The sequence below is a fragment of the Carcharhinus amblyrhynchos genome, chromosome 22, assembly GCF_965287045.1.
Source record: "Carcharhinus amblyrhynchos chromosome 22, sCarAmb.v2.hapA, whole genome shotgun sequence".
NCBI classification, from domain to species: domain Eukaryota; kingdom Metazoa; phylum Chordata; class Chondrichthyes; order Carcharhiniformes; family Carcharhinidae; genus Carcharhinus; species Carcharhinus amblyrhynchos.
In genome coordinates, this window is record NC_137345.1 from 21,288,702 (window position 1) to 21,577,059 (window position 288,358).

Sequence of the window (288,358 nt, forward strand, 5' to 3'; positions counted from 1 at the left end):
GATTTTAGACTTTAATCAAATTAATAAATCATATTATTCTCAATACTGCACTTCAGAAGCCAACAAAGGCATTTAGGATTCAGGATGTAGTCTTACCACATTAATCCATATAAAGCAAATAGATACTTGGCAGTGTTAACAACTCTCTTTTGTAGGGGCTATTTTATGTGATGTGAACTACCACTCCCTCTTTCTGCAATATAACCACAAAATGCATCGCCATGAACCTGATTAAATTAGCACATTTGAAGTTAAGAAGTACATTAAAAAAAGCCTTTTGAAACATGTCAGTGTACTTAACAGTAGGTATTTCCTGAGCCAAAATTAAGAATGAGAGAGAGGGAGAGAGAGGTTGGATAATGAACTCTGTATTCATCCTTCAAACGCCTGTCTTTAGTTCAGTGATATAGTATAAACTGTTGTCTATCATTGCTTATCTTGTTTGCAGTGTAGTGATTACTGTTTCCTAAAATACAAACAAGATTGTCAAACGTCATTTCACTTTATAAATGTATCTTACTGCAACAAATAAACAGGGCTATGTATATATGTTCTTGCAAATTGTCACAACCTTTCTGATTACCAGGTAATTTTCCTGCTCTCAGATTGCATTTTTTCACCTTACCCTTACCAGTGTCAGTAAGTTCTATCTGCTCACTTTTGCTAATATTCTTCTAAATATCATTTGCATGAAATTACAGTTGGAGGATGGGAGACAACAGCATTTATCAATAGATGATCCTAAGGGGGGAGGCACACTGGTATTGTCACTAGAGTAATAATTCAGAGACCCTGAGTAATGCTCTGGGGACCCAAGTACAAATATCAACATGATAGATGGTAATTGAATCTGAATTGAATAAAATCTGGAATTAAAAGGATTTTAATTTCCTTTAGGAAAGGAAATTTCCATCCTTATCTGGTCTGGCCTAGTAACTTAAGACATGTCAACTGTCCCCTGAAAAAGCAAGCACCAGAAATGACAATGGCTCAACTCAATCAAGGACAAAGTATTTCACTTCATTGGCACCCCTTCCACAAGTATTTGCTCCCTCCACCAACAAACATTACACCAGTGTGTACCATCTACAAGATGCATTGCAGAAACTCCTTTGGCTGCACCATCTAAACCCATGACCACTGCTATCTAGAAGGATAGGAGCAGTAGATACCTGGGAAACATAACCACCTGGAAATTCCCCTTCAAGCCACTCACCATCCTGACTAGGAAATATATCGCTGCTCCTTCACTGTCACTGGGGCAAGATCCTGGAACTCCCTCCCTAACAGCACTGAGGGTGTACCTACACCACATGTACTGCAGCAGTTCAAGAAGGCAGCTCATCACCACCTCCTCAAGGGCAATTAGGGATAAGCAAATAATGCTGGCCTGGCCAACAATGCCCGCATCCTGTAATTGAATAGAAAAATGCACTGCATTAGTGGTATTAACAAAGACAGTCAAAGTCTGCTGTTCCTCATCTTATGATCTTTGAGATTCTGTCGGCTTTGGGACAACCAAACCCATGCTGGGATTAGCAGACACTTCTTTTAAGAAATGCACTATAAATGTTTATCACTTGGGTGAAAAATTATTGGAAAGTTTATGGGAGAGATGAAGGACAGAACAAGAACTGCTACTGCAGAAGGCTTCTGTGGTATTAGTTTTGAGGATGAGGAATAATGTTGTCATAATTGCGATTAGCTGATCCCTCCTACCTCTTACTGAAGAGTATTAAGACTGTGCCCTCCTTCTGCAGCTTCCTGGTCTTCTGCTGTTATGCCTGGACTGCTGCCAGGGCAATCTGGGTCAGCTTATTTACAGGCATTGTCGTGAATATTAATTGAGGGCGTCACAAGTGTGTACATATGCTGGCAGCCTGAGAGAGGGTAATGTATACAGCGCCAACTGTGGCACAGCCACTAGTGCTGATGTGTTATGGACAAGCAGACTGCAGAACATATGTGACTCCTTGAAATCTTCTACCTAGTTTTGTCCACAAGTTTATTGGAGCTGCGACCACACTCCCCCACCCCTCCTGCCCCCACAGTATCCAGAGACTGAATTGTAGCTATTTGAGCCTCCAAAAACTGAATTGAGTGATTCAGGACAGATGGCAGGACTCAGCAGCAGCACTGGTGTTGCTTGTTAAAAGTAATAGATACGTCCACAGCTGTTATACTTTAAACATTACCCCCAATGTCACAAAAGGATAATGAAATTTTGATCAAAAATAGGCATAACAGAAAGGAGAATTCAAGAGTTTTCAGAGTTAAATGTGCTTTATAATCATTTATCTGGAAAACAATTGTAATTGGTCAGTTTGAGCTACATAATATATACCTTTTGTGTTGGGAAATAGCAGAGATTTCAACATTGAATCATAGAATAGCTGCAGTACAGAAGCAACTCATTCAGTCCATCCTGTTTGTACCAGCTCCCTTCATGAGCAAAATCAGCTGGTTCCACGACTTCCCCGTAGACTGCAAATTCTCTCTCTTTAGCTGCTTATCCAATTCCCTTTTCAAAGCCATGGTTAAACTTACAGCTCCCAAACTCACAGAAAAGTTGAAAAGGAATAAATCTAGATGAGTTAGCTGGCATTGATCTGGGCACCACGAACGATAATGGCACATCTCATTGAACGCTTACGGTGCAGAAGGAGGCCATTCGGTCCATCGAGACTGCACCAACCACAATCCCACCCAGCCCTTATCCCAGTAGCCTTCACATATTTACCCTGCTGGTCCCCCTGACAAAGTGGCAATTTAGCATGGCCAATCAACCTGATCTGCAGATCTTTGGACTGTGGAAGCACACGGAGGAAGCCCATGCACACATGGGGAGAATGTGCAAACTCTACACAGACAGTGACCCAAGCCGGGAATTGAACCCAGGTCCCTGGCACTGTGAGGCAGCAGTGCTAACCACTGTGCCATTCTTGTGCTACTGTGCCAAACCCATCTAACCCTGTTGAACATTAAAAACCCTCCACATCAATATCTAGCGCGTTCCAAAATTGTAGAGCTGTCCCGAAGACTGGTCAAGCAACAACCTGGCATCATTATAGTCACCGAATCATGCCTGACAGCTAATGTTCCAGACACTACTGTCACCATCCCTGGGTATGTCCTGTCCCACTGGCTGAACAGATCCACCAGAGATGGCAGCACAGTGGAATGCAGTTGGGTGGAAGTTACCCAGGGAGTCCTCAAGATTGTTTCCAGGCTCCATGAAGTCTCATGACATTGGGGCGAATTTTCCCATTCCGCCCACCACGGGAATCAGAGCGGGTGAGGGTCGGGCCATGGAAAGGTCTGTTGACTTTGGGCAGGATTTTCCCATTTCAGGGCAAGTGTGGCTGGAGAGTCCTGCCCATTAAATCGTACGTGGGTAAGGATACCTCCTGCTGGTTACCACCTACCCTCCCCCTCAGCTAAGGCATCAGTACCCCTTCATTATGAACACCATTTGAAAGAAGAACTGAGGGGGGAGCTGGGGGGTGGGGGGAGAGGTGGAATAGCATGGCATAAACTTTGGATGTCCATCACCAATAATGGTTCAAAAAGACAACTTCTGACTAAGCTGATCCTGTCTTCAAGGAAACATTTGTCAGGCTGGGCTTGTGGTGATGAACCAAAAATAGGGAAAAACCTACTAAATCTTATCCTCATCAAACTATTTGATGCACTGTCCTTGGCAGTATTGGAAGAAGTGACCACCACACAGTCCTTGTGAAGAACAAATCCTGTCTTGAGAAATCTCACCACCATTTTACCATTGTGCCAAATGGGATAGACTCAGAATAGAGCTATCAAAACTGGACACTCATAAGGTGCTATGAACCATCATCAGCAGCAGAATTGTATTCAATCACAAGCTGTAATCCATAGGCCAGGCATATCTCCTACTCGATCATTACTATCAAGCTGGGAATCAACCCTGTTCCAGTGATAAGTGCAGGAGGCATGCATGCTGGGAGCAGCAGCAGACACACCTAAAAATGAGATGTCAACCTGGTGAAATGCAGCACTACTAGCATACCAAATACTGGAAAATGCATGTGATAGTATCGCTTAAGCGATACTACAGTCAATAGATCAGATCTAATCTTTACAGTCCTGTCAAGCACTTCAAGGCAAAAGTCAAGGCTAAGGCATTTGCAACCATCTTCAGTCAGATGTGCTGAGTGGATGATTCATCTTGGCTTCCTCCTGATCTCCCCAGCATCAAAGAAACCAGTCTTCTGCCAATTCGATTCACCCCATGAGATCAAGAAATGGCTGAAGACTCTGAACACGCAAAGGTCATGGATCCTGACCACATTCCAGAATATTAGTACCCCAGAATTGGCTGTGCCCCCATCCAAGCTGATCCAATACAACCACAACACTGGCATCTACCGCACAATGTAGAAAATTGCCCAGGTAAGTCCTGTCCACAAAAAACAGCACAGTCCAATCTGGCCAATTTCCTGCCCATCAGCAACACAATGGAAGGTATCATCAACATTTTATCATACAGTATTGACATAGCAACTATCTGTGCTCAGTGACACACAGTTTGGGTTCCATCAGGGCCACTAGACTCCAAACATGACAAACAAGCCAAACTCAAGGGGTGAGATGAGAGTGACAGCTCTTGACAACAAGGCAGTATTTATTCAAGTGTGACATCAAGGAGCCCTGGCAAAATTGAAGTCAGTGGGAATCGAGGAGAAAACACTTAACCATTTGGTATCATATCTGGCACAAAGGAAGCTGGCTGATGTTGTTGGAGGACATCTCAGTCCCAGGACATTGCTACAGGAGTTTCTGAGGTTGTGTCCTTGACAAAACCATTTTCAGTTGCTTTGTTGGTGACTTGGGCTGCATCATAATGTCAGAAGTGGGGATCCTTTGCTGGTGATTGCACAATGTTCCATGATATTCATACTTTCTCAGATACTGAAAGTTCATGTCCAAATGCAGAAAGACCTGGATATCCAGGCTTGAGTTGATAAGTATTACTTTAGGTCAGGAGAGCTTTTATATCTCATCACTTTTTCCTTTCCCCATTTGACCACAATAGCTTTTTTTAAAATTGGAAATTTAGAAATCTTGCCAAATCCATGAATGTTTAACTATTTATGTGCTATGACTACACAAGACATGATCAGGCAACTTTTCTTGAGTTTTTAAAAAGAAATAGTAGATAGTTTTTCATTGTACTTAGCCCAGTCCAAGAGGATTTTTTTTAAATGCTCTGATTTACATACACATTATTGGTTGGGAGGATAGATTAAGCAATTTAAAGTCCAGTAAAATTAAAACTAAACTCTTGAAGATTCTTAAGCATGGTAGCGCAGTGATTAGCACTGCTGCCTCACAGCGCCATGGACCCAGGTTCAATTCCAGCCTCAGGCAACTGTCTGCGTGGAAGTCATACATTCTCCCCATATCTGCATGGGTTTCCTCTAGGTTCTCCGGTTTCCTCCTGTGTGATTAGGTTGACTGGCCATTAGTGTCAGAGAGATTAACAGGGTAAATACGTCGGGTTATGGGAATAGGACCTGGGTGTGATTGTTATCCGTGCAGGCTCGATGTGCCAATTGATGAGTTGGCTGGCTTCAAGTTGAATTCCTGCTGCTTTTGGCATCAAAATGTTTTAAAGATATAGACAGATAATTTATATGTTGTTCTGAAGACAGCAATGCTGGATTGAGTTCTTCATAAAACCTCTATCTACGGTATCTATTAGTCAAATAGACGTGGTTGAAACTTGCAAGTTAAATGGAGAAAGAGGGAAAGAGCATACTTAGGGCCTTGCTGCTTCAGGGTTCAGTTGCTGTCCTGTTTTAAAGGGAAAATAGCTGCTTAAACACACCAAAAGTTGCCTTGTAATTTTCAGAGGCTGGGAGGTAGGGTTGATTGTCTGCAGGAGAGACAAATGAGCTGTGACCTTCATGCATTTCTATACATGCCATGAGGTGATATCTGATGCCTCGTCTCTCTGGGACACCTACATAGAGGCCTAGCTATTAAATAAAAAATCCTCCAGATATGGGAATGTTAGATGCATCCCATGGGCAAACCTTGGACTTGAACACACACACGAAGACACATTACAATATACAAAGTCCCTGCAGACCTGCTTCATGTTTTACACAGGATCACATTAAAAGCAATTCTGTTGTTCGGGCTGTCAACATTCTGTAATCCCATTTGGAAGACAACAGTTCAATGTGTTGAAGTCATACATCAAGTCTTACTGGACAAACACTTTATGCTACAGAAGATATGGGATGAATTTTGTGGCTAGCGGGCCAAACCTGTGATCAGGATGAATTCCAGGCTGGGAATCCAGAAAAGCAGATGGCAGGGCATCAGTCATAATCCTTTCAGAGGCATCCAATTAAGAAGCAGCCTCTGAGAGTGCTTTCTAATTCAGGATGGCAGGCAAGCGCTGGATGGAAGGGGGGGAGGCGGTAGGTCAAACTGAGCAACCAAAGGACAGGGCGGTCAGTAATCCCATTCAGGACGTGTGCTGCTCAAATGAATGGAAAGAGAGAGGGCGATAGATAGAAGTTTGCAACTAATGTTGGAACTGGCAGATATATCCTAACACCCAAAACTATCAGGTAGATCTTTCTGCAGGAGAAATGTTTTCACTTTAAAGCATTTGCTTACAAATGAATCAAAATGAAAACCTATACGCTCCTATGAAGTATTACTGCATACTTTCATTTCATCGCACTCCAATCTCCCACCCTGCTCTCACCTCCTGTGAGGGAGTGAGCTGCAGACAAAGTGGGGATCCTGCGTTCCTACAGGAAATAGCAATTTCTGTACAAAAATGTTATTTGATTCATACCATAATGGGCATGATTGGCTTGCCGCTGCTGCTAGGAGGGTTGGCCTCCGAGGACACGGACTGCCCATGGGAAAAGTGACCAAAGGTGGAACAACTTTGAGAAACAGGCCTAATGCAAGTCATAAAATTTGCACATAACATGATAGCAGAGGCTGGCCAGACTTTAAAAGATCATTTTTAATACACTGCAACACTTCTTTCAATGGACAGACACAATATATGGTGGTCAATGTAAGGGTTAACTTACCTTTTCAGGGCAGATCCCACTGATGAATCTCAGTATTCGAGTCATAGAGGTTTACAGCATGGAAACAGGCCCTTCAGCCCAACTTGTCCTTTCCGCTTTTTTTTAAAACCCCTAAAATAATCCCAATTACCCACATTTGGGATTAAAAACACATTTACACCACAGTGTCAAACACTGACATTGGAAGATGTCAAAGCATTTTGCATTCATGTTTCAGGATGTTCCTAACTCTTCACCAGACCTCCTAATTTGATTTGATTTGATTTATGACTGTCACATGTATTACTATACAGTGAAAAGATTTGTTTCTTGTGCACTATACAAACAAAACATACCATTCATGGAGAAGGAAATGAGAGAGTGCAACCGTAATGTTACAGCCATAGCTAGGGTGCAGAGAAAGATCAACTTAATGCACGGTAGGTCCATTCAAAAGTCTGACAGCAGCAGGGAAGAAGCCGTTCTTGAGTCAGTTGGTATGTGTCCTCAGAATTTTGTATCCTTTTCCTGACAGAAAAAGATGGAAGAGAGAATGTCTGGGGTGCTTGGAGTTCTTAATTATGCTGGCCACTTTGCCGAGGCAGTGGGAAGTTTAGACAGAGTCAATGCATGGGAGGCTGGTTTGCGTGATAGATTGGACTACATTCATGAGCTTTTACATAAGAACATAAGAAATAGGAGCAGGAGTAGGCCATCTAGCCCTTCGAGCCTGCCCTGCCATTCAATAAGATCATGGCTGATCTGAAGTGGATCAGTTCCACTTCCCTGCTCTCTCCCCATAATCTCTCATCCCCATTTTGTAGTTCCTTGCAGACTTGGGCAGAGTAGGAACTACACCAAGCTGTGATACAATGAGAAAGAATGCTTTCTATGGTGCATCTTTAAAAGTTGTTGAGAGTCATAGGGAACATGCCAAATTTCCTTAGTCTTCTATAAAGTAGAGGCACTGGTGGGCTTTCTGAACTATAGTGTTAGCATGGGGTGCAGGACAGGATGTTGGTCTCTCTAAGCAGATGCATTTTTCAGGCATTCAAAGCCCACAGCAGCACATTGAAATTGTGTGTGGGAGGATGCACAATTTTCCATTGGTCCTCACAATAGGGACTTCGACCATAAAAGTGGTATGAATGCAACTTGCACCCGAGGTTTTTAAAGTTTATTCATTAGTCACAAGTAGGCTTACATTAAAATTGCAATAAAGTTACTGTGAAAATCCAATAGTTGCCATATTTTGGCACCTGTTTGGGTACACTAAGAGAGAACTTAGCATGGCCAATGCATCTAACCAGCACGTCTTTTAAACTGTGGGAGGAAATCGGAGCACTTGGTGGAAACCCACACAGACACGGGAGAATGTGCAGACTCTGCACAGACAGTGACCCAAGCTGGGAATCGAACCTGGATCCTTGGCACTGTGAGGCAGCAATGCTAACCACTGTGCCACCCTAAGGCTTTCTGAACCCACAAAAAGCCCACAGGAAAGCAAGTAGGTCAAGGGAGCACAGGAAAATTGTTTTGAAAAAAACTTCAAATCCAGCTCATTCAGACCAGCAGCTGGAGACGGAAATCTGTTACAGGGTATCATTTTTAAGTTTGATAAGAGCTGTTTCGGTTTATGTGACAGGGATAAAAACCTGATCTGATTGAAGCTGCAAGAAAGATGCAGGGCTTGAGAGCTAATAGTACATTCAAGGAATTTGGAAAGGAAAGATGGAGTAATAGATTATAAGCACAGTGGAACCAAAGGTGGACTTTTTGCAGGAGATGGATGTAATGTCTTTTTGTACAATATCCACACATTCTTATTTCTTTGAGGAATAATGGAAAGATTCCCCATTGGTTTAAAAGCCCTTCAAAAAGCATCACTGATACTCCTTCTGTGGTTAGCAAGTCCTGGTATGGGTCTTGAACCCAGATCTTCAGATCCAGAGGTAGGGACACTACAACTGCACCACAAGACCTCCTGGGGAGAGAGAGATTTGAATGTTGTTTTATTCATTCATGGGACATGGGCATCTCTGGCTGGCCAACTTTTATTGCCCGAGACTAGTTGCCCTTGGATCAGCCATTTCAGAAGGCAGCTGAGAGTCAACAACATCGCTGTGGGTCAGGAATCACACGTAGGCCAAACCGGCATAAGGATGGCAAATTTCATTCCCCAAAGGGCATTAGTGAACCAGATGGATTCACTACTGTCCTTGCAATCAACAATGGTTTCATGGTCTTCAGTAGATTCTTAATTGCAGATATTTTTTATTGGATTCAAATTCCAACATCTGCTATAGTGGGATTCAAACCTGGGTCTCCAGAACATTAGCTGACTTTCTGGATTAATAGCCTAGCGATAATACCATGAGGGCCATAGCTTCTCCAGTGGCAAAGTACCACAGCAGAGGAAATCAATATTGGTATTAGCTAACCTGAAGATTGGGAAATAAAGTTGTGTTGTCTTCTAATAGTGGAGAGCAAGAAATTGAAAACACAAGTTATTCTAAATACTGTTATACCACTCACAGTGCTCTGTATTACCTCCAGTGCTACTACCACACTGCCAGGAAATTGGACCCATACAGTTTATGAAATTGCCACTGTTTTAATTGGGACTGATGGATGCTGCTCTCTCACACTAGCAGAGAATCAAACTTCTTATTTTTCCCTTGCTCGTAGTGAAACCTCAACTGAAATCTTAATACTTTTTCACATAGAACATATGAAGGGGAAAAATAATTCTGTAGTAAAAATAATGTGACTTCAGGAAAGGCTTGCTTTGGAAATGTGGTTGAACCCCTCTTGGATCACAAGGAGACAGAAATATAATTTAAAAGCAGGCCTTGATGGGCTTCTTCTTGCCTTGGGTATTGTTCCCAGGAAATTAAATCTGACAGGAACAATAGGCTCTTTCCTCCATTCATGACACAGGTTAAAAGAGTCAATGATTTATTGGAATCCAATTAATAGATTGGACCCAATGACGTACTTGGGGCCCAATTGGAGTGGGCAGTGACATTTTGTTCATTCCAATGACAATTACGGGTAGTCAAGGAAAAACAATTGTCTTTATTTAAATTGTTCAAATTTTGACTTTGATATTTACTTAGAGGATGAGAGGGAACTGGAGCCTCTATTGTGGTCAGTCCAGATCCCACTGAATTTAAGAATAGGGCTTATTTAGCAATTTTTGTCCCAATTTACCCATTCGCAGTCTGTCTGATTGAGAGCCTGCAGCACCAGGTCGCAATCTGGGACTGGAGAGAAGGCAAGAAGAGATCATAGGTTGGGAGCCATGAATTCATATGAGTGTGGAGGTAGAGGTGAAGGGGAAGGTGAAAGGAGAAGGCGAGTTGGAGGGGGAGAAGGGGAGAGGGAGGGGGAGATGGGAACACAATGAGATGGGCTCAGGAACATTGAGGTGCTGAAGACAAATGGCTGGAGGTGGCAAAATGGTTGGGGGAGTAAGGGGGTTTAGCGAGATGAGAAGAGTTATGTCGATGGAAGAACGTATCTTAGAGTGGGTGTTTAATTAGAGAGGATTGAAGGAGATAAAGCAGGTAAACTGGGTTGAGTTGCGAAGTGAAAAGGCACTTACTTATCTGTTGAATCCAGCAATCCTCAATTTTCATTCACTGCCAGGTTTCCTAAAGCCAAGGAACTCTAATGATTTGGTTGAAATTTAAAATGGAGAGGCATGCAGCTTGATTATAATATTTAATTCGCCTCATCTAATTTAATTAGCCTCACTGAATTAGTCTCACTGCCTTATTGGCAGTTTTCCTTCTGCAAGCAGGCTAGAGAGGGTTTGAGTACATAACAGTTTTATATTCCATTCAATCCTAATCCAACCAATATCGGGGGTTAAAATTCCTGGGGCAAGACCTAATGGCCCCCATTTGCCATAGGTGCAAATCCAGTTATCGCCACTAAATCTCACAAGAGGATATGCATCGACACGATCTCAGTTTGAGATCTTCTCCGCCACCCTGCTGTGTGATGTGACCAGGTTGACACCATTCATTTGAATTCATTTAAATGTAATTAAATGGCTTTACGTCGTAATGCCTGCCCACAATGGATCCCTTCCAATCTGATGGTGTGACATCACGCCAGCACAGATCACTACTGCTTTCAAAAACAAAAACCAGTTGAAATGACCACACTGGGGTTGCGGAGGTGCCTGGAGGCTCTGGGGTTGAGGGCCAAGGCTGGGCATTGCTCTCTGACAGCTTGGCAGTACCAGATACTAGCACTGTGGGCACTGACAGGGGGTAACCTTCCTCCAATGGGGAAAAGGGGCTCCTCTTATGTATTGGGGGGGAGCAGAGGGGAGAGTCCTGATGAGAGTGTCAGGAGGGGAGCAGCTTAAAGGTGGGACCCCCAATACTTCTGTGAAGGGGAGGGGAAAGTGCTCCTTGATATTTTGTGGTGGAGAAGGATCACTCCAAATCTTGGTGGGATGGCCTTCTGTTTTCGTTGGGGTTTGAAGGAACTTTCTTTAGATGCAGGCCCAGGCGCCCTTTAACAATAACACCCCAATCTCTGTGGAGCCAGCCTTGTTGATTGTACCAGCCTCTGCCCCACCAGAGTGATGGCGTAAACTACAGATGCAGATTCTCTATGCATTAAGCGCCAGGAAATCTGTCCAGATACTCGGCTATATTTCTGGAGGGAAACACACCAATTTTCAGTCAGAACCAGACACTCTGGCTGGAATTCTCTTGCTATTCATGTCCCGCCGTTGCCCCCAGTGAGGATGGAGAAGTTGTCGCTCAGCCAAATTTCCGTTCACTACAGCGGGACCAGAGAATCCGACCAGTGTGAATAACTGGAGAACCCCACCCTCTGACACATCTTGGCAAAATTCTACTCCTGGGCTCCCCAGTGGCCCTTGAGAAGGTGATGGTGAGTTACCTAGGAGATAGGACAGAGGTGAGGAGCTATTTCTTTACCCAGAGAGTAGTGAGTGCGTGGAATTCACTACCACAGGAAGTAGTTGAGGCCAAAACATAGTGTGATTTCAAGAAGAAATTAGATATAGCTCTTGGGGATCGAGGGATATGGGGAAAAGGCAGATTCAGGATATTGAATTCGATGATCAGCCATGATCATAATGAATGGTGAGCAAGAGTAGTTCATTTAGTCCCAAGGGGCTAAATAGCCCACTCAATCTTCTATTTGCTATGACAATGTGGACATTTCAACTAATGTGCTCCTAACATTATGAAAGAGTCAATGCAGGAGTAGGTTTTGCATATACGTATGGGTTATGTTTCTCTATGGGGAAAAGGGTATGCACAACCCACACCCTTCAATGCTCAGTTGATATTACTGCATCCTTAAAAATGATGGTTTTTGTTCAATAGTTGGAAGTCTTCTAGCAAAGGTTATGCTTTCGCAGTGCAAGAATGTTTCCAATCTACCCATCTAAATTTGAGAGTTTATAGATTGATTTCTATTTATTAAGAAACAAGAACAAGGAACCATATGGTGGGATCACTTAAACCTGCATATTTAATCAGCATTAACTTAGCAAAACATCAACTGAAATGAGTAATGTGGAGTTTAAGAGTAATAATAAGCAAATACACACACCAGCAGCAAATGTGCTAACCTTAAACAGGCAGTACACCTTAGGCATTGACAAATTTTGCAGCACAGCTAAGATGAAGAAAACAGCATTTGCTTATACACACACCAAATCAGTGTATGTGTAGAGATGAGCTGATATGAAAAGATGCTTGTGGTTCCATTTGTCAGCAGAATTCTCAAGCCTATGTGTGAAGAAGACACTGAGACAAGGGTGCTTTTGTGGAGACTGTTTATTGCTCATTAATAGAGCTTACTTTCCCACTCTAACATCTAATCAATACTCAGCAACTTTACACCTTATTATCTTAAACTGCTAGGCATTTAACGTCCATCAGCAGATCCTATTAAATGTGAATACCATTCACAGGCACAAAACACATTAAATTATATAGGTTATGGCCAGATAAATATAACTGGTACATATTTTAAATATTGTTATAGAATCAGAAAATGCTCTGCAGGTTAACATACAAAATCAGAAAATGCAGGAAAATAAAGTTTATTTATTAGTCACAAGTATGGCTTACATTAACACTGCAATAAAGTTACTGTAAAATTCCCCTAGCCACCACATTACGGCACCCGTTTGGGTCAATGTACCTAACTAGTACATTTCTCATACTGTGGGAGGAAACTGGAGCATCCCAGAGGAAACCCATGCAGACACGGGGAGAACATGCAAACTCCACACAGACAGTGACCTAAGCCAGGAATCGAATCCAGGTCCCTGGCGTTGTGAGGCAGCAGTTCTAACCATTGTGCCTCTGTACCGTCCAATCCCAGCAGTTCTGACAGCATCTGTGGAGAGGGAATAGAGCCAATGTTTTGAGTCTGGATTACCCTTCGTCAGAGCAGGTCAGGCAGTTTGGAAAGAGCTAACATTTCAGATTGATGAGCTTTCAACAGAACTGGTGCTGCCAATTCATCGGAGTGTAATCCAGCAGAATTTGACACTGAGTCACATAAGAATAATTTAGCACAGGGAACCAAAAGCTTGGTCAATGCGGTAGGTTTTAAGAACTATCTCAAGGGATAGAGAGAGGTAAAGGGGTGCGTGCGGAGAAAGTTTCAGCTAGGACCCAAGGCCAATGGTGGAATCATAAATTTTCTTAGCTATCCAAATTCATGTTTCCTAATGTTTGTATATAACTTTATTTTTATTCATATCTTTAACATCAAATCTGCTACCTATATATATAAAACATTCTTATTTAAGCAGGCTTTGCCCTTATAACACCATGCAGATGATATCCAAGATCATCTTACTCACAGTATTTGTTACCAACTACATTTTAATCAAATTGCTTAACTCATCTTTTTTAATTTAAATATCTCTCATGTGCCAGCATTCCTGAAAAATGGAACGTTAGTTAAAACAAGAGGTATTTAAATGGACATTTTGAATTAATTACTGAAAATGACAAAAGAATGGAGCAAAAGTAAAGTGATCTTGCATTTGGAGAGCCAAGCACTTTACAACTAAATGAAATACCTTCAGAGGAATACACAAAATACTGCAGATGCTGGAATCTGAAGCAAAAGCAGGGAATGCAGAGGTCAGGCAGCATCTGTAGGGAGAGAAAATAGAGTCAACAATACAAGCCCATTTGACTTTCACAGAAATGAAGAGAGGGATGATGCGCTGGGTATTATTATGTAGCTGGGAGAATTACAACATGATGTCAAAACAAGATCAGATGGCCTGGAGTGGGAGCTGGGAAAGAGGGGGAAGGTGGGGGGGGAAGGGGGGTTTCACTGGGACAATAAATTTATGGGTTAGAAAGAAGAGTTTATGTTGGAGAGCAAGGTCACAGTCTAAGTTGTTGAAGATGCCTTTGTAACTTGGTAACTATTGCATGGAGAAAGCATGGCCAATCTGATGTCTCAAAAAGTAATGATTCAATAGCCAGTTAATCGTTTTAACTGAAGTTGGATGAAGATAAATATGGCTGGGATAACTATCCTGCTCTTGTCTGAGCATTTCCATGGGATCCCATGGGGCGCACTTTTGCTCCTGAATCAGGAAAACAGAGTCAGCAAAATTCCATAAACCTATATGGGGAACAAGTGCCATGAATCTTTGGATTCTTGTTCAGGAGTTGGGGTAAGAGTGTGTGGGCTCTAATGGGGGTTGGATCTGATGACCCTGGAAAGGGCTTAGGTGCAACCGTAAGTGTTACCAGATGCCGGGATGCATTGATAAAAAGTTCGGACTCAATATTTTGGGACTTCACCTCTGTGGGAAAAAACCTGAAAAGCACCCTCTATACACCCCCCATGCCCCATCCATGCCAAATCATTCTACTTCATGCTGCTCATCTACATCTCATGGCCTTTCATGCCTTCCATGCCAATCTATATCCCTGTACCCACCTCAGTGTTAATTTATGCCCCTCCACATACTCCCAAGGCCCTTATGCTAACTCATGTCAACCCACCCGCCTACTTCTCATTCAAATACTTAATTCCTTATGAAAACAAATATTTCATTTAAGTACTTAATCTCTAGTGAAACGCACATTTGGTATCCTCATCAAAAACTTGGAACTGTCAATCAAGCTGTGAATTTACAAGCTCCAAACCCACCCCCGCCTAAGTGTGATAATGATAGGTTGCGGAATCAGTCATGCACAATAATCCTATAGCAAAACCCTCAAGCTTATGTCAACAGACAGCTAGTGAAATTGCAAGTACTTTTTTTTTCAGCTGCAGAGTTTTTTTTGTTGAAAGATTTGAAGAGTCTTGGGATTTACATGCCTTGGCAACTTGACAATTAGATTGAACCCATTTTTCCATTCACCAATCATAATTTTAACAATCCCAAAGGATAATTGACCTGTCCCAAGAAGCAATTAAAATCTACCAAAGGACACGTTACCTCTTCCAAGGGACTTCTCCAAAAGGAACCCTATCTCTCCAAATAACTCCAACAGCTTTAGACGTATTTCTCAAATGTCGAAAGCCCAGGTGCTCTGTTTGGCATATTCCACTAGTGAAAATTGCATCTGTCTAAATGCAGCTTCACTTTACATGTGCAGCTGCCTTTATAAACCACAAAAGTGCCAATTACAACCTGCTCCCATTCCCTCTACTCCAGTGAAAATGATGGGTGCTGGAGTCGGGATTTGGATTTGAACCCTGGACCATCTGACTCAGAGGCCTCTACAAGACCGAAATATTTATTCTCTCCTGAAGTTATGGTTCCAAGAGTCTTTGAGCCCCCAGTACCTTGTCCAACCTTTCAATCACCATGTCTGAACTTTTGACGAAGCATGCTATTCAACCATAACATGAATCACAGTCAACCCAAATTTTGTTTTCATTCAATGTCTATATTGTCCAGCAGATGTCACCAGATAATGATCATCCTGCATTAACGAAGCACACAGGCTGGGAGTTAAAGTTCTTTACATTTGTATTAATTCAGTGATATTTAGTGCAGTGTCTTTACCTCTAAGGTATTTGTGTGTTATACAAGTGATGGGAAATCATAAATAGTCCTCAATCAGTGCATTAACAAACCTTTTTGATTTATTAAATGACTAGTCATATTACAAACGGACTTATTGAATTGAGTCAGTGAATTAAATTACAAAGTGAAAATCCAACTCAAATTCAATCATTCAGTTTGGTTGAACATACAGAGGTTAGTATTGTAGTATTGCCAGCTAATTCTTATGATGGGCTTCTTTGTCTGAACTGATTTCAGCTACCAAAGAGGAAATGTATGGGGAGGGGGTGATGTACCCCCCAAAAAATCAAAGTGTCCAACGGACGTTTCCGCCCATTTATTTGGTAAGTTGAGTCACAGTTATTTCTGGTACTCTGTATAATACAGAGGCCAGCAGGCATTTCATGCAAGCAGGTTGGGGAGGGGGTTGCAGCAGAGTCCTCAGGGCGCCATCGCGCATGTGCATTGTTGACATCTAGCCCTCAACAGATGTCACTGCCCCCCCGATCGTTTCCCCGACCCCAACCCAGTGATTGCCGGCCTCCTGATCGCCAACCCCAACCTCCGATCTTCAACCCTATCACTAGTCCCCACCCCCTGATGCAGAATTCCCCAGTCTCTCTGAGTTCCCACACCATTAGTCCCCCCACCTCTTGGATCTGCCAGGGTGCCAGGCTAGCACTGCCAGGGTGCTTGGTGGGTAGTCCAAAGGGCCACTGCGCCCGCCCCCCCCGACCTCGTGGGGGACCTCAATGGCCTCCAGTCACACCAGCGAGGCTATCATGTCTGATCCCCGCTACTGGTACCAGCTGTGATCCTCGCTAGTGTGGCCCTCCAGACAATACCGTCCAGAGCTCGCGAAATGGATTTAAATAAGGTTCTGAATATTGAAATCAGCCTTGCTTTGTTCCCTGGCGTGAGGCTGATTATATCAAAAAAATGGCCTGGGAGAATCACATCCTGCCTGATGCTGATCACAAACCAGATTTTTTGGGTCCCACTTAAATTTCCCGACCCAATAGACTGGTCAAGTAGCATAGTGAGGCAGCAAAATCATGCCCATAATCTTTAAAATAAAGTTCTGTTGAAAGTGTTCTCATTTGACCAAGGTTTCTAGTTGACAACACTGTTAAATGTGTTCTTACTTGCTGTTCTGTGCATCAGCAGGATGTGTCATGTTGCTTTCTTCATTGAGTGCACGGTGAGATGAAGTTGTGTAAGAAGGTAGACATTTCCTGTTCAACACCACACTGAGTTTGGTGATTATACAGAGCCCAACAAAAGCCTCCTGATGGTGTGAGACGTCAGTACTAGATAAAACTGATTATGTCAAATTGTCTTCAAATGTTCCTTTGTTCATTGCTGGGAAATGTCAAATGATTTTACTGATGCTCACTTCTATTCTATCTACTTCACATGGTTTTCAGAGCATTGTACATATGTGAAATATTATTTAAATCAAAAGACTTACGTTAAATGTAAAACCACAAAAATTCAGTTAATACTTCCTGAAGGGATAGAGGATTGACAGATGACGGAGAGTTAGGATAAGATAGGCATTTTCAAAATTGTAGCTAGTCAAGTACCATAGGGGTCAGTGCTGGAATCACAATTATTTACAATATATCTCAATGACTTGGATGAGAGAAGTAAATATACCACTGCCAAGTTTGTGGATGACCCAAAAATAGTGGGAGGTTGAGGGTAACACAAGGGGCGGGATTTTCTGGCAGCACTCTCGCCAAAGGAGAATACAGAGGGATATAATGGGCAAAAACTTGACAGATGGAACATAATACAGTAAAATGTGAAGTTATGCACTTTGATAGGAAAATTAAAGGAGCTGAATATTATCCAAAGACTGCAGAAAGCAGCAGCACAGTGGGCTTTGGGGTTCATCATGCATACATCACAAAAAGTTAGCATGAAGTTCAGCAGGTAATAGGAGTGGCAAATGGAATGTTGGCCTTTATATCAAAGGGAATGGAGTATAAAAATAGGGAAGTCTTGCTAAAACTATACAAGACACTACTAGACCACATACTAGAGTATTGTAAACAGTTTTGGTCCCCTTACCTAAGGGAGGATATACTGGCATTAGGGGCAGTCCCTAGAAAGCTCACTATGTTGATCCTGGATATTGAGGGATTTTCTAATGATGAGAGGTTAAGTTGGTTGGGCCTGTATTTACTGGAGTTTAGTAGAATGAGAGGCAACCTTATCAAGACATATAGGATTCTCAGGGGACTTGACAGAGTAAGAGGTCTCCGATTTAGAATCAAACTCAGCCCTTTGAGTCCGCACCAACTCATTGACAGAGATTGTACCCAGGGCTTAACCCTGTAACCTCATGTATTTACCCCACTGATCTCCCAACCCACATGTCCTGGGATACTAAGGGGCAATTTAGCATGCTCAACCAACCGTGCACAGTACGGTGGCACAGTAGTTAGCACTGCTGCTTCACAGCTCCAGGGACCTGGGTTCGATTCCCAGCTTGGGTCACTGCCTGTGTGGAGTTTGCACATTCTCCCCATGTCTGCATGGGTTTTCTCCTGGTGCTTCAGTTTCCTCCCACAGTCCAAAGATGTGCAGGTTAGGTTGATTGGCCATGCTAAAATGTCCTGAGATGCATAGGTTAGGGGGATTATCAGGTAAATATGTAGAGATATGGGGTAGGGCCTGGGTGGGATTGTGGCCAGCGTAGACTCAATGGGCCAAATGGCCTCTTTCTGCACTGTAGGGTTTCTATGATTCTATGATCTTTGAACTGTGGGAGGAAACTAAAACACCTGGAGGAAACTCATGTAGCCACAAGAAGAACATGCAAACTCCACACAGTCAACCAAGACTGGAATTGAACCCAGGTCCCTGGCGCTGTGAGGCAGCAGTGCGAACCACTGTGACACTGTGCCGGACAGAGATATGGAACATTTTCTTCTCTCAGAGGGTAGTTAATCTGTGGAATTCTTTACTGCAGAGGGTTGTTGATACTGGATCATTAAGTATGTTCAAGGCTATGATAAACAGATTTTCAATCAGTATCGGAATCAAGAGTTATGGAGATAAGGTGGGAAAGTGGACTTAAGATGTGATTCTTAAGTGGACTTAAGAATCACATCAATCATTCATGATCTCGTTGAATTGTGGAGTAGACATGATGGGCTGAATAGCCTACTGCTGCTTCTATGCCTTATGATCTTATAGTCTTATGGGAGGTTTGAGTAAACTTAAGTAAAAAGTTTAAGTTGATGAATCCTTCAGAGGATTTCCAACTGCTAAATAATATTTTTATGATATAGATCATAGAACCCTACAGAGCAGAAAGAGGACCTTCGGCCCATCGAGTCTGCACTGAACACAATCCCACCCAGGCCCTACTCCCATATCCTTATGTATTATACCCACTAATCCCTCTAACCTACGCATCCCTGGACACTAAGGGGCAATTTCTTAGCATGGCCAATCAACCTAACCTGCACATCTCTGGACTGTGGGAGGAAACTAGAGTACCAGGAGGAAACCCACGCAGACACAAAGAGAACGTGCAAACTTCACACAGACAGTGACCTGAGCCAGGAATTGAACCTAGGACCCTGGAGCTGTGAAGCAGCAGTGCTAACCACTGTGCCACTATGCCACCCAATATATGATATATTGATAAATGACGTAGAGATAGAACTTCTGTTGCAGAAATATTATCAATTTGGAATCTTAAAGTTAAAAAAAAGTCAATTGGAAATAGAAGTAGAATATTTTGCAAAAATACAGCTGTAAAATCATAACAGCTGGAGATAAAATAAGTTAAGATGTAAACCTTCATCTGAATATTGGTATATATGTTATATACAGGGGAATCTGAGTATCTCATTATTTCACTTTTTTAAAAACAAAATGTAAACTTTATTGTGTGTAGAACAACTTTAATAATGCAATTACTAAGTTAACACTACCTTATACCCATCTATGCTGAGACTTCAGGTTTACTTTTTACTTCCTTCAAGAATTCTCTTCCACATTACAATATCTTAAAATCTATTTTCTTCTACAGGGAACAACAATAACTTCCCCTCCATTCCTGCTACATTCTTAAAGGTAAATCTTCATTGACCCTCTTTTGACTGTGTGTGCTCCAATCATTTGTTCTGGTTATTTTTCCTTTCCTTCCAGGCTAGTCTACTAGTTGCTTTTTTTTGCCACAAGACTCAATGAAGACCACTGTAGATTCTTCTACCAGTTTCACTGGAGATTCTTTCACTAGTTTCAGATAAGGCAAACTTCCAGCTTCTGTTCCATTACAAAATTCAAAGTGAAATTAAGCCACACTGGCATCCTACATGGCAAAAGAAGCAGTTAGTTTTTTTTTTCACCCTGCTTACAGTGCAGGCCCTATCCAACCGTCATTTAATTTGGCTATCTTCTGTCAATAAAATTATCCACCCCAGTTCCAAGCTGCTCTTACTACTTGGATAGCTCTGTCTCCTTTTATACCCTCAACCTGTTTTATCCTGCCCAGAAGTTTTGGTTTAAATCTCAGGTTCGGTTTTTCCTCCTGTTGTTTGATAGCTATCTCTCTTCTATCCTGATCTTTTAAATACAATAACTTCTCAACTTGTTTATTCATCCCATTTTCTAGTTAAACGTTTAATTCTTGAAACCACAAGTTTCATTTTAAAACATGTGAAACATGGACTAGATATTCACAACAAGGTATAGTAGTCTAATCATGTTACCTTCTTAATGATTGCCGGCAGACGTGTCAGGGCAATAACAGCAACTTGCATTTATACGCTGCCTTTAAGGTCGTGAAGCATCCCAAAATGCTTCAGAGTGTTGACAAACAGGATTTAACACCTGGCCACATATGGAGGTACTAGAACAAGTGAGGTAGGTTTGAAAGAGATGTTAAAGGAGAGAGTGAGGTTAGGAGAGAGTTTGGGGCCTAGGCAACTGAAGGTGGAGGGATTAAAATCCGTGATGTACATTAAGGCCAGAATGGAGGAGTTTAAAGAATGCAGCAGTTTCTAGGTCTAAAGAAGATTACAGCAATAGGGAGCAATGACATCATGGAAAGATATGAAAATGAGGATGAGAATTTAATAATTGAGACGTTGCCAGACCAGGAACTCTTTAGATCAGCGAGCACAGGGCGTGTTGGGTGAATAGGACTTAGTACAAGTTAAGATAAAAACAGCTGAGTGAAGGGAGGAGTGGAATGATCAAATGCAGAGGTTATGAAGACATCGATGAAGGTAGATAAATCGAGGTAGTGAAGGAGCTGCTCTATGTTACTGAGGGTGAGGTAGTCAGTCTTGGTGATGGAACAGATTGGTGGGTGGAAGCTCATTTATGGGTCAAATAGGATGCCAAAGTTGCAAACAGCTTGGTTTTGTCTCAGTGATTTTAATCAGGAATAGAAACCATAGCTAGGGGACAGAGTTTGTAGCAGGAACCTAAATCAATGGATCAAAGCAAATTACTGTGGATGCTGGAATCTGAAACCAAAAGAGGAAATGCTGGAAAATCTCAGCAGGTCTTGCAGCATCTGTAGGGAGAAAAAGAGAGAAAAAAGCTGACAGTTCGACAAAGCTTAGACAGGGGGTCATCTGGACTCAAAACATCAGCTCTTTTCTCTCCTTACAGATGCCGCCAGACCTGTTGGGACTTTCCAGCATTTTTTCTTTTGAGATCTAAATCAATGGTTTTGGCCTTTCCCGATATTTAGTTGGAGGACAGTCCCTGGGATTTTACCTCATTTGGAAGTTTTTGATTTCCCCTTTTTCTGGAAGTTTCTAAGATATTACAAGTGTTATGTCTGCACGCACTTCCTATCTCCAAAACCTTACTTTTTGCTTTCAGTTCTTTATTATGCTTTTGTGAAACAAAAAATCCTGATGTAAATTCCCTTATTCACACTCATTATGGAAGCTAGAATGTTTCTGAATGGAAGAAAATATTTTAGAGAACTTTTCTGACTTCCTATTCAAAGCAAAATGATAAACGCATTCTTTCTCCTCCCATTTTATGGTTTTGCTACAAACAACAGAGGAATGTTTTTCCAATGTTACCACGAGTCTAACAGATGATTACAAGCATGTCCAAAGCTGTAATGTGCTTGAGGGTTTGGATAACACATCTGAACCCTGAGTGCACTTTGCTATTGAAGACATTCCAGGCACATTTTATTCTCTTCAATGCTTAATTTACTGGGGTTTTTTCCTATTAGTGTGGTAAATGTCTGCTTTTATTGTCTGGCAATTCTCACCAGCTTCTCCTCTCTGGTTTTTAAATCTGCTTTAGCAAATTTAGCAACTGTTTACCTAGTGATTTTTTTTTCAATGAGTTTTTTCTTTGTATTGTTACCTTCCGTTTCTGATGCAAATTCTTCCCCTGCCACCGAGTGTTAGATTTTTGCTTAGTCTCCTGTGAAGACTCGTTCTACAAGTTTATATGCCTGGGGTGGGTAGTGGGAGAGGTGAAGTTAAGTAATGTGCAGACTGTATTTTATTAAAATAATATCCTGCTTTATTTGACAATAATATTCATAGATACTATGAGGAACTTGTAAAAACGGACTGGTTATTTTATGGATGACATGCGGGCAGCAATGCATTAGAAATTTGATTATATGAGAACTAACCCTAATTACACCAGATTATTTATTCCAGATTTGTTAGAGAGTAAATGTAAAGAAAGATATAGGCTAGAGTTCTCCTACCATTTATGTCCCGCCACTGCAAAAGTGAAAACAGAGAATTTAGCGCTCAGCCAAATCTCCATTCACTGCAGTGGGACAGGAGATTCCCAGTTGCAGGTGATGTTGAAGAATCCAGCCCATAATGTTTTTTAAAATTTATTTAACATTGACATTGCCTCAAGGAAATGAGTGTCAGAATTTCTTCTGTTTTTGTTACTGTCCAAAGACGTGCTGGTTTATGTGGATTGGCCACGCCAAATTGCTTCTTAATGTCCCAAAAGGACATGTAAAGCTGTCTTAAAAGAAAAAAATCGGATCTTATGTATTATAAATTATTTACACATATCCAAATCACTGGTTAGGCTGCAAGCGGGACATAAATCAAGGCTGGAATTCTCTGGTGCCATAAGTTCCGTCACCTCTGCCAGCGAGAACAGAGGATCTGGCGCTTAGCTAAATCTTCATTCACACCAGTGGGACCGGAAAATCCCAGCCAGGTCGAGGTCAGAGAATTCCAGCTCAAGAATATAGCAAGGCCATGGAGAGTGTATGCAAGTCATTTTGAAAGCAGGGGCTTGCAGTTCAAGGACTTCCCAAAATATTTCAATCAATGTAGTACCATTTGGAGTCAGACTAAATTCACAAATTTAGCAACTAATTTGCACACAGCAAGATCCCACAGCAGTGAGGTGACTGCTCAGATTATTTGTTTGAATGATTTATGTTGAGGTATAATTGTTGTACAGACCAGCTCCCTCTTCAAATGCACTCATAGGAACTTTTACATTCATTTCAAGGGAGCAAATGTAGCCTCAGTTTAGTATTTAACCTACACTTCCAATCATGTCGCATTCCTTCAATAATGCACTGAAGAGGAGGCCAGCATCTCATCATTGACATTGATGCCAGCAGGAGTAGTGGCAAGTGGCAGCAATGCACTCACCAGAGACTTAAGATCATTGTGGGAATCCAGCTGAAAAGTGAAGGAAGATGGGTGTTCTGGGATGGGGGTCACAAAAGGGTGACTGGAGGCAAGGGCAGAGAGTGGCTTTCAATGCCATCTCCTTCCTGAGGCTGGGTCCTTTGATGAGATGCAGAGTCTGTGCTTGATAAACCTACCAATCCTTCCACCTCCCAGAAGGCTGCTGATAATTATTAAGTATGTCCCTATGGACTAAGGGTGCATAAAGAATCACTAGGAAGGCTTAATAACTTGAACACTCGGAGCTCCTTATTTAAATTGTGCATTGATTCACAGTCAGGTCGAAAACTGCCCAAAGGGATCCCACACTGGGAGCAGCTAATTGCCCTGACCCGCACTCTTAAAGGGGAAGTCTGCACTTCAAACCTGTGTGTACAATATATACACATATATCACAGGTTTTATTGATCAACCTTCCAAAGTCAGTAAGGGGGCTCATGGGCTTCCATTGAATCCCCGACATTATTGTTACTAGAGAGGCGGTGCTTGACAGACTGGAGGGACTGATTGTGGACAAGTCCCCAGGACTGGATGGAATGCATCTGAGGGTTCTGAAAGAAATGGCAGAGGTGATAGTGGATGCCTTGGTGGTTATTTTCCAAACGTCGCTGGATTCCGGGGGAGTGCCGGAAGATTGGAAAACGGCTAATGTTACGCCGTTGTTTAAGAAGGGTGGCAGGCAAAAGGCAGGGAATTATAGGCCGGTTAGTTTAACGTCTGTTGTAGGTAAAATGTTAGAATCTGTTATCAAGGAGGAAATAGCGAGGCATCTTGAGGGGAATTGCTCGATAGAGCAGACGCAGCATGGTTTCGTTAAGGGGAAGTCGCGTCTGACAAATTTATTGGAGTTCTATGAGGACGTGTCTAGGGCGGTGGATAGAGGAGAGCCGGTGGATGTGGTCTTTCTTGATTTTCAGAAGGCGTTTGACAAGGTACCTCACAAGAGGTTATTGCAGAAGGTAAGGGGGCATGGAGTTGGGGGTAGGGTGTTAGCGTGGATAGAGGATTGGTTGTCAAATAGGAGGCAGAGAGAGGGGGTTAATGGGTGCTATTTGGATTGGCGGTTGGTGACTAGTGGAGTGCCCCAGGGGTCGGTGCTGGGGCCTCAGCTATTTACCATTTATATAGATGATCTGGAGGAGGGAACCGAGTGTATGGTGTCGAAATTTGCTGATGACACCAAGATTGGTGGAACGGCAAACTGCGCGGAGGGTGTGGAGAGTCTGCAGAAGGATCTAGATAGGCTGGGCGAATGGGCCAGGAACTGGCAAATGGAATTTAATGTTGGCAAGTGCGAGGTGGTCCACTTTGGTAGGAATAATGGTAGGAAGGACTATTACTTACGTGGCGAAAAACTGCAGCAGGCGACGGTGCAGAGGGACCTCGGGATCCTTGTGCATGAGTCGCAAAAACCCAGCCTGCAGGTGCAGTAGGTGGTCAGGAAGGCTAATGGGATGCTGGCCTTCATAGCGAGGGGAATTGAATATAAAAGTAGGGAGGTCTTGCTGCAGCTGTATAGGGCATTGGTGAGGCTGCAGCTGGAGTACTGTGTGCAGTTTTGGGCGCCGCACTTACGCAAGGATATTTTGGCCTTGGAGGGAGTGCAGAGGAGGTTTACTTGGCTGATACCGGAGTTGAGGGGGTTGAGCTATGAGGAGAGGCTGAATAAACTAGGCTTGTACTCGTTAGAGTTTAGAAGAATGAGGGGAGATCTCATTGAGACATATTAGATGATGAATGGGATGGATAGGATAGAGGTGGAGAGACTCTTCCCACTCAGAAAGGACAGTAGGACTAGGGGGCACAGCCTCAAGATAAAGGGGGGGTGGTTTAGAACGGAGTTGAGGAGGAACTTCTTCACTCAAAGGGTGGTGAATCTCTGGAATTCTCTGCCCATTGAAGTGGTGGAGGCTGCCTCGCTAAATATTTTTAAGATGCGGGTTGATGGGTTTTTGATAAGCGAGGGGATTAAAGGTTATAGGGAGAGGGCGGGAAAGTGGAACTGAGCCACGACAGATCAGCCATGATCTTATTGAATGGTGGGGCAGGCTCGAAGGGCTAGATGGCCTACTCCTGCTCCTATTTCTTATGTTCTTATGTTCTAAGCCCCAACTAAGTTGCAGTGTTCTCCAGGATAATTGGAGTCAATTGGCTCATTAATGAGTCTAATTAATCTCCTGCCACCGGCAGCAGAGAAGCCCATGTCAGTTCCTCCCACCCTCCAACCTCCAACTTAATCGGGGGATGTTTTACCATCATCAGGGGACTGGTCACCATGTTTCCCACCAAAATGCACTGCATAAAATCCAACCTGAGGTGCTTTCAGCTGTTACTTTAACTTGAAAGAACATGGCAGCAGAGAAGGTAAATCCTTAATTTACTCCAATTCCAATCAAAATGTCTTCTTTTAAACTTCATTCTTGAACTTTTAAAAACACAGATAGTTGTCAAGCAATTGAAATGGAAGACACAGAGAGATTTATAAAGTCAGTTGGTTCCTAAGTATAGGCAGCTAAACAAAATGTGTCCCCTTAGCTCTTGTTTCCTGTTTTTGAAAGCAATGGTACAGCCACATTATTACGAATCCACACACTTGAAATCTGTAAACATAGAAATGACCTCAATGTGTGCAGTTCTTCTCTTGTATATACACATGCTCCAGATACAGCTAGGGTCTGAGCGATGACCCTGAAGAAGAATTTTACTTTAATCAAATTAGTCTTCAGCCATAAACAATATTGCACACTCCTGGTTCATTTCATTCCTAAATTAGACATGCACGTAGAGTCAGGTGGTCCAAACACAGCCCAATGTTATATCAGTATGCTCCTGCATTGGTTATCAATGTAATTCCCTGATATCAGTGGAGCTGTTGGATGGGAGGTGAAGTGTGCAGGGGCATTCCTACTGGTGCCTGTAGTTTGGCAATGATTCTTTTTAGGAGCATGATAGAGACTGGTATTGGGAGGTACCACAAAAGTACTTGAAGTATTCATTAACAAAGTACAAAAGAGAATTGGTTTCAAGTTGATAGCTCCCATTAAAGATATAGGATTGTAAATTCTTCAATCTTACAACTCCCTGGGTTGGATCATTTTCCCACTTTCTTTTGGTTTATGGATTGATTTAAGGGGCATTCTAAAGAAAAATGAGTTGAAATAATAAGAGAAAACTTGAAATAAAAGTGGAAATGGCTAAAAGAGTTAATTTAACTCTTGGTTTATATTGAAATCCCAGCTGGCAGCTGTTTGCCTTCATAATTTAACACTTGTTTGGGCTGTGAAGTCGGGTGACCTCTGTAATGACTAACAGACGTCTCCAAATTGATACCTATCCCATTAAACAGGCCTGAAGTCCACAAGCTCTGGAAATCCATTCCCTGGTTAGTAAAATGATTAACTAGATATCGCCAAAAGTATTTTCAGCTGCCAAGTTAAACACAATGGAAGAAACATAGCATTCAGGAATTGAAGCAGTTTGTGACAGATAAAGGCAATTTCAACAATGATGTGACTGCTCAGGCAAGTAAATTAAAATGTTGTAATAGACTCATTAAAATGCACATGATAGTTGAATGGGACTAGTGGAATATTATAGACAGAGATAGATTTGTGATTTATCTGGCTGAGTTCAGGGCAGATACAGTGGCAGATCAGATATGAAATGCATGTCCTTAAGAGTTATGGAGGAAATACTATTGTAGAGATTTTCAGTTTGACTCTCAGGTATAAGACTGACATTGTTGACCAGTCATCCAATTCAATTAGGTGGCAATTTGTAAATCCATCCATTCTCTCACCCTGCACACATTTACAGTGGAAAGTACATGGCCATCTTGTTAGTGTTTGTGTGCTAATGGATGATTTCTAATTCATCTGGTGACATTAGAGTTATGGTGGATAATTCAGCAAAACCATCAGCACAAAACTTAGTCGCATTTAAAAAAAGGCAAATGATACAGACACTCATTAACAGAGGGATAGACTGCAAATAAAAAGGAGAACTATTTTCATTGGATATTTCAGACCAATCCCATCTGTGATACTCAAAGCAATTCTGGTCTCTTAACTTTCCAACTTTGAAAAAAGTTACAGAGCCAAACAACAAAATGTTGTGACATGCCTTTAAGGAATAGCTGTGTTCCATTACAAGTGGGAAATGTGTCGTGTTTTCCAGTCTCAGTTTCACTGTGGCCTATAAGCGGAACACAGCACACATAGCTGTGCTGCTGATGTCTTTGAGCTTTTTATCCATTTAGCTTAAATAAATGATCCTACAATGCATTTACACAATCCCTTATGAGCGATTGGTGTTTTTAGAGTCATAGAGGTTTACATCATGGAAACAGGCCCTTCAGTCCAATTTGTCCATGCCACCCAGTTTTTACCATTTAGTCTCAATTGCCCACGCTTGGCCCATATCCCTCTATACCAATATTACCTTTGTAACTGTCTAAATGCTTCAAAAAGACTTGCGTCTACTACTGCCTCTGGCAGCTCGTTCTAGACACTCACCACCCTCTGTATAAAAAAATTGCTCCTCTGGACCCCTTTGAATCTCTCCCTTCTCACCTTAAACCCATGCCCTCTAGATTTAGACTCCCCTATATTTGGGAAAAGATGCTGACTATCTACCTTATCTATGCCTCTCATTATTTTATAGATCCCTAAGCCTCCTACGCTCCAGGGGAAAATAGTCCCAGTCTATCCAGCCTCTCCTTAAAACTCAAACCATCAAATCCCAGTGGCATCATAGTAAATCCTTTCTGTACTCTTTGTAGTTTAATAATATCCTTTCTATAATAGGGTGACCAGAACTGAACACTATTCCAAGTGTGGCCTTACCAATGTCTTGTACCACTTCAACAAGTCATCAACAGACATCCTGATCAATGAAACCAAGCATGCCAAATGCCTTTTTGACCACCCTATCCACCTGTGACTCCATTTTCAAAGAGCTACAGCTGTACCTGCATCAGACAAACAAGCCATAAAAATTCATATAAAAATTGAGAATGAAGGTCGACACATTAAACATTAGGCTTAACAGCAGAAAAGCTAAATGATTCCAATGGAAGATTGGTTCAGAGTCATGTTAAATTTCTGTATTCGTCAATTGGAGTCCAAATTATTTCGACGACAGTGTGCAGAATCCGTAGACCACTTCACCAGTAGATGCAGAGAAAAGGATACATACTGCAATTTTCAAACATAGAATCAGCAGGCAGAATTATTGGCTGGAATATTACCACATTCATGCTGGCAGGACTTTCCCATCCAGCTGCAATGAATGGAGATTTGGCTGGGAGCCTGATTCTCCGACCTCACTGCAGAGGGAGTAATGCATGAACGGCCGGTAAGATCATGCCCACTGAGTTGTTGATTGTGTTCACTTCCATGGAAGCAACACAAAAATATCCACTAGACAAGCACAAAATGCATAACATTGAGGGGCTCGCTCAAGGATGGACATAGGTACAAAGTGATCCTTGGAGGTTAAAGAAGCTGACAGGTCCTAAGCACAACCCCAATTGTTGATGCACTTGAGGGAACACCCAAACTTACCAAGACATGTGGAAGGTATGGTCTTCTGCTTGCACTAGGGAAATGCTCAGCTTTCCACCAATTCTGTAAGGCAGATGCAGAAAGGGGCCATTGGCAGTACCAGTGCACTAGATCAAAGGCTGATGCAGCTACGAAGAGCCGTGCTCCAAACAGACTGTATGCAACAGGAGCCTTAAAGCAAAAAGATGTGGTGTCCTGTCAGAAACATTTCCGTGAGGTAATTGGCAAACCAGAAAATGACGATGATGAAACAAAGAATGGTGACCACATATCTGACATGTGAAAGTATAAATACCATCACATCATCCAAAGTGTTTGCCAAGGTGAAATTTACCTGTCCTTAAAAAAGACCAGCAACTATTCACTATCAGCCAAGATTAGCATTTGCCCCTATTTCAATGTACTATCTCTGCGGACTTTATAAGACAGGTATCCACAGAAATGGAAGGCCATGGCAAAAACTAATACTGAGCAACGTTTTGACGTACAATGGTTCACTCATTCTAAGTGCATGACTCATAGTCCAGGATCACAAGTACAATCAATCCTCCTAGGTATCACCAATGGTTTACATCATGGAGACTAAGGGCCCAGTGATTGTACGTCTACCCAAATACTGTGATCTTAGACATTGACAAGCCATGGAATCAGTCAGACCTCATATGTCAGATCAATCTCAGGAACTGCTCATTACCTCAGCTTACACCCTCACATTGAAATATCCAGAATGTTTTGGCAAAGTTTCAAGGGAGCTGCAATGTTATGGTCACAGGAAAATCCAGGTTTGTTAAATGATCTGGTACATTTTGCACAATGCAAGTGTCAGCAGTTACAAGAAGAAACAGTGAAAGATTTCACATTGCAGAAACCATAAAAGGATGGCTTGGTTCAATTAACATTTCCACAAACACATGAAACATTTCGGCTCTATTGCAACAAACTAGAGATCTCCCTGGGAGTCATTTTTAAAGGCAAGCAGGTCATCATACCAGAATCTTTGTGATCAGATATGCTTCAGCAAATTGATCACCAACACATGAGCATAGATTAGACAAGAAAACTTGCAAGAGAGATAGTCCACTGGCCAAATATGAACAATGACATTGTGTAGTTGTCAAGAGTGCGAAGCATGTCAAAAGCATATACCAGGTTAGTGCAAGGAACCACTGGTTTTACATGAAGTTCCTACCCATTCTTGGTCCAAAATCTGAACTCTTCCATATCACGGCACTAACTTCATCAAGATCCAAGGACCCTACTATTCAACAATTGCCCAGGCAGAACACTTCAGGATATGTATGAGAAGTGGAATATCAATCACACTACTTCTTCTCATTACCCTAGATCTAACGGCTCAGGTGAACAAATGATTAGCATAATGCAATCCCAAATTCACAAATGTAGACAGTCGAAGCAGGACCTACTCTTTGCAATATTGTATTTGAGAATGGCACCTTTAAGTGCAACTATTCAATTTATTTATCTAAACTTTATTTAGCCAGGTGAGTCAATTGAGAACTAATTCCTATTTGTAATAAGGCCCTGGCTAAAAATGCAGCAACAGAAATTACACAACAATACAATTCATATAAACACTAAAATACAAATTAGAAAGAGAATTGATAGTTCAACAAGTACTAGTCTCTGTTTAGCAGACCCTTAACCCTTCAGCGAAAGGCATCCACGGTAATAAAATTAGTTAGCTTCAGCTTTTATTGTACCTTGACTCAGTTAGTGGCAACCACAAACTGAAATGAATTATGACCAAAGACTATGCTCACTCTCGGAGTGGCCAATTTGATCAAGTCGCATGATTTGATGATCATGTGCGGCAAACAGGCACATACCATTTCACCTGCTCTTACCCATTCTGTTCTCGCAGAAACTAGACAGCAACATTTCAAACTGCAAGAGGAGATGACAACCTGGAGAATAAAACAATAAAGGCAAAATACTGCAGAAGCTAGAATCTGAAACAAAAACAAGAAACATTGGAAAAATTCAGCAGGTCTGACAGCATCCATGGAGAGAGAACAGAGCCAACATTTTGAGTCAGGATAACCCTTCATCAGGATGTCATGTTGGCTCTATTCTCTCTCCACAGATGCTGTTAGACCTGCTGAGTTTTTCCAGCATTTTCTATTTTTGTGGTCAATAAAATGTTGGTACAGAATTGCTATATTTACATTTGGGGCAACAAGTTTGCATTCAGGATCCCAGAGAAGGTATGTGGCAACAAGGCATAATGACAAGGACCAAGTACTTGCGAAGTCATTAGACACAAAGACACAATGGTGAGACATAAGCAAGGACGCATCAGATCCATTCCACCTTCTCAATTGCCACACAGCCCTATTACACTTAAGTCAAGGTCTCAAATACAATCAGGGTCAACATCCAAGAATGACAGCCTCACAGATCACTGTGAATAATTAAAGAACCAGACACAGGCACAGTGGTTAACACTGCTGCTTCACAGCTCCAGGGACCTGGGTTTGAATCCTGGCTTGGGTCACTGTGTGGAGTTTGCACATTCTCCTCATGTCTGCATGGGTTTCCTCTGGATGCTCCGCTTTCCTCCCACAGTCCAAAGATGTGTGGATTAGGTTGATTGGCCATACTAAAATTCCCCCTTAGCATCCTGAGAGGTATAGGTTAGAAGGATTAGAGGGTAAATATATAGGGATTTGGGGGTAGGGCCTCGGTGGGATTGTGGTCTGTGCGGACTTGATGAGCTGAATGCCCTCTTTCTGTACAGTAGAGTTTCTGTGATTAGTTCTATGAAACCTCTAACAAGGTTATCATTCCAAGATCTGAGTACACCAGCAGATTACATCTCTGCTTTAGAGAGTCATAAATTTATCAGTCCTATATGCTTTTGTAATGGTAGCTAAACATGCATTATAAATACTTATACTTCTTTGGAAGGAGGAAAGCATCTTAAACAGAAAGGAAGATGTTGTAATGTGCTTAAAAGGAATGGCAGCATGCCACCACTGGAAGGGAAGTGTGTCATATGACCTAGTCTCAGTCTTGCTTTGGCCTGTGAACAGAATACAGCGCGCACATTTCTGCTGTTGATGGCCTCAAGCTTTCTATCCAAGGACATGTGTTTTAATATGTTTAGATTACATAATTGAACCAAGTTTACTCAATCCTTTATGAATGATTGGTGCTTTTATATCATTATAAAAACGCAACAGATGGGATTTTCCATACCTCCCCCCCCTACAAAACCCATTGTGAGGCAGTGGCGGCAGCCTGGCATTGGCTGGTTGCAGGATCTTCCAGTCTCACTGCTGTTAATGAGATTTCCCATTATTTGCACCCTTCACTGCTGGGGAACCTAGAGCAGCGAAGTCACTGTCAGTGCGACGGGAAGATACTGGGGCAGGCTCGATGGACCCAATGGCCTTCTTGTACACTGTAGGGATTCAATGACTTCTAAAACTCTAACCTGTCTTTGGAAATGGCTGGGAAATTACAGTGAATGCAAAAGTAATGCCATTGAAGTGGGTGTTTTTGGAGAGAAAAGATAGAAATGGCAAAAGCATTGTTGATAGATGGAAAAAATCAAATAGCTTGGAGTCTAATAGACTTTACCTACTCCAAAAATCCTTATGTGATTAATAGTGTTTCAAGTAAAATCTATCATGGTTTTCAGAGTAGTTCTCAGAAATTTTATTATTTGTTACGCCCGTTTTTTTTTTAAATCTATTTTCTTCATTATGTCTAAATGCCCTTTGGGCAAAGATGAGAAGAAAGCAGCATAAATTGTATCACACCACGTAACTTCCACCAAATATGTTTGAAATAAGTTATTGATTAAAGGATTTGCTGAATTTGAGAAACCTCAAGTCTAGCTTTTAGAGGATCCACAATAACTAAGGTGTTTTCTCAATGATATGCAGGTTAAAAGTTTTCTCGTGTTCAGCTGTTGTTCTGCAGATGCTAGTACTGCTGACTCTAATTATACAGTGCTTGGCTAACCTCTGCCAAAACTATTCCTTCACTGCCCGTTTCCTGCAGCATTTATGCAAATTGGTGGAGACTGATTGGCAGGAGAACTCACCACTCCTACTGTTAGTTTTAGAACTACTTTAGCAGTGAACTTTGAAGAATTGAAGTGGTATGAACTGTGCTAGTATACAGAGAGATTGGGCTGCGCTGGTGTGCTGACTGTAGACTTATAGCATGGAATGTAAATTTTTAATCAAAGATAAGGACCACAGGAGTAATTTAGCTTCTGCGCTGTTTAGTGCTGTTTGCTGCTGTGTTATCCTTTTCTTCCTTTTACCAGCGAACGATGCCTGGAAGCAAAGTAAACCACGGCTGAAGTTCTCATACAAAGGTAAAAATATAAGTGTATCACATATTTCAGGATCTTTGTTCATCTCGCTAAGTTATTTCAAGAACAGTGCCAACCTTGTAATCCTCACTGTGAAAAAAATATATTAACTCCTGCAGAATTGTGTGCATCTGAGACCCAACGTTGGAAAGTGATTATTGTGTTTGACAGAATAAAAGATGCTGCTGATTTTAATTTCACCTAAAATCTTTTTGATTTGTCACTCAAGATTTGATCCGACTCTCTAAGTTGTTTCTCTAAGGTTCCAGTAGTTTATTAGCATCAAGTAGTGATTTCCTGAGCAAGTTGTTTTCAGTCTAGAAGTTTCAATAATCCAGCAAAAGTCACCTAATTAGATTACTGTCGGAACAGAAACATAACAGCGATTGGGTATTGGATCATTGTTTGGGCAAGTGACTTGATATGTTCTGATGTCCTGGAATGAATAGTGCAATTTCGATGTTCATCTTGCTTAGCCCAAGATGTGTATGTCTTTTTGTGTAAAAGCGGCAAAAATGCTGGTTCTCTGGTCAATAGCTCCATATCATAATGACGGATTTGAATGTGGCCAGACGGTATGTGAGGAGGAGGAGGAGGACAAGAAGTGAATGAGTGGAGATAAAGAGTGAGCCCACCAACAGCATTAGGGCAGAGAAAGAAAGAAGAAGCACAAGGCAAGGGCGAGCTGTGTAACGGAGGCACGGAGACACTGATACAACTTGAGAAGCAACCCAAACCCATTAAATAATGCAATCACTTGTCCTAAATAGGCAAAAGGCCTGGGATACTCACTGAGAACACTCAAGCCAAATTGCAACTGCTCTTTCCACATGCTGCTGCTGCTGAACTTAACTTCATTTTAAATCAAGTTTACTTTAATTTGCAAAATGGACATAGAAAATACTGAAACAACCTATCCCTTTGTGGCAGCAAAGGTATACATACATTATGACCTTTTATTCAAACTTTGAAGGCAGTATTCCAGTTCTTAGCTTCAGAATAAATCCCGTGTTCACATGCATGTCTTAGCATGTGTCACCTCATTTCTCAGCTGCAACTCGTACTTTAATTGGAAACTAAAGAAGCAGTTGTAACTTCGGTTAGCTTTCAGCCCAGATGCAAAGAGTACTGACAATCAGTCGATCAGAATTTTAGTTTGTTTCTCAGAAATGATGACCACTTGATGAATAATTTATGAAATATATCACACAACCTGTTGGGCTCAATTCTATGTATTATCTTCAGACACTGCTGCAACACAAGCTGCTCTCAATCTCGAATGTAAATACCATTTTTAGGAAGCTTATGGGGCACTGCAACATTGGGCAACAGTGGCTGAGATCAATGTGAATGTAAATACTCCTTCCTCTTTTAACTTGAGGAAGAAAGAATGGATGTAAAGGCTGCAATCCTATAAGGATTAAGATAGGAGCCGCTTCTCGACATTAAAAAAATCTCCCTTTGAAAATGAACTGCTTTCTTGCTCTCCCTCCTTTCTCTCTCAATCACAAGCTCAGATCCTATTAGCATTCCTTTTGTTCTTTATGCCACAAATCATGATTGGAAAATAGCATTGCTGGGCATTCTAAGCACTTAGCATGACAGTTTGGTTCAGCGACCCCCATCTTAGCAACAGATGTCACCGCAATGATTATGCAGAGGAAGCATTTGCTGTTGCTAATGCTGCCACAGTCCTCTGACTGCACCTGAGTGTGGCAGAAGCGTGCTTTGTCTTTTCACAAACACTGTGCATTTGCTTGTAATATCACTCTTGCAAATCCTAAATGCAGAAAAGAAATCTTTGATACTCAATTTCATGAGGGTCGTTTTACTCGGAAGACCGGAGCTGCTGTTACAAATCACAGTTGATTGCAAGGCACAATACAATTTTCCCCCTCTATCCACTATACAGAGTTACGCAAGCTCTGTATCTGTCAGACACTAGACATTTGGCATCTGTTATAGGTCTGGGGAGAGGAACAACTCTGAGGTATTTGCGTGAATTTTAAATGTACTGTTGTTACTGACAGGTCAGGGGGCATTGTGACCTTTCGAGGAAAAGCAGAATCAGACACAACTGAAGAATCTTATGGTTTCCTCCAGTATTGGTTAATACATACATAACCTAATTCAAAAATAAGATGAATGAAGTTATTCATTCCATGATTTATTAAGCTGCAGAATGGAGTAATACTTTGTTGGGTTTAAGTGATCTATTTGGTAGCAAAATGGTGCATCTTTGCTGTTGCTTCCAAACTATAGGCTATTCCAGTACAGAATCACATCTGTAAAACATACTGCTTCCTATCATTGCTGGATATGATGGAATGTACAATGAAAGTCGTAAACCACAGAATATTTTCCCATTTCATTCCTGCAATTAATTGGGGGCAATAAAAATGCCTCTGATCTTGCCATTTTATTTATAAACATAATGAGAATTAGTGTCGTTGAAGAGCTGTCAACTATTCATTCATATTTTTTACATGACATTGGTATTTCTTTCTTTGTATTGGTCTTGAAGGATTGTGTTAATTGAGGGAAAAACCACATGTGATCTTCAATTGACATTACTGCTTTCTGTTCACAGCTGGCAGAGTCGGTCATACTTTGCCTTTATCTTATTTTCTCATCCAACAACACGGCTATTTTTAAATTCATCCAGGAAATAACCAATTACCCGAACTATCTCATAAACCTTCCATGAATTCAGAATCTGGTCCATAGTTAGAAGCACAGAATCCCGGCAGTACAAAAGGACACGATTCAGCCCATTGAGCCTGTACCGGCCGCAATCCCACCCAGGCCCTATTCCCGTAACCCTCTTTTACCCTGCTATTCCCCTTGACAAGGTCAATTTAGCCTGGCCAATCAACCTGACCCGCACATCTTCGGACTGTGGGCAGAAGCCGGGGCACTAGTAAAAAATCCACACAGACATGGGGAGAAAGTGCAAATTTCACACAGACAGTGACCTGTGGCTGGAACTGAACCTGGGGCCATGGCACTGTGAGGCAGCACTTCTTAATTAATCATGTAATTCATTGCAAAGAACCTTTCATTGCTTTGCATAACAGTTTGTTGTCCCATAGTCATCCATTCTGGTGAAGAGTAAAAGTGCAAGGGATATTCCTGTAGTCTAATTTGATTAATTTTGTCCAAGATTTTTTAATCAGCAATTCATAAAATCACCACAGTGCAGAAGGAAGCTATTTGGCCCAATGAACCAGCACCAACAACAATTCTGCTCAGGCCTTATATACCTAAAACCCCATTTGTTTAATTTGCTAGTCTCCTTGATGCTAAGGGGCAATTTATCATGGCCAGTCAACCTAACCTGCAAAGCTTTGGACTGTGGGAGGAAACCCACACAGACACGGGAAGAATGTGCAAACTCCACATAGACAGTGACCCAAGGCCAAAATTGAACCCAAGTCCCTGGCACTGTGAGGCAGCAATGCTAACCAGTATGCCACTGTACCATCCCGTAGATGGCAAGGCAGTGATTGGCGAAGAATGCCCTTTCCTCTCCATCTTTTCTGATTGCTGTAATATATCTCTTGTCACGTATTTTATTGTGGTTCTGGAAATGTTATTGCACAGTGTGTGAGATTTGCTGAAGATGCTCCAGCTGTTCTTAACTCCCATGAAAAAGCAATCCTTAGGGGCGCGCACATCTGGTCCTCATATGTTATTTCAGTAAATGCCCAAGCAGAGACATATGGAAGCGAGCAAGGCTATTGATACCATCAGAACGGGATTTTCATCCGACATGTTGTGTTGTCAAAAGCATAAAGTAAAAACAAAAATGCAGAAAGATACTAAGACATCCAGGCAGCAATCCGTGGACAGCGAGAAACAAAGATAACAGCGGGATTTTCCCAGCCCACTGCACTGTTTGAGTAGTGCAGAAGGCTGAGAGACGTCAGTGGGTGGCTGTAGCAAGGCTCACGACTGGCATCTGACCACGAGTCTCCCAGGCTATGTCTTTCCATATAATCAGTCCCACCCCAGAAATCGGCACACAGTTGATTACCATATGGAAATCATCATTTCCACATGATTAGCGAGCCTGAGACATCCATTAGTGTCTCACCACTGACAGGAGAGGTTTCCACCAGTGTGGTTTAAATTGGTCTCCAACAATGGGGACCAGTCCCTGCTGATTGGGACAGAGGCCATTGAGGCCCCCTCCGCCCCCCGGAAAGTTGGGGGTGGGGGGTTGCCCCACAGGGCACCCTGACACTGCCCACCAAGCACACTGGCACTGCCAGGCACCAGGCAGTGCCGAAGTGCCGGAGGATTGGAAAACGGCTAATGTTATGCCGTTGTTTAAGAAGGGTGGCAGGCAAAAGGCAAGGAATTATAGGCCAGTTAGTTTAACGTCTGTTGTAGGTAAAATGTTAGAATCCGTCATCAAGGAGGAAGTAGCGAGGCATCTTGAGGGGAATTGCTTGATAGAGCAGACGCAGCACGGTTTCATTAAGGGGAAGTCGTGTCTGACAAATTTATTGGAGTTCTATGAGGATGTGTCTAGGGCGGTGGATAGAGGAGAGCCGGTGGATGTGGTCTTTCTTGATTTTCAGAAGGCGTTTGACAAGGTACCTCACAAGAGGTTATTGCAGAAGGTAGGGGGGCATGGAGTTGGGGGTAGGGTGTTAGCATGGATAGGGGATTGGTTGTCAAATAGGAGGCAGACGGTGGGGGTCAATGGGTGCTATTCGGAGTGGCGGTTGGTGACTAGTGGAGTGCCCCAGGGGTCGGTGCTGGGGCCTCAGCTATTTACCATTTATATAGATGATCTGGAGGAGGGAACCGAGTGTATGGTGTCGAAATTTGCTGATGACACCAAGATTGGTGGAACGGCAAATTGCGCGGAGGGTGTGGAGAGTCTGCAGAAGGATCTAGATAGGCTGGGCGAATGGGCCAGGAACTGGCAAATGGAATTTAACGGTGGTCCACTTTGGTAGGAATAATGGTAGGAAGGACTATTACTTGCGTGGCGAAAAACTGCAGCAGGCGACGGTGCAGAGGGACCTCGGGGTCCTTATGCATGAGTCGCAAAAACCCAGCCTGCAGGTGCAGCAGGTGGTCAGGAAGGCTAATGGGATGCTGGCCTTCATAGCGAGGGGGATTGAATATAAAAGTAGGGAAGTCTTGCTGCAGCTGTATAGGGCATTGGTGAGGCCGCGGCTGGAGTACTGTGCGCAGTTTTGGTCGCCGCACTTACGCAAGGATATTTTGGCCTTGGAGGGAGTGCAGAGGAGGTTTACTAGGCTGATGCCGGAGTTGAGGGGGTTGAGCTATGAGGAGAGGCTGAATAAACTAGGCTTATACTCGTTAGAGTTTAGAAGAATGAAGGGAGATCTCATTGAGACGTATAAGATGATGAATGGGATGGATAGGATAGAGGTGGAAAGACTCTTCCCGCTCAGAAAGGACAGTAGGACTAGGGGGCACAGCCTCAAGATAAAGGGGGGGCGGTTTAGAACGGAGTTGAGGAGGAACTTCTTCACTCAAAGGGTGGTGAATCTCTGGAATTCTCTGCACGTTGAAGTGGTGGAGGCTGCCTCGCTAAATATTTTTAAGACGCGGGTTGATGGGTTTTTGATAAGTGAGGGGATTAAGGGTTATGGGGAGAGGGCGGGAAAGTGGAACTGAGCCACGACAGATCAGCCATGATCTTATTGAATGGTGGGGCAGGCTCGAAGGGCTAGATGGCCTACTCCTGCTCCTATTTCTTATGTTCAAAGGAGCAGGGCCAAATGGCAGTGAGGCCAACTGGGGATGGGGTCTATTGAGGGGGCTGATGGGTGAACAGTCTTCATTAGGGATCGGTGGAATTCGGAGGGAGGAGGGCTATTGGGGCTGGACATGGGAAGGGGGAGTGGAATCGGGGCTACACATTGTGGAGGGGTCGGAGGCGCACATGGAGGGCTGGCAGTTGGAGCTGGCCTGGCGATGGGAATTGGATATGCTGGCGATCAGGGGATGTGGGCATGGGAAAGGCCAGCGATCAACAGTGAGGAGGTTCTGTGAAGCCAGCGATTGGGAGGCTGGTGAAGGAGGGGTGAGATGCCAGTATGCATGCGTCATTCTCCCTGCCGACAGATCGGCGCATGTGCAGTCAGCCGCTTAGCGAGCTGATGCTGGCCTTTCCAGTGGGATGAGCCCCTGCGTCCTCACTTTCCGGTGAGAATGCCCCGAGGCACTCTGTGCATCACAGATTACCAATCTAAGTACACCCAAAAAGCCGGTGGGATGACTGTGCAAGTCATAAGCCATGGTAATGGGACAAGTAAAGCATGGAAGGGTGGGAGTAGAAGAGATACATATGGTCGCAGCAGAATAATTAATAAAAGGGAAGGGAAGGATGGAAAATCTGGCAAAGAAGAAATAAGGGATGATAGCTGCATCAAATCCGTGGCAAAGACTTCAGTGTACCCAAACAGGCGCTGGTGTGTGACAGCTAGGGGATTTTCACAGTAACTTCATTGCAGTGTTAATGTAAGCCTAATTGTGACACTAATTATTAAACAAACTTTAAGGTGTGGGCTGATGCTTGGGGTGAAGATTCCTTCTCAATACATAGCCAAAGGGATAGCATGTATCCTTGGTTCATGTCATTATTCCTACTGTCAGTCACTTCTGACTCACCTCCACCATATCATACACCCTTCTCTTTTATTTTATTTCCATCGTTCCCCCTCCTTTTCCCCAGCATTATAGTTGCTTAGAAGTTTAAATTTTATTTATTAATGTCACAAGCAGACTCACATTAACACTACAATGAATTTACTGTGAAAATCCCCTAGTCGGCACACTCCGATGTCTGTTTGAGTACATTGAGGGAGAATTTAGCACCGGCCAACGCAACTAACCAGCGCATCTTCCGGACTGTGGGAAGAAACCAGAGCACCCGGAGGAAACCCACCCAGACATGGGGAGAACATGCAGATTCCACACAGTCAGTGACCCAAGCCGGGAATCAAACCCAGGTCCCTGGCGCTGTGAGGCAGCAGTGCTAACCACTGTGCCACCGTGCTGCCCGAAAACTATTCATCCCTAACATCTTCCGATTCTGATAAGAGATTATCAATCCTTGCCTCTCGTTCTACTCTCCACAGATGCTTCCTGACCTGATGAGTGTTTTCCAGAATTTTCTGGTTTCGTTTCAGATTTGTAGCAACTTTTTGCTTCTGATGAAAGTTTGCACTTGATCATTGGTTTTGTCAGAAGTAGTTTCACTATCTATGTGAACTTCAGTGATGAAAGTAGCCTTGGCTCTCTGATTATGTTTTTCAAACATTGTCGATTAAGTTAACACTTTTCCTCTGCCTCCCACCTGAACCAATCTTCTGTACTACAAATCAGAAATTAAGCAAATGGTTTCACTATCAGAAGGACTTTTTTTCTACACATTGGAAACCAGTGGTTTACAGATCAAAAACCACAATGCCCAAAACGTTTATCACTGGGTTTTTATGTTGGCCACAAAATGAGTGTTACTTTGAGTAAGCCACCAATTTTTACCTCAATCTATTATCTGTTCACGCAATGGCTTTTGCATTCTTAAGAAGAAATGTACTCTGTGCTGAGGCAGGATAACAGCAGGCTACTATAATTAACTTCAAGCTTTGTAGGTGGGAAGGGTAAGTCACTTGGGCCCCTATTCCTGATGACAAATATTGTTGAAGATCGTGGGTAGAATCTGGCGCTGATCCTGGGAAACAAGGAGTGGGAGGCCAAAAATTAGCTTCCTGCCAGTGGGATGAACTTTTGCAATAAAGTTCAGGAAAGTTTAGATCCATGTCGAGCTTCCCATCTGCAAGTGTAGCGAAGCGCTTTTGCATGCACATGCATCTCATGAATGCTTATCAGAACGAAACTCCCCTCCCCAGCTAAATTATCGGTGAGCAAGTCCAATAGTACCTCCAGATTTGCGACTGCATATAGGTGGCGTGCAGCAGGCAAAGTATTCAACTTGCTGGAGGTGGAGTGAGAGCCAGTGTTTCTTTCCTTTGGGAAGCGTTGTTTAACTGGGGGAGGTGATCAGGTGGCGACAGTCTGAGAGAAATACGGCAGGGAGGCTGGTTGAGGGAGGCAGCCTGGGCAGAGGTGTGACCAGCATAGACAGTGATGGGAAAGAAGGGGCCAGTAAAGCGTTTTAGACGTGGGGCTCCTGTGAATAAATGAGGGTGGATTTCCAGGCAGTGATGGTGGGCGAGAGATGGTGCTCAATGTCATGGTCAGTGTTGTCTATGGTAGATTCCTGGGGTTTGAACCAAGGGTACTGGGCAGCAGAGGGAACAATCACAATGAGCAGTGGGATGACAGGCCCAGGGGTCACAGTCAGATAGCAGATGATCTCATGGGGAGGGTTAGGGTTAATGTTAGTGTTAGGACAAATCAGTTTGCGCGGTTAATGGAGAGGCTAGGGTGGGCATGGGAATTATAATGGTCAGAGGGGAGAGAATGCATTTGGAGAATGCTGGTTATAAGTTCTGGAGCAACGGCAGATTCAAGAGTAACATAGCAGAGATTCCGGTTATTGTGGGTATAACCAGGGTAATGATTGGAGGTTGGTGGGTGACAGGAGAAGGTGTTGGGGGGGAGAAGGTGTCTGGTAAGTTACATGCTCCATTTTCTCAAGGTCCTCCTTCTTCATACCATCGCTCGGTATGAATCCTCAAAATGAGAGGAGGATTTTTTTGGGTGGGTAGGGTGGTTAAAGATAAGCACAATTGGCCACTCAGATGTGTTGACTTATTTATGGTAAAGATCAAATGATAGTTGGTTTTCTCCCGGAACGTGGGCTTCATAACATTGGGATTCTGATAAGGTGTGGAACTGCAATAAAGTCTATGCTGAAGAATAACACTAGACAAAGGTGGAGTTGGTGGCTGTGGATAAGGAGGGAGGGAGCAAAAGAGTGAGGAAGTATTTAGCTCCCTGGGGCTCAATGATATGTGTGGGATATGGTGGTAAACCATAACAATATGCCAGTTCAGAGCCTCTAGGGTCCTTGGTAGATGGTTGATAATGGGGTGGATGGGACATCTATGATGGCAAGGCAGCGGTCTCTCGAATGTGTCTTGAGGATGATGGAGGGAAGCCCAGTAATACTTGACGAAGGGTGCATGGACATGGCTTTCATTACTAGAGTCAATGATGTTGTCCCATGTACATAGATTAATGAATGAGAATAGAACTCAACTGTGGCCCTCCAGAATGGGGCTCCAGCACGGTGGTGTGGGACGCGTGCAGCATAGTCCAATGTTAGCTTTAGAACTTCCCGTGGGCTAAAATGCTTAGGGACAGAAAGACAGTTTCAAAGAATATGCTGACAGATCACTTCTGGCATACATGATGCTGGGTCTGTAACCCTGCACTTCTAGTGATGGTCCAACTGAGAAGAAAGTGGCAGGAGCAACAACTTTCTGCCCACCGCTGTCACAAGATTTATCATTCTCCTCACGTATGTATATCTAATGATCTGACCAGGGCAATGGACAGCTATCCCATCCTCAGTTGATAATTACTCTCCCCACTCCCATCTCCCAACTTATACTCCATACCAAAAGTTTCCATGTTGTGCGTGTGTGTGAATGTGAATGAGATCACATTGGGTTGTAAGTATGAGAGAAAAACTAACACTTAGCGTAGCCCACCAAGAAATCAGTATTTAAAAGGGGACAGAAGGAGAGGAAGAGGGCAGGGAGAAGCTAAAGGAGTATTCTTGGGCATTTATTTAACATATCTCATTTGGGTGGAACTTTTGGATCTCACGAAAGATTGCAGAATGCCACTGACGGAAATAGTCCCATCAACAAATATAGAGATTTTTAAATATTAATGAAAAAAAGATCTTCTTGGTTTCTACCAATGTTATTTGATAGTTAACCATTGAGAGATATTTGAGACAGCAGAGCATTCTAAACCCAATCATGTGCAATGAGGCAGAATTAAATAATGACTTCATTGTGTAGGAGCCACTAGGTAGCAGTGATCATAACATGACTGAATTTTGCGTTCAGTTTCAGGGAGTGAAGAATGGGTCTAAAACTAATGTTTAAAACTTAAATAAAGGGATGTATGATTGTTTGAAGGAAGAGCTAGCTCAGGTGAACTGGGAAAATAGATTTAGGTCAGTAGAAATGCAGTAGCAGACATTTAAGGAAATAGTTCATCATGTTCGGTAAACATATATCATAGTGAGACTCCAGGAGACAAATGCATCATCTATGGGTAACAAATGAAGCTAAAGATAATCTAAAATTGAAAAAGACGTACAATTCTACAAAAGTTAGAAAATTGGACATCATTTATAAACCAGCAAAGAATGACTTAAAATTAATAAGGAGGGGGAAATTAGAGTATGGGAGAAGGATAGCTAGCAATATAAAAACAGATACCAAGGCCAAAATTTTACATCATTCAGTGCCTGATCCAGATGCATGTTAAATCACGTTCCCGACATCATTGCATGCCTGCATGATCTTTCAGCCAGCGGCGCACGCAAGAGTTAGAAGCGGCCTGCCAAAAATTAAGCACCGAAATTAACACTTTAAAGGACCAACTGAACACAATTTTACATGGCCTGTCTGCTTTCATGGCTGCTGGGTGAGCTGATTGGCCAGGTGGCATTTACATTTAAACCGCAACCTCAATCAAGGGTGGGAAAAACGTCAGGGTCAAAATAACATTTAAAACAGGCTTCTGGGAACTAAATTTTACGTTCAAATGCGCTACTTGGACACTCTTTGCAGTGTTTTCCTTTTGTAATTTATTTTTTACAGGTCAGCCATCCCCTGAGACAGCTCCACATCAGCTGTCACCCTGATGGAACACGTTGGAAGTACCAGCTCGCACCATCTCTTTTCTCTGCGCCTGCCCTCTTCCTGCCTTCCCCAGCAGTGCTGAGCCTTTCCCAGTACACATTTCATGCCGATTTCCCATTTGTTGGTTTTCAGGGGCTGATCAAGGCCAAAAGTGTGCTTAGTATCTGCTTCCAGGCCAACGAGAGCGCGCGCCAAATGGGCGAAAAATTCAGACTCACGGTTTTCGACAAATATTTAAAAAGGGAAAAGAGTAAAGTGGAGTGTCTACTGGAGAGTGGGTGAATCTGAGGAATTCATAAGGGGAAATAAAGAACTGGTGGAAGCATTGTGCAGATAATTGTGTCTGTCTTCAGTGTAGAAAACATCCCAGAAATACTCGTAAAATCAAAAAGGTAAAAGTGAAGGAGGAACTTAAAACAATTACAATCACCAGGAAAAGTGTATTTAGAAAAATATTAGAACGAAAGGCTGACAAGTCCCCAGGTCCTGATGAACTCCACCTGATATGCTAAAAGAAGTGGCTGTGGAGATTGTTGATGCATTGGTTTTAATTTTCCAAAATTTTCTGGTTTTTCGAAAGGCCCCAGCAGTTTGGAAATTAGCAAATGTAATTCCTCTATTTAAGAAAGAAGGGAGACAGAAAGCAGGTCACTATAGGTCGGTTAACCTAAAGCCTATCATAAGGAAATTGCTAGAATCTATTATTAATGAAGTTATAGCATGGGATCTTCAAAAACCTTGGCATAATTGGAGTCAACGTGGTTTTCTGAAAGGGAACTCACATTTGGCTAATTTATTATTACAGGAAGTAAAAAATAGTAATGATAAAGAAGAGCCTTTAGATGTGGAGTACCTGAATATCCAAAGTGTGTTTGATAAGGTATCACATCAAAGATAATGATGCAAAATAAGAACTCATGGTGTGGTCGGTAATATATCCATGGATAGAGAATTGGTTGTCTAACACTACAGAGTAGGGATAAATGGGTCATTTTTAGTTTAGCAGGTTGTAACAAGTGATGTGCCACAAGAATCAGTGCAGGGGTGTCAACTATTTAAAAGTTATATAAATGACTTGGATGAAGGGATGCCTTCCTCAGACTTCCTCTAATCTGCACACTCCAGATTCCACACTCCCGTTCTTCCAAAGTTCCACCTCAGTGCTGGCGATTTAAGTGGCCAGCTGTCTCTGTGAGCCCACGCATGTGCGAACCATAGCCTGACCCCTGTCCTGCTTACTGAGTTTGAGCATGACACTAAGGTAGATAGGAAAGTAAATGGTGAGGAGGACATAAAGGTCAGGATTTTCATATCCTGGAAATGTCAGAATTTTCTAACTCCTGTCCCTGAACTTAGCATTTCCCATCTTCACAGTCAAAAAACTGTGTGGTTGAAAATTGTAAACCATACTGCGAACAAAGTGCTGATGTGTGGGCTTCACTTCTTATGATACTGTGGAAAAACATGGAAGGCTTTGTGCTCGTTATTTTTGGACCAGAAACAGGAATGTTAATGTTGCCACATGAATGCCCATTGTGTGGTGACTTACAACTTATAGGGCAATGAACTTGCTTTTGAGAAAAAGGTAAAAGTGAGGGAGGAACTTAATCTGTAATCCAGTGCAAACATTGAAAACAAAAAAATGATCACATTACAGTTCTGTTCACCAGTTTAAGCACTTTGGTTTGAACACACTTGTTGAATAAAATCAGCGTCGTTACTGTTCCAAAAATTGTTAGGTTATTGTCTCAGGCAATTTGAGATGAGCACTTCGCACCAGAGCAAGTCCTGATCCTGACCAGGCACAAAAGAGCAAAGGCTTAGACATTTCTTCATGAAGTAGAGACGTAAACCACTCTAAATGATTTTTAACGATTCATTTTATGGGACACAAGTGTCACTGGCTGGGCCAGCGTTTATTGCCCATCTCTCCATTTCAGAGGGCACTTGAGAGTCAACCATATGGCTGTAGCTCTGCAGTCACACATAGGTCAGAACAGGTAAGGATAGCAGATTTCCATCCCTAAAGACCATTGGTGAACCAGGCGGGTTTATACAACAATTGACAATGTTTTCACGGTGATCATGAGACTTTTAATTCCAGATGTTTATTGAATTCAAATTTCAACCTCTGCCCTGATGGTATTTGAACTCAGATCCCCAGGTCTGGCTCTGGGTCCCTGGGTTACCAGTCCAATGACAAGACCACTGCACAACTGACTCCCCTAAACAACAGAGGAGGAATTAGGACTGGTATAATGCAACTGCAACATTTTGCTGCACAGCTCTGGTTTGCCCTCTGAATCTCAGATGCCAAAATAGCTTAGGGCCTTCCAGGATCTGTGAGCAATGGAAGGCCTTGGAGTGTTTTCGAGACACCAAGAATAATTTACAACTTAGTCTTCTAAGTTTTACTTTGTTTTGTATCCTGGCCAATATTTGTCTGACAATCAATATGATAAAACCAGATTGTCTGGTTGTTAACACATTGCTGTTTTTGGAGCCCTGCTCGGTGCAAATTGGCTACTGTGTTTCTTGCAGTGCATGAGATGATTCAGGGAATGGAGAATTATCATGAACTTGTATTGCATGCTTAATTTGGGGATGTTGGCACAAAAGGCAGCAGTTGATAGAATCGAGAAGTCATTGGGGTAGCATCACTTTGCCTATTCTGATTGGTTTGCTATATTTTTAAAAGCAAGAAAAATAACATAGTGAGAAACCCAAGGAAGAGGTGGGATAGACACTCTGCAAGTGTGTAGCAGAAAGCAATGTGCATCTACAGACTGAATAAAAAAATTGAGTTAATTGTGATAACCCCCAGGAATTACATGGGAAATCACTGTTTGACCTCCCTGTAGGACTCATTGAATATTTATTTATTTAATTAATGTAAACAAGTAGGTTTACATTAACACTGTAGTGAAGTTACTGTGAAAATTCCCTCATCACCACACTCCAGTGCTTGGGTACACTGAGGGAGAATTTAGCACAACCATTGCACCTAACCAGAGCTCCCCAGGGATTGGTACTTAACTAACCAGGTGGAGCTTGTACACTCAGCAGGCCATTGAATAAGTCCATTATTGTATTGTACCAGTTGTGTGTTCACCACAGGCTTGTGGTTTTGCTTTACTTTTATGTTGTGCATAAAACACTGTTTCCTTCACCACTGACTCATGGATGTATTATCGTAAAATTACATTCATATCATTCAAATCAACAAAGTCTTCTTTAAAGTTGTATTTATTAGTGTCATGGGTACATTAACACTGCAATGAAGTTACTGTAAAAATCTCCTAGTTGCTACACTCCCGTTCGGGTACAGTGAGGGAGAATTTAGCATGGCCAATGCAACTAACCAGCATCTCTTTTAGACTGCTAAGTATATATGTTTACCAAAATATATTTGGAAGTTCTACCTCGCGCTATTTGGTCCCCAAGAGGAAAACTAAATTAATAGATAAAGCTAGGAAACACATCAAGATGGATGTACATTTTTACTTTAAATTAGTTACATTTGCGAGGGAAATGAGTTGAGAATAGCCAATCGAAAGCCACCAACATGAACAATAATATCTTGGTTGCTACACTCCATTCTGGGAATTAATCAGATAAAAAAAATCTCGAAACTGACCCTAGGGGATTGAAAAAAAAGAAGGCCTTTGTTTTAAAACATCACTTTGTCAGAACATATTGCTTTATGAATTGAACGTATTTTTAAAAGGAAAAAGAAAAATCAAGCAATAATGTGTATCCAATCTGAAAATAATCAGCTGCAGATTATACAGTAAAAGTAAGATCTAAATACACACCGCCATCACAAGTAACTGTGCTCTTGCATTAAGATGTTTAGTAAGTGTAGAGCAAAATTATACAACTTGCTGGCAAAGCTTTATAACACTACTTATTCATAAATTGTAATGTTTAAACAATCTATTTAACAATTCAGTCTGGGCAAAGAAAAACTCTTAATCAAAACATATATTCAATACAGATGCTCCATCTCAGGATTCAAGCTTATTGCGCAAGCTTATATTTTGCATTTATATGGATGGGAAATAATTTTAAACCAGGCAGTGGAATTCAAATGTGAAAGAAGTCACACTTGGAAGTGTTTGTCAATCTTTTCCAGAAGGTAGTTTAATTGCAGCCCAGTGTAACGTCAAGTTTAAAGAATCAAAAACTCTTAAAACTTCATTTTTAATCGCTTAAATTTTGTGTCGATTGCCCTCCTGGCACATCTCTGGTAATTAAAATTTAATTGGCATAGGAAGCTGGTGAGTGGAGCTTTGCACATGCAAGTTTGGATCCGTGCCCAACACTCTGTCTTTTCTCTGGCCAGAGACAGCTGTTTACTTTGTGACTGCCTGCTCTGTGTTGCCCATTTGAGGTCTAGCTCCTGGAGGATAATAATAAATTTGAGTTAAATTAATTACCTGAGGCAGTGAATTGATTTTAGAAAATTCGGATCATTTTCCACTTTGATCAGTGCTTTATTTCAACCATGGTTTTGCATTAGCGCTCTCACTTCTTTGTTAGGTTATGGGCTCCAGTGATATGAGCACATAATTTAGGCTGGCACTGCAGTGAAGTTGTGAGGGAGTGCTGCACTATTGGCGGCACATTCTTTCAGATAAGATATTAAAATGAGGCCATGAGTGCCTTCTCAGGTAGATGTAAAGAAATGCGGCACTTTTTGAAGAAAAGTTGGGGAGTTTTGTTCTCCTGACCAACATTTATCCTTCCATTGATACCATCAAGGACAGATCACCTGGTCATTTATTTAATTGCTGTTTGTAAGAGCTTGCTGCACCCAAATTGGCTCCCAGTTGCCTACAATAGAACATTAATTGCACTTTAACTGTAGCTAGTAGCTGTGAAGTGCTCTGGGACATACTGACATCTTGAAAGGCACTATTTCTTTGTTTTTAAGTACACTGCCTGAATTAGGAGTTTATAAAATTGAAGTAAACAGAAAATGGCTCACTGAGTTTGAAATACTATGACACATCAGATATGTGTGTGCATATCCTATTGATGCAAGTTTTACAAGATAGAACATGTGATTTCCCCTCGCATGTTGTTACAACCACATGAGGAGGACTGAAATCACTCTCCTGTTCTATCACTCCAGGTCTCACCGTAATGGAGGTTTCTCATAGTATCATAGAATCCCCACAGTACAGAAAGAGGCCATTTGGCCCATCAATTCTGAACAATTATTACCCAGGCTTACCCTATATCCCCACCAATCTAAGGGGCAGTCAACCTCACCTGCACTTGTTTGGAGTGTGGGAAGAAACCCGGAGCACCTGGAGGAAGCACATGCAAATTCCATACAGTCACCCAAGGCCGGATTTGAACCTGGGCCCTTAGTGCTTGTGAGGCAGCAGTGCTAACCACTGTGTTACTTGAATTTGTGAGGTTGAAGATATTTATTCAGTATCTGTGCTTTACCATTTATGTACGAATTGCAAATAAACCAATGTGACAGATTTCTTAAGTTTAAAACACAAAGGAGTTCGGAAGAAAGGAGTTAACTTTCACTGAGTTAAAACCCATGCTCTCAAGATAGAGAGAATGGCTAAAAAGGCAAACCCACTCCCTAATCTTCACAACATATTAGCAGCTTAGTATCACAGTGGTTAGCATTGCTGCCTCACAGTGCCTAGGACCCGGGTACGATTCCGGCTTGGGACAGTTTCTGTGTGGAGTTTGCACATTCTCCCCGTGACTGTGTGGATTTCCTTTGGGTGCTCAGGTTTCGTCCCACAATCTGAAAGATGTGCTGGTTAGGTGCATTGACCCAAACAGATGTTGGACTATGGTGACTAGTGGGAATTTTACAGTAACTTCATTGCAGCGTTAATGTAAGCCTTACTTGTGACTAATAAATAAATTTTAACTTTCACATGCCAAATCACAAGCTGTATGGCAGGATGTTACTTTTTGGCCAAAGTAAACTGAAGTCACTGAAGAAAGGAGTTCATTGCTTATGAGTTCTTTGCTGGTATGCATGATTACAGCAGACTCTTTCCAAGGTGGTCTTGAGATTTCAACGGAATTGCAGCCCATGTAAACTATTATTTTTGGAGACGGTCGCCTTTTTAAACAGAATCTGTTTTTTTCAGAAGCTGATGATATTTGCACCTGTTACTTTTCATTTGAAAAATCTCTGAGCGCAATCTTACCAAAAAGAATTCTAAGTGCCAAATAAGCATGAAAACGGGAGAGAATTGCACTCTTTTTTTCATAGAATCATTGAAACCCTACAGTGCAGAAGAGCCCATTCAGCCCCTCATGTCTGCATTGACTCTCTGACATAGTACCTTACCCAAGCCCTCTCCTCCACCCTACCCTTGTAACCCCACGCACTTACCATGGCTAACCCATCTAACCTACTCATCTTGGGACATGCAGTGCCAATTTAGCATGGCCAATCCACCTAACTGCATACCTTTGGACTGTGGGTGGAAACCTGGGCAGCCAGAGGAAATCCACGCAGACACAGGGAGAATTTGCAAACTCCACACAGACAGTGACCTAAGACTGGAATTGAACCAAGGTCCCTGGAATTGTGAGTCAGCAATAATAACCAGTGTGCCAATGTGCCGCCAGAAGTTGATGATATTTGCACTGTTATCTTTTTGTTTGAATATTCTCTGTGTGCTGAACTTTAAACTGTAATACAGATAGGGTCTTGAACTCTGGAGAAGAGATTGTTACTGGCCTATTGGCAGCTTCTATCCAAAGTTCTGCTTAGCAATGTAGGTGTTGTAATAAAAAACTTTAAAAATAGTTATTCTAGTCACATGGTCTCTCTCCCCACAATGATTTCAGAAGATAATCGATTAGGTCATGTCTGAATACACTGTTACTTTTATTTCATGGCTTAGGTTATTAGATTCTGTACTATCCCAGCTATTAACTCCTGCATGATCCATCATCCACCTGGATGGGAGAGGAACACCTTCTATGTAGCTATTGTCCTGGCAGGTTTTCCATCTCTGCTTAAGTGATAATTTTGTTTCAATGCAAATATGAGCTCCAGTACAGTTTTAGTAAATCTTTTGAACTGGTTCTTGACATCAGCAAGTATGAAATTCTATAGGAGGTTGTCTTGATTGCCTCAAATTTATGACCTAGCATTGGCGAGGCTTGTAAAATCCCACCCGAGACCAACAAAGAATTCTGTTCTGCAAGCCTTGCCCACCCTGATTCTGGGTGGAAATAAAATTCCGGCTGAGGTGCCTCAATTGTAATTCACACTGGAATCTTCCAGGCCTGGTCAGCTTGTAATACTATGCTTCGGGTGACTTATGGCAGTATCTTAAGTCAATCCCTTTGCTTCATTTTTAAAAGTCCTTTTAAAGCAACTCAATGTATGTTTGATCAGTCAGTAAAATCAAAGATTAATATCACACATGCACACATCACATTGTTGTGATGACGTACATACAAATAGCTGTGAACAATGTCTGAGACTTAATACTAGATACACAAATCTTTCCAAATCGCACATGTAAAAATCCAGCATTGAAGGTGAGACATTTTTACTGTAAATCTCTAAAGCTGCACATGAAGTGTCCTTAACATTGCATATAGTTAGAGCAAGGTCCCAGTTGGAGCATGTCTAAGAATTTGATTAAATTCTTTACTGATTCTAAACTGATACGTGTGTACGCATTGCTGTGAGAGATCACATCGCTCACAACACAAACCGCACCATTGACAATTTCAAGTTCTCCCTATCAAAGGACTGTTTCCTCCGCAAAGGAAACGCTCTCCATGGAACTGTTTCTACGTGTTTATTATTTTAAGTCAGTTTGAATTGACCCATATGAAGAAATAATTCATTGTTTTCTCTAAAGAACTGCTCCCATCAATTTTTGCCTGGGATGAGGCGTGTGACAGGTTGCAAAGGCTTGGCAAGTGGCAGCGACCATTTAAGTCTAGACGTCTTTGAATTTTGGAGATTAGTATTATATATGTTCATGTTGAGTCCATAGAACAAATGTGAAGTCAACCCTGACTGATTTGATTCTTTCAAGCCTGAACTTAATATCAATTTCACTTAGTTTCCTCACTGCCATCTTTCAGTTTTTGCCCAGGTGTTGCCTTTTAAAATTAATCTGGCAGCAGCGTCTGCTTCTAACAGCAGATTCCATTATGGTCGGGATAAGACCCTGTCAACCATTGATTCTCTGGGTCAGTAAACCTCCTCAGCACCTGGTGTGCAATTCATTAAAACATTTTGAGAGTTGCAACTGAAGTTGGTTAATAGATCAGCAGTAATAATGCGATACACACATGATCATTGTTGGTTTGTGTTTGAGGCTTCTGAATATTGAACTAATTCTATGAAACAGACTAAAACTTCCTGCTGATAGATCTTTCTGTGCCCTTTTGGACAGATGTAAATGTTTGTATATTTAAAAATAAAGTTAATTTTTTACCTTGAAGAATTCTTGATTTATAATTCACTAATTCCTTTTCTGTGCTGAAATTTCAGTATCCATCTGAGAAATAAACTCTAACCTCCCCCCTTTCTCTTATGTCTACACAACGACAGATGTTTCAGCTCACAGACATCTTGTCATAATCCCCAGAATCAAGTGGTGTTACCATCATACCACCATGATGTAATCTTTTAAAATGCACAGGGACCACCTTAATTGTAAATTAAAGTGAAGACTTAGCACTTTCTTTTCTCACTTTTCACTCTTAAAACTCGAAGGTGAAATGTTGGCCATGCTGTTTCTGGCTGGTTATTACAAACTGTTTCTTCAGATAAATGCACAGCAGCAAATAGGTGGTTGAGAATATCTTTACATACTGAGTGTGCGCCTAAAGGGAGAGTTGTACCAGGTTTCCTGACTTGCGTCATGTTTAAATATTTGTCCTAACATGTCATTATTAAGTCGGCATTTGATGGGAGATTGGTTATACAGTCAAGGGCATATGTTTATTGAATTAAAACTAGCATCAGCGTGGGTCAGGGTTTAGGTTTTGCTCCTGGAGTGAAAAACCCTTTGCATCAATTGCAGATGTCTAATTGGTAATGGATATTTTTTTAGAATTGCATAATTTATAATGAAATAAGTTATTCCCACCCACTCCTGATTTTTTTTCCTTTCCCCCTCCTTCACTGCTCATGATGGTGAAGCATCCTAATGTTCTCCGGACATCGGTGATCCTTGAATAACTCACTCATGTGGCTGAGATTCAAAGCTTTTCAAATATGGTGAGAGTGTCACAGCCTGTCCCAATCATGTTCTTGCCTGACATCCATATTCTTAAGTGCTTTCCCATTGGGGGCAAAGGGCAAAGATCAGAAACCAGAAACCTATCTCATTTTCTCTCCCTGATAGCCTAGGGACGCTCCAGTTGTCACCCTGGCTGAGATTACATAACTCAACACAAACCAGAAACCACTCTTGGGACCTTCTGGATTTTTATGATTCAGAACCTCATCACACAGTTAATTTTCTCACTCAGCTCTTGACAATGCCACTAAATGTTTGTTTTTAGGAAGCAATTATTGCAAAATCTCAATGTTGCTGTCCTCGCCACCTCCCAATTCTCTACATTTTCTAAAATTGGCTACGTTTTTGCATTTGTGCTTTCATCTTTCAGTTTTTCCACCTCAGCATCTATTACCTGACTTTCTCCTCTTCTGCCTAGATGGAACATAGTAAGAAGTCTCACAACACCAGGTTAAAGTCCAACAAGTTTATTTGATACCATCATACCACCATGATGTAATCTTTTAAAATGCACAGGGACCACCTTAATTGTAAATTAAAGTGACGTGTTTATCCCAGTCCAACACCAGCATCTCCACATCATGACTAGATGGAGCATTCCAGACCACCGACTTGGTGGATGATAGTCTAGCTACTCTGAAAATAGACGCATTTCTGCAGAGTAGCTCCCTTCTCTAATCTCCAGTGAACTAATTGCTGCACAATTCTCCAGCTGATGGTCCATCCAGATACAGGTAATATTTACCCCAAATTGCTGGCATGACCAAGTTCCATAGAATTGAAAGCCTTTGGTCCAGATTTTTCCCAAGTCCAGCTGACTCCGTTCCTGTTTCTGCTATTTTTGCTGCTGTTGTGGGATAAGGATGCAGGTAGTCTACACTGAATCCCAACAGTGCAGAAAGAGACCACTCGGTCCATCAAGTCTGCACCAACAACAATCCCACCTAGGCCCTATCCCCACAACCCCACATATTCATCCCACTAATCCCTCTAACCTACACATCCTGGGACACTAAGGGACAATTTAACTTGGCCAATCAACCTAACCCACATACCTTTGGACTGTGGGAGGAAACCGGAGCAGCCAGAGGAAACCCACACAGACACGGGGAGAATGTGCAGACACACACAGACTGTGACCCAAGCCAGGAATCAATCCTGGGTCCTTGGAATTGGGCAAGTGATCTTTTAATAATTGATTAAAACTGTCAATCAAAATGTTTGTACATTTAGAGACATGGCGGTGAACATTTTGAGAATCAGTTAAGCATTCATAATGGCCACAGCTATCAAAACAAACCATTCTAACTTACAGATAATAGAGTCTGTTGTCATTTCAAAATGTCAGATGCCATCAATTTTTTAAAAGTTGCAGCAGATTGCTGGTCAATCAATGTGCTCAGTAATGGATCTTTTTCTCTGAAGTTTTTTTTTAATTTTAAAGGGTTCTGCTGATTTTTAAATCACTATGGATTCATCACACTAAAGTTCCCAAGCAGTGTTTTGTTCAGTTTTGAATGCACAAGAACATTTTTCCCAATGGGAAAAATCATGTCAACATTTATATAAATGCTAGCAAGTCCAGGCCTTCTAAGTGGAGACAGGTCTACTAAGTTAGGAAATTTCCATCTTGTCAATGAAAATTTGGCCCTTATTGTTTAAATTATATATTTTTTTAAGTTACAGTAGGCGAAAAAGAAAACACAAAATGAAGGGTGTTACTGAAAGTAAGATCTGGTGACTAAATTTCTTACCTTGATTTTTATCAAGGAAGTGACTTATTTTAACGGGAAAGAGAACTAGAGGGTGTTGCAGCAATAAGCTGCCACGCTAATCATATTTCTAATAGCACAGTAGTTGAATGACTGTGTAAACTTTGAGATGAATAAATCTCAATGGCCAGAAAAAATTCTTCCAAAGTTTGAGGAAGTTGGTACGCAGGAGCAACTAAATGCTGACTTTACCTTTTCCCTGTGACAGAACACATTCTATATTCAAAGTTTTCCAATCCATTAACAGCTAAGATCAAGAACTCAATGGCATGGATGACCATTAACCTAAGTCAGAGAAGGGACACAAGCTGATACCCAGTTTTATCTACCCATGGTAACATAACCAGAAGTTATATTCTAACCCTGGTTACAAAAGGTATGGGTCAGGATCTTACGATGTTTGGGGAAGACTATATTTCTTCCCCCACCTCATAATAGGCACAGCAGTCCTGCCAGAAGATGCCAGGTTAAGTATTTAAATTTTTTCCAAGGATTCATTGTGTTCCAAGAACAGCTGGAATGTATCTTCTGGACATCGAGGGTCCATGTGCTGCCCCAGTTCTGGTCTAGGGTGGATTTGGCTCCCTTCAGACACTGTCACACCCAACACTAACTTCATGCTGAGTTTTGTTCCCTTCGGCCTCTGGCACTTCTGTGCCTCCTATGCTAATTTCTGGCCCAACGCTCACCAGCACCCCTCCATCTCCCCCCACCCTAGTTTGGATCAGGAGACAATGCTGCAGAATTCAAAAGAGACTCTGGATTAAAATAGCCCAAGCTTCATGCTGACTGCTTTCTGGAGGTGTTTCACTGCTGTCCTGCATTCTGCTCTCCCAAATGTATGATGTGGAGATGCCAGTGTTGGACTGGGTAAGCACAGTAAGAAGTTTCAGAACACCAGGTTAAAGTCCAACAGGTTTATTTGTTAGCGCAAGCTTTAAGAGTGTCGTTTCTTCTCCAGAAGGACTTTAACCTGGTGCTCTGAAACTTCTTACTGCGCTCCCAAATTTACCCAGAGTTAAAACCAAATTGTTGGCTTCTCCCACAACATATGGATGTGTTCCTCAGTTTCAATATAATTCATCCAGTTACTAAAACATAATTAATACAATAATGTTTAGGAATGATACCATGGCCAGCAAATCTTTGTTCTGTGATACACTTTTGCCTCAGAGTGAGAAAGTTTTGTTAGATTCCAGAGACTTCAAGTAATTGTTCCTACTCATCCTCCAGCTTCAGGCGTATGCTGTCCATCTTTATTTGGTTGGTGAACACATCTTCTGGTCACCAATTGGCCAATCCAGACAAAATCAATGTCGAGTCATTGGTTCCAATACAGTGAGGGGCTGGGACTTGCTTTTGACCCTCACGTTGGGGTCCCAGTCCAAAAAGGCAAAATCCTGCCCAACATGTTTGATCTGCCAAATTAATAAACTGTACTCAATTTAATTTTGAAATGTTATCATTTTTCTAGTTACAAAATCTAATGATATTTGGACCATGCCTGCTGTGGATAATATTGCGTGAGGAGGAAGGGAAACATTTTGAATGAGTAATCTGAATATCTGAGAAGCAACAGAGCATAATGACCTGTTGGCAGGATTTGATTAGCATAATCAGTAGTTGGGGTGACACTGTCTAATTGCATAACTTCACTGCTATGATTCACTATCGCTGAAACAATGAAGCTTGTTTGACCATTTAGTTGTTGGAGTCATTCTGTCTGCATGATCACAGACTCATGGAATTATTCAAAAGTAACCAACTCCGTATTGTCCATATTTATTGATTTGTGTAATGGGCTTTCGGAAAGCATATTTTTTTTCTCTCAGACTGTCTTTAAAAGAATGAGAGTGGACCTCATAGAAACACATAAAATCCTGATGGGACTGAACAGGCTAGATGCGGGAAGAATGTTCCCAATGTTGGGGAAGTCCAGAATGAAGGGTAATTGTCTAAGAATAAGGTGTGAGCCATTCAGGATTGAGATGAGGAAGAAATTCTTCACTCAGAGAGTTGTAAACCTGTGGAGTTTTCCACCACAGAAAGCTGTTGGGCCACTTTGTTAGAAATGTTCAAGAAGGAGCAGAACGTGGTCCTTGTGGCTAAAGGCATCAAGGGGTGTGGAAAGAAAGCAGGAGTGTAATACTGAAATGCATGATCAGCCATGATCATACTGAATGGTGGTGTAAGCTTGAAGGGTCAAATGGCCTACTCCTGCACCTATTTTCCATGTTTCTACTGGTTTGTGGAATTCTCATCCCCAGAGAACAGTGGAGGCTGGGTCAATGCATATATTCGAGGCTGAGTTAGACAGATTTTTGATGGTCAAGAGAGTCAAGGGTTATGGGGACTGATAGGAAAGTGGAGTTGGGACCACAAACAGATCAGCTTGATCTTATTGATGGAGTAGGTTCAAAGGGCCAAATGGCCTAGTCCTGTTCCTAAGCCCTTAATTCCCGTATATCAGAAACATGTGCTTTGTGTGTGAAATGTATTCTCTAGTGGAATGTACCCGTCCAATGATAGCTGAATGGAATTTGTGGGCATGCTTTATATGTTAGCTACAGAAAATGTCAATTAATTGAATGTGGAACAGAAGGCCGATACTTTGGCATGTAGAATAATTTGACTATTGTCACCAAAGCATGAATTTCCCATGGGGGCATGCCAAATGGCAACATATAAATGAGACATTTGCTCTGCAAATCAGATAAGATCCTTAGAATGGACACCAATGACTATTGTGATGCTTTAACATTACACATTGTCCAATTTGGGGTATCGCTGTTCTTGATTCTAGTTTGTCTTGAATTTTGGTGAGCTATGTAATTTTGTTTAGGAACTCTTTGGATAGTTCTACAGCTGCAGCCAAATGTGGTTAATTGGAGAACCCACCCCCACACTGCCACCCCTACCACCCCAGATTAGAATGGCAAGCCCTGATTTTCTGTAGCAGGGCATCTATCAGCTTTTGCCATTAGCTAGGCTTACCCTTCCCTACTTAGGCTTTTAATGTTTTGTGTGGCAAGTTGCTGAAAGTATGAGCTCCTACTAGTACATTGAGAGAAAGAGGAAATCTGGGACTTGAGTGAATAGGGCAGGTAACTGTGTATCTGCTTAAACACTCAGATTACAAAATTGTAAAATTACTAACTCGACAATGGAATGGAATGGAAATGGTTGAATCTGTTGTCAAATCCTATACAGAAAGAGGAATAAAGAGCAGAAAGGAAGGTTGAATTAAGGAAGAAGTAAAAAGTTAAAGAAAAAGTTCTAAATGTTACATTCTTAAACTCTCCAGCAATAATCAATACCTGAAAGAGACTGCTCACAGTACCAAAGAGTGCCACAACTTTTACAGATGCACCATGGAAAGCATTCTTTCTTGTAGCACAGCTTAGTATGGCTCCTGCTTTGACCAAGAGCACAGGAAACTACAAAAAGTCATGAATGTAGCCCAATCCATCACGCAAACTAGTCTCCCATCCATTGGCTCTGTCTACACTTCCCACTACCTCGGCAAAGCAACCAACATAATTAAGGACCCCTTGCACCCTAGGCGTTCTCTCTTCCACCTTCTTCCATCAGGAAAAAAGTACAAAGTCTGAGGTCATGTACCAATTGACACAAGAACAGTTTCTTCTCTGCTGCCGTCAAACTTTTGAATGGACTCACCTTGCATTAAGTTGATCTTTCTCTACACCCTAGTTATGAAATGTAAAACTATATTCTGCACTCTTTCATTTCCTTCTCTATGAAAGGTATGCTTTGCCTGTATCGTGCACAGGAAACATATAGAGTTGTAGAGCATAGAGTTGTAGAATCATTGAGGTTTACAGTATGGAAACAGGCCCTTCAGCCCAACTTGTCCATGTCGTCCATGTACTCATGTAACTATCTAAATGCTTCTTAAAAGATAATATTATACCCGCCTCTACTACTACCTCTGGCAGCTTGTTCCAGATATTCACCACCCTCTGTGTGAAAAAATTGCCCCTCTGAACACTTTTGTATCTCTCCCCTCTCACTTTAAACCTATGCCCTCTAGTTTTAAACTCCCCTACATTTGGGAAAAGATATTGACTATCCAGCTGATCTGTGTCCCTCATTATTTTATAGACCTCTATAAGATCACCCCTCAGCCTCCTATGCTCCAAAGGAAAAAGTCTCAGTCTATCCAGCCTCTCCTTATAACTCAATCCATCAAGTCCCGGTAGCCTCCTAGTAAATCTTTTCTGCGCTCTTTCTAGCTTAATAATATCATTTCCATAATAGGATGGCCAGAATTACACACAGTATTCCAAGTGTGGCCTTACCAATGTTTTGTACAACTTCAACAAGACATTCCAACTCCTGCATTCAATGTTCTGACTGATGAAACCAAGCATGCCAAATGCCTTCTTCACTATTCTGTCCACCTGTGACTTCACTTTCAAGGAGCTATAAACATGTACCCCTGGATCTCTTTGTTCTGTAACTCTCCCCAACACCCTACCATTAACTGAGTAAGTCCTGCCCTGGTTCAATCTACCAAAATGCATCACCTCATATTTGTCTAAATTAAACTCCATCTGCCATTCGTCAGCCCACTAGCCCAATTGACCAAGATCCCATTGCAATTGGAGATAACTTTCTTCACTATCCACTCTGCCACCAATCTTGGTGTCATCTGTAAACTTACTAACCATGCCTCCTGTATGCTAATACATGAGACAATAATAAATCAAACAGAGGTCATTTAGCCATAATTAAAAGATACTGAGACTGAAGTAGATCTGACTTAATTGCTCGTAGCAAGCTTAGTTCATACCTAAGATGCTAGTAAAGCATTTTAACACCAGCCTACACATTTCAATGTACAAAGTAAGGAATACTAATATGGGAATTAAATAATATCAACAGGTATACTTATTCACTGAATCAAAATCTTGTAATTCCCTTCCTAACCAGAATGGTACAGTGGTTAGCTCATAGCACCATGGAGTCAGATTTGATTCCTGGGTTGAGACACTACTTTTGCGGACTCTGCACATTCTCCCTGTGTCTGCATGGGTTTCCTCCGCATCCTCCAGTTTCCTCCCACAATCCAAAAGACATGCTGGCTAGGTGCATTGGCCATGCTAAATTCTCTGTCAGTGTACCTGAACAGATGCAGGAGTGTGGCAACTAGGGAATTTTCACAGTAACTTCATTGTAATGTTAATGTAAGCTTACTTGTGACACTAACGCACAAATAAATAAACATGCCTGTTGGGGCACGAGTCTCAATGGCAGACAACAGCCATGATGGTGCCTGCCGTTGCCTTGTACAAGAGAAGAGGCAAGAATCTGGGAGGTCAGAAACTTCAGCTAAGCCTGCCAGCAGTGCTATGTCAAATCTCATAATGAATATCCTGATTGCAATTTTTTTCTGCTTTAAAGAATACATTTGCAGCTCCCTGCATTGAACTGCCAGCTGTAACATGCACCAAATTGTTCAGTTTGGCAATTTCAATTTGAAAATTGCCTCCTGGCCCCACGGCTCCATTAATAACTTTGATATTTTCCTGCAATTGAAAATTCAGCCCTGGAGAACAATTTCGCTCCACGCATTCTGTATATTCTCACTAAATCTACCATTTAGGTCACCGCTGGTGGGTTTAATATTACTCTGGCTCGCCTGCTGTACTTTAAAAAGATTATTAATGCAATTATATAAATTTGTGTTCCCTTGTTAAGAAATGTGTCCCTTGAAAGATTGCTTACCATGTCTACTGTGACTGCAAGAAACACATTATTACTTCACAATTATTTTTATCCTGAGATATTGTACAACATAAATACCGCTGACAACAGTTCTGCCACTGCGAATAAGTCTGAAAAGGCTCCCCTGATGATATAGTGGAATATAGGCCAGCTGAAATTATGTTAAGTCACACAGTTTAGGAAGTCATTTGCTGTGCTCTGAATTAGCTAGTTAGCTTGTTTGAAATTATGATTGGTGTCCTATGTCTGTAGCTCTCCTTTTAGATCATTAACTTTGACTTAGCTGCAAGGACATGGTGTGGAATCAAGTCGCAATTTCCTTTTTGCATGTATAATTTCACACAAGAAGAATTCGTTACTCCTCACAATTCTAGTCAGTTTGAATACGTTGCAGAATTCTTTTTCAATGCAGCCCTCTTAAAAATGTACAACCAACTTAGTGAATGCTGCTCACACAGAACTTTGGCAGCAGACTTAACCTTAGCATTATTGTTCAAATGTGTCAGTCTCTGCAAAAAAAACGTTTTCTTCACATTCTTGGTGCTGGTTCATATTTTCACTTTATATTGTCTTGCCCTGGCAGATACATTGATGAACAACAGTTGTAATCCATTCCAGGGATCGGCAGAAAGTTCCAGTTTCCAGGCATTACTAATAGATGAAGAAAGAGGCAAACTTCTAGTTGGAGCTAAAGATCTGATTTACATGTTGAATCTAGAAGATTTGAACAAGGAACCTAAGAAGGTAAATAGCAACATAGAAGCCACATGTAGATATGATGCATCAAAATGTGAAAATTGCATATATATGTAAAGTTGCCATAATCAAAGTTGTCAAAGTCTCAGATGACAATAGGCTGCTCCCCCCTCTGAAGAGGAGAGCTGACTGGTGATGATTTAACCTGAGGACCACCATACCTCAGGCAAGGGGCAAGGTTGAGAAGGCGGGGCCTTCTTTAGCTCCTGTACCAGCTAAATTCAGCTGGTACAGGAATTAAACTCATGTTGTTGGTGTCACACAAACCAGTCATCCAAAAAATTGAGCTTTTTTTCTCATTCATTCATGGGACCTGGGCATCACTGACTGGCCAGCATTTATTGTCCACCTCTAGTCCCCCTTGAGAAGGTAGTGATGAGCTGTCTTCTCGAATCGCTGCATTCCATTCTCTGTGGGTTGACCCACAATGCCATTAGGGAGGGAATTCCAGGATTTTGACCCAGCGACTGTGAAGGAATGCCAATATATTTCTAAGTCAGGATGGTGAGTGGCTTGGAAGGGAAGGTGGTGGCATTCCCATGTATGTGCTGTATCTGCAGATAAATCCGATTTGAAAAGAGAAAGTTGCTGGAGTCTAATGTGAAGAAACCTGGAGGAGCTGATTTTCATTTGTTTTACCTGACTTGAACATGAGAGCAACAACCTCAAAACAGGGACAGTAACTTTACCATCCGCACTTGGAGTATTGTGTGCAGTTCTGGTCCCCACATTATAGGAAGGATGTGGAGGCTTTGGAGACGGTGCAGAGGAGGTTTACCAGGATGTTGCCTGGTATGGAGGGGAGGTCCTATGAGGAGAGACTGAGGGATTTGAGGTTGTTTTCATTAGAAAGAAGGCGGCTGCGAGGGGGCCTTATTGAAACATATAAGATGATCAGAGGTTTGGATAGGGTGGACAGTGATAGCCTTTTTCCTCGGATGGAGAAAGCTAGCACGAGGGGGCATAGCTTTAAATTAAGGGGTGGTAGTTATAGGACGGATGTCAGGGGTAGGCTCTTTACCCAGAGGGTGGTGAGGGATTGGAATGCCCTGCCTGCTGCAGTTGTGGATGCGCCTAGTTTGGAGGCGTTTAAGAGATCCGTGGATAGGTTTATGGATGGAAAGGGTTTGGTTTAGGTTAGAGGGTCATTGTTTTTTAACTGGTCGGCGCAACATCGTGGGCCGAAGGGCCTGTTCTGCGCTGTAATGTTCTATGTTCTATGTTCTATGTTCTATGTTCTATCACTGAGGAAAACACTAAATTAACAAACAAATTTCATTACAAACAGTGCAATGTCCTTCCTGTAGGTCATTAGTCCATGACACAATCAGTTATCTTATTGTGAAAAGCCTCACTGACATTCAGGATGAGTGTTCCCACTGACCTTTCCTCAAATATAATTGGGCTGACAGGATACATTCTGTGTGATATCTCATGGCGTATAGTGTGCTGCAACATAATTCTGACTACACTGCAATAACGACACTGCAAAGGAAGTCAGTATGTTACTGTGAACATCACAGCACTGAAATACCAAAATCCTAGCAAGAAAGATTAAACCGACTGTGCAACCACCAGAAAATGTTTAATAAAAATAAAACAGCTAGAAAGGAGAGGTTGGAACTGAAACTTCAGGTTCAGATTAAATTTACAAATACTCCAACTTCACTACTTCTGTGTGATATGTCACGAAAAACTCACTGCCATGTCCACTACTAAGCTGCAGGGTTATTGATGATACATTGTTCACCATTCAAAGAATCAAAAATCCCTACGGTGCAGAAGGAGGCCATTTGGCTACTGAGTTATCACTGATCATCTGAAAGAGCATCTTAGCCCAGGACCACCCCATGCCCTATTCGCGTAACCCCACATATTTATCCCACTAATCCCCCTAACCTACACATCTTTGGACACTAAAGAGCAATTTAGCATGGTCAATTTACCTAACCTGCACATTTTTGGATTGTGGAAGGAAACTGGAGCACCTGGAGGAAACCCATGCAGACATGGGAAGAACATGCAAACTCCACACAGTCACTCGAGGCTGGAATTGAACCCTGGCACCCTGAGACAAATCACTACGCCACCGTACCACCTAATCCTGTTCAATTGTGCACCTTATTGGTAATCTGGCAGTATGCCTAGCCCTGTTATTACTTGCATTCTGCCTCTCACAACATTCAGTTCAATCAATGGCATCAAAGGTTGCCAGCTCTTTCCTGAGGTCAGAACTTAAAGGCCAGCAGGAGAAAAGTAGGAGAGGAGATAGAATTGTGGATTCAATTCCAAAATTGCTTTGCTGTTAAAAACTGATGGCCAATTTTAATAGCCTTGCGGTGAGAAAGACTTTTAAACAGCATACTTTCAAAAGAGGAAGTACTAGAAATGCTCTGCTGGTCAGGCACTCTCTGTGATGAGAAACGGAGTTCATTTTTTGACTTTTGCAGGTTCAGAAGAAGAATTGTATCAGATTCAAAATACTAACTCTGTCTCCCCACGGATGCTGCCATACCTGCTGAGTATTTCCAATACTTTCTGTTTTTATTTCCAATCTCCTGTATTCACAGTATTTCACATTAACTTTCCTGGGGTGATTTTCCCTTATAGTTGCTGCTTAAAACTGTCATATTCCAACAAGGTGCTCAAAGCCTCTTTTAAGGCCCATCTGGAGCATTGGACAGCACTGGGCTGGGTCAAGTGTTGGGCCTTCTAACAAGCAGGCAGGCAAAAGGGGTAAATGAAAGATGAAACTGTTTTAAGTTTGTGGAGACAGAGGGAGAATTAAAGCCTTCCCTGGCTCCATTCTGATGATTGCCACTGACCCACGTTGACCTCCCTCCCTTTATCATCTTCCCCTGTCCCAACCCCTTCATTTTTTTTATGCATTTGTGGGACATGAGCATTTCTGGCTGCCGTTGGAGGACAGTTAAGAGTCAACCACATTGCTGCTGGTCTGGAGCCACATGTGGCCAGACCAGGTAAGGACGGCAGATTACCTTCCTTAAAGGACAGTAGTGAATCAGATGGGGTTTTCCAACAATTGTCAATGGTTTCATCATTATCAGTAGAGTCTTGATTCCAAGTATATTATATCAAATTAAAATTCTACCACCTGCCATTGCGGGATTTAAACCCAGATCCCCAGAACATTAGTTGACTTTCTGGATTAATAGTTCAGCGATAGTATCACTAGGCCATCGTCTCCCCCTAAGATAGGTTCCAGTGAATCAGGCAATACAACAATGGAGCTAAATGGCAAGTTGCATTGGAAATGTGACAGGCACCGGCAGTTTGCCTGACAGACTAAGATGAGGCCCGAGGAGTAATTTTGGGTAGTCCTTGGGTCACCTTTCCCTCCCTTCTCCCCACAATGCTCCCCAGACCCCACAATCTCCATGGTGAAAAAAAACATTGAATCCAATCTGTCCAGTAAACTGCTTTGCATAGTTTGACAACCAGCCAAAGGCTTGACAAGGAAAATTTGAAAATACTTCATCTAATTGTGTTTTTCTTTCCAATAGTTTTAATTTTTTTGTCTTGTCAGATTTATTGGCCTGCAGCTAAGGAGAGAGTGGAACTGTGTAAACAGACTGGAAAAAAAGAAGTAAGAAATGCTTGACATTATTTTGTAATTTCCATATATTTTGCTTTAAAAAAGTAATTTTCACATTTGCTATCTTATTTAATCTGCATTGAACAAATTGGTGACATTCTACGATCTAAAAGCTTGCATTGCACAAGAAACTGCTGTGAAGAAAATGTTATTTCTCAAATATTTCTGGGATACAGTGGTGTTCTGTAATGGAGGGGGTTAGATGTATATATATGTGTGTGTGTGTGTGTGTGTGTGTGTGTGTGACTAGTTTAATTAAACTAGGATTGAGTGTCTATGGAATTGAAACCATCAAAGGGGCTATGTGTGAAAAGTAGGCACTTGAAGTAAAGAGGACCAAGTTGGATATTCTACAACACAGCATGAGTAGAAGTTTGCATTCAGAGATAAGTGAGGATTTGGAATTTTAGTTGTTGCATTTCGAAGGAAAGTAAGAAGGAGTTTAAAACTTAACAAAGGTCATAATAAATGAGGCAAAATTATTCAGTTCTATTTTACCAAAAGTAATGGTCATTTGAAGAACATAAAAGTTTTTTGATATTATGGGATAAGTACATTTCAAAGATAGATTAGAACATTGTTTATAAAAATGAAAGGGGAGAACATTTTTAAGGAAAGATTGGGAGCTGTTCTGAGGAGACCCTGAAGTATGCTCTGTGCTCAAACAAATCTGTGACAAATGGCAGCGAGCATTTTGGAGCCTGTCAGTTGTTTTCTGAAAGCAGCGTTTTTCTCTAAAGCTTTTTGGAATTCTCCACAACTGTTGCCTTAAAGGATTGTTTATTTTTGAGCTTAATCAAGAAAGAATCTACAGGAGAAATATTCTTTAAGACTAACTTTTCACTGTGTAAGTCTGATCTTGTATGTTTAAGTTTTCTTTCTTTTTGTTGATAAATGTTTTAATTCACTGTCTACAATCTTCAAAAGATGTTATGGAAATTATGATTCTTGCCTTCAGTGCACATATCTTCTCATACTAAAATACAAACCGAAAATTGTGATAGCTTGCCAAGTTTCCCCTTGGGACTCAGTTAGCCCAGCAAATACTCACTTCCATGTCAAAACACTGCAATTTTTAAAAGCATTTTAATGCTGAAGATACCAGTGTGTTTTGCTACACTGTATATTAAAATGTTCTGATCACATGCTATAAATCATGTATTATTAGTTATAGCTGCTATTTTACTCCTAATCTAGATGAATTTAGCTGAGGCTAGTGATACTCAAGCATCAAATGAAATTTAAATTTCTTAAGGCATTGTTGAAAGGCAGGTTTCTCAGGTGAATTCAGCAAATGTACAGATTTTTATAACCACCCACAAGTCATCTATCAGTTACAATGCTTAAAAGGTCTATCGTTATGTAAATTAAAATGTAAATTTATGAGTGATAATGAAACAATATGAGCACTTGATTCAAAATTTAAACATTTGTTTTCTGTAAAAAGAATGAAATCAGTATACTTCCATAAAAAGCTAATTCTGCAATGTTCCTCAATTGTCAGAACCACTTAAAAATGTTATCATGTTGCCTTGCTGCAATGACATGTATCATTGGTGTCTTCTTGGTGCCACTGTTGTGAACCCCCTAATAGTAGCACAAATAGCACGAACCAACCCGGCCTTTTGGCTAAGATCAAGCGTAGTATCAACATGCTGTGCTTGGTTGAAGTCATTAGGTTACATTTCAGCTTCATTTGAAGCAATTTTTTCAAGCAGCATCTCGGTCTTTTGGCTAAGATGCAAATAAGATCAAGAGTTGGAGGAGGAGCTACACCTACTCCAATCAGCTTGGATCATGTAGATCAAGCCCAAGACAGGTGGTGAGAGCCCTGTCTTGTCAGCTTGGACCGGGAATGTCCCAACTTGTTGGAACTCTGAATTGGCTTTAACTTGACTTGATTGGAATGGAATAAAGTTTTAAAAAAAAGCACTAACCAACCGAGTTCCAATCCTCACCACCAACTGTAAGGAAAGTACAGTCCAATATGCAACTGAAAGGGGAGAAATAGGGGAAATAAGAATTCATCTTCTACCTTTAAAAATAACCATTTCCCATGTGCTCTTTTGAATGAAAATTACTTGCAATGAGACAACTTAACAGTTTCTTTATTCTCACGTCTAATATTTGTGATGATAATGTTACATTGCTTATTTTTTTAAGTGAGTGTGTTCTCGAAATCCACGTAGCACTTACTGTGAGACTAAACAATACTGTTATTACTTTCAGACAGAATGTGCAAATTTTATCCGTCTACTTCACAACTTCAACAAGACGCATGTCTATGCATGTGGTACAGGAGCTTTCCAACCAATATGTGGATATATCGACCTGGGACCCCCTACAGAGGTAATGTACCCTGACTTTACTGAAAATAATGGTCTACAGATGTGGCTGCAGCTAAAGCATGTTCAAACTTTATTATTACCATGTCCTGGTTACCTCCTCGGTGAAGAATCATACTTAGGTGAAAATTTTTTTTAATGAATGTAATGACGATTTTGTTGAGGCTGGTTTTAAGCTTGGAGCAGAATAAGAATTTTTAATAATGAAGCTTCGCAATAAACTATAATTTCATCACCAACTGCAGGTTTCTCTATATCTACATGCTTCTGTATATTTTACAACTCAGAATGTCCACATAATAGTTTAGAACTAGAGAAGAGTATTACTATTACCTAAGGGTGGTTCTGTGCGCTATACAGACTTGAAGTAATTATTTATTCAACCAACCTATTGCACAATTATCCACCAGGATTTTCCCAGCATAAAATGTCAAAGCGTGAACCCCTATCATTCTGTACCGTTTATCTGGATTGCAGCTTTCCCGTTGCATTCCTGTTGGAGTTACAACAATAATACGCCGGAAGGGCTGAAGAGTTTGTTCACATAGGTTTATTTTGTTACGTGTGTAATACTTGTCTTTATTGCAATGCCTGGCACACAGCCGTATCAATTGGGGAAAGCCCTTTGAGAGCACAAGCCAACAGTGAAGTTTTGAAGGCAGGGGATGGTGCGTTGGAAAAATGTGGAAGCAATGCCAATGATTTTCTGTCCATCTGAAATCATTGGATGGAAATCATGGGCAGTTCACCACTGATTTCCTAATAAGCTGCTGTGCCACTAGCGTGGATTTTTGGAAAACATTGCTTCACTTTTGGCAACACTCAGTTATCCAACAAGTTCCATTCTTCACCAGCATGACTCATTCATGAGGACATATTCTTGAGGCGCTACCATTGTGCTATCAACATCCTGGTGTTCACCATTGAATATAAGCTGAACTAGACTAGCATTATAAATACTGTAGCTACAAAAGTTAGAGGCTAGGAATCCTGCAGCGCGTAACTCATTTCCCAACTCCCCAAAGCCTGTTCACCAACTACAAGACACAAGTCAGGAGTATGATCGGATGCTCGCCACTTGCCTGGATGAGTGCCGATCTAATGAAACTCATGAAGCTCGACACCATCCAGGATAAAATATCCTGCTTGAGTGGCACCCCTTCCACAAACGTTCACTCCCTCCACCACCGGCGAATAGTGGCAGCAGTGCATATCTTCTGCAAGATGCAATGCTATAACTCACCAAGGCTTGTTAGCCAGCATCTTCCAAACCCATGGCCACTACCATCTAGAAGGACAAGGGCAGAAGACACATGGGAACACCACCATCTGGAAGATCCCCTCCAAGCCACTCACCATCCTGACATGGAAATATATCGCCGCTCTTAGTAGTTGCTGGGTCAAAATCCTGGAACTCCCACTCTGACAACTTTGTGGGCTGCAGCGGTTCAAGAAAGCAGCTCACCACTTCACAAGGGCAATCATGGATGGGCAATAAATGCTGACCTCGTCAGTGACACCCCCATCTGGGTAAATGAATAAAAAAATCTATTGCACCCATTTATTTGTTGTGTCACGGCCTCTGCATTACTCATCGTTTCAAGTAACTGCTTCAGACACAATTAATTACAAAAATCATATTGTGAAGGCGTAAATGCAATGTTTATGACCCAGTAGTAAGAAAAGCACGCAGCCTTTCAACGAGAATGTCAGTATGGAAGGAAATACTTGCAATATTTAATACACTCCCCCCTATGGGTCCACTGCTATGAGTTCCAACATTCTTTAGTCATGTTGGTTGCATTTCCTTTTTGAACTGGTTACTAATGGTTGCTGGGGATTCATTCTGTGCAAGGAATAAAAAAAAATCTCACAAAGCATGTCCAGGAGGAGCGGATTCTCTATAAGATGTTACATGAGGCTTTCTCCATGCTGATCAGGAAACAATTCAAACCATTACCGTGAGTGTTTGGATGTTCACAACTTCTAACAGCAAGGTTAGGCCAGTAATGCTTTGAAGTACTAAAGATAACTTCACATTGACATAACTTGATGTTCCCGTGTGGGGCGCGTACACACTTTTCTCATCTTGGCTTGCTCCTCACTCTTCTTTAAATATAATATTTTTGGCAGCTTTGGAGCTGGTTCAGAGAGGAAAATATGACTTTAAATCTGTAATAAATCATAAAGCCCTAAACACAGGATAGTGAAGGGGAAATAATTCATTTTATAAATTGTTCCTCCAGTATGACTTTTCCCCTTCATCAGCTGAAAAACATTTCACATTTCAGTGACACACTTTGCATTTTCTCTCTCTCAGTGTGAAGTAAATATTTTACCTTTTACTTCTCGCACTGTTACTGTGATAGTGGTACTGACTCTGATAGTGGCACCTATAAAGACCACGTTAACTGTATGACTGTTTATGATTGCTCTTTCTGGATTCTTGAAAGGAATGCTAATGTTTTGCAATATATCTAGGACCAGAGGGCACAGCCTCAAGATAAAGGGGGGCCAGTTTAGAACGGAGTTGAGGAGGAACTTCTTCACTCAAAGGGTGGTGAATCTCTGGAATTCTCTGCCCGTTGAAGTGGTGGAGGCTGCCTTGCTAAATATTTTTAAGACGCGGGTTGATAGGTTTTTGATAGGCAAGGGGATTAAGGGTTATGGGGAGAGGGCGGGAATGTGGAACTGAAACACGACAGATCAGTCATGATCTTATTGAATGGCAGGGCAGGCTCGAGGGGCTAGATGGCCTACTCCTGCTTCTATTTCTTATGTTCTTATCTATCTCAAATATATAAAACTGTAAAAGGTATGTACAGGACTGAAAGATTTTAAGCTTTCGCCTGTGCTTGCTGCTGGTGTTCATAATGTGCCAAATCCACCCCATACTTTTCATAAATAAAAGTGCAAATTAATTTTTAAAAATTAATGGGGCGATCTTACTGGCTCATTGTGCCGGTCAATGGGCAGGGCGGGTTGGTAAGATGACAAGAGAGGTGAGAAATCGGGTTTGCATCCGATTTCTCTCCTCTGGCAATCTTATCAGCCCCGGATTTCCGGCGTGACCAGTCTCATGCCCGGGAAGGGCACGAGGTTGATTATAATATTTATATCAATTTAAATACTGATTTAAATCTTATTAGTGAGCCGGGACGCGATTGTCCGGGCTCACTTGCCTTAATGACCACGCCAGTTAAGGCTGTCACCAGCGAGGATCAGTCATGGTCCCCACCAACAGGGACTTGACACGATGGCCTCACAGGTAGGCTTGGAGGCCCCTGGGGCCCGTTCAGGTGATCAAGGGCAAGGCAGACAGTGCCCCTTGATTAGTGCCAGCCTGAGACCCTTGCGCTGCTCACCGGGCACCAGGCAGTGCCAAAGGAGTAGGGCCTGATGGACAGGGCCCGAGGAGAGGCAGGCAGCAGGAAGCTGCATATGCTGCAACTGAGGATTGGCTGAAGTGGGAGGAGCTGCGCACTCTGCAACCAGTAATTGGCTGAGCTGGGGGTGGGGGCAGGGAGGGCAGTGGCGATCAGGCAAGAGTGGGTGGGGGTGATATCCAGTGAGGGGGGTTGGTCAGCTAGGGAGGCCAGGAACTGGCGGGACTAAAGTACTGGGGGGTTGAGAGAGAAGAAATAATTTTTGAGATGATATGTTGTATACAGCTGTCAAACTCTCTCTGTAATTTGCAGAAGTACTGGACAAGTGGGATAATTAATCTGATATGCCATTCCTGTCACAATGACTAAAGGGCTTAGTATCAAGTGAGATACAAGTAAGTCTGACACAAAGATGGAAAAGTGAAATCCTGAGGAGGATTGACGAAACTGATTATTTAAGAGACTAATGAAAAAGGCAGATTCATTCTGATGGGAAGATAATGTCACTAATGGAGGAAAAGAGAAAGATAGTCCAAAAATAAATTGCAGTGTTAAAAGAAATTGTACATCTCCTTGGGCAAATTTTGCATGAATATTTAAGTTTTTTTAGTGTCACAAGTAGGCTTACATTAACACCACAATGAAATTACTGTGAAAATCCCCTAGTCGCCACTCTCCGGTGCCTGTTCGGGTACATAAGAACATAAGAACATAAGAAATAGGAGCAGGAGTAGGCCATCCAGCCCCTCGAGCCTGCCCCGCCATTCAATAAGATCATGGCTGATCTGTCGCTGCTCAGTTCCACTTTCCCGCCCTCTCCCCATAACCCTTAATCCCCTCTCCTATCAAAAACCCATCAACCCGCGTCTTAAAAATATTTAGCGAGGCAGCCTCCACCACTGAGAGAGAATTTAGCATGGCCAGTGCATCTAACCAGCAACTTTTTCGGACTGTGGGAGGAAACTGGAACACCCAGAGGAAACCAATGCAGATGCTAGGTGAACGTGTAGACTCTGTTCAGACAATGACTCAAGCCGGTAATTGAACGCGGGTCCCTGACGCTGTGAGGCAGCAATCCTAACCACTGTGCCTCTGCACTGCATGTGGAAGTGATTGGAGCTGAAATGCAGATCTGAAATCTCCAAATTTTAGCCTTCCTTCTTGTTTGTTATAATTGAGCCGTCAGTCCCTTTTCAGCAGTTCAGCCTACATGTTATACAAACTCAAAAAAGCAATAGAGAAAATAATGGGACTTAAGATGCACAAATCTATTAGAGATAATTTTGCAATAGGCTCCAGGTTCAGGAATTGTGCCTTTGATTTGAAAAATTGCAATTGCCACTCCACTTTTTTAAACAGGGCAAGAGAGAGAGAAAGTGGACCTGTCAGGTTAATGTTAATTGCTGGGATTATATCTTCAGAAACAAAGGGGTAAATTTTCCAATCCAGCTTGTCGCAGGGAACATTGTGAGTGAGATAGACAATTTAACAAACCGTGAAAAGGTTCATTGATCTTGGGAGGGAATTTCTGGTCTTGGGGTGGGTGAGCCTGGAAAATCCTGCCCAAATTAACTGAGTCTGTTAATGAATATCAGCTTATCACAGAGTCAGCACGGATTATGAAGAGTAAATTAATCTATTTGATGGACTGACTGTGCATGAATGTTAGGCAGAATTTAATAGGCCCCATTAGTGGTTTTGCAGGCGTGGGAACCTGTTAAATTGCCTCGGTGGTCTTCCCATATCCCTCCTACCTTTCTCCGATTCTATGGAGATGGACAAGTCCAGGGGGGCCAACCCATTCTCGGTCCTATTAAGGATCTTGAGTAGCTGTTTTTGAGACTTGTACGAGAAGGTTAGGGATGGGAGGGAAGGCTGACAGAGTATCCTGCTCAATCCACCTTTCTTGACCATGACTTTGACCCCAGTGCTGGGACTGAGTGAATGGTAGAAGTCTTGTCTCAGTCAATTTACACTCTTGAGAACATTAAATAGGTAAGAGATCCCTGCCATGGGTGACAGGGCATGTTATATTTTGCCTGTTTCCTCTGTGGATTTCAATGAGGCATTTGTTTAGGTTGGGCACAAGAGGATACTGTCAAAAATAAAATCACGTGTATTTGGAGGTAATGTTGAAACATGGGTTTATTTTGGCAATTAAGAAACTGAGAGTAGGAAAAAGGGTTCATTCTGTAACTGATGCCAATTGGTCAATTTGAGGACATTTCAGGGAGGCAGTGGTGTCGTGATATTGTCACTGGAGTAGTGACCCAGAGACCCAGGGCAAGAACTGGGTTCAAATCCCACCATGGCAGATGGTGACATTTGCATTCAATATAAAAAAATCTGCAGTTGAATGATGACCATGAAACCTTTATCAACTGTCATAAAAACCCATCTCGTTCACTAATATCCCATGGGGAAGGCAATCTGCTTTCCTTACTTGGTCTAGCCGAGATATGGCACCACAGCAATGTGATTGACTCTTAAATGCCCTCTGAAATAATGGGCAGTTTGGAATGGGCAATAAATAATTTTGTTCCATCGGTGACACCCACATTCTGCATATGAATTTAAAAAAAAACTTGTTCCCCAATATTGAAGTCTCAGTTTTGCCCATGTATTTAATGGCTTTGTTGAAGAAATGGTAAGCTGTATATCAAATTTGGCAGATGACATTACGTTAGGAAGCACTAAATTGTGTGGGTCAGAAGCGTATGTGACAAAGGAACCTAAACAGACTAAGTCAGTGGACAAAACTATGGTAAATGGAGTTCCACCTGAAGATATGTGAGGTCATTGATTGTGAATGAAGGAAAGACAAATCCGAATATTTTCTAACTGATAACAAAGTAAGGGTTGCAGAGAAGCAAAAGAATTTGGCTTGTAATTGTATACGAATCACTAAATTGCATAGGCAGCAAAAGTAATTCAAAAGCATAATGGAATGTTGTCCTTTATCTTGGAGAGGTTGGGATTCAAAGGAGAAAGTTATGTTTTAGTTGCACCGTGTCTTGTTCAGATTCCATCTGAAGTATTGTGGTCAGTTTTCATAACAAAGCTCAGTAAAGATATGGTGGTGTAGCACACATTTACCAAAACGATGGCAAGACTTACAGAGTTAAATAATGATCAATGGTTGTTCATAGTTAACTTCTATTCTCTAGAATTTAGAGAGGGGATGATCTAATCAAGGTTTTTAGGGTGATTAAGTGATTCATTGGTGTGGACACAATAGTGGAACCTTTTGTGGCCTGGTCTTCAGCAGTCCAAGTGTGTCCAAGTGCCCGGGACTTCAGCTATCACTTCCTTCACAAGCTGTGGGCTCATGCCCATCAGATCATGACTCTGAGCATAATACGGCACACGTACCCCTGATGTGGGCGGTACAGGTGAACGCTGTGATGGTGTATCCTGTGAGGATTCTGAAAACTCATCCTCAGAGGTGATGCCTGGGTGGAGATGGTAGTCAAGTTGGAGTAGGATCTCTCTGCCTCTTTCTCTCGGTTTTTGTTCTGGAATCTGTAGTAGAGGACATAAAGAATTAGTTCATAGTTAAACGCAATCCATTTGCCCACATACGCTTCCTGCTTCAATCATGTATGAACACAAGTTAACACAAGGCTGGAGGCATCCTCATTGGATGGCTGTAACATTCCAGTCTCTCTAACCACACAGATTCAGTCTCAATAGGTTTCCCACAAGGGGTGAAAAGGTGCCCAGACCAACAGCCAGACTGATGTTCCTGGCTTGTAGGGAATGAATGCCTGTCCAGGTACCCTTTAGATATGATGTCTAGACCTGCTACCCCCTGAGGTAATGGTAAAATTTCATGTCCACCCTCATCGCATATTTCACTGCACTACTGACACATGCATAGTTAATTGGCTGGCCTCTGCATAATCCCTGCATGGTTTCCAGTTCCTGAGGAGGACTGTCACTCAACTATGCTCCCACTGCCGAACTTATGCCCCGCGCTGGAAGATTCTATCCAAAGGAACTATTTCCCCTGGTGGGGGAGTCCAGAACAGGAGGGCCTAATCTTAAAATTGGAGCTAGGCCATCCGTAAGTGAAGTCAGGAATTTTGATTTCACATAAAATCTCGTAGAAATCTGGAAGACTCTGAACAAGCTTTTGCGGATAAGTCAATCGAAATTTTCAAGATTGCGTGAGATGAAATTTTTCATAGGTAAGAGTACAAAAGCATACGGAATGAAGAACGGTTTATGAAGTTGAGGTAAGTTCAGCCATGGTCTAATTGAATGTTGGAATAGGGCCATGGGCCTAAATGGCCTTGTCCTGTTCCTGTATTCCTACACAACAGCTTTTTTTAAAAAAAGTCAAGTAAAGTTTATTTGTTAGTCACAAGTACGCTTACATTAACACTGCAATGAAGTTACTGTGAAAAATCCCCTAGTGGCCACATTCTAGCATCTGCTCGGAGACACTGAGGGAGAATTTAGCATGAGCAATGCATCGAATCAGCACGTATTTCAGACAGTGAGAGGAAACTGGAGCTCCTGGAGGGAACACATGCAGACATGGGAAGAATGTGCAAACTCCTCACAGACTGTGACACAAGCCACTGTGCTGCAGCTGTGCTAACCACTGTGCCACTGAGTCACTACTCAGATGACGCCAAGGCCATAGAGGTTTCTTGCTTGCTCCTGTAGTGTAGACAGCAGCAGGAGTAACATATGCTACAGCTGACAGCACATCAACAGTATCAAAGTGTCTTCTGCATAGCTCTGAGCAGGCTGTCGCTTTACTCGTTTCCATTTTTTGACACATTATGGTTCGCAAGCTGCCAACTCTTCAGTGACACATTGCTGTTGCCAATCAATGGAACCTGAGTGATAAACGGTAACGTTTATCTTTTGCACACAAAATGGAATGGGAAGCTAAGCATGCAACCCATTGCACAGGAATATTAAAATGATTCAGTAATGTAATCTATGATTTATGCTGTGATTTTGAAACATTTGACTATCTTGAAATTTGTATGTTGTGCCAGTGGAAAAAATGGGAATCGTTCGACAGGCTAGATCTTAGATGTGCTGCATTTAATAGTTTCAGCGTTGCCGTTCCTCCCACTCATTTGGTTATCTAGGGATTCTGGGGATGGGATGCAGAAGGTAGAAACCTGAGAAGTAATGAAGATGTATTAAATGATAGGCTGTTAAACCCTAGTAATGCTATTGGCTCTGACGGTGGGTAATAACATATAGTTAACAACCTGTCTCCCATAGTTATCTTCCTATCTATCCACAAAATGTCATGAAAATGTTTTAATGTGGTTTATTCTGAAGCAGTAAAAATCCTTGAAAATCTCCATGTGCTCTTTTAAATTCTGCACCTTATTTAGTAGACTGCAAGATTTTGAGACATGAATGATTTATTTTTGGTTGCATCTGATCTCTTAATTTCTTGTAACTTTACTAACAGGAGCTTTCATTAAAGCTTGACCTTGAAACTCTGGAATCTGGAATATTGAAATGCCCTTATGATCCCATTCAGCCTTTCACATCAGCTCTCATAGGTAAGACAATTGTACATGGATGAGGATTTGAAATAATAACGTTGAATGAATGAATTCCTGTGTTTAATATGGGCCAAATGTGCAACGATCAGGCTGTAAAGATTACAACTATCATGTTTACATTGTCAAAATCATGCAGGTTAAATATTGCTTATGAAATAGATTTTACGCAAAAACTAACTTCTGGAAAAAATGCATATTTGTGTAGAACTCAAAAGGTGCAGGATGAAAATGATCTGTCACACAATGACAGTGGACAACTCAAGTTATTTTCATCGATGTGTCTTCAGACCATCTGTTTGTACTTTTAACCAAATTTTTAATTTGCGGGTCAGCACAGCCATTTGCTGTGAAGTATATCGTAGACTAAACGCTACATTTACAAAGAAGTTCCATTGTGGAGCATCAGGCCTAAGGAATTCAACATGGAGCTGCCACAAGGGTAAAGCTACATATGGCTCCAGTTAATCGTATATGATTATCAACTGACTGACCACGCTGTTTTTATCTTTTTGCCTAGCACGTGAGCTGCGTCTCCCTGTAAAACTCAGTCAATAGTCGACTCTCTGAAGATATGTAATTATATCAGAACATCCGGAAAGAATTTTTACATAATTGTCAATGGGGGAAAATAACAGTTTTAAAACCAGATCACTGCCAATTTCCTAAATAGACGTTTTTATAAGATCCCAGTTTTCCTGCATTCTCACAACATGCCTTTGATACTTGCAGTTATGTTGAAACTGGAGCTACTGTTACATTGGCCTGGAGTTTTCATGGTATGTGCTATTTTGGCATAACCCCCTTTACAGCAACGTAACCAATTTCATTTGCAAGTCTTCAGATAATAAAACGGCCAATATTTGTGACACACAAGTGCCAGGCAATGACCATAATCCAATAAGAGAGAATCTAACTACCTCTCCTTGACATTCACCTGCATCACCACTGCTGAATTCCCTGCCCATCATCAACTTCCGAGGCAGCTGCCATTATCCGCAATTTCAGTTAAATCAGTGTGGTGATTGTCCCTTTAAGGGCACAAAGGTCAAGCGACCCTTACTCTGAAAGTAACACATTGTATTGCCCTTAAAGGGAAAGGACCACAATGAACCACATAAATACTGCGTCTGCAAGAGGGGGTCCGATGCTAGAGGTTTTGCAGTGAGTTACTCACCTTCTGACTCCCCGAAGACATTTGACCATCTGCATGGTGCAAATGAGGAGTGAGATGGAACACCCGTCCTGACTCCTGCTAGAAGCAGGCCCTACTGACAAAACTGGCCACCTGAATTAATCACCATTGGCAGTTTCTGATAATTGGGCTTGTTTCCAGGCTTTTGATCACAAGTGAAGCCTTTGCCTCTGAACCAGGAATTTGATGACTACACGGAGTGTATCCATATTGTGACTAAACTGTTCGATTCTCAGTCTACAAATCCTGTTATCACAACTCTTAGGGCGGAATTTTCCCACCTCACCTCACACGTAGCAGACAGGGAGCAGACCATGCAAAGATCTGTTGACGTCGAGTGGGATTTTCCCAATCTTAGGGCAAGCGTGGATAGAAAATCCAGCTCCTAGTCAACCGTTCTCGACGCAGAGTGGCACCCCTCAAACTTCAGGCTAGCGACCTGCCTCAAGGAAAACAAACTATGGAGAACAAACATAAGCAGGTGTTTTGGCAGTTTTTTTATTCATTCGTGGGACATGAGCATTGCTGGCTGGCCAGCATTTATTGCCTATTCCTAGTTACCTTGAGAAGGTGGTGATGAGCTGCCTTCTTGCAACGCTGAGATCCACGTGCTGTGTGTTGACCCATAGTGCCATTAATTCCAGAATATTGACCCAGCAACTGCCTCATGTGTCTTCAGATGTGGGACTCTCTCTAAGTCTAACTCTTTGCTCTTGTTGTCTCCATTTTCTGATTGGCTGTCCCACCTCAGCCACCCAGTCAGGCTGCCAATTTCTGAACACTAAGAGACTGGCATTGGTTTGCCAGTCTTGGGAACCTATATGCCATCCCTGATTGATCGCCAGCCTGCGTCTTGTGTTTAATTGGCTGGAATTTAATGTTAGCAAGTGCGAGGTGGTTCACTTTGGTAGGAATGATGGTAGGAAGGACTATCACTTACATGGCGAAAAACTGCAGCAGGCGACGGTGCAGAGGGACCTCAGGGTCCTTGTGCATGAGTCGCAAAAACCCAGCTTGCAGGTGCAGCAGGTGGTCAGGAAGGCTAATGGGATGTTGGCCTTCATAGCGAGGGGGCTTGAATATAAAAGTAGGGAGGTCTTGCTGCAGCTGTATAGGGCATTGGTGAGACCGCAGCTGGAGTACTGTGTGCAGTTTTGGTCACTGCACTTATGCAAGGATATTTTGGCCTTGGAGGGAGAGCAGAGGAGGTTTACTGGGCTGATACTGGAGTTGAGGGGGTTGAGCTATGTGGAGAGGCTGAATAAACTAGGCTTGTACTCGTTAGAGTTTAGAAGAGTGAGGGGAGATCTCATTGAGACATATAAGATGATGAATGGGATGGATAGGATAGAGGTGGAGAGGCTCAGAAAGGACAGTAGGACTAGGGGGCACAGCCTGAAGATAAAGGGGGGTCAGTTTAGAACGGAGTTGAGGAGGAACTTCTTCACTCAAAGAGTGATGAATCTCTGGAATTCTCTGCCCGTTGAAGTGGTGGAGGCTGCCTCGCTAAATATTTTTAAGACGCGGGTTGATGGGTTTTTGATAAGCGAGGGGATTAAGGGTTATGGGGAGAAGGCGGGAATGTGGAACTGAGCCACGACAGATCAGCCATGATCTTATTGAATGGTGGGGCAGGCTCGAAGGGCTAGATGGCCTACTCCTGCTCCTATTTCTTATGTTCTTATGTTCTTATTTTAAAACAGCAATGGGGATATTCATTACACGCTGGATTGGGTTGAAATCCTCTGTTAGGTTCCTGACCCCTGAGTAAAAGTTTATCCCCTTGATCGCGCCCAAAGCAGAAGCTTTAACCCGTTATATTGCTGTGTAGAGAAAGTTACCAAATTAGAAAAATTTGCAAATTATAATAGCTCATTTCCCCCAAATCTTTAAAAATGACAGTGTGCATGCTCAACACATTGTTGTAGCATTTACATCCCCTTTTTTAATGGAAGAATTCATCTTTTTAATGTTTCTATTAAATGGTAAAGCAAGGTTATGCAACCACATTTAACACATGATTGCTATTTTCACAAATCATGATATCTCCTTGTGAGTACAGAACCTGTCATTTCCATCTTAACCAGAGCTTTGTAGATTTACAAACTGAATTGAAGAAATCTCTTTGTTTCCAAATAGGCTTAAGAGAAACATGTGGCGATAATGGGAAGGAAATTCCTGACAGGAATAAATGAATAATTGAAACATTCTGCATGTGGAGAGGAGCATTATAAATTCACCAGTGAAAGGATAAAAGGAGAATTTTGTGAGGTTTTTGCTTTGAAAGTTTAGCTACGTACTCTGGAGAGTCAGTAGCTTTATGTCCACTGAACTCCATCTTTTACTTTTTAAGTAATGAAGAATTTCTTTTGTTGTCTTTTGGCCTTTCCTCTGGCTGTGGATGTTGCAGTGTTACTGACCTGAGCATTGTTGACTAGTCACAGCTACTTGAAGTTCATCATTGCTGCCAGAAACACAAATAGATTGATTCAATTGTCGCTTTTCATTAAAAACCCATCTGGTTCCTACCTCTGACTCCGGACCAATTGCATTGTGGTTGACTCTCAACTGCTGGGCAGCCAGCAACTCCCATGTCCCAGGAACAGATTTTTAAAAATTCAATGAATGAATTTACTTCAGTTCTAATGGATACCATTCAAGCCAAGTGGCCCTGCGAGCTGTGTTAGTTGTTCATGGGAGTTGGAGGAAACATCTCAGCCAAGCCTCATCTTATCATAGAATCATACAGCTGCTTGCTGCTTGTTATGGAGGTCAGTTAGCTCAGTTGGTTGGACAGCTGGTTTGTGATACCTACAGCACGGGTTCAATTCCTGTTCTGACTGAGGTTATTTATGAAATCCATATCTACTCCACCTTACCAGCACATCCACCCTGCACCCCTCCACCACCACCAACTATATTGTGTTTTCTGGTGGCGGAGGTGGCCTGCCATTGGCCACATCAGGATTTTCCAGTCCAGCCTAAGTCCACGAGATTCTGCATGGCTCACCCATCCCACCACCAGGCATTTGTGGAGGCTAACCAGAAGATCCTGATGGTGTGAAGGGTCGAGGCCTGAAGGGGTGGTAGCAGAGAATCAATCGTGACTTTCAAAAGAGAGTTGGACATAATCTTGAAGAATAAAATCTTGCTGCAAAGCTCTGGGGACAGGTTTCATAACTAGATGATTTACAACTGGCACTTGTCCCTGAGCTAACCTCCTAATATCCTCAGCAACATCAAGATCGAGACTTAATGCATGATTTGTTTAAGTTCATGGCCCTTTCAAATATTTTTGCCTGGCTGTGAATGTGCAGTAATTCTAAAAAGGTAACTTCTGCATGGCATGCGTGAGAGATTTTGGTTTGCCATACAGCCAAATAATTGCATTGCTTCTAACTCTTTAATATTTTGTGTCTCCAGCCCTCTGTCATTCAATGTAGTACTGAAAATCTTATCATGACTTTGTTACCCCCAGACCTAAATACTCCAAAGCATTTTTTTGCTGACCTCCCACTTTGCACCTTCCAGAAACTTAAATGTATCCCGAACTTCATCCCTTTCCATTTTCTTCCTCCTTTCAGTCCCATATGCCTCCAAAATTTATACACTCCTCCAATTCTGGTTTCTTGCACATTCCCTTATGGGCAGCACAGTGGTTAGTACTGAGGCCTTACAACACCAGGGACCCGGGTTTGATTCCCAGCTTGGGTTACTGTCTGTGTGGAGTTTGCATGTTCTCTTAGTGTCTGCTTGGGTTTCCTATAGGTGCTCCAGTCCCCTCCCACATTCCAAAGATGTGTGGTGGATTGGCCATGCTAAATTGCCCCTTAGTGTCTAGGGGACTAACTAGCGTAAATGCATGGGGTTATGGGGATAAGGGTTGGGTGGGATTGTAGTTAGTACAGACTCGATGGGCCAAATGGCCTCCTTCTGCACTGTGGGATTCTATGATTCTTCATTCCACTGTATATTTAACTGCCTCAGCCTTATGCTCTGTAATTTCCTTCTTGAACATCTCCCTCCGTCCACATCTCTCTCCTCATTTAACATGTTCGTTGAAAAGCTACCTCTTTGACTATTGCATTCGTTGCCTGTCCTGCCACCTTCTTAGGTGGTTAAGTGTCAAATTTTGTTCAATAATTATTCATGTGAAGTGCATTTGTTGGAGTGGGGCAATTTGGATAAATCTTATGAAGTCCCAGCAAGGCATGATGTGTCTGCTTTCACACCATATTGTTCTTGTGCTTCTCCAGTTTTACAGATAATTCAACCCACCCATCCCACCCCCACCCTGATCTCCCTCCTCGCTCCTTCATCAATTATTTTAAATCTGTACTCTCCAACGACCAAACCCCTGTTAACAGAAACAATCCGTTTGCCCTCACTCGAATCTCACCCAGGCTCACTTCTCACTGGTTGCTAGACATTGATTAGAAGTGAAAACCTTGGCTTTTTTTTCAGAGCTCGGTAATACTGTTGCTAATCGCGCACCGTTATTGTTGAGGTCAATTAACTGAACACAGTTGGGGGAATCGAACCAATGAATTTTCTATCTGTGTGGCTTGGTTCCAAACATGGTTCCGCACTTACCGACTGAACTGCAGTTGAAGACACATTTTTTCAAAGCCTTAACAAATAACTACTGTGCGTGTAATCAAGTTGTATATTTTTTTTTGGATGCGCTATCATTTCTAGAGAATTGACCTTACACCCAGCTCACACGGAAGGGATTTTCTAGTTACCCAAACTCCAGTGGAAAATTTGTGTCTGTGACCCATATAATGAGAATAACTGTGCTTGAGCCTGGGAACATTTAACACTCAATACGTTGATTGCAAAATGTGACCTTAATTGGTACCCTTTTCATTGCCTTGCATAAATCTGATTATCATGGTTCCATAAAATTGTAAAACTTGAGAGTATGATGTTTACAATTATTAGATTAAGTAATAATTCATCTTATAATTGTGACCTGACATAAAATCCGAGTCAAACAGAATATGATCATTCCTTCCAATTGTTGGAACGTTGTTCACTGGCTTAATGGGATTTTCCAACTTTGTTGCTGCCACAAGAAAATGTCAATTTGGCAACAAAACACAAGACTTGACAAATGGCAGCTGATGATGATGGGAAGAAATAAAAGTTAGTGCGGCTGTAAAACTAAATTTTCCCATAATAAACGAAGCTAACTTTTCAACGTTTACACCATCAGCAGCAGAAAGAAGGTCAAGGCGCAAGTTTTCCACAATGATGCTCTTCTGTGAATCTGAGAACATTGGTTTAATATCCCCATAAAACCTCTACAGTATAAAGAATTCTGTTCACATTATGTATGTTCAATAACCTCACAGTTTTCCTGCAATCCCACTGTCCACTTGTAAAAAAATAATTCTGAGGGATATGGGTGTTTTTCTCAAGGCCAAAGTTTATTGTCCATTGCTCATGGCCTTTGAGAAGATAGTAGTGAGCCATACGCTTAAACTGCTGCAGTCTGTAAGTGGCGAACGAGTTATTAGGGCATTCTGGTGTTTTGACCCCATGATGATGTTCATTAGATTGATTCCAGAGATGAGGTATTTGTCTTATGGAGAGAGTGTGCATGTTATGCTTATACACTCTAGAGTTTAGAAGAGTGAGGGGAGATCTAATTGAGGTGTATAAGATGCTAAAGGAGATTGACAGGGTAGACATGGAGAGGATGTTCCCTCTTGTGGACCAGCCTAGAACAAGAGGTCATGGTTTTTGGATAAAGGATGGTAGAATAAAATCCAAGGTGTGGAAAAAAATCACTTCTCTCAAATGGCCATGAGTCTGTGGAATTCACTGCCTCAGAGTGTGCTGAATGTCAGAACACCTAGCAAATTTAAGGAGCAGATAGATAGATTTTCAATTAGTATTGGGTTGAAGGGTTATGGAGAATGGGCAGGAAAGTGGATTTGAGGCCATGATTGGACTGAATCATTCAAACCTAATACCGGTGTTAACAACAATCTATCAAACTCAGATTGAAAGTTAACAATTTATATCCTCAAATGCCGCTTGCAGAAGAAAGTTTCAAACTTCCATGACCCTTTGTGTGTAGAAGCAATTCCTAATTTTAACACCTGAAAGATTTGGCTCTATTTATTTGACTCTTTTGCCCCAGACCATGCCTTTGAATCAACTGAGACAAAAACATTGAATGAACATTTTTATGTTTATAATGCCCCTTGGATGTCCTTAGAATGTCCAAAGCATCTCGCACCAATGAACGGAATTTTGAAGTTCAGGAATTCATCTTAATCACGCAGACGGTAACTAATAGGATTGGACTGAAGACAATAAAATTAAAAGTCAGGCATGTTCTAAGATGGGCGACCAAGCCTATCCTAATTCCTACCTCTTCTATAGCAATATTTGAAGAGCAATAGGTGGTCAGCATTTACCCCTCAACAACTAAAGCATATTATCTGGCTATTGCCGTTTGTACAAATTTGTTGTCATATTTGCCCACACTATCACAGTGATTACTCTTTGAAAGTACTTCATTGGATTTGAAGTGATGTAGAAAATCTTGAAGACATGGTTAGCACTACATAAGTGTGTGTTCTTTCTTTTCAAAGCACTGCACTGAAAAACACTCAGTATATAATAAGTGCTGGAGAAATATAACTCTTTGTTGTATTTAGAGTTAAAATCATAGATCCCTATAGCGCTGAAGAGGCCCAGCAAGTCTGCACCAAAGCTCTGACAGAGAATCTTACCTAGGCTATCACCCACGCCTTATCCCATATATTTACCATGGCTAATCCATCTAATTTACACATCTTGGGACACTAAGAAGCAACTTAGCATGGCCAATCCACCTCACCCACACATCTTTCGACTGTGGGAGGAAATTGGAGCACCCAAAAGAATCCCATGCAGACACTGGGAGAATATGCAAACATAAGAACATAAGAAATAGGAGCAGGAGTAGGCCATCCAGCCCTTCGAGCCTGCCCCGCCATTCAATAAGATCATGGCTGATCTGTCGTGGCTCAGTTCCACTTTCCCGCCCTCTCCCCATAACCCTTAATCCCCTCTCTTATCAAGAACCCATCAACCCGCTTCTTAAAAAATATTTAGCGAGGCAGCCTCCACCACTTCAACGGGCAGAGAATTCCAGAGATTCACCACCCTTTGAGTGAAGAAGTTCCTCCTCAACTCCGTTCTAAACCGCCTCCCCTTTATCTTGAGGCTGTGCCCCCTAGTCCTATTGTCTTTTTTGAGCGGGAAGAGTCTCTCCACCTCCATCCTATCCATCCCATTCATCATCTTATACGTCTCAATGAGATCTCCCCTCATTCTTCTAAACTCTAACGAGTACAAGCCTAGTTTATTCAGCCTCTCCTCATAGCTCAACCCCCTCAACTCCGGTATCAGCCCAGTAAACCTCCTCTGCACTCCCTCCAAGGCCAAAATATCCTTGCGCAGGTGCGGCGCCCAAAACTGCACACAGTACTCCAGCTGCGGCCTCACCAATGCCCTATACAGCTGCAGCAAGACCTCCCTACTATTATATTCAATCCCCCTCGCTATGAAGGCCAGCATCCCATTCGCCTTCCTGACCACCTGCTGCACCTGCAAGCTGGGTTTTTGCGACTCATGCACAAGGACCCCGAGGTCCCTCTGCACCGTCGCCTGCTGCAGTTTTTCGCCACGTAAGTAATAGTCCTTCTTACCATTCTTCCTACCAAAGTGGACCACCTCACACTTGCCAACATTAAATTCCATTTGCCATTTCCTGGCCCATTCGCCCAGCCTATCTAGATCCTTCTGCAGACTCTCCACACCCTCCGCACAATTTGCCTTTCCCCCAATCTTGGTGTCATCAGCAAATTTCGACACCCTACACTCGGTTCCCTCCTCCAGATCATCTATATAAATGGTAAATAGCTGAGGCCCCAGCACCGACCCCTGGGGCACCCCACTAGTCACCAACCGCCAATCCGAATAGCACCCATTGACCCCCACTCTCTGCCTCCTATTTGACAACCAATCCTCTATCCACGCTAACACCCTACCCCCAACTCCATGTCCCCTGACCTTCTGCAATAACCTATTGTGAGGTACCTTGTCAAACGCCTTCTGAAAATCCAGAAAGACCACATCCACCGGCTCTCCTCTATCCACTGCCCTAGACAGATCCTCATAGAACTCCAAACTTGACACAGTGATGCAAGATGGGAATTGAACAAGGTTCCTGGAGCTGTGAGTAGCAGTGCTAACCATTGTGTCACCATGCCACCCATTTAATGCGTTAGCTCACGGCTCACATTGATATAACTCACATTTTAGCCCACAGGTTTAGAAGTGAGCAAACCAGTAGGAGTGAATTGCATGCAAATCTTTTTATGAGCCATAGGAATAAGCTGTCAAAGAAGACTTCATGCAACAGCATCATAGAATACCTACAGTGAGGAAGCAGGCCACTTGGCCCAGTGAACCTGCACTGACAATAATCCCAACCAGACCCTATCCCTGTCATCTCATATATTTACCCTGCTAATCCTCCTGACACAAAGGGTCAATTTAACATGGCCAATCAACCTAACCTGCACATCTTTGGAGTGTGGGAGGAAACTGGAGTACTTAGAGGAAACCCATGCAGACACGAGGAGAACGTGCAAACTCCACACAGACTATGACCTGAGGCTTGAATTGAACCTGGGTCCCTGGCGCTTTGAGGCAGCAGTGCTAACCATTGTACCATTGTGCCGCCCAATCAATTTCTCAGATTTCTTTGACCATGAATCAATCTCTCCTGGCCCCACACTTCATGGTAACATCAGAAAAGCCTTGAGTATATTTTTTGACCCCTGTACTTTATTAATCTATCAATCTATTATTAATCAGATATTTTGGCTGATGATCTTAATATAACATTGTTCAGTGTTAAGTCCTATGTCATGACGTGGTGATGCTGGCGTTGGACTGGGGTGGGCACAGTAAGAAGTCTCACAACACCAGGTTAAAGTCCGACAGGTTTATTTGGAATCACAAGCTTTCAGAGTACTGCTCCTTCATCAGGTGAGTGAGGAGATGGTTCACAAACATGGCATGTATAGATAGAGACACAGAGACGCAAGTAAATTACCTTTACAGGTAATCAAGTCTTTACACATATAGATAATGTGAATGGAGAGATTAGAGAGTCAGTAAATTGGTATTTTGGCCAAAGCACTTTGCAAAATTCATCAACAATTGATCACATTTCATTAATTCTTCAGATTCACACTTTTACTCAATGGTTTGCATTGATGATGCAAACAGTTGATGCTGCTATTGAATCCCCTGTTTGCATTAAAGAACTAAATAACTGTATTGCCTATAAAACAATAGAAATGGAAGTATTTCCTCAGGATAATGTATTGGAAGAATTGGCATTTTGTACATGTAGTGACATTGTAAAGGTGTCCGTGAACATTTCCTCTCCACTATCTAGTCATATTATAAGCATAATTAAAAACATATTCCACAGTAACAACGAAGGGAAACGTTCAGCAATTATGGTGTTACTACCATGTATTTGGTATTGTTTTGGGTTTCCAGAGTTGGTGAGAATTAACAAACACTGTATATTATTTCACAAGTTTCATGATTTGCTGAAATTGCAATTTGCATAGATATCAGATTTCCCTGGCCTTATGCCTGACAGAAATCCCCAATATCAGTTTTATAGAACACAATGTCCATTGCAGTTGCACAAACAATAAATCACAGAAAGAATGCACTTGGGTTTTCTTTGTACTTTCCTTTTGTTCAATGGAATAATAAACCTTAGTGAATACTATTTTGTTAACGGTGGACTGCCTACTAGCACTGGCGACATGATGAACTGGTGAACTACCAGCTTCTAACTGGCCACAGCTCTCAGCAAACTTCCTCTGCTAGGGACCATGATCACAGGGAAGGTCTGATGATGGTCACTTAAGTGCTTTAAGGTCAGTTGATTTGATTCTGACAGGCCTCCCCCGAGGAACTGAGAGTGGTTATTCACCAGTATTCAATGGGTGAGACCCCATTCATCCAACAGGGTTCCAGCCCAACTTGTCGCAAGATGCATCATAGATCTGAACTACCATTTACTGCATATTAGCTCAGTGGGCTCTCTTAGATTTTTTAACAGTATACTTCTGTTTTGAGGCAATTAAATAGATCATACCAAAAATTGCATTCATAGAAAAGAGTGCTTTCTTTTAAATACTGATATACAGAAGATAATATTGTAAAATTATTGCAGATAAAGTTACATAAGTCCAGACTATATGATTTTCCATATGGTTCCATAAAAGTGCAGAATGGGTATCTTTTCCTGAGATTTTTATAAGCTGTATGAAAAGCATATGGATTGGCTGTAAAAGAATTGTTTATGGATGTCAGTGTAAAAGTTAACAAAATAGCTAAGTGTCTAAAGATGACCCAATCTCCTCGGTTCAAGATCATGAAGAAATCTCCATGAAAAGTAGATTTACTGTATAGATGTTATTATTTGGCTATTAATTCAAACTCTGTCTCAAGCATTCCATTTTAATGTGACAAACCAAAGACAGGAGTTGACTCAAATTCTTTTAACGATCGTCCCTTTATTTAACACTTTCAGCACCAAACTCAAACACACAAGAGTTGCAACACTTCAACTCTTTTACTGAACTTTAACTCTTAACTGAACATTAACTCGAATGTTTTAATTGAAAACAGACACAACCCAGGTTAGAACAAAATTGGCAGGTCCATTTCTGATGTAGAATCTGTCCTCTGGTCCTTCTCTGAAAATGTTCTTCAGGGCAGTCTTGTTATGGTTGATCTCTGCGTTATCACTGGAAACAAAGGGCTGGAACATGTGTCTTTATCTTTAAATTGTCCCAACCTTCCAGAAAGTTCTGTGACACGCAACCAATGGTGTAACTGAAAACCGATCACATTGCTCGACTAAGCCAATGGAGTTAATCATAAACAACTCCATAATGTTTACTTCAAATGTCATGTCGGACACATTGCCTCCTCCGCAATCGGTACCATCAGGCCTAACACAAAGGAAACAACTTCCCATATTTGGTCAACACTGGAAGTGTCAGGTCATAGATCACATAGCAGACCACAGCATCAGCAACTTTATGACTTACATCTGTTTTTAATTATAAGTTGACCGAAAACCCCAGCATGCTTAACTCTCAGTTATAATTGCCTTTTAAAGCCAATATTGCCATTATTGTTGTCAAGATCTTCGTTGTTGTCATTATTTCACTGTCCACATTGCGAGTACATGTACTGGAGCATAAACATTAATCCTGTAGCTATCTTTGCAGAACAGGCACCTGCACAGGTATGATGGACTAAGAGGGCCCTTGTCATCTGTAAATTCAATGGTTAAAATTCATTCTCTATCCAGTTCAGGTGCAGATTATGTTGGCAAAACTATAGAGAGGGAAAAAATTAGCCCAAAGCTTGTTGCAATCGATATGAAAGACACCCCCTTGAGATTTAAGCCTGAAACTTCATTCAGAGGCTGAGATTTTCCAGCCCCTCTATGCCCGTGGGATCTTCCAGTCCCGCCAATATGAACAATGACTTGCTAACCCTGCTGTGTGGGAGTTGGAAAATTGCAGCCATAGATTAATTTACAGCACAGGTAAAGGCCATTCGTTTCTAGCCCCCCCTCCCCTCCTCCAACTAGGTAATGGCATCTGGTTCAGATTACAACATGTTAGAAAGGATGTGAGAGAAACTCTTCTCTAAATACTGAAACACTAAACTCATCTGTTTAATTTTTAAATTTTTAGATGAGTATCTTTACGCTGGGACATCCTCTGACTTTCTTGGGAGAGACACAGCTCTCTTTCGCTCCCCGATCCATCACCTGGAGAATCAGTATATCCGTACGGAACACAACAATCCTCTTTGGTTAAGCGGTATGTGATTCTGAGCCTTGCTGCAATTTACTTCCGGAAAACGGCAATAATTTCCTTTTAGCAGTGAAAATATCCCTGAAACTTTTAAAATTGTAAATTAGGTTCTGAAGCTTTAGTTTTGTTTCACAGTAGACAATGGGCTGAAGCAGGAGTGCGTGGAAGGGGCCTTTCTGTCCTATACCTTGGAACAGTAACCATGATAGTCAGTTCTCAATATCTCAAGAAAAACTGCCTACTGTCTCCAGTAGGTAATCATGGACGGACACCTAGAAGCAAGTTGCTCCTGGGATGGGCAACGGTGTGTGGTCAGAAGAATCTGAAACTTGGCAAAGTATTGGGAGACCTGGGAATGCTAGGCTTGGGAATGCCCATATGTTAGTTCATCCCCTCGCTCAATTCTGATAAATTATCCACAGATACACAATGCGTTTCAGAATGTGCTTAAATTATCGTTACATTGTCTTTTCTTACTGTATGCAATTCTGATCATTAGCTCTAATAAATTACTATTTTATATTTATTGTTAAAGGGAAAGTAAGAGGCAACAAAGTACTCCTTGTGCACAGTTTATAAATTTTATTTCTTAGCTTTGTTGACTCTGCTGAAAAAATCCAGGGTCGGGATTCTCCGATCTCGTTCGCCCTGCACCACTGCCAATGAGGATAAAGAATTTGGCGCTCAGCCAAAACTCCATTCACTGAGGTGGACCAGAGAAGCCCAGCCATGGGCGAGTTCAGAGAATCCCGGCCCAGATCTAGAATTAAGTTTCTTCTCTTTCTCCTCTCTTATCTCTCTTTCTTACTTACCTAATTTCTCTTCTCTCTCTGTTTCTTCCTATTTCCCTTTGTATGTCTTGTATCCTCTCCTTTTTTCTCTTATCTCTCAAAACGTTTTGAGCCAGACTCGAGCAATATAAATTAACTTGGTTCTTCTTGGCTATACAAGGGGGAGCAGAGGACCAGCACTTGACACTTATGATAAGAATTAAGTGAGAGATGGTGGAGGGCTGAGCACACAAAGTTGTGAACAAGCACAGACCTAGGGCTTGGACTATAAGAGAGACACTGGGGATCAAGGGTAGAGCTGCAACATAGTGTGAGATTGGGGCATGGCATTGGGGCTTGGCAGGGAAAATTTAAGACTGGACTCAGTGGGAGTGGGAAAGGCAGAATTTATAACTGCATGCATTGAAGAACTGGGCCTGTGGCCAAAGCTGGGTGAGAGCCAAGTCTGGAGAGATCAGTAAGCAGAGCATACTGAGTAGTCTGAATGGCACTTCAGCCTAGGGAAATATGTAACATGGGGAGCTCTAGGGAGGCTGAGTGCTAGGGTCTGTTGTCTGGGCCCAGGAATGGTTGGGCTGGGCCTAAATTATGCAGGGTGTGATTTTATGGCCTTGTCCCACTTGTCGTCAGTGAGGAGAGGTAGTAAGATTGTATGAAGGACAAAAAAATCAGGTTTGCGCCCTTTCCCTCGCTTCATACAATCTTACTGGCCCTGTTTCGCTGGTGAAATCTCCATTCCGTCCTGACATGCTTTGCATGTCATTAGTGAGTCCCGAACACTATCATTTGCGCTCACTTGAAGTTATTTCCTCGCTGGTCAAGCTTTACACCGGTGAAAATCACTGCTGGTCTCCCCAGAGGAGGGATCAGAGGTCATTGAAGCCCCTGGGGCATGGCCGGACAGGGGCTATGTCAGCCTGGTATTGTCCACCAGGCACCCTGGCGATGCCCACTAAGCAACCTGGCACTGCCTACTGGACACCATAAATGCCATGGGCAGTGCCAACTGGGTGGAGCCTGAGTACTGTGATGACTGAGGCCAGGAGGGAGCTCAGAAGGAGGGCAGGCAAGGGGGGTGCTCTGCAGGATTGTTGATCACTGGGGAGGGTAGTCTGTAGGGTTGGGAGGAGGCAAAGAGACTGGCATAGGCAGTGATCGGCTGGAAGGAGTGCAATGTCTTTGGGGAGTGGGGGGGAGGGTGGGGAAGGTGGGGGGCTGGGTTGGCAGGAATTCTTCCAGCGCTCTGGGAGATAGGGGCACCTATGCAATGGTGGCCCAAGCACTCTGCAGCCAACTTCACAGACAATCTTAGGTTCTGTCCCTATCCTACTGAGCAAGAGTCATATCTGGGCTCTTTTTTAGCATGAGTACCACAAGATTGTGACTTGCTTCTCACTCAAAAAACCAATGCCATTCTCTCTTGTTTTCTCGCTCATTCAGCATTTTTGTAAGATCGCGCTAAAAGAATGTCAGTGGATCTGAGGATGGGAAGTGGTTTGTTTTGCCATGTGTTCAATGATACATTAATATTTGTGGGATTATCAAACAGAATGCTGAAAACCAATGGAAGATCAACTTTTTTTTAACAATCCAATTCTGTTTTACAAAGCCCAACAATATTTTTCATGTTTATTTTGGTATGCGACTAAGTTAAGAATAATGCCATCGTTGTACTTGTCATTTATATATTTTTCAGACCCCAAGTTTATTGGGATGTACCCCATCTCTGACACCTCGAATGAAGATGATGATAAAATCTATGTATTTTTAAGAGAGACAGCACTGGATACCACGAGCTCTGAGAAGGCCATTTTCTCCAGAGTAGCCAGAGTTTGTAAGGTTGGTTTTAAAAGCCATGTTCATCAGTGATTTTATTTTCTTGCGTGCAGGGAAATGGAACAGTTTGCTCTACTTTTATCACACGTGTTTCCTTCAGGTACTGCTTTATGACAACCTAATCCAGAGCAAAACTTATTTATTTATCCAGTAATAAGTCCAAGCCTCTATCTCAGGAGAACACTGCCAGTAAAAACTAACCTGAATTCTTCTCAGTCCAGCTTTCCATGAAGAATTCATGTTAATTTGCAGCAGATCTGTGGGAAATGTGAGCTATGGGGTGCATATTCCAATCAGAAACTGGGTAAAGGCAACCCAAGTTCATATAAAAGCTTATAGTTAGTATGGTGAGAAGACTATCTTTCACCAGTCTATAGTGGAGATGAAAGGATCGTATAACATCATCTAACCACCTTCCCCATACAGGTATGTGACAAAAAAAAGTGGGTAGAATTCACCATTGATGAACAAAAGCCATCTTATGTTTGGTGTGCTGTAATGTCAGAACAGGCCTTAATTTTGGTTTTGTGGCTTTGTAGACACATTAAAATTCTCTCCCCTCATGCAAGTGCAAAAAGATGTGGGTAGTTTTAGTAAAAATCTGGATGTACTGTCAATGATAGCATTGGATTTCAATATCCATTTCTGTGGAACCATCTGCTCATCTGAATGATTTTCACTTTAAATTTACAGCGTCATCCAAGCCCAAAAATAGGTTAACTTTACCAGGCACATATCTGTTCTCCATTATAGATGTGGGCTGCATCACATCAATAGCCACTGAGAGACTAATAACTGCTTTTTTTTTTTACTTCAGTCTCTCATTGCATCACTCCCATAAACTGACTCTGACAGGAAATATGAGGAAGGCTTCAGGTGATAGTTAAAAGCAGAAGGCGAAAGAAAGCAAGATTGAAATGAATAGGACTGAAAACATGACAGCAGAGGGAAAGAAACAAGGAAGATAGTTTAGACACAATTTAATACGTTCGTTGAAAGCATCATAAAGTACTTCAAACGCAATGGTCTGGAACTTGTGGGGTTCTTGATGGGAAGTTGTCAGCATTCACAAACTTTATCTTTTGAAACCAGACCACAACTTCAGCCCAACACGCAAATCCTGAAGTTGCAGTCCATCATCCACTTCTCCATCATATCAATTTTCTTGAGTGAAGATCAATGAGAAATATTCATTAAAAACCCTTCCAATGTTCTGGGGCTTCACACACAGATTGCCCCTTAGTCTCTAATGGGTCCTACTCTTCCCTTAGTTAATCTCTTTCCCTTAATGTATTTATAGAATGTCTTAATATTCTCCATAAACTTGTTTGCAAGTCCTTTCTCATTCCCCCTTTTTGCTCTTCCAATTGCTTCTAATTGAGGGTGGAATCTCTGTGCATCCCTTATTAATGTTAAGCAGATCTCAGGCCAAATAGTCCAAAGCTATGCAGTTTAGGTTGGTTGGCCATGCAAATTTGTCCCTTAGTGTCTCAAGATGAATAGGTTAGGGGGATTAGCAGGTAAATAAGTGGGGTTATGTGGGTAGGGTCAGCGTAAGATGCCCTGTTGAAGAGTTGGTGCGGACTTGATGGGCCTCCTTCTGCACTGTAGGGATTCTATAATTCTATGAAATATGAAACCAGGCACATATCTTTTTAATAGATGGTTTATTACAGAATGCTGTGTTACATATTTTTGCCTCTTACCGACTATCACCCAGTGTTCCACAATTCTTCTTTTACGTTCTTTAGAAAATAACATTCAAACATTTATAACATATTCATATATAACTCCCCTTTAAAAGGAAGCTTTCATCTTACTGTAAAGAAAAACAAAAGCCTCAACTGAAATCTAGCAAATTAAAATGACATTGCCGGGGGCGATGATGTGCTCTGAACCCTGTGACACCCACCCATCATGGAAGGCTTCAGGCGTACCAATGGTTAGTCTTGTATTCCTTTAAACACCAATAAAATTAAACAAATAGACAAATCAATCATTTAATGAATTGACAACTCCTTAAAGGGACATTATAACAAAAAGACAAAGGCTGGAATTGATTGTAGATCGTATTATGTAAGGCCATCTCCAACTCAAAAGACAGATGGGGCGGCATGGTAGCACAGCGTTTAGCACTGCTGCCTCACAGCACCAGAAACCCAGGTTTGATTCCCAGCTTAGGTCACTGTCTGTGTGAAGTCTGCACATTCTCCCCGTGTCTGCGTGGATTTCCTCTGGGTACTCCGGTTTCTTCCCACAGTCCAAAGATGTGGAGATTAGGTGAATTGGCCATACTAAGTTCTCCTTCAGTATACCCAAACAGCTCCCGGAACGTGGTGACTAGACAATTTCACATTTACTTTATTGTAGCGTTAATGTGAGCCTACTTGTGACTAAGAAATAAACTCTAACTTTAAACTTGGAATATGGTTGGGACACACCAAGATAGTTGAAGCATTTGGCCTTCAGATGGACACAAGAGCATCCCATCAGATGGAGGAGTGAGAACCCAGGCCGGAAGACTTACTTCAGCAACCGACAAGGAGAATTAAAAATAAATAAGTTACACAAGAAAGCTAAAGTAGAGGTTGCTGGGATTATGGAAGAGGCCTGGGCATCTCCCCTGTAGCCCAAGTGGAAGATAGATCCAGATTTCCTGTCAGGGCAGAGTCTATCTTTGCTGATAATCCAGTAAACCCTACATTCTTTCAGTCAAGAGAATGATAATTGTTTTCTGAAGGAATTATGCTCAGATTTCAGCTTCTTCTAATAATAACTTCTTCAGATTAATAAAGATACCTTCGTGATTTAAGAACAACATCAGGGTCTGAGCCATTCTAAATTTTAAACACACCTCTTCTGCTCCCTGTTCAATCTCTCCATTTAGACGTCAGCTGCCCTTTTTACAAACCGCCTGCTGTCACTGAAATGCTTCCGTGACTGATCTGTTGTTTCAGTAGTATGTCACAGACAAAAAGATAGGAAGATGGATAGATTTATACACTAAACTTGGAAACGCACCAAAGGCTAGTAAGGGGTCAGTGGCATACTATGTAAGTTGTTCGTGATGTTTTTAAAGTGTTTCCACATGTCAAAGGAATCTTGCAGGATCCCAGTGAAGGGGCAGAATCCTACCTTTGTTCAATTTCTGCAGTGCTTATTAAAATGATAAGCTTCTGGAGAACCTTAAGGAAAAACATTGAAGCTGTAAAATACTGGTAGTAAAATTTAATTTCATGTTGTTACTGCCCAGTTGGTTTCAACTGAGGATTATGAGAAAATCTATCCCTACATCATAGAAAGTTTACAATGCACAAAGAGGCCCTTTGGCCCATCATGTCTGTTCCTACCAAACAACAGGCTATCCAACCTAATCCCACTTTACAACTTGCGTGCTGCGATTTTGCATCCGTGTTCACTGTGAGCACAAAACGCAATGTGGGCACAAAATCCCCACCCACTGTCCACTGGCGACTTAATGGATTCCTGCCCAGACAGTTTGTGAACTTCATTTCAATAAATTCAAATATAATTAACGGGGTTCCCCGCCAAATCGTTCCCCCTGCATTTGGAATTGCCTCCTCTCTGACGTTGCAAAGTATATAACAGTTTTTCAAAAAATGGAAACTGGCCAAGCCAACCTGCCAAAGGCATTTACAAGCGAATGTATTCCCAAAGGGAGAGGGCCAGGGCATTACCCATGGCACTTCCAGAGGGCACAATTGCAGGGCCCTCTGGTGAGCTTCATGGGAAGTTCCCCTTATCGCTTGGGGAGCATCCTCCATGTCCATGACATGGGGACTGTGTCTGTGGGGGTCCCCCGTGACCGTGGTGGGTCCTCCATGTCCATTGGGGAGGTGGGGGGGGAAGAGTGGCGCCTGTCTCTCCAGAAGGTTATGTTTTATATTACAGATCAGGATACCCTTTTAAAAGGGCACATCTTTTTCAGGATTTTCAGCTTCCACCTTCTCCCAGTTACTTAAAATTTATTGACTTGCTATCCATTCTATCCAAATTCCTCATAATGTCATTCACCTCAATTAAATCTCCCCGTATCGCCCTGTGTTCCAAAGAAAACAACTCCAGCCTATCTAAATTTTGTAGATTAGGGGTCAAACGAGGAGCCAAAGAAAGTATGGGCAAGAGGGAGATATTTTCAGCATATCAAATCCACTGTACACATATCATACTGAATCATTCAGGATGGGCTCGGGCAATGAACCAACAAATACAATATCACCACAATTAATTGTTTTAACACCTTAATTTTTTTCATTATCAACCTGAACCTCAGCACAACATGGAGCAATTTTAATTCAGTTGTGAAATTTTGATTTGAGGAAATAAAAGATAGGAATTGGCATCACGGACACTAACAGAAGATTTGAGTTTTATTTGCAGTAAATCTGTGTTACTTAAACAATAAATGATTGTAATAATAGATCAGCAAGACAAGCCCCCACCCCCCACAATTTCTGCAGAAACAAATATGTAGTTAGTCAGAGCTAATTCTATTCTTCGCTCCAATTTTCCCCATATTTTTAGAAAACATCTGAAAATAAAAGGACAAAGTTCCTTGAGCTCTGCAGCAATAAAATAGTTCCCTTTTGAAAGGAGTGTTTGAATCTTCCTCATACTCTCATACTCTCAGCCAGTGCATTTCAGATGCTACCAACTCACTGCTCATGGAAGTTTTCCCTCATGTTGGACAGTACCTTGTGCCCTCCCCTGTGGAGAGTTTTTTGGGGGAGGGGGGTGTTTATTTGGATTGGAGGGTGATAGGTGTAGGCCACACCACCTCAAAGGGCCAGGAGTTTGTGGAATTAACTACCCCAAAACGCCATGCATTCCAGAACTTTGAGAGAATTTAAGGAAGAGGTGGACAGATTGTTAATTTTGTTAGGGTTTGAAAAGCTATGGTGAACAGGCAGGTAAGTGGAGTTGTGGCCGAGATGAGTTCAGCCATGATCATATTAAATATGGAGCAGTTTCCAGCAGTTAAATTACCCACTCCTGTTCCTACTTCTGACGGTTCTTTCTGACTCCACCTTAGTTAAATCCGTGGCAGGAAGGATCATGGCTTGCTGCCGATAAATGCCTGTTTAAGAATCTCATCCCGCCACCTTGCATCAACTTAGAGGTTGGGGGGGCAGGGGAGAAGGGTCATCGTGCAGCACGCACAACAAGCGAACCCTTGTAGGCTTTTCTACAGGCTTCCGGGCAGGGGTCCCTTGCTCAAAGGTATTGTGTCTAAATCAGGACTGGCATCAGGAAGGGTACTGCCCCGCCAAGAGCCAACCCCTTGATCTTCCTGTTGATTCTTCACTCCCCTCTCAACCCTGATCCTTTAATCCCCTTCCTGACATGACACTCGAGGTACCTCCTCAATTTGAGACCTCGGATCAGTGTCAACTTCTTTGCTCATACTGCTGAGTGCAAAAGAATTGCTGGCCTTTGACTGGCTGGCATAAAGGGCAAAAAAGATAGAGTTTACTTTAGACAAATGTGAGGTGATGCATTTTGGTAGATTGAACCAGGGCAGGACTTACTCGGTTAATGGTAGGCCACTGGGGAGAGCTACAGAACAGAGAGATCTAGGGGTACATGTTCATAGCTCCTTGAAAGTGGAATCACAGGTGGACAGAGTGGTGAAGAAAGCATTCGGCATGTTTGGTTTCATCGGTCAGAACATTGAATACAGGAGTTGGGATGTCTTGTTGAAGTTGTACAAGACATTGGTAAGGCCACACTTGGAATACTGTGTGTAATTCTGGTCACACTATTATGGAAAGGATATTATTAAGCTAGAAAGAATTTACTAGGATGCTACCGGACCTTGATGGATTGAGTTATAAGGAAAGGCTGGATAGACTGGGACTTTTTTCTCTGAAGCGTAGAAGGCTGAGGGGTGACCTTATAGTAGTCTATAAAATAATGAGGGGCATAGACAAGGTAGATAGTCAATATCTTTTTCCAAAGGTAGGAGAGTCTAAAACTAGAAGGCGTAGGTTTAAGGTGAGATGGGAGAGATACAAAAGTGTCCAGAGGGGCAATTTTTTCACACAGAGGGTGGTGAGTGTCTGGAACAAGCTGTCAGAGGTAGTAGGAGAAGTGGGTACAATTTTATCTTTTAAGAAGCATTTAGATAGTTACATGAGTACGATGAGTATAGAGAGATATGGGCCAAATGCGGGCAATTGGGATTAGCTTAGGGGTTTTAAAAAAGAAAGGGCCGCATGGACAAGTTGGGTCGAAGGGGCTGTCTCCATGCTGTGAACCTCTATGACTCTATAGCAGCTCTCAGTGGCAAGGCTTCCACCCACAATGTCCTGAATCTCAGTGGAAAGTCTATTGGCAGACGATTAGGTACCTGAATGGCACGAAATGAATTAAGCCTTCTCAGAAGGCAGGGGAGCCTCACGGCTTCCCAACCTGTAACTGAGACCCCTGTTGCCTCCACAAGATTCATCTCTTGTCTTTGGTTCTTTTGCCAATACTCTTAAATTCATGTCCACTGGTTTGAAACCCTTCTGCCAATGCAAACTGTTTCTCCCAACCTACTCCAGCCGGACCTCCTAATGATTTTGAATACATGACTCTGAGGAAATTGTAAGTAGTCATTGATGCCATTTATGTAATGCATGCAGAGTGTGGGTGACCAATTAGTTTGCTATGGTTACATCGGAATTGTTAGTCATTAACGTTGCTGTCTGTATCATGCATTAGTGACATAGAAAATCTGCCAGCTGTAAACCTCTATAATTATGGCTATTGTCAGCAAAAAAAAAGCTGGTTATGAAGTTCACACTTTAGACTATAAAAATCATTGATAATTGAGTTATTTCAGAATGTGCGTATCAGTTATAAACAGTTCAAGCTTCACTCTCACAGTTATGACTTCGCTTGTGAATTAGTATGGTTTAACACCCGATGACAGATTCCATTAATTTCTATGCTTGCTGAACCAGCACAAATTGCTATTTTTTTTCCTAAAAGTGCTACATGTATTGAGAATGCTTGTTGGTATGGGAGCAGATTTTGTGCACCAACAGATCACTTGCCCTGTTCTTGATATTATTTGAAGTCCTTTATAACTGCCTGAATACAAAATAAGTGTTGATTTTTTTAATTTAAGTGATGCCACTTTTCATTTCCAGTTGAAGAATGTCGTGATAAACAGAATGAACGTATTGAGCCAAAAATTCTGTGGAGTATTTGGCACTGTGTAACTCCGCTCTGAAGCCAGCAGAGTACCCCCAGGGTAACAGCGCCCACAATCATTTCTAGCTCTCTCCCTGGATGGAGTCGCTAGAATTACGTTGGGAGGCTCATAGAAAACCTATAGAATTTCAGGCACAATTATCTATGGGGCTATAAAGTTCTTGTAAACCAGGTTGCCAAACTATTTGACGCTTGGATTGGAATCTTTAGTTGGAACCAGTTGACTGACTGTCAGATGAATAATGTGCTTGGGGGAAGCTGAAAGAAGGCTAAAGCTTGATGTAACAAAGCTAATGCCAGATGCTTTCAGGATTACGATTTACAAAGTTAAAAACAGATTGGGACATTCCAGAATGGTAGAAGACAGATGAGGGAGGTCAAGGTAGATATTGCTTTGGCATGATGCATCATCCAACACTCATCCTGACAATCGCACAGATTTGATTTGATATACACGCACTTCTGTCCTTTTGAAGTGGATCTTTGGAATTCTCTCTCCCAGAGGGCTGTGGAAGTTCAGTCATTGAGCATGTTCAAGACAGCAATGGATAGATTTTTACTACTAATGACATCAAGACGTATGGGATAGTGGAGACAATAGCATAAGGTGTAAATGATCAGCCATGATCTGTTTGAATGGCAGCGCAGGTTTGATGAGTCATACGGTATACCATTGCCTCTATTTCCTGTGGTTCTTTGAAGTGCAAGAGGTGAGAATTTAACCTGCCTCTACAATATCTCCTTTGTTTAGATTGCCCATCTTCTTAACTGAGTCTTCTGCTTTAAAATTATAAATGTGTGTGATGTTAAAGTTCACAGCATTACTGTGCGAACAATTGATTCATTAAAATTAAATGATTTATACATTAGTCCAACCAGAAGACAAGTGCATATGCTCAAGGTTCTTAGTATGTTGAGGCAAGAAGGTTCTCGAGGAGGTAGGAATTGAAATAGACACTATTTATACCTTGTCTCTGTGCCATTTTGACTGTTTGTCCTGAATAGTAATTTGTGTCCCCATTCAGAGAAAGAGAGACAGCAACATGAGATGTCCATTCAGCCCCTCAAGTCTGCCCAACCATTCAACTATATCACAGCAGATCTAAAGCTCGATGTGTATTAATGCCCTTGCATAGTAATCATCTCTTGATCCCAAAATGTTAATTAACCCAGCATCCCATGTGTTGGAAAGAATTCCAAATATCCATGGGAGAAAGAACTTGTAGTTACAGATTAGCTTTCACAACTCAAGTACATCACAACCAGTGAAATACCTTTGAAGTTTAGTTACGACATTTTGTGTGAGAATAAACTTCCTGATTTATCTTCGAAAATCTTTAAGCTTTCAAGTTTAAGGTCTGGAATCCCCCATCAGAGGAAACAGCTACCAGTTCCTTTTAACTTTTTAAACACTTCAACTTGATCACCCATTAACTTCTAATGTTAAGCGCACAAAAACCAATTTTGCAACATATCCTGATAATTTAATCATTCTAGTCCATTCTACTATATTTATATGGTACCCCTTCCAAGACAAATACAGCTTTACTGAAAGGTGGTATGCAACTGAATGCAGTACCAAACGAATGAGGTTTCACCAAGTCTCCATGCACAAATTGGGCATGATCTTACCAGCCGTTCATGCCACACTCCTGCAGTGAGGTTGGAGAATTTGGCACGCAGCTAAATCTCTGTTCACTGCAGCGGGATGGGGAAAACCCCACCTTTGTCAATGGTGGTAGCATTGCAGACATAGATTCTCCACTTAGGCATTCTAACCATTCCTGAAATGAAAGCTCATATTCCACAAACTTGTTTAATTACATTTAGGATCTTTGCACTAGCTACTAATGAATGTTGTCTACGTACACCTAAATTCTTTGCTCTTTGAATGCTCAAGGACTATCAGCATTAAGAAAATATTTTGATTGGTCTTAAATAAAAGCAAAACACTGCTGGAAATCTGAAATAAAAGAGAAATTCAGCTGGTCTGGCAGCATCTGTGAAGAGAAAAACCAAGTTAGCATTTTGTATCTGTATGACTCTAACCAGTTTGTCTTTACTGGATGACTGCATCCAATAATGTGAAATCCATTTGCTATTGTTTTGCCCACTCACTTATTCTGTCTTCTATCACTTTTGTAAGCTTCTGCTCTTATCCGTATAATTTACAATCTCTCCACCATAGTATCATCTTGTCAGTCAAAAATCTGTCTGGCCCAGCAAAGTGATTCAGCCTCCACTGCTTGATGGGGGAGGTAATTCCAAGCAATGACTCTCAGAGAAAAAATTCTTCCTCGTCTCTGTCTTAAATGGGAGGCACCTTACTGTTAAACTGTATCCCTTAGATTCCCTCATGAGGGACATCACCTCAGCATTCATACTATCATGGCCTCCTCAGAGTTGTATATGTTACACTTAGATCACCTCATTCTGTACTATAGCAAACTTTGCTTACGATAAGAAGATAGATAGGGAAGCAAGTTGTGAAGCAGACACAAGGGCTATAGGTGAGTTAAGTAGATGGCATAAGTTTGGCAATGAGAGTACAATGAAAAAATGTGAAGTTGTCTGCTTAAGCAAAAAGAATTAAAAAGCAGAATATTATTTAAATAGAAAGACTGCAGAATATTGCTATAGAGAGAGATTTGGGTATCTTGTAAATGAATCAAAATCAGAACACAGGCTCAGCAAGTAATCCAGAAGGGGAAGCTGAGTATTTTTTAAATTCTTCCATGAGTTGCGGCATTGCTGGCTAGGCCACATTTATTGCCAATTCCTAATTGTCCCTGAGAAAGTGGTGGAGAGCCACTTCTTAAAATGCTGCAGACCATGTGGTGTAGGTGCACACACAGTGCTTTGTGAAGGGAGTTCAAGGATTTGACCCAGCAACAGTGATACAGCTACAAGTCAGGATGGTGTGTAACTTGGAAGGGAAATTGCAGGTCATGGTGTTCCCATGCTTCTGCTGCACTTGTTCTTCTTGGTGGTAAACGTTGTGGGTTTGGAAGGTCTGTCAAAGGAGCCTTGTTGATTTGCCACAGTTCATTTTGCAGATTGTGTACTCTGCTGCCACCGTATCAGCAGAGAAAGAAGTGAATGTTGGAAACTGGTGAATGAGGTGCCAACCAAGCTGGCTGTTGTTGTGACAGATGGTGTCAAGCTTCTTGAATGTTATTGGAGCTGCACTCACCTAGGCATTGATAAAGTAGAAGTTGAAAGAATATTTCCCCTCCTGGGGGAGTTTAGAACTAGGGGACACAATTTAAAAGTAAAGGGTCTCCCACTTGAGACAGAGATGAGGAAGAATTTCTTCTCTCAGAAGCTCATAGTGTTTGGAATTCTGTTACCCAAAGAGCAGTGGAGGATGGGTCATTGAATATGTTCAGGGTTGGGTTCGGCAAACTTTTGATTGTCAAGGGACTCAAGGATTATTGGAGCAAGGGAAGAAAGTGGAGTTAAGGCTGATCAGCCATGATCTTATTTAATGGAGGTGCAGGGTCAACAGGCTAATTGGCCTACTTCTGCTTCTATTTCTTATATTCGTATATTCATATATTCTTATCCTGAAACTTTGATATACAACTTTTTTTCTTTCATCCAAAGATGTGTGGGTTAGGTTGATTTGGCCATTCTAAATTATCCCTTAGTTCAGGAGGATTAGCAGGGTAAATATGTGGGGTTAGGGGTTAGGGTCTGGGTAGGATAGTTGTCGCTGCAGGCTCGATGGCCTGAATGGCCTCCTTCTGCACTGTAGGGATTCTATGAAATCATTAATATCTATTGTGAAAATCTGATCCCCAGCATGAATGACTGGGGAGCAATGCAGGCTATCAAATCAATTGGAGAATGTCTCCATATCGAGTTCATCAAATTAGGAAATTTCCTGGTTTGGTGAACCCAACCATTAAAAATCCCCGCCTCCAGTTTGGATTTTCAGTCTAGCGATGCAGATGACCCGCGAATGAATGCATAGGCTGCCAGATGTGTAGGAAAGCTGGGCGCAAAGTTCTGTGCTCCTGCACTGTGCTTGAAAAAAACTAATAGTAAAACAAAATGTAGCCCTCACCCCTAGCCTCCTCACTCACACTATAAGCCAACTCATGTGAGCCCATGCCTCTCTGTCCACTTTCACTGCCCATATCCCCTCTGCCAAATTAGCACCCCTCTACCTACCCCCATTGCAATCATACCTAAATTAATGCAAACCATGCCCCCCCACCCACCACAATTTTCCCTTATTGCATTTACGCCAACTCACCTAGCATCTTTAGACACTTCCTGTCCAGCTTTCGCACTTCCTGGAGAGCTTTGATATTTTCAGGACAGCTTTAAAAACAGAACAGCTCTTTTGCACTTCCTTCACAGCTGGACAGTTCCTTGGCAGCTTGACAGTTCCAATGATTTTTTGCATAAAAAGTGCATAATCGTGTTCACTTTTAACAATCCTAAAGGCTGCATGGTGTATTTCAAAGGGTGTGTTACCTCTTCCAAAGGAGTGCTGGCTCCCTATCCAAAGGGGCACTGAAATAATTCTACCAAGGCCAGCTTTATTTACAATAGTTAGGAATATTCAGACAGGTACTTCCCAGTACAGGGTATACATCCTAAGCGCCAGTAACCCAGACACTCCACATTATATATCTCTGCAAGATTCCCAGATTAACTGCCTCAATCAGGGAGCTCATTTTCTATCGGTCCACCCCAAGGACCCCATTAAAGTCATTACAGGTACCCTGGTTATCTAAACAAATCCACCAAGTTCACATCTCCTACCTGATCTAATATGCATGCTCCAGATTCCGCACACCCGGCCTTCCAAAATCCCACTTCAATGGTGGCACCTGGTAATTAAGTTGTCAGCTGCATCCACGAATAGCGAACATGCAAACCCTGGCATAACTGCAGTCCCGCCCCCGCGAAGATATAACATGCCGAGTTAGGGATGGGACTTGAAAAATGTGGCTATTTCCTGGATTGCCATCATAGTGGAGAGGCTGTCCTTCATGGTGAAAATCCAGACCTTTGTCTTCCACCTCCCAACTAATTACCAGTTGCTGTCACCAAGTTACCTTCAGTTCAGTCATGTTGACCTCTGCAAAATCTTAGCAAATGCCTTTGAGAAGCTTGTATCAACAATACCCAGAAACACTCCAGGCTAGTGACCTGCTCAAAAAAAATGCAACTAAATTAGTCAGACAAGACCTGGCCTTCACATTATCTTTGATCAGGTCATTCATGCACAAGTTCTTTCCACTGCATCTCATCTTTTAATCTGATGGGAGATTCCAGCAACTTTGCGATAGATACATATAGCAAATGGTTGTACTGTTATTTAGTTCTCCCTTAAATAATGGAGTGATATTATGACTTTACAACCCAAAAGCACAATTTTTTCATCTAGAAACCTTTGTAACTGGCAGTTTTGCAATTTGTAGACCTTCTATTTAATACAATAGGGTGGAATCTACCAGGCAAGTTAGTCTTGTTATTGCTTTTCTATTGGAAGCATTCAGTGGAATTCCTGACAGTTTCCCCTCTGGTGACTTTAGCATATACTTTGATATCTGTTAGGTGGCAGAAGTAGGACCCAAATTCCCAAATTTGAAAATGTTGGTTTCCGTAAGCAACCGGTGACTAAGAAACCAACTGCCATAAACTTGTAGCATTTTTGGAAATAGATTCAGTTCTCACAATAATCTTTTTAGCCGTCCCTGCTCATTTTCAGCCATGCTGCGTCCTTGGCTCCCATCTTATGGGGAACTCCGGCTGTATCTGTATTGATGCAGGCACCAAGTCACTCTGTGCAAATGTACCAACCCCAGGAGTTCTGACAGCATCTGAGTGCTTGGAGTCAGCTGGTGGAAGCACCGCCCTGATAATGTTCAAACAGTCCTTCAGGTTCTGAGGACATTCAGACCCTTAATGCTTTGTGTAATCAGTTGTATTTAATGTGACAAGACTTTAAAACCTGGAGAATAGTTAACACTTCAACCAACCATTTTTATTTCATTTATAATATGAATTATAGAACTCTGCAGAATAGTTTGCCGCATTACAACAGAAACTCATATATTCCAAAAATGGTTGCATTTAAATATTCTGCTTTATCCGCTTGCCCTTGGCTGTGGCGTTGCTCGCTAGCCATCCTGTCACTGTAACTTTTAATATTGTGTTTTGGCTCTGTACTGTTCACAGGGATGCAATTGGCACCCTGCTGATTAACTAATGTCAAATGAACTTGAGCAAGCTTGATGTTAATAGCTGTTCCCATTTCTGAGAAAGCCCGGAAAATAGCTCTGTCAGATTAATTATGCAGCCAAAAGGGCATCTTTTCAGCCGAAAGCACCTCACAGGAGTATAGAACATCCATCATTCGGAATAAGTCTGACAGCGACCTTTTGATATAGGGTGATCTCAGCTTGAGAGAAAGTCTTGAAATTCATTTTGCCTCGTGTCACAGTAAGGAACACTTGAGTCTACTGATACATCTAAGATGGTCATAGAAGCATTATAAGAGCCTTAAAATGAGAGTTCATTAAACACAAAACATATGGTGCAGTTTAGAAATGATAATTTATAGTAAAGAGCGTAGAAAGGAAAAGTGTTGGGCATTGCTCATTGGAGTGAAATTATTCCTCCAATCTAGGTTCCAGTTTCTAACTCAGGGATAATTAATGAACAGTGTCCCCTAATTATTTGTTGAACATTCTCTGTTGTAATTTCCAAAATGCCATCTTCTTTTGGGTTTGACCCATCCTGTTCTGAACCCTAGAGGTGGAACTTGGTTCTTAGACTGTAGACGTACTCTGGTATCAGCTTAACACGTCTTTATTGGTACTGCTTCGAAACAGGTTATGGAGTGGGCATGTTCTTCTTAGGTACAATTCCGACCTGTCTTTGGAGAGTCTAATGCATGACTGACTCGTGTTGTGGTACATCATCATCTACATCGTATATTAGCATATCCAATCTGTTGTCCAACAAGGGGCATACACGCGATGGGTCGTGCGAGGGCTGCACTTGGATGTTGCTTCGAGAGTTGCCTAGTGCTTCACGTCATTAGTGTGTGCTTAAACTGGACCATCTGACGGGTAACACGATAGCTCAGTGACTATCACTGTTTGCTGTGCAGATACATGGATTTAGGCCAGTGTCTGCGGGAGTTTGCACGTTCTCCCCATGATTGCGTGGGTATTCTCCGGGTGCTCTGGTTTCTTCCCACACCCCAAAAACGTGCTCTTAGGCTGATTGGTGTAACGAATTATCCCTAAATTAGTCTTCCCTCAAACTTCCCCAATCGGCGTAGACAAAGGTCACTGGTAGAGGAGGGTACTCAATGTTAACATGGCGGCGCGGGCTCATTGGGCTGAAGGGCCTGTTTCCCATGCTGTATTATTCTTTGTTCTTTAACCCCTTTCTCTCCCCCAAACCCTCAGTCCTTGCTTACCATCTCAACTGGTGGCCAAGCAACAGCCCTTTGTGCTTTCAGGGGCTGATATCAGCAACTTGTCAGTGTTAAACAATTGAAGTGAACAAACCAATTTTCCATTCTCCTGCTATCAGTCTCTTTAAGTCTGTATAGAATGTGTTGCAGCTGAATCTTGCCTCAAGTTGGCCACAATTTAATTCCAAATGAGATCCTGAATTAGCTAAAATATTGAATGAACTCAAGTAACCTTGCGTAAAAGTGTAGGGATGTTTTCAAAATGAGACTTTTGAATGGACTTACCATATATGAAGCTGATTTTTTTTCTACCTCTTATCTGTGACTGCAAAATTTATATTCTGCACCCTCTCTTTTCCCTTATATGCTCTATGATGGGTATGTTTCGTTTGTACAGTTGGCAAGAAACAATATTTTTCACTATATCCCAATTCATATGACAGTAATAATTCAAAGCAAAATGATATTGACTGGGAGAATAGTCAGGTGTGAACAATTTTTTTCACTGCAAATGCTCAGTAAGTCGGTGAAAGTGGCAGCGGCAAGATGTGAAAACTGTATGAGATGAAAATAGTCGAGCAGCAATAATGTCGAGTTGAGCTAAACAGTGTCAGGAGCAGACAACAACATACAGATGTCATGTTGGCTGGTTTCCTTGTGGAAGATGTATTAATGCCCCCTCTAGTGGAGTTCTGGAGTGTATTCCTTTGAGACAAATTAAAACTCAGTCTGGCAAGAACACGATAGAGTGAAAGCGGCGGTTCTTTGAATGCGTTGAGAAGAATTCAGATGAAGTTTAGGAAGAAGCGTTGGATAAATCCAGAGCATCAAATATGAAGTAAAATTACAGAGGCCGGGGGGCGGGTACAAAAATACTGAGAAAAGCTAAGAAAGATTGAAAGGGAATTAGTAAAATTTAATAAACACATCAAAATAAAAGTAATTAAGGGAAGGATAAGGATAATTAAAGACAAAGACAATCTCAGACAATACAAACTGAGTATTTTGCTTTGGATGTGATGGAATTCAAAATGTAAGAGGGAGGCATGGAAATGTTACAAAATGTGATCGTATGTACTGGGATATAGTGAAAAAGGGGAAAAGAAGGCTTTCTGAAATAGATCAGAGATATAAAAGGCTCTGATCAAAAATTTCCCTGGTTGTGGACATTGTGCCTGAAGGCTGAAGGATTAGTTATGTAGGGCGGATTCACTAGTCCCATTCGCCACGAGTAGGAATCCCGACAGCCGGTTGAATCGGGAATCGGAGTTAAATCGGGATTCCCACCGTGCAGCAAACCCATCGCGATTCACCCGGCCCGCTACGCTGGCCCCGATCAGTTCCTCACCCAATCCCTTCTTTCAAATGTCATTGGTGGGCTGGAAGCGTGTTTCAGAGTCTTCCTGCGATGCACCCGTTCCCCCTCCCCACAGCAGCAATTGTATCAGGCGGGCTTTGGAGCAGGTGCTGACAATCCTGAACCTGACACATTGCACCCAGAAGGGGATCAAGGAGGTATCTGCTTTGCCCAAGTGACCCTCTGCCACTGTCAGGTTGCAGAGAGAGGGTCTCTGAGGGACTTGAGTTTTTGGAGATGGTGGGGCGGGGGGGGGGCGGTGGGGGTGGAGTTGGGGAAGGGGGGCTTGGGCATATGACAAGGGGTTGACCTTGGAACTCTCCCCCCAGAATAGTGATCTTGTGGCTGGACTGCCACTTCTAGCCCTGGGAAGCCTGAAGGTTGTTCTTGGCGTGGTGATTTCAGGCAGTTCTCCCATCAAAATCTTCATTCTTTTCTGGGTACTGTGAAGGCTTTGAAGTGGCCTGTTCAATGTAATCTCAGTTTCCCCTGGACACCTGGAAGGCTTCCAAATCACAGCAGCACCCCATTCTGTAGAAAGGATTCCACTTTCTCTTTCTAAGAAGCTGCAGATGTAAGTAGACCCCTTTGAAGTCCTCTGACTGACAGGAGAAGTCAGTTTCACTAGGGAGGGGACTCTATTTTCCACAGCTGCTCATTCAGCCCCATTCTTTTAACACTATTTATTTCAAGTTACTGAGACTTCCTAGGAATCTTAAAACCTTTGAAAATCTTTGATGTCCTTTGAAATCCTTTGAGAACATTTGGTTTGTTTTCATTCAATTTTGCAGTCTTGTATCTTTTAACTAGGCTTTGATTGACAGCTTAATGGCTTTTACACAGCATGCTTGAGTTTTGTTTATTCATCTTTCCCTTCGTGGTTAACTGCATCTGAAGTACCAATCATTGTTCCTAACCACAACATTTATAAACATCCTTGTTCTGCTTGACAGCTGCAGGCAAATTCAAAGCAGCTAAGTGTTTTTAGCCCCTCTGTTCTGAGGGGGCAGAGATTGAGCAGACCCTATATCAGAGTCTTTGTCGGCAGGGCTCGGGTTACCCTCACAGCTGCATGGTGTGGGCGCGAGGAGCGACTCATCCTCTTGGTGGTGGGGGCGGAGGGGGCCCCCTCTGTGCTAGGCGGCTGGGGCAACTCTTCTGGCCATATACGCCCACATCCAGTTTATCAAATATCTCAACTGGCTTGATTCCAAAGGTGAAAGTGTGCTTATCTCATTTAAACAGATGGTCAATTAATCCTAGTTTAAATGTTTTGTCTTTCTCCTGTTTGCCAGGCCCATAGTTTTAATGGAGAACTTTCATTTCTGCGATGCATTTTGGGATACCTCTGCCTCCATAACAATCTGTTGTTTTCCCTTCCCTTGGTGGTGGTGTGGAATTCCAGGAATTATTTGAGGAAGCTGTGTGTAGGTAATCATAGCATGTGACAGACAGTGAGAATGGCTCAATCCGAGCATTGGATTTGGGCCAGGGTTGCTTTCTCCAGGCTTCCAACAAGTCTACCTCTGCCCGAATGATTAATCCCCTCCCCTGCCAATGCAACTTCTGCCCATCCCCTCCACCCCCACCACAATTTCCCACCCTACCCACTTCACCACCCATTGCAACCCTCCATGGATGTTCCACTTAGCTGATACCCCTTCCTCAATTGCTTTCCCACCCAAAAGACAGCCAGCTTGTCAATCTGGAGTCCAAGAAGTCATCCTGCAGTTAAGTCTGCGTCATATGCAGGAAAGCCTTACTTTTTGGTTTCTAGGCTGAAAATGCTTTCCCCTTCCCCATCCTCTCCCAACTCCAAGAAATATTAGGGCCTGCATCTCTGGTTGACTGAATAGCTCATTGCCAGCATATAGCTGTATGTTTTTGTATGGAGCTAGGCATAAATGGTAATGGAAACCGAGCACTGGATTTGCTACATTGAAGATAAATTCTTCCAGATATTGTTCCTCTTTATAAATGGAATCTAAATCTTTGCAGAAAGATATTGGTGGTCAGCGGAGTTTGATTAACAAATGGACAACGTTTCTGAAAGCTCGTCTCATTTGCTCAGTCCCAGGACCTGAGGGTTATCAGACGTATTTTGATGAGCTGCGTAAGTAACAGTCCATTTTTTATTTTAGCTCTGAAAAAAGAAGGCTATTTAAACAAGATTGATATTGATGTAAATTAGTTGTCTCCTAAAATCCCCATTGTATTAGTCAATAATTCTGATTTCATACAACACAGTTTTAAAATATGGCATTGAGTCAGTTTGATTTTAGCACAGTAGCACAATGCTAAGCACTGCAGCCTCACAGTGTCAGGGACCCGTGTTCAATGCCAGCATGGGGTGACTCTCTGTGTGGAGTTTGCACATCCTTCCTGTGTCGGCGTGGGTTTTCTCCAGGTGCTCCAGTTTCCTCCCACAGTCCAAAGATGTGCAGGTTAGGTGGATTGGTCATGCTAAATTGCCCCTTAGTGTCCAAAGATGTGTGGGTTAGGGGGATTAGCAGGATAAATGTGTATAGGGCAGGGGTGGGCCTGGGTAAGATGCTTTGTTCATGAGTCTGTGCAGATGGGCTGTAGTGATTCTATGATGATTGATTGATTGACTTCTTGAAGTCAAATTGAATTGTGTTCCTGTTTTCCCGCTGCGAAGTCGTACTTGTGAATCTACAACTATCTCATACAAACAGTCATGCATTAAACACAATTCAGGAAGGCTGCTAGTATTAAGAATCGAGGAGACATTAATGTCTTAATATTCATGTGTACATGAAAGTTATTGTAGGTCTTCTAAAAATAGATATAATTCAACCACACCAGATGCAGCTTGGTGGTTGCTGGAGGTGTGGTTCCAACTATGATGGCACAAAGTGGAAGATAGATTCTAAGGGTGGTGTAGCAGTAATGTCACTGGGCTAATAATCCAGTGGCCCACAGGACAGGGGTTCAAATCCCACCATGGCAACTGATGGAATTTAAATCCAATCTGGAATTGAAAATGAGTGTCCGTGATGACAACCATCATCAATTGTTGTAAGAATCCATCTGGTTCGCTAATAGGAATCAGGGAAGGAAATCAGAACCACTAAAAACCCACAGCAATGTGATTGATGCTGAATTGCCATCTGAAATGGTCCAGCACTTCGAACAACACATGTTGATCATACCCGCAATACCCACATCGTATAAAAGAACGAACACAGTGAAAATCATTGCCACATTGAGTTACGGAGCTCGGGCATGCTGTCATTAGCAACTAGTAAACGGAGGCCAAACAGATCTCTGGGAGGAGGAGACCTCACTGGAAGATTAAACACTTTAATTCAAACTGTTGTGAAGACTATAGAACAGTGTTAGCCAAAATGTGATGGCAAATTTGTATCGTTTGAAAGCTTGATTGGATGGTGTACAGCATGGATAGACCAAGAAGCAAAAAGTATGGCAAGAAACTAATTTACTTCATTGGTATTTGGTTATTTTTAAAATACACAACATTGCTCATTTTGGTTTGACAAGGACTACATTTCTGGACAAAATCTCTTATTTTGTGTTCAATTTTTATTTTATAAAGAGGATGTTTTTCTGTTCAACACAAATGATGACAAATTGCCAGTCCTTTATGGAGTCTTCACATCTTCCAGGTAAATAAGAATGTTCTTGTGCTGAAGATTGACTAGCTATTTTAACTGCTGTTGTAGAAATATAGTGATTAGGTGTTGCTATGTCTGCCTTTGTAATTGTAATAAATATAATGTAACTGTTGATTTTTTTTAACAACAATATTTTACATTATCCAATATACATTCATTGAGTGTTTATGCAACACCTTGACACCATCCAGGACAAAGCAGCACACTTGATCGGCACCACATTCCCTCCCTCCACCACCAAAGCTCAGTAGCAGCAGTGTGTACTATTTACAAGATGAACTGCAGAAATTCACCAAAAATCCTTAGATAGCACCTTCCAAACCCATGACCATTTCCATCTAGACAGACAAGGACAGCAGATACATGGGAATATGTCCACCTGCAAGTTCCACTCCAAGCCACTCAGCATCCTGAATTGGATATGTATGGCCGTTCCTTCGCAGTCTTGGAATTCCTTCCGTAATGGTACTGTGGATCAACTCACAGCACGTAGTCTGCAGTGTTTCAAGAAAGCAACTTTTTCACCAGCTTCTCAAGGGCAATTCGGGATGGACGATAAATTCTGGCCAGCCAGCAATGCTTATGTACCACAAATAAATTTTAGAATCTTCCAAACCTGTGACCTCTCCAAACCTTTTAAGCACTTTTAGCATCAAAATGCAGAATGAGACCCACTCGTAAAAATTCAACTCTACTAAAACTCCCCAAAAGGTACTAAAGTATAACACTTGCCTATTCTTTGTATGACACCTGTGCTTGCACACTGAGTACTGTGAAGTCTGGATCATAATTTGAGATGGCCAGTCTCATACAGTCCATCAGATAGTTTCTGTAAGACAAGTGCAATAGTTGGATTTGATTATGATCTGGGAAAAAGCCACCTCACAGAGGTAAGTGGAACCAGAGTAGGCCTTCACCTTGAGTGCATATAATGTCAGAATTGGGTACTTCTCTCTGTTTACAAGCCCCCAATAGTCTTTGTCCCTCGACCTAGCTTTCAGCTCTACGTCATTGTGATTATTTCATGCTATGTCCACTGCTTTGTTCGAACGCCTACTGAAAATTTACTATCAGCTCTCCAGTATCTACTTGAAGAAAAAGATTTGAGACAAAATAATGGGGGCCATCATATTGGCTCATCACACTTGTCGAAAGGCGTGGCGAGCCAGGACAATTGCGCGAGAGGCAAAAAAACAAAATTCACGCCCGGTTTCTCATGATCTTACTGGCCCAGTTGGAGGTCCCTGGCTCCTCACTCATCATGGTGCCTTCATCCAGCTTGGTGCATGTTTTGGTGTCTGCGTTCAGCAGTCAATGAGCTCGGCATCATGAGAAGCCTGAGTTTGTGCATTTTCGGCATTCAATGAATCACGAGAAGCCCGGGTCCCACAATTGACTATTTAGAGACCACTGAGCTAGATGCACAAGGGCAACAGATGCACAGGAACAACACCACTTGCAAATTTACCACAACTCACACACCATCCTGACTTGGAAATTTATCACCATTTCTTCACTGTCGCTGGATCAAAATCCAGGAACACACTCTCTCTAACAACTCTATGGGTGTACCTATGGACTGCAATGGCTCAAGAAGGAAGCTCACCACTACCTTCTGTAGAGCCATAAATGCTGTCCTTGCCAGAATTGTGCACTTCACGTAATGAATTTTTAAAAATACTTTCATCTGAAACAGTCAGACTATTTACATTTACAGAAATAATTTGCTAGAATTTCTGCCAAACCATCTCCTTGCTTGTTTTTTATTTCTTCCACTGAACTTCCTCTGTAGCAGTGAAGCTTTAATGATGAACAGCACTAGAATTCAAAATAATGGAATTCTGTTTGTTTCAGTGATAGCTGAGAATGTCTCAACTATTTCTTTGTCTCTCAGCTCTGTTTTCAGTGGCTCAGCTGTTTGCGCATATAGCCTGGCTGATATCCGTGCCGTATTTAATGGACCTTTCACACATAAAGATAGTCCTGATCGCCATTGGGTAGAATATCAGGGGAAGATTCCCTATCCAAGACCTGGAACGGTATGTATAATTATTTATTAACCATTCAGAAGTATACTTGTTGATTTAAGATGCAAGCTTTTGCTATTATAACCAGCAGGAAGAAGCATAATATTCACTAATCAATTAAACATGTAGTCTAGAGCTTAAAGAAAAAGCAAAGTTTCGTTAAACACAGCATTTGTGTCTTTAAGTGCAGCAAAAAATAGGACTGTAACATAGATAATTTCCAACTTACACCTTTGCACTCTCAGTTCCTGTCCTCAACTAAGCTATTTCTCTGTTGGATGGCCCTTCCATTCAAAGGCCAATTGTGTCGCTGAAGTGGTCACTTAAGGGCCTCTTCCTGCTGTCATTGGTATTTTACTTCCGCTACAGAGGTTGCCTACCTGCAGGCTCTGGGAAGTGGCAAAGTTCTTGCATATTGGGCTCTCTGATCCCCAAAAGGTCCCGTCTTTTGGCAATGGCCAGTCTCGCAGCAATATCCCCACCTGCCCTTACCAAAATCCCCACTCCCTTGCTACGGCCTGGGTAAGATGCTCTTTGGAGAGTCAACGCAGACTCAGTGGCTTGATGGACCCAAATGGCCTCCTTCTGCACTGTAGAGATCCTATGATTTGATGAAAATCCATATATAAATTCCTGCCTGTTTCTTTTAGTGTCCCAGTAAAGAATTTGACTCCACGATCGAGACAACCAAGGATTTCTCAGATGATGTCATCAGTTTCATCAAGAATCACCCAGTGATGTACAAGGCCGTGTACCCAATAAACAGGAGACCTGTTTTCATTCAAGTGAATGTTGGCTACAGAATTACCCAGATTGTAGTTGACCGTGTTAATGCAAAGGATGGACAATATGCAGTTCTGTTTTTGGGCACAGGTACAAGAGATATCCATTTAAAACAAAACTTCCAAATATATTCATTAATTAATATATTTGTTTATATAGATATCTCTACATATGTTTCTAGATATTGGAACAGTAATAAAAACACTGAGTGTTACCAAGGACAATTTGAATGCTGAAGAAGTTGTACTGGAGGAATTGCAAGTATTTGAGGTACAGACGATCAACTTGTATAACTTGATTGCAAAGTGAAAAGTTCTCTTAGTGGTTGTGATTGAAGTGGTGTGTGCAACTTGTCCTCCCTAGTCAATCTCAGAAGTTACAATATTCTAATTCAAAGTTCCCACCAGTCAGTGTAGCAGCACTAATGTGGAGTTACAGTGATCTACCAGATTCTGTTATCCTACTGAAAGCAATAAGAGTCTGAACACTACAACCAACCACCACATTCAAAAATGCCAACATTCTCAGTCTTTTAGCTACTTCTGCAATACATTTTTAATATTAATTTATCTGTGTTTTTTGTGCTTGAGTCTGGACGTTCAACATTCATTCCTAGAATTTCTGCGACAGTTCTTCCAACCTCCCCTGTTTTAACTCTAATAGAAGATCGGTGGAAACCCCAGAGTAACAATAAATTATTCTGGCTTGCTGCCAATTGTCCACCGATTGTTATGATGAGGGACTGGGAGATTTGAACAGAAATTCCAGCCATCAGTGACTGCATGCTACTTTGGACACATACACCTGAGGTTTCCGTAGTGTTTCTCTCAATCGCCCACCCATGTGGGATGGCATGGTGGCACAATGGATAGCAGAGCTAGCTCACAATGCCAGGGACTTGGGTTCAATTCTGGCCATGGGTCACTGTCTGTGTGAAGTTTGCACACTTTCCCCTGCAAGGGTTTCCTCCAGGTGCTTTGGTTTCCTCCCACAGTCCAAAGATGTGCGGGTTAGGTTGATTGGCCATGCTAAATTGACCTTGGTGTCGGGGGATCAGTAAGGTAAATAAGTGGGTTTATGGGATAGGGCCTGGGTGGATTGCGGTCAGTGCAGACTCAGTGGGCCAAATGGCCTCCTACTTGGCAGGGATTCTATGATTCTATGTTTTTGGGTGAATGTCAGGAGAAGCCTTGGACAGACAATGTAAGATGGACAAAAACAACTATTTCAATCTCTGCTGAAGTCACAGCAGGGAATTGCAGCAATGCTCCTATTTCATGTCAGCATTGAATACACACGAGTCAGGTAAAAGTTGATTCTTTGTAATCAGCTGCTGCACAAGTATAAATCTTATTCATTCCCTAAATTAGCTGTCTGGTGGCCTGCCTGGGTGGAATAATCTGGCATAGAACAGTGCAGAAGAATTTTCACAGACATTGATACAGTTAACTAATGCATGCTCATATAATAAAGACATATACATTCACATAAACAAGGCAATTTAGGCAGTAGTGTTTAAATAAACTCAACATTTATTCTATAAAGTTGATATGTAAGTTTACCATATTGTTTTATAAACCACTAACTGATGTATGATACTCTCTCCTTCTAAGACTAGTTAAATTCAGGATAAATAATGTTGGATTTGAAAGATATTCTATTTCCAATATTTAACAAGTACATTTCAAAACTATTTGGCTGCTTTAAGAGATTGCCAAATTTTTAGTACCAGCAATACTGCCAGTCATTTTTACTACCATAATTTCATAATTATTGTGGGCACATTGCCCCTGGATTCATGTCAATTAAGATTGGCATATTACCCCTTTCAACTCAAAGTTGATTAACAAAATATGCAAAGGTACCTTCTGATTTCTGAACTGGTCACAAGATTTAGAATTTTATATACATAAGACACTGAAGCGTGATAAGATTTGAACCAACTTAAAAAAAATACACCAACTGTGGCATGATTGCACAGTCTGCAAAGTGCTGTCAGCTTACAGATTGTAAAGAAAATCAAAGCTTCAATTCAAAACTAATTCAGATGTTTTGGCAACATCAAAGAAAATACTAAATGTTAATCATACTTTAAATGGCTAAATGATAGAATCCATTCTTGCGGCTCTAATTTTAGAACCAGTTCAAAGCACCAGACTCCTAACCTGATAAATTAAGCTACCAACCAAGTGTCATTCACAACAAAATAAATCAGTCAACAAGTGCAAGTTCACAGCTCTATTTGCATGAAGTAGTTCAATTGTTAATCCAAGTCATTGAGCTGGAGCTGGTGCCTTGTCGACAGGTCAGAGAACATTATCCAGTCCTGGAATTTCATGACAGCTGTTTACATGAAACCAGGCAGGTGAACAATTCCTGCCTGTCCCAAAGCAAGTCTGAAGATTGATTCAGTGACATTCCCACCCGTGACAAACATAGGAATTTATGGTGCGTGAACAAAGTAAAAGGGCTGGACTGTCAACTCACTTTGATGACAATGATGATAAGCCAACATTTTTTTAAAATATTGTTGACAAGGTGCCAGATGTAGCACAGTTTGTAACACTGTCTTCATAGAGAGGTTTACAGCATGGAAACAGGCCCTTTAGCCCAACTTGTCCATGCCACCCTTTTTTAACCACTATGCTAGTTCCAATTGCCCACATTTGGCCCATATTCCACTATACACATCTTATGCATGTAACTGTTAAAAATGCTTTATAAAAGACAAAATTGTACCTTTCTCTACCACTACCCTTTGAGTCGGAAGTTTGTGGATTTCAGTCCCCCTTCAAGACCGAAATGCACAAATCAAGATTGGTACTTGAGGGAGTGCTGCACTGTTGGAGATGCTGTTTTTCAAATGAAATGTTTGGCAGCGTTTACTGAGGCAGCTAGTGGGAGTCTACAAAACTCTTGGCTCAGTTCATTCTCGAGGGGTGAAGCAGCAGCTGGGCCAGCTGATGGTGAGAAAAGTTTGAGTATGGATGTGGTCTGTTTAGAAGGACAACTTTGTTGCTGTGGAACGTCATCCCAGTTATAATAAAACCAGAATAGCTCTCCAGTCTACATTCCTCAGAGTTACTTATCCCCTACCCCACAGACTCCTCATGCCTCCACTTCCTATGTATGGCACAATGATATTTCAACAGTCTAATGGATTTCTAGGCTGCCTGCCAAGCCTCGTTATTCATTCTTGCTGAGAGTCCAGATATTCATTAGAGTACCGAAACACCTGAGCCCCGGGAAAAAATAAATTGGTTGATTGGGAACTCTGCGTCCCTAATCTCTTCTAGCAAATTCTGCCTTTCTATATTTGTTTACTACAAATTTATCAAACACACACAGGTCTGGCAAACTAAACATAGTTTTTTTGAAGATATAGTACAGGATTGCTCAGTAACAGATTTACTAAAAGGATTCAACAGCCATTGTTAATAAGAAAGCATAACTGCAACTCCTTTGCACCATATGCCGCTAGCTAAATTCAAGGGTCCTCTGAATAATGCCTGCTAGTTACATGGTGACATCTCGGCTACTTACTCATTAACATACTCTCTAGAAAGCAATATGACAACAGTAATTGCACAATGTTTATTTACACAAAATAAAGAGGTTTTAAGTGCTTACGGTTTCTCCTATTAATATTTTAAACAGTCTGGAATATTGACACTTTCTTTTAGTTGCAGTGAAAATTAGTCTTTCTTGAGAAAGTGAAAAGTTATTGATGATTTTTTTTAATATAAATCCTATTGTCACTATCGGATTCCTTGTGGATAGTGGATGACTATGGAAGTACCATAATTTGATTTTTGATTTGATTTATTATTGTCACATGTATTAGTATACAGTGAAAAGTATTGTTTCTTGCACTCTATACAGACCATAAAGCATACTGTTAATAGAGAAGGAAAGGAGAGAGTGCTAGTTTAGCATGAGGGACATGAGGGATCAGAGGAGATTTGTGGAGGGTGTATCTTGACATGGTGGCATATAAGCACCACAACTGTGTGTGCGGGCTTACCTTGGCAACTTGCCATTCGAAAGGTTCCCTCCTGCAGAGTATGGTTCATGATGCTTCTCGGGTACTGCGAGTCACAATACTTTGAAAAGCTGGCCCAACTCATTGAAGATTACTGAGGACCAGGACGAGCCCACAGTGAGAGCCAGCCAAGAGTGCAGAATGTGGGTTCGCAATCTAAACCAGCCCACACCCTTAAAAGGCCCTGCTGAAAATTGGAAACCCTGGGAAAGGGGTCAGGAATCCCAAGCCTGTGAAAATCCAGCCAATTAAACCAATGTCTCATCTGCCTGCTCAAGTGGATGCAGAAGATCCCATTACTCTATTTTGAAGAGGAGCAAGGGAATTATCCTGGGTGTCAACATTTATTCCTCAGTCAATATTGCAGGAACAAATGAACTGAGCATTATCACGGTTTGTGGAAGTTTGCTGTTTGTAAATTAGCTCGCAAATTTCCTGCATTACAACAGTGACTGTACTTCAAATACACTTCAGTGGCTGTAAAAACCTTTGGGATATCTTGAGGTGGTGATAAATGCCAAAATTTTTTAAAGCTTTAACTGTAATGACAGCCAGTAAAGTTCATTAAACAGGAAACCAGCTTCTAAACAAATTGACACCAAGTTTGTTTTTACCTTTCATGTAGATGCCATGGTGTTCTTTTTCCAATAGTTATCAATCTGAGTTACTAAATTGTAATAATTACCAATGTTTACATTTTAATAGGAACCAACTCCAATATTAACAATGGAAATATCTTCAAAGCAGGTAAGCAATCAAAATACCACACAATATAACTTAGTTAATCAATGGGGCAAGTTGTACTTGGATGAGCAAAATGTATTATTTTGTTCAGTCGTCACTCTGGCTTACTGGAAATTATTCCTTCTCATTGTGCTTTATGGGTTATATGTAAGAACTCCATAGGCACCAAGTTCTCAAAATCATAGACATTCTGCTGCATCCAGGAGAATAATTTGGAGCGATAGTCATCAAGGACCAATATTATTATCCTTCAAGCAGCTGACTCACAATTGCCACTTGCAGAGACCTGGGAACAGATCGAAAATCAGCTTTCTCCATCAAAGAATTATAGATAGGATTATGGGGAAGGAAGAATAAAGAGAAAGAGTTTAAAAGTGAACTTATATTGGTCTCAACAAATAGCTAGAGTGGTAAATGTGCATTCCCTTTGAGCCAGGTAGATCAAGTTCAATTCAGGGTCCGTGTCTTAGTTGGTTTCTATTGGAGCTTGCAGACTTTCCACCTTCCGCATCTTTGGGTTATGAACTGTCAGAAACACAGCCAGGATTTCCACACCAGGTTGCTCACCAGTGACCTCTGCTGGAAGTGTGTTGTGTTAACAAAAAGGCTAGATTGTGATGAATTTACAAAAATAAGCAAGCCTTTAAAAATGATACCTGCCTGGTTTGTGGAACTTATAGTATAGATTTGGTCAGTAAGAGACAGCCGAAGAAAATTTTCAAAAACTGCAGAAAAAGATGCTGAATTACAGTGGTCACAGACAAAAGGAAGTTGTCTTTCCTGATAAATGCAATAGCACAAATACTGACATGACGATTACTAAAATCTCCTGTTAAGAGGGTCTAAAGGTTGGCAGAGTGCTATTTTAATTGCTTCTCGTAAATAAATACCAGTGTACAAACAGATTGACATGACATCAATCCTATAACACCATTGTGGTGCCGAAAAGAATGACTTGAGTTTTGCAAGACAATAAAAATTGTAGTGCAAACAGCCCATACAGTGCTTGGGATGTTATCAGGCCTTTAAGGCTAAGGAACTACTTCTCTCAATATATCTAAAAACTACTTAAATGGTATTTCTTTATATACAGGTTTTCTAGTTATTCCTTCACTAAAGGGTTGATGGGTTTTTGATAAGAGAGGGGATTAAGGGTTATGGGGAGAGGGCGGGAATGTGGAACTGAGCCACGACAGATCAGCCATGATCTTATTGAATGGTGGGGCAGGCTCGAAGGGCCAGATGGCCTACTCCTGCTCCTATTTCTTATGTTCTTATGTTCGTAAGACAATGGGCACAATTTTAGCAGCAATTCACGCCACACTCCCGCTGCGTCAAGATCGGAGAATTTTGCAACAAGCCAAATCTCCATTCACTGCAGCGGGATGGGAAAATCCCACTGTCGTGAATGACTGTAGCATTCCGGCATTCACTCTGAAAGAAAACTTTATAAAACTTTGTTGCGATGGTGGCACAGTGACAATGTTATTGAACAATAATCAGGAGACCCAGGCTAATGCACTGAGGACATTCACCATGATAACTGATTGAATTTAAGTTTAGTTTTTTTTAAAAAAATATGGAATTGAAAGCTAGTCTCATTAATAGTAACCATGAAAACATCAGTGATTATCATTTAAAATGACAGTGATTGTCATTTTGTTCATGAATGTCCTTTAGAGAAGTAATCTGTCACCCTTACCTGGTTGGCCTACATGTGACTCCAGACCCACAATAGTGGTTGCCTCTCAATTGGCCCAGTAAGGCATTCAGTTCAAGGGCAACTAGGGATGGGCAACAACTGCTGAACTTGCCGGTGACACCCAAACCCCATCAAAGAATATTTTAAAAGCTGTCTATGTATAAATGCCTAGGAATATAATACAAATGTTTCAAGAGTCTGACCTTGTGACTTGTTTGTAGTCAAAGAATATGACAGTGCTAAATGTGAATTGTTTTATTCTGAGTCAAAAAGGCAGCTTGATGTTTGATGGACTCAAGATTATTCAATGAATAAAGATTTTATTTCTTTGAAATCTGCCTGTTAACATTTCAGCCTCTACCATGAAAGAAAACAAACTCTTAATACCAATCTTGTTCCATAATAAAATTCCATAATATTTAGGATTCAACTTTCATAGCAACATTATAACAGCTCCTTACTTGAATCTCAGTGGTGTCATGCCCATTGGGGTTGGACTGTGTAGAAATTCTGGAATATGTAGACTATTACCATCATGTTTACCTGTAGAACTAACACTTTTATATATTCTTTTAATTCACCTGATAACTTTTGTAAAGACTTTTTTATGGAATGGTCCTTTTTAACACAAAGAATGTGCTCTCCAGTAACAAATAATTTTCCCTGCATTTTTGCCACACTTAACAAATTCCATCATCTCATTCATCTCTCCCACACCTTTCCATCCTTCCTATACAATTTCCATTCCATTCCTTGTAACCCTCTCATGCCATCCCAATCTTGCACTTGCCACCCTAAGCCAGCCCATCAATCCCAATCTTGAATTCTCAGAAACAATTTCTTCAGCCAGGGTAGCTTTGTCATTAGGCTGTCTTTACCTTTCTCTGTTTTTATTCTCTAATCCCCACCCTCCAAGGGGCTCATATGCCTACTGTGCACCAGGCACTGCCCCATCAACAAAACCCATCAACAGAAGAGCCCTTTAAGCTGACCAATCGGAGAAGTCTGGACAGACGAAAACTGAATATTATCATAATAGATTGTGTGCCATGCAATGAGAGACTTGAGCCCTTAACTGAACCTGTACTTACCCTGCTTTGATATCACTTACAGAAACAGATTTATATTGGATCAAAGGATAATGTGGTGCAGCTTGCTCTGCAGAGATGTGGTGCATATGGTACAGCTTGCTCTGAATGCTGCCTTGCTAGAGATCCCTATTGTGCATGGGATGGGAATTCATGTTGTAGATATGTGCCAGCACCAAAAAGGTACGTGCTAAATCAAAGTTAGTGTAGGCTACGCTGAATAGTTGATTTTTTGTGGGTTTTTAGGTGCGATTTTTGTGTTTTGTAATAAATAGTTGAGAAAGTACTTTTTGTGCAATTTGTTAAGGACCTGTTTGCGATAATGTAGAAATGAGATCAGGGCGTGTGCAAGACCAGGGAATAATTATTACACTTTGTGGAAAAACATCATAAATGCATTCATGTAGTTTCCACTTGCTGAATATTCCTAGCCAAACTTTTGAAGTTTTACAGTTTTGATAGAAACTCAGACCAGAGGGAATATACATTAACTGTATAGTTCAACCAGTTTCCAAATCTGCTCTCCCCTGCAATTCCCCACTCGCATTAGTGAACCAGACAATGAAAGCAAAGGGAGGACTACGAATGCCAGAAATCCAAATTGAAATGAATGGGAATGCACAGGAGAATAGTCAGTATTCCAAAGAGAAACCTAAGTGTTAACCTCTCTCGATCCCAAATACTTTTGGTGTATTTCGCAATTTCTGTTATTGTAGCGAGTAAGACATCTTCAGCTGAAATTTCACCGACTCAGGGAAGGAACGTCAAATGACAAGCAGTTCAGGATTTCATGCCTGTATTTCCTAACTGCAAAGGCAGTCTGGCAATTAAAAAAATTCCCATGAAAGTATCCACCACACCCAGAAACATAGCCTTTGTGATTTCCCTCCCATTGGAAATCCATCCCATTCCTCCCCATGCAAATGGATGTTGTCAGTTGCCCACCTCTCCCATTACATTTCCTGTTACTACTTCATATTTACCATTCCTGGAGTTCCAGGATTTTGACTCAGCAACAGGGAGGGAATGACAATATATTTCCAAGTCAGGATGGTGAATGGCCTGGAGGGGAATTTCCAATGGCGGTGTTCCCACGCACTGCTCCCCTTGTCTTTCCAAATGGTCACGATTGTGGGTTTGGAAGGTGCTTTCTCAGGAGCCTTTGTGTGTTCCTGCGGTGCATCTTGTAGATGTCACATGCTGCTGCCACTGTGTGTTGGTAGTGGAGGGAGTGAATGTTTGTGAATGGGAGTGAATCAAGTGGGCAGCTTAACCCTAGATGGTGTCATCTTGACTGCTGTTGGAGCTGCATTCATCCAGGCAAGTAGAAGATATTCCAAGCCACTTCTGACTTGTGCCTTGCAGACAATGGACATGTTTTTGGGAGTCAGGAAGTGAGTTACTCGCTGCAGGATTCCAAGCCTTTCTTTAACCTGAATGAAAATGACATTAGCAGCTAAATTGGAAAAAGAGTTGGTGGCAACATTAGGAAGGGATGCTAGGTTATACTGTTAAATATCATTTTCTTTGGAGAAATATTCGCTGTAATATATGCAATTATATTCAACCTCGTGACCCTTACTTACATGTAATACATGATCTTCAGTCAATTTGTTACAAGATATTTGTCCATAATAGTTCAGTAGCAATATCTGTGACTTACCCAATACAAAGAGAAATTTATTTTTTCTGATTTAAATCTGATGATTAAATGTGTTTTCTTTTCTATTAGACAGACCAGACGTCAAGATGTAAAGTATGGAGACCCAGTAATTCAGTGCTGGGATCAGGAGGACTGTGAGTGTAAATAAGCAGAAATTTAGCAATTTATTGCAATACTCCAGGCTATTTCTTAATGCTGATCGTATTCAGCTCCATACATACATATCATTTAGGAACAGGATGAGGCCACTCAGCCCTTTGAGCCTGCTCCACCATTCAATAAGATCATGGTTAATCGGATTGTAACCTCAACCCCACATTACTGTCTACCCCTATAACCTCTCATTCCTTTGTTAATCAAGAATCTATCTAGCTCTGCCTTACAAACATTCAAAGACTCTGCTTCCACTGCCCTTTCAGAAAGAGTTATCAAGGCTCATGGCCCTATGAGTGAAAAAAAGTTTCCTCGTCTCTTTCCTAAATGAGCGATCTCTTATTTTTAAACAGTGGTCCCTAGTTCCAGGTTCTCCTAACATTCCATTAGCTTTCCTAATTACTTGCTGTACCTGTACACTCACCTTTTGTGACATGCATTAGAACATTCTGGTCCCTCTGTAACTCAGAGCTCTGCAATCTCTCACCATTTAGATAAGTACTTCACTTTCACTTAACTGTTTACTCAAATTCAGGGTCACAGGGAGTCAGAGCCTATCCCAATAGTACCTGAGTGTTTGGCAGGGTACACTCAGGATGGGACACCCATCCATTGCAATGGACAGGTTAGGTGATTGGCCATGCTAAATTACTCCTCATTTTCTTTGCGTGAGTGTGAGTATGTGCCTTGCAATGGACTGTGGAAGGAAACCAGAGAACCCGGAGGAAACCCATGCTGACCCACACAGTGACACCCTTTAGATAATTTTCAGTTTTATTCTTCCTGTCAAAATGGACCGTTTCACATTCTCCCATATTTTCCTCCATTTTCCAGATTTCTGCTTGCTCACTTAATCTATTCACTCCCTTTGCAGCCTCCTTGTACCCTTTTCACAATTTACTTCCTGACCTATCTTTGTGTCATCAGCAAATTTCAAAACCATACCTTTGGTCCCTTCATCCAAGTCATTTGTGTAAACTGTAAAAGAATTGATCCTTGTGGCACACCACATATTACAAGCTGCCATTCAGAAAAAGACCTATTGACGTCAACTTTGCTTCATGTTCACATGCCAGTTGTTCTTCCATGCCAATATGTTACCTCCTATACCATGAGCTTTTATTTTTCACAATAGTCTTTGATGTGGCATCTTACCAAATGCCTTCTGGAAATCAAACTGCAGTATATCCACCGGCTCCCTTTATCCATTAGACAAACGATTCCTTCAAAGAAATCCAATAAATGAGTTAAACATCTCCCTCAACAAAATCGTCTCAGCCTGATTGCCTTCACATTTGCTAAGTGCCCTGCTAGGTGGCAAGTAGCCTTATTATAATATTGAAATGATCATCCCACTTCCCATGAGCAGATTTGCCGCCCATACCTTCTCTCATCTGCAATAAATGTAAAGTCGAATGGGTTCAAGGTGGGTTCCATTCCTGTTCCAGATTTTAAGCAGTTTAACTTTGACATGACACCCACCCACCTGGGAGTTAAGACTCAGCTCAGTGTGACTTCATTGGTTATTTGGCACACATCCTGCACGGGCATGGAACCATTTAAAACATTCCTTGCAACAACCAATGGTTTGGATCATTGGACCAGTAGTTATCACAGCAGCTGTTTCCGTTTTGGGCCATGGAATGTTTTAATCAGTAGTTGTTAAACTTTGTCCTACCTACTTTGGTGTTTACTAGCATGGAATGGTCATTATAATTCTTTCCCATGAATGCCCATACTAAACAAATCCTGTTACACAGATGCAAAGAATGTGCCAACTGAGAAGAAGTTGATTTTTGGAGTGCAGTCCAATTCCACATTCCTGGAGTGCAGCCCAAGGTCACAGCAGACATCAGTCATCTGGTCTGTTCAGCGATCATTGGATGGCCAACAGGAGGAGGTGAGTCGTTCCAACACTGAACATCATTGGACTGGAGATGCCGGTTGGAACTTTCTGGTCCTGCCTGTGCCGGGAATCATCGCGGGTGGGGGCGGGAAGGAAAATTTGACGGACTAGCCATAGGTCAGTTGGCATCGGGTGGGAATTTCCAGTCCTGTGATGGATGGATCCGGAAAATCCAGGCCCAGTAAATCCTTCAGGTGCATTGTAAATAATTTGTTTTCAATTATTAATCAGACAATAAATATGATAGCATACATTTTCACATCATTCCTGTAAGTAAATCACCTTAACATTCTCATAGTCAGTAACCAGTGAAATATTACAGATTGTGCTCTGTTAAAGTGTGAAAATAATAAATTGACCCTTGACTATCATCACAGTAAGACAGCATAATTTCTGGAGAAAAATAACATAATCAGGATCCACAGATGCACATCACTGGTCTACTGCTAGCCTATGGTGCTTGGTAAAAATGTGATTCTCAATCACAAGTAGGCTCCTTGGAATAGTTTAACTACACATTAAGGACATCATAGAATTATAGATTTCTCTACAGTGCAGAAGGAGACCATTCAGCCTATCAAGCTTGCATCGACAACAATCCCCACCCAGGCCCTATCCCTGTAACCCCAAGTATTTACCCTAGTTGGTCTCCCTGACACTAAGGGGCAATTTAGCATGACTACTCCACCTAATTTGCATATCTTTGGATTGTGGGAGGAAACTGGATCACCCAGAGGAAACCCACGCAGACATGGGGAGAATGTGCAGACTCCACATAGATGATCACCCAAGGTCAGAATCGAACTTGGCTCTCTGGTACTATGAGGCAGCTAACTGCTGTGCCACCATGCATGTTGACTTTAAATCTATTCCATTGTAAGAGAGACATTCTGGATTATCAGCCAACTCACAAGAGTTTACTTGAACACTTCCTTTCTAATTAAACAGGCGGCACAGTAGCACAGTGGTTAGCATTGCTGCCTCACAGCACCAGGACCTGAGTTCAATTCCCGCCTTGGGTCACTGTTTGTGTAGAGCTAACACGTTTTTCCAATGTCTGTGTGGGTTTCCTTCAGGTGCTCCAGTTTCCTCCCACAGTCCGAAAGACATGCTGGTTAGGCACAATACCCATGGTAAGTTCCGCCTCAGTGTACCCAAACAGGCACCGGAGTGTGACGACTAGGGGTTTTTCACAGTAACTTCATCGCAGTGTTAATATAAGCCTACTTATGACTAATAAATAAACTTTAAATATTTGTGATATTTTTCCTGTTGTCTCATTTCATGCTTTTGTTTTAATCCTGGAAAAGTCTTAATCATGGTTTTTCTCCATGACTTATCAAACTCATACATTCAATTTGAATGAATCTAGCTCATTCTGTTTTGAAAGTGAACTTGACTCCACTCACCTGATGAAGGAGCAGCGCTCTGAAAGCTCATGATTCCAAATAAACAAGTTGGACTTTAATCTGGTGTTGTGAGACTCCTTACTGTGACCACTCCAAGAGGTAGAATTTAGTCCATATTCCTGCTCTAACTGGCTCCACAGGAACAGAAAATAAATATTTAGCTTACATTTTGTTGGTGGCTATAGGAATTGCAAGTTCCCTAATTTCTGGCTGAGGTCCTTTAAAAGGCATGACCCTGCTTTTTGTACACTTAAGGGACTGATTAATAAATCCACTAGATATATTAAAAAAACCCCACAAATTTGGCAGTGCAACCAAAGCTTGCACAGATTGGACACAGATTGTCCTATTGTTAAATTAGTTTGCTTTGCAAATGTTTTATGGCTTAAAAATGCACCCAATCCATATCGGTTTATACCCCCACTTAAATGCAACCTGACATTTGTGGGTTATAAATCACCTTTCTAACATTTAGCACTGTTGACAGACCTGTTTCTTATTTGTGATCCAACAATATTTATGCCTCTCTGGGACCAAAATTAACTGCTAGAACCTATAGCTCTTCAGATGCCAATAATATTGAGAATGCAAGGGTTCTTTGGAGGCATAGCGATGGGACAGCTTAAACTGATAAATGTCACTCTGAAAAAACTTGCAGGTTTCTGACGCTTGGATCTCATTTGTATCTTAGAATTTCATTTGTAAAGTATTTAAAAGTCTAATCAAACAGTTTTGCAAAATCAATAATGCAATCAGTGCATTACCACTATACAGCCGTGGAATTTAATCGTTAATATGCCATGACCAAGCATATAAGGTAGAGGAAAGTGATGGGAAATTGATGTGAGGAATTTAAAACGTAGGCCAGAATCTTATCACCGTTCACACCGACAGGATTTTCCCATCCACTGCAGCGGGAGTGTGGTGGGTAAGAACATGCTCATAATCTTAAGTAATATCAAGTGGAAAGGGATTTTGCTAAATATGATTTTTGTACAAGAAAACTAACCCTTTTTGGGAATTAGGGTTACATCAGGAAATGTGTTTGTTATTCGCTTTGTTTGCATTAGCATTGGCAAGCTAGTCCCTATTTTGGAACAGGCAAAGCCAAATATTAAAGCCAATCAGCTTTTCAAATCATTGCGAGACAATCTTCTGAAGCTCTATGTTGAATTTTGCTGCTAACATTTATTTGAAAATTCTATGGTGTAGATAGAGATATTCGCTTGAAACTCTGTGGCATGGCAATAGTAGTCAATTGCCACATCCCACTTTCTTACCTGAAATATTTTTCGATCCTATCTCACCCGACCATCTGACACACAGGCCGGCCATGACCCAGGCGCTGCCACGGTGCAGTGCATCCCCAGGGCCCAGCATCGAGGGCAGCTCAGTCGGATGTAAGGAGGCTACACCTCCTTTCTTATAGCACTAGCTGCTGTAAACCAATTATGTTAAAGGCCCAGCCAATTGAAAGGCTCTTGACAGGTCAGGGAGAAGGTAATTATAGAAAGTAAATGGGTGGGATTGGGGACGTGGGGGCAGGGTTGAGTTGTGCCTTGTGGGATGGTCGGATTGGGCCTTAGATTGGGAGAATGGGTCAGGCCTCAGGGGTCAGGTTGAGCCTCGATGGCAGGGGGTGGTTGAATTAGGCCTGGGTCGCTGGTGGGGGGAGGATGTCAGTTCAGACCTTGGAGGTGGGGTGAAGATAGGCCAACAATCAGGAGTCAGGCCTTGGAGGTGAGTACACATGAGGGGGAGAGAACAGTCACAGGAATTTCTTTGGCTGGGGGGGGAAGATCCTATTATGGGAGGGAGTTCTGTTGAATTCTGTGAGGGCAGTTCTATGGGAGAGAATCCTGTGGATAGGGAACCCTGGGGGAGGAAGAAAGGGTCATCCCATGGAGGTGAGATCCACATATAGTCGGAATGGTAGGTGGTTTCCCATGAGAGTTCAGCGTGGGTCTGTACAATACCTACCCAGAAGTTAGAAGTGATTTTAAAATTTCTAGCTTTTTCTGGGTAACTATGAATATAACATAGAATTACCTCAAGTTTGCAATTTAAATCATTTTTTCTAATAGCTCCCAGTGCAGAACAATTTCCAAAGGGGAAGACTACATTTCCATTGCCTACTCCTTGTCAGATACACAGCTTTCAAGTTTGAACAGCCAAAAATAAGTTTCTGTTGATGCGAATCAACAAACACAAGTCAGCCCATCACTGTTATAAAGAAATGGAAATGCCACATGATATATTAGAGACTGTATTGCTGAAGTTACAATTAAGGCACATTGGTGGAGCAGGAAGAAACTTCACCATGCTACGAACTGCATTTATCCTTGTACTATACATGGTGACACAAGAAGAAAATAGTGAAGCATTACCTGCCAATATGAAACAAATGCTCAGAAAAATACTGGGTAGGTACTGATCATAATAAATACATCTAATTTAAAACAATAATGATAGGTACCCAGCACCTTCTGAAGGACAATTAGGAAGTCAATAAATGATAGCCTAGCCAGTGACACCCTTATCCTGTAAACAAAGAGAAAATTACATATAAATTCATTAGTTTGTCTTCATGTTATAAAATTATTTTTATCAACCTGCAGATGTATTTCATTTCATGATATTTTTCCAAAATGTTCTTTTTATACAGATAAAATATGGTTCCAGGATCATCAAAACAAGGCTTGGTCTACTCATACGGCACTTACAGGAAGATGATGCTGGGATTTATTATTGCAGAGCTGTGGAAAACACATTCACACAAATCATTACAAAATTTCACCTTAAGATTATTTTGAGTGACTTTAAGGCGGCTCCCATGAAATCAGGGTACAACGATGGAAAAGGGAGAGACATTCCAAGCCGGACAAGGCTACGTTACAAGGATTTCTTGCAGCTTCTGAACAAACCAGGCATCACTGTGAACGAGTATTGCCAGCAAATCTGGCGCAATGGCAAGAGAGGACAAAATAGTAAGACTGCCGCAAAATGGAAAAACACACAAGAGTTTAAGCGGTATTAGACTTTGAACAATATAAAATGCATTATGGTGCTCCTTTGAGGAGATACAGTAATAAGCGTTATTCACTGGACTGTTGTATCAGAGCCTTGGCTGAATAATCAGACTATTGTCTCTGGTGTACTTTGAAGAGCAAATGGATGAAATAGAATGTGGCCATAAGAGCTAAAAAGTGTGGCAAGAAGTATGACTATGTCTGGGTGTATTCTAATTGTGAGCAATACATGTTTCCTTAAAGGAAGGTTTGCTTTAAAAGCAGATATTACTACATAGGCAGTCTTTTTTTAAAAAAAAATAGTTTGGGGAAGAAAATGTCAATGAGTTTTCAAAGCTTTCAAGAAGTCAGTAAGTTAATCTTATTGTAGCAGTGTGGAATGAATCACTATCCCAAGCTCCCAATCACAGAGCCACCAATGATTTGTGAAGTTTGTGATGACTAACTGTGTGAGAATTATGGTTTCACTGACAGCTGCGTATAAGGCTTTTCAAAGACTTTGGAGTGGAGACTTGTTCAAATTCAGTCTCTGGTCCAGTAGGGCATCAGTAATATCTATGAGCCAGCAAGAAATACCAAAGCTCGTCAACAATTAGGTTGAATTAGATTGAAGAATTCTCAATGAGCCACACAAGGTGGAATATTCTCAACTTAGTCCCTATTGGAATGACAGGAGGGACACTGTTGGACCCTACAGTGGGATTTGCCATGGAACTTTAACTAAGCTACAGCATTAGAAACCTACCTCTGCGTTCCTTAGCTGGGAATCAAAGAAGTGGGCAAGAAGATATCTGTCAAAGGAAGGATTTCTAATTAATGAGACCACGGCATTGGTTATAATGGGTAAACTGGACATGGAAGCTGCAGCAAGTGCAGGAATGGAATGGCTTTGATGGCTACAGGCAGTACCTACCTACCTGACCCACTGGGAAGGAGGCCTAGTTCCAGAAAGGATGTCAGGAGTGACCTGCCATAAGAAACTGAACCACCTGACGTACTGGTGCTCAGACGCATTGAGAGGGCTGATCCTCCTTCTTGGATCCTGTGTTGGGTGTCTCACCTTCTCGGAGCTGGATTTCTCTGTCTATTCTTTATACCCTGTAGAGTGGCATGTAGGTGATTTCACAGTAATTTCATTGCCATGTAAGCCTACTCGTGACAATAATAAATAAACGTAAACTTAAGTGAGGAGAAGACAGCTGGTATTGGTATAGCTCCTGTTGCTAAGGAGTATAAGACAAGTAGTATAAATTTGATTTAAATCATATTGGAAAATAGAACAAAAATTGGGACAGATAGATGGGATTAAGATAGAAATAGAATATGTACCATCAAAAGCTTTTTAAAAAGTTTTGTTTTACATCTTTAACAATAATTAATGACTGAAGGAATGAGACTTTATACATATACAAGTTTTCAGGGTCAGAGATATTCGCCGGAATTCTACAGCCTTTCCTGCCACAGAATCGGAGCGTGTGAGTGACGGACAACGGATATGTGCATTGACCCTGGAGTGAGATTTCCTGCTTTACTGAACAAGGCTGTAAAATCCCACCATTTGGGCAGGATTCTTTGACCTCTCCCTGGCATGTTTCTTGAGGATCTGCTGGTCTCACTGCTGTCAATAGGATTTCCCACAGACTCCATCCCACATCACCAGGAATCTGACAGCAGTGTCATACCATTGGCAGAACCAGAAGGTCCCACCAATGTGAACAGCCAGAAAATTACAGCCATTGGTTAGCAGGAATGATCAATTATTATGCCATTAAATGTCAACTGACTTCTAAATGCACCAACCATAATATTTTCTGACATTTTTAGTGGTGAACTAGTAAACAAGTAATGCAAATTGACATCATTGCATTGATTTTAGTGCCAAGCCTATCAGTAAGGTGTTACAACTTACTCTATACAGGAGCAAGATGTTTCCAACAGTGACTTTGTACTTAAATGCACACATGCGAAGAATCATAGAATCCCTACAGCACAGAAGGAGGCCATTTGGCCCATCGAGTCTTTACCGACCACAATCCCAGCCAGACCCTATTTCTGTAACTCCACACATTTAGCCTGCTACTCCCCCAACACTTGGGTCAATTTATCTTGGCCAATGCACCTAACCTGCACGTGTTTGGGCTGTGGGAGGAAACCGGAGCGACCGGAAGAAACCCATGCAGACACAGGAAGAAAGTGCAAACTCCACACAGACAGTGAACCTGGGAAGAATTGAACCTGGGATCCTGGCGCTGTGAGGCAGCAGTGCCATCCTAACTTGAAAAGTTGCAATCATATTTAGTCCATTATATGAGTACTGATAGCCTCGTTGTGTGGAATTTTCCAGACCTTCCTTTCAGTGGAATCTTTCAGTCCCACTGAAGTCGATCTCCACCACACGTTCTGGGGTGGCGAGACAGGCAAGCCATTCAAATTGCCATTGACATCAGCAGGACTGGAAAATCTTGCTAGTGGCCAATGACACTAAATTGAGGATAATACAGATATGGTCTTGCTGATCTGGAGAAAAGTTGGAGCCACTTTTTAACGATTACCAAAAGTAATATTTAACATGTATGTTCAATTATACCCTTTGATGGCTAAGCATACTTTGTATTACTTTCTCAAAATCATAAATTGGGCATTTTACATTCTTAGATGATGAAATATACCTTCACTTAATTATATATATCATCCCAAACTACTATTTAAATATATTGTAACAGCGTACTTTTATATATACAAGTAAGTGTATATCTAACAGGTACATTAAATGGAGAGTTCACCTTATACACACAAATCATTGAGCTATTTCTTATAGATCTTATTCAGAATTAGTTTTACACATCATAAACCCATTGTTTGACAATAACTGAGGCTTAGGTAATATAACCTGGTTCATAACAGAATTACCTAATGAGCCGGAGTTCATTTTCCTTCCTGGCAGAAGCAGGAAGCTCCAAGTGACTCCGTAATAAAAGGGAGATAATTCTGTTCCCTTTTCCTTTGCCAATTTTTTTTTTTGCAATGTTGTTTTCTTCTGACTTTCTTGATTAGCCTATAGATAATGTTGCTGGATATACTGATACTACTCATCAGCGTTCTTACTGGAAAGCCTAAAACATTTTATTTCATTTTGTGTGAACAAGCATTAGCTGTCTGTATCTCCTCTATTAACAAATGTAGCACTAAAAATCCACAACCGTACTTAAAGGACTTCAATGTTAAAAATGGCTGTGAAACAAACTTGCTTATTTCCTAACATACTGATGTCACAAAATGTGCTGGTCATCTTCTCACAGAAACTTACAAAACTGGTTAGAAAGCGCAGGTCCAGAAAAATGTTCCTGATGATGGGGGAGCCCAGAACTAAGGGTCGTAGTTTGAAGATAAGGGATAAACCTTTTAGGATGAAGTGAGGAGTAATTTCTTCACCCAGATTGTGGTAAATCTGTTGAATTCACTAACATAGAAAGTAGTTGAGGTCAAAACATTGTGTGATTTCAAGAAGAAATTAGATATAGCTCTTTGGTCCAAATAGATCAAGGAATATTGGCAGAAGGCAGGATCAGGATACTGAATTTGATAATCAGCCATGATCAAAATGAAAGGTGGAGCAGGCTTGAAGGGCTGAATGGCCTACTCCTCCTTCTATATTCTATGTTTCTCTGCTTTCTAAATAAGGCACAAAGAATTTGGTCTTGCATACAGTGCATTGTATATCAATATTAGCAATTTAAGAGACTTTGTTTATTTTTGTTGAGCCAGGAGTGAATGAGTGCAAAGACCAAGGTGGCTCATTCCCAGGAATCTCAGGCAAATCGTGTGCCCTTAGAATGGTATGTTAAAAACTACATAATAATGCAGTACATACACTTTTTGAGGGACTCCTTTTTTCTTGTGTCTTGGTCCACATTTGTATTTTGATGGATTAGGGTAGGGGTGCGTTAGGGGTAGCTGTGTATGGAATGCAGAGGGATCCATGGCACAAGTCCATTCTCCAGCGCTGACTGTACCATTTTTGCAGCATTATAATGAGGCTTGGCTTTGAAATGAAATCAGCTTTATGCAAGAACATCCTCAAGTTAACTGGTTAATACTATTGCTACTTTATACTTTAGCCATTCTAAATGACAGTATGACTGTAATTTCTCAAATCTATGCTCAATAATCAAGAACATGTCTACAGATGTATGGACTTAGTAAGTCTCATTTGCCGACAAAAAAAATTCTCTAATTCAGAGTCTTTCGCTTTTTTCCCGGTGACCCACTTTTATCGAATGGCCATCCCTTGTGACCCACGTTCACTTATGACTTGTCTCTGACCCTCTCTTTCATGTAAGAAAATGATCCGTGTCTACAATCATCTTACTAGAAAGGGAAAGAAAATTGGTGCCAAGTGCATGTACATGGTGCGCTGGCCTGTTTATTCGTGCCTCATGTGGTCATACATGGTACTGCAGCGAGAATTTAACCGGGGAAAAGAAAGGCCGGGTAATCTTAGGAACATTTTTGATGACCCATTTTTCAACATCCTGCAATCCACCCATGAGTCACGAACCCCACTTGGAAAAATACTGCTCTTATCAATCATCTTCATCATATGTGAAAAAGGGCAGAATGGTGGCACAGTAATTAGCACTGCTACCTCACAGTTCCAGGGACACAGGTTCGACTCCCATCTTGGGTCACTGTCTGCACAGAGTCTCCCTTGTCTGCATAGGTTTCCTTTGGGTGCTCCGGGTTCCTCCCACAGTACAAAAGATATACTGGTTAGGTGCATTAGTCATGCTAAATTCTCCTTCAGTGTACCCGAACAGGCAGCAGAGTGTGGCGACCAGGGGACATTCACAGTAATTTCATTGCAGTGTCAGTGTAAGCTTACTTGTGACACTAATAAATGAACTTAAACTTATGACCTTAATGTTCTAACCTTGTAACAATTAACTGCAAGAGGAAACATTTCTGCAGAGTGAATTTTGACATTCCATTATTTACATGCTTCAGGTGATGTTAAAAAGCAGCCAGAAACAAAAACCCCGTCAGACTTTCTCCCCTCAGCACAGCCACTGCATGGCTAGCCATAATATTGTTCCTTGGGCACAGAATAATTAGCTTCCACAAACTAGATTAAGTGTATCAAGTCTATAGTGTAAGGCTTAAAATTCCCTCAGTAATTAAAGTTATACAGAATTGCCCATTATCAAAGAAAAAGCATTTATACTTTTGAAGTATTATTACTATTATTATGTAGGCAAACACTGCAGCCAATTTTCACGCAGCAAGATCCCAAAAACAGCAAAGAAATAAAGAATGTTTTTTGATGGTGTTGGGTGAGGGATAAATACTCTAGAACATAATGAATTTTCTTCATAGGATTGTGTCATGGGATGCTTTATATCAACCACAGCTGACAGATGCAGCCATATTTGAAAGATAGAATCATGGAATGGCTATAGTTCAAAAAGAGGTAATTTGGCCATTGTGTCTGTACCAGCTCTCTTCAAATCAACTTAGCTACACCCACTTCTTACCCATGCAACTCTGCAATGCTCTCTCGTCTTATCCAATACTTGTTGAAAGCCACAATTGAATCTTCCTCCACACCAAAGGAGTGCATTCTAGACCCTAACCACTCACTGCCAAAAAAGGTTTCCCTCATGTAACAGCACTCCACTTGATGCTGGTACAATTCCAGCAGGGGCAAAAAGTTGCAGTTATTTGGACACAACTTCCTGACACTGGGGTTCCCACTAGTGGTAATATCCTATGGGTGGTGGGAAGATAGTCTGTTCATTTCTGAGACCTTCCAGTCCACTTCCAGAGGGCTGGTAAAATCCAACCGTGTCTCTATTTATAAAGGCCAGGATCATGTATGCAATTTTAACCACTATCCTAACCTTCAGTCAGCTTCAAACCAGATAAATGCAACACTAGATTATATGCTCAATTGACCCAAGATAGGAGGACTACTATTCACTTTTTATGTAGCTTCCAAAATAGCTTACAGAGGGCTATCCTTACCAATAGTCTGAGGATATATTATTTTGCCTTTAAAAATCCTGTCCTTTTCTGTTCCACATTCTAACATTTTATCTTTTTTTTAAGTGCATTTGGATTTTTTTAAAAATAAAAGATGGCAGGGAGAAATCTGAAATACCCCATTTAAAAAATCAAAAATGTGCTTTGTAAAAATGTGTGGAATGCAACTCATTATATTGTACTTTATTGTAAAAGTGAAAGGATTCATGATTGACATAAAATGTTGGTCATTGATACAGATTTCCACACGAATAAACAACTGCGACATGCAATGCAAACACTGCCTTTGGAAAGGTATTGAATATTAGACACGTGTTCAGTATTAACACTATATAGCCTGCATTGGCATGTATACAATTGTGATACATACTATACCTGTTAATAAACAGCATACTACATTGACAATTTAATATCTTGCTGTATTAGAATGACAAAAATAAACATTTTTTTTAATTTCTAAAAATATGTTTATTAAATCTTGTAGCAAGCAGTTCAGGATATTTACGTAAGATGATCATATTTAAAAATCTCATCATCATCTTATGCAAAGAGTGGGTGTGCCTTAACCTCCTGTGCAACACAGCCCATGAAGACTGCTTGATCCCTTGGGCCCAGTTATTTGATGCTGGTAAGTAAAACATACACTTATGGGGTGAAAAATTGAGGCTGACTACTAATGTGAGTATAGCAGGTTGTGGTGGAAAAGGATCATAGACCTACTTGCTGAGTACATGCAAATTGGGCCAGAAAAATTGAGTCATCTTATATGCTGGGTTGGTTCATACACTGAAACTTATGGTACCTAACAGCACTGTGGATGCCGCTACACCAGATGGACTGCAGTGTGTTACAATCCCCATAGAGATCAATAACGTTTTAAGAGAGATAAAAGCAAACTAAACTCAAAATCATCTGAACATTATTATATAGACAATTAGTGCATGAAACTATAGAACAGGTATTTCCTCGTAGCTTCTTAACAAACCTGAAAATATCAGACCATACTTATACACTATGCTGCACTCTCCACACATTTGTGGTCTTTTATGATTAAAGTCCAAAGCTCCTTTTGGTTTTACATGATTGCTTTCCCTGCTTCAGCAGGGTGAACCTGCCAATGTCCTCTTCACTCAACATTATCATGAACATTATAAAGTGGAATTCGCATTACATGGTCCCTCTTGTGATCCCATGGTTTGTCTTCTGGTTACCAAAATTTAAAATAATGATTATTTTTAAACTCAAAATGCTGGAGTTTCATCATGTGTAATTCTTGCAGTTTTCCATGAAGCTGGTAAACTGATACTTGGCAACTGACTGTAGTGTGGCCGTTAAAGTTTATTTATTAGTCACAAGTAGGCTTATGTTAATGCTGCAATGAAGTTAACTGTGAAAATCCCCTAGTCGCTACACTCCTGCGCTTGTTCAGGTGCACTGAGGAGGAATTTAGTATGGCCAATGCACCTAACCAGCATGGCTTTTGGACTGTGGGAGGAAACTGGAGCATCTGGAGGAAACTCACGCAGGCACAGGGGGGGACATGCAGACTCCACATAGAGCAATGATTTTCCAGCATTTTGTCTTTTGGAACCATTTTCTAAATTTGTAAAAAGTTGTTCAAGAAGGTAGCTCACCAGCATTTCTCAAAGAGAAGTAGGGATGGGCAACAGTGAGCCATGCTGGGAATCGAATGTTTGTCCCTGGTGCTGTGAGGCAGCAGTGCTAACCACTGTACCACCATGCCACCCACATGTGGCAACCACCTGGATGTACAATTTACTACCTCTTTCCAAATAATCTAACAACATAATAGTGGCCTTTAACTCTTCACAATCCTTGTTTCCATGAACATGATCCCGATGAATCTTAAGTTACTTTCTTGTTTTATTTGATTTTTAGCACTGGCGTTTAGCACATGATCCCGTCCTCACCAGACCACCATTGTCACTTTCTTGAGCCTGGATTGGCAGCACTTTTTTCCCTAATTCACTCACTGACTATCTCTGAAAATCTGTAAGCAGCAAGAACAGCTTCCTTCTCTTTTATGTCCAGGTTTTAAAACTGGCAACTTATTTTCAACCTTGGCTGATTTCCTCATGGCAACCAGGTCACAATAGTTTGTCTGCAGGAAAATTTCCTATGAGATCACATGCTCCTCACCAACCCACTCAATTTTACATTGAATTAGAGAAGACAGTGCAACCATAACCATATTCTAAAGGGCTTTGACAAAGAGTCATCTGGATTCGAAATGTCAGCTCTTTTCTCTTGTTAAGATGCTGCCAGACCTGCTGAGATTTTCCAGCATTTTGTCTTTTGGTAACATTTTCTAAATTTGTAAAAAGATGTTCAAGAAGGTAGCTCACCAACATTTCTCAAAGGGAATTAGGGGTGGACAACAAATGCTGGCCTTATTAGTTTAAAAAAAAACTTTCCTGTCCTACCCTCACTATCCCTTGACTCCCTTGGTGTCTTCTACATTTATTAAAATCTTATTGCTCCACTAGATTATTTTTAATCTGATGCTCGTCAGTTGCTGTAGCTGACAATCTATTCCGAGATTATAAGTCAGTAAAGTACTCACTTTGTGTAAAAATTGCCAGTGCTATAAGTCAAATAAACCAAGAAAATAACTTAAAGACTCATCTGAATGGAGGGCAACAGTCAATAGATCAGACTGGTTTCCACTGGCAATATAATAATTCCACCAAGGCCAGCCTTCCATCACCAAAAACCCTTAAATGATAGCACAAGGAAGAGCTGCACCTGCGGCTTACAGCATGCGTGTCAATACCCAGTGGCTGACAGAACACAGGTCTGGTTGAAGCAATGGGTTTTAACCTCCACAGCACATTTCCCAATCACTCAATATGGAGTTGTAATCTACAAAATTCACGGGGACATCTATCGGTAATCCCCATGCCCTTTGTGGCCATCATAAAACACAATCTACCACTTTATGTGTGTGAAACTCCAACATTACATTTGATTAATAGTCTTGACAGGATTATTTTTTAATCTGAAAAGACTTAATTGCACATCAACTAATTTTCATTTAAGCTCTACCTCCTCAGGACAATGTTCCCAGTTAAGCAGGTACCTGCAGTAGTGGCACTTTCAGCACAAGAGCATATTACCTATACAGGACAAAATGCAAATTCTGGATATCTTAAATGTGAAAAGGATTTTAATTTTATTTAATATTGTCACAAGTAATGGTATACAGTTAAAAGTATCATTTTGTGTGCGCTATAAACACAAAACATACTGTTCATAAAGTATATGGGGGAGAAGGAAAGAAGGTGTAGAATGTGATGTTACAGCCATAGATAGCTACACAGCATGGCCTCAGTGCCAGCAGCCATCCAAGGCAGCACCACCTGCTCAATACAGCACTGGAATATGGTCAGGAGGTGTTTCATAAGAACATAAGAACATAAGAAATAGGAGCAGGAGTAGGCCATCCAGCCCTTCGAGCCTGCCCCGCCATTCAATAAGATCATGGCTGATCTGCCGCTGCTCAGTTCCACTTTCCCGCCCTCTCCCCATAACCCTTAATCCCCTCTCCTATCAAAAACCCGCGTCTTAAAAATATTTAGCGAGGCAGACTCCACCACTTCAACGGGCAGAGAATTCCAGAGATTCACCACCCTTTGAGTGAAGAAGTTCCTCCTCAACTCCGTTCTAAACCGCCCCCCTTTTATCTTGAGGCTGTGCCCCCTAGTCCTATTGTCTTTTTTGAGCGGGAAGAGTCTTTCCACCTCTATCCTATCCATCCCATTCATCATCTTATACGTCTCAATGAGATCTCCCCTCATTCTTCTAAATTCTAACGAGTACAAGCCCAGTTTATTCAGCCTCTCCTCATAGCTCAACCCCCTCAACTCCGGTATCAGCCTAGTAAACCTCCTCTGCACTCCCTCCAAGGCCAAAATATCTTTGCGCAGGTGCAGCGCCCAAAAATGCACACAGTACTCCAGTTGCGGCCTCACCAATGCCCTATACAGCTGCAGCAAGACCTCCCTACTTTTATATTCAATCCCCTTCGCTATGAAGGCCAGCATCCCATTCGCCTTCCTGACCACCTGCTGTACCTGCAAGCTGGGTTTTTGCGACTCATGCACAAGGACCCCAAGGTCCCTCTGCACCGTCGCCTGCTGCAGTTTTTCGCCCCGTAAGTAATAGTCCTTCCTACCATTCTTCCTACCAAAGTGGACCACCTCACACTTGCCAACATTAAATTCCATTTGCCATTTCCTGGCCCATTCGCCCAGCCTATCTAGATCCTTCTGCAGACTCTCCACACTCTCCGCACAATTTGCCGTTCCCCCAATCTTGGTGTCATCAGCAAATTTCGACACTCTACACTCGGTTCCCTCCTCCAGATCATCTATATAAATGGTAAAAAGCTGAGGCCCCAGCACCGACCCCTGGGGCACTCCACTAGTCACCATCCGCCAATCCGAATAGCACCCATTGACCCCCACTCTCTGCCTCCTATTTGACAACCAATCCTCTATCCACGCTAACACCCTACCCCCAACTCCATTTCCCTCGACCTTCTGCAATAACCTCTTGTGAGGCACTTTGTCAAACGCCTTCTGAAAATCTAGAAAGACCACATCCACCGGCTCTCCTCTATCCACCGCCCTAGACACATCCTCATAGAACTCCAGTAAATTTGTCAGACACGACTTCCCTTTAATGAAACCGTGCTGTGTCTGCTCTATCAAGCAATTCCCTTCAAGATGCCTCGCAATTTCCTCCTTAATGACAGATTCTAACATTTTACCTACCACAGACGTTAAACTAACCGGCCTATAATTCCCCGCCTTTTGCCTGGCACCCTTCTTAAACAACGGCGTAACATTAGCCGTTTTCCAATCATCCGGCACTTCCCCGGAATCCAGCGACGTCTGGAAAATAACCACCAAGGCATCCGCTATCACCTCCGCCATTTCTTTCAGAACCCTCGGATGCATTCCATCCGGTCCTGGGGACTTGTCCACAATCAGCCCCTCCAGTCTGTCGAGCACCGCCTCTCTAGTAACAGTAATGTCATTAAGACCCTCCAGTCCTACCACCTTTCCATCGCTAACACCCGGCAAATTATTCACGTCCTCCTCCGTGAAGACAGAAACAAAAAAGTTATTCAATACCTTAGCCATATCCCCATCCCCTACCACTAGGTCCCCTTTCTCATCCTCTAAAGGACCAATATTCACCCTAGCCAGCCTCTTCCTTTTTATATATTTATAAAAACTCTTGCTATCCTTTTTTATATTAAGCGCTAGCCCAGCTTCATAGTTTCTCCTAACCTTCCTTATCAACTTCTTTGTCAATCTTTGTTGACATTTAAACCTCTCCCAATCCTCTTCTCGCCCACTACTCTTAGCTACTCTAAATTCCTCCACTTTTAGTTTAACACTTTCCTTCACCTCCTTCGTTATCCACGGCTTATTACCTCTCCTCCTACTATCCTTTTTGACCATCGGAATAAATTTCCGTTGAGCACCAAGAAAGATCTCCTTAAAGATCCTCCACTGCTCCTCAACAGACCCTCCCTCCAATGCGCTCTCCCAGTCCACATTCGCCAATTCTTCTCTCATCCTACCGTATTCCCCTCTATTCAAACAAAGGACGCGTGTCCGGGAACCCACTTTCTCCTCCTCCATCTGCACCAGAAACTCCACCATACAATGATCACTCTCCCCAAGAGGATCCTTCACCACAAGGTCCCTAATTCTACCCGCTTCATTACATAGCACCAGATCCAAGATAGCTCGCTCCCTCGTCGGCTACAACACACACTGTTCGAGGAAACTATCCCGGCAGCATTCCAAGAACTCTTCCTCGAGCCCCCCACGTCCAACATGGGTCGACCAATCAATATGCAGATTGAAATCTCCCATAACTACGGCCGTCCCATTCCTGCACGCCGCACTTATTTGCGCGTTAACAGCCCGCCCCATCTCCATATCATTATTCGGGGGCCTATAGACGACACCCACCAGCGTCTTCCTCCCTTTGCTGTTCCTAATCTCCACCCACAACGATTCTACCCTCTGCTCCTTGGCTCCAATATCATCCCTTGCTACCACCGTGATGCTATCCTTAATCAGCAGAGCTACGCCCCCCCCCTTTTCCCTCCTGCTTATCCTTCCTAAACACTTGATAGCCCTGTACTGTTTCAATGCACTGGACATGTTTCGGAGCTTTCAATCTCCAAAGTGGAAGGCACAACATGCAATTTCATAAAGATTACAAATGTATTCGTGCCGATGAGGCGATGTATTCATACTTAACTAGTCAGCATTTTGGCTAGCATCAACCGTCAGACCAAGCCCAAGATGGGGTGCAGTGCCTTCCTTATCTTGTCAGCTTGGATCTCGTTTGTCGGGCCATGAATTTTATTCAACTTGAATGTTATTTTTGGAGGAAGCAAGGGGATGGATTTGGGTCTGTCCCAGTACACTCTGAGCATTGGCTTTGTGACTTTAAGAATAGGTTAAAACATAAGAACATAAGAAATAGGCCATCTAGCCCTTCGAGCCTGCCCCGCCATTCAATAAGATCATGGCTGATCTGTCGTGTCTCAGTTCCACATTCCCGCCCTCTCCCCATAACCCTTAATCCCCTCGCCTATCAAAAACCTATCAACCCGCGTCTTAAAAATATTTAGCGAGGCAGCCTCCATCACTTCAACGGGCAGAGAATTCCAGAGATTCACCACCCTTTGAGTGAAGAAGTTCCTCCTCAACTCCGTTCTAAACCGCCTCCCCCCCTTTATCTTGAGGCTGTGCCCTCTATTCCTACTGTCCTTTCTGAGCGGGAAGAGCTTCTCCACCTCTATCCTATCCATCCCATTCATCATCTTATACGTCTCAATGAGATCTCCCCTCATTCTTCTAAACTCTAACGAGTACAAGCCCAGTTTATTCAGCCTCTCCTCATAGTTCAACCCCCTCAACTCCGGTATCAGCCTAGTAAACCTCCTCTGCACTCCCTCCAAGGCCAAAATATCCTTGCGTAAGTGCAGCGACCAAAACTGCACACAGTACTCCAGCTGCGGTCTCACCAGTGCCCTATACAGCTGCAGCAAGACTTCCCTACTTTTATATTCAATCCCCCTCACTATGAAGGCCAGCATCCCATTAGCCTTCCTGACCACCTGCTGCACCTGCAGGCTGGGTTTTTGCGACTCATGCACAAGGACCCCGAGGTCCCTCTGCACCGTCGCATGCTGCAGTTTTTCGCCATGTAAGTGATAGTCCTTCCTACCATTATTCCTACCAAAGTGGACAACCTCACATTTGCCAACATTAAATTCCATTTGCCAGTTCCTGGCCCATTCGCCCAGCCTATCTAGATCCTTCTGCAGACTCTCCACACGCTCCGCACAATTTGCCATTCCACCAATCTTGGTGTCATCAGCAAATTTCGACACCATACACTCGGTTCCCTCCTCCAGATCATCTATATAAATGGTAAATAGCTGAGGCCCCAGCACCGACCCCTGGGCACTCCACTAGTCACCAACCGCCAATCCGAATAGCACCCATTGACCCCCACTCTCTGCCTCCTATTTGACAGCCAATCCTCTATCCACGCTAAAACATTTTTAAAGAGTGGCGATGTGTTCATACATAAACACAGAAAATGCTGATGATTTGCAGCATTTGTAAAGGGAAAGTTGTAGAGAATGTTTGTGGTGTAGATTTCTTCACAAAAAACAATTCAAATGCACAGAAGCTTAGTTGATGTCTTAAAAAAAGAGAGGGCAAGTTACCATTTTGGGTTGCTATCTGTCAATGTAACTGTAGCTGAATAAAGGAAAATAATGCTAACATTTCATTATGATGAAAAAACTTAGACCACAAATGTTACCTTTGCCTTTCCCTTTACAAATGCTGCATTACATCAGCATTATCTGTATTTATGTATGAGTAATCACCTCCTTTTTTTTAAAAAAACTCTATTTTTTAAGTTACAAAATCAATGCTCAGATTGAATTCGTAGACCCAAATCCATCTCCTCACTTGCTCCAAAAACCAAGACTGGAATCTTATTACCTTTCACCATTGGCAAGATTTTCTGCCAAATTTTCCGACCTTGCTGCAGTGGGAGCATGGCATGAACAGCAGATAAGAACGTGCTCCAAATTCCAATTGAATCCAATTCATGGTTCCCACAAGAGAGACAAACAAGATCCAAGCTGACAAGATAAGGCATTACATCCCATCTTGGACTTTTGATTTGATTTATTATTGGCACATATATTAGTATAGAGTGAAAAATATTGTTTCTTGCGAGCTTTACAGACAAAGTATACCATACATAGAGAAGGGATGGGGTGGGTGCAGATATAAGCATGAGTACATCGGCATGAGTACATTTGTAATCTTTATAAAATTTGATTCTCAGCTTGGGTGCCTGTGAAGAGTTGGCACATTCTCCCCGTGTCTGCATGGGTTTCCCCTGGGTGCTCTGGTTTTCTCCCAGAATCCGAGAGTTGTGCAGGTTAGGTGCATTAGCCACGCTAAATTCTCCCTCAGTGTACCCAAACGGGCACCGAAGTGTGGCACTGCAGGATTTTCACAGTAACTTCATTGCAGTGTTAATGTAAGGTGTCTCATAATATCAGGTTAAAGTCCAACAGGTTTATTTGGAATTATGAACTTTCGAAGTGTTGCTCCTTCGTCAAGTGAGTGGTTTTCATTGCTCACCTGATGAAGGAGCAGTGCTCCGAAAACTTGTGATACCAAATAAACCTGTTGGACTTTAACCTGGTATTGCAAGACATCTTACTGTGCCCACCCCATTCCAAAGCCAGCATCAGTAATAAGAACATAAGAAATAGGAGCAGGAGTAGACCATCTAGCCCTTTGAGCCTGCCCTGCCATTCAATAAGATCATGGCTGATCTGAAGTGGCTCAGATCCACTTTCCCGCCTTCTCCCCATAACCCTTAATCCCCTTGCCTACCAAAAACCTACCTACCTGCGTCTTAAATATATTTAGCGAGGCAGCCTCCACCACTTCAACGGGCAGAGAATTCCAGAGATTCACCACCCTTTGAGTGAAGAAGTTCCTCCTCCGTTCTAAACTGTCCCCCTTTTATCTTGAGGCTGTGCCCTCTAGTCCTGCTGTCCTTTCTGAGCGGGAAGAACCTCTCCACCTCTACCCCATCCAACCCTTTCATCATCGTGTACGTCTCAATGAGATCTCCCCTCCTCCTTCTAAACTCCAACGAGTACAAGCCTAGTTTATTCAGCCTCTCCTCGTAGTTCAACCCCCTCAACTCCAGTATTAATGCAAACTTACTTGCGACGACTAAACCAAGTTTAATAAACTAAAGTGACACGTCATGCCTTCCGCTAGGGGACACTCGAACACTCTCAAACCCAGCGCCGGGCGCATTGCAACGTTTCCTGACCACATTCCGGCGCAGTGTGGAGCAGGTGCCTGTGGGTGGCGCTGCCTGGGGCGGCTGCTGGCACAGAGGCCCGGTGCCGGCGGGGTTACTGCGCATGCTCGGCGGGCCGCTGGCGACGGTGTGAGCGGAGCGGCTGCCGGAGGTGCGATCTGAGGGACCGGGAGTAATCCGCCGCTATGGTGCTGGATCTGGATCTGTTCCGCAAGGACAAGGGGGGAGACCCCGAGAAAATCCGGGAGAACCAAGCCAGCCGCTTCAAGGACGTGTCGCTGGTGGACAAGCTGGTGGAGGCGGACTCGGAATGGAGGAAATGTGGGTGCAATGGGGAGTGTGGGGTGGGGTAGGGGGGAGAGAGGGGGTGGTCCCCCGAGAATTTTATTAAGGCCCCCCCCAAATTTCAGTGGGGTGGGGGGAAAGTCTGCAGCTCTTCCCTTCAGAACTGCAAGCTTGTCAAATTCTAGAATGGAAAGGCGCTGTGACTTTGCCTTAGCTCATATTATGGTGGTTCACCCAGCGTTAGGGTGGTAACTGCACGGCTGCAGTCAATCCTAAATCTCAACACTTTGCATTTTGATGGTTTTGCTGACGATTGAGCGGGATGGACAAGCCTTTGGTTGGTGTTGTCATAGAATCCCTACATTGTGGAAGGAGGCCATTTAGCCCATCAAGCCTGCACCGACAACAATCCCACTGCGGCCCCGTCGCTGTAACCTCATGTATTTGCCCTGCTAATCCCCCTGCCACTAAGGGGCAATTTAACATGGCCATTCAACCTATTGAGCCTGCACCGACAACAATAGCTATGACTGCACCCTCTCTACTCTATAAACGATATGCTTTGTCTGTATAGTACCCAAGAACAATATCTTTCATTGTATACCTATATATGTGACAAATCAAATTTATCCCACTCAGACCCAGTCCCCCTAACCCCACGTATTCACCCTATTAATCCTTCTGATACTAAGGAGCAATTTAGCATGGCCAATCAACCTAACCCACACATCTTTGGACTATAGGAGGAAACCAGATCCCTGGAGGAAACCCACACAGACACAGGGAGAATGTGCAAACTCCACACAGACAGTCACCTGAAGCTAGAATTGAGCCCTGGTGCTGTGAGTCAGGAATGCTAATCACTGTGCCACCGTGCTGCCCTAATTGGAGGTGCAAAGAATCATAAGATCCCTACAGTGCACAAGGAGGCCATTTGGTCCATCGAGGTTACATCAACAACAATCCCCCAGCCCTATCATGTAACCCCACATATTTATCCTGTTGATCTGTTAACATTTTAGAAGCATTCAATGAGTAAGGATCAAATGTGTTCCTTCATGGGGATCCCTAAACTATGCTGATCATTGGACTCAGTATTTGTACTCAAAAGTTGAAGTGTTGGTTGTGGTATTTTGACAGAGGTGAAAATTCAGCCTGGCGTCAAACCATCTGCTGATCTGGTTTTGTAGGGCCTTTGCAGCTTGACTCACCTTAATAGGCTACAGTGGTTCTCTACACTGTACTCACCGAATGTTTGAGAAAGGCACAACACACCCTCAAAACAGTTTCCTTTGCGGGATAGTCGAGTTCCAACTGGGCAGAAACCAAGCAAGGATATCACCAACTGCAATTTAAATTGCTGTGAATGCCTACAGATCAGTAGTTAAGTTTAAGTCTATCTTATTAGATCATCACTGCAATTAAGTTAATGTGAAAAGCCCCTAGTTGCATCACTCCAGTGCCTGAGTTTTAGTATTTGATAATATAATCACAATTCTTTTTGAGGTAGCTTCTAATTGGGTGTGTTTTGGTATTTAAAAGTACAACTCCCTGCCAAGAAAAAGCAACAGCTCAAATACTTTGTCAGCCTTTTTTAAGAAAGGTAGTTTTATACCATTGGGAGAGGGTCTCTTGTCAACTACTTGTCCATATGGCATTTCCTGACAAACGCATTCAGTGGCAGGATAGCATTTGTGCAGTAACCTTGTGTTTCCACAGGGTGTCTGCTGCTAAATTTCAAAGGCTGATGCAATCTCAGTGAGCCAGATTTTTGTTTTACTTTCCAAACGAGTGCACAACATGATTTTGTCTGTAGTATTTTGCTATAATTTTAGTTTAATATCTTTGTTTCGAACTTGGTGTTTAAGTTGTTGTGACTCTTTTCTAAGGGAATAATTGAGATACAGTCAGTTGCACAGCCATACATTTTCACTAAATTTAGCAATCCACGATAAATGACAAGGCCCAAACCCATAATCTGTGTTTTCCTCTTTGAGTGAGGTATTCAAAATGCTTTATTTTCATATCAATGCATCATTAAGGTCATGTATTTTCTGCAGTAAATGCACCTGCTAAATTTCTAGAATTATTTTAATGTATGACTGCCCCTCAGCTCCTCTATGTTAAAGCCCTGTTGGAGGATGCATTGAGGATGACAAGGGAACAGAAGGTACCCTGCATGGGGACCTCAGTGTCCATCAGGAAGAGTGGCTTTGTAACACCACTACTGATCCAGCTGGCTGAGTCGTAAAGGACGTAGTTGCACGATTGGGTCGGTGCCACGTGGTGAGAGAACCAGCAAGAGAAGTAAACATACTTGACCTCAGCTTCACCAGTCTGTGTGCTGCAGATGCTCCTGTTCATGACAGCATTGTTAGGAGTGACCACTGCACGGTCCTTGTGTAGATGAATCACGTCTTCACATTCAATATATCCTTCATTGTGTGGTATGGCACTACCAGTGTGCTAAATGGGATAGACTTCAATCTGGCCTAGGAACTCAAGATTGAGCATCCACTGGCGCATCAGCGGCAATAGAATTTTATTCAACCACAATCTGTAACCTCATGGCTCAGCATATCCTCCACTCTGCCATTACCACCAAACCAAGAGATCAACTGTGGCTCAATGAAGAATGCAGGAGGACATGCCTGAAGTTATATCAGGCATACCTAAAAATGAGGTATCAACCTGGTGAAGCTACAACATAGGACCACCTGCATGCTAAACAGGAGAAGCAGCAAGTAATAGAACTAATCCCAGAACCAAAGGATCAAATCTAAGCTCTACTGTCCTTCCACATCCAGTCTTGGATAATTAAACAGTTCACTGGAAAATGAGACTCCACAAATACCTGCATCCTCAATGAGGGAGGAGTCCAGCACATCAGTACAAAAGATAAGTCTGAAGCTTTTGCAGCAATCTTCAACCAGAAGTGCTGAGTTGATGATCCATCTCAGCTTCCTCCAGAGGTCCCCAGCATCACAGATACCAGCCTTCAGTCAAATAATTCATCCACATGATGTCAAGAAACAACTGAAGGTGTTGAATACTGCAATGGCTATAGAGTCTGACAATATTCTGTCAATAATACTGAAGATTTGTGCTCCAGAGTTTGTTGCTCTCCTAGCCATGCTATTCAGAACAGCTACAACACTGGCATCTATCTGGCAATGTGGCCCAGCTATGTCCTGTTCACAGAACGCAGGACAAATACAGCCAGGCCAATTATCGTGCATCAGTCTATTCGTGATCATCAGTAAAATGATGGAAGGAGTCATCTAAGCAGTGGTTTTCAACCGTGCCGCGGGAACCATGCAAGTGTACCATGACCTATTGCCAGATGTTTCAGTGAGTGCAGTACTGGCAGAGGATGGGTGAGCAAGTGGGGGCTGGAAGCAGAGGAAAGGGGGAGTTCTTATCACATCAACTGATTTCAGTGATTGCTGGTCTTGGGTGGGATGTTAGCATTAGGGGTTGATTCATTTTGCAGTCTGACAGCAGAGCATGACAGACGACAGGTTTAATATTTCTGAGTTCGTCTGCACTTGCACTGAATCCAGTTTTAAATAGGTAATGACAGCAAACACTGATAGTCTGACTTCAAAAACCTTCACAAAATCAGGACTGGTTTTAAATTTTCAAAAATGCCAACCTTGATTTTTTTTCTTGTCTTGATCTTTAATAATGAACAATTTGTTGTTCCATTTTAATATCCTTTATAGCATTGTCTTGCCCTCAGCAGGTATAGTTTAATACTTTTGTTCAGGGAAATTCAGACGATTCTATATTTTTTGTAAGCAAATTTATTCCATGTGGTAACACCTTATATGACGTTTTTTATTTTGGAACAAAATGCTATTACCTTCACTAGGGGAAAAGTAATTTTCAGACATTCAAATATTTTTGGTACTTTAAAATGTTTAGATTCAAGTTGATAAAATCCATCAGTTACAGATTGTTAATTCAGTGCATTCATATTACCTGTCAGAAGAAACAAAAATATTTTAACTGAAGAAAGGAAGTTTGAGTTGCTAATTGATAATGCACCAAACTAGTTTATTTAATTAGGTTTTTTGCAGACCAGTTTGGTAACACAAGGAGAAACAGCATCTTTATAACGGTGCTTTCCACTGCTAAATGCATGTCCCTGTTTCTTTTACACTAAACACACAACTGTCATGTTTTCTGCTCATGTCTTTCTGTTCTTAACCAGGTCGGTTCCGTGTTGACAACTTAAACAAATTGAAAAATCTTTGCAGTAAAACAATTGGAGAAAAAATGAAGGTAAATTAATCTTAAAATTACCAGATCATTATTATCACTGATGATGGACCCCACCCTGCACCACAAGGATGCTTTAGTAGATCATTTGTATGGTGAGCTGTCTTACTGGAGAGATAGCAAGAAAAAAATTGCAATTTTATGGTACCTTTCACACTTTGAGGATGTGCCAAAGTGCTTTATGGCAATTGAAATGAAAGTCATTTCACACCAACGGGATTTTCTCATTCCGCTGCAGTGAACAGAAATTTGGCTGGGCGCCAAATTCTGTGATCCCGCTGCAGTGGGAGTGTGGCGTGAACAGTAGGTAAGATCGCGCTCATAGTTGCAGTCTAGTTAAACATGCCAGCCAATTTCTATGGAGCAAACTTCCCATTCAAGAGTAAGATAAACAGATGAACTGTTTTGGTAAAGTTGGTTGAAGGATAAATGTTGACGAGGAAAGCTGTCTTGTTTCCTTTAATAGTGCCATTGAATCATTTAAACTCACCTTGAAAAGGAACAATTCAATTTTCCTACAAAAAGACTGCTGAAGTTTCAGCCTAGATTGTGAGTCTAAATTTCTGAAGTTGTGTTTCAACCCATGCTCTTCTGACTCTGATGCAAGAGTGCTACACAAAGCCCAGGCTGATAAATTCATCAAATAATTAATTTAGCTTCACAGATATTGTGGACCTTGATTCCCTAAAAAGCCTTTGACAAATTATTGCATAGATGGCTATAAAATTGTGTTCTGTGGTAATAGTGGTTATATTTTAAGGTGGATTGCAAATAGGTCCATTTGTGGAGGCCATGGTTATTAATGAAGGCAGTTCTTTGTGGAGTCCAGTCAATAGTGGCATCTTTTAATTTTGATGTTAAATTTCTGCTTGCTAGTGTATTCAGTAAATGATGGTCAATTAAATTGTGTATTGGCAAGTAATACATTTGGTGATTTATGTAAATCATGATTTGAATAATTGATTAAAGCAAATTACCGCAGATGCTGGAATCTGAAACCAAAAGAGAAAATGCTGGAAAATCTCAGCAGGTCTGGCAGCATCTATAAGGAGAGAAAAGAGCTGACCCTTTGACATCTGAACTCAACACATCAGCTCTTTTCTCTCCTTACAGATGCTGCCAAACCCACTGAGATTTTCCAGCATTTTCTCTTTTGATTTGAATAATTGAACTGTGTCATGCTTTCATCTAATCTGACAAACAATTTATACAGTGCTAAAAATTCAAAAATCAAGTTGATTAAGCAGATTTATGATTGTTTAATAATACTTATAAAGTTTTAATTTGTATTGCTGTTTTTCCATAGAAAAAGGAACCAGTTGGTGAAAGTGATGCTCTGCCCCAAAGTTCACAGAACCTAGATGATCTCAATGCTGAAGCTTTAATTGTAAGTGGCACCCAGATTCATTTATCATCTTTTCTTTCTACCATTGTTGCTGATGTTGTTTTAAAAAGAATAGTTTGAATAGTTAAGTTGTTTTGGCCATCAGTGAGATTTGTGGTGAGCAACAATTTAATATAAAATGCACTGAAGAGTTACATTAGCATAATAAGAACATAAGAACATTCATATCTTTGACTTGAATGTAAGTAAGTGAGTCCGTTGTGCACTTTATTTTTATACTTGTGTTTAGTGAGTTCCCTTCTTGATTTTCTAGTTTTATTTTCTTTCTTCATGACCTGGCTTATTGCTTACAATAGCAAGAGTGGCCTTGTGTCTTCTTCTTGGGCTTCTACTGTCAATTTCTGACCAGGAAGCACTAGAGACCACCCATGTATGGTTTCTTTCTCATCTGATTATCTTTTATTCCTAAGCAAAGCGACGCAGATATGGGAGCAGGATTCAGACTAGTGTGTACTCTTGTTCAATGTAATTAAACAATGAATATACTTGCACTCTGAATCACCATGTCACCTTGTTGCAATATTCATCATGGAATTCTATAGGTAAATTTAATGGTTATCAGTTTTCAATAAGGAAACTTGGCATAAAACTAGAAAATGTTGGTAGTACACATCAAATCCATGAATACCTGTGAAGAGAAAAGATTAAAATGTCAGTGTAGCCTCTTCATAGAGGCTAAACAAGGGTATATAACATTGAATAAAACAAAGGAGCAGGAAAGAAATTACAAACGTCAGGTATGCCATTCCTATTTTAAAAGAACAATTAATGGGTTTGTTAGCCTGTGCTCTCAAGACTTTTAAAAAAGGGAAGCAAAATGATGTCAGATATTCAAAGTTTATCTATTGGTCAGGATCGATTTTGAAAGACAAGTTGTGAAATCAGCTCCAAATTGGAAAGAAATCAAAATGGAAGTTTCCTGGGAAAAATGAGAAGGAAAATGGGAAAGATAGCTAAAGCCTGAAGTTGCTGGTTTCAGTGTGTGTTAATTTGTCAAGCAGGCTGATGAACTAATGTGAATTCGGTTTATTTTGGACTTTATTGATGACGTGGCTATTGGAAGAGAAGTTGAGTTGGTCAGGATTGTGCTTCTGGGCAGAGCAGAGAAATTTGGAAAAGTCACCACTCAGTCTATATTTGGCCATTTCTTTGTAGAGTTTATTCTGATTCTCAGTACATAAGACAGAAGAAAATACCTGCAAGTTGTTGTCTCAGATTGGAGGATGATTTAGACTCTGGAGAGTGGTGTAGGAAGAAATAATCAGGCTGGTGTTGCATCTGCGAGAAGCAATGTGTCTGGAACAGTTGTGCTGGAGAGAGCCAGGTGCGGGATAGCTGCAGGAAAATATCCAGCAAATTTGTACTTATTTCCAGCTTTTATAAATAAAAATCTTCAACTGGCTTTTGCTACACCGTCTTTATGGGAGTCTTCCAGCATATTGATTGCTGGGTTGATGTCATGTAACGTAACTACACATGGAACAAATCAAAAGCACCTTGTAATTTAGTAATTTTACTCCATGACAGGAAAATATTTGTCAGCCAACTGTGTAGAATGTAGGTAAAAGTTATTGGTGAACAGTAGGAAGATTTTTTCCCAGGGCAAAAATGACAATTACCAGAGGGCACAAGTTCAAGATGAGGGGGGAAAGGTTCAATGGAGATGTGTGGGGGGGTAATATTTTTTACAAGGGGTGATGAGGGCCTGGAATGCACTGCCAAGTGAGGTGGTTGAGGCAGATACGTTAGTGACATTTAAGACTTATCTGGATAGACACATGAACAGACAGGGAATCGAGGGATAATAGCAGTTGGCCTAGATAGGACAATGTGATTGGCACAGGCTTGGAGGGCTGAAGTGTCTGTTCCTGTGCCATTTCAATCCACCCATTACTGTTGCAGCTATTTTTCCAAAGTGGTTTGTACTGTTTCTTGCTTTGCTAACACTTTCTGTAAACTTTAAAATTATACAGCAGTTTATAGTCAGTATAGAGGTAAACATTTGGCTATAGTGTGACTGAAGTCTGTTTTGTTGAATATCTTGCATCAATGTAGTGATGTTTTATCAATTATCTTTGAACTGAGCAAGTAAGTTCTTTCTGAGTATTTCATGGATTATTTATTTTAAGAAATCTCAAAGAAAAGTATTTGTTCTATTCTCTTGTGATGGCCATGAATTTAAAAGCATCTGAATTTCTAAGGCATCAGTTGCTTATATCAGTTAAGGGTTTGGTGGGATATAATAATGTCAAAAGATCATTGAGATGGGATTGTTGTTGCTGCTCAGTCTATCTAAAACCAGCAGTTTCTATTTTATTACAGCTTGTTCTGGATTTATATTTGAGTCCATTGCTTGAGGCAACAGATACAGATTTATACTGCTTATTCATGAAATCCTTACCCCCATGTTTCAGTTCTGCCTATATTATAGTAAAGTTAAATTTCTCGATTATAGTGTGATCGTGTGGTTTTTGTACTTTTAATTCCCTGGAGTGGGCAGAAACCAAGGACCTGTACAATGTATCTTCACATCTCCAGTTTTATTTGGACAAGCCACCTTGATGAGGTGGAAATTGACAACCATGTTCTTACCTGTGAACAATTACTAACATGGGAGAGATTTTTTATTGCATTTTCTCAGCCTGTATTCTGACGCCACCGAACCTCAAGTTGAAAATAGACAGGTGGTATCCTTAGTCTCGTGGAGAAGCATTGTTATAGGAACCCAGTCCATTCGCTACCCTGAGGTGGGAGCACAATGGTTGAGTGAACAAACAAGTACCCTATCCTTCGCATTATTCATTAAGAACAAATAAAGCCACGTGAAATTTTGTAGATTTGAATTTTCTGAGCAAATAATTTTGTCCTTCGATTCTAAACCTTTTCGTGGTCAGTTCCCTTTTTTAACTGCATATGCACTCAGCAGAATATAATTGCAAATCTGAGTTGCACATTGTTAAAATTAATTTGGTGATGCAGTGCAAGCTACGCTGACTAATACAATAAATGACTCCGTTAAATTTGAGCATAGCTTCTTAAGCTACTAATTCTTAACTGGCATGTTCTTACCTTTCAGGGTTTAAGTGTAACTCAGATCAAGAAAGTACGTATTCTCATTGATGAAGCTATTGGCAAATGTGATGCAGAACGTCTGAAACTGGAAGGACGGAGGCTAGAGAGTTTGAGAGAAATTGGTAATATCCTGCATCCCTCTGTACCCATCAGCAATGATGAGGTATGAACAAAGCTTATCTTATTTCTGATTTGACTTATGACTTGTCATCAGCAATTGCATTATCCCTAGATTACTTGAGAATGTACCACATAACATTTCTGTAGCCAATTAGTCTTCATAATTCAGAATTTGTAGGCATATTTGCATAAGGATTAATAATTGTAATGTCACTATTGTCCACTTATTGAGAGAGAACCTGCAGGTGATTATCAAAAGTTATTTCTGATTTTGCAATGTGATGAAAATTTAGAGGATTCCTATGTTTGTCCTTTTTCAGGATGTAGACAATAAAGTGGAGAAAACATGGGGAGACTGTACAACCATGAAGAAGTATTCCCATGTTGACCTGGTGGTAATGGTTGATGGTTTTGAAGGAGAGAAGGCAGCTGTAGTAGCAGGGAGCCGAGGGTATTTCTTAAAGGTGAGTTTAAAAGAGGTTCAGTGACTTGGCTGCAGCCTATCAATTCCATCCAGCATAAAAAAATACAAGTAGTATCACATCCCAGTAGCTCGCTCCCTCGTCGGCTACAACACACACTGTTCGAGGAAACTATCCCGGCAGCATTCCAAGAACTCTTCCTCGAGCCCCCCACGTCCAACATGGGTCGACCAATCAATATGCAGATTGAAATCTCCCATAACTACGGCCGTCCCATTCCTGCACGCCGCACTTATTTGCGCGTTAACAGCCCGCCCCATCTCCAGATCATTATTCGGGGGCCTATAGACGACACCCACCAGCGTCTTCCTCCCTTTGCTGTTCCTAATCTCCACCCACAACGATTCCACCCTCTCCTCCTTTGCTCCAATATCATCCCTTGCTACCACCGTGATGCTATCCTTAATCAGCAGAGCTACGCGCCCCCCCCCCCCCTTTTCCCTCCTGCTTATCCTTCCTAAACACTTGATAGCCCTGTACATTCAGCTCCCAGTCCCTGTCACCCTGCAGCCATGTCTCTGTAATGGCCACCAGATCGTATCCATTTGTGTCGATCTGCGCCATCAGCTCATCCACTTTATTCCGAATGCTTCGTGCATTCAGATAAAGTGCTTTCATCCCAGCCTTCACCTGGACCCTATTTGCCGCAACGCCACCAACTATACTCACGCCCCCTACTCCCTCTATTATTGGGACATCCTTGGCCTCTTCCCTTACATGTACACTCTCCTTAACTTTAGACCTCGTAAGGTCACCTACCCTCGCACCCTCCCCCCCCACTAATTAGTTTAAAAGCCCTGTCTACAGTCCTCTTTATTCGATTCGCCAGCACTCTGGTCCCAGCACGGTTCAGACCAACCCCATCCCGCCCGAACAGGTCCCACCTACCCCAATACTGGTGCCAATGCCCCATAAATTCAAACTCATTCCTCCCACACCAATCCCTGAGCCACCCATTCACTTCCTTAATCCTGTCAACCCTACGCCCATCTGCACACGGTTCAGGCAGTAGCCCAGAGATAACCACCTTGTCGGTTCTACTTTTTAATTCCATTCCCAGCTTTTCATACTCCCTCCCCAGATCCTCAGTTCGCATTTTGCCTACATCGTTGGCACCCACATGTACCACAACAACCGGATTCTCACCCTCCCACTCCAGGTTCCTCTGCAGCCCAGATGCGACATCCCGGACCCGAGCACCAGGCAGACAACACACCCTTCTGTGCACTTTGTCATTGTGACAAAGGACAGTGTCAATACCCTTCACCCCACTATCCCCAATCACTACTACGTTCCTTTTCCTTTTCTCTTTGCCTATGTCCTGCTGCAGCACTGTACCGTATGCAGCTTGCTCACCAACCTCACCTGCCTCGTTCTCGTCCAGCCTGGAAGCAAGAACCTCAAACCTGTTATGCAGATTAAGAGGCTGAGGCCTCCGCTCCTCACCCCCCTTCCTCCTCCCAGCAGCCCCCTCTTGTCCCTGACCCTTAGAGTTAGCCAGTCTAGGAGGGGTGGATGTCACTTGCACCCCATTGACAATGGCACCCTCTCTCCCCCTGATGAGCCTCAGTGTCTGTAGCTCAGAGGCCAGCTCATTTACCCTGAGCTGGAGCTCCTCTAGCAACCTGCACTTACTGCAGACATGGTCACTGGGATGAACCCTAGGGTCCATCAGTTCCCACATCATACAGAAACCACACATCACATGCCCCTCCATTATTCACTGTAGTAGTTTTGAAAAAATTTTTTTGTTTTTTTTTGTTTTTCAAACGAACTCACCTGGCCTTTTTTCCTTCCAGCCCTTTTTGATATTAAGCCCTAGTAGCTCACTCTGATTCCCACTCACTCCGCTGCCCGCTGTCTACACCAGGCCTCCTTTTAAACCTGGCGCTGATTTAAAGCTGATGGCCCACAACTGCCTGCTAACCACTCCCTCAGAATTCTTAAAGCAGTAAATACAATAAATAAATGCTTTAAACAGTTCTACAAAGAACGAAGTGCTTTAAGCTTATTTTAAACAGGTTTTTAACAGGTAAAATCTTAGCTCTCTCTCTGCTCCTTCACTCGTCTGCTCCAGCAAACAGTGGAAGGCTTCACCTTGTGGTCAGTTGATATTTAAATCTGATGGACCACAACTGCCTGCTAACCACTCCCTCAGAATTCTTAAAGCAGTAAAGATCAACCAAGATTCCTGCTGCTGATGACAGACATTTTAGGTCTTTTAGTTTGTTGGAGAGTGACTAGACATGCCTTTTAGTAACCCCAGTGACTTCCAGTGGAGCCAGTGCCTGGGGCTTTAGATATGCTTTACTGATAAGCTTTATTACTGTTGTTATTATAACTTCGTTATGAAGAAAATCTTGCAATTACCAATAAATAGTTAAAGTATTTAAAGATAAATGAGGAAAACAATCAATCACTCTGATCTGTCTCGTTCTTTCTCGTGTTACTTTACCTCCTAGCCCCCCACTCACTCTCGCAAAATCTGGTCTCACTCGCTCAACAAAGTGTCCCACAGGCAGTAGTTTGTCTACCACTAATATATTGGTATTCTGGCAAAATGTCCTGATAAGTGCAAAACATGTCTCTTTTTTTCAGCAATAATCAAGTTCTGTACTGGCAAACAATTAAAAAGAGTGGGGAATCTCTTCTATTCTTCAAATGAACTTTCTTTTGCCAGGATAGGATCAGAAAGAAAAGCTCATTAGCTCTGATAGTATCAGTTGTGTGTGTGTGCAAAATGATATTTGGCAAAATTAAGGTTAAAAGTATTGACATATACAAAAGTAATCAAATCTTGTGCTGTGCAGTGAATGTATTTAATATCTCTATCCTGTTCTTACAGGGTCCCTTGGTATTTCTAGAACAAGCCCTAATCCAGCATGCACTGCGGTGTCTGTGCAGCCAAGGCTATACTCCACTTTATACACCATTCTTTATGAGAAAAGAAGTGATGCAAGAAGTGGCCCAACTCAGTCAGTTTGATGAAGAACTCTATAAGGTATTAAAATAATAAATCTGTTCTATCCAGTCATAAGTCATAGTTGAGGAAAAATGTTTAAATTTTTCCCAAGCCTCCATGTGCTGTTAGGAATAGAGTGGTTGTTGTTGTGGTGCCGTCGATGAACATATCATGGACAGCATTTGTTATCACCTATAAATCCCCTATTATCCACAAACGCACTTTATTGAGCATTATTTTATCAATAGCAACCACCTTTATTTTAAATTTTCACTAAATTTAAGGGACTCGTGATTCATTTGAGAATTTAGTTTTGGTATCTTCTGATGGTTCAGTCAATATATGCACTGACTAATATTATACCGAGCCATATAGATGAGAAGATCCCATTTTTGATTACTGGTTTGTGATGAGTGAACTTATCTTAACCAGAACATCACTGGGAATACTGCAGATAGTTTGAGGAACAAAAATCAAGCATGTTTCCCATCCCTTTGGTATCCTTTGCACCTTCCTGAAGAATGCATGCATGTGGATGTTGCTGAGCTCTGCATTGGATTTGACCATACTATCATGTGGTTAAATAGAATAAAGAGAACTACTTTGTTGGCTGACATGTGGTATGGGTACCAAAGAGCTGATAGTACTATTAAGCTGCATGTACCCTGGTCTCAAAAAGATCACCTTCCGAAGAGTAGATGATAAAATAGGTTTCTTTCTCTACAGATTCTCAGTATTTCCAGCATTTTGTGTTTTCATTTCAGCCTAAAAGATTAGATGCAGCAAATACAAAAACAATTTTCAAAAGGAGTCTCTGGATAGCAGTCAAGAGTGGAAATCCTTTTTGTATCCTTTCCCAACTTAGAGGTAGTGAATCAACGCTGCTCTTTCTGAAATCAGTAGACACTTGGTTCAACCTAAGACTCCAAAATCTCTGATGTTTAGTTGATTATTGTAATAACTAGTTTATCTGTCTGGAAATCCCCAACCTTTCTTCACAAAATTCTTAAAGTTCTTGCCTTGAGGCATCCCAACAGCAGAATTTACCTTCCAATGGCTTAATGATGAGAATTGTGCAGTGTGTGAGATGGCACCTGATATATGCCACATGCAATAATATGACCTTTTCTGATTTAGGTCTTCACATCTGCATGTTAAAATCTGGTATCTTATTTATCTTTTCCTCTATAGCTAAACACTATGCTGATAAGATGAGCCCACTGCAACTAGAAAATTGTTCTCTGAGCTGTAAACAGCCATTGTTCTGTTTAATCCATTTTTTTTTGCTCATATTCCACATAAGCTACCCAAGTAAGCCATTGTAAATAAGTGCAATTATCTAGTTTTATCGAGATTTTTATATTTTAGTGCTACAGTGTTATTTCATTGCATAAGTCAGCACTTAATGCAAAAGTAAAGGTGTATAGAAATATTATTCTACTGAACTACAAACCCCATTTTCTCATTAGGTTGTTGGAAAAGGCAGTGAGAAATCAGATGACAGCTCAGTCGATGAGAAATATCTGATTGCCACTTCCGAGCAGCCAATTGCAGCATTTCACAGAGATGAATGGTTAAAACCGGAGGACCTTCCTATTAAATATGCTGGACTTTCTACCTGCTTCCGCCAGGAGGTTGGCTCACATGGCCGTGATACTAGGGGCATCTTTCGTGTGCACCAGTTTGAGAAGGTAATCAAAATGTTTGGATATACGAAGAATCAAGGCTAGCTCGGTAAATTAACTTGTGTGATATAGCGTTATTATGTATTCAGTCCTAGGCAATCCTAATATTTCTGATAGCCCCATTCCAGCACTAGGCTATTACCATTTGTCTCTATCCAATGCAGTGTGGCAAAATGGTCAGCCAAGATTTCTCCTCCTGATGTTCTCTTAGAGGTACATTTGTGTGGACTTGAGGGAGGATAGTGTTGGTTGTGGTGGCCTTTATATTGAATTGCATTTGTATAACCATTGTTACACATGAATTATGGTCACTTGACAGAACTACCAGCAGCCCCTTGTATCTGAGCAGGAACCATGCTTCAAAGCACTTCCTTCTAACTTATGAAACTTATTTCAACAGTAAATTGTCAAATTATTGATCACTCATGATTGTGTCACAACAGAGAACTGGTTCAGTGTGTATCTGATTTTGTTTTTGCAGATTGAACAGTTTGTTTTTGCATCCCCTCATGATAATAAATCTTGGGATATGTTTGAGCAAATGATTGGAACTGCTGAAGAATTCTACCAGTCTTTGGGCATTCCTTACCGCATTGTAAATATTGTATCAGGTACTTGAAAAATTATGCACTTGGTTCGGCAGTGGTCTGGTTGAGTCTATAAAATGTTACGTAGGTTAAATTCAAGAAAAACAACTCAGATATTGAAGTCACTGAAGGATTAAGTGAATTACAGTCCATTCTGCTCTTAGTAAGAAATGTGGTTTAGATTTTTAAAAAGCTAATTACTCTTTCTTGTTAGGTAATATGAACACAGGTAGTTTTCTTTCATACTAATAGGAAGGAGTGTGCAACTGCATAGAAAGTTGCACAATACAGTTGTGAAGAACATTAGTGAACCAGATGGATTTTTGACAACAATCAACAATGTTTTCACAGCCATCAATAGACTTTTAATTCCAAGCTTTTATTCAATACAAATTTCAGCAGCTGCCATGTACAATTCAAACCCGGTCCCCAGAGCAATATATTGGGTCTCTGGATTAATAGTCCAATGACAGTACTACTACACCACCGTCTCTTCTGGTGGTGGTGTTTACTGGCAGTGTGTGAAAATATTGTAGCTTGATCTTTTAAATTTTATTTTATAGCAAAGATCCATCAGTGTAAGTAATAAACTTCCATTTCTGATCAGAGAACTCACTTCCTTTGGATGTGATTTTTTTTCTGCCAAGCTATTTCAATGAATACACGAAATGGCTTTCATTGGCTAGCTGGCATGCTTTGTATTGGTTGTGATTCCTGATTCTAAAATAAATTATATCATAGACACAGAAGGATCAATATAGTTCTAATGTTATGAAAGGGAAAGGTAGAGAAATTGCCTTACCTCATTTTATCCGCTTGTATAAAATGTTTCCAAATCATATCATCCATTTTTTATTTTGTATGGTTTATTGAATTTAATATCATTTCCATAAATGAGTCTGAAATTAATTTTGTTTTTTCTGCACTGGCAGGTGCATTGAATCATGCCGCAAGTAAAAAGCTTGATTTGGAAGCCTGGTTTCCTGGCTCTGCTGCCTTCCGGGAGCTGGTGTCTTGTTCTAATTGTACAGATTACCAAGCACGTAGGCTACGAATCAGATATGGACAGACCAAAAAAATGATGGACAAAGTAAGTCAATAAATGGGATAAGAGGAATGGATAATACAGTGCAACATACTGTTCCTTCGTTTTGAAAACTATCGTTCTGACTGATGAAACAAAAATAATGTTGGACAATTGTGAAACTATATTGTGAAAGCTAATTGAGTCCAGTTCTTTGTCGGTCTGGGCTAAGACCAAAGTATTGCATGCACAAATTGGCATTACATTGGCAAACTCACACTGGCAAAGTAAGGTGATCTTTTGACTAAGGAGCATTTGTATGGGACAAATACAATTAACCTTTATGATTTGGCGTTATTATACATAGAATCCTGGGTAATCCTAATATTTCTGATAGCCCCATTCCAGCACTAGGATATTACCATTCGTCTCTATCCAATGCTGTGGGGAAAAATGGTCAGCCAAGATTTCTCCTCTGATCGTTCTCTTAGAGGTACATTTATGTGGACTTGAGGGAGGATAGCAGTGGTTGTGGTGCCCTTTATGTTGAATTGCATTTATATAACCATTGTTACACATGAATTGTGGTCACTTGATTTAATGCTGCATTTGACAGTGCTCTATCTTATTGGGCCTTGGTTTACGCACTGGATGGCAAGAATGGAAAAGTTCCATTCAACAACATGAAACTCCTTTGCCTTAATGAGCATGACCATTTGTCATAAAGGTGAAAAAGGAAAAGACATAAATTGTTGCAGTGTCTACTCACATCTCTTGGCTTATACTAAAGTGCTGCACGTTAATTGAATTACTTTAGGAAATTATTTCTTGGATATTGTTATACATTGCAGCTACAGTGCAAAAATGATGGAGGATGTGTATGTTTAAGGCACATGTGCCAATCAGGTGGGCAGGTTAACTGAGGTTGGAGTCAAACTTCTTAAATATTGTTGGAGTTGCACTCATTCAGACAAATGGAGGCGTTTCCACCATATCTGTCTATGCCTGATGGATAAGTGAACTAACATTGGGAGTTATTAGGCGAGTTATCTTACTGCAAATTTCTCAGCCACTGACCTGCTTTTGTAGCTACGATATTTATATATCCAGTTACGTTTCCAGTCAATGGCAAAGTAACCTCTAGTCAATGATAATAATGCCATTGAATGTCAAAGGGAGATTGTTAGATTCTCTCTTGTTGGAGATAGTCATTGCTTGGCATTTGTGTGGCTTGAATGTTACTTGCCACTTTATCAGCCTGAGTTTATATGCTGTCCCGGTCTTGTTGCATATGGGCACAGACTATAAGTAGCTGAGGGTTATGATTGGTCCTGAACGCTATGCAATCATCAGTGAACATCTTCATTCTTGACGTTATAATGGAGGGAAGGACATTGATGAAGCGGTTGAAAGTGGTTAAACTGACAACAGTCTTGAAGAACTGCAATAATATCCTGGCAGAGAGAAGATCGATCTCCAACATCAACCATCTTCCTTTGTTCTAGTTGTGATTCCAACTAGTGCAGAGTTTCCCCTTGATTCCCATTAATTTCAGTTTTACTGGGGTTCCTTGATCTCACACTCTGTCAATACTCGATATCAAGGGCAGTCAGTCACACCTCACCTCTGGCATCCAACCATTTTTTTCATTTTTAGGCCAAGGTCACAATGTGATCTGGGGGTGGTAGTCTTGGCAGAACCTACATTGAACTTATGTGATCAAGTTATGGGTGAATATGCGACACTGAATACTATTTTCAACAACACCTTCCATTGTTTTACTGATGTTTGAGAGTAGATTTATGGGACAGTAATTGGCCAGATTGGATTTATCCTACTTTGTATGACTGTGATACACCTGAGTAATTTTCCAATTTGTTAGGCCAGTGCCCATGTTGGGCCGATTCTGAAACAATTTGGCTATAGACACAGCTAGCTCTGAAGCAAAGGTTTTCAACACTACAGCCAAGATATTACTAGAGACCATAGACTTTGCTGTATCCATTGTGCTCTTGATATCATTAAGATTGCACCGGCTAATGACTGGCGTCTGTTTTGGTGGGGTCCTCTGGAGGAGGCCAAGATGGATCATCCACACCGCACTTCTAGTTGAACATGAAGGCAGTTGCTTTTTTTGCATTCCCTCCATGTTGAGGTTGCAGATGTTGCCAGAGCGTCTTCCTTCGCTGTTTATAGCATCCTGATTCTGCTGTTTAACATGCACCTAGTCCCATATTTAGCTTCAGCAATTTGGTATTTCATTTTTAGTGGTGCTTGGTACTGTTCCTGATATTTTCTTCCACTCATTGAATCAGGCTTAATCCCTGGCTTGATCGTAATGAGGTGTGTACTGGACTATGTAACTACACATTGTGAAGGAATGTAGTTCAGTTGCTGCTTGTGACCCACGGCATCTCATGGATGCCTGGTGTGAGCTTTTTGGTCTGTTCTGGATCTGTGCCATTTGGTGCGATGATAGTTCCGCACAATACAATGGTATGTGCAGTCATAATGATGATAGGTTGTCTTCTCCACAATCACAGTGCTTACTGCTATCCGCACTGTTATAGACAGATGCATCTGCAACAGGTAGGATGGTGAGGGCAAGGTCGAAACTTTTCCTTCTGTTGGTTTGCTCACTACCTAACACAGCCTCCATCTATTAGCTGCGTCCTTCAGGACTTGACCAGCTTGGTCAGTACTGGTGCTAGTGAGTCACTTTTGGAAGTCATCTAACCAGAGTGTCAGTGTGCTGTTCAATTATTGCGCAATTACAAAGAAAATCACATCATCCCTTTGCTGGCATCCACACTTTCAAGAGGTTCTTAATAATAGTGGAATGTGCAATCGCCAGCACAGTGTTTCTTTTTTCGTTAGCATGGAACATTGAAGCCACTTGACATGCCCACATCGATCTGCTTTAAGTGAAGTAAATCTATTCTTCACTATTTGTATGATTCAGTACAGTACCACATGCCTACTGACTAGTTGGAAAATGTCAGAACGTCAAAGCATGAGTGTATGAGTGTATATTTTTAAGTGGAATGCTCGAGAGACTATTTTGATTGATATATTCAGCCTTTAAAATCAGGTAAATGGTGTGAAAGACTAATCTGTTTACATAAGTGTACACATTTGCATTTCTTGAGTGAAAAAATAATTTTTTATTTACTAAAAGTGTTTCTGTGGGGAGAAATGTAAAATTAGTGAGTAAATCTACTGTATAGAATTGAGCTGAACCACATGAATCAAGGGAGTCTGGATGTGACAAGCTGATTTCACTTGAGGCAGGGACAGTACAGTAGCTGACTTCAGCTCCCTAGCCCAGAGAGGGGAAACAGCTAGAGTTCCAATCATCCTGATTCCTCTTGTGTGATTCCTGCAGGAAGTGGTGCTTGGGTATCAAGTGAAAAGATTGGGCTCATCTGTGGTCCTTGTGTGGTTGAACAATCTGCCCCACCCAAGACTTGGATTTGAGGTTGAATTATATGCATGAGATACTGGAGAGCCTCAGTGCTTATGAGATAGACTCATGTGGAGGCTATCTTCAGGACAGCATTGATGACTGTAGAAAATTGCAGGATGAAGAGAAATAACATTGATTTGAAAATGAATTATTTATCTTTTAAGGTTGTAAATAAAAAGAAAATGTGAAGAATGTCGAATCAGTATCTCCCTTTACTCTTGTTCCCAGGCTGAGTTTGTGCACATGTTAAATGCTACGATGTGTGCAACGACTCGTGTTATTTGTGCTATCCTAGAGAACTACCAGACTGAAGATGGTGTAGTGGTGCCTGAAATTCTAAGGCCGTACATGCCACCGGGTAAGCGGAAAAAGTGTTTGTATGTACACACCTTGCACGCTAGTGTTAGGCCATTGTCCTTTCTATAAATATGATTCGCTTTAGTTCAATATTTTGTAGAAAAGTAGGGATTATCCACAGAGTCTTGCTGAATGTTTATTTGTCAGTTAACATCACAAAAAGATAGTCTAGTCATTATCACTTCATGTGTGCGTATTGGCTTTCATATTTCCTACAGCACAACAGTGATCACTTCAAAAATGTTTCTATAAAGCATTTTGAGGTGCCTGGTGGTCATAATGAGTGCTGTATAACTGCTTATCTTTGTTGTGGACAAAATCAAGACATAATTTCTCTAAATCAAGTAAAACTCCATGAAATTATCCCTACCAGCCTTTGGTAGAATGGGAGATTTTGGGAATATAGTTATGTGGTAAATTACTGGTCAGTAATGACTGCTGGTCAAATAGTGTTGAGTTAATAGATAATGCAGACTGCTTTGGGATAAATCAGACCGGATTGGTGAGCTGACTCTGAACTACAGGAATTATTCCAAGAGACTAGGTAATGATATAACCATGTGAGGACTCTGGGTCTGTACTTGATGGAGTTTGGAAGGATGAGGGGGGGATCTCATTGAAACTTACTGAATGCTGAAAGGCTTGGCTAGAGTGGATGTGGGGAAGATGTTTCCATTAGTAGGAGAAACTAGGACCGAGGGTGCAGCCTCAGAATAAAGATACATCCCTTTAGAACTGAAGTGAGGAATTATTTCTTCAGCCAGAGAATGGTGAATCTAGGAATTCATTGCCACAAAATGCTGTGGAGGTGAAGTCATTGAGTATATTTAAGACAGAGATAGATATGGCCTTGATTGATAAGGAGATCAAAGGTTGGGGGAGAAGGTGGGATAATGGGGTTGAGAAGCCTATCAGCCTTGATTGAATGAAGAGCAGATGTGATGGGCTGAATGACTTTATTCTGCTCGTGTATCTTATGGTCTTATCGTAAGATAAGTTGAGATAATTTAATTAGATTTGGAAGGGGAGGGTCAATATTTTTATAGTTAAAGTGATTGAGAAAACAAAGTGAGAAAAGAAAGAAATCGAAGCTGTAGTTTTAAAAAACATTTAAAAAGTTGAAACTCTTATTAAATGATGGAAGCACAAGTGAGTTTTTACAAGATAACCTTTTCTAATTCAAGACTTGTTGAGTATTGTGTACTGTTTTGAAGTTCCCGTCACAAGAATTCAGGTTATTTATTGTGAGCCTGTAACATTACTTGACTGTGAAATTTGATGTTCTATTCAGCTGTACAGATCAGAAGGTTCTTGGCTTGATCTTGCCTGAGGCAGCAATTGGGCATTGGTCTCAGCATCCCTGAGACAGTGTGAAGAAAATTCAGCCTCAGATCGTTATCTTGATCACTGTATGGTGATTGCAGCTGGGAAGTGCATGTGTCTGAGCAGAATGAGGACAGAATCAGACTAAATTGTACAATAACCTGCTCAAGCTGTTAGTAAAATGTAATAATTTAAAATAACAAAGGGGGTCAGCATCTGTGGAACTATTCCTTTGCAAGAAGAAGTGCCTCCGGGAAAAAAATATGAAAATAGACATAGACAAAAGGGCACACGTATTGGTGGATTGGACCGACAAATGTCAGATATAGTTCAATGCGTAGAAGTGTAACGTGATTCATTTAAGCAGTGGAGACAGTATAAAGAGCGAACTCCTAAGGAGCTGCAGGAACAAAGGGACCTCGGTCTATACAAGTCATTGAAGGTGGCAGAGCATGTTGGGAGAGCAGTTAATAAAGCATCCAGGTATTCTAGGCTTTATTAATAGAGGCATTTAGTACTCAAATTAAGGATGTCATGTTGACCTTGTCTATGACAGTAATTAGCCCTTATCTAGAGTACTGCATCTAATTGTGCGCACCATACTTGAGGAAGGATGTGAAGGCATTGAAGAGAGTACAGAGGAGATTTGTAAGAATGGTTCAAGGGAAAAGCAACTGTAGCTATGTGGATAGATTGCAGAGATTGGATCTGTTTTTCTTGAATAAAAGAAGGCTGAGAGAAGACTTGATGGAGGTGCTCAAGATCCTGAGGATAAATAGATAAATAAATAAATGGACAGGGTAAATAGTGAGAAGCTGTTCCTATCTCAAGAAAGCACCAAGAGCTAGAGAGTACAGATTCAAAGTAATGGCCAAAAGTAGTTGAAGTGATCTGAGGGGGAGGGGGAAAATTAACTCAAAGGGCCAGTAGCATTACTTTTTAAGTAATAGTCTGGAATGAACTTCCTGAAAGGGAGGTGGAGGCAGATTTGATTGAGATATTCAAAAGGACATTCAATTGAAAAAAGAATATGCAAGGTTAAGGGGGGGTGGAATTAGGGAGAATGTTCATTCGGCGAGTAAGTGCAGACTTGATGGACTGAATGGTCTCCTAATATTAAAGATCCTATGAAGCTTTTAAACATTTTAACTGCTTTCTGAATTTGAAGTATGTTCTTCATTAAAAAAAAGTAAAAGTTCTTGATCTGAATGTTCAAATTTCTTTGCATATTTAAATTAGAACAACTGAATTAGAAACTGAAACTGCAACTTTTACTGAGATAATTTTCTGAAGATTAACCTATTAAATGACATGTTTCATCTTCCTCTACCCACAAACATACCTACATCTTATTTAATTAGGTTTGACTGAGCTGATCAAGTTTGTTAAGCCAGCACCAATTGACCAGGAGCTGTCTAAAAAGCAGAAGAAGCAGCAAGAAGGAAGCAAGAAGAAACCTGCTTTGTCTGATACCAGTTTAGAAAATAAAGTACAGAATATGTCTGTCAACAATTAATGAATCCTTTTAATTGTACTGTAAAATTATACTTGGTGTACTTATTGTCCAAATTAATTACTCTGGTGGATGATTTATTTGTAACTGAGGTCCATGTAAAGTAAAATCAGAGAAACAATGTATGTAATAGTAATAATGTGCATCTGGACATTTCAGCATTTACTTTTATGGAGAGATTGCTGCCAATGAACATTAATGCAATGTGGAATTTTATCTCTTCGTTACAATAATAAATAACTACAAAGTAAGCATGCTTTGGATTTTCAGGTCTAAATTATTTCAGTTTTTATATTGAGCATTATAGTGGTCTTTGAATGTGTTATGGAACCTGGCAAAGGCTATGGTTAAATTTCAGGAGAGATTATATTACTAAGCAGCTTTGCAAAGAAATGTTTCCATTTCCTTGATGTCTTAACATACCATGAGGCACGGTATCTATACGTAAGGTCTGAGATTTTAATGCTGTTAGAGATACCTGTCTCTAGAGCTGTGGTGGGAACAAGGCTAAGGGGAAAATTAGTTGAGGCTCCTGTTGATTATTGGTAAGTTGGTCATCCCAAAAAATACAGCTTTCTGGGCTTCAATGAGAACATGATTGGACATGTATGAGTTTTTAATTCCTTACGTGAGTGTCACTGGCAAGGCCATCCCTAATTGCCCTTAAGAATGTGGTGGTCAGCCAGCTTTTTGAATGACTGCAGTTCATCTGCTGTAAGTTCACCCACACAGATGTTAGGAAAGTAGTCCGAGATTTTGATCCATTGTCAGTGAAGGATGCTGATGTGGAATTTGAACCTTTGTCCGAGAGCACGAGTCTGGTTCGCTGGATTACTATTCCAGTGCCATCATTTCCCAAATGCTTCCTCAGTGTTGAAGGTAGTCACTCTTCCCTTGACTCAAAAGGTCAAATAACCTGCTCATTCTCTGTAGACTGACTAGTGAGGGATAGACTGGACTAATGGAGTAACTGCCTTCAACAGAGGAAACAATTTGGAAAGAAACATAAGTTTTGGTTTTTAGGGGTCTATAAATCAAAGATGAGGAGTAAGGATTTTATTTCATCTTTTGTAAATACGCTGAGTTTGCTCTGATGTGGTTAAGATGACTTATTTTGGGTTTCATTCAAAAAGTAAGACTTGTTAATAGAAATTATTTTTTGTGATCAGTTGAGCATCAATCTCATCACTACTGATTCAACTCCATATTGCAACGAAACATTTGTGCTTGTTACAAATTTGTAATTTTTCTGAATTCATACATTTATAAACTTTGTTACCATCACTCAAATTTCTTCCAGAATTCTTTCATATCACCCGCAATTCATCATGAGGAATGCCATGAGATCTCTGGTCTGCTGTAGGTTCCTAGGAGAAGTATATCGTCTGTAAAGGAAATAACCAAACAATAAACGTTTATTATAAAGGTGTGAAAATAAACTGGGAATAATTAGTGCACGTTCCGCCCTGTCAAAAGTTGAATTTCATTCCATTATATTTATGATTCCAATCATTAAATTCAAAACAAGATCCTAGAATCCCCACAATGCAGAAGGAGACCATTCAGCCCATTGTGCCTACACTGACAACAATCCCACCAAGCCCTATCTTCATTAACACAAGTATTTACCCTGCTAATCCCTCTGAGACTACAGCCAATCAACTTAGCCTGCACATCTTTGGAGAGTGGGAGGAAAGTGGAATCCCTAGAGGAAACCCATGCAGACACAGGGAGAATGCAAACTCTGCACAGGCAGTCACTTGAGGCCAGAATTATCTGCGAATTTCAAATGATCATAAGTTGCTAAAGCTTTAGACGTGCAATTTTTAAAAGTCACTTAAACTCAAGATGTTAATAATATTGAGCCTGACAATGTGAGGTAGATGAATTAACACACACAGTTGGAATGACAAGATTGCTGAAGCATATTAATGATGGTATCACGACTCAGTAATTCTGTTCCCTTGAACTGACAGTTCAACCTTTTCTCCAGTGAGTCAGTTAGTCATTGTTTGGACACAAGTAATGCAATTATCACTTTCCACAACAGCACAAGCACTGAACCAGAAAGGTGTACAGAACCAAAATACGTTAAAATGATCCACGAGGTTCAGCAGAAAGGGCAAACCAATCCTTATAATGTTCCCATCTTCTGCTGACACTTGTTACAAGCCATAGTTTTTAATATAAAGGGATGTTATTAATGTAATTCAATGTGTGTTGTCTATACATCCACCTTTATTTAAAATTGAAAGTAGAACTTCTAAGGGATAGTCTTGGTGAGGTTCTTTTGATGATGGAACTAAAACCAAGTGTCAAAGTTCAAAGATGGAAGGTGCTGTGTTGTATTTGTTACTATTACCAATTCTCATTGAAACCATTTGCTGAAAAAGCAAGTGCTTCCATTGATTCCATATAAAATTCATTAACACGAATAGAGAATTTAATTCAATGGGTAATTTGGGTAGTTTGTAAAACCAATGTTTCACCTACTCCTGTGGGTTTCCCCGTAACGAGTTAGGTTACAAGTAACCCTTAGTCTCAGAATTTTCAGCCCCTGATAAAGCAGTTTGTGAAAGTGAGGTTTAACTGGCTTGAAGGACGGTTCTACGCTTTGTTAACATTTGGGAAACCCTTGGATTTTGATAGAATTCAGACTGTGTGGACCTGACAGTGTTCGCTTGGCAGTGGAGGAAGCTGTAAGTAAATTGTTCCACAATTGGTAACTAATCTGTAACTTTCCATGAGATCTCTGTAAATGTTAAATTTGATGTTTTGCCATTGGTTTTGTTAATGCATATGCACCTCTGCCTCACATGTGAGTAATACCTTTGAGCATCAGTTAAAACAAGCAAATCACTTAACAAATGATTAATCAAAAGGATGGTATACCAAAAAACAAACCCTTCAATGGAAACTTAAATTGAAATGTCACTTTTCTAGGGCAGCTGAAGCACTCCAGCCCCTGCAGTACCACTGGCTACGGAAGGCCTCACGGATACCAGCAGACACTGCATGTTCCCTCCCCAAGGACACCCAGCTGCAAACATAGCTGTGGAAGAGGAGACAGTCAGCAGTAACATTTGTGTGTTGTATCGATGCAACATAGGTAATGAGTAGGTGGCTTTCTATCTCAAAACTCATGTTTTGTGATTTTTCCAATCATTCTAATTAGAATGCTGAAAAACAATATCTGTACATGAATTTAATGCATTTTTTTATGTTTCAAGAGAATATCAACTAAAACTTCAACAGATGTGTGATCAATAGTCTGATGTTCTATCCTTTCAAGGAAGATAGTTTGTAACATAGGCGAAACATGGATTTTTTGAAAGAATGGTGAAGAATCTGAAATATTGCATAGAGACTGTCAATACGGACTATTCTAGTTTGAAAAATATTTGAAGTTTTTTTATTAGATTAATGAGATGCCCTGGAAAAAAATTACTTGGAAACTGCAGCAAAAAGATTTCTGGCTGGAGACCGAAAATAATATAAAACTAATATTGTCCGAAATATGAGCAAACTGGGTAGAAGAGGCTTCTGTAGAGGGTCGAAGAGCAATTTGACAGGAGAATCAGTTTAGTTATCTCTTTGCAGCCAATAATAAAACAGGATGACAGCGTAATGTAAAAGTCTGGAAATATTCTTCAAGCCTGGCAGCGTCTGTGGACAGATCACAGGTCTGTGACCCTTTATCAGAATTTTATTTCCAATTTGCAGTGCCTGCAGTATTTTGCTTTTGTAACTCTGAATGCATTGGGGTAGAGACACAAATAGGAGTTAGGCACATGTGTTAAACATCAGAAACCAATAAGACATCAGCAGAGTATAAATTATTTAACAGCAACAGTGAAGTGTAATTTATTCTACAGAATCTGTCTGGCAGTCCCCAATAACAGAATCTGCTCTTAAAAATCTCATGGCTTGGTAGAACATCTGCATTTCGCTACTTTTACATCTTACAGAATCATAGAATCCCTTCAGTGCAGAAGTAGGTCATTCAGCCCAATGAGATGTACCGACCACAATCCCACCTATTCCCGTAACCCCACACATTTACCCTGCTAATCTCCCTGACACTAGAGTCAATTTAGCATAGACAATCCACCTAACCTGCACATTTTTGGACTGTGGGAGGAAACCCATGCAAACAAGGAGAGAACATGCAAACTCCACACAGACAATCTGAGGCCAGAATTGAACCTGGTTCCCTGGTGCTGTGAGGCAGGAGTGCTAACCACTGTATCATTATGCCGTCCTCTCTGTTCTATTTGATAGGCTACAGTAGATGGTATGGGGATTTTGATTTGATTTATTATGGTCATATTTACTGAGATACAATGAAAATTATTGTTTTGCATGCTATCTGTACAAATCATCCCAGACATAACTTGCAAAGAGTCGCCATGCTCCAGCACCGTCTTGAAACATGGATATGGACAATCCACAATGAGATCAGTACCGCATCCCCATTCTCTCTCCACTCCCTGTGTTGTGGGGACTGGCTGCAAGTGTTATACAAAGAGGAAGGAATGAGGGAATGAGACCAACTGAGTTGCTCTTGCAAAGAACTGCCAGGGACATAACAAGCCAAATGGTCTCCTTTTGATCTGTGACCATCTGTGATTCTATGATCTTTTATTGGGTTCTGTGTTATCCTTGAAGGCCCTGCCTACTCTGCCCCTCACCTGAGGTGTGGTAATCCTCTGGTTAAATTACCATCAGTCAGTTCTCTCTCAAAAAGGGGAGAGCAGCTAGCCTATGATCCTATGGCAAAGCAGCTTTTATTTTCACTTTCACATTGGCTGCTGCGGTGCAGCAAAACATTACCAAATACAGCCAGAAACAACTGAATTCTGTGTGCTTGAAAAGATGAAAGTACTAGACACCAGAAACAATCACATGATTTCTGTCCTTTCTACCTATAAGGGAATAGGAGGCAAGTTAGCTCTTTGAGCTTGTTCCATCATTCAATGAGACCTTGACTGATCAGTCTTCCAATTTCATCCAACTGCCTTGGCTCCACTACTCTGAGATTGAATGAAATGATGGCTAATTTATTATCAATGGATATGTTGTCAATAAGACACGACACAAAAAGAAATCCAAAATTGTATGTGTCAAAAATTTATTTTGCAAGGTAGCTGTCATTGTTGCGAAGAGTATTCTGTGATGTAACATAGACTTTTCTGTTGATTTTCTGTCCCTATGTGAATTTGCCTTACTGCAAAAAAAGTCACTAAGAAGGAAAATACCAAATCTTCTCCATAGAGGGCAGTGAAGTTTGAAGAATTAAATTCCATTTCGAACCAGTGGAAATGTAATCCTGCGTACAATCACATACAGTTTGACAGCCCGACAATGGAATGTGTATTTTTCCTTATTCATTTCTATAATAGTAAATGTCACTTAAAAGCAAGTTTCATTTTCCAATTGCAGTGTACCCCTGTTCTCCCAAATAACTTTGTGTCAGTTTGTCCTGCATTCTGCATTATCCATTAATAGGCTAGTCACAATAGAGAGGTTTCAGGAGATGTGAGTTATGTTCTTAGAAGATGAGAACATGTTTGTGTGTCAAATTACATAGGCTATTAAGCTTCATTTCTTTTTCCCAGGGAGGTGCCTCTACAATTTGCTTTGTCTTGAAAGTCTTTTGAGACTGTGCTTCTGAAAGTGATCCAGCCACATGGGTCAACTTTGTAGGTGATAATAACACCTTGATGACATTCTATTTAAAGGAGATAGGATCATAGAATTCCTACAGATCAGAAGGGGGCCATTCAGCTTCATCAAGTCTGCACCAACATCTTAACCAGGCCCATCCTGTGCCCTATTCCTGTAACCCCATGCATTTTACCCTGCTGATCCCCTAATCTACAGACTAAGGGACAATTTAGCATGGCCAATCCACCTAACGTGCACATCTTTGGATTGTGAGAGGACAGACGCAGGGAGAATGCACAAACTCCACACAGCCATTGTAAATTCTTGGAATTAATATACAACCTGCTGGAAATACACTGCAGCTTCAACAGCAGGTATGAAGGAAAGATGTAGACCCTTTGTTAGAACAAACTTTTCAGCATTTTCAGCAATGGTGTGCGAATGTTTTAAGAACTGACAGTGACAAAAGCAGATGCTGGGAAGCAGCATGTGTGTGAGGAGAAAACATAGAACATAAAAAAAAGTGGGAGCTAGAATATGCATCTTGCCCTGTCCAATCTTCCTGTCATTCAGTAAAATCATGGCTGACCTCCTCCTGCCACTCCACCTTCTTGCACCAGCTCTAACACTTAATGTCGTAAAAGGATCTGGTACCTAAAGGGTTAACATGCTGCCTCCAGAGTGATGTGAGAAGGCATATGACCTAGCTAAACCCAGTCTAGAGATGAGTAACAATGTGTAAGGACCTGGTATGGAGTTCTCTCCATACCTACTATAAACATGTACCTAGTTAAGTATTGTTAATGAAGGCTTTCTTGTAACTTATAAAAGGCTGCTTCATGGTGTCAGAGCAGTATCCCATCAAATGCGGTGACAACAGAATAAATCATGGTAACAGCGGTGGAAGCTTTCACTTAATTCCCTTAATACATATAATGGCTTCTGTTTTAAATATGTTCATTGCTTGGGAATCCACAGCTCTCTGGGGTGGAGCATTCCACAGATCCACCAAAGTAAGGTAGGTTAATGTTTCAGGTCAATGATGATGGCATATGTGTCTGCTGATCAGCTAAGTGTTTCCAGTACTTTCTAATGCTGATTCAGGCTTCTAGTATTCTTTCCCCAGCATACAAATGGTTGTTTCATGAATCCTAGAATCAGCACGCGTTAAATGGTGACTGTCCAGCGGAAGGTTGTTTCCTCTTTTCTCTGTCTCTCTTTTTGGAAAAAAGTACTTCATAGCAGCCAGAAATGGGGTTAAATAAAAACTCTCATGTCTAGCAGCCCTTGTAAAGGCCTGAAAGATATGAGACAAATACAGGAAAAAAGATTAGCCTTTCATAGTAGCTATTGTCAGTGGAGTCTCGATGGGCCAAAGGGCCTTTTTTACGCTGTTATTTTGGGGACAAAGAGTCTCTGATTTATTCTTGCATTCTCCTCGCATCTGCATGGGTTTCCTCCCACAATGCATAGATCACATATCCTGGGAAAAGACATTGTTTTGTATTAATGGTGCCTCCAGTATAATTGGGGATGGGGTGCACACCCAAGGGTGGTACGAGAATGTTTGGCTGATCAGCTTTTCTTATACCTGTGTCAATATCATGTGTTCTCTTTGACTGAATTAACAGTGGCAGTAGCTACATTGAAAATATAGCTCTGTCTTTGTTATCCTGTAAGCAAAGGTGTGCAGCGAATGCCATACAAATGTGGTTTTATCCTGGTATCTCCCATTCTCCAAAATATCCTTTCATCATTTATATGGTGGGAAGCGTTGGCTACAACGGATTATCTGAGCCAACTATGTTGGTATTTTCCTGTCTTTTTTCATATGTATACATGTAAAAATGACTAAGCTATTCTGTACCAATTCTTGAGAGTTTGTTACCTTATTTGTAAAAATGGGAAAAATTATATTTTTAAAAAAAGAATTTTGTCATTTGTATTAAATATTGGATGACAAGATCAATTTTTCCGAAGTGTGTTTAGTTCTTAAAAAAATCTTATGATGGAAGTACTTCATCATAAATGTGCTTCCAATGCTAAAAGTGGTTAAAATGAATCTGGAATGGCTTAGTGTCAAGGACAGTTTTACAGCTGTGTTTTTTTTTTATTGTCCATGATCAATTATACGCAGACGTGTGTATTTTCTTACCGTTTGAGGCAATTTAAATAACTCAACAGCAAGCTTTTGTATTTTAAAAATGAAGAAAGTTAGTTCATTTCTCACACACTTGCCCTGGAGGTTAACAAAAATATGTCAACTACTCACATTATCATGCACAAAAATTAGATACAGTTGGAGTTAACGCAGTCATTATAAAATGTAGAAATTAATTCAATCTCTATTTTGCTGCTGGACTGATGTTTCATGTTTGAGTTGCTACTTCACCTGAAGGGAAGGTCTTGAAAGTGCAGAGATTGCTCAGTAGATGTGAATGCTCCTATGCTTGATCTGCCTGGAATATTGTTATTACAAGTAAGCTTAAAGACTAAACAAGTTGGAGGAGGGAAAATCCTTGTTTCTCTTTTTAAGATATTGTAAGTAGCTAGTTGGCTGCATAACTGACTTCAGTATTCAATGGCTTTTCTTGCAGGACCCCTCTCTCTCCCTGATGGATTTCTGCCTGTATCTCTGAAGATGTCTAAAAAGCAGTTTGAATTTATTGCTACATCTTTAGCAGACGACTGAGGCAGCTAAAATATCATGTGGCCACACATCAATGTCACAGATAAGGGATTGTGGTCATTTAATTAATAGAATCATAGAGCCCTACAGTGCAGAAAGAGGTCCTTTGGCCCATCGAGTCTGCACCAAACACAATTCCACCCAGGCCCTACCCCCATATATTACACTCACTAATCCCTCTAACCTACGCATCCCTGTACACTAAGGGGCAATTTTAGCATGGTCAATCAACCTAACCCGCACATCTTTGGACTGTGGGAGGAAACCAGAGTACCTGGAGGAAACCCACGCAGACACGAGGAGAATGTGCAAACTCCACACAGACAGTGACCCAAGCCAGGAATCAAACCCAGGACCCGTGAAGCAGCAGTGCTAACCACTATGCTACCATGCCGCCCTTCTTCAATTTGTGTTTTTAAAGTGTTCAAAGTCTTTGGATTTGACAAAGAAAATATGTATTTTTACAAAGAAGCTGTTGATGGGGTTTTGTTTATTTGGCCAAAACCACAGGGAGTCAATAACAAAAAAGATATATTTTTCTTCTTTGAGAGACAAAGTGGCTGAGTCCACAACTGTCTGGTAAGTCTGAGGAGCCATCTTTAGTTCCAGATTGATTTACTTTAAAAAAAACTTTACAAAAATTTATAACGGTCATGCATATATGAAATGACACTTCACTCAGTGGTACTACTTTTGTTTCTGAGGTTGTAGGTTCAGTTCCATGTAATATAGGATGATGTTTTAGCATCGCGCTGAGGGAAGGCTGCAATATCAAACATGTCACCTCTTGCATGAAACATTAAATTAAGAGACCGCACGACAGTATTTGAAGAGGAATGGAAGAATTCTCTTAGTGTCCTGGTCTTCATTTATCAATTGATGACTATTGGAGTCATCTTGCTGTGTGCAAATTGGTTTGTGTTTCTCTTGTGTACAACATTGTCTACAAAAATGCATTTCATTGGTTAAAAGTTCTTTGAGACAACCGGTTGTCCTAACTTACAAGGATGGAAGATCTTTCTTTCTCTACGCTCATTTAGATTTCTTATAGATTGAAATTAATGAGCTCTTCATCCTGTTTGGGAAGTTCTGTTAAGACTTAACATGTACTGAAGAAAATGTTTCAAATGCTGTCACTTAGAGTTTGCATTGAAACGGTTACAGGCTTGAAAAATTGAAGAGCATGAATTATTCAGAAATGTGTCGTGCACTGTGAAAGTTCACTCACTGAACCCTGCTAAATATAGGGCATTGTAGAGTATTTCCTATCTGCACAATTGTTAACTTGCTTTATCAGAATCATGAAGCACCATATGTATATTCCATTTTCCTTTCCTCTTTTCCTTACTAGTGCTGGACAACACAATGCACTTGTTTCACTGATAATCTTGATTAATGAAAAGTATAAATAGCAATAAGTTATAATAGGTTATTGTCAGAGCCAAGCTTGACCTTGTCCCGCATGGTGGCGCAGTGGTTAGCACTGCTGCCTCACAGGTGCCAGGAGTCCAGGTTTGATTCCCAGTTTAGGTCACCATCTGTGTGGCATCTGCACATTCTCTCTGTGTCTGCCTGGGTTCCCTGTGGGTGCTCTGATTTCCTCCCACAGCCCTATAGCTGTGCGGGTTAGGTGCATCATCTAAATTCTCCCAGAATGTACTCGAACATGCGCCGGAGTGTGGCAGCTCGAGGATTTTTACAGTAACTTCATTGCACTGTCAATGTAAGCCTACTTGTGACACTAATAAACAAAATAACTCAGACAGCTAACAGGCAGGAGTGGAGTCTTTGGTGGATTTATTCCCCCTTTGCTAATGAATTATGCTAACTACACCAAATCCAGTATCACAATTCAACTGGAGTTCTCACGCCATGTGGATCAACTGCATACATATTTACCAATTCTCCTAAGGGTCTTAAAAATAATGTTCAAACTCTTTTCAATTTATTTCACGATTAATCTCCACCCCAAATTTCTTCACTTCCCTCTTGACAGTTCTGGTTAGAATAGGATTTCATAGGTTCCAAAAATTCTCCGGTCATCCGTTCTCACCTATAAGTAGACTCTCAAAACCATCTTAAAATCCAACGGGTTTATTTGAAATTACAAGCTTTCGGAGTTGCTCCTTCATCAGGTGAGTCTGCAGAATTGTTTCCTATTGAGGTTCCTCGTTATAAAATAACAGAACTTGTTATTTATCTTCACCCATTCATGTAGCCGTGTGGTGTCGCTATTTTCATTTATGTGACCGGCCAATTGGTGAATGCATGAGCAAGGAAAGCGAACTGTCCCAAGTAATAGTTTTCACTGAATATATCACATGTTACAGCGACAATTACAAACGGAGGGGAATATTGTCAATCCTGATTTGAGAGCGAGAAAATGTATGAAACGTCACATCCTTTGCTGTCATCATTGGCTGTTCAAACTATTATTGTGGATGGACACCAGACCGACATTATTTTGGGCGACAGGTGTTTATATTCTTGTTCCCAGTTCCAATCAAACAGAGATGGCAAATAGAACCTCGAGCGGGGTAAGAGCACATCTGGTCATACACCTGGGTCCCCAGCAGTTGTGTTGAGAGAGGGCCCGCTGGATGATCGGGGAGTACATGGGAGGATGTGTAGGTATAAAAGATGTCCAGCAGATTTCCATTGTCTTCTATTAGATCGGGGAGGTGCACAGATTCGACTTACCACTGCAATTTCCACGTGGAAGTGAACATTCAGGAGTCAGGGACAGGGGCTAAAACTACAATTAAATACAATTGATTAAATCTGGAATGTCCAAAATCCCAGGGGAAAAAAAGACCCAGCTCATCCCAGTTACACGAGGAGAGTGAAACGCTTTACTGCTGGTGCCCTTGTGTCATGGCCATTGCGATAAACCCAGGCTGCGTTCTTCTTATAGGGCGTGACAATTTAAGTGACCGAGTGGGACTGTGTGTTCATGTTTCTGTATTGATTGGTCACACAGCGGTAACTGAACACTGGGGAACTCCCAATTGTGCGTCCAAGACTTAATTATAACGTTTGGCTGTATTTAAAACAACCCCCTCGACAGCGTCACGTAACTCGCCTGCATTACATGCTCAACAACAGAAAAGTGCTTTTTTTGTGTGTTAACATTAAATTGGTCATGTTGATTTCCGGGGCATTGCAATCAAAATAAAACGTTAAATACCCAATATACGGGTTGCAGTTCAGTCCTAGTTATACCTTTGAACAATTAATTACTGGCGGATTTGACCATCTTGCCACACAAACCTCAAATGAATCATTATTTGTTCCACCAAAGATCACATCCCCAAATACCGCGAAATCGACTTGAATCGTTTCTTTTATTACAACTGTAGATTGAAGAGTTGGTTCTGAATAAGCAATGTTTGGCTCACAAACTCATACAGGTCAGGCTCGCTGGGCAGGTAAATGAATGAAGTTCAATAGTTCACAGATCACTGGGAAAACACTCCACACTCTGACCCCTTGCGCATTCGGGCTATCAGCGGTAATTGTGTACGTCAGTCCTGAAGGACTCCACCTTCAGTCTCCGACAATCAACCGAGAGTCAGTTTAAAGTGGAGCAGGGAGTTTTTTTTTGCTATCGGTCTTGCAGAAGTGTGAATAATTTGAAACTATTGTGGAGTAGACATAGGGAGCCATGTAGATACACAAAGTCGACACCACAAGAGTTGATTTTGTATAATAAACATCACCAATGTAGCGTACGTAAGCAGACCAAATGGATGTTTGGCAGAAAATGTCCTCCCCTTAGGGATGTCTGCTCTCATACTCAGCTGCTTTGTGATGTCAAAGTGGCGCTTGTTTAACCGGACAGAATGTGGATAATCGGCATGTGAATAACAGGATTAACAAGCGGCGGTCACTTCGGGTACTGGAGCCAGATTGAAGCAATCTCCCCAACATTGGCACCGACTGCGCAGCTAGTTAAGTGGATGAGTGAAGTTTAATAAGATGTATTGCATGGTTTTTATTGCAGTTGGATAATCAAACAACAACACATTAAAATACCCATTTTAAACTGCGAGATTGCAAATTAAAGTGGCTCCTTAAAATCAGCCCCGAATATTTTCTTTTCCATTGGTTCACTGGATGTGAGGTCGGAGGCAAGGCCAGCATTTATTGCCCATCCATAATTGCCCCGGAGAAGGTGATGGTGAGCTGTCTTCTTAAATTGCTGCAGTCCATGTGTAGGTGCTATTTTTTTGGGGGGGGTTTCCAGGATTTTGACCCAGCGACGGTGAAGGAACGGTGATACATTTGTAAATCAGGATGGTGTATTATGATAAAATCATACAATCCCTACAATGCAAAAGGAGGCCATTCGGCCCATCGATTCTACACCAACCACAATCCCACACAGCCCATATCCCCGTAACCCCATGTATTTACCCTGCTTGTCCCCCTAACTCTCAAGGCAATTTGGCACGGCCAATCCACCTAACACATAGATCTTTCGGAGGAAACCCACGCAGACAAGGGGAGAAAGTGCAAACTCCACACAGACAGTCACCCAAAGGAGGACTTTTTGCTGCCAATCTTTTTGGCAAAAAAAACTAACAAACAAACGAAGCGACAAAGAGTTTTTGCTGCCAGGCGTAAGGTTCCAATGTAAAACGGGACAACATTTAAATAATTGGAAATTGTTTGAGAGAATGGGGACGGATGATGTTCTAGGTCAGGAGAGACTGCAGATAAAGAGTTGTGCCGCTGGATTATTTCCCAAAATCTGGAGCCGAGATTCATCCATACCTCCACTATCATGCCCGGAATCATTACTCTTATCAAATAGTCTTTTTCACAACTTTAATCGACTTCACAGAGCCGGATAGACTGAGACTTCATACGGATTTGCTCGCTCTCTCGTCGGTATCTGTTACAGGACAAAATCCAACACTTGTCACACACACATATCCCCTGTTTGGTGGTTTTATAATGAGTGGTCTCACCAGTTTTAGCTGGACTCTCCCCATTTTCTTTTGAACCTGCTTCCCAGCCACATGTTTCCGGCAGATGGTGCTAAGCCTTTTTTTTAGCAGGTGCCTCTGGTCGGTCTCTGGAAATCTCCTCCCTCCCCCTTAATCCATGTGAGACACAGAATGGTCCGGTCACAAAACGTGGCCAATCTGTCACTGCCGATTGGAAACAAAGAACATCAGCGTTCCAATAATGGCAATGAGATTGCAGCCACACTGCAACGAATCACAACGACATCGATTTGGAACCATTTCGGCAGCGCGCTGTTGGGTTTCTGCAAAAAGAACCCGAAAATCATATTCCAAAACACCTTTAAAATACGTCCCAAATATTCCAATTTAATAATAAGTGCAATAATAAAATAACCACTTTTGTGTCTGACACTGTCTGAAGCTATGAGTTCAGTATCTTTAACAAGTACAGATTTCCGAGAAAATCCCCAACAGGATATTTGTTAATATTTTCTTAAAAATTCTTACACTCCAACAGGTTACAAAACTTCTTTTAAAATAAAAGTTCGCTCCGACTGACGCAACAATCCAGAACAGGTCTGGTTTAATATTAACACCAGGGTTGTGTGTGTAGAGAGAGAGAAGTGGGGGGTGGGGAACCGGTGTTTAGCTGATGAGTCCCTCTCCGCCTCTACTTTTATTGTCCAAGAATCAAAAGTGTTACCTCCTCCCGCGTGACTCTGTAAACGCATCAACAGAACAAAACCAACCCAATCCCGCGTTCTGAATGACTTTTATTTAAAATTTGTGACTGTCACAAGTAGGCTTACATTAACACTGCAATGAAGTTTACTGTGAAAATGTTTGTTGAATGACATTTTATTTATGAGTGTCACAGGTAGGCTTACATTAACACCGCAATAGAGCTACTGAGAATGTTTTTTTCTGAATTACTTTTATCCATGAGTGTCACAAGTAGGCTTACATTAATACTGCAATAAAGTTTACTGTGAAAATGTTTACTCAATGATTTATTTTATTTATGAATATCACAGGTAGGCTTACATTAACACTGCAATAAAGTTACTGTTTTTTTCTGAATTACTTTTATTTTATTTATGAGTGTCACAAGTAGGCTTACGTTAACACTGCAATGAAGTTTACTGAGGAAATGTTTACTGAATGAACTATTTTATTTGGGTGTCACAAATAGGCTTACATTAACACTGCAATGAAGTTACTATGAGAAAAATTCTGAATTCTTTTATTTTATTTATGAGTGTCACAAGTAGGCTTACGTTAACACTGCAATGAAGTTACTGTGAAAATATTTTCTGAATGACTTGGTTTGTTTCCAAGTAGATTTCAGTCGGTTGATAGGCAGGTTGGTGGTGCTGTAGGAACACTTGTTAAGTTTAGCACACACCCCGGAGTTCGCAAAATAAAAGAACCTCTCCAGCAGACAAAATAAGAAAATGAATATGAGTGTTGTCCTGGCGGGGGATATTCCAGCGGATATTGGACAGCAGACCTGGGTGCGGCGTTTAGGAGCGACGTTGCCCTTTTAAAAGCTTTGTGTCCCTCTCTCTCTCCCCCCGGCTGAATTCGCCTTGTGCGAGCAGGTTTATGTTAATTGAGAGGGAGATTCAGAAGGAGCCATTTTGTGCGATTCCTTGGCAGCAGGAGGTGTTGGTTGTTGGGGGGAATGGGGGTCAGACAGTCCCTGTGACAGTGGGGGCTCGGCTGCGGACACTTGCCCCCGGCAGGATGGAGAGGAGAGGCGGCTGAGAGAGAGAGACAGAGAAGAGACAGAGAGAGAGAGGAGCAGCAGAGGTGGATGGAGCAGCAGTGGAGATGGGACAGGATGAACACTAGGATGGGAGTGAGTGCTGTGAAGTGGACGGTGCTAAGCTGCTTGCTGTTCAACACCCCGTTGCTGGAGAGTCTGAGCGTCCAACTCTGGGAGCACTCAGCCCCGGGGAGTTTAGTGGCGGATCTGTCTGCCGGTGACTCCTGTGCGATCCAGTGGATCTCGGCGCCCAGCTTCGCCAGGGCTTATCTGGACATTGACTGGGCGGCGGGGACGGTGCGCCTCTCCCGGCGCCTCCACTGCCGGCTACTGCCTCACAACCCGTTCAGCCTGTGGCTGAGCCGCCGGTGCCGGGCAGGGGGGCGGCCGGACACGGTGCTCCGCCGGCTGGAGGTCCGGCTGGGCGGCCGGCACTGTGGCAGCAAGCGGGCAGCGGGAGGGCGCAGCAGCGGTGCCCGGCTGGATGTCCTGTCCGGATCAAACTCGCCCTGCCTCCCGGCTGACCAGCCCCTGCTATCCCTGGGGGAGCTGCTGGCCGCCACCCGGCCGGGCTGCCAACCCCGAAACTGCCAGCTGGCACCACCCTCCAGCCCCTTTGCCCTCTCCCGGGACGGGCATCTCTTTAGCCCTGGCAAGGTGTGCCCAGCGGGGAGCCCTTCCATCTCCGCGCGGGTCTACTGTGGGGGGTGCCCCCTTTCCAACTCCCTTGGCACCTGGGCAGATTTCAGGATCCAATTCCAATGGTCTGCCGGAGAGGGTGACACCTTGGCACCCAGGGGGGATGGCATCAGGAGGCGGGAGAAGAGAAATGTGAACACTGGCCCTCAGTTCCAACCCCCCATTTACCAAGTGTCGGTGGCAGAGAACCGGCCGCCTGGCACCCGGGTGATCCTGGTGAGAGCGGTGGACCCGGACCCAGGGGAGGCTGGCAGGGTGGAGTACTCCATGGACGCCCTGTTCGACAGCCGCTCCAACAGCCTGTTTGTCATTGAGCCCCACACCGGGGTGGTGAGCACGGCCGAGCCGCTGGACCGGGAGACCAAGGACACCCATGTGTTCAGGGTGACCGCCCTGGACGGCGGCCAGCCCCGGCGCTCGGCCATGGCCACCCTCACCGTCACCGTCAGCGACACCAACGACCACGACCCGCACTTCGAGCAGCAGGAGTACAAGGAGAGCGTGAGGGAGAACCTGGAGATCGGCTACGAGGTGCTGACGGTGAGGGCGACCGACGGAGACGCCCCGCCGAACGCCAACATCCTCTACCAGATCCTGAACGGCCAGGGGGAGAACGCGGTGTTCGAGATTGACCACCGGTCCGGGGTGCTGCGGACCAGGGGGCCGGTGGACAGGGAGACCGTGGAGTCCTATCAGCTCCTGGTGGAGGCTAACGACCAAGGGAGGAACCCCGGCCCGCGGAGCTCCACTGCCACCGTGCACATCACGGTGGAGGATGACAATGATAACACCCCCCAGTTCAGTGAGAAACGGTACGTGATCCAGGTCCTGGAGGACGTTGCCCCCAACACACAAGTCCTGCAGGTCACCGCTTCTGATAGAGACAAGGGCAACAACGCCTTGGTCCACTACAGCATCATGAGTGGCAATACTCGTGGGCAGTTCTACATCGACGCGCAGAGTGGGAGCATCGACGTGGTGAGCCAGTTGGACTATGAGATGAACAAGGAGTACACCCTAAGGATCAGGGCACAGGATGGTGGCAGACCCCCGCTGTCAAACATCACTGGCTTGGTGACAGTGCAAGTGGTGGATGTGAATGACAACGCGCCCCTCTTTGTCAGCACCCCCTTCCAGTCGACCGTCCTGGAGAACGTGCCAATAGGTTACTCGATCATTCATATCCAGGCCATAGATGCTGATTCGGGGAACAATTCCCGTTTGGAATACATGTTATTGGACACGCCTCCGGATTTCCCCTTCTCCATCAACAACAACACCGGCTGGATTGTGGTGGGCTCGGAATTGGACAGGGAGTTGACAGATTTTTACAGTTTCGCTGTGGAGGCCCGGGATCAGGGGTCACCTCCAATGTCATCCACGGCGAGTGTCAGCATCACTGTGCTGGATGTGAATGATAACAATCCGGAATTTAGCCAGAAGTTGTACCAGATAAGACTGAATGAAGATGCAGCCGTTGGCTCCAGTGTGGTGACTGTATCTGCAATAGACAGGGATGTCAACAGTGTTGTGACATATCAGATTTCCAGTGGTAATACGCGAAACCGCTTTTCAATAACCAGCCAAAGTGGCGGTGGCCTGATAACCCTGGCCTTACCACTGGATTACAAGCTGGAGAGGCAGTACATCCTAACTGTAACAGCCAGCGATGGCACACGGTTTGACACCGTCCAGGTCTTAATTAATGTTACAGATGCAAACACACACAGGCCAGTATTTCAGAGTTCCCATTACACGGTTAACATCAATGAAGACAAACCCGTGAGCACAACAGTGGTGATCATAAGTGCAACGGATGAAGATACTGGTGAAAATGCCAGAATTACTTACTTCATGGAAGACAGCATACCTCAGTTTAAAATTGAACCTGATTCGGGTGCAGTTACAACGCTGATGGAGCTCGACTATGAAGATCAAGTATCGTACACTTTGGCAATTACTGCGAAAGACAACGGGATTCCTCAAAAGTCCGACACCACCTATCTCGAAATTCTAGTCAATGATGTAAATGACAATGCACCTCAGTTCCTAAGAGACCATTACCAGGGGTCGGTTTATGAAGATGTCCCCACGTTTACAAGTGTCCTTCAGATCTCTGCCACTGATCGTGATTCGGGACTGAACGGCAGAGTGTTTTACACTTTCCAAGGTGGGGATGACGGAGATGGGGATTTCATAATTGAAACCACATCAGGTATAGTTAGAACCTTACGCAGGCTCGATAGGGAGAACGTTCAGATTTACAACCTGAAGGCTTTTGCAGTGGATAAAGGTATTCCTGCAATGAGGACTCCAATCGAAGTCCAAGTTGCGGTGTTGGATGTTAATGACAACCCCCCAGTTTTTGAAAAGGACGAATTTGACATCTTTGTGGATGAAAACAGCCCAATCGGATTAGTGGTGGCCCGTATCACTGCCACTGACCCAGATGAAGGTACAAACGCGCAGATCATGTATCAGATTGTGGAGGGGAATATCCCTGAAGTTTTCCAGCTGGATATCTTTTCCGGAGAGTTGACAGCTCTGATGGATTTGGATTACGAAGCGAAATCAGAATATGTCATTGTGGTTCAAGCCACATCAGCGCCTCTCGTCAGCAGAGCAACAGTTCACATCCGTCTATTGGATAAAAATGACAATCTGCCTGTGTTGAAAAATTTTAAGATCATCTTCAATAACTACATCACCAACAAATCCAGCAGTTTTCCTACTGGGGTAATTGGCAGAATTCCAGCTCATGACCCAGATATCTCTGATACTCTTCATTACAGCTTTGATCATGGAAATGAATTAAACCTGGTCATTCTCAATCAGACCACAGGGGAATTAAGTTTGAGTAATGCTTTGGACAATAACAGGCCACTTGAAGCAACCATGAGAGTTTCGGTGTCAGGTAAGGTGACTTGCAGTTTATCTTTGCTTAACCTGGGTCAGTCAGCACTATCACACGTTATGTTTGCAAACTCCCATTACAAACAATGAATGAAAGAGTGTCGGAATACGAACATTTTGATCCTTTGTTTGTTATTTCTTGCATTCCTGTTGTTTCAATAGGGTTAACAAGTAAAACCTGTAGAGTGGAGAAAGTGCTCTGAACTTAAAATGCAATTTCAATGTGTTTAGAAAAAATGCACACGCATCACATTAGAAAGCTGAACAAAGTTTTCTCTTTTTGTTACGGCTATTTTGGGAACCGTGCAGAATACAGAGGATGGTATGGTACATGGCACCCTTATCTTAAACATTATGCGAGACGCAAAACTTATCTGAATTTTAAGAAAGTAGTGCTTTTCCAACAAGTTTTAATTTCTCTCTATGTTTTTGCCGATAGTTTGCATTTTATCAATGGCAGTCCTTGTCTGGAAGTTTGTACAGTTCCATGATATTTTGTTGTTGTTGAAATCTGAGCCATTCTGATCAAACTGAAGCCTATTTTTAACCAGTTATGGTAAGAAAGGAATACGATCATTTTTCACTATCCGTTCCATATTGTGCAGTAATCCTTGCTTTTAAATGAAACCAAACGTTGGATTAGAGCTGGGTTTAATGCTCCTTTCATAAAATGATCCCATTGCCGTTCATGTAAATTAATGGAAACTTGTCTGTAGGGATCAAATTATTAAAAGACTACTGTGGACAAGATCTTAGGGAGATCATTAAAATAGATTTTACTGATTTGTATTTTGTGACCAATAGAAACATAATATTGTGATTAAGTACAGGATTTACATTTTTGAACTGTTGAAATCATTAAAATGATACGTTATAGATTAGCTATTGAAGCACAGATTCACTAATATAGAGATATTAGTGCTCTCTCTCTCTCTATAGAATGCATGTGTGTGTCAATATATATTATAATTAGAATGGAATAGAATCCCTGCAGTACAGAAGGAGGCCATTCATCCCATTGAATCTGTACCAACCACAATCCTAGACAGGCCCTATCCCCATAACCCCATGCATTTACCCTAGTTAGTCCCCCTGACACTAAGGAGTAGTTTAGCATGGTCAATCCACCTAACCCCCACATCTTTGGACTGTGGGAAGAAACCAGAGCATCCAGAGGAAATCCATGCAGGCACGGGGAATATGTGCAAACTCCACAGACAGTGACCCAAGCCAGGAATTGAACCCAGGTCTCTGGCGCTGTTAGGCAGCAGTGCTAACCCCTGTGCTACTGTGCCACCCCATTTATGTATGTCTGTGATTTTAATCAACAGTACATTTAAATTGATACATAGTAAATACAATTTGTGACTGCATTTTATCACTTTACCCTTAGAATTCATTCACCCAAAATATTGCAATCTTTTCAGTTACTTCTGTTTAATTTACAATGTAATTAATGATGTAAACATGTGAACTTTGCTGTTCCCCATGTTTCTGCCTCTTGCATGTGGAGTATTACCACTGGAATCTCGGTAAAGTGTGCAAACTTTTCTTATTAATGCCATCTGAGCTTTACCTTTTAAAAATCATGCAACTGAAGGAATTGTCCCTCTGAACTGAAGTTGGTATGGAAATTATCTTTTGAAGTCTATGATGCAGTGGTGAATTACTTCATCAAAGATCAGTCACTGATAGTACTATAACATGATGAACTTGGCACATTATACAAGATGTGTATTGCTGAAACCTTAAACTATATTGGTAGTTACACATAAGACCAAGAACAAAGAAAAGCACAGCACAGGCCCTTTGGCCCTCCAAACCTGTGCCGATCATGATGTCCTAACTAAACTTAAAAAAAACCTTCTGTCCTTACTCAGTCTGTATCTCTCTAGTCCCTCCCTATTTGTACACCCATCCAGATGCCTCTTAAATAAGTTGAGTGACAAGATTGTATAAATTTTATTACCTTGTCATTATTATGCCAAAGGCACTCTTTCAGATTCTTTTGAAATCACCATTTATCAATTGTTATTTCAAATTATTTTAGGAGCTTTTTAAGGATTGAAATTATCTTGAGCACAAGACTGACACCTGTCTTTTGTAGAGAAACTTAAAATGATAATTAATGTACAGATTTCAATTAATCACCAATCTCAACTTTATGTGCTTCTGTTTGACTTCTATTTTCTGCTAACATAGATAACACACATTAAAGCAAAGTTGTGTATCCTCTGAAGTGCAACTGTTTTTGTGACAGAGAGGTACTGTGTTGCAATTATTCCTGATCAAAACGGGTAATTGTGACATAACTAATGGTGCAAATGTGTGAATTTGCTTTTGGAATTCTGTAGATATATGGAAAAGAAAAACACGATTTGAGCTTTTAATGCATAATACCTTACTTCCATGCTGCATGTATGTAATTTCATTGCTCTACAGATAATGCCCCTGAAGAAAGGTATAGTTGGAGTCTGTGATGATTGCGTCCTGATCAGTTTGTGTTTACAAGTAAAGATCTCGCTTATTTAGCACTCACTGATGATCATTCACTAAAGTATTGTAACCAGTTGTTTCATCCTCTTATGGGCACTTAGTGTCACTGACCCTATAATAGAAATAATGCACTGTGACTTAACCATGAATTCATCCTTAAAGATTGTCAGTCTGGCTTATTTATATGATTAACCAGATGGCGAGCATCCATTAAAACTTTGCATACATTGCAATTTATTTTATTCTGTTTATAGTTGATTTTTTCCCCTCAAAAATCAAGGCAAATGCAGCTTCAGAAGGTAAAACAATGCTCCAATTTTGAATATCTCCATTAAAATTATTGTAATGAAAGTTACTACTGTCTTGGCTAACTGAGGACTTTTGTCCTCAAATATTTTCAAGCTCATTAACAGAGGCAACAGGAGTGATGCTTCTAAAGTCTTGTTTCATCAATATGGAACCTATTTCATGGGAAGAGAACATTTCGTATGCCTATAACATACTGCACAAAAAATTGCACAAAAACTTATTTGCTGTTATATTCTTTGATTGTTGACAGATTCTGTTTATAAGCCAAGCTTTTTTGAACCACTGTTAATTTTGACAAGTGGATTTATATAATAAGTATGGCCTAACAATCAGTATTGGGTGGCACAGTGACACAAGTGGTTAGGACTGTTGCCTCACAGCGCCAGGGGCATGGGTTCGATTCCGGCCTGGGGCCTATCTGTGTGGAGTTTGCACATTCCCCTCATGTCCACGTGGGTTTTTGCTGAGTGCTTCGGTTTCCTCCCATAATCCAAATACGTGCAGGTTAAGTTGGCCATGCTGAATTGCCTCTTAGTTTGTCTGAGTGTGAGTGTGGCTGTGTTTGATGCGGTGTAATGCCCCTCAAGCGACAAGCCTGTGGTGGCAGACTAGCAACTAGCGATCTGTTCCAGGAATAATTAGCTACAGAAACAGATAGTCTGACCTATGCATTGTCAGGTGTGGAAAGGTTGAGAGAGAGAACAATCAGTACTGGATCAGAAAAAAATCTTGGCAGTAAGTTATAGAATGTCACTAGATTCTGAGCAGGTACCAGTTGACCATGCACAAGTGAATATATGTCTGAAACTTTGTTTTTTTTAAAGTGAAATGTTTGATCCTTATCAAGACTTAATTGTAATAGTAGATTCTATTGGTAGGTGTAATATGCATTACATTGAATCTGATTAACTGTCATACAGCCATTGATTTGTTGTGTAATGCAGTCAATAACAAAAAAAACTGTATCTTAAAGCTGTGACGTCACTGCATGTTTCCTTTCAATTTTTGCCACTTTAAAATATCCTGTATCCACAATTATAAGGGAAGGTGTAGATGTAGGCTTGTCACACTGTAATGGTGCTTTCCTGCCAGTGTGTTGCTGATGCATCTTGATCTGGTTCAGCCCTGCACTCTCTAACCTAATTTTACCCCTATTTGGTCTTAATTCCTTAGGATGTATCAGCTAAATTCTGTCCAAAACCATATCATGCAGATGTAAAGGGTATCCAGGAAAGTGTGACTTATCCTATTGGATTTAACATCTCGGTTCAACATGATCCTCATCAGATAAAGTAGTCAATGTCAGTGCATAATTATAAGAATGTAAAAAGCACTATGGAGTTGATAGTTTCAATGAACCTTTATTGCAAGGTCAGTGCGGTCCAGCATAACCATATCTACCTAGAGAATCCTACTGAAAAACTTAATTCGAAGTTTATAGTAATATACAAACAGCTTTTCATTTAGGCAGCGATATATGGCATCAAATATCCCTTTTCCAATTGGTGAAACATGGTGAGCTAGGATTCATAAGGAAGCTGGTGCCTGACTTAATTCACTTATCTATTTGTGTTATTTTTCAACAAGTTTGTGTTGTCTAACCTTAAACTAATGGTAATTTATTTTGTTTACATTGTAATGCTGTATCTTTTACTCTTAACTATTTTTCTCTAAAGCTTTTGATCTGAATGTAATAGTTTCTTTTGGTCCAAAGACACATTTATTATTTATTGTCAAGTGGTGAGTGGAGTGAGGGGAGGGGTGTGGACAATGTTCGTGTAGGCCCTTTAAAATTGACGAAGAACTCTATTGAGTTTCAAATGTGTCGTGACACTGTTCTAGATTACAATGCATTATACTTATACCGATTCTTTATTGTAATGTAATAGTTTTGATTTTCTGATGCAAGTATTGTTGGGAAGTAGTTTCGTAATTACCAGGGAAACTGCGAGGTAACAGCTTTGTCCAAGCTGTGTCTGGTTTTGGCAGCAGCTGTGTGAAGGTCCTTTCAATTTGAAAAACAGTTTGCCTCTTACCTCAAGCACCTGCTGGGGGTATCATTGGCACAAAGGGACGCTTGTCTGCTGTTCGCTCTTGTTTCATCGGGTAGGCATGCTGATTACAGAATTGGCAGACGAGTCACTGTAGACAGATCAATGATGCCTCATTTCAGTGCAATTGGCAGTAATTGCCACTTTTCCCTTTTGTGCGAGGGAAAGAATGCCATTTTGTAGCCTTCTATTCTGCTGATTACGGCTAACAAGATGAACTCACTTTATCAAGTTGATGACGAAGGTTGAAAGTAATGAGCAAGTATTGGCTGCTGTTTCCATGTGCAGAAACAGCAGGGAAGTTGGAGAATAGACTTATCAGCATGTCAAATCCAGCCGTATTTTTGTGTTTGGAATAACAAAACATGTCCCTCATTTTTCAGCTGTTAAATGAAACACTGGAAATAAAACTTGCTTTCCCATTTTTCTTATTCTGTTAGGATAAATGAAAGCAAACTGGAGAAGCTGTCCTGGTATATTTAATGAACATTTGATCATATTGGTCGTATTTTGGCATTTGGCTACGCAAAACCCCATATTGGATTACATTGGGTCAGATATATGGCACAGAAATGGGCTATTTGGCCAGGCAGTCCATGGTGGGGTTGATGCTCCACGTGAACTCCTCCCGTCTTTCCTTCAGTAAATCTACCATTGTAGCCATCCATTTTATACCCCCTCAAATGCTTGTCCAGCTTCCCTTTAAATGCCACTCTCTTTGGTTATGAGTTCCATATTCTTACTACTACTCTACGTTGGAAGAAAAATTCAGTTTGTAGCTTAAAGCTAGGATCTATTCAGTTTCATGAGTTGAGTCTGGAAGGGTGGTAGAAGTGGGATGACTTGCATCCTTTAAGAAGTACCTGGATGAGTACTTGGCGTGGCAAAACATTCAAGCGATGGCAAGTGGGATTAGGTGGGGCAGGCCAGGGTCTGTCATGCATCAATGCAGACTTGATGGGCTGAAGGGCCTTTTCTGTATTGTACTATTCTGTGATCATACTTGGAAAAGTAAGAATTGGAGGGAAGATCACCAAACTGGCCTCACACAATTAGTTTGAAGAAATTTCCGCATTGTTTTGCTTACTTATGCAGCAAGGAACTAATACTTCCCAATTTTATTTTTCCACCTGCACTTAAATAACTTATTTGATAAATTCAGTAATAGCTTATAAGAAATGAAGTCTCTGCTCCTGCCAGAAAGTAAGGTCAGCATTTTTATTTGTAAGCACCACCAATGTTGGAAGGATTGTCAATTACAAAGAACAAAAAATCAGCCTGGGAAACAGGCCCTTCGGCCCAACGAGCCCATGCCGCCATCTCAACACCACCAGTCCCCCTCTCCACCCATGACCCCTGTCTAATGTTTTATGGCCATCCAGATTGAGGGAAACTGATTTAAGGACAATTTATTCCTGCCAATCACCCTAACAGCACATCTTTTGGGGTGTGGGAGGAAACCGGAGCACCTGGAGAAAACCCATGCAAGCACGGGGAGAATGCGCAAACTCCCACAGACACCGGCCCAAATCCATGTGTCTGCACAGCAATCAGCGATTAGTCACTGAGCTGTCGTCTTGCCCAGTATCTGGTCCAGTTTAGGCACACACTAATGACATGGAGCACTAGGCCAATCTCGAACAACCAAGAGCAGCCCCAGTACGACCCATCGCGTGTATGCCCCTCGTTGGACACGAGGCAGACCGACTTATAACCTGTGACTGAAGAGGGGGAGAAAAAAAAACATTATTATTATACCATATCCATTTACCTTACCAGGGACGCCCCAATGCTAATGACCCTTATTTAAAACAATCTCCTATATCCACCCATCTCCAACCCAGTCATGTGCCTGTCTAAGTTACTCTTAAATGACTCTAGCGTGTTTGCCTCCACTACCTTACTTGGCAGAGCATTCCATACCCTCACTACCCTCTGTGTGGAAAAACCTTCCTCTAATATCTGTGTTGTACCTCTCCCCCCTCACCTTAAGTCCATGGCCCCTTGTCCTACGTGTCTCTATCATAGGAAATAGCTTACCTCTGTTTACTCTATCTATACCCTTCATAATCTTATATACCTCTATTAGATCCCCCCTCAGTCAGCGTCTTTCAAGGGAAAAGAGCCCCAATTTCTTCAATCTTTCCTCATAACCCAGTCCTTCCATACCAGGCAACATCCTGGTAAACCTCCTCTGCACTCTCTCCAGAGTCTCCATGTCCTTCCAGTAGTAAGGCGACCAGAACTGGACGCAGTACTCTAAATGCAGCCTAACCAACATTCTGTACAACTGCAACATTAGACTCCAGCTCTTATATTCTATACCCCTTCCTATAAAGGCTAACATACCATAGGCTTTCTTCACCACACTCTCCACTTGCACTGCCACCTTCAAAGACTTGTGCACTTGCACCCCCAGGTCTTGCTGCGATTTTATACTCCTTATGGGCTTACCCTTTACCATCTAACTCCCCCCTACATTATTCCGGCCAAAATGCATCACCTCACATTTATCCGGATTAAACTCCATTTACCATGTATCTGCCCAATCAACCAGCCTATCATTATCCCGCTGTATTGCCAGACACTGCTCCTCACTGCCCGCCAATCCAGCCATCTTGGTGTCATCAGCAAATTTGCTGATCACACCATCTACTTCCTCTTCCAAATCATTTATATACACTACAAAGAGAAGAGGTCCCAGTACCGAGCCCTGCGGCACACCACTAGTGACAGACCTCCAGCTAGAAAAGGACCCCTCCACTACTACTCTTTGACTCCTCTTTGCAAGCCAGTTCTCTACCCATCTAGATACCTGACCACATATCCCATGAGCTTTAATCTTCTGTACCAACCTACCATGAGGGACTTTGTCAAACGCCTTACTGAAATCCATATAGACGACATCAACAGCTCGTCCTTCGTTGACCGTTTTTGTCACCTCCTCAAAGAATTCTACCAGATTCGTAAGGCAAGACTTCCCATTTACAAAGCCATGCTGCGTATCCTTAATCAGACCGCAACGCTCTAAGTGTGCATACATCCTATCCATAAGAATCCTCTCCATCAACTTACCTACCACTGACGTTAAGCTCACCGGCCTATAGTTACCCGGGCTATCCCTCCCTACCCTTTTTAAACAATGGTACCACGTTTGCTATCCTCCAGTCCTCTGTAACCTCACCTGTGTCCAAAGAAGAGACAAAGATTCACGTCAGAGGCCCAGCAATCTCATCCCTCGCCTCCCTAAGCAGCCTAGGATAAATGCAATCGGGCCCCGGAGATTTATCGGTTTTAGTGCCAGCTAAAAGCCCTAACACTTCTTCCCTCGTAATCAATAGATCTTTCAATTGGTCTACCATTCCCTCAGTGACCGTGTGGAATGGAAGGCACTCAGATTTACAACTAATAATTGCTTATTTGAGACTCATTTGTTTTAAAATATTTTAAAGTTTTCATTTCTTCTCTGAGCAACAACTTGCATTAATATGACACCTTTAGCATAGTAGCACCTCCTGACTCCTCAACCTTATCCCCTATCTTCAACACACAAGTCAGGAGTGTGATGGAATACTCTCCAATTGCCTGGATGAGACCGTAAGATATAGGAATGGAATTGGACCATTTGATCCATTGTGTCTGCTCCGCCATTCAATTATGGCTGATGTGGTTCTCATCCCCATTCTCCCACTTCTTCCCCATAACCTGTAAAAGTGCAGCTCCAATAACACTGGATGGTGTCAAGAAGTAGGACAAAGTAGCCCACTTGATTGGCACCCCTTTTACAAACATTCACTCCCTCCACCGTCAATGAACAGTTGCAGCTGAGTGTACCATCTACAAGACGTATGGCAAAAACTCACTAATGCTCCTTACACAATACCTTCCAAACGCATTAACACTACCATCTAGAAGGATAAAGGCAGCATATGCATGGGGATACCACCATCTGGTGGTTCCCTTCCAAGTCACTCACCATCCTGACTTAGAAATATATTGTCGTTTCTTCAGTTTCACTGTGTCAAAATCTTGGAACTCCCTCCCTAATAGCACTGTGGATGTACCTACACCACAGGGACCGCAGAGGTTCCAGAAGGCAGCTCATCACCACCTTCTCAAGTGCAACTAGGGATGGGCAACAAATGCTGAGCCAGCCAACAATGCCCACATCCCGTAAAAATGAATTGTTAAAAATTCCAATAGCGCCTTACAGGACTGATTAACAAAACCAAACCATATAAGGAAATATTAGACAGAGGACCAGAAGTTTGGTCAAAAAGGTAGGTTTTAAAGAATTTGAAAAGGAGGCGAGAGAGGCAGAGTGAAAATTCCAGAGCCTGGGATCTAGACAAGGCACAGCAGCGACTGATGGAGTGAAGAAAAATAGGGATGTGCAGAAGGCCAGAGTGGTAGCAGCATTGCAAATCCTGAGAATTGTACGGGTGGAGGAGCTTACAAAGATCGGGAGGGGTGAGGCATTGGGAGCGTTTAAAAACAAGGTTGTGAATTTTAAAAATTGAAACACTGCTGGGCACAGATCCACAATAGTTCAGCAAACACAATGTTGACTGGGACTTGGTGTGGGTTAGCATGTGGACAGTTCAGTCTTTTGAGGATGCAAAGCCAGGGGACCATTGGAATACTTGAGTCTGGGGTAACATTACATACTATCCTAATCCGCAAAGTTGCTTGATTTCCATTAAAACTCCTTTGGATCCCATTAAAACACCTTTTGGTTCTTATAAGGTTCATGGCAACAGTGGTTTTCTACCCAATTTTATTTCTCTTTACGTTTACAGAGAAGAGTTTGGCAGAAAAGCTAATATTGGAAAGCTCTGCAAGAGGAGGATGGTGGCTTTAAGTTTTTGACCAACACACTGTTTTACAGATGTGGTTTGCCCCCACATAGCAACATGGTGGCAGAGTGGTTAGCATTGCTGCCTCATGGCGCCAGGGATCCGAGTTCGGTTCCAGCCTTGGGTGACTGTCTGTGTGGTGTTTGCACTTTCTCCCCATGTCTGCGTGGGTTTCCTCCGGCTGCTTCAGTTTCCTCCCACGGTCCAAAGATGTGCAGATTTACTGGATTGGCCATGCCAAACTGCCCCTTCTCGTCCAAAGATGTGTGTGTTAGTGGGATTAGTGGGGTGGTTATGGGGGTGGGGATTAGTGGTGTAAATACATAGGGTAACAGGGTGGGGTATGTGGGGGTGGGGGTAGGGGTGGTGACGGTGGTAGCGATAAATTCTGGGTAAGATGCTCTATAAGAAAGAGCTGGTGCAGACTCAGTAAGCTGAATGGCCTGCTTCTGCACTGTAGGGATTCTGTATGATATGGAGCAACATATTTTTAATGTTATGATAGCAAACATTATTGGTGCTGTAATTGGTTATGTTATAGAAAAGTAGACTGACAATTTTAGTTTGGCACTGTGCCCACTATTAAATTATAAATCTTGGTCACCTTGTAGAAGATAATATGGACTGAAGTTGGATGCTTCCCCATAGGGATGGAACAAAGTTAGAGATGGCAACTTATCTCATTCACATGCACTTGCTCGCAGTCAGTTTCAGATAGTCATTTGCAGAGGCTTGGGAACAGATCACTTAACTCATTGAGAATTGCAATGTTTTCGAGAGGCCTGAGAAGACCTTAGTGACAAAAATCAAGTATCTTCTGTTTCTATCGAGTTCAAAAAAAGCTAATAATTTTACTGTGAAATTAGCATCGAGGGAACTCAACCTTGTTTGGCTTTATAGAAAATAAAGGTATTTTTAGCACCTAGGCTTTCAAAGTTGGAGTTTTAATTTTGAATGGTGAGGCGAAAATAGTTTTGGATGCGGTTGACATAAGACTGAGTGTATTGACCTCTATGAGGTCTTGGAGTGTGAGCTCCCTGATTGAGGTAATGATTGTGTGCCCAGTCAGGGAATCTAACCCATAGGTATATATAGGATTATCAGGGCTACTGACATTCTGAATTCTGACCTTTATACCTGAAACATTCTTAGGAATGGAATTGAGTTTGTAAATAAAGGGAATCTGGTGAAGGGACGCTGGCCTCTGAGGAGTTATTTCAGTCAGCTAGCTTTGAAATTGAAATTTCAAGCCTGAATGAGGGCAGATACATTTTTAAAACTCCAAGGAAAATCAAAACATACTTCTGGTGGTTGTCAGTGATTGCTTTAATGTATCAAACCTTGTCATGTTTCTTTAAGATGCAAAAATATTAGCATAATGTTAAAGTTAACACAAAATGAAAATGATAGTAGCTAGTTTGATAAATAAGACATTGCCCCGCTGGTTTGTTTTTTTTTTCCAGTGAAGGGATTTTTCACCAATTACAAAAATCAAAGTTGACAATTATGGATAAAATTCTCCTATCTGGGACTAAGTCCCGTGACAGGCATGGGGAGTGTTTCCCACTGCAGAGGCTGACTGGAAAATATGTCATATTTTCTATCCCTAGCGTAATTAATCATAAACCCCAGGGTTTGTGCCATCTTATGTGAAGGGGCAGACTTGGTGGTGCACCTCATATCTGGGTGCCATATTTAAAATGTTCCCAACATCACTACCCCACCATTGAAGCAAGAAGATCGACCTCCTCAAGAAAGAAAATTGACTTCTAGGCTAGAAGATTCCCCTATTACCCTGGATTTGGAAGGTGGTTAGCACTGCTGCCTCACAGTGCCGGGGACCCAGGTTCAGTTCTGGCCTCGGGTTGCTGTCTGTGTGAGATTTGCACATTCGCCCTGTGTCTGCGTGGGTTTCCTCCGCGTGCTCCGGTTTCCTTCCACGGTCCAGAGATGCATTGGTTAAGTTAATTGGCCATGCTAAATTGACCCTAGTTTCAGGGGATTAACAGAGTAAATATGTGGGGTTATAGAGGTAAAGCCTGGGTGGGATTGTGGTCAGTGCAGTCGGATGGGCCAAATGGCCTCTTCTGCACTGTAGGGATTCTGGTATATGCTTCCCCCACCTATTGCTATGAATCTCCGACAGCCTCCATGTTGAACCCCGCAGGCAGCCCCAGACCTTCTTCAGGTCAGTCCCAACTTCTGCGTGTCATTTTGGTTTAGATGTGTTCTGGACAGGTGTGTCTTCACACTGCTGTCATGGAGAATTGGACTTGGGGGAAATGATTTCAGTCAGGCCGTCATATGTGTTCCCATTAGCGGGACGCAAATCAGTTTCATGTCATCCTCCAGCGAGATTCTGAAAATGCAATGGGGGGCAACGTCAGAAGACCCTGCTGTAATTTCATGCCAGCGTGAAACTGATTTTTGGGCTTCCTAGCAAATTACACTGCCTCGCCCTACCCCTCCCACACACCTGCCATTGATCCTGCCTGTGGCGGCATGGGAAAATTGTGTTCCATGATCATACATAAATAAATTGTATTTCATGATCTCAGGATGTCCCAAAGTGCCTTTCAGACTCTTAAGTAGTTTTAAAGTGCAGCTACTTGCAATGTTGGAATTGTTCTTGCGATGTGAACACTTTTTGTTAAAGGCACAACGTTTTTATATTCATTAATCAAGCATTCAAGTAATTTCCATTCAAAGTATTTAGTTAATAACCAAACACATGCTCTTAAATGCAATGTGTTTTGGCGTATGAGCAAAATGCTGATGACATATTTAAAACAAAAAGACAGATCTATGCTTCAAAAACAGAAAAAAAAACACAGGAGAATTGCTCAGTGGGATATAAGCTGCTTTATGTTAATGATGCCTTGTTCTGGAGCTAGGCCAACGTAAATTGTGCAGCTTATCAGACAAGCTTGGCTACAGGCCTGACACGGCACTGGAGATTAGAGAGAGAGAGACCCAGGACAATGCCAGCTGTGCCCAGTTTGATATGATAAATATGTTCTGTCATTTGGGTCTGTAGTGTCATAGCTACTGGCCCTGATGACCTTAAAATATCACCGTGTGACTAATCAGCTTTGACTATTTTTGCTTTTAAATTTTATGCCAGAATGTCTAACTGTGGCGTAGATCTTAATTGTTTGGGACAATTCCAGGTTCTGTCCCTGATCTTTGAGCCAGCTGATGTCCAGTAGATTGGAATATTGCTCCAATCTGCTCAGCTAGAGAGAAAGAACATTAGTTGGGCATCTCATTTCTGATCGTTCTTCAGTGATTCCTGTTGTGTGAATGTTGGGTTAGGACTCCTTGGCTGTAGCGCCAGCTATGGTCAAATATCTTGCCAGCACTTGTTGCCTCCGGGTGAAATAAAATCAAGAATGGTGTCTAGGGACTGAAGTTTGTATTTGAAAGTGATGCCCAGACACTCTTTATAGTGCTTGTCCATTGTAATTTATTTATTTATCAGACAGAAGCTCTCTGAAACAGTTGTCCTCCTGAGAGTGTACATCCAAAGTGCCCATTTGAGACCCAGGATCATAGAATCCCTACAGTGCAAGAGGAGGCCATTTTACCCATTAAGTCTGCACCAACTCTCTGACAGAGTATCATACCTAGGCCCTCTCCCCTTTCCATCGCTATGAACCCACACAGTTACCATGGCAGATTCATCTAACCTACACATCTTGGGACACAAAAGGCTAATTTAGCATGCCTAATTCATCTAACCTGCACATCTTTGGAGTGAGGGAGGAGGAAACTGGAGCACCTGAAGGAAATCCACGCAGACTGGGGAGAAACTCCACACAGACAGTCACCCAAAGTCAGAATTGAACCTGGGTCTCTGGCATTGTGAGGTAGCCACGCTAACAGTTTAATTGGCCATCCAACCTGCAGTTGCATTCCACGTTAGGGTGAAGTGCTTTGAAAGTTCTGATGATCACAAAAGGTGCTATATAAATGCAAGTCTTTTTTCTAACTGATGGGCAAACAGCCAGAATTGGGGAATGTGGGTTCTGGACAACAGCAATCCTATGCCTCCTGCCCCACAGTCAAATAAACTTGAGGATTAAGCATGGGAATGAGGCAGATGAGCCTGAGAAATGCTAAAAAATGGCACCTTGATCTTTCCTATTTTAATAAAGTCTCCTTTTACTGACCCAGCAAACTTAGTTGGGTCGGTATTGGAGAACACCATCGGTCTTGTCACTGGAATTTGAGAAGTCTTGGTAATTATTTCCGAGACGTTGCAAGTATGATAGTTCAGTGTTTTTGGCCATAAGGATGATATCATACTTCTCAAAAATAACAGAAAACAAATCACTAATCTTGGCTGTATAGTAAGTGCAGGAAAATAAACAATCTCCTAAAACACAAGTGTGAAGATAGTTTAATATAATACAAAGCTTTTTTAAATGCAGTCAAACCCCACGTGTAGTTTATATTCATTGCCTTCAAGTATTTGGAAAGGATTAGATCCAGCTGTGATGTATTATGTTGATGGATGGAAGTGTTTGTTGGATGCACAATCCTCAGTGAGTTCCTTGTTTAGTGCCTACCGTATGTTTTGACATTAATTGGATTAGCTGCCTTTGAACAACAAAACTGATGTAGCTCTTGTCTTTCCTGCCTTTGCCATGGGACAGGAATTTCCATTGTGCTGATACTCTGTTTATGCTACAGCTTCATCCAGAAACTTTTCTCCCATCTATCCTGAAGGAAGACATTGGGGAGGCACGGGAGCACAATGGTTAGCACTGCTGCCTCACAGTGAAAGGAACACAGGTTCGATTCCAGCCTTGGATGTCTGTGTGGAGTTTGCACGTTCTCCCCTGTCTGCGTGCATTTCCTCTGGGTGCTCGGTTTCTTCCCGTAGTCCAAAGATGTATAGGTTAGGTGGATTAGTCATGGCAAATGTTTAGGGTTACAGGAATAGGGTGGAGGGGTGGGCGTGGGTGAGAAATGCTCTTTAGAGTCAGTGCAGTCTCAATTGGCCAAATATCTGCACTAAGAATTCTATGGTTCATTTTGACACAGGATTTCATGGATATCTGATACTATAGCCATGTGAGTCCAGTGGTGACACCTTTGGGTCTGATCCTGTGCATACCCGACATGTGTATATTTGAGCAAGAGACATTGGATATGAATTAGATTGAATTGGCACAGTGGTTGGCACTTGCTGCCTCACAGCACCAGGGACCAGGGTTTGATTCCCAGCTTGGGTCACTGCCTGCGTGGAGTCTGCCCGTTCTCCATGTGTCTGTGTGGCTTTCCTCCCACAGTCTGAAAGACGTGCAGGTTCAAAGCCTTGATCTGAACAGGCGCTGGAGTGTGGCGACGAGGGGAATTTCATTAACTTCATTGCAGTGTTAATGTAAGCCTACTTGTGACAAATAAGTAAACTTTAACTTTTCCCCATTTACAAAAGTGCTGAAGACAATTGGTATCCTGGTTGACATCAGCTACATCAGCTGAGTTCTGGGACACCTCCCAGAATTCGGGTTCCCTATTGCTTTGATTCCTTTTTTGATCTCTAAATTGTCATGTTTGCTTCAGGCTGACTAATTGCCCCAAACATTGCTGTGCCCATGACATTGATATCTTCATTCCGCAAATATAGTACATGTTCAGCATTCTTTTGAAAATGACTAAATTGTCATTGCAATGATCCAGTCAATATAATGTTTGTCTCACTTAGACAGAGATCAGGGGTTGCATGCTTTGAGTACTAGACACCAACCCATTGTTATGGGGAAGAGCTTCGAAAAAAGCGTAATTTTTTTGGTCTGTTTAAGAACTGAAAGAACAAGATGTCCCATTAAATTGTCCTTTAAGCTGCCAAGGAAAATTGGTGTTTGGAGGTGTACAAATGGTTGTTTATTCTTCCTGCTTTGTCTATGTATAATATGAATTTCAGTTTAAATCTTTTGATGACTAAGTCACTGACCACTTGCACAGGCATATTGATCTGTACTATTTCCTAATGAGTTTATTGATTGTTGGTCGTTATCAGGCAGCTAATGTTTAGCCACGAGTTGTTAAAGAAAGGAGTAGAAGAATATCCTATTCAATTTTCTGATACAATCTGTTCATGTTGCTTTAACTGTATTTTTTCCTCTTGCATGCATCATGATGTCTTTAGTAGCTTGCAAAAAAACCTACGAACTTCCCACTTCCTCTCTGGCTTTCTTCCTCTTTCCACCTTTTAAACAAAAGTGGTGAGAGTTAATGTGGGTTTTTTTTGGATGCCAATGGACCTTTCCATGGTCTGCGCCTCACCTGATCTGATTCCCGTAGCGGGCGAGACATTAAAATTTCAGTCTATTTCTCTCAAATGAGCAAATCTCAGCCAAGGCATTTAAAAGCATCACAAACCCCCAGGTACTTGTGGTAAGGAAGAAAAAAAATAACATGAGGGCTCTTTCATCCACCTCCCCCCACCACCTCCTCCCTCTCTGTCCCCACCCCAACTATTCTGGGGCCAGATTCTTCAACCTTGCTCATAGCTGGGATTCTCAGCTGCCGTTGCAGTGAATGGAGATTTGGCCAATTCTCCGTCCTCGCTGGCAGGCACAGCTACTTCTTAACAACGGAGCAGATCATCACAAAAAGACAATTGGATTTTGTGTGAGATTGGATGGTGTTCCTACGAGTGTTTGCAATTTGTTAAAGAAACAGTATACACAAACAACATGGCACCCAGCTGTAAAAAATCACACTTACCACTTGTTTTTTTTGTCTGTGTGATATGAAAATGCCTTGATGAGCAGATTTCCAACTTGTGTGTTAATTACTTTTGCTGTGAAACTTAATTGGCAAGTGAATACAGGCCAAGAATGTCCCAGGTGGCTGGTCTTCATCGAGCTAGCTGAAACAGACTGATTTGATTTGATTTATTATTGTCATATTTATTAGTATACAGTGAAAAGTATTGTTCATGTGCCCGATGTAGACAAAGCATACCGTTCATAGAGAAGGAATCGAGAGAGTGCAGAATATAGCTTTACAGTCATAGCTAGGGTGTAGACAAAGATCAACTTAATGCAAGGTAGATCCGTTCAAAAGTCAGGGAAGAAGCTGTTCTTGAGTCAGTTGGTACATGATCTCAGACTTCTGTATCCTTCTCCCGATGGAAGTCGGTGGAGCAGTGAATAGCATGGGGTCCTTAATTATGCTGGCTGCTTTGCCAAGACAGCGCAAAGTGTAGACAGAGTCAATGGATGGCAGGCTGGTTTGCATTGATGGATTGGGCTACGTTCACAACCTTCTGTAATTTCTTGCTGATGCAATTGAACTCACTGCGCAGTTTTACAGAAGGTTACTTAGTTGAGGTACCGAAGGGATGTTAGCATCTACAGTATTACTGTCTAACAAGTTTCAGCACTTACAAGAGGGGAAGGAGAAATTGGTTGAGGTCTGATGTGGTTTGTACGTCTTTCTCACTCAAAAAAACTGTACACCTCAAGGGATACTGTTAGAAGCAGTTAATTGAGCACAGAAAGCCTACAGATTAAACGCTTATCATTCAAAACAGTACTGAACAAACTGCAGATATATATTCCTGCTCACTTGCAACTGATGCCAAACTCAGGCGGTTTATGGTGTCTCGACTAACCCATTGGACTTTTACAAGAACAGAAAAAGGCTGATAACGTGCAGCAGGTCAGTGGTGAGCGGAGATAGCTGACTTTCTGAGCTAATGCCTTTTCAGAGACCAGTATGGGAGCTTACAATATTTACTCTTATGTGTTGCCTGGTTTTAGATAAAATCATAGGGGGGTACAGAAAACAATCATTTTAACCCATTATGCCTGTGCTGCAGGCAAAATGGCGGGGTGGGTCATAGTTTGAGGATTAGGGGTTAACCTTTTAGGACTGGGGTGAGGAGAAATTTCTTCACCCAGGGAATGGTGAATCTGTGGAATTCACTGCCACAGAAAGTAGTTGAGGCCAAAACGTTGTGTGATTTCAAGAATAAATTGGATATAGCTATTGGGGCTAAAAGGATCAAGGGGTATTGTGGGGCGGGGGGGCGGTGGTAGGTGGGATCAGGATATTGAATTTGATGATCAAACTGAATGCCAGAGTAGGCTCGATGGGCCAAATGACCTACTCCTGCTTCTATTTTCTACGTTTTCAATGTTTCAGGTTTTCAGCATTTACTATACTTTGCTTGTATGTTAGTGCACAAACCATATAAAGCCACAGATTAATATTTCAGTAACGAAGCCATTGCAGTAGAGAGTGTTGTCTGTTAATCTGTTGTTAACATGGCATCAGAAAAGGAAAGTTTAAGTTCATTTATTAATGTCACAAGTAGGCTTACATTCACACTGTAATGAAGCTACTGTGAAAATCCCCTAGTCGCCACATTCCGGCACCTGTACTGGTAAATTGAGGGAGAATTTAGCATGGCCAATGCACCTAACCAACACATCTTTTGGAGGGTGGGAGGAAACCAGAGCACCCGGAGTGAACCCACAGAGAGAATGTGCAAACGGTCACCCAAGGCTGGAATTGAACCCGAATCCCTGGTGCTGAGAGGCAGCAGTGCTTGCCTCTGTACCACCCACTTGTGTTAATAAATCGAATGGCAATTACTGATTAGCTTTCTTACGGTTTTGTAAAACCTTTATGGCACTTTAACAACTGTGTAGCACACGCGTGCGTTCACACTGCTGGTACATATTCGTAAAAATATTGGCACAAGGGGGATGAAATTCCTGTCTTTGTGAGTTTCAATGTGAAAAGTGGTTCAGAGTGTTAAAATGGTGAATCATTTGATTTGCCTCTGGGTTTATTTTGTGAATGTTAAAGGATACAGGATGGTCACTTCCATATTTACTGTAACCTCCCTTTTAAAATAAAAAAAAATTGTTTTCAGTCAACAACAAGTTTTTTGAGCACAGAAAAATCATAGAATCATACAGCGCAGAAGAGGCCTTTCAGCCCATTGAGTTCATATCAACACATTTGGAATTCTCTGCCCATTAAAGTGGTGGAGGCTACCTTGCTGAATATATTTAAGTCACGGGTCGATAGATTTCTAATAGACAGGGGAATTAAGGATTATGGGGAGAAAGTGGGAAAGTGGAACTGATCCACTTCAGATCAGCCATGATCTTATTGAATGGCGGGGCAGGCTCGAAGGGCTAGATGGCCTACTCCTGCTCCTATTTCTTATGTTCTTATTAGAAACATCTGATCTGCCACTTAGTTCCATCTGCTAGCACATGGCCCATAGCCTTGAATGTTATGATGTGCCAAGTGTTCATCCAGATACTTTTTAAAGGATGAGAGGCAACCCGCCCTTCAGACCATCACCACCCTATGGGGAAAAAGGTTTTTCCTCGGATCCCCCCAAAACCTCCTTCTCCTCGCCTTGAACCTATGTCTCCTCGTGACTGACCCTTCAAGTAAGGGGAACAGTCACTCCTACCCACTCCGTCCATGTTCCTCATAATCTTGTACATCTCAATCTATGTACAGAACTGTACACAGTACTCTAGCTGTGGCCTCACCAAAGTTCTCTACAATTCCTGACTTCACTTTTGTAACCTGTGCCTTGATTGATAAAGGCAAGTGTCTCATAGCCTTTTCACCAAAATGCCCTTCCACTTTCAGAGATCTGTGGACAAACTTGCCAAGGTCCCTTTTTTCCACAGAACTTTCCAGTGTTCATTCAGTACTTTCTGTTCAAATTACTCCTTCCGAAGTGTATCACCTCACACTTTTCAGAGTTAAATTCTATCTGCCACTTATTTGACTTATTTATCTTCTTGTAGCACAAGACATTCCACCTCACTGTTAACCACCCATCCAATCTTTGTATCATCTGCAAACTTGTTAATCCTACCCTCCTACATAGTCATAAATGTCATTTATATAAATAATGAATAATAGGGAGCCCAACACAAATCCCTGTTGTATATCACTGGACACTGGCTTCTAGCCACTAAAGCCTCCTTCTATCATCACTCTCTGTCTCCAACAACTAAGTCAATTTAGAATCCACTTTATCAAATTACCCTGTACCCCATGTGAATTTACCTTCTTTACAAGTTTTCTTTCTGAAATCCAAATAAACTACATCAACTGCAATTTCCTCATCTGCACACCTGATCACCTCCTCAAAAAATTTAATCAAATTTGTTAGACATGACCTACCACTGATGAAGCCATGCTGATTGTCTCTGATCAAGATTTGCCCCTCCAAGTGGAGATGGATGCTCTCCTTCATCCAAAACTTTGTCCTAGCCTATATTAATTTGTTCAAGAACCTAACTGTCTTTCTTCCTGAATTCCATACCATTGTCCTCATTCTCTTGGGTGAAGATCCATTCAACGCTCTACCAATGTCCTCTGGCTCCACCCACGGTTTGTCCCCTTGTTCTCTGATGGCCCCTACTCTTTCCCTGGTTATCCTCTTCCCGTTGATATACTTATCCAATATCTTGGGATTTTCCATACTTTTACCAACCAGAGTTTTCTCATATACCCTCTTTGCATTTTTTTTTTGCTTTCTTAAGCTCCACCCTGCTCTTTCTATTCCTCACTAATGCCTCCATTGATTTGCTCCCCTTGTACTTTTTAAAAGCCTTTCTTTTCCTTCTCATTGTATCCTGAATATTCTGGTCATCCATGATTCTCTGGGCTTGTTCTTCCTACCTTTCGCTCTCGGGGGAACATGCTGGGCTTGCACCCTTCCCATTTTCTTTTTGAATGCCCCCCACTATCCTGCTGTAGATTTTCCCATTAGTAGCTGTTCCCAGTCTACCATGGACAGATCCTGTCCAATTTTACTAAAATTTGCTCTGTCCCAATCCAAAATCTTTCCTTCGCAGCTTGTCAATTTCCTTGTCCATAATAAGCTTGAATTGTACCATATTGTGATCACTAACTTTAAAATGCTCCCTTACCACCACCTCAACCACCTATCCACCTTCATTCTCTGGAATCAGGTAAAACATAGCTCCCTCCCTTGTTGGGCCCTTCACACATTGATTTAAAAAGTTATCCTGCACACATTTCAAGAAATCAATTTCATCCAAGCCCTTAATACTATGTGTATCCCAGGTCATGTTGGGAAAGTTGAAATCACCTAATATAATAACCTTATTGTTTTTACACACGTCCATAAACTGAGCACATATTTGCTCTTCAATATCCCTCTAACTATCTGGGGATCTATAATAAACAGTTAACAATGTGGCTGTCCCTTTTTTATTCCTAAACTCTACTCACAAAGCTTCGTTTGATGTCCACCTCCAAGTATCAGCCTAAAATGTCTTAATGCACTTCATGGAAAAAATGGACATGATACCAAAGAAAATGGTCTTAGGAGAAGTGATCAAATGTTTTTAGGCCTTAAAAGAAGAGAAAAGGATCAGAGGACTGAGAAGTTTAGGGAGCATCGAGCATACAACTCAATGCACAGTCTCCCATTGAGAGGCAAAGGGAAGAAAAGTGAACATTAGGACAGACTGAAAGGTAAAGTCGCCATAGTCCTAGATGACCATAGGCTGTTCACCCCTTTTGGGTTGGTGATTTAACCTGAGCATCATCACACCTCAGATAGGGGGGAAAGGTTGAGAAGGCAGGGGCTTCATGAATAACCTCAGCCTGTACAGGAATTGAACCCACACTGTTGGCATCACTCTGCATCATGAACCAGCTATTCAGCTAATTGAGCTAAAAGAACTGGAAGGTGCCACGGTGATACAGTGATTAGTATTGCTGTCTTACAGCACCAGGGACCTGAGTTCAATTCCAGTCTCGGGTGCCTGTCTGAATAGAGTTTGCACGTTCTCCCTGTGTCTGCGTGGATTTCCTGTGGGTGCCCTGGTTTCCTGCCACACTTGAAAGATGTGCGGGTTAGTTTGATTGGCCATGCTTAATTGCCCCTTAATGTCAGGGGAGCTAGCAAGGTAAATACATGGGTTATGGGATAGGACCTGGACAGGATTGTTGTCGGTGTAGGCTTGATGGTTGAATGGCCTCCTTCTGCATTGTAGGGATTCTATGATTCTATTCTGTGATTCTAACTTGGAGTTCTAAGTTGGTAGGAGGGCTGGGAGAGGTTACAGGGATAGTTTGGAATGAGGCCATGAAATCATTTAAACCCAAAGGGGAGAATGTTAATCAGAGGCATTGATAATCTGAGAGGCAATGTTAATCAGCAAGCTGAGGGGTGATACATGAGCAGCACCCTTATAGAATTGACTATGGGCTGTAGAGATGTGGAAGAGCTGGGGTTTACGGGGAATGGAATGCGTGAGGTTCAAGTGTGGACCAGTAATATTAAGGAATAATTAGCCTTTGTGATGGAGAGGATATAGGATTAGAGGCAGACTGCATTTTAACACAATCCCCAGATTGTGAACAATCTGGTTCAGCTTAAAACATTGGCTGGGGTTGTGGGGGTGGTGCAGTTGTTGGCAGGGTGCAGATCTTGTGGCAGGTGCCAAAAGGATGGGCTTCAATTTTGCCCAAGTTGTAGCTCATCCAATATGAACTATCTAATAACAGCAGCAGCTAGAAGTAGGTGGTGGCAAGGCACTTCAGGTTACAGAGATTGATCTGATTCAGGTAGTGGATGTTGTCACCAAGGGAGCTGCAGTTAGATGAGGTGGCGGGTGCGGCGTTAGATCATTGTGTGCCTCCAAAGGTCGGGTACTAGGAGAGGAAAAGGCATCATTATTGGAGATAGTCTAGCTAGGATTTAATTGGTAAGACTGGAACCGAGTAAGGAACCTGCACAGGATACAAACAGAAATGATGGTGTGACTAATCTTGTTCAAATCTGGGGAGAGAGTGAGTAGGTGCAGTGCCCCACATTAAAGACAATGTTATTTCAGACAGCTTTAAGTACCTTTGCACAATATCCTTCCCCTTAAGTGCTTCTTACTGAGTGGAAACCTGCAGCAGGGAATGTGGGTTTCTGTCCATGATTCTCACAGGAGCGAAATTCTCAAATCTAAGAAGTCCTGTCAGATCTGTGTCAGACTCTCTCCGACTTAAGATTATTTGTTATGGCAGCTTTTCGGAGTGACATGTGAGAGCGGTGGACTTATCCAACCTCTTGGCTATTGACATGTGGCAGAAAATATATTCTTAAAACTACAGCCTGGTGTTCCTCTTTTCCATAACCGTATTCCTTGATTTTTCTTAACAATAAAATGGAAATCAAGTCTTTAAATTAATTGCAAATTGTGTCCAATGTGGTTTGGAGCCCCAGTCAAGAAGATTCTTTTCAGTACAGTAATGTGAAAGAGAACAACACATTCATTTGCTTTCTAAGTTACATACAAATACATTCTATTATGCAAATAATGAGCTAAAATCAGTTCTCAAAACAGGAAGGTAATATGACAACACTAGCCTGTAAGTGTGTCCTTGCATATTTTCACTACTAGAACTGAACATAAAAATGTTCAAAGGATTAAGTTTAGAGAAATGCACTTAAGAATGCATTTGCAATTAGCCATCTAGACGCCAAAAAGATTTGATGAAAATAGAAAAGCAAGGAGCTTCATCATCTATGTGAGAGGTTTTTTTGCGTCTAATTTGTAGTGGGTATAAAAATTCGGATATAGTATTCATATGTAGCGCTGGATTTTCTTTCCCATTCAAGCGGGGGGAGGGCTGGAGTAGTGATGGTAACGTCAGTGTTCCTGTCCAGATATTTCATTTTGTTCCACTGCTTCTGCACCACAGCTTAACACTGAATAATTACCATATCGTGGCTTTTGTCCGGCGGATTTGAATGATAAAGGGCTGGCGGAGTTAGGTCAGCGGGAGAGAGAGGATGTTTGTCCAGAGATCATGGCTGGAAACAAAGTAAGCCAGTGTGGTTTTCAGCTGGACGGTTGTTAATGGTAGTTTGACGGAATGTTGGGTTTTAGAATGAAGGGAGTGCATTTACACCCCTCTCCAGTGTCTAGATGAATATTAGTGTTGGCAGAACTTGAGAACGAATTTGTGTTCCGAACAGCTTCAGAAAACCACCCCGATCCAAAGTGTTTTTATATCGAATGAGTGCCGCTGACAGCGTACATGCCACTGGGCGCAATGCTTAGTGTAAATGAGCCAATCTATCTGGAACCAATGCTGTCCCAAAAATGTGAGTCTATTCATGTTGTAACACAGAAGTCTGTGCTGCTGATTCTTCCAATGCCACATACTTCATTTGACCCCGCTGTAATTCTGCCAGTTTCGCTGAGATTGACATTCAGCAAGACCCTCGCTTTTTACCGAGCGCTGCTCAGACCTGAGGAATCTCAGCTGAGTTTCTGACCCCTATGTTAGCCTGGCTTCCTATTTTTTACCTTCCTAACAACAGCGCTGGCCGGACTTTTACTGGCACGCCTGCCCAAGGCTCGTAAGGTCACGCCCGAGGCCAAAGGAGAATGCCGTTCTGCGAGCCTCGCCCGCCTCAATACGGGGGCCGGTAAAATCAGAGCATCTCCCCCTAAATTAACTGAAGCTATGTCACCTTCAGACTTAATTTGCTCTAGTGCTATTCTGGCTGGATTTTTCTATTCTTTACTCTCTGCTGGCCTTATCCCATCCCACTTAAAGTACCATTCATTCATCTGTCATCGCTGTTCTTGTTGACCTACATAAGAACGTAAGAAATAGGAGCGGGAGTAGGCCATCTAGCCCTTCATGCCTGCCCCACCATTCAACAAGATCATGGCTGATCTGAAGTGGATCAGTTCCACTTTCTGGCTTTCTCCCCATAACCCTTAATTTCCTTGTCTATCAAAAACCTATCTACCCATGACTTAAATATATTTAGCCAGGTGCCTCCGCCACTTCAATGGGCAGAGAATTCCAGAAATTCACCACCCTTTGAGTGAAGTTCCTCCTCAACTCCAATCTAAACTGCTTCCCTCCCCCAGCCCCCCATATCTTGAGGCTGTGCCCTCTAGTCCTGCTATCCTTTCTAAGCGGGAAGAATCTCTTTACCTCTACCCTATCCATCCCCTTCATTATCTTATACGTCTCTATAAGATCCCCCCTCATCCTTCTAAACTCCAACGAGTACAGACCCAGTCTATTTAGTCTCTCTTCATAGTCCAACCCCCTCATCTCCAGTATCAGCCTAGTGAACAAAGTACATCAGTCCCCCCCAATATCATAAATTTAAATTGCTGAGCTTGTGATTAAAACATGGAATAGAATCCTACAGAATGAGGCTATTTAGTCCATCCTGTCTACACCGACCACAATCCCACTCAACCCCTAACCCTATATAGTTACCCTGACTAGTCCCCCTAACACTGAGGAGCAATTTAGCATGGCTAACTCATTTAACCCACACATCTTTGGACTATGGGAGGAAACTGGAGCACCCAGAGGAAATCCATGCAGACACAGGGAGAACGTGCAGACAGCGACCCAAGCTGGGAATCGAACACGGGTCCCTGGCACTGTGGCAGCAATGCTAACCACTGTGCCACCCCAAATCTCTCCACCATGGCCTATCTCTACAACCTCCTCTTTCATTTCAACACTCAGCTGCCTTTCTGCAAACTCTCTGGGGCTAATTTTAGCTTTCAACAATGCTGTAAAACAAGCAGTACTGGACAAATTGTCAATTATATGGCTCTACCCAGTTTTCCTTTCCGCTACTTTAACAACAAGGAAAATGAAATGTAGATATCTGATGGCCCAGCCAGTTTCAGCTGTTTTACACCGTTCTCGAAAACTAAAATTACCCCTTTTCTTTCCTGAGTTCTACCTTGTGCATTCATCCCTCCCATCATATGACTTTCAGCTAACTAGGCCCATTCCCTAGAATTCTCTCCCTAAGTCTTCACTTTAATATCTCCTCCAAAACCCACTTCTTTGACCCAGAGGTTTCCAAGGAGGGCTTTTGGAATCCCTTCTAATCCCTTCCCTCATTTGTATGGCATTCATTGTTCTTTATATATCTGTGAAGCACCTTACAACATTGTCCTACATTAAAGACATTGGATGAGTTATTATTTGCAGTGTTGTTGCTACCTGCTGTGCAAGACCTAGGGTGGAATTCTCCGATGCCCCTGCCATCGGGTTCAATGGTGGAAGGGGGAATTCTGCTTTCCTGCCAACATGAGTTGCCCACAGGACCTTCAGCTGGTGCCTGCCATGACAGATTGGGAAACCCAGTACAGGCTGGCCTTGTCCTACTGTGCAGTAGAGGTTGCGGGTTTAGAAGATTGAAATCACAGCCTTCAATTTAAATTGGAGGCTGAACTGTGTCTCAAAGATGTCACGGACTGTGTTGTAAAATTGTAGGACACTTCAAAGCCTGTAGATCCTGATCTTAGTACTTATGAAGAGAGATTCTGCTTTGTTTGGAGTTTGCAGTACAGATCCTAGCTGTTTGTTCCACAACATTTAGGCTTGAGACCGGATCAATTAGTCAGCTTCCCAGCACGGATTTATGACTTAGGAAGATTTATAATATATTTAAATTAATGGTGGCAGAATTTGACAGTGACAAAATTGCAAAGTGAGATTCTTGCAGTTGGAGGGGTGAATGAAATAAACTGTTTTCAGGCTGTTTTATACTTTGAGCACCTTCCCTAGGCTATTAGGAGTGGTATTGACACCAGTTTTTCTGTCCATGACAATGGTTCCTAATGCATGAAAAGTTTAATCTTGCGTGGAAAAGCTGCTTTTGATGATCTAGTGGTAAAGGCCATGCCTGGTCAAGTACAGTAAGAAGTCTCACAATACCAGGTTAAAGTCCAGTAGGTTTATTCAAAATCGTGAGCTTTCAGAGCACTGCTCCTTCATTAGATGAGTGGAGATTAGTTCACAAACAGGGCATATATAAGCAAAGACACAATTGCAAGATAATTATTACAGATTACACATTCCAATCTGTAATTATCTTGCAACTGTGCCTTTGCCTATGTATGCCACGTTTGTGAACTAACCTCCACTCGCCTGATGAAGGAGCAGCGCTCCGAAAGCTCTTGGTTCCAAATAAACCTGTTGCATTTTAACCTGGTATTGTGAGACTTCTTACTGTGTCCACCCCAGTCCAATGCCAGCATTTCTACCTCATGGTCTAGTACAAAGAGATATAGATGAGAAGATCCCAGGTATTATGCCAATCTGAGTCAAATATTAGATTTGGACTGTTGGACTACAGTGCCCCTGGGTTACAGAAAGGAAACAAATGGCTGGAGTTCTTGTTCTACATCATTTGTGACTTCCACTGAAGAGTGCGTGTGTACAGAAATTTGTAAGAATGGCATTTTGACTTGGTGCTAAAACCGTTCTGTATAAAAGAGACTGATAATACTCTGTCACAGCTGACACATGGGTAACAATTTAGCAAAAGTATTGAGGAGTGTGATCGGGGGTTTGTGGGGTAGTGGTGCATAGAAGTCTAAAAATGACAATTGTTATCATCCAGAATATCCCAAAGTAAGGGCAGTTAAAGAAGATTCAATAATAACTTTAAAAAGTGAATTGGATAGATATTTAAAAAGGTAAGATTTGCAGAACAAGGGAAGGAATTAGTTGGGTCGCTGTTTTACAACTTAAAGTCTGAAAGTTTAAACTATATTTATTAGTGTCAGAAGTTGGCTTACATTAACACTACACTGAAGTTACTGTGAAAATCCCCTAGTCACCATACACCATCACCTGTTTGGGTACAATGAGGGAGAATTTAGCGCAGCCAATGCATCTAACCAGAAAGTTTTTCAGACTGTGGGAGGAAACTGGAGCACCAGGAGGAAACCCATGCAGACGCCGGGGAGAACATGTAAACCCCGCACAGACGCTGACCCAAGCTGGGAATCAAACCCAGATCCTTGGTGCTGTGAGGCAATTGTGCTAACCACTGTGTCACTGTGCTGTCCCATACAGACATGATGGTTTCCTTCTGTGGAACAAATTCTATGATCCCCATAAAAAATAAAATGGGTAAAAGACCACAAATATTTACCAGTGGTGCTTATTTGCCGGTTGGGCATTTATTAGTTGGTTTCCAATTTTTTTTGCAATCTTGTTTTGTGGCATTTGGAGGAAAGCTGGATAAAAACTTGTGTTTTTAAGACGTGGTTCTGTTTTACCAGTCTTGCTGTGACCACCTAATTTTCTCAGTGCAGTAGCTGGAGAAGGCAGCAATACGTAATGGTGATGGTCTTGGTCACACAACAACAGAGAGGGATAAAGCGATTCTTCCCCAGAGGAGGCCTTTTATTGAGGAAAGCTTTCTGAATCTAATTTGTGCAATTGTCTGTTTTGCTGCTCTGTCATGACACCTCAAAGCAATTATTCAAAGTTGGTGAGTGAATGAAGACAGGTCATTGATATGCAGCAGCTATTGAAATAAAAATGTGAAAGAATCACTTGTGAAAGAATGAGGGTCCGTGGCCCAGGATTCACCCGGTCTGAATTCCTTTGTTCTAGGAAGGGCTTAGGACCTTTACAATTGTGTGGGTCAGACTTGATTTGCCACAAAATGGGCAAGCATCTGCTTTGAAAAGCAAATATGAATTGTAACGTATAAACTGTTTGCAATCGTTTAAGGATTGCATCAAAATATTGACAGGAGAAAATTTATTTTGTTGCGTCAAAACTGAAACTTAAATGGGAGGAGATCTCAGGCACTTTGAATCTGTAATCTAGCCATGGGACCTTGTAGAGAATGAAAGTTATACCATTTTATAACCCTTCAAGTAGCGGTCAATGCAGACTCGGTGGGCCGAATGGCCTGCTTCTGCACTGTAGGGATTCTATGAAGTACTTTGTCCTATCTTTCTTTCCTGACATTTAGGCTTTGTTTTAAATAAATGGATGGAAATAGAGGGATATGGGCCCCGGATCAGTAAGGGGTTTTAGTTGAGACAGGCAGCATTGTTGGTGCAGGCTTAGAGGGCCGAAGGGTCTGTTTCTGTGCTGTATTCTTCTTTGCTCTTTGTTCTAAATTGCCTTTTAGCAGCTTTGACGCATTTCCAAGAGGTGCTTTTAGATTGCCCCTCTTATAAAAATGTTTTCCATGAGATGGCTCCTACTATTAGGGTGGTACAGTCGTTAGCACTGCTGTCTCAACCAGGTTCAATTTCAGCCTTGGGTGACTGCCTGTCTGTGTGGAATTTACACATTTTCCCAGTATCTGCATTGGTTTTCTCTTTGTGCTCTGGTTTCCTCCCACATTCCAAAGATATGAGGTTGGGTGGATTGGCCATGCTAAATTGCCACTTAGTGTACCAAAATGTGCAGGTTAGATGGATTAACCATGGCAAACGTTGCAGGGATAGGGCAAGAGATAGGGCTTGGATAAGATACTCTGTCAGAGAGTCGGTGCAGACTCAATGGACCGAATGGCGTCTTTTGCATTATAGGGATTCTGTGATATTTCCATGACTAACACTGGTCCCTATTCCAGAGCAAACCTGTAGACCAACGCAGAAAAACTGCTGTGCTTTTGCTGGATCCATGGCTGTTGCGTGACATGGACTCTTGTCAGTGTCACTGGGCTAGAACTCATTCCTGCAAAGAAACTCACCTGATTTCCCTTTGATTTCATGGACAAGGGTAGGAGCGAGATTCCTTTACAGGCTTACTGTTGGCCTTAGTGCATCCAGCAAGTTTACTTTGTTTGGTGCTGGCCTCATGAACCTTGTGTCTTGGGTTCCAGTTACAATAGCATCACGCTCAACCCAATATAAATGCAGCTAATGCTGCCAGGTAGCAATGGCGGACTGAAACCTAGAAGAATTAATTTAAGGTCCTTTTTACATGTAAAACTGCAGCCGAGAGCAGTTCCCTGCCATCCCCCACTGGCTGCACCAGCAAATATAAATGCGTTGACTTTCTCCAGTGCCAACACAGAGACCTATTTCTTTGTCTGTTTAAGGTCCCTCTGGATTTATTGGCTCTGCGTCTGCCTGATATCTGATGGGGAGCAGCGCCAGGTGGGGACGTGAATGGAAGAGTTATGTTGCAAAGCTGATAAAGTGCTGTTCTCTTGAAGTCAGTACTGCAAAGTGCTGTTTCCTTTTAGTCCACTAGCTGGAATGAAATTTGCACTCATTAAGGCCAGCATTAAAATTCCTGTTTTTCGTGTTGTCAGTAGCAACTACTCCTCATGAGGACTAGAATGGATTAATCGGCAGCTGGAGGTTCACAAGTTTATGCATGTTCCTCTATCACTATCACCTGGATAAATAATTTCTAACCTACAAAATCACATCACGGCAGAAGAACATATACTTCTGTGCAGCACATTGTCAAACCCCTTACACATTCTCAAGTTCAGTCTTATTGCTGTGGAGGGACAAGGATTCAAATCCCACCGTGGTAGCTGGTGGAATTTAGATTAATTTAGTAACTTAGAATTGAAAAGCAAGTCTTATTGATGGTGACCATGAAACTATTAGGGCAGCACAGTGACACAGTGGTGAGCACTGCCGCCTCACAGCACCAGGGACTTGGGTTTGATTCTGGTCTTCGATGATTGTGTGGTGTTTGCACATTCTCTTGTGTCTACATGGGTTTCCTCTGGGTGCTCCAGTTTCCTTCCACACTATGTGGGGTTTGCACAGGTTAGGGTTAGGTGGCTTGGCCATGCTGAATTGCCCTCTGGTGTCAATGGAATTGGTAGGGTAAATATGTGGGGGTTGGGGCCTTTTGAGGTGCAGGCTCAATGGACCGAATGGCATCCTGCTGGAGATTTTGTGATCCTATGAAATATAGCAACCGCTTTGCTAATCAACAAAACGACTGGTTAATTTTTTTTTTCAGTATCATAAAAGATTATTGCTGTTCTTAAGACAGTGCCCTGGGATCTTTTACAGCGACCTAAACTACTTTTGCTTTATCTGAATGATGGCACTTCTGATACGTTAACATTCTCTTGGAAATGTCTGTTAGATTTTGGGTCGAAATTATTGTAACAAAAAATGGTGAAGTTAATAACACTTGTTACTGTTCTCGCATTGTAAGTTTTAATTACTGATGAAGAACCTCTCTGGCATTGAAAGTTAACTTTTACAAGTGGGGGGGGGTCTCACTCAGAATCACCAAGTTGTTAACGGGCGAATGGAGACCATTCTGCAAATCGTGTCTGCCCCAGCACTCTGAATGAATAATTCACTTAAGTTCCATTTTCCAACCTTCTCTTTGAAATCCTTCCTTCTCTCACTCTCTCACTCTCTCACTCTCTCACTCTCTCACTCTCTCACTCTCTCACTCTCTTTCCCTCTTTCTTTCCCTTTTGAATGCTTTGTTTGGATCAGCCCCGTGCAGGCAGTGCGTTCTAGACCTTATCTGCTCACCACATGCATTTAATTGTGGTTGGAGATTCTTCTGAAAAAAATTAAGTTAACTTTTTGAAGGCATTTTCTTTCTGCCTTTTTAAAAAATCCCTACAGAGCAGAAGGAGGCCTTTTGGCCCATTGAATGTACACTGACAACAATTTCACCCAGGACCTATCCCAGCATTCCACATATTTGCCTTGCTACCCACCACCCCCACACCCCCCACCCCCAACACTAAGGGTCAATTTAGCATGGCCAATCCACCTAACCTGCTCATCTTTGGACTGTGAGAGGGAACCAGAGGAAACCCAAACAGACATGGGGAGAATGTGCAAACCCCACACAGTGACCTAAGGCTGGAATTGTACCCAGCCTCTGTTTTTCAATCTATGTTTTTACTCTTTTATTTCAGCTTCTGTGCCCAATTTGGAATTGAATTCACGATTCTAATTTACACTTCCTGGTTCAGACTCTGCACTATTAACACTATTCTTTAATCAAATTGGTTAAGGAGTTACACAGTCAGTTGCCTTGTTGACATCGGCCTCAGATGTCATGTAGAGGTCACTGACCAGTTTTGATGGCTCAGTTGTAGCAACTTGCCATGCAAAAGTCATGAAATTAAACAGGCATGGGTAAGTTTAACCAAAAGTGGGTGTTCTTCATTTGCTGGTTACGGTAAAATTTGGCTTGCTATGTTAGATTCCTTGGGCAGAGTTTCCTTCCCACTTGTGAGATTTTCTAAAGGCAAAACATCCTGCGGCGAGCGGGGTCCCCTGGGTGGCAGGACGAGCGAGTCATACAAATGGCATGGACATTGGCAGAAGCAGAAGATGCTGCTGGGGGCCAATGGCGAGTCACATCCGCTGCTAGAAAACATGCCACATGTGAAGGAGCATAGCATGGAATATCCAACCTCTTGTCTGGAGTTTGAACTCAATTAGACTCATCTTTCTGACTCAGATGAGAATGCCACCCATTGAACCAAGCAGCAATTTCTGGTCAGTGCAACTTAATTTTAAATGTGTCTCTTTTTGGGGAGGCTAATTATAATCATTTCTGCAGATTCTCATAAGGTTTCCAGGTCAATAGTAATAGTTATGTGTATTTATCACTTTGCTGTACCATCCCACCTTTTTATTAAAACCCCGAGTACTAAACCCCAGTGACAAGGCCAAGTACCTGTAGAATATTATTTCCTGTTGCTGGAGTGCTACTGAAATTCTAGTCATGAATTACATTGGAATTCTCTTATTGAATTCAGTCTAAAGAGTTGTTGAATCACAAAATTATGTTTTTGTTTTATTTTAGTTAATAATAAAGGTAAAAACAAAATATAATGATGCACAAAGCCCCAGTGGGATTGAAGTATCATAATGTGCTCTGGTTGTTCTAGATGCTACTGATGACGTCTGCCCAAGAAGCATTTAAATGAGCGCTTGAAATGCCATCTCATACAAGGACCAAGTGCTGGAAAGCGGGATTAGAATAGATAGGTGTTTGGCTGGCACAGATGCAATGGTCTGAAGGGTCTCTTTTATTGTGCAGTAAAACTCTATGACTATCTCTTCTGCTAACTGCCAATTCTAGGCAATATCCCTCGTTAAGCCTTTCTTTCCTTCTGTAAACAAAGCTTCCCATAACTTGCCTACCTCTTTGATCATCTGCCCTAACATGTGAGTTGGTGTCAACGTTTGGTACTGGGATATTTTACATTAAAGATGCTGCATAAATTCAAGCTGTTGTCATTTAATCATCTTTATGCAATGAGATTTGTCTGGGTCATCGGCCCATCGGTTACAAGAAACAAAATTGGGTTGAAATTTAGAGTGTGCTTGTCAGCTGATTGCACTTTATCTAGAATTTCAGTGATGCATTATTTGGAGTGATGACCAGTTATTTTCTATGTAACAGGCCCTGTTTGCGTATTGAGTTCCAAATTAAGAAAATGTACAATTTGAAGACAAAAACACCGCAAATAATTATATTCATCCTCCTCAGTGCAGCAAAACCATCCGCGATTACTGATTCAATTCTGTTAGGTAGAAGTTGGGGCAGCACAGTGGTTAACACTTCTGCCTCACAGCGCCAGGGACCCAGGTTCCAGTCTCAGTTACTCTCTTTGTGGCATTTTCACTTTCCCCCCATGTCTGCTTGGGTTTTCTCTGGGCGCTCTGCTTTCCTCCCACAGTCAAAAGATGTGCGGATAGGTTGATTGGCCACGCTAAATTGACCCTGGTGTCAAGGGGATTAGCAGGGTAAATATGTGGTGTACGGGAATAGGGCCTGGATTGTGGTTGGTACAGACTCGATGGGCCGAATGGCTGCCTTCTGTACTGTAGGGATTCTATGATTCTAAGTTATTCGATAAACTAAAGACTCCTGATCATATGATGCTGGTACTTCATGTAGAATTAAGTGCAAGAGATGTTGCGTGAGGAAACATGCAGCCATTCTTGAAACAGCAGGGACCTACAAGATGAGAAGAAATGCAATAAGTTATTTATTGATCTGTTTTTGGTGTTGTAAATTGAAGGGATTGTTGGCCATCATGCTTGGAAAACATTTTTCTTTAAGTAGCGCCATAAAATCTTTAACATTCCCCTGATAGGACAGAGGAGCTTTGCATCCATTACAAAGAACAGCTCCTCCAACCGCACAACATGTCATCAGTTGTTCTGGAGCATAGCCTAGCCCTAGATAACATGCTCAGGTTTTTAGAGTAGAGGTTGAATTGACGTGTGCTTGATCCCTGAATTCCAATGTATTAAACTTCTTGGTTGATTTTAGTTCCAAATGTTCTTTGCAGTTTGCTGGTTGTTTGTAAGGCATTAAATTCTTTGGATCCCAAATCTATGTGGGAAGTTGACCTTTCACCTCTGTTGTGATCCAATTATCTTTGTTATGGATATATTGAAGTGCACAGTTGATTGTGTTTTACTTGGCACTCTGTGAATGCTTTCTCTTCCCTTGAGTTTTCTTTTATAACAATAAAACACAAGCCCAAGTTGGTTAAGCGATCCGGCTTACTGTGAACAGTCTTAATTCCAGTGTTTGAGTCTGGTTGCAGATCTTTGCATGTAGTTAGTTGTGGGTAGCTTGAGTGTGGATCAGATTGACGTGTCTGAATATTTTAACTGTAGACAGTTCCCACATTTTACACCAGTTGGTGAACTCATTTTACATGCATTCAAGCTCTGCATTCAGAAGGGGACACACAGACATGTGCTTGTAGTAAGATTGAGCCAGCATAACCAGAACATAAAGACCTTGGAGTGTTTAGCTGCTGACCTTTTTCCCTTTCTTTTCCTCTATCTTTCACCAATTTTCTCCATGTCACAAGTCCTCACTTAAAGACATTGATAGCTTGTGTACGGTGGCATTTTGAGCAGCACATAAATCCACAGACTTCTTTTGCAGTTTAGATTATCAGATTTTGGACACATTGTCGATTGTTAATTTTGCTGTATTGGTTCACCAAAACCTCTGCCTGTTTTGTAACTTCCAAACAGGGGATCTCTTTACTCTGAAACAATGGCAGTTCTTGCGCATGTAGCACAAGCAAATGTAAAATCACTTTATTTCCATTTATAAACTGTGGCTGTCTGCTGAAGAAAATGACCAAAGATTGGATGTGATCCAATCTGTACTATTTGTCTGAGTAACTTTTCCAATTCTCTAATAATAAATATTAAAACAAAAAGTGTTTGAAGCAAATCAACAGCAAGAAACAAAGGTTGTTAAAGTGACCTTTCTTCTTTCTCGTAATGTTAATTTTAATAGTGATTCTCTTCTTTAAATAGTTTTTAAATTGATTTATTGAAAAGTAACATGCCTCCAGATTCCTGTGTTTAAGGTGATATAGTGCGTGAAATCAGCAGAAATAAAACCCCAGATAAACATTTTGAATGATGTACATGGAAAGGAGACATAAATTGATTTACTTATGGACCCAGCCATAGGCATGTAATGACCTCACCGGGGCCCCATGAGAGGGGCCTCTTTGAATATGAGCTCCCTGATTGAGGTAACAATTGCCTGCCCAATCAGGCAGTCTCACCCATGTATAAAATGAAGAGTGTCAGGTCTACTGACCCTCCAGATTCTGGCTTTGAACCTGAAGCATTCTTAGGATTGGAGATAGTTTGTAAGTAAAGGGACATTGGCCTCTGAGGAGTTATTTCAGGCACAGCCTTTGTGTGCTACCAACTCCTCAGGTTTGAACCAAAGGCTGACCTCCTCTATGCACTTGTTACTGAGTAGAGGAGTCAAGGTGGCCTGAACTGATGGACTAGGAAGCATGGATGCACCTTCAAAGCACAATTGCACCTTCATCAGTGTGAAGAGTACAAGAGAAACATTCTAAAGAAAGTCATACATTTTGAATGGGAGATTTCAACTGGTTCTGGTGACATTCCTCCCTAATACCTCCTCTGAAAAAGCTTTACATTAAGCTAGCAGATGAGCTTTTCTATCTCAAATTGATCGAGTGTACAAGCTTGGGAAACATTGTTGTTGGTGTTATTTTGGTGCTGTCTTGGTCTGGGAGGATCTGAATGTGTTGAAGACTGGCAGAGTATTGTTTGATGAGACCAATCCTGCAAACTCATAGCCCAGCATTAGAATCACAGAATCCAACAGTCGAAGGAGGCTATTTGGCCCATCAAGTCTACACCGATTACAATCCCACCCGGACCCTATCCCCATATATTTACTCTAGCCAGTCCCCCTGACTCTAAGGGGCAATATAGCATGGCCAATCAACCTAATCTACACATCTTTGGACCGTGGGAGGAAACTGGAACACCCAGAGGAAACCCATATAGTCACAGGGAGAATCTGCAAACTCCACACAGACAGTCACCCGAGGCCGGAATTGAACCCAGGTCCCTGGCGCTGTGAGGCCGTATTGCTAACTACTGTGCCACTGCTGCCTCACAGCTCCAGGGATCCGGGTTTGATTCCCAGTTTAGGTCGAGTCTGTGTGGATTTCCTCTGGGTGCTCCGGTTTCCTCCCATAATCGGAAGAGGTGCGGTTTACGTTGATTGGTCACACTAAAATTGACCGTAGTGGCAGGGAGATTAGTGGGGTTGCGGAAATGAGGCCTAGATAGCATCGTGGTCAGTGCAGATTTGATGGGCTGAATGGCCTCCTGCACTGTAGGGATTCTGAGGATACTATATTACTTGGGGTGATTTCTATATTCAGGTTGCCTTGGCACTGACTGTGTATGCTAAGCATGTACCTCTTTGTAGATGGAGAAATGGGACTTAAAAAAAGTCATGGCCTCTTCCAAAAGCTAATTTTTAAACTCTCATTTTGCGATTGTGCCAAAATGCCTCCGAGGGATAATTATGGGAAGGATAGCGTTATCCAGGGAGGTGATTACTGATATTTGTATACCGTGCTTTGCCTTTACTGCTTAATCTCTTGTTATGTTGTTCACTGACAGATCACCCACAACTCTGGCCCCTCAATCTTTCTCCAATCCCTGGCAATGACCCCACAATCCACCAAATCATACTTTCCTCCTGTCTTCGCTCCCTCCCACATTCTCTATTCAGCGGAAACCTACACCCTGCTGGGTTGTGTCTTAACAAAGCTGACACAGAGTATTGGGGGTGTGGTGTGGGGTCGGCCATGGATCAGTCCATTTTTAAGGAGGTTGCATGCCTCCATTCTTACTAGAGACTGCATGACTGGCAGAGACGGTAAGGGGTGAGGGAGGGAGAGAGGTGGAGTTGGTGGTAGGAGAAAGGTGACAGGGAGAGAGCTTTTTTAACTCAAATCAGCTGAATTCCCCCGATTTGGGAATCTGTCAGGCAAAAATTGATGAGAAAGGTTATTTGCACAAGGTTAGTGCCTTTACAGCATTGCTTATTTGCCAGGAGGAGTTGGAATGTTTCCTTTCAAGATGCTGATTTCTCCAGGGATCCATTCGACTTCCCAATTCAGTGATCTCTCATAGCCCCCAACTCTCACTCAAACTCTAGTGATCTCTGCTACCAACTGCAATCAATCCCACACCCACCTCTGTGATCATTGCTCCCTTTGATCTCATCCCCTGCGCCCAACAAATTACAACCAGCCTCCCTATTCCAACACCCCTGCTGAACACATTCTCCCTCCTCCTTTGTATCTCTTTATCCCCCTCTCAATCTTTTTCTAGCCTACTGTGTGTCTCTCTCTCTCCCCCCATCGTTGTCTCTCTCTCCCTGCTTCCTCTCTTTCCTTCCCCGCCATCTCTCTCTTTCCTTCCCCGCCATCTCTCTCTTTCTCCCTCTGCCATCTCTCTGTCTCTCTCTGTCTCTCTCTCGTGCTCTCTCTCTCTCTCTCTCTCTCCCCCCCCTCCTCTCTGTCCCCCCTGCTGACTTGGCAAAAATTCAGGCAGCAGACGATAATAAGCAGAATTTCTATTTTTCATACTTCAGACCTCTTAGTTTTTATCATGGGATCGAAGGGTGTTTGCTTAAACTCAGAATAATTTAGTAGAAGGGGAGTCTGAGGAGGCCGGGAGAAAAAGATACGATTCATGATAGCTAGGTGTGGCAGGCTGTGCAATACTGGGGGTCTGCTGTCTGGAGTGAAAGAGTTGGCAGTGAGCAATACTCTCTCTGCTGTTTTCACATAGGAAGGTGTCAAAGTAGTGGCACGGTGGCACACTGGTTAGCCCTGCTGCCTTACAGCGCCAGGGACCCAGCTTCAATTCTGGCCTCAGATTGCTGTCTGTATGGAATTTGCATGTTCTCCCTGTGTCTGCATGGGTTTCCTTCAGGTGATCTGGTTTATTCCACAGTCCAAAGATATATGGGTATGGTGGATTGGCCCTGCTAAATTTCTCCTTAGTGTCAGGGGGACTAGCAGGGTAAATACCTGGGGTTACGGGGATAGAACCATTGTTGTTGGTGCAGGCGTGATGGGGTGAATGGCCTCCTCCTGCACAGTAGAGATTCTAAGAATGTGAATGTGAGCCCAAGAGTGAGTGGGAAGGCTTATCTTTCCCGACAAGGTTAATGATAATATAGGGGCAGAATCAGTAAAAGCTGTATATAATGGCAGGATGTGTGTTGCACAGTGTAGGAGGGAGTCTGGATCTCTGACTGAGCTGAGCTGCTTTCCTATGGAATTCTATGACTAATCTTTTTGAAAGGTGTGTGTATGTGTGGGATCCAATTTCATGATTCAACCAGTTTGCACCTGGGGTGCTGTGTATAGTTTTGGCATCCTTATCTCAGGAAGAATAGACTTGTTGAAAAAAAAATCACCTTGTCTCAAAGTTTTTTGTCTTGCACTTAGCAGGACAATCCACAAGAATATAAATCCAAGGGAGAAAACAAACATAAAGGCTTGGATTCTCCCAAATAATTCTAAGTGCCGAATTGTGGTTAAAAACCGGAGTAACTCCAGCTGGTTTTTTTTTAAGTGGGAGTTTCAAAATGAATCTCCCACGTTCTGAATACTGCAGAGAGCCCTAGCGTGAGTCACCATTAAAATCAGGAGCCGGGTCCTAGTCCCGCTGGAGAGGCCACTGGTATGGTACTGAATGGGCCACTGTCAGAGCGGAGATTGACGCATGCACAGTAGACTTGCATTGCAGGCTCCCCTCTTGATTGCTGGTGGCGCATTTGCTGACCACCCCATAACTCCTCATTGCTGCCCCTCTAACGCCACCCACCTCCCCCCCCCCCCCCTTCCACAATGCCATGATCGCTGGCTTCCTGAACATCTCTAGGCCAACCTGAAACCCGCCCCCACATCTTCAACAAACCCTCCTCAATCTCCATTCCCCCCATGGCAGTCCTGACCACCTCCCCCACCCCCATCACTGATTTCCCCTGGCTGGCCAGCCTTGATCATTGCCCTCCCTCCCTCTGCCACTGATCCCAAGTGCAAAGTGGAACTCCATCCCGATCACTCCATCCCTTGGCACTGCCCGATGCCTAGTGGGCAGTGCCAAACTGTCCCTTGAGCACTACCACTTCGTACCTGGGGCAGTGCCAGGGGGCCAGGCTGGCAATGCCCAGGGAACACCCCAACCTTACCCTGACCTCCTGGCGGGGGCGGGGGGGGGTTGGGGGGGGTGGGTGCCTCCATGGCCTCCCCTCACTCCAACAGGTTCGGGCTGCCTCCTCCCCATTAGTGGGGAGCAAGAGTAAATCCAGCTGGAGGGACCACTCCTTGCTGGGAGGAGAGGCTAATGGGCTGGGAGACTTCAGTGCTGGGCCCGCGAAAAATCTTAAATGCCAACTTTAATATGGAGATCAGCTCCGCACTGGAAATCATCATGGAGCTGAAGACACCAGAAATCCAGCGACTGGAAATATGTGGAGGCTGCGGTGTCCAGCGGGGATCCCGCTACACGGTCTCTGCTGATGTCTCCCAGCCCACTGCACTGCTAGGGCAGAATCACCCCCTCCTCTGAGCAGAGAGAGCTAATTGGTTTGCGAGTAGACTCTGATCATGTGGAGAAATGGCCGTTGAGGTTGAAGATCAGAATGATGGAGCAGGCTCAAGGGGCCAAGTGGCCTTCTGCTCCCTTTTCTTATGATCCTATAAGTTTGACGTCAAACTAAATGAAGTGAGTCAGAATAATCAGTTGGCTCATTGGCACAGTACTTATCACTTGCTCTCTCACAGCATCAGGGACCCGGGTTCGATTCCCGGCTTGGGTCACTCTCTGTGCAGAGTCTTCATGTTTTCCCTGTGTCTGTGTGGATTTCCTTTGGGCGCTCCGGTTTCCACCCAGGGGTGGTTAGGTGCATTGGCCATCCTAAACTCTCCCTCAGTGTACCTGAACAGGTGCCGGAGTGTGGCGATGAGGAAATTTTCACAGTAGCTTCATGTTAATGTCAGCCTACTTGTGACACAAATAAACTTAAACAGAATGTAATTTTAAACAGACCTTTTTTCATCTCTTTTTGTCGCCTTGTTTTCTGCCTATCCCTTTTTCAGAGTGTTGTCACTCCAATGGCGGCAAACACCTCAGGCCCCTACATAAGTTTGTGTGTGAATTAGGAGCTATTTGACTGTGGGCAAAATGAAACTGAAACATGATCTTACTGTACCTGGTTCTGTACCACAGCCAGGATCCAAGTAATGATTAAGAGTGGGAGCCATATATTTTTAGTGTTGTCCTTCTTTGGTTCAGGGAGTTGGCCTCTTCAGATCAGCTGACTTGATCCAAACAAGAAATCAAAGCTCTGATTCAGAGGTCATTAGAAATCGAGCACAAGTACGCCATTAGGCTCTTCAAGCACGCTTCTCCATTCAGTATAGTCGAAGCTAATATTTCACCTCAACTCCACTTTCCTGCTGCATTGTTGTAATCCTTGATTCCCTATAGTCCAAAGATCAATCTATCTCGGCCTTGAGTATGCTCAGTAACAAAGCTTCCACAATCAAACAGAGGTTTATAAAATCATGAGGGGCATAGAAAAGGTGAATAGCTAAGTTCTTTTCCCCAGGATAGAGGTGTCCAAAACTAGAGGACAGAGGATAAAGGGAATAATTTAGAAGGGACTGGAGGGGCAGCATATGGAGGGTGTGCATATCTGGAATGAGCTGCCAGAGGGGGTGGTAGAGGTGGGTACAATTTAAAATACGTTTGGATAGGTGCATGAATGGGAAAGGTTTGGATGGATATGGGCCAAATGCAGACCAATTCAGTTTGGAAAACCAGGTTGGCATGGAACAAATTGGGCTGAAGGGCCTGTTTCCATGCTGTATATCTGTGTCACTCTCCAACCCTCCGAGGCAAAAAATTCTAAGAACCACCACCCTCTGTGAAGAAATTATCATTCCTTATACTGAGACTATGCCCCCAGTTCTAGACCCTCCAGCTAGGGAGAAACAGCTTCTCAGCATCAACCCCATTAAACCCTCTCATACTATTCATTTTGAACAAGGGCGGTAGCCCAAGCTCTTATCCGCTGGCAGAACCAGAAATAATTTTTTGACTGAGAAATTTTGAATGGATAACTCATTGGGAATTCCGACCAACAACACTGAATTATTTATTTTATTTCCACATCTGAAGAGTGTCTTTGGATGCTCTTTGCAAAATGCTGAATTACTGGAGATAAAAGACATTTCTCAAATATGAAACTTCTTTTTTCTCATGCTGTTGCCTCAGGCTCCAAAGTTTGTATTTGACAATCTTCCTTAAGGACAATGTTCAATACAACCCAGCTTATTATTCTAAATCTTCTCTTACGACAGTCTCGTGGCTGCCAGGTGCCTCAGGCTCTTTGTTACAAGCTTGGGCAGTGTATGTTGGCAGGTTACTTGATGTTGGATGAGATAGGGTGGAGGAGGCTCAGGTCGTGAGGTGAATCATACAGCTGAGTCAAATTTGCTCTTGTGCTGTTTAGGCATGTAAACGTCTAGCAGGGCTTTTTAAAATTCCAACCGGGAAAGACAACACCAGTTAAATTATATTTTTTCCTCTCCCAGTCTTGGGGTGCTAAACCAATTGTAGTCTCCTTTATTATCATCCTCCAGTTAGAATCATAGCATCCCTACAGTACAGAAGGAGGCCATTCAGCCCACTGAGTGTCCGCCAACAGCAATCCCACCCAGGGCCTAACCCCGTTACCACACGCATGTAGCCTGTTAATCCCTCTTATACTAAGGGTCAATGTAGCATGGCCAATCAATCTAACCCTCGCATCTTTGGACTGTGGGAGGAAACCAGAGCACCCGGAGGAAACCCACGCAGATGCAGGGAGAATGTGCAAACTCCACACAGTTAGTGACCTGAGGCCAGAATTGAACCCAGGTCCCTCGCGCTGTGAGGCCACAGTGCTAACCACTGGGCCACTGTGTTGCCCCTGAGATAAGCTAACAGCATAGACAATGCAAACCACTAGGTCATGGGATTGAGGGTTATAGGTAGGCCTGGTAGGTAGGGATATGATCGGTGCAACTTGTGGGCCGAAGGGCCTGTTCGTGCTGTAGTGTTCTATGTTCTATATGTTCAGCTGAGCGTGTCATTGAAATAGGGGGAGTGAGCCTTTTGCCTAACAATAGGGGCCTGGATTTTCATCCTCAAAGTGAATAGTGGGAGTCTGGAAAATTCCTGGCTCAGCTCACCCAGCTTGAGAGTAGGTACCTGCAAAGGTATGCATACGTGTGTGTGTGTGTGTGTGTGTGTGTGTGTGTGTGTGTGTGTGTGTGTGTGTGTGTGTGTGTGTGTGTGTGTGTGTGTGTGTTGGCTTCCTGATTTCACTCCAGAATATCTTAAAATTAGCACAAAACCAATATTCCCTTATTCCCCAGGGAAAATTATTCCTTCCTCTCTTGGGTCTGCCCTGCCCAATGCTTTTGGCAGAAGGGGGGGGTTGGGGTTGGGGTGGGGGGGGGTGCAGTGTTGATGTATGGGTGAAGGGTTTTTTAATACTCTAATGGATGTTAGAGCCGATGGATAAACTAAATGAACTGTCAAAATTAGCAAAAACAGAAAATGCTGGAACATCTCAGCAGGTCTGACAGCATCTGTGGAGAGAGAATAGAGCCTAACAGGGATTTTAACAGTATTAAATGTTATGAAGAACAAATTTTCTAATTTGAGTGGGGGAGTTGGTTTGAGCTAAATATGGCCTATTCCTGTTTCGAGTCTGGATGACCCTTCGTCAGAGCTTCTGCCAAAAGCATTGGGCAGGGCAGACCCAAGAGAGGAAGGAATAATTTTCCCTGGGGAATAAGAGAATATTGGTTTTGTGCTAATTTTAAGATATTCTGGAGTGAAATCAGGAAGCAATTTTTCACACAAAAAGGCAATGGGATTGTGGATGCTGGGACAATCGCAGCTTTCAAGACCGGGATTGGTAGATGTTTGTCCTGTAAGATGGCAGGGTAGCTAGCTCTACTGCTTCAAAGCCACCCGGCACCCAGGCTCGATTCCAGCCTTGGGTAACTGCTTGTGTGGAATTTGCACATTCTCCCCGTGTCTACTCTGAATCCAAAGGTGTGCATTTTAGATGGATTGCCTGGGATAAATGCAAAGAATTACAGAAATGGGTGGGGGGAGGGGTGTGTTGAATAAGATGCTCTTTCGGAGAGCTGGTGCAGACCAGTTGGGCCGACTGGCCTCCTTCTGCGTGATTGCAATTTAAACAGTATCGAGTGTTATGAGGTTGAAGTACAGATTTTCTAATTGAGTGGGAGAGTTAGTTTGAGCTAAGAATGGCCTATTCCTGTTCCGTACACTCCCCTGTGCTGATGCGAGGGCAGGTGGACTGTGGTTAATTCATCACTTGAACATAAACTGAATCAACCAAAACAAATTGGTCTGTAATGGATATTGAATAATTTAAAATAGATTGTTTCTTCTAACATGATGGAACTTTTAATATTTACGGTAGAAATTAACAACTGATCTCTCTGGGGTGGATTTTAGTCTTCGCTGCCTGGACGGTAAATTGATGGCGTGGAAATCCTGCCCTTTGTAGAACCTATCCGACTTTTCCTCATGGGCGATTCACTATTTCCTAAACAGATATGTCAGCAGTTTTATCTAAATCTAAACCTGTTAGTGCAGGCTCTTGTCACTTCTATTACACCCAAGGGACAATCTTGCACTTGCAGTAGAGAGACTTGCCTTCCAGGCACACAAATTGGAAACTTTGGCATACGTCGGCGCACACGTGATTTTCTAAATGGCCAGAAAACCTTACACAGTACATGCCCAAACTTTCAGATATGTTTCTCTGTTCCCTACGTAAGTTTACCAGTTGCAAAGTTGGAAAAATCCCACGAGGACTGTTATGCACCAGTTCCCTGTTCAGCAAATCTTGAAGGAGCCTTGATAATTCTTTATCATTTGAGTCACTGAGTCAGTTTTTGAAGTCATTTAATATGTTGTGTGGAAGTGTAAGAAAGGGTTCAGTGGAATATAACTCTCAGGCATGATTCATAGAACGGTACAGCACAGGAACAGGCTCTTTGGCCCATCATGTTGTATTTAACATGATGGCAAATTAAATAATCCCTTCTGCCGGCCATTTGTCCATATCCGTCAATCCTTTGCACATTCATGTACTTATCTAAAAGCCCCTTAAATACCCCCCTCGTATCTGCCCGCAGCACCACCCCTGGCAGCATGTTCCAAATATCTAAAATTCTTTGTTTAAAAAAAACTTGCCCCTCACATCTCCTTTGAACTTTCCCCCTCTCACCTTAAGTGCATCCCCCCTAGTATGAGACATTTCAACGCTGGGAAAAAGATTCTGCCTGTCATCTCCATCTTTGCCCCTCATAATTTTATTGACTTCTTTCAGGTCTCCCCCCCCAGCCTCCGCTGCTAAAGAGAAAACAATCCTAGTTTGTCCAGCTTCTCTCGTATCCTCTAATCCAGGCAGCACCCTGGTAAACCTATTCTGTACCCTTGTACAAAGTGGTGACATTGAATTAGCATCATAACTTGGGGATGAAGCATCAAACAGATGACCAGCTGTGGGTTTAGGATGGGTGGTTGGGTCCCTGATGCTGCCAGCCCATTCAGAGTACCAGCTGCACTACAGGGTTGGCAGCTCAACTGAGAAGGGTGGGCATAGCACAAGGACACCTACTAGTTGCTTGGTAGTACAGAATTTGATTATTGCTGATAAAGAGAGACATGCTGTCAATGTTTTTTGTCTGGCACTCATCAGGACAGAGTTGCAAGGATACCAAATCTCAAAAGGGAACAACAATTTATATTGCAGCAGAAAAGAATGTTGATTGATTGATTGGCAAGTGGTAGACACATTGTCATGGAGAATGGATAAGGCAACAGTTAACTGCTGAGGTTTTGTTTAAATTCTAACCAGGCGAGTCCAGTCTGATTGGTCAAGACAATGCGTGTGTTGACCGTGAGCCCAATGGATAATCATCAATTAATTGTTAGTGTAGTTATTTGCACAACCAGGATTGTTAGTAAGTGTTGTTCCACCACTGAATCACTTCTCATGTTGCACACTAAGTTTTGAGTTTTGCAAGCACATTTAGTACTGTGCCTGTCGCTGAAGGGATGTGCTGTTTGATGGGATCCACCAGTCATTGGGATATGTGACCTACATACCTGACATCATACCAGCACTGAAATGAATATACCATGTTATTTATTTGTGTTATGGTTAAGACATCTTTTAGGTCTGATAACAGCATCCTGTTAGTAGAGAATGCAATACGTGTTGTGACTGCATAGTAGCACTGTGAAATGGCTAATTTCACCTGTTGCTGAGTTATTTGGAGACACCTTACCCTTCCAGGAGGGAGACTAGCACTTTTCAGGACCACAAATGGCAGCCTAAGACCCATTTGGATGTTTGCATCATATGCAAGGAATAATGAGCTGATTGGGGTAGTCATTATTCTGCAGGATAGCTTTGAGGTACCACGCTTGCATGCCGAGCCAATACATTGAACCCTATTTATGAGGTTGCCAATCAGTAATTTTTAATATGGAAAAATGAACGCACACTCTGCACTCATACCGATGTAAAGACATAAGATGATTACATGGACATTGGCACTCAAACCTACCAAAACCATATGCATAATTTTTCTGATTACTCTGGGAAATGTACTGCATTTAAACTTAAATCAAAATACCGTAATCGCTTTTGCATTGGCTGAATGTTACAATCATATAACTATTTAATTATGTTCCTGTTCTTAATGTCAATTGGCTTGTATGCATTGAGTTTCATTTCTGATGTCCAGCACAGATAACTTGCAATTCCATTCAAATGGCAATTTTGTTCTTAATGAGGACAGAATTTTTTTTCCATCTAACTGCTGAATATAGTCTTACTTTCTTTTGCAAAAATTATACTTTATTCTTCAAATGTCTGAAAGAAAATTAAAAATATTTCCTAATGACCACTCCTGACTCAGTACAGTAATATTCAGGTTCTTTACATGCATCATCTTGAACTCTTGAGGTGCTTCAATATAGTCAAAGAAACATTAGACATTTCAAAATAATCATTACAAATGGTGTAACATTATTTAAGTTATCTACCTAGAACAAGTTGCACTCTTGAGTTGCTTTAGTTCAATAATGAGAATATTACAAACATTTCAATATTTTCATTACAAACTGCACAATTCATTACAAACTATATACATACATAGGTCATGTTGCACTCTGCGATGCATAAGTTCAATTGCATACAGTTAGAAATATCCACATAGTCCTCAGGGTTGTACCCTGTTACTAGCCCCTCGGTGTACATTGGCTGAAAAGCCTTACACAGTGGCCTTTTCCCCCTTGTGCCTTGGCGGTGGCTGCCCCAAGCTTGAATATCCCTCAGCACGTAGTCCTGGACCTTGTAATGTGCCAGTCTGAACACTCTGTCAAGGACAGTCCTTTACACTGGAAGATCGACAAGTTTCAGATAGACGAAAAAACGTCTTTCACCGAGCTGATGATCCTCCAGCAGCCGTTGATGTTTGTCTTTATGTGCGTCTCTGGAAACAGCCTGCAGAGCACAGAGTCCTGTATCACAGCTGCTCGAGATGAACCATGATAAATACCATAGCATATCTCTCCAGCCCATCTTTATAAAGGCACATTCCACATGGAGGTGTGCGACCGTCTCTTTGCCCCGCCCCTCCTGCCCGCAACAGCTTCAAGGGAAGTGTGCTGTGGCACAGAGACTTTGGATGCCCATGAAGGATCTGACAGGGAGTGCCCTTCTCACCACCAGCCAAGCTAGGTCTTGGTGCTTATTTGAAAGTTCTAGTGATGAAGCGTTCTACCAAATGACTCTGCTCAGAAAACCATCCCAAAGGATCCACCATCTCCTTTTCCCTCGTGGCCTTGAGGACATTATGTGCAGACTACTGCTTGAGCAACTTGTGGTCACAGGAATTTTGTTGAATAAATTTTTGCATGAGGGACAGGTGACATGGCATGGTCCAACTACATGGAGCATTCCATGGCAATGTGGTTAGAACAATCCTTCGCGATACTGGGGGCAGGTAGAACCTCAGTACGGAGGGACATTTGGTGTTTGCATACTGAAGATCTACACACAGCTTTACATATTTTTTCCTCCCTTATCCAGAGATCTGTCCCTCTAGATATGATCCATCTTGAATCTCTAAATGAACTTGAAAATGGCATGGGGTGGCTGCTGTGGCATATTCTGTACCACATACACCAATGCCAAGAGTACCTCAAACCCGATGATCAGGTTTGTGCCCACAATGGGAAGGGATGTTCCACATGTCCAGTTTCTATTTTACTTTGGCAATATGCTCCTCCCAGTTTTTGTTGCACATCCCAGCGACTCCGAACCATATTCCCAACTCATTCAGGTATTCATAGAATCCTATAGTGCAGAAGGAAGCCATTCAGCCCATTGAATTTGCATTTACCCTAGCTAGTCCCCTAACACTAAGGGGCAATTTAGCATGACCAGTTCACCTAACCCACACATCTTTTGAACTGTGGGAGGAAACTGGAGCAGCCAGAGGAAACCCACGCAGACATGGGGAGAATGTGTAAACTCCACACAAACAGTGACCCAAGCCAGGAATTGAATCCAGGTCCCCGGCACTATGAGGCAGCAGTGCTAACCACTGTGCCACCATGACACATTCCAACCTGATGAAGGGGACAAAGATTTGATCAGCCCAGTTCCCAAAGAACATGGCCTCACTCTTGCCACGGTTTACCTTGGCTCCAGAGGCCAGTTTGAACTGGTTGCAGACGTTCCAGAATCTGCACACCAATATTGGATCCAAGCAGAAGATAATAACATCATCCATGTACAGGGAGACTTTAATCTGCGTGCCTTCACTGCCTGGGATAACCACTCCTCTTATGTCCAAATCCTTCCTGATGGACTTGGCAAAAAGTTCTATGCAAACAGGACAGAATGGCCTGGGTCAGAATTGATTTGAAAATGTTCTGATCCCTATGCATTGATTGAAATGACACTTGTTGTTTATGCACCATAAGAAATAGGAGCAGGAGTAGGCCATCTAGCCCTTCGAGCCTGCCCCGCCATTCAATAAGATCATGGCTGATCTGTCGTGGCTCAGTTCCACCTTCCCGCCCTCTCCCCATAACCCTTAATCCCCTCTCTTATCAAAAACCCATCAACCCGCGTCTTAAAAATATTTAGCGAGGCAGCCTCCACCACTTCAACGGGCAGAGAATTCCAGAGATTCACCACCCTTTGAGTGAAGAAGTTCCTCCTCAACTCCGTTCTAAACCGCCCCCCCTTTATCTTGAGGCTGTGCCCCCTAGTCCTACTGTCTTTTTTGAGCAGGAAGAGTCTCTCCACCTCTATCCTATCCATCCCATTCATCATCTTATACGTCTCAATGAGATCTCCCCTCATTCTTCTAAACTCTAACGAGTACAAGCCTAGTTTATTCAGCCTCTCCTCATAGCTCAACCCCCTCAACTCCGGTATCAGCCTAGTAAACCTCCTCTGCACTCCCTCCAAGGCCAAAATATCTTTGCGCAGGTGTGGCACCCAAAACTGCACACAGTACTCCAGCTGCGGCCTCACCAATGCCCTATACAGCTGCAGCAAGACCTCCCTACTTTTATATTCAATCCCCCTCGCTATGAAGGCCAGCATCCCATTCGCCTTCCTGACCACCTGCTGCACCTGCAAGCTGGGTTTTTGCGACTCATGAACAAGGACCTCGAGGTCCCTCTGCACCGTCGCCTGCTGCAGTTTTTCGCCCCGTAAGTAATAGTCCTTCCTACCATTCTTCCTACCAAAGTGGACCACCTCACACTTGCCAACATTAAATTCCATTTGCCATTTCCTGGCCCATTCACCCAGCCTATCTAGATCCTTCTGTAGACTCTCCACACCCTCCGCACAATTTGCCGTTCCCCCAGTCTTGGTGTCATCAGCAAATTTCGACACCCTACACTCGGTTCCCTCCTCCAGATCATCTATATAAATGGTAAAAAGCTGAGGCCCTAGCACCGACCCCTGGGGCACTCCACTAGTCACCATCCGCCAATCCGAATAGCACCCGTTGACCCCCACTCTCTGCCTCCTATTTGACAACCAATCCTCTATCCACGCTAACACCCTACCCCCAACTCCATGTCCCTCGACCTTCTGCAATAACCTCTTGTGAGGTACATTGTCAAACGCCTTCTGAAAATCTAGAAAGACCACATCCACCGGCTCTCCTCTATCCACCACCCTAGACACATCCTCATAGAACTCCAGTAAATTTGTCAGACACGACTTCCCTTTAATGAAACCGTGCTGCGTCTGCTCTATCAAGCAATTCCCTTCAAGATGCCTTGCAATTTCCTCCTTAATGACAGATTCTAACATTTTACCTACCACAGACGTTAAACTAACCGGCCTATAATTCCCCGCCTTTTGCCTGGCACCCTTCTTAAACAACGGCGTAACATTAGCCGTTTTCCAATCATCCGGCACTTCCCCGGAATCCAGCGACATCTGGAAAATAACCACCAAGGCATCCACTATCACCTCCGCCATTTCTTTCAGAACCCTCGGATGCATTCCATCCGGTCCTGGGGACTTGTCCACAATCAGCCCCTCCAGTCTGTCGAGCACTGCCTTTCTAGTAACAGTAATGTCATTAAGACCCTCCAGTCCTACCACCTTTCCATCGCTAACACCCGGCAAATTATTCACGTCCTCCTCCGTGAAGACAGAAACAAAAAAGTTATTCAATACCTTAGCCGTATCCCCATCCCCTACCACTAGGTCCCCTTTCTCATCCTCTAAAGGACCAACGTTCACCCTAGCCAGCCTCTTCCTTTTTATATATTTATAAAAACTCTTGCTATCATTTTTTATATTAAGCGCTAGCCCAGCTTCATAGTTTCTCCTACCCTCCTTTATCAACTTCTTTGTCAATCTCTGTTGACATTTAAACCTCTCCCAATCCTCTTCTCGCCCACTACTCTTAGCTACTCTAAATTCCTCCGCTTTTAATTTAACACTTTCCTTCACCTATGTGGAGCAGTTGGATGCAATTGTGGATTCCATCCCCAAACCCCAATTTGGACCCCTTATCCATCATATAGATGTGCGATGTTCTGTCAATGTCTTCTCCTGGTCCAGCCCAAGGCAGATGTCCATCCTCCTGTCCTGCCCATAATCTCATGCTACACAGGGATATGTCTGCCTATCAGAGATCTTCCTGCTGGGTACAGCACAGGTTTGACCGGAGTGAATCTCTGACTTCAGAGTAGACTTGACCCGGTTGGCAATGGCCTTGGACAGAATTTTATAGTCCACATTCAACAGTGGAACAGTCACCAATTTCTAATTTCTTCTCTTTTCCCCTTTCCCTTATGAGGGTAATAATGTCTTTCCTTACGGATTGGGAAATGTTGCTATAGAGAAGCATATTCTCTCACTTCCAGCAGGCTTGGGCCAATCCAATCCCACAGGAGCTGAATACAACTCAGTCAGTAAGCCATCGCTTCCGGGAGTTTTTTTTACTCATCTCAAAGGACTTGCTGACGTATGTCAGCTCATCCAGAGTTAGTGGTTTGTCCAGGCTCTCCCTCTTGCTGTCTAAGACGAGTTAAGGGGTGTCCATCTGTGTGATTATGGGATGGCTCATGTTGCTCAATCAGTAAAATATATCACATTAATATCAGTGTAGCCACAAAAGAAACAGTGTGTGACATGTACTGAAAACTCACAATTACCTTCATGCCACTCACATATATATAATCTATATATATAAAATAGTCCCCCGAGGGAAAGAGAAGATTTTATTTTGTATGAGTGATGCTGCTGATAAATGGTCTATAATGGTTGCTGACAGATCTAATTAACTTGCAAAGTGTGTGTATTTCTTTACCCCCAAGCAAGTGGAAAATGTGCTTTCTGTAAAACTCGCATACTGTACGTTGAGACGGGGAAATATGGAAATGAGCCGGACCAGCTGTGCAGCATTGGCAATGCAGAATGCTCGAGATAAAGGCTCACGCTGCTGCTTTTCCACGTGGTCGGTGCTCTCTTCTCAGCCAGGCTGTCACCAGGACCTGCTCAAGTGGAGGTTTAAGGACATCTTACAAGTAGGGGAAGGTGTGCGAATATCAAATCTCCCATGAGACTCCAGCACATACCCTTCTCCTTCAGTCTGGTTACCAACATTGGACTGATGTGAACTGTGTGTGGGGGTGGGGTGGGGGGGTGGGGGTGGGGTGGGGTGGGGTGGGTGGGGTGGGGGGGGGGGTGGGGGGGGGTGGGGGGGGGCGGAGAAGAGAAGAAAAACTTAGAACGAAACTGGGCCATACTTGGTAAATTGGGGAGAAAAAAAGGAATGTTCTTGAATTTGTCTATTCAAGAAAAGTGAATGATGGAGCAGGTTCGATGGGCTGAATGGCCTACACCTGCTCTTATTTCTGATCCACTCATGATTATCACTTTCTGTACTATCCCTGCTGGAAAGGGCACATGTTGGATTTTAATGGAAGTGATGGTTTAATGTTTCACAATATTGTGAGTGATCTGTTTTTGATTTGATTTATTAGTGTCACATGTATCAGTTTACAGTGAAAAGTATTATTTCTTGGACACTATACAGACAATCAATACCATTTATAGAGAAGGAAAGGAGAGAGTGCAGAATGTAGTGTTACAGTCATAGTTGGGGTGTTGTATTAGCCCCGCACTGTACGGTGTCTTGTCGCACAGTGGTAAATTCTGGATCAGAATTTCCAGATTCGGGTCTCATGCCAGGACATGTGACCACGGAAAAAGCATTTGTATCATGGTTCAATGAGCTAATAAGCAGCTTGAGAATCTTTACGCCACTTACCCACTATTCTCAATTGGGAAAAATGGCATATGGGAAGATGCACTAAAAATATCCCTACACTTCTGTATTGTGTATTCTGTGAACTTTGGTAAAATGGTATTACTAAAGGCCTGCTATTAGCATATACCTGTAAGATATATCATTTCTTCAACATCCTTCTGAGTACCATTTCTTCAGCCCCTGGAAAGCGCTAGAGAGTCCACTTCATTTTACTTACAACAGACACTATCTGTAGAATTTTGCAATGTTCAAGTATGAACTATTTCTTAATTTAACAGCAGTAGTAATCTTGCAATCAATAAATCTTCAATGTTGCACATTTTTTGAATATCCAAGAAAATTGGCTTCTGCACCAACTGACTTTGCAGTCACACGAGGTGGAGATGCTGGCATTGGACTGGGGTGAGCATAGTAAGAAGCCACAGAACACCGGGTTAAAGTCCAATGGGTTTATTTGGAATCATGAGATTTTGGAGCGCTGCTCCTTCATCAGGTGGTGAAGAAGCAGTGCTCCGAAACCTTGTGATGCTAATTAAACCTGTTGGACTTTAACCTGGTGTTGTGAGACTTCTTACTTTGCAGTCGCAGAAAGAGAATAAAAACAAAATGAAATCAAAATAAAATAGCAGGTATTACAAATTAATTCCTGTCATTCCAAATTGTTACCCCTGTTTTCACAAAAAGTTGCTGACTCATGCTAGGATGGAATTCCTTGGGCACAAACGGCTCTCTGGCACGTTCTGCCAAATGGCCATCTGACATGTACAAACTGACACAGTAAATCTCCGATGGGTTTCTCGATCATGCGGAACTTCACAGCTGAACCTGATCCCCTTCTCGCTGAACCACCACTGGATTTACCCACTGATGATGGACAAGGAAGAAACCTCTGCATACCTGTGTCAACTGGAACTTTCTTATTGCACTTCCATCAGAGATTGACTAAACTGCCGGGCTCTGTAACAGAGAATTTGGAGGTTCTGTATCCTTTATCGATAAATCCCAAAAAAAACATGCCCACAAAAAAATGCACTTTTTATTTTGTACCTTGTCAACCTTTAAGCACGAGAGGATGGTGACCTGAGCCAAAACTAACCTTGCCAACTGCACCTGGCCCTTAGTATGGGAAGTCTTGTTATTTACCTTTCCTACAACCGGAGTTGCAGATGGTGCCATATACAGGTGGGAACTTATTACCAGTGCTTTGTATTTATAATTCAGTGGGTTCATCTTATTTTTATAACCATTTTATTTACTTTAGACTGTGGCTAGCCTAGGTTTTCGCTATTGTAATGCAAGTCGACCTATGTAGTATATCCAAAAACTAAAATGATCTGAACTCCAAAATGCAATCAATCTTTAGGGTTTTGCATTAAGTTTAATTATTAGTGTCACAAATAGGCTTTCATTAATACTGCAATGAAGTTACTGTGAAAATCGCCTCGGTGCTTCACTCCAGCACTTGTTTGGGTGCACTGAAGGAGAAGAATTTAGTTTGGCCAATGCATCTAACCAACACATCTTTCAGAATGTGGGAGGAAACCGGAGCACCCGGAGGAGACCCACACAGACACGGGGAGAACTTGCAGAATTCCACACAGACAGTGAGCCACGCTGGGAATCGAACCTGGGTTCCTGGTGCTGTGAGGGAGCAGTGCTAACCTCTGTTCAGCCTGTAATGAAATTGTAAATGTGCCTGTGGGAAAATGCCCTTAAAATTTTTGCTATGGTGAACAATAGAAATCTTCCCCTTTCCCTCGCAGATGCCTGGATAGAGTATCGCCATTAATCATTTTAAAAATGTCCAAACTGGCTGTTCCCATGAAAATGTTGCCAGTTACCAATTGCTTTTTTTTGCTTTCCTTATCCAGTTGAGTTCCTGCAGTTACTCCCTGGCAGCATCAGGATGCCGAGCTGTGTGGTGTGAAGGAACTCCCAGACTCTCATCAACAAGTTCCTGGTTAGCTTTCTCTTTGAAAGCGAGGAGGAGGCGGGGTGGAAGGGGGGGTGGGGAAGGTTCTTGGAGATTTTGCTCCCTTCCCAAGTGCGGAGTGAAAGCTAGGATGACTCTGTGGAATGCTTTGTTTACTGGGTGTTGTCATGGCGATCCAAGGCCTTGCTGCAAAAATGTTGCCCAGAGAGCTTACTTGTGACCGAGCTTTGTTCTGGCTGCATTGATCGGCTGGTTTGCATATGCAGTGCTGTGGCTTTCATCTCAAATTGGTTTTCTATTTCACGCGACAACAAAAAAGTCTGTGCCATTTGTGTGAAATCTAAGTGGAGGCTAATTTACAATGGCGTAAATATGATTAATACTTCTGAGTGTTGGAAAATTGATTTTAATTGCAAGGACTGACAGGACTTCCAAGAACAAAAGGAATAAGTTGACGAGATGCTAAGAAGCAAGGTTACTTTTGGTGGAGTTTTAAATGTAGCCAAATGTGTTTAGTGCTCAGTCAGAGACGATGAAGCTTTCTAGAGACTCTGAGCAGTGTTAACCTTTCATGATCTTGTGAACAAGAAATTCTGCTTTACAGCTTAGGTGAATTCAGTTGAAATGCTGCATCAATATGATTAGAAAAAAAATACATTGCATTATTTCACATTATCGTCATGGGAAAAGCTCATAATTAATTTCATTCTTACTATTCTACCTTTTCCAGCTATTCTTCGCACCTGTTGAGACAACAGGTTGTGTGATCAGTTCCCAGGTCTGGGCCACTGTTTCTCTGTAAACACTCGGATGAAAATCATACCCATTCTTGAACAGTTTGCTCCATTAGACTGTCATCCAGGCAGTGAAATTTAAAATTGTCCCCATGTTCTTTGTTTTGTTTTCCTGAACGGTGGGATTTAAACTTGGGAGTGTCACTTTTAATCCAATTTCAGGTTTTCCAGGCGACATTTATACTGCCATCTGGCACGAAACGATTTACAAAGGTCAGCCTGATTTCTGAGTGAGGTGAAGTAGAGTTTTCAGACTGCGGGTCAGACCCTGACACTGGACCCAACATTTCTTCAAGTGAACCTGCTACAAATGCGCAATAAATAGTGTAATCTATGTCCGACCCCAAGCGTGTCTGGTCCCAGGCTGGCTTACAGCCCTTTCCTAGCTGCCTGGCTCTGGGTGTAGCCAAAAGCTGCCCCTCCCCACCACCAAACCCCACCTCCTTACAATGTCATCTCCTCTACATAAGGGAGACTAAACACAGATTGGGAGACCGTTTTTATTCTGCAAGCAAGACCCAGCCTTCCTGTTGCTTGCCTTTTCAACTCAGCATCTTGCTCTCATGCCCACATGTCCAGCCTGCGTTGCCCCAGTGAAACCCAATACTAACTGGAGGAGGTTTACCTCATCTCCTGATTAACCACGTCACAGCCCTCACGACTCGACACTGTGTTCAATAACTTTAGACTGTGACCTTACTCCTCCATCTTGACCCTTTTATTTACATCCAAAATAATTTTGTCCCATTGCAAAACCTCCTTTCCGCTCCCCCACCAGGGCATCTGTCACTTGTTCTTAAGTTTTGCTTTCACTGGGCAATCACCTTTATTTTCCCATTCACACACCCTGATATCTTACCTTTATGTAAGTACTAGCACCTTCTCCTGCCATTGTCTCGTGACCTACACACCTTTATTTGCAATCTCTTCTAGCTCCCACCAATCATTGACCTCCTCCTCTGCTCCACCCCCCCCATTCAGTGTGTTATCCATCACATTTCTCTCTCTCATTAACTCAAAAAAAGAGTCGTACGATCTCAAAACGTTAGCTCTATCTTCCCTCTCTACAGATGCTGCCAGACCTGCTGAGTTTTTCCAGCAGTTTTTGCTTTTGTTTCCTCACAGCGATGGCAGTTTATTTCTTTTTTTTTAAATTTGAAGTTTTAAAAATGTTTTGTGCGAAAAGGAGATGTTCTCTTATACAATCATTGAATCTCTACAACGCAGAAGGAAACCATTAAGCCCATCGAGTCTGTGCCCACTTTCTGGGAGAGCACCTTACCAAGGTCCTATCCCCATAATCCCACGTCCAAAGATGTGCAGGTAAGGTTGATTGGTCATGTTAAATTAACGTAGTGTCAGAGGATTAGCCGAGTAAATATGTGGGATTATGGGAGAAGGGCTCTGGGTGTAGCCAAAAGCCGCCCCTCCCCACCACTAAACCCCACCTCCTTACAATGTCATCTCCTCTACACAAGGGAGACTAAACGCAGACTGGGTGACCATTTTGCGGGATTGTACTCAGTGTGGACTTAATGGGCCGAATGGCCTCCTTCTGCACTGTAGAGTTTCTATGATTACCCTGCTAATCCCCCTAAACTACATGGGTTTAGGATCTGGAAACAATCCCAATTTCCGTTCCCAACTCCCAAAGTGAAAACCTTGGTTATGAGACTGCTTTTACAGTAGAAAACAGGGAGTAAAGAAATGAGTGTTGAATTGAAAGGAAGTGATTAATGGTGTCCTACAAGGATTCATGTTGAGTTTCAACATCTCAGTATATTCTGTAATAACTTGAGTAACACAATGGTGAAGCATTTATTGAAGTTTACTGTTGACGTGAGGATTGGCAGCATAGGGTGTTGCATTGAGGAGACCAAAACATTTCAAAGAGACTTTGGTAGTTGAATGAGCGGTCAAAACAGATTGATTTCTGTGGAGAGAAGTTTGCACCAGAATGTGATGGATCTGAGTATTTTCTTAAATGGCATAAAGCTAGGAGTCGTCCAAAGCGAGTGGGTGGCACAGTGGCAGAGTGATGAGCACTGCAGCCTCACTGCCAGGGACCTGTGTTCAATTCTGGCCTTGGGTGACTGTCTGTGTGGAGTTTGCACATTCTCTCTGTGTCTGCATGGGTTTCCCGCAAATGCTCCGGTTTCCTTCCACTGTCCAAAAATGTGCAGATTGGGTTGATTGGCCATGTTAAATTGCCTGTTAGTGTCCCAAGATGTTTAGGTTAGCGGGATTAGCAGGGTAAATACATGGGATTACAGGGATAGGATCTGGGTGGGATTGTGGTCGGTGCAGACTCATTGGGCCAAATGTCCCTCTTCTACACTGTAGGGATTCTGTGATAACTAATTATATGAAACATATTAACAGGGCAGGTGATGTGTCAAAGATATCGCACATGTCCTGCTGGTAGTTCAGAGATTGGAAAGGCACTAAAATCACTGTTGCTGCTGCCTTCACAGTCACTGGCAGACTTTCCTTGTGGTTGATGTTATCTGAAGATCAAACTTGCACACATGACATAACTCGGTTATTTCCATACATTTGCATAAATTTTGTGAGCTTAATGAAGGTTTCAAAAGGCTCGAGTGAGAGCACTTGAGAACAGCCTTGGGGCTGTGCTGGAAGATCGGACTAATTTGACAGCGATCGGGCTAAATGGATTCTTTCCTTCTGCTTACATATTTCATGCCAAAGGGCCAGCTGTAAAGTTGTTCATTATGTTTTCCCACTCTCGCTTATCAACACATTTTAAGGAAAATCTGATTGTTACCATTCATGCTTCTGCCTGCTTCTGTCTGGGACACTCTGCACTCACTCTCCCAATAAAGCCAGTAGGTTGATGCAAATTCATTTACTAAGTTTTAAGTCTGACATTGATAGATTTTTGCTTGTCAAAGTGCCCAGCCAAGGTGGGGGGATGGAGGGAGGGTATTGATCAATCATTGAATGGAAGAACAAATTTGAGCGGCTGACTGACCTTGACCGGTTTCTCTATTCGTCTGTTGACAATCCAAGGTTATCGAAACTGGACTAACACTGATAAACCTAAACCTGAACTGAATTGCAATGAATTTTGGAAACCATTTTGAGTTTTATTTAAATGTAGAAATATGTCTTGGCAGTTTGGTACTTCAGTGTAAATATTAAACTTGGTCAGCTCCATAAAGATGTTAAAACTCATGGCACCTTTGACCAGGTGTGGTACAGAGGCTAGTGCTGCTGCCTCACAGCACCAGGGACCTAAGTTCGATTCTAACCTTGAGTGACTGTGTGAGATTTGCACATTCACAGAATCTACAATGCAGAAGGAGGCCATTTGGCCCATTGAGCCTGCATCAACAACAATCCCACCCAGGTCCTGTACCAGTAGCCCCACATATTACCCTTCTAATCCTACTGATATTAAGGGGCAATTTAGCACGGCCAATCAACCTAACCCGCACATTTTTGGACTGTGGGAGGAAACTGGAGCACCCGGAGGAAATCCACGCAGACACGGGGAGAATGTGCAAACTCCACACTGACAGTGACCCGAGGCAGGGATTGAACCTGGGTCCCTGGTGCTGTGAGGCAGCAGTGCTAACCGTTATAGCATCATGCCGCTTCTGTCTAGAGTACTCTGCATTCACTCTCCCAACAAAGCCAATAGGTTGATGCTAGTTTAATTACTAAGTTTTAACTCTGACACTGATAGATTTTTTTCACTAAAGTATTCAGACAAGGTGGGAGGATAGAGTGAGGTGTTGCAGGAAATTCACCACTTCGGAGTGAGACTTGGAGGTTCAACAAACAGTTTTATTCGGACAAGGCTTTGGGAGAAGTGCTGGCACTGTGCAGTATAGGCAGCTACCTTCTCAGCTACACAATGGTAGTTGAGCATCTTTTATACTTTTTACGTAATAGACAGTACAGACATTAGCCATTAGCACATCGTTACAAGTTGAGTAGACAGTACGGACATCGACAGTTAACACATCGTTATACACAGACAAATACGGACGTTGACAGTTATCATTATCATTGTACATAGAGTAAATACATTTATGCAGTTATGTCTTCTATCAATGGCTGATCTTGTTATACTATATTTATGCATTTGTGTCCCCATCAGTGGCTGGGCTCATTATCAAACTCATTTTTCTGGGTCTGCTTTTATCTCAAGTTTAAGGTGCCTCTAGGTCTGACCTGTTTCCTGCAGTAATTTAAAGACTACAGGTTTTAACTCTTTGTATAATGTCTGTGCCCAAAGTCAGTGCCTCTTAATGTCTCTTCCCAGAGTCCATTTTGTGTGCCAGGTAACCATTTTGTGTCCTTTATTTTGATTTCACTCCAACAGAGGGTATTAATCTGTCACAATATCAGCAGTGTTAACCACTGTGCCATTCTCCCCACATCTGCGTGAGCTTCCTTTGAATGCTGCAGTTACCTCCCTCACTTGAAAGGTGGATTAACCATGCAAAATTGCCCCTTAGTGTCTAAAGATGGGCAGGCTGGATGGATTGGCCATCTGTGTTACCAGGTTATGGTGAGGGCTGAGCGTGGGTAACTAGGGGTCTGGGTAAGATGCTCTTTTGGAGAGTTGATGCAAACTTGATGGGCCAAATGGTCTCTTTCTGCACTGTAGAGATTCTGTGAAGTGAATTGGGTTCTGCTTTTTTGTTTTATAAAGCCAATGGCCATTTCCAGGTAGCGCACAGGGAGGACAGATTTCATCTTGATTGTCAACCAAAGCTTACAATACTTGTCTACTGCTAGAGTGAGAGCCTGCACGATGTAACTTCACTAACTGAGCTGCCATCCTTTCCCAGTTTATTGATTGAGTCTTATTTCAGTAATCAAGCTTCACATTTCAATGTTTGCTGATGCCAGAAGGATGGAATAATTTTTTTTTTAGAGTTAGGACTGTACAATCTCGAAAACGAGTGGATCAGCAGGTCCATCATGGAGGAATGTTTGATATTTATTGGAGTAAGGAAAGAAATTCTGAACTTTGTTGTGCCTACAGGCCACGCGGGGACAGGTTCAGAAAGGATAGTGATGAGCAGTTGGATACAAGTTGCCTGAAAGAGTGGTTAATGTCAGGAACTTTACTCACCTGGAGATGGGGACAAGAGTTTAAATTCTGGAAGAATGAGATCAAATGGCTGAAGGGTCTTAATCAACTATACTAATGTTTTGCTAAGAAAAGACAGGAATGGGAAAGTACTATTTGACCCATCGTAACTCAACCTTCTGAACTCTAATTCCTTTTCTAGTGTTCACTGAGCCAAGAAGTTTGTCCTAATATATGCACTCATAGAATCATAGAGTCCTTACAGTGCAGAAGGAGGCCATTTGGCCCATTGAGCTTGCCCCGACAACAATCCTACCCAGGCCCTATCCACGTAACCCCACATATTTACCTTGACACCAAGGGGCAATTAATACTAAGTGGCTGTTTAGCATGGCCTATCAATCTAACCTGCACATCTTTGGACTGTGGAAGGAAACTGGAGCACCCGGTGGAAACCCATGCAGACATGGTGAGAATGTGCAAACTCCACAGTCACCCAAGGTCAGAATTGAACCTGAGTCCCTGGCATTGTGAGGCAGCAGTTCTAACCACTGATCCACTGTGCCGCCCATTAAATGTACTTTCCCCAAATTTGGCATGTTTTGAAGTAATGGTCTGTATTCAACTTATCAATACGTTAAATATTTTAATTAATTAGCATCTTTCTAGCATGTACAATTTAAACATCTCTAGTATTTCCTATTGCTCATCTCATTTACTCTTGCAATCATTTATTTCCCCTTATCCTGAATTGTGTTGGGTGTAAATCTGATATCTTTTTGTGTAATGTGGCATTAAAACTGAATGCACATGCTCCTTCCATTGCATTCTAAAGTCTCATTTCCTTTGGATTTACATTCCGTTGTCTTAGGTGAATTCCCAGCAATCTTTTATTAATAATCCTTGAATCAAGCAAGGCTTTGTTATGGGCAGTCTCCCGGTTTAAATGATTTGGGTGTCAATGACACTGGCATTGATATCCTGTCAACCTATAAATACTTTGATCTTCTACGTACAGTATTATTTGGCTATATTGAGAACCTAAACCACTTAAATGAATGCACATAATGTCTACTTTCAAAATTATGTTCTCTCCAATTTTCCCCTCCCCTCCTCTTAATTCCTGAGGTCTTGCATCCCATAAATTACATCCATTTACTACTGCCTAATTATCTCTATATTTTACAGATAATTTCATTTCAGTGGTGTTATTTTGCTAATGGGTGAATGTAATATCTCATTAGAAATATTTTTTGTTTACTGCACGTGCGCAATCCTGCAGCAGCACAGAAGCGAACATGCATTCCGTTCACCAGAGACTGACCAATTTGGACTCCATGATAGTGGGTGGGTTTTGAATGGGTTAAAATCAGGCCCACTGTGACTATGCAAAACAGTGTACAAGTATCGCGAACTGGTCAGGATGAACAAAGCAAATTATAGGGATTGTTGCTCATCTCTGAAATCAGCATTGAAACATAAAGGCTCAGATTTTCACCGCAACAGAGATTCTCCCCATCGTGCCAAAAATAATGGAAATTCCCAAAATTGGAAATTCTGTATCTGAACCCAAACATGGATCTTCCCAATTTCAAGTAGGTGGGATTGGGGCACATGCAAAGTTTATTGAGGCAACTGGCCATTTAAATCATCATCTATCTCTACTGAAGTAAGCCAGGTGTGTGAAACCCAATGCATGCAAGTTAGACAAGGTAAGAGCAGATCTGAGCTTGGTGGATTTATCTGAATAATCAGGGTGCCCCTTTGGAATGGGACGGGAGCCCTTTGGATCTGGTCCCAGGGTACCTTTGCTGAGATCGAATGACCTTTTGGGAAAGGTCAGATGCCCTTCGGGGTAGGTTAGATGCCCTTTCAAAGTGTTAAAATGGACATAATTATGTTTGAAAAGTGCATAAAATTATTACTGTCAAGCTCGTTGGAAGTGTCACAACTGCCAGACATACCTGTCTCGACAATCACCAGGCAAGACTGTTCCCTTCCTGTTGGCGAACACTTCAGTGGTCACGGGCATTCAGCCTCTGACCTTCGGGTAAGCATTCTCCAAGGTGGCCTTCACGACACACGACAGCGCAGAGTTGCTGAGCAGAGACTGATAGCCAAGTTCCGCACATATGAGGACGGTCTCAACAGGGATCTTGGGTTCATGTCGCACTATCAGTAACCCCCGTGACTTGCCTGGGTTTGCAAAACCTCACTTACTGTACTGTCTGGAGACAATACACATCTCTTTAACCTGTGCTTAATGCTCCTTCCACTCACATTGTCGGCCACTTTAGGACTTGAACAGCAGGTTAGGTATAAAGATTCGCATTCTAATCAGTAATCTGTAAACTGTCTGTGCTTTATATGCTCTGTCTGAGGCCAGAACTCTCCATTCAGCTGAAGAAGAGCTTAACCTTGAAAGCTTGTGAGTTTACTATCAAATAAATTGGTTGGACTTAAACCTGGTGTTGTCAGACTTTTCACTGTGTTTACCCCAGTCCAACGCTGGCATATCCACACCTTGGTGATGCCCCAGATATCGTCACATAAGGATTTGATGCCAATTGCCCGGGATGTTCAAACTCCCGTGGGTCAATTATTCGCTATTGGGAATCATCCGATGCTCAGATTTAAATTGCAGTCTTTAGAATGTTTGGACTGTGTGACATGAGTAGTTGGCTGGAAAAATTAAAGAATTGAATCACATCTAACTCCTGGGTAACTACAATACTCCTTCCCTCACCTTTCCCCTCCACTGCAGACCTCCATATAAAAGCTACTGACTACCATCTCCAACCCCTGACTTAGACCCCACCCTCACCATGTATACCTCATCCCCTACACAGGACCCCTAACCACAATCCTGACAATCCATGGGAACCTCAAACTAACCCCACCCCCTCCTTCTCTGACTAGCTTCGCAAATCCCCACTACCCTCTCCACCCCCGTGACTGCCCTCCCACCTGAAAAAAGTGTGGTTGCAGTTCAGTGTCAGTGACTAGGAGCGGAGTGGCAATCTGACTGTGATTACCCTTCATGGATATGAAGGTACAAAGTCCGGTGCTTGGTTTGCTATTTTTCATGGTCTCGCTAACCTGTGTATTTGTACCCTGAGGTCCCTTTGTTCCTCTTAACGACTTTACTCGCGCTTTCCAAACAACAAATGACCTCCCTACCCTTCTTACCAAAACAGATAACTTCATGTTTATCTGTGTTTGAACTCATTTGCCAATTATTCAGTCTTAAGTTATTTGTTGTTAAGTGGAATTGAATACCAAAGTGATAAACCTTTTAATAAATTTCCATAGTCATTGGCTTGTGTGAAGTGTTGCAGAATATTACTGATGCTTTAACTATTGAATATTTCTGTAATTACTTTGATGCCTTGAGCTTTCAACTTGAAAGTGGAATTGAGAACATCTCTGCAACAGTAGAAGTTAAATGTATAATAGTGGCATTAGCAGCTCTCTCAAGTGCTGAACAGCCTCTCTAGAGTAGGCGATAAGACAGTATGCATGAAATATTAGAACTGCAGGATCAATTGGCTATTATAATTAGATCAACTAAAAACAAACCCGTAAGGCTTTATCAGGGAAGGGCACGGTGGCACAGTGGTTAGCACTGCTACCTTACAGCACCAGGGACCCAGGTTCAACTACGGCCTCGGGCCACTGTCTGTGTGAAGTTTGCATGTTCTGCCCGTGTCTGCATGGGTTTCCTTCGGGTGCCCTGGCTTCCTCCCACACTCCAAAGATGTGCGGGTTAGGGTGGATTGGCCATGTTAAATTGTTCCTTAATGTCAGGGAAATTAGCAGGGTAAATACATGGGGTTATGGACATAGGGCCTCGTTGGGATTGTTGTTGATGCAGACTTGATGGGCCAAATGGCCTCCTCTTGCACTGTCAGAATTCTATGAAAAGCCAAGTACTCTTTAGAAATGCATTCATATTATCCATTTTGATGTGCTTGATTCATTTTTCTGCATTCAAAACAATCATTGTAATTCCTTAAACGTTCTCCATTTTAAAAAAAAACAAATTTCTAGTACCTGCAACCCATCAGATGCCATCTGCTACTTAAATTCACAGATTTGGTACGAAAAATAAATCACATCCTGAAAGAGAGTCTGTGCCATGGAAGGTATTTGACAAGTGATTTTCACAACACAATTTTATGTTAAGATTTTTCTTGATCCAAGAACCTAATTGCATCATTTTAGATAACTTTGAAAGCAAAATAACTGTGTTCTGGCTGTTGGCAGTCCACAGCAAATGAGACTTAACTTGGATAGAGGTGCAAAGCAGGTGATAGAGGAATTTGCCCGCTGTTAAACACCTATTATTACCACAGTTGATGATCAAAGTGCAAACTCATGAGACAAAAAGCTACCAAATAATAACTTTGACAGCATGTATAACTCAATTACCACCCATCTTGTGCCCTTGTTGAAGTTGAATTTTACCCACCCATCCCACACCCATTCCCCAGATTATAAGTGACCCACCTTGCTCTAGTTCTGGATAAACGTTTTGGCAATATCTTGTCATTTTCTTCCCCAGTGATGTCATTTCCCCTCATGGAAACATTTTGAGCTTGCTGAACTTCGCACCTTAATCTTATGCCCAATCCCCCTTCTCTTCCTTTGGACTTTTTCCTCATATTCCTAGCTTTTGCTAAGGCTGCAGGATGTTCTTTGATCCCTGCTTAGGGTCCAAGCACCCGTTTCCCTTTAAGTGGAGGCTATGTCCTGTTGGTATTATCGCTGGACTACTAATCCAGAAACTCAGTAGATGTTCTGGGGACTGAAATTTGAATCCTGCCAAGGCAGATGTAGAATTTGAAATCAATAAAAAATATCTGGAATTAAGAATCTACTGATGACTGTGACGCCATTGTCGGTTGTCAGAAAAACCCATCTGGTTTGTCAATATCCTTTAAGGAAGGAAATCTGCTGTCCTTATCCTGGTCTGGCCTATATATGACTCCAGAGCCACAGGAATGTGGTTGATTCTCAGTGGCCCTCCAAGGGCAACAAAGGATGGGCAATAAATACCCATGCCCCATGAATGAAGAAAAACAGTTTGGAGTTCCTTGCATCTGAAAAAACACGGCACAGATCTATTTACAAAGCAATTTCAAAACTCTCATTGGATAATTTCCTAGCTGATTTCATTCCTTCTAAGGTAAATGGGGATAATGTCCACTTCTTTCTCTTTAGTCCAAGAAGTGAAGACAACACTCACCACAGGAGACTGTTGCTCTGCAGCTACCACATACAGTGGCCGATTAGGAGATTTTGCCACTTTTACCACGTACTACTGGCACACTGGAAGGATTTGCAGGTTGATAATCAACATGTTTGACCATGTCACGCACACACCTTCTATGACTATCAAGTCCTGGGATGGGACTCAAACCGGAAGTCTCTGACCTAGAGCAAGGATGCTACTCACTGCTCCACAAGACCTCCTGCAAAAGGAATCATCCATGATGTACTTGAATGGCAGAACTGGGCGGCACGGTGTCATAGTGGTTAGCAGTTCTGTCTCACAGTGCCAGGGATCCTGGTTTAATTTCTGGCTTGGGTCACTGTCCGAGTGGAGTTTGCATGTTCTTCGTAGGTTTCCCCCAGGTGCTCCAGTTTCCTCCCACAGTCCTAAAGACATGCTGGTTAGGTGCATTGGCCATGATAAATTCTCCGTCAGTGTACCCAAACAGGTGCCAGAGAGTGGCGACTAGAGGATTTTCACAGGAACTTCATTAAAGTGTCAATGTAAGCTACTTGTGACACTAATAAATAAACTTTAGAACAGACGTGGATAGCAATTCCTGGTCTTATTGATACTTCTACTCATTTGTTTGCAGAGTGCACTGAAAAAGGAAGAGAGGATTAGAGAAGGAATTCCAGAGCTCAGGGCTTTTACTTCTGAAGTCGCTTTGCCAATAGTTCAGTGATTAAAATTCAGGATTAATGCAGAGATCTTCTACATCTGAATGTACACTCATATTGATCACCTTTACACCACAGCTGTGAATTGAAGATTAAATATTGTTAATTGATGTACTTCAAGATCAATGTGGAGAACGATCTTGTCAGCTCAGCAAAAACTTAATCAGTTGGCAAAGATTTTTCTTTAGATGAGTGAACTATCTCTCAGGGAGGTAATGATCGGGTTAAAGATCAAGCGAACTACAGAGTTTTCAGTTCACAGGAAAGTCAATGCTTGTAAAGTACCCCTTCAATTGGAACATAGGAAGCTGAGAGCAGGAATCGCTGTCCATGCCTGTTCTGCCATGTATGACCTGTACCGCAATTCCAATTATTCATCTTTGAAACCCTTACATAACAAAAAAATCTAATCAGCTCGATTGCACCAATTTCAGTTGACCCCGAGCACCAGTAACCCTTTGGGAAGAGAGTTCCAGACTTTCACTGCCCTTTTTATCAATAAGTCCATCTTGATTTTGTTGCTAGATGATATTGTAATTTACAGTACACCATTACATTTGGTCTCTCACAACCACCTATCCTCGGTCTCCTGTAATTCCTCAATCAAATGCTGCAACATCATCCAAAAACACAATGTCAGATTCCACACGTACACCCAGCTTGACCTCACCACCAGCTCTCTCAATTCTGCCCCCTCTCTTGCACTGCTTGCCTAACTTACAATCCAATATAGGATGAACCCAAATTTCCTTCAATTAAATATTGTGAAAGGCTTGGTCTCTGCGACAACCCCATTCCCCAGCCTCTGACCATATGTCTGCCCAATACAAGAACCATTTGCTTTTGCCTATGTAATATCGCTAGTCTCCACCCTCACCTCAGCTCACCTATGCCTTTGTTACTTCATGGCTCTGATAGTCACTGGCTGTATTGCACTCACCAGTTTATTCAAATGTCTACTACCTGCCTCCTGACTCGCGTGGAATCCCATTTCATCAATTCTCAGCTCACTGAGCTTAGTTCCAGTCCGACAACATCTCCACTTTAAAACCACCACCCTTGTTTTCAAATACTGCCATGGTCTAGCCTCTCCCTATCTCTGTAGTCTCCTGGAACTTTACAGCCCTTGAATGTCTCTAGGCTTCTCTAATCCTGGCCTTTAGCCAGGATTTTAATCACTCAACTATTGATGAAGTGACTTCAGAAGTAAAGGCTCCGAACTTTGGAATTCCTTCCCTGATCCTCTCTTCCTTTTTCCTCTCTTTTCTCTTTTAAGACAGTACTTAAGACCTATCTCTTTGACCAAGCTTTGGATCACCCATCCTACTATCTCCTTAGATAGCTCAGTATTCTGTATCTGCAATAGGATATAGATAGGTTGGGTGACTGGGCGAAAACCTAGAGTTTAATCTGGGGATATGTGAGGTCATGCACTTCAGGAGGAGGAAGCAAAAGGCAGATTATTATCTAAGCAGAGAGAGACCACAGGTGAGTGGAGTACAGAGGGATGTGATCCAGTGCATGAATTGTAAAAAGCTCATAGGCAGGCCCAACAATTAGTTAAGAAGACAAATTGCATTTTGGTCTTTGTTGCAAAGGGGTTGGAGTTTAAAAATAGATTGCAATTACGCAGAGTAAGGCTTCATCTGGAATACTGAGTACAGATTTGGTCTTCTTACCTAGAAAGGATATAGTAACATTAGAGGCAGTCCAAAGAAAATTCACCAGGCTAATTCCTGGGATGATAGGTTTGTCCTACCAAGAGAGACTAAATAGTCTGGGTCTGTTTTCCTTGGAGTTTAGAAGAGTGAGGAGTGAACTTACTTGAACATATAAGATCATGAGGGAGTTCTTGACAGGGCAGCTGAAGAGATATTTTCACCATTGGGAGAGTGTTGAACCAGAGATCATATGAAGGACCAGTCATTTAAAACTGAATTGCGTAGAAATTTCTCATTGCAGAGGGTGGTGAATCTCTGGAATTCTGTGCCCCAAAGGATGATGGAAGCTGGATCATTAAAAGTATTTAAAGTGGAGGTGGATAAATTTGTGATAGATCGAGGAATAGAGGGCTATGGGGAAATAGCACAGAAAAGGAGTTGAGGCTGGCATAGATTAGCCATGGTCATGTTGAATGGCGGGGCAGGCTTGATGGGCCTGGTGGGGGTTTATTCCTGCTTCTATTTCCTATTGTGTGAAATTCTGTTTCATAACATGCTGGTGAAACACCTTGAGCCATTTTACTATGTTAAAGATGCAAGTTGTTGTTGCTGCTGTAGAGTATCCTCAGGTTTGATGATAGTATTGATGTAATGATTGTGGCGTTTGCCTTGGTTCTTATTCTGGAAACTTGCCACTTACAGTCTGTTCATGTTTGATAAAGAAATTCTGCTCCATAAATTTTGAATGAACATCATCCTTTGTATCAGAATAAAAATTATTAGGTTTTCCAATCCACATATCCCAGTAGATTGGAAGTGATAGTCCATTAATAAGACAATGATGTCATGTTTACTTCAGTGGAAGTTTAGAGGGCAAATAAAGCACAGTGGCAACCAGTAATCCACAGTCTGCATGGACTTCTTCATTGCGAGCTAATTAAGCCTGGAACTCGCTGTTGGCAATATGAATAGATGAATGTGTTACATGTTCATGACATTCCGGTGCTGAACATTTCAACATGGGTTAACATCTCCATTGAGTAATGGGCAGAGGAGACATTTATCCACGGATTTTGGTAATAGTAGTTTTTGTGTCATATTCTCTTGCTTATTTTTTTAAAGACCATTTTCCACACTGATTTTTTTTAAAGAAAGTCTCTGCATGTGCTGGTATGATTTTGTATGTTTGAATCCAGCTAACATACTTGGCTGTGAATTGTCTCATGTTGATGATTACTTGAAGATGTACAGTGTGCTCAAACCCAAAAGAAATGGTCAGTTTTTTTTTCAAGTAGATTTAATTTATTTTCATACCTGGCCTGATTTCATATGAATGCTGCTTTCTTTACTTTGTTCCATGCCCTTCTACCAACTCCCAATCTTCCAAAGATGATGGATCCTGCTCAAATATAGTTGCAATCACATTGACACCATTAGAAAGCTGGGTGTTTGTCTACTGGCTGAAATGGAGAGTGTTGTGAATGTTTCAACTTGGCAAATGAGCCAATATTGTTCTCGGCTGATAGCCATCCAAGCATGTTTTCATAAGGAGACACTGATAATGATCTGATAATTGGAGGAATACAGAATAGGAAGCCTGGCTGACTGCCATAAGAACACATCCAAGTGTTCATCCACTGAAAATACCAATTAATTTAAAAGCTTAAATAGGCTCCAAATGTAGCAATGAAGATGCCTGTGTAAAATACAGATAACCGCTATCTTTGCCTTCTGATATTCCAGAGTAGCAAATCACATAATTTCCTTATGAGAGCAGTGAATTGCTTATAGTCAATTGGAGCAGCTCTATTGTGGGTCAGTTCAACTCAGTTGGCTGGACAGATGGTTAGTGGTGCAGAGCAAGACTGACTGTGAGGGTTCAATTTCCTGTACTGCCTGAGGTCCTGCCTTCTCAACCTTGTCCCTCGCCTAAGGTAGTTATCCTCAGGTTAAAACAGCACTAGTCACCACTCTCCCTCAAAGAGCCTATGGTCATGTGGGATTATGATGATTTTACATTACCTATTGGAGCATGTATTTAAGAATAGCTAATGATCTTTTTCCAATGCACATCATGATTCAGTGTAAGGGCATGCCAACGTGGTTGGACAATCTAATAGCGGGGGGTGGAGCTACCAGGTGTAAAGGCCTGATACTTATATTTAAATGAATTCAATTGGCAATTCTGATGTTTAACATTGGGATTCCCATTATATTATTGGCAGGGACAATCAGAACAGGGAATCCCTCCAGGGTAAACCACGTTTTGGGACTCCTGAAGGATTACCCCCTCCCAAAAACATGGGAGGGGAATATTTCCCCTCCCCACCCCCTCTGTTTCAGATTTGTGACCTTTCATCAGAATGATTGAAAGGTCACAAACCTGAAACGTTGGATCTGCTTTTCTCTCTCCACAGATGCTGCCAGACCAGTTGAGTATTTACTACTATTTCCTGTTTTTACTGCAGCCTAGGATTTAATTTGGGATCTTCTCTGGGCTGGGGAGGACACTGGGGAGTGCTTTCTGTCTCGATGCCTGTGGAGGACTTGTTTGCCACTTTGACTTTGAGTTCAAACTGAGTGTAAATTGCTGACACACAATGAAGCTCAAATTCCTAAATCCCAACGTGGCATCAGATTTGCATTCATACACTACAGCATTGTGTTTAACTTTGAAATTGAATTCTACCTCTGCATGTTTCTGGCATGTAAGCAGGTGAAATTTGATGAGATCACATTAATCAACATGAATCTGTTTGACGTCAAATTTCTGTGTAATCTGGCCTTGAATATCCTCAGCTGTTCTGCCAACTTTTTTTTGTCTTCAACTATAATTGCTCCAAATTTCAAAAAACAGTCAATTTAGAAAGGTCCAGGGATCTGCGCTGTGACTGTTTGGAGTGCATGTATCCCATTGTTTAAGGTAATGAGTTTGTGAAGGAAAAATTGACTAGGGCATTTACATTAGCTAACGTCATTATTATTGCACAATCCTGCACTTCCAGCAGGCATTAGCACTCTTGTTGAGCAAATGACAGCTACAATGCCCATAATGTATTCTCCAGTCACACTAGTTGGCGGCAAATCATTGAACATGTGACTGTGATCTGACTCTTTGCTCTTTTTAAGAATTTCTAAAATTGAGTTCAGTTTGTCTTAGATTTCAGTCTTTCGATATTGCCCCCTATTGGGATTGAAGTTCCTCAGGGACTCTTAGTGCTGCACTACCTTCCAGAAATTACCTGTTATTATCATTCTTTCTATTCCAAAATCTAGCAATCGCGTCTATTCCAATTACCTTCAACTTGCTTTACACCAATCAGAAATTTTTGTTATATTGATTTTTTGCTATATTACACTGGCTGTTTGAAATGATTGGGACAATTTTAATCCTGTTCTTTGATGTTCAGAGATGTAGAGACGAAAGGAGAGCTGGTGTGGGGAATTGGGGGAAAAATGCCATGCTGGTATAGCAATTACTATTGTTCCAATGGGATGGGATAGAAAGGATTTTACTCTCCTTGACATGAATACTACCTAAAGTAGGTGGAAGCCCATTCCCCAACATTATCTTGTCAAGCCCATAAAATTACAAAAAATTGTGGATATATAAATTTCCTGTATGTGACCACTGACTCTGTCTACACTTCCCACTACCCCAGAAAAACAACCAGCATAATCAAGGACCCCACGCACCTCAGACATACTCTCTTCCGCCTTCTTTCGTCAAGAAAACAATACAGAAGTCTGAGGTCGCATATCAACCAACTCAAAAACACCTTCTTTCCTGCTGCCATCAGACTTTAGAATGGACCAACCTTATATTAACTTGATCTTTCTCTACACCCTAGCTGTGACTATAACACTACATTCTGCACTCTCTCCTTTCCTTCTCTATGAACGGTATGCTTTGTCTGTATAGCATGCAAGAACAATATTTTTTGCTGTATCCCAATACATGTGATAGTAATATATGAAATATAAAAAATATGCAAAATAAAATTAAAAAAATTGCTTTTGAGTGTGAAATAATTAAGTAAAAGCTTTCCCTCATTTTGCTGTATACAGCCAAATAAATTTGATCTCCATTCTGAGTAAAATTAACCAATCTCAAAAGGAATGATAATGAATATGCATCCCAGTGATCCTTATTGGAAAGGCTGTGTGTGTGTTTGTGTGTTTCATAGAATATGTACAGTACGGAAGGAGGCCATTTAGCCCATTGAGCCTGCACCAACCAGGCTCTATCCCCCCAGTCCCACGTATTTCCCCTGCTAATCCCCCTGACATTAAGGAGCAATTTAGCATCATCAGTCAACCTAACTTGCACATCCTTAGAGCACCGGGAGGAAACCAGAGCACCCGGAGGAAACTCACGCAGACACGGGGAGAATGTGCAAATTTCCACGTTATGGATATTGTTTGGACACTGGGTGAAAACATAATTAGACTTCATTGTGATGCTCCACAATCAAATAGTTTGCCAACAACAACTGTCTGGGCTTTTAAACAGCGAGAGAACATCCAGTAGGCATGCCGGATAGATTCCTAGTTTATAATGCAGTATTAAATGATTTGGAGCCACACACTCCATCAAGGTCCCAAGTTTGATCTTTCCTTGTCTGTTATGAGTCAGTGGACCTAAATCAAGACATCACACCATTTATTATTTTGGGGCTGATAAGTTAACTGTCATTTCCAGATACACCAGACTGGGGAGGAACAAGTCCATTCGCTATGACGATCAATAGCTTGATGATTCAACGCTGTATGCACAGATCAGGAAGGACTTTGGTTTGATCTGCACAATGTCAGATGACTTGAGCTGTTGTGATGATAGAAGTGATAATGTAACGTTAACACTCCTGAGCTAAGAACCTAATTAACTATGGTGCTCGCTTCTGCTTGCTATCGAATGACCTTCGTTGAAAGTACATGTGTAGATTTATTGTGAGGACAGGATTGACATGGCTGTCACGACCGTCACCAGTACCCTGACACTCGCTAACCTGCACGTGAAGTAACGCCACTAGGGAAAGCTGGTCAAAGCTCTGGAACCACAGCTTGAGAGTGCATTGTTGGCTGAGAAGTGTTTCAACATGTACATTCATGAGAAGTGAAACACTGTCAGACTGCCAACCAGCTCGTCCGTTTAAAATAAACAGTCTTTTTTTTCTGCATTATATACAGGTCTCCAATTTTCAAGTAAAAACCCAAGGATTTCTTTATACTGGGGTATGAGTCACGCTTTCCTTTTTTAATCACTTTGTATGTGGTTGCTGACCTTTCATGATTATGTTCTTGCATTGGTTCCAACGTATCACATGGTTGTAGTCACTCCAGGAACAATAAACAGGGTGAACAGAGGTCACCATCCAGGGTAGTGGCTTTAAATCTTCTGCCTGTAAATGATAGAGGATGATTAATGACTTAATAGATTACTTTACAATCCAAGTTGCTTCTTTGCAAAGATTTGACCCAGTGTGCCTGAGACCAGTTAAAATGAATAGACAGTGATTGTATTTTGCTGTTTAACCCTTAGCCTATTGAATAGACAAACTTTAGAATATTTGGACTGTGTACGCAGGCATAGATCTCACAAATATTCAACTTGGCACTAGAAATATGACAATCCAATTCTCTGATTAGACTAGTTAGATTTAAAGAGAATTTAAGTATCCAGAACCACAGGCAAGTTTTATTCATTTGATGCCCAAGAGAGGGGTCACTGACAGGGTAAACAATTACAGGAAACATGGATTTAGAAGTTAATTAATGATCTGACAGTAAGTCAGCAATACTAACCTTGGTATTTCATGTAATTAAGAAGCCAAGTGAGAGAATGTTATTTACCATTTATTTTGTAACTTGTTCCTGCACTTTACCTTGCTTTGTTGTGTAGCATCATTGAATATGGTACAATCTGGAGAGGGCGTATGTTCTGTGAAGGCTAGGTAGGAGTCTCGTCTGTTGCACAGTACTTTTGGAAATCCTAATGTATTTATATAGCACCTTTTACAACAAGTGTTTTTTTTCTCGGTACGTCTTAAAGTTGTCTAGTTGGACTTCTTTGGGGATATAATGGCCATTCAAAAATCTTTCTCCAGTTTGGCTTGGAGCTGAAGCCACGAGACTGTTCTACAATAGAGAAGTGAATTTCAAATCTGGCAGAGCAGTGTAGAGTCATCTATGGAATGTAACTTAATGCTGGACTAATCAGATTTGGGGAACCGGATTAGAAGAATCATGACAAATGAGGATTAGATTGCTTCAAGACACTTCACTTTAATCCATAGCTGTGTGCGCTCAGTATTACAAAATCTAAGATGCCTTTTAACTCACTCACTCTCTTTGTGGTAAGGCTCTGACTTTGCATTTAGATCAAAAAAATCCTGCATTTTTAACTTTGACTTGCTTGTATTTCGTGTGTAATACTTGGAGATTTCAAAAGTATGTTTAACCTGTTATAGTTTCCCACAGAGTCCTGATTGAATAAAGGCTTGGTGTTGTTCTGAGTTTCTGCCTTTATTATTGCTATTCAAAGTATTAATGAAAGTGGGTGCAGGAATTCACTGCACATTATGTGCAATATTTAGCAGCTTGGTTAAATTTGAAGATATTTTACATGGGTGGGGAAGCATTGATGATGCCACCTTTGACAATTGGAACTGGTTGATATTTGATTGCTATAAATTGTGGCATGCAGGCCTGAAACCCCAGTATTATGCCATTAAAACGAATTGTGTTGCTGAGGTGATTTGGATTGTGGTTGAACGCCCTACTTTCACATAAGTTTGATCCTTTTCATTAGAAGTGGCCATGCACAAGACAAAAGGGGTAGAAATGGTTCCTTCCCACAGAAGTTTGACTCAACTTTTTAAAGACAATTGCAGATACTTTTCTTGCTTTTTTTAGTCATTGAATGAAGTATTGCTTTAATTCAGTGACCTAAGAAAATTGGGTTAAAATTTTCAAAGAAAATATGACTGCTGTTAACTTTGGAATTGTTGTACTGTAGTCAATTTAGGTGTCTCTGTGCAAATTGCACACGTTTCAATGCTGTACCATGTTGTGGTTATCAGAGTACAATACTGGGGGGTCGGGAGCATCCCATAGATATGGAAATAGAGCAGAAGCAATAAAACTCTTAGGATACAAATGTATATTAGCTTTGAGAATTAGGATGGTCTATACGAACATACAAATTAGGATTAGGAATAGGCCATTGGCCCACGGAGTTTGTTCTACTATCGAGTAAGATCATGGCTGATCTGATTGTGGCCTCAACTCCACATTCCACCTAGCCTGTATAACCTCTGGCTCCTTTGTTAGTTAAGAATTTATCTACCTCTGCCTTAAAAATATTCATTGATCCTGCCTCCATTGCCCTCTGGGGATAGTGAGTACCAAAGTTTCATGACCTTCTGACAGGAAACATTTATTCTTCTCTCATTCTTAAATGGGAGACCCCTTATTTTTAAACTGTGTCCTAATCCTAATTTCTCTCACAATAGGAAGCATTCTTTCAGCATCCTCCCTGTCAGTCCCCTCAAGATCTAACATGTTTCAATGCGACCACATCTCAATCTTCAAAACTCTAATCAATACAGGCTCAGCCTATCCATCATTTCTCATAAGAGAATCCATCCCAACCCAAGTATCAGTAAAGTGAACCTTTTCTGAACTGCTTCTAATGCACTTATATTCTTTCTTCAACGAAAAGACTGAAATTGTACACAGTACTCTAGATGTGGCCTCACCCACGCCCACTTTTATATTCCATTTCCCTTGCAGTACGCACCAACTTTGCATTTGCCTTCTTTACAGTTGCTCCACCTCTATACAAACGTTTCCAAATTCATGTACTGGGACACCCATATTCTTCAGTACTTCAGAGTTCTGCTGCTTTTCCATTCTTCCTGTTAAAGTGGATAAATTCACATTTTCCCATACTCCATCTGCCAAATGTTTGCACACTCATTTATCAATGTTCAGTTCCAGTCTTCTTGTGTCTGCTTCACAACTTACTTTCGCACCTTTTTTTGTGTCATCGTCAAATTTAACACGCGTCATTCAGTCCCTTCATCCAAGCCATTGATCCCTGTTGCACCTAACTCACCACACCTTGCCAACTGAAAAGTACCCATTTATCCCTATTTTCTGTTTCCTGCTAACCAACCCTCTATTGTGTTAATATGTTACCCCTACACCATGAGCTCTTACTCTGCCTAGTAACCTTTGTTGCATCTTGTCAATATCTTCTGGCAGTCTAACACATCCACAGGTTCCCCTTTATCCATGTTACTTGCTACTTTCTCAAAAAATCTCCAATCAATTAGGTCATATGTTTTTTTTTCACAAAACTATGTTGACCCTGCTTGGTGTCCTTGCAATTTTCTAACCTTATAACCCCCATAATAATAGATCCCAGCAATTTCCCTATGACAGACATTCAGCGAACTGTTCTATGGTTTTCTGCTTTCTGGTTCCTTCCTTTCTTGAGGAGAGGGTTTATCCAAGCAATTATTTTCACACATTGCGAAAATAATGTTTGAAAGGCCTATTGAGGCCCTTCTCAATCAATTCCGCCAAACAAGAGATTACGTTCACTTGGAATGTTAAGTCATAGTACTTTGGCTATATAGTTCCAACAAGCTGCTATGAGAGCTGATATATCATGTGGATGTTAGTCTGTTTAAAAAAAAATATAAGCTTATCAGGTTTTACTTTAGATATAATGAGTAGATTTTCACATCAGGGGAGTGTTCGAGAGGAGTGATTCGCTTGCCTCTATTTGAATAACCTGGTTTGAATCCCATTGATGCAATTTCTTTTGAATTTTTTTTTGCTAAATTGGGTACTTTCATAACTTGTTTCCATCAATTTATGCTGTCCATTCTCTGATCGTTCATGCCCTGCTGTCACTGCTAGAGAGGACAGAGTATTTGGCGCTCAGCAAATCTCTCTTCACTGCAGCGGGATGGGGGAATCCCGATGGCATGAATGGCTGGAGAATCCTATCCCATGATATATGATTGGATTTCAAAACGTTCATTGGACACAAATGGGAGTGGCGCAGTGGCACAGTTTTAGCATTGCCGCCTTACAGTGCCAGGGACCTGGGTTTGATTCCCAGCTTGGTGACTGTCTGTGGAGTTTGCACGTTCTCCCTGTGTCTGGATGGGTTTCCTCTAGGTGCTCCGGTTTCCTCGCACTTCCTCCAAAAGATGTGCTGGTTAGGTGGATTTGCCATGCTAAATTCTCCCCAGTGTACCTGAACAGGCACTGGAATATGACGAACAGTGGATTTTCACAGTAACTTCATTGCAATGTTGATATAAGCCTATTTGTGATAATAATAAATAAACTTTAAACTTTAAAAGTTGAAGCGTATCTGTTCATATTACCATGAAGCATCACAGAGAGAGCAAGATACTCACTTCAGCAGAGAGATTTAATGTTGAGTGTTGGCTCTGCTTTGAACAGGATTTTATTTAGTGCCACACCAAATCAGATAAGTAATTAATTCTCAAGAATACAGGGAATGAGAAAGGGATTATAATTAATTTTCAGCCTATAGAGCATGAAAAAACATCTTGTACATAGCCTGTGTAATCTTCTGCACTTCTAATTGCCTTGTTAACTTATTCCAATGCATCTTACTTTGTGCTGTCATCTTAGATAACAGGAAGTATTACATTTATGAAATTGATATGGATGTGCAGTAGGAGGAATATCATTGTAATATGAAGCGTCCTATATGTGTGCTGATGCCAGGATTGGCAGTTTTGGGACATAATCAGAGGACAGATAAGATGACATTGAGAAATAACAGAGGTGGGTGCCGCTCTTCATTTGGATTGGCTGAACCTGTTTCATAACCAACTCCATTTAATTAACCATATTATTGAAGCAGCACAAATTACAACAAAGGAAATGAAAATTGTTGTGTAAACAACAGCTAAATCTTTAGCACCTAGGGTTGATATATATTACCCTGCCATTAGCCCCTGCTGAAATTAGGTTTAAATCCCTGACCTCTTTAATCACTTAATCCTGTCTCGCCTGTTTGTAAAATTACTGCAAAAGCAACTTGCTTCTCTATACAATCTTTAAAATTCCCACATTTTATCACTCTGCTTCTAGTCTTCATAGATTTTAAAAGTTAGCATTATATTACAAAAAGGGCATTAAAACGTGTATTTATTAGTCACGAGTAGGCTTACATTAGTACTACAATGAAGTTACTGTGAAAAATCTCCTAGTTGCCACACTCCGGCGCTTGTTTGGGTACACTGAGGGAGAGAATTTGGCATGGCCAATACTAACTAGCACATCTTTTGGACTATGGGAGGAACCAGAGCACCCAGAGGAAACCCACGCAGACATGAGGAGAACATGCAAACTCCACACAGACAATGACCCAAGCCAGGAATCAAACCCAGGACCCTGGTGCTATGAGGCAGCAATGCTAACCACTATGCCACTGTGCTGCCTCCCTATTATTAGCGGAATTTTGCACAATAATTAAAAGTGGTTTATTCAGATAGGAATAGAAAGGAAGGGTTCATTTTTTTTGGTCACTCGTTTGTTTGGTTATTTTCGGTGAAATTCTCCCAAGCCCCCCTAGTGGGTTAAATGACTGGTGGGGGGGAAAAATTTGGTAGGAGGGCCAAAAATTGGTTTTTGCCGGTGCGAATTTTCAGCAGGAACTTCTGCTGGTGCCTGCCATAAGGAGTCCGGCTAAAGGATGACATGAAATCATTTGTATCTTGCTGATGGGATATAGGTAAAGACCCAACCACCCAAGCCAGATTCTCTGGTGCTAGTAAGAAAACACACTGGTGCAAAATGTGGCATGCAGGTGTTGGAACTCACCTGAACAATGCCTGCTGTCTCAGGTTGAGGATAGAGGCCACTGGCAGCCCTGGGCCCCAGAACACCATGGCAGTGAGCGGGAGAAGCACCTGCAATTGGATCTTCCAAATTCAGTGTCCCAGAGGGAGTCCATCTTCCAGCCTCAGAATGTTCCTGGCATTTCAAATTCATTTCCAGGAGGCTAGTTTCTTTGGTAATGGGTCAGTGATGTTGGGTGCATTTGCAATGTGGCACCCAGATACAATGGAGGTCTACATGGTATTGGGTCTGCCCCCCACCATGGACTATGGCACCATTAATTATGGCTGCATAATTAATAAGGTCAGGGTCAGAAGATTTGGCATGTTTTCACGCTGGCCTCTGCAGCGGGAAACATTCCACATTTCCGTCCCCCTCCATGGGACTTAGTCCCAGGATGAGAGAATTCTGCCCTTTGTCTTTCAATAACTTTGCCTTCCAGCTTCCAAGTTTTGTTCCTCCAACTCTCGTGATGTTGGTTCACCATAAGACCATAAGACATAGGAGCAAAATTAGGCCACTCGACTCAACAAGTCTGCTCCGCCATTCAATCATTGTCCTTAACTGTCATGGAGATTAGCAGGTTAACTACGAGGGGTTACGGGGTTAAGGCTTGGTTGGGATTGTTGTCAGTGCAGGCTTGATGGGCCAAATGGGCTCCTTCTGCACTGTAGGGATTATATGATGATCATGACACAATAATGCCAGAGATTCATAATTGTCTTCAACTGCTAGTGCAAACGACTCCAGGATGGTGCCTCCAAGGGTACTGAGCCAGAACTGCATCCTTAACAATGTATACCTGTCCAAACATGGATGATGCACTGGATTAACTTAGTGTGTATTTCCATGCCCATGACCCTAATGTTTGTAATTTAGAGGAATTGCTGATAATATCATTCTCCTGCCTTTTCCCCATAACCCCCGATCCCCTTATTAATCAAGAACCTATCTATCCGTTGCTTTGCCCAAGTGTTCATTGTGTGGGCATTTCCCTGGGCAATGAGTATAATAGATGGTTTGATAACCAGTGATGAATCCGTTCCTGCCATCTTTCAACAGGGATGAGGTTCATGGCCATGACTCTGGACAATATTATATTTCAGATTCAAACCTGCTCCCACCCAGAAGATATTGAGGCTGATAGCAACAGCCCTATAGCTATATACATTTGTTCTTTCTATTTAGCCATTTAACATGATATCCAATTGAACATTGAACTTGCTGATTTATATAATTCTGCTGTATGTTCAGATTGATTTTCAGTTTCAGATATTGAGTTTTGAATCTGAAATATAATGCCTTGAACCAAGTTTGTCCGAAAGACAGAAATCATAGTACTTTCAAACATACTATGCTTAGGTATAGAAATCAGTGTTTAAGATGGTGATTTTTGCATGGTTTTTGCCAGATTCCATTCTTGTGGAGCAGACTTGATGGGTTGAATGGCCTAATTCTACTCCTATAGCTTATGGTCTTATGATTTCAAAGAAAGGAATTTTGATTAAAGCCACATGATCATTTAATTTTCCTTAAAGTTAGTCCAGACTAACTCTACACCTTCATAACACTTGACAGCTTTTAGATTGATGATTGAAATCTAGTATTCAGATAAGTCAAATGTTTGAATCCATGCATTGATTTTATTGCTGTAAGTGTTGCTCCCTTCTTATTGTTTGATTTGCTCAACTGGAGGCAGCATATAATGGAACAAATCATTGAGGGCAAATATAAGACCTTTCCAAAGTGTACCAGTATATGTTCTGAGTATTTGTGAGTTAATGGCACATGTTTTTGGTTGCATCTCTGAGTAGTACTGTGAGACATTTTTATTTATCATAAAAGTACCATATAACTGGCTGTTTACTATCAACTGGTAACGGAGGGTTTCTGATAGTCAATGATATCTTAAAGATTAAGATAAAGGGTGACATGGTGGTACAGTGGTCTCATGGCACCAGGGACCCGGGTTCAATTCTGGCCTCAGGTGAACAGTCTGTGCCATGTCTGCACATTCTCCCTGTGTCCTGTGTGGGTTTCCTCCGGGTACTCTGGTCTCCTGCCACAGTCCAAAGACGTGGGGGTTAGGTTGATTAGCCATGCTAAATTGCCCTTAACTGTCATGGAGGATTAACAGGTTAACTATGAGGGCTTACGGGGTTAAGGCTTGGGTGGCATTGTTGTCAGTGCAGCCTCGATGGGCCAAATGGCCTCCTTCTGCACTGTAGGGATTCTATGGTTCCAACAAGATCATGATCTAGTAATGCCAGAGGTCATAATTGTCTTCAACTGCTAGTGCAAACGACTCCAGGGTGGTGCCTCCAAAGGCACTGAGTCAGAATTGCATCCTTAACAATGTACACGTGTCCAAACATGGATGTTGCACTGGATTAGCTTAGTGTGCATTTCCATGCCCCTGACTCTAATGTTTGTAATTTAGAGGAATCACTGACAGTACCATTTTCCTTTCCCCTCGTGTTGAAAGGAAAATTTTGGAAAATGCATGAGCAGAAGACAAAGCTCCCATCTCCATGCGAATGGAGCCAAAAGTATCGTCTATACACAGAAAGAGTTTCTCGTGACCTCCTGTAACCAATATATGATGGAAAAGTGCTTTAAACTTAGCAGTAAATGTGAATATATATCTTAAAGATTTAAAACAGTTGAAAACTTCATTATAAATTTACTCCTGTTATTTGATATCAGTTATTCACTTTCAAATGTTAACAGAATTCATCAAAACTGAGGGGTGATATTTAATATTTAATCCATCATGTCAGTGCTGATTCTTTGAAATGTCCGGTTTGTCTTTTCTCTTGCCCTTTCCCCATAGCCTATTTTTTTTTCATTCAAGTATTTATTCAATTCACTTTTGAAAGTTATTATTTAATCTGCTTCTACCATGCATTTCATTCTAGATCATTCACTGTCTTTGAAAACAGCCTCTTCTCACCTCTGGTTCTTTGTGTTCTCTGGTTATTGATTTTTGGCCACTGGAGATAACTTCTCCTTATTTACCCAGTTGAAACACTTCATGATTTTGTCCACCTTTCTTAAACTGCTCCGTTCTAAGTGGAACAACTTGAGTTTGTCTAACTTCTCCTCAACATAATGAAGACCTATATCCTTGGTACTATTCTAATAAATCTCATCACGCTCCTCAAGGCCGTGATATCCTTCCACTATAGTTTCAAAAAGACATTTGATCAAGTATCATACAATGGAGCACAGTGGCACAGTGGTTAGTACTGCTGCCTCACAGTGCCAGGGATCTGGGTTCGATTCCCGGCTTGGGTCACTTTGTAGAATTTAAAAGTTCTCCCTGTGTCTGCGTAGATTTTTTCCAGGTGCTCCGGTTTCCTTCCACAGTCTGAAAGATGTGCTGGTTAGGTACAGTGACCCAAACAGGTGCCGGAGTGTGGTAACTAGGGGAATTTCACAGTAGCTTCATTGCAGTGTTAACGTAAGTCTTACTTGTGACTAATAAAAAGCTTTATTTTACTTTTTATTTTACTACGAGGCTAAAGGAGAAGTGGCAGGAGGGGTACAACTGGATAAGAAACAGAAGGTGGAAAGCTGTGTAAATAGCTATTTTTCACACTGGAGGGAAGTATACAATGGTGGCCCCAGTTGTTATAGAACCACAAACCCTCTCTGCATTATTTAAAAACTTTCTCAAATTAACCTGCCACCTTCAAAGACGTGCATATACGTACTCAGAACTTTCTGTTCCACCCTCCTTTAAAGATGTGCCATTTAGTTTACATTAACTTGCCTTATTTTTCTGATCAAAATAAATCACTGCACACTGCAGTGCATTAAATAGTGTTTGCTATGTCTTTGCCTATTTCACCAGTCTGTCTATGTTCTCTTGAAGTCTGTTACTATCCTCCTCTTTGTTAACATTTCCAGATTTGTCATGTGGCAGGATAGATACAACTGGCTAAGAGACGGAAAATGGAAAGCTGTGGGTGAATAATTGTTTTTCACACTGGAGGGAAGTATACAATAGTGGCCCCCAGTTGTAGGTATATTACGGACTTGGACTTCGATACACAAGGTATTACTTCAAATTTGGCTGATGACATGACAAAACTGGAAATGTCTTTTTGAAACCATACTGGAACATAGCCTATAGCTTTGACATGTTCTGTGCCTGCTGGCATTGTCAGCTGCTTGCCAAGGTTAAAGTGCCAAAGATGTCACACATATGCTGGTGCCAAGGATGTCACTCATCTGATGTATCTTGCAAGAAGAAAAGCAATGAAGTAAGCCATTGGATTATTTTTGAAGGCCTTTAACATTCTGATTTTATCTAAAGGACAGTAGCTGTGGCAGAATGGTTCTTCTTTTAATTTTATTTTGTGTGCAATGTTGAGATAAACTTGCTTGTTTTGCTAACTTTACGATTTATGTTTCTGTTCCTTTAACCCTGAGAACCATAAAATCAAGTTGAGACATAGGTCAGTGAGCAAAGTGTAAAATTCCACCTTAAAATGCAATCTGTCATCCACTTCTGTAACTTGCAAATTCTTGTATTTGGAGTGTAAAAGTTGTGTTTTTGGATTTTAGTACACTATACTGGATACTGTTTGCTTCTGCAGATTTTGTGAGCTTTGCCTTTGTATCAAGAATTTTAGAATCAATTCTCTGTCCTCAACTTAAAATCCCTCCATATTCGCCAACCCACAGCCCCATCCTCTACAATCTTTTGTGTTGGCAGGAAATTCCCAGACTTTTAATAATGGCTTGCCTCTTGATCCAAGATCCAACACCAGCAGCATTTACTCCTGCCCCACCTTGTGGACCTTGTTCCTCAGCATCCTTGTTTTGCCACCTTAATCCCTGCCTTTAAAGCCTTCTTTTAAATCCTCCACTTTGTACTTTTTGCCTCTTTCTGATCTCTGATCTCGCCTACTGAGTGCCTGTTGAGTTGTATGTGTGGTTCAGTTTGCATGGGTACTGAACAATGAATAGTGTTGCTTTCTAAAAGTGACCTACGGATGGCTGGGGTTCTTGATCACTGTTTCGTAATTCCCTGCTGGAAATTGTGCATGTGTGAATATCATGCAAATACAAGACAGGGTTGAGCTGAGAGGAGGGCTCTGTCATGGTGCCTGCTTCTGATTCTCATTGGCATGGGGCGCAGTGGTTAGCATTGTTGCCTCACAGTGCCAGGGACCTGAGTTTGATTCCAGTTTTGGATAACTGTCTGTGTAGAGTTTCAGTATTCTCCCTGCGTCTGCATGGGTTTCTTCCGGGTGTTGCGGTTTCCTCCCACAGTCCAAAGGTTAGGTGGATTGGCCAAACTAAATTGCCCCTTAGTATCCAAAGATGTGTAGGTTAGGTGGATTCGCCATGGTAAGTGCATGGGATTACAGGGATAGGGTGGTGATGTGGGCCTGGGTAAGATGCTCTTTCAGAAAATCGGCATGGGTTTGATGAATTGAATGGCCTCCTTCTGCACTCTAGGGATTCTATAGTTATCCAACAATAAATACCTCTTACTGAAAAGTTTATTTGTGTGGAGGCCAGCCTCATCAGGCTCAATTGAAATACTTACCATTGTCAAATAATCTGTCACTCATTTAGGTGGCATGGTGGCACAGTGGTTGGTACTGCTGCCTCACAATGCTAGAGGCCCGGGTTAGATTCTGGCCTTGGGTGACTGTTGTTTACGCAGAGAACAACTGGGTTTGCACGTTCTGCTTGTGTCTGCGTGGGTTCTCTCCGGGTGCTCCAGTTTCCTCCCACAGTCCAAAGATGTGCGTGTTAGATGGAGTAGCCATGCAAAATTGTCTGTTAATGTCAGGGCGATTAGCAGGGTGAATATATGTGGAGTTAAGGGGGATAGGATCTGGGTGGGACTTTTGTTGGTGCAAGCTCAATGGGCCAAATGGCCTCCTTCTGCACTGTAGAGATTCTGTGATTGTATATATGAGAAATGGTTGGTTGGGGTGAGGTGTAAGATGATGTCTGATGTTCCCTGAGTCAAGCCAGCAAAACGGGAAGAAAGAAATTGATTGAACTTTGTTTCTGTGAATGATCCAACAGTTTCCCAGTTAAAGATCCCCAAGAAACTAAACTGATCTTTTATTTCCTTCTATTTTTGAAGCGTTTCCAAAAAGAAAGCGGCCATAAATTGTACCCTTTTGCAAATTGTTGTCTCATATCCATCAATATGCACGGGACTTCCAATCTGCCACAAAAACTGACGTGAATTAACACCTGCAGCCTCTCCTGCTTATCTCACTCCTGAGGTCACTTCTGTAACATGCTCCTGCTTATATATCTCTGCATGGAAACATTTTCACCTGCTTTTTTCAGTTTGCCCTCCTGCAGCTCCTGTGCACCAAGCAGAGCACCGCCAACCCTCCTTGTGCCGCACAATTATGCTAAACTGATCCCATCAATCAGGAAAGTGACTTCCGAACCCCACAGAAATATTTTTTGATGTAACCACGATTGTGGCCAGAAACAAAACGGTGCTCATGGAACTGCACTTGAATAGGAGGACCAACCGTAGGGAGCCGGCCTTTGTTCGTTCTGTTGCGCACTCTCTACGACATTTATTCGTTTTCTGGCTGCCAAGCAAGCTGTTTTTCTATTTTTGACCACATAAAGAAAACAAGCTACCTTTTTATCAAGCTCTTGACTAGGCCGTATTTTACGCTGTCATTCAAATGCAAATGACGTCGCTGGGAGTTCATTTGTTCCCATGTTGCTGTCCCACTGAAGGCTATAAAACAATGCCAGTCCACTGTGATAATTCATTCAGGACTGTGCTTTGATCAGAATTTCTTCCTACATTTTATGAAGTTCTATATACTGTTATGATAAGTTTCTTGTTGCTGTAGTGTACATTGTACTGTTTATAGTACTAATGATTGAGTAATGCTGATTAATACGAGTGTTAGAAACAATCGGGACAAAAGGAGAGAAGGAACTAGAGGTAAAGTACTGGAAAAAAATGAATGGAACAAAATTGTCAAGGTTCATTCCTAGCAATTCTGTGACGCAGGGCTGCTTCACGGGCTGTTCCCAAGGGTCACACAATGAGACAAACATCAACTGCAGCTGGACGATCATCCACTCAGTGAAAGGTGGTCTTTATTTTGTCTGAAACTTGCCAATCTTCCAGTGCAAAGAATTGTCCTTGACTGTTGCAGACTGGCACTATTCAAAGTCGAGGACTACGTGCTGAGGGATGCACTAAAGCTTGGGGTAGCTGCCACGGAGGCACAGTGGGGAAAAGTCTCTGTCAGAAGACCTTTCAGCCATAGTGCACCAAGGGGCTGGGAATTGTATAGACCCCTCGGGCTGTATGACTCACATTGAATGTATATGGTGGATGTTACATGTATCAATTATAATGAAGCACCTCAGAGTGCATTGTGACTGGTGTAGACAGCTTAAATACCATTGCACTTTCTGTATTGACATTTTGAAATTTCTATAATTCTCCTTTGGTTGTATTGAAGCACCTCAGATTACAACATGGTTTATGCAGAAAACATGAATATTGGGGCATCAGGATGGCACAGTGGTTTGCACTGCTGTCTCACAGCATCAGGACCCGGGTTTGATTCCCAGCTTGGGTCACTTTCTGTGTGGAGTTTTGCACAATCTCCTTATGTTTGCGTGTGTTTCTTCCCACAGTCCAAAGTTGTGTGGATTAGGTAGATTGGCCAAGCTAAATTGTCCCTTAATGTCAGGGGAACTAGCTATGGCAATTGCATCAGGTTATGGGGATAGGGCCTAGGTGGGATTGTGGTCTGTGCAGACTCAATGGGCCGAATGGCCTCCTTCTGCACTGTCGGATTCTATGATAACGCACTTCCTGTAATGGCCATTTTGAAATATTTTGTAATGTTCTTTATGAATATATTTTTGCAAAGAAGAAAGGGACAAAAGATGGACAGATCCCTTAGATGTCATTGTTTTGCATCCTCAGTTTGTAAAAGACATGTCTGCTGAGATAATGGATATATTGGTTTTAATCTTCCAAAATTCCCTGCATTCTGAAAAGATCCTAGTGGAAATGTAACACCACTATTCAAGAGAGGGAGACAAAGCAAGTAACTATAGGCCAGTTAACCAACCTCTGTCATGAAGAAATTTTAGAATCCATTATTTAAAAAAAAAGCAGGATATTTGGAAAATCATAATATATTCAGGGAGAGTCAACATGGTTTTGTGAAAGAGAAATTTCATTTGCCAATTTATCAGAGTTTTCTGAGGATGTAACAAACAGACTGGATAAAGGGGGACCAGTGGATGCAAGTATATTTGGATTTTTCAAAAGAAAATGCTAAGGTGCCACATAAAAGTTTATTGTACAGGATGAGAGCTCATTGTTTTGTGAGTGATGTATTGGGGTGGATAGAGGATTGACAAACCAACAAGAAACAGGGATCTGGGGTAAGTGGACCATTTTTCAATTAGCATCTGAATTTATGAGTTGCATTCAACTACCCAGGGACATTCCCAGCCAGATCCAGTACTGGGCCTTCCACCATCTAATATCTGCACATGCAAAATCCCTGCAGGAGCCATTGGCTAGTAATCAGAGCTGATGACCTGAACCAATTTCTCCCTGGTAACCCGAGGCATCGAAACTAATTGGAATACTGAACCTGCTATCCTGACTGAGATTAGTTCATCAAAATCTCCCAGTTTTGGCACGTCTTTTAAGACCCAGTCCAAAGACTCCAAAGTGTTTTGTGAGTTAGCCTAGATTCTAAAGGAGACACGCAAGGCCGTAAAATTCTGCCCAATGTCAACAGGCTTTTCCATGGTCTGCCCCTTGCCCACCCACTCCAATTCCTGTGGCAGGCAGGCCGGTAAAATTTCGGCATAAGTTTTACGTTTGATTTTGGCATGGGTGAGCATAAGGTGTTTCACTCCAGGTATGATTCAAGTGAGCCACTAGGAAGCTTTTATCAAATTAAGTTTATTTAAGAACACAGTTAAAATATAACAAAAAGAATTAGCATAACTTTTACCAATTACAAGACTTTAACATGATACATTATAACTCCTAACAAAAAGATATCTCTTCTTCTAAATGAAACACCATCCCACAGACATCCACCCTTCTTTAGACTTGGCACAGGAACAGATATGCTTATGTACTACTGGACTTTCAGCTTTGTAACACATATGGACATAAATCCAGGCCAGCTGTTTGCAGAGAAGATATATCCTCAAAACAACCAAACTTCAGAGAGCTAAATCCAGTCTCTTGCAGCTTCTAACACTGCACACTTAAAAAATAATAACGTCAACTCCAGAAAGAGAGTAAAACCACTGCTATGTCTCTCAGCTTCAAGCTGCTTCTAAAACTAAAATGCTCTGTGAAAAATAGCTGTCCCTAGCCACATGACATGACCTGCCAATCACCCCTAGATCAAGTTCTATTCAACAAGGGATCATTAAAATCACAGAACGTTGCATTAATTCAGATTAAAATCAACACAATATCAATTATCCTGCCTCAGCAACAATATAGGACACCGGCTACAGATTACATGGTGCTGACAAAACATCCTGCAGAGAAACATGATTAAAATACTGCACAGTCTCATCACAACCCAGAGATTTTTGATGATTTTAGCCCAAATCTTCCAAGGATTGGCAATCTCCATTAGAATGCCGCTCTATTCCTACCTTTTCCCACCACCTTGGAGTTCCACATTTCTGGCCAGGATCATTGATCTGACTTCTCCAGAAATATGGAGTGCACAGCCTCTCAAAGAGTTTCATTGTAGGACTGCAGCACAGAGGAAGACAAGACACACCCCATTGCGCAACACCAGAGTTTAAATGTCTCAAAACATCTTTGAAAATCAGTAGAGTGGTGGTAAGGTGCTAGGGTGGTTAAGGGAAGGTGGTAGGGTGACATCTTAGCACCTGGACAGTGGCACGTGGGTGAGGTGGTAGGATGGCAGATAGGTAAAGTGGTAGGTAGGGTAGTAGGTGGCAAGGTGGAAAATAGAGTGATATTTAGGTAGGATAGCAGATGGGTAGGGTACAGCGTGGCAGGTGGTTGAGGAAATCGGTTGGGTAAAGTCAGGGTGGTTGGGTGAGGGGAAATTTGGGTGATCATGGAGGTAGTCTGGTAATGGGGATGGGATTATTAGGAACTGTGGGGTAGTTGGGGGCGTCAGGAGGAGTTAGGGTGTTGGGGTTAGTCAGGTTGGTTTGAGGGCTTGTCAGGCCAGGCTGAAGGTTAGTTGGATTGTGGTGTCAGATCTGGGAAGATTTTGGGAGGCTTAGGCAAGTCAGGATCAGGGGAGTCAGGTGCTGGGGTCGGGTCACATAGGAGTTGAGCTGTCTGGGAGGAGTCAGGGTGAGCGGAGTGTTGGGGTGGGGACTTATGGTGTTGGGCCAAAGTGCCTTTTCTTTACTGTATGCCTCTGTGGTGAATTTTCCCATTCCGCCTGCTACAAGAATCGTAGCGGGTGAGAGGCAGATCATGGAAAGATCTGTTGACCTTGGGTGGGATTCGGGGTGAGCGTGGTCAGAAAAATCCCATCCTATGACTCAGACTTAGACTTGCAGACTTTCTCAGAGGATACCAACGAGCAGGGGAATTTTCCAATGGGGTTCATACTTCCCAGACAATTCCCATGGAGTCAGTGCGCTGGGATTTCCGAGTGGTTCCAAGATCCATCTTAGGAAACATATCCTGTCTCTGACCATCTGGAGATCAGAAGATCTGAGCTTATATTTTACTCATCTTTCCATTTAGATGAATGAAAGTCTGATTTTGGTAACATTGAGTAACAGACTAAGCTGAAGTTTTCAATCATTTTGAATGTTCTTGTAGTTTTTTCAAAATGACAGCACTTTCATAGAATCCTTACAGTGCAAAAGGAGGCCATTCGGCCCATCAAGTCTGCAACGACCACAATCCAACCCAAGCCCTATTCCCATAACCCCCCTGACACCAACTTAGCATAGCCTAACCCGCATATCTTTGGACTGTGGGAGGAAACCAAAGCAGCTGGGGGGAACCACGCAGGCACGAGGAGAATGTGCAAACTCTGCACACAGTAACCAGAGGCCGGAATTGAACCCAGGTCCCTGGCACTGTGAGTCAGCAGTGCTAACCACTGTGCCACTGTGCAGCCCATACTTTCTTGTATACATTGGAGCTGCTGCAATCTACAGAATCTTAAATCAATTTGTTTCCCCAGTTGTTCTCTGCGTAAACAACAGAGTCATGCTATAGCTTTATCTTTCTCATGAGCAAGTGACACCAAAGTGTATCTGTTCCGCACCGTGCTCCTCCCGCAACAGCTGCTATCCTCAAACTAAAATGAAGAATGTATTCAGTTTCACCCTAGGGCAAGATCTTATCCTGAAATGAATAAGGAAATATGGACTGTATAGTGAAGCGATGATTCAATGATTAATATGAGCCAACATTTCTTTTTGCTGTAAACTTAAGATTGATGACAGAGTGGACTCAAAACGCAGCCAAATTCTGATGCCGAATGTAGTACACTGGGAGTTATTTAACAAGCACATTTCAGCGCTCGAATTTGTGCTGGTATTATTTCACGTGGATGCTTTCTGACATGGCTAATCCTCCAAAAATGGCCAGTGTCAACTAATACTCACTTCAATTTACCAACAAATGGTTTGCCCTTGGAGTGACAGAAAATAGTAACCAGATGGAAAATAGAGCTCCTCTGGTTACTTGGTTGGTGAAAGTTGTATACACCAATCAATCAATCAGACCAGAAATTTCTCATTTTAATTCCCATTCTTCACTGAATTATTTGCTGTTAAATGGGTGGTAGTCCCTGTGCTAAAATTAACCATACTAAGAACGTGGAAATTTCTCATTCCTAACACTTTTTTTAATCATTCATGGGACATGGGCATCACTCGCTGGGCAGCATTTATTATCCATCCTTGAAGTGCAGTTGAGTCAATCACGTTGCTGTGGCTCTGGTGTCACATGTAGGCCCAACTGTGTAAGGACAACAGATTTCCTTCCCTAAAGGACATTAGTGAACCAGATCGGGTATTCGGACAATCACCAATGGTTTCATGGTCAGCAGTACATTCTTAATTCCAGATTTTTTCTTTATTAAGTTCAAATCCCACCACCTGCTGAGGCGGGATTCGAACCTGGGTCCGCAGATCATTATCCTGCGAATGTACCTACGCCATCATCAAGAGAGCCTGTTTCCATCTCCTAACATTGCCAGTCTCCACTCCAGCCTCAGCGCACCTTCTGCAGAAACCCTCACTACACCTTTGCTATTCCAGACTTGACCACTCTGATGGTTTCCAAGCGTTCCACTTTCTCACTCTTCCGTAAATTTGAGCTAGTCAAAACCCCCCCATGTTCTGATTCCCCATTGTTTGTGTGGCCACTGAACAACATTGATTGGCAACACCTTGATTTTAAAAATTCTACTACCTGAGACCAAATTTCTCCATGGCCTTAGGCAGCCATCCCTTCGGTTGTCTAGGCTTTAACCTGAGGAATGTCCTCTCTAATCTGTCTCCCTCAACACCTTTCTCTACTTGGTCGGCACAGTGGTTAGCATTGCTGCCTCACAGCACTACGGACATGGATTTGATTCCCAGCTTGGGTGATTGACAGTTTGGAGTTGCACGTTCTCCCTGTCTCTGCGTGGGTTTCCTCCCACAGTCTGAAAGACGCACTGGTTAGGTGCATTAACGTGAACAGGTGCCAGAATGTGGCGACTAGGGGAATTTCATAGTAACTTCATTGCAATGTAAGCCTTCCTTGTGACTAATAAATAAACTTCAACTTAAGATTCTCTCACCCATCCTCAGTATATATTTACATGGCTTGGTGTCACAATTGACCTCATTGCGGCCCTCTAAAGTATGTTGGGATGCCTTGCTATGTTAAGGGCACTATATAAATGCACATTTTTGTTGTTGGAAGTAAATCAGTGTGGAGGACATGTGACATAGTCACTTTCCATAGTTGTGTAACCTGCCACTTGAGATTACACTTGAAGACTGAGCGCTTGAACAAATTACCAGATGGAGACTGGTGGTCATTGGACCATGTACTAAATAGCGTAAGCCAATATCTTCGGTGAAAGAGAGAAAACATAGATTTCAATTATGAAACTTCCCCACTGAGAGCATCAATTGTAACCGAGGCAGATGTACTCGATTATACAAATTTCATATACAGAGATCAGATTACAAAACTAGACTGATTTGCGACACAACTGTAACTTTGATTTACAAAATAAATATGAAATTGATGCATATTGGCAAGAATCCTTTTGTGTTTGCGCTTGAGTGAAGGAAGCAACATAATAGCGGGCTTCACCAACCTTAACCACATATGTGAGGAGCAGATTTCCCAGTGGATACTCCAAAGTTGGTTTTTTTCTGCTCTAATAGTAAATGCTTGTAATATTTTCTACAAACCTCATCTCTGACCTTCCACTTCCCTGATTAACGGTCGGCATCCTCAAGAATGTTCGAGGCTCTCTGGAGCTGTCAGTCACCGTGCTGAACCTGCCATTTTACTGCACTCGATTCTGAATCGCGAAGCTGTCAAAAATCAAATTGGAATTTCAAATGAAATGTATTGAAACCGATCCACTGATTGTATAATTATACTGGCTCAGGTTTTGCTGTCAAAATAACAGTGAAACTCATGGCTTTCATTGTTATTTTACTGCAAGTGGCGCAGCTACTTCAGGACAACACAATAACTTCACAGCAACTTCGTTGCAGTGTTAATGTAAACCTACTTGTCACACCTGATAAATAAACTTAAAAAAAACTTAAACAATAGGCAGATGCACAGCTAACCTCAAAAATCCAAGCACTGTTTATAGAATCATAGAATCCCCACAGTGCACAAGAAGGCCATTCGGCCCATTAAGCCTGCACAGACAACAATCCCCCCAGGCCCTAACCCCGTAACCCATGTATTTACCCTGCTAATCCCCCTGATACTCAGGGACAATTTAGCTTGGCCAATCCACCTTACCCGTACATCTTTGGAGTGTGGGAGGAAACCAGAGCGCACGGAGGAAACTCGCACAGACATAAGGAGAATGTGAAAACTCCACTAACTTGTGCTCATTGGAGGCCAGCAGCTCTTTTACTCAGCAGTGCCTGTGGACAGGCCATGGCTGTTTCTGGAACTTACCCACTGGAATGCAGAGCAACCTAGGTCAGAGGTAAGTGATGGAAGGAGGGGTTTTATGAACTGGGAGGTTCTGGGGAGATTGTGTGGCAGGCGTCAGCAGCAAGGGCAGGAGATGTCTGTCAGCTGGCCTCCCTATTCCCGATACCTGGATCCTTGATTGAACATTACGTTTGAACTGGAACCTTCCTCCTCCCCCACCTCTGGGAGATCACAAGCAACTGGCATAGGTCTGTTGTCGTACTGCCTGCATGGTGAATGTTGTGCCAGCCTCTGGGGTAATACCAACCATGGTGGATGTGGTCCCTAAGTGGGCATTGTATTTAGAGGTGGAAAGGCTGTCCATGGGCCTTCCTGCCACAGGTTTAACAAGGTGGACACAGGATGGTGGTGGGTAGCCCACTTGCCATCCTCCCTTCTGATTGAATGTCCTCCCTGTCACATAACCTGCCATGGAGAATGGCTTAAGATAGTGCTGTTATGTCACATCTGATTGAGTGTAGTCAGGTTGTTTCCTGAGGTCTAGAGGCTGTTTCCCTTGTGACATTATCAGCTTGTGTAATTTTTTAAAAATTCATTCATGGGACATGGACATCTCTGGCTTTCCAGAATTTATTGCCCATTCCTAGTTGCCCTTGAACTGAGTGACTTGCTAGACCATTTCAGAGGGCAGTTGAGAATCAACCACATTGCTGTGGATCTGGAGTCACATATAGATAAGGGTGGCAGATTTTCTTCCCTAAAGGACATTAGTCAACCAGATGGATTTCTCCAACAATCCTCAATGGTTTCATAGTCATCAGTTGGTTCTTAATTCCAGATTTTTTAAATTAAGTTCAAATGCCACCATCTCCTGTGACAGAATTCAAACACGGGTCCCAGAACATTAGCTAAGTTTTTGGATTCATAGTCCAGTGATAATACCACCAAACCATCACCTCCCCTTTAATGTTTAACAACACGCCACACAAAAGATCCAAAAACAAAGCTGGCAAGTTCAACTAGTGATAGACACTGTCAGGTACCTGCTACAACAGCATTCGATCCATTATTAGGGATTAATTGTGCTACAAATGTTCTTTAACTGTTAAGTTTGAATCTCCAGCACCCTAATTAAAAATGTAGCACAGTTGGGGTCATGGCTTAAAAAATCGTTTATATTTAAAAGAAAGACATTTATTGTAAATATGTATTTAATTAAAAATAATTTGTCTTTTGTGTGTGCAGTTGTACAGAGACATTTAGTTTTAAAAGGCTCCTCCTTTTGGGAGTTCACATGTATTAAAACCTATTAGATTAAGATCTACACAGCATGTTGATTGAGTAAGGAAGATCAATGTATTACTTAATTGAATGATCAAGTAATCCAATGATACCTAAAGAAGAGCATGAAGAAGATTAAATTGTGCTGTAAAACAGAACTTTTTTACGCTCTGTTGTTGTGAATCACCAGCTTGCTGCTTTTTCAGCACCCCCGGATTACCTGCAAAGCCAAAGAACAGTAACATAGGTGTTTCTTTCCTGTCTAGTAGGAAGGCTCAGCTTTCCATCTAGAAATGTGGAAACAGTCAAGTATGCATTGATGAATCAAGATGTGGAGATGCCAGCATTGGACCGGGATGGGCACAGTAAGAAGTCTCACAACGCCAGGTTAAAATCCAACAGGTTTAATTGGTATCACAAGCTTTTGGAGCACTGCTCCTTCAACAGGTGAGTCATGAGGGTGAAAGAGCACAGTCCTGAAAGCTTGTGATACCTGCAAATAAACCTGTTGGATTTTAACCTGGTATTGTGAGTCTTCTTGATGAATTAAACAGTGACGTGCATTTTTATCTTTCTATGGTTACTGATTGGTGATGAAGGAGTAAGATATTCACTGGAGAGGAAAGGGAGAAAGCCAAGAGTCAGAGTTTAAAAAGATCTGTTTTAAGATGGGAATAATGTCTGTTTGTGTGGCTCCCTCTCCTTCCAATTATTTAGCTGATGAGGACCATAATAACAAATTGGGGATCCATTTAACATTGGCCAATTGCATCTTCATGCAAGTGTGCCTGTTGAGACGTGCAATCGTCTGTAATCTGTAATGGCCTTGTTTCTGCTCTGTACTTATTAGAAGGAGGACTGCTTTGATTCTTTGAGATGTTTGTTGATTCTTACTTGAAAAAAAACGTATGTTCTAGTGTTTACTGACATTTTTCTCTCAGCGGCTGTAATTAGCAACTCCATCCTGTTTTTTCACAAACTCCGCCTGAGGCCTGTGTTTCTTCAATTAAGAGATGTTCTTATGTTCTTAGTATCAATTCAGTTCCCTCTTAACTCCAAAATACTTGTCTTCAATAAAACTGAAAATCAGTCATTAAATGCCGGAAATCTAATTAAATAAAGACTGCTGCAAATGTATAGCATACTTGTCAAAATTTGGATAAGTTGGATTAAAATTTCAAATTGATATCCGTCATGAGAATTTCCCTTCAATATAAATTTTATCAATAAAGCAATGTACCTGAGTCTTTGTGGCTAAATTTTTGTCATATGCCTCACACATTAATTAGGGATTAATGATCAATCAACTAACATACCTTTGTTGAAAATCTAATACCTTTGCTAATTCTTTCAGGTGATTCCTGAATGAATTGATAGATACACAGAATGAAGAAATAACAAAAGCATTCCTTTTTGAAACATTCATGCAAATCTGAATCTGTTTTGAATTGTATTTGTATTTTAAATCCTCTGAATTTTTTGCTTTGCTTTGAATGTAGAATTTAGCATTGCTGGGAATCATAAATAGCTATTGGTATCACAGGACATAATTAAATGAAATAGCTGTAACAAGATAGCATCATACGCATTGAACTCTAATGTACTGTGCTGTGAAGTGGAAGGTACCAGTGTTGTCCCGTAGCAAAGCTTTTCCATTGTACAGGTAGGAACAGTAGATCATTCAGCCCATTATGCTACTGAGTTCGATTGTGGCCAATTTGCTGCTCAACTCCATTTATCTGCCTTAACTACATAATCCTTGACACCGTTACCCAAAAGAAATCTCTCAGCCTCAAATGTAAAAGGACCAGTTGTCCCAGAAATCATAGAATCCCTATAATGCAGGGGAGGCCATTCAGCCCATCAAGTCTGCAGCGATTTTCCAACAGAGCATCCCACCCAAGCTCGCCGACTCCCCCCCATCATTCACGTAACCCCACACATGTACCCCACTAATTCCCCCTATAATGGCACACTAAGGGGCAATCTTTTAGCATGACCCAAGGCTGGAATTGAACCCTGATGCTGTGAGGCAGCAGGGCTAGCCACTGTATCCCTATTTGTTTGAAACAAAGGGTGGGATTTTCCTTCCCATCGATGGGATCTCTTGGCCCTTCTGAAGCAAACCCCATACAACTGAAACTTAGCTTCCTCTTCTTTATAATCCAGATCCTTTGTGATAAAAGCCCCTGTTCCACTAGTTTTTATGATTATTTATTTCACCTGTCTGCTAGCTTTAAGTGATCTGTGCTTGGTCTCCCAAATCTCTTTGCTTCTGTAGAGTACTTAGCTGTTCACCATTTTAAAACAACCTGATTTATTTTTCTTTGACCCCCACTGAACTCCATCTGCTATAACTTTAACCAGTCACAGTTTCTCACAGTCCAATGGGGCTACTGGAAAGTAACCAGCGAGATTCCTTGCTACTTCTTCTCTTAAAGTTTATTTATTAGTCATGCAGGCTTACATTAACGTTGCAATCAATTACTGTGAAAACCCCCTAGTCACCACACTCCGGGTACATAGAGAGAGAATTTAGCATAGTCAATGCACCTAACCAGCATGTCTTTTGGAGTGTGGGAAGAAACTGGAGCACTCAGAGAAAACCTAATCAGACGCAGGGAGAACATGCTATCGCCACGCAGACCGTGACCCAAGCCAGGAATCGAACCCTAGTCCCTGGTGCTGTGAGGCAGCAATGCTAACCACTGTGCCACCATGTCTCTTCCCATATGATTACTCCTCTTTGGCCGTTTTAATGCCCATTATGGTCTCCAGGGATTAAATTCAATTTTTTTTTACTATTGAAAAAATGCAATTGATGTGTTTCACATTTTCAAATTATGGCAATTACACTATTTCAGTTGTCAAACAACAGTTGTCTAACACTCCGATGAAAGGCCATCCAGACTCAAAACGCTGACTCAATTCTCTGTCCACAGATGCTGTCAGACCTGCTGAGATTTTCCAGCATTTTCTATTTTTGTTTCACATTCCAGCATCCGCAGTAATTTTATATGATTAGAATTGTCTAACACAGCTGCCTGTTCATTTTGTTTCCCTTGTTTCACATGCTGATAAGATCTGAAGGCGAAGTATCACTTGCCTCTTCATGGAGTGCATCAAAATCCATGAATTTATCAGCAGTTTCTGAATATTTTTCTGAAACTAGTTGCTCCTATTTGTTGACCAAAGTAGTTCTCCCATCTGCCCTTTCAGGATGACGTTAACAATCTTGTGGCATTGTGAAGAACAATGCCTCAACAAATTTCACCAGAATTGATTATCTTGTCATTTTTTTCACTGCTGCTTTTGGGACCTTGCTGTGCGCAAGTTAGTTGCCATATTTCCCTATATTGCAATAGTAACTCCACTTCTCAAGTAATTCATTGACTGTAAACAATTTGGGCTGACCTGAGATCAAAAAAGCTGTAATATATATCTAAGTTCTTTCTGGGATGGGTTTTGTTTGTGAGTGGCATTTTTTGGCTCCATTTATACCTTGTATGGCTGGAAAAATCTCAACCTGTGAACACCAATGTGAAAAGTCACCAGGATTTTCTGTGCAGGGTTTACCATCCAATAAATCATTTACAAAATTGACAAATTCATTTCCAGTGTATGTTGGAAGGAAGAAGACAAGGTTAATGTGACATATTAGGGCCATGTCTATGGTCCAAGAATATTTTCTATAATTGAGAAAGGAGTTACATTTGATCATAGAGTGAATGTTTGGTTGAACTCAGGTCAACTTTGTCTTGTGCCGGGGATTCTTGAATAAATCTCATTGGCCTCCTGTGTTGATAGCCTGGTTGATCTCTACAACTCATTCAGTCCAGTCTTTTGGCATCAGACTCAGTTAACTTTTCACTTAGTCTGGATCAAGTGGTTATAGAAGGTACCTAATCATAAGAGAGGTTGTGTGTTCTTTCCACCACAGCTAGGTGATTCTCATGGTGGAAAGTCACTTTTTTCTTTCACTACACTGCAATATTGATGTAGTTTCCCTTTGATAGAAGCATGTCTTGCCAATTTTATGCTTTATTTGCATAGGCTTTCCATTCATTCTGTTATTCCATTTATAATGTAGGTCCATCTTGAATCTCTCTTCCACCTCCAGTGGTGCTGTTGTTTCTCTTGGTTTCAGTTGCCTCCTTTTCCATGTGATGATGGGATTGTGCTGTTCTCGTTTTGTCCTGTGGGTTGCTCTGCTTTTCACTCTGATCTTTCCTTTTGTCTCCTGTATCTTTTCCATTGCTGGCTGTGCTCTGCAACACTAGTGCGGCACGGTGGCACAGTCAGTTAGCGCTGCTGCCTCTCAGTGCCAGGGACCCAAGTTCAATTCTGGCCTGTGTGGAGTTTGCACATTCTCTCATGGCTACATGCGTTTCCTCTGGGTGCTTCGGTTTCCTCCCACAGTCCAAAGATATGTGGGCTAGGTTGATTGGCCATGCTAAATTGACCGTAGTGTGGGATTACAGGAATAGGGCCTGGATGGGATTGTGGTTGGTATAGACTCAATGGGCTGAATGGCCTCTTCTGTACTGGAAGGATACTATGACTCTTTATTCCTGGAGGATTCTTCAGGGATATCTTGATCCACCTTTTAAATGTTGACAATATGACTACATTAGTGAGGCTGTATAATTATTTGTGCAAGTTAATGTTTCGTTGCAATTGTTTTCCTGGAAAACTTTAATTAATAAATTGGTTTGAAAAATCTTTCTGACAGTTCATAGAATACCTTTGCTTCAAGAGGCCATTCAGCCCATCGAATCCATACCAACTCTCCAACAGAAGATCCTACCAAGGACCCGCATCTCTGTGACCCTACTAAATTACATACTTACCCCACTAAGCCTCCTAATCTGTATATCTTGGGACACTAAAGGCAATTCTTTTAGCATGGCGAATCAACCTAATCCGCACTGTGGGAGGAAACCGGAGCACCCGGAAGAAACCCACAGGGAGAATGTGCAAACTCCACACAGACAGTCATCCAAGGGCGGAGTTGAACCCAGGTCCCTGATGCTTTGAGGCAGCAGTGCTAACTGTGCTGCCCAGTTAGAATATTGCTACGTCATTTGCTCTTTTCTGCTGGAGTCGAGTCTCATTTTCTTTTATGGTCTTGTCATTTTACTGTAAGCTTATTGGACTTGCAGTTTTCAAAACACTTTGTTCTGTCTTTCCCGGAAAGAGTCCTTTAGGGGAATGCTGATGACAAATCCATTATGTGCTTTGCCACTATATGTAATGTGCAAATGATACTCAGAATCCCAGCAAAGATGGTTCTTTGCCAGGACTAATTCCTGCTCTCGACATATCTTTGAGGAATCGGATGACACCCTGATGACAGCCTGCTGACTGACATCCTTAATTATTTGTTGATTCTTCAACGGTAAAATAGGTTTAATCAGAGAGTTCAGTTCCTGAGAGTCCCCAGTGATATTGAACTGGGAATCTACAGAGCTGGTACGACGGGTGGCAGATTTATTTCTCGTCTTTAAGGCTTTTTGTCATTGTTAATATTTTCAAAGTCTTTGGAAATGTCCTTTCGCCTCCAAACAAATAAAAATCTGAAATATGAACTTGTTTTTCACATACTCAAACTTACTAAGTTAAAGTTTATTTATTAGTCACAAGTAGGCTTACATTAACACTTCAATGAAGTTACTGTGAAAATCCCTACTGTGAAGATTCCCATTCTGAAGCTACTTAATTGTCAAGCCCAGCAACATTTATAAAGCTGACTTTTATCTTGAAGATGTAAAACAAAAAAGTATTTGAAAATAATTAAAGAGGATTGGGGCAAGATGCAGCAGCTTTCGCAATCCCTTGCTGTGTAAAGCAGTGAATATTTCAACTGTGCCAGATTAACATTGGGAATTTTTTTTTTCAGGACAGCTGTTGCCCATTGTTACAACATTCATTTCTATAATAGTACATTTTACAATTACTTGTTTTGGAAGATTGTTTTGAAAGGGATCACATCCTGATGCCGTTGGATGCCATTTCATGTTTGTGGATTTGGTTAACCAAAATAGCTAACAGTGAATTCAAATAGATTTCATGATAGGGTTTTGCCTCTGAGCACAGCGACAATGAGGCTAATATGGTGTTTAATACACAATATAGCCAGGAATTTGTAGTCAGTGATGAAGTGATGGCACTCATCATTGACCTCAAAGAAAATTGCCCGCAAAGATCTCGCCACCTCAGTGAAATGAACTTCCCTTTTTCTGATGTGAGTTTAAACCTGGCACCAAATCAAAGGATTTTCAGGCATCCAGTAATATCAGGGTAAACAGCCAATAACATTGAAGTATTCTCATAGACAGCAAACCGGGGAGTAAAACCAAAAAATCCTTAATGTTTTAGAGATGTTGAAAGAAGTGATCAGGATATTCACATACAAATAAGGTAGAAGCTACAACTTCATCAGCAAACTTAAAAAAAATGGACTGTGGAAATGGTTTGTCTTGTATTCATCAGGAAGAATACCCTATTTCAAAGGGAGGCAACTTTTTATGCTGGTTGGTTGGCAAGTTGGCTCTGCTTAGTTGAGGTGTTGTCCCCCATTCTTTTTATTAATTCAACAAAGGCACAATGCCCAGACAATTTCAACTGCAATAAGTCATCACCCTTTTCTCATGCAGTATAAATTTCTCCTAGGTCCTTGAAATTTAGCTTTCTTGCATCTGTCCTGATGAATAAAGGCTCAAAGGCTTTGACAGCATTTTTCTTTTTTTCTACAATATTTGAACTCTATACTACCAGAATGACTAAACCATAAAAAGTTGTATTAAAAATATGTGGCATTTCTTGTAATGGAGAAATTTGACTTTCAGCAAATACAAAATTACTCTTTTCAAGGTCAGTGTGGTTGTGTAACTGTAATCCTGAACATAGTACATCATTACAAACCAGTTGTACCTCAATCAGCAAGATACAACTCCTTCAAGAGCTTTTATAGCAGTAAGAATAGTGTAGGAGTGAGACTGGTTTCTGTCTCCTTAAGCCTAGGATCTGAACTCAAATGTATTGTAGCCCAATTCAAGTCAGCTAATTCAGCACAAACGAGGTATCTAATATGGGACCTCTGTTTCGTGGGGATGGATGT

General features: G+C 42.0%; 3 protein-coding genes across 5 annotated transcripts in view; all 3 read left to right on the plus strand.

The window, feature by feature from the left end:
- Positions 1 to 33,528: 33,528 nt before the first annotated feature.
- Positions 33,529 to 136,926, plus strand: LOC145356995 (semaphorin-3D-like). The gene is made up of 17 exons (XM_080210026.1): positions 33,529 to 33,728; positions 61,939 to 62,099; positions 65,659 to 65,718; positions 67,957 to 68,076; positions 76,905 to 76,998; positions 90,004 to 90,132; positions 92,614 to 92,756; positions 110,777 to 110,891; positions 112,356 to 112,425; positions 114,329 to 114,473; positions 115,112 to 115,334; positions 115,426 to 115,514; positions 119,992 to 120,033; positions 122,846 to 123,003; positions 124,553 to 124,617; positions 126,397 to 126,536; positions 130,617 to 136,926. The coding sequence occupies exons 1-17, from the start codon at positions 33,572 to 33,574 to the stop codon at positions 130,986 to 130,988; spliced, it is 2,283 nt and encodes a 760-aa protein (XP_080066152.1). The 5' UTR covers positions 33,529 to 33,571; the 3' UTR covers positions 130,989 to 136,926.
- Positions 136,927 to 146,544: 9,618 nt separating this feature from the next.
- On the plus strand, positions 146,545 to 170,241 carry sars1 (seryl-tRNA synthetase 1). The gene is made up of 11 exons (XM_080210021.1): positions 146,545 to 146,766; positions 150,947 to 151,017; positions 152,321 to 152,401; positions 155,496 to 155,654; positions 155,932 to 156,075; positions 158,939 to 159,094; positions 160,525 to 160,746; positions 161,222 to 161,351; positions 162,260 to 162,417; positions 166,046 to 166,175; positions 168,859 to 170,241. Exons 1-11 carry the CDS (start codon positions 146,631 to 146,633, stop codon positions 169,011 to 169,013), a joined length of 1,542 nt encoding a protein of 513 aa, XP_080066147.1. The 5' UTR covers positions 146,545 to 146,630; the 3' UTR covers positions 169,014 to 170,241.
- Positions 170,242 to 183,836: 13,595 nt separating this feature from the next.
- Positions 183,837 to 288,358, plus strand: part of celsr2 (cadherin, EGF LAG seven-pass G-type receptor 2) — a 309,225-nt gene continuing 204,703 nt past the window's right edge. For all 3 annotated transcript variants that reach the window (XM_080210022.1, XM_080210025.1, XM_080210024.1), the window contains exon 1: positions 183,837 to 187,720. In XM_080210022.1, the coding sequence (XP_080066148.1) occupies positions 184,156 to 187,720 (3,565 nt within the window). In that variant the 5' untranslated portion in view covers positions 183,837 to 184,155. The remainder of the gene's footprint in view (positions 187,721 to 288,358) is intronic.

Coding starts and splice junctions, on each gene's coding strand:
- LOC145356995 (XM_080210026.1), top strand. CDS start 33,572: ATGGAATGTAAATTTTTAATCAAAGATAAGGACCACAGGAGTAATTTA. Junction 90,133..92,613: donor CAATCCTCTTTGGTTAAGCG/GTATGTGATTCT, acceptor TATATTTTTCAG/ACCCCAAGTTTATTGGGATG. Junction 114,474..115,111: donor CCTATCCAAGACCTGGAACG/GTATGTATAATT, acceptor TGTTTCTTTTAG/TGTCCCAGTAAAGAATTTGA.
- sars1 (XM_080210021.1), top strand. CDS start 146,631: ATGGTGCTGGATCTGGATCTGTTCCGCAAGGACAAGGGGGGAGACCCC. Junction 155,655..155,931: donor TACCCATCAGCAATGATGAG/GTATGAACAAAG, acceptor GTCCTTTTTCAG/GATGTAGACAATAAAGTGGA. Junction 161,352..162,259: donor CATTGTAAATATTGTATCAG/GTACTTGAAAAA, acceptor CTGCACTGGCAG/GTGCATTGAATCATGCCGCA.